General features: G+C 38.4%; 4 protein-coding genes across 5 annotated transcripts in view; 2 read left to right on the forward strand and 2 right to left on the reverse strand.

Annotated features, from left to right (window-relative positions):
* Positions 1 to 13,545: 13,545 nt before the first annotated feature.
* On the forward strand, positions 13,546 to 167,393 carry ADAM23 (ADAM metallopeptidase domain 23). 2 transcript variants are annotated; one of them, XM_012738876.2, is made up of 26 exons: positions 13,546 to 14,074; positions 15,271 to 15,488; positions 47,682 to 47,758; positions 83,664 to 83,727; positions 101,879 to 101,961; positions 103,396 to 103,459; positions 105,194 to 105,266; positions 106,075 to 106,148; positions 107,863 to 107,928; positions 115,630 to 115,701; positions 117,846 to 118,009; positions 119,017 to 119,101; positions 120,056 to 120,146; positions 122,478 to 122,526; positions 124,669 to 124,768; positions 127,792 to 127,863; positions 128,465 to 128,554; positions 129,864 to 129,944; positions 135,814 to 135,864; positions 136,530 to 136,593; positions 137,887 to 137,992; positions 139,833 to 139,952; positions 141,915 to 142,083; positions 144,906 to 145,017; positions 156,441 to 156,531; positions 163,868 to 167,393. In XM_012738876.2, the coding sequence occupies exons 1-26, from the start codon at positions 13,873 to 13,875 to the stop codon at positions 163,914 to 163,916; spliced, it is 2,487 nt and encodes an 828-aa protein (XP_012594330.1). In that variant the 5' UTR covers positions 13,546 to 13,872; the 3' UTR covers positions 163,917 to 167,393. The 2 variants fall into 2 exon arrangements, with proteins under 2 accessions (XP_012594330.1, XP_075861986.1); XM_076005871.1 differs by lacking the exon at positions 163,868 to 167,393 and having other exon boundaries at positions 152,258 to 156,534.
* Positions 167,394 to 190,439: 23,046 nt separating this feature from the next.
* FAM237A (family with sequence similarity 237 member A) lies at positions 190,440 to 194,367 on the forward strand. The gene is made up of 2 exons (XM_012738867.3): positions 190,440 to 190,877; positions 194,234 to 194,367. Exons 1-2 carry the CDS (start codon positions 190,466 to 190,468, stop codon positions 194,365 to 194,367), a joined length of 546 nt encoding a protein of 181 aa, XP_012594321.1. The 5' UTR covers positions 190,440 to 190,465.
* Positions 194,368 to 197,680: 3,313 nt separating this feature from the next.
* Positions 197,681 to 249,760, reverse strand: DYTN (dystrotelin). Its single transcript, XM_076005371.1, has 12 exons — positions 249,742 to 249,760; positions 244,004 to 244,078; positions 241,114 to 241,315; positions 239,309 to 239,394; positions 238,665 to 238,765; positions 234,149 to 234,220; positions 233,744 to 233,907; positions 228,691 to 228,802; positions 226,882 to 227,030; positions 210,118 to 210,277; positions 207,586 to 208,084; positions 197,681 to 197,784 (listed from the first exon to the last, which is right to left on the reverse strand). Exons 1-12 carry the CDS (start codon positions 249,758 to 249,760, stop codon positions 197,681 to 197,683), a joined length of 1,743 nt encoding a protein of 580 aa, XP_075861486.1.
* A 13,869-nt stretch (positions 249,761 to 263,629) lies between these two features.
* MDH1B (malate dehydrogenase 1B) overlaps positions 263,630 to 288,358 on the reverse strand; it is a 25,714-nt gene continuing 985 nt past the window's right edge. The window contains exons 2-13 of the mRNA XM_012738869.3: positions 284,988 to 285,100; positions 282,455 to 282,589; positions 282,118 to 282,260; positions 280,254 to 280,750; positions 278,835 to 278,976; positions 276,974 to 277,137; positions 274,608 to 274,747; positions 274,252 to 274,303; positions 268,590 to 268,661; positions 266,152 to 266,217; positions 264,716 to 264,781; positions 263,630 to 263,936 (exon numbers count right to left, since the gene is read on the reverse strand). Of these exons, the coding sequence (XP_012594323.1) occupies positions 263,884 to 263,936; positions 264,716 to 264,781; positions 266,152 to 266,217; positions 268,590 to 268,661; positions 274,252 to 274,303; positions 274,608 to 274,747; positions 276,974 to 277,137; positions 278,835 to 278,976; positions 280,254 to 280,750; positions 282,118 to 282,260; positions 282,455 to 282,589; positions 284,988 to 285,100 (1,643 nt within the window). The 3' untranslated portion in view covers positions 263,630 to 263,883. The remainder of the gene's footprint in view (positions 263,937 to 264,715; positions 264,782 to 266,151; positions 266,218 to 268,589; positions 268,662 to 274,251; positions 274,304 to 274,607; positions 274,748 to 276,973; positions 277,138 to 278,834; positions 278,977 to 280,253; positions 280,751 to 282,117; positions 282,261 to 282,454; positions 282,590 to 284,987; positions 285,101 to 288,358) is intronic.

Consider the following 288,358-nt stretch of genomic DNA (forward strand, 5'->3'; position numbering starts at 1 on the left):
GATATTTTTGGTTTATGTGTCTTCTCCCTTTTACTCTCAAAGTGTCATAGTTTGGATACATTATTGTATCTGGTTTCCTTACAATTTTCCTAGTGCTGCTCACTGCAGGTGGACATTTTTCTCAACTTCTGCAGAATGGAAAAACAAAGCTGCCGAGCATTATATCCCCAGACAGGGATTCACTCTCTGTTGTTAGATCTAGTTTTTAAAAAATCCCCAGTAAAACTCTGATTGGCCACCCTGAGCCAATCAGGTGTGGCAGGAAGATGAAGCACTCTGACTGGTCCAGCTTGGGTCAGATGTCTGACTGTAAATGAATGAGCCATGGCCGGGCTGTTGAGGGAAACTGGGGGAGCAGGACAGTGAGGTATAGACATGGCCATAGGGACCTACTGCTCAGAGTCTTTTCAGAAGTGGGGGGATATCTGTGATTGCCATTGGGGTCTTCTTTATAAATTCTTTGCCAAGGCTGATATCTAGAAGAGTTTTTCCAAACTTTTCTTCTAGAATTCTTATTGCTTCATATCTTAGATTTAAGTCTGTTATCCACCTTGAATTAATTTTTGTGAGAGGTAAGGATCCTGTTTCAATCTTCTATCTGTGGCTATCAAATTTTCCCAGTGTCATTTATTGAATAGGGATTCCTTTCCCCACTGTATATTGCTATCTGCTTTGTCAAAGATCAGATGGCAATATGTGGATGGTTTTATATCTGAGTTCTCTGTTCTGTTCCATTGGTCTGTGTCTCTATTTTTTTTTTTTGGCAAGTTCTATGCTGTTTTGGTTACTATCGCCTTGTAGTATAGCTTGAAGTCTGGTAAATGATGCCTCCTAATTTGTTCCTTTAATTTAAAGTTGCTTTGGCTATTCAGGGTCTTTTCTGGTTACATACGAAGCATAGAATTATATTTTCTAGATCTGTGAAAAATGACATTGATATTTTGATGGGGATTGCATTGAGTCTGTAAATCACTTTGGATAGTATGGACATTTTAACAATGTTGATTCTGCTGATCCATGAGCATATGTTTTTCCATATGTTTACATCCTTTGCGATTTCCTTCCTCAGTGATTCGTAGTTCTCCTTGCAGAGATCTTTTACTCCCTTGGTTAACACATTAACTGCCATAAGAGTTATGTTTAACTCACTCTAGTTTTGACCCTGGCACCATGTGAAGCCTATATAAAATCTTACTTGTTGATGTTCTTACTGTTATAATTTTTTTTTTTTTTTTGAGACAGAGTCTCACTTTGTTGCCCAGGCTAGAATGCCATGGTGTCAGCCTAACTCACAGCAACCTCAAACTCCTAGGCTCAAGCAATCCTTCTGCCTCAGCCTCTCGAGTAGCTGGGACTACAGGCATGCACCACCATGCCAGCTAATTTTTTCTCTCTATTTTTTTTTTTTTTTTGAGACAGAGTCTCGCTTTGTTGCCCAGGCTAGAGTGAGTGCCATGGCGTCAGCCTAGCTCACAGCAACCTCAATCTCCTGGGCTCAAGCAATCCTTCTGCCTCACCCTCCCAAGTAGCTGGGACTACAGGCATACGCCACCATGCCCGGCTAATTTTATATATATATATATATATATATACATATATATATATGTATATATATATATATATTAGTTAGCCAATTAATTTCTTTCTATTTATAGTAGAGACGGGGTCTCGCTCTTGCTCAGGCTGGTTTCGAACTCCTGACCTTGAGCGACCCTCCCACTTCGACCTCCCAGTGTGCAAGGATTACAGGCGTGAGCCACCATGCCAAGCCCTTACTATTATAATTGATATTGACAATTTAATTCTAAAAACATGGATTAAATGAATAGAAGTCAATAAATTTTGTTTTTCTATTTATGTGTACCTTTAAATTACACTTGAAGTTTCTATTCTATTTTCATAATAAAACACTGTGGCCCCAAGGAAAAGTTTTTGTATGGCAATCAATGTGTTAAATATATTCCTAGGTAATTTATTTTCTTTGTTGCTATTGTGAAAGGTATTGAGCCTTTGATTTGATTCTCAGCTTGACTGTTGTGGGTGTATAGAGATGATTTGTGTACAACGATTTTATAACCTGAGACTTTGCCATTCACATTTATTGAAAGAATTGATAAGTGGGATGCTTTTCTGTTTAACCTATTGGGTAGAACCTTATTGCTTTGTTTTACCTCTTGAGCCATTATGGTATATGGACTCTGAGTGTGGGTGTCTGTTGTGCTGATCAATGTACGATGTGCATCTGAGTACTTCCTTCAGGGCAGTTCTGGTCTTGATAAATTTCCTCAGTGTTTGCTTGCCTGAAAAGGTCTTTATTTCTCCCTCATATAAAAAACTTAGTTTTTCAGGACAAAATTCTAGGCTGGCCATTATTCTACTTAAGAAGGCTGAGAATTGAGCCCCAATCCCGTTTGGCTTGTAAGGTCTCAGTTGAAAAGTCTGAAGCTAGTCTGATGGATTTTCCTTTGTAAATTACCTGATGTTTTTTGCTTTATAACTCATAGGAGTCCCTCCTTCATGTTTTAACTTTGGCCAGTCTGATGACTATGTGTCATGGTGATTGCCTCTTTGCCATGAATCTCCCAGGTGTTTATTGAGTTTCTTGTACCTGGATATCTAAATTTCTAGCAAGACCAGGGAAGTTTTCCTCAATTATTCCCTCAATTAGGTTTTCCAGTCATTGTGTGTTTTCTTCTTTACCTTCCAGGGTGCTCTTGATTCTTATGTTTGGCCTATTTACATAATCCCATATTTCTTGTAAGCTTGTTCATTCCTCTTATTTCTCTGTTCTTTATCTTTGACTGACTTTTTTAATTGGAAGGCAATCACAGCAAAAACAAAAATTCATAAATTAGACTTGATTAAATTAAAAAGCTTCTGCACAGCCAAGAAAACAATCAATGGAGCAAATAGACCACCTACAGAATGGGAGAAATATTTGCATGCTATATATCTGATAATGGGCTAATAACCAGACTCTACAAAGAACTCATGCAATGTAGCAAGAAAAAAAAAAAACAACCAAACAATCCCATTAAAAAGTGGGCAAAAGATTAATAGAAGCTTATTGAAAGAAGAAAGACTAATAGCCAATAAACATATGAAAAAATGCTCAATGCCTCTAATTATCAGGAAAATGAAAATCAAAACCACGATGAGACATCACCTAACTCCAGTGAGAATGGCTTTTTTCAAAAAGTCCCCAAACAACAGATGCTGGCATGGATGTGGAGAGAAAGGAGCACTTACACACTGTTGGCGGGATTGTAAATTTGTATGACCTTTATGGAAAAGAATATGGAGATTTCTCAAAGAACTAAATGTAGACCTACTGTTTGTTCCAGTAATCCCACTACTGGGTATTTACCTAAAGGAAAAAAAGCCATTTTACCAAAAAGACACTTGCACGTGAATATTTACTGCAGCACAATTCATAATTGCAACAATATGGAATCAACCCAAGTGCTCATCATTCATAGTGGCTTAATAAAATGTGGTATATGTATACTATAGAGTACTACTCAGCCATAAAAAATGATGAATTAATACTTTTTATAACAACCTGGATGGAACTGGAGACCATTCTCCTAAGTGAAGTATCACAAGAATGGAAAAACAGCACATGTACTCACTATTAAATTGGAACTAACCGATCAGCACTCATGAACATATATGGAAATCAATCAGGTGGAAGGTGGCCGGGCACGGTGGCTCACACCTGTAATCCCAGCGCTCCAGGAGGCCAAGGCGAGTGGATCGTTTGAGCTCAGGAGTTTGAGACTAGCCTGAGCAAGAGCGAGACCCCATCTCTACTAAAAATAGAAAGAAATTAGCTGGACAACTAAGAATATATATAGAAAAATAAAAATTAGCTGGGTATGATGGCACATGCCTGTAGTCCCAGCCATTTGGGAGGCTGAGGCAGAAGGACTCGCTTAAGCTCAGGAGTTTGAGGTTGCTGTGAGCTAGGCTGATGCCACAGCACTCTAGCCAGGGTAACAGAGTGAGACTCTGTCTCAACAAAAAAAAAAAAAAAAAAAAAGAAAGAAAAGAAAAAAATCAGGTGGGAGGGCGAGGAGGGGATGGGTGAAATTATACCTAATGGGTATAATGTACACTATCTGGGTGATGGGCACACTTATAATTTGACTCAAGGTATACAAAAGTAATCCATGTAATCAAAACATTTGTACCCCTGCAATATTTGGAAATTAAAAAAAAAAGAAGTGAGGAGGTATCTGAGCAAGGAAGGTTTCCCAAGAGAGGCCCACTACAAATTAATTTAGTGCTATGTGTGATACTACTTGTTCTTTGCCCCAATTGTCTCTCTCAAATTTCAGATGCAACCCCTTCATTAAATCATTTTAGAATTTAGATGGTTATGTTCACCTTATCTATACTGTTCATGATTTTAAAGCCTTTGAAAACATCCTCTCTCATTGTTTATCTTGCCAGATGGTATGGTTCTTAGCTTTTTAGAGTCTCATCTAGCAGCAGCTTGGTCATTTAAAATGCATTTTCCTGGATTGTGTCCAATTTCTTTATAGGGTTTGTACATCGGAGTTTGGTGTGATTTTGATCATATTTTCTTTTTGATTACCAACATTGTTTTGTTGGTATTTTTCAGATGAAGTTGTTTTATCCAAGGAATGTCAATGTTGACTGCACAGTCTGTTTCCTATATTGGAATGTGTGTGTGTGTGTGTGTATGTGTGTGTGGTGTTATCAGTGGTTGTAATCTGAGTAACAATCTATGATATTTCAAGGTGGGATCAACGGCTATTAGAGATATATAAATAGTTTAGACTACTTTTTCCAAGACTCACTTGTTGATATTAAAACTCTTGTATCAGTTTTTCCGCCATGTCGTACCACATCAGAAGATCTGTTTATAGTTTATCCCTGTTCACCCAAACATTTTAGTACATGGAAGAACTTAATGTTTTTTTGCAAGACTGGGCATTTCATCATGCAATCTTTCCCTCAGATAATTTATCAAAATAGCCAATAAAACGTCTTAGAACTGGACTCTGAAGAATCCTGGAGTTTATCTTTTCCTTATGGAGAAGTGATTGCTGATCTCTATCGTTTGATTCCTGTCTTTAAGCCATGTCCATATCCATGACATGAGCAGTCCGATCCCATGACGATCCAACAGAAATAATAAAGCCAGGTGAGCTTTGACCTACATACGGCACCGCACTAAGTGACATAAGGTGTGCAAAAAGCATGTTGTGTGATTTAAGGAGCTACACAAATGTTAGCTATTCCTTTTGTCTTAGGAAAATAGCAGAATAAAAATATTTAATGACTTCTGCTCAGGATTTAAGCTTTCATAGTTATATCTTTAGAAATCTAAACATCTTAATATGGCAAAAGCTATTATTATTATTTGATAGGGGTAGGTGGTTGATAAGTGCTGCTAATTAATTGACCATATTAAACTAAACTTAATGGGTGGATATGCTGGTTAATTTCAAATTTAGAAAAAATTAAATTGTCTGGTAAGTGAGGATGTTGGCCCTCTTAAATGACTAGGTTTTGTTTCGGAAATATACAATTTATAGAATGGCTATATTAAAAAATCTTTAATGTAAAGTTAGGAATGTAATTCAAATTCTGGGTGGGGGATCAATAAGTCAATGGTTTTAAATAGACAAAATAAAATTTAAAATTGTGTTTATAGCCAAGTATCTTCATTTCAAAATGTCATTTTTCCTTGACTAGCCTTAAAAAATGTTATAGTTCCTTCAAAGAGACTGTTTTAGGTGTTTTGCTTTGGGGCTATGGTCGAATAGATTATAGAATGTCAGTGTTTTTCCAATTCCAATTTAGCATTTTTTGGTGTGATTTTTATTATTATACTGGATAGATTGATGGTATTTGTGAGCCATTATGGAGTGATTGGGAAGTTATGCTTTGGAGTCAGGCAAACATGGGTTCCTCAGCAGCCCTGTTTCTTAGACCTTAGACAAGATATTGAACTTCTCCAAGCTTCCATTCCCTCATCAATAAAAATGGGGGTGATAATAGTTTAATAACAATAGACTCTTTTATAGAGTCGTATGAGGAGGAACAGTGAGATCAATCAACTAAAGTGTCTGATGCAGCATCTGGCACCTAGTAGATGCTACATAAACAATTCCTTTTCCTTCTCCTCCTTCTTATTATTACTTTTGTTGTTACTGTTTTATTTTTGTTATTTTCTGCATTCATTTTTGTTTCCTACCAAATTTGGTGCTATGTAAAACAGGATTTAGGAAGCTACGGTTGTTGAGTGTGTAAGAATGTACTAAGGGCATTACAGGAGACTCAATGGATGAGAAATTGTTGCTTGGAAATATTTGCTACACAAAAGAGAAGTAGTAGATGGATGCATATTTTATTTGGATGGATTACCTCCAAACGCGTATTTCATGCTACCAAACTATGGGATTGGGCTTAGAGGAACTGATGACATGGGGAACCAGACCTCATGGCGATATATTTCTTTATCTTTACAAAGCAATGCCATTTGGGAAATCAGAAATGAATTACATTGCAGACTGATTGGAATTTTTTTAACTTGATTTTTTTTTTTTTTTTTTTTGAGACAGAGTCTCGCTTTGTTGCCTAGGCTAGAGTGAGTGCCATGGCGTCAGCCTAGCTCACAGCAACCTCAAACTCCTGGGCTCAAGCGATCCTTCTGTCTCAGCCTCCCGAGTAGCTGGGACTACAGGCATGAGCCACCATGCCCGGCTAATTTTTTCTATGTATATTAGTTGGCCAATTAGTTTCTTTCTATTTATAGTAGAGACGGGGTCTCGCTCTTGCTCAGGCTGGTTTCGAACTCCTGACCTCGAGCAATCCACCCGCCTCGGATTACAGGCGTGAGCCACCGCGCCGGCCTTAACTTGATTTTTTAAAAGCAAACTGTGTACAAAGCACAGTGGAAAGTACTGGAAAGCCTGGAAAAGGGGAACCTAAATTTTAGACCCAGCTCTGCACAGGTTGTTTTGTGACCTTGGGCAACTAGCTTAAACCCTCAGCCTTTGTTTCCACAATTGTGCAATAAGTTAAGACTCCTAGATGGTCTCAGAGGTAACTTCTGGATCAAATGTTTTCTAATTCTATATTTTCTTAGATCCTACAACAATTACATTAAACTGACTTTCTATTTTTCTTTGTTCAAGGTTAACTTGTGATAAGGGAAGAAGACCTTGGGAACAGTACAGGATTTGAATTGAGGGTTCCAACTCCAGTTCTAATGCCCAGCAGTCACGTGACCTTGGGGAAATCTTTTTACCCGGTGTATCTTAACTCTGGCTGCGCATTTGATTAATCTGGGAGGATTTTTAAAAAGCATTGATATCAAGCTCTGGTTTTGAAGATCTTAAATGCTCATGCATTGGTAGGTTGTCAGAGCTCTCTAGGTGCAAATTAAAACCATAATGAGATATCACCTCACATTTGTTAAGATGGCTATTACCAAAAAGACAAAAGATAATGGGTGTTGATGAGAGTGTGGAGAAAAGAGAACACTTGTACATTATTAGTGGGAATGTTGATTGGTCCAGCTGTTGTGGAAAACAGTATGGAGGTTCCTAAAGAAATTCAAAATAAAACAACTGCATGACCCAGTAATCCCTCTTCTGGGTATACACCCAAAGAAAGTGAAATCATCACCTTGTAATGATATCTGCACTCCCATATTCATTGCAGCATTATTCACAATAGCCAATATATTGAAACAACTGAAGTGTTTGTCAATGGATGAGTGGATAAAAAAATTGTGAAAAAAAAAAAATATATATATATATACTACTGAATTTTAATCAGCCTTAACAAATACGGAGATCTCTCCCTTATATGTGGAATCTAAACAAAAAGTGTTGAATACATAGAGAATAGAAGAGTGGTTACCAGAGGTGGGGGATGGGAGAATTAGGGAGGGATGTAGATCAAAGGGTACATAGAGTCAGTTATGTAGGATGAATAAGTCTAGATATCTAATGTACAGCATGAGAACCATAGTTAATAATGTTATATTGTGTACTGGCAATTTGCTAACAGAGTAGATTTTAGGTGTTCTTACTATACACGCACAAAATGGGTAACTATGGGAGATTATGGATATGTTAATTTGTTTAACCGTAGTAACCATTTTACTGTGTATATCAAAACATCACGTTATACACCTAAAATGTATACAATTAAAAAAAAAGCTCTCTGGGTGATTTGAATGTAAAGCTAGGATGGAAGGATTGAGGATAACCGCAAAGATGGAGCTCCTAAAAAGTAATAGTAAACGCCCTGTCTGTGTCACAGGGTTGAGGATTATATAACATAATACAGATAAAAGCACTTCACAATGTATAAATGCACAGTAATAATTAAAGCAGGCATTATTAAAGGATTTAGCCATTGTTATTATGCAAATGGAAGGGATTATCATTAGCATATTAATTCTGTTGCTGGAGTTCTAACCTTTTCAGATGAAATTCAGTTGCTGTCTCTAAAAGTAGTTTAGGTTCCCCTCACCCCGCTAGTACATGGTAATTCTACAGAAACTGCTAGTGCTGTTCTGTGACCCAGCGAGGACTTAATAATTACATGTTGACTCAGTGATTATTCCTAATAAACACAATTCTTCCAAGTTTTACAAGCACATCTTATCACCACAAATCACCATGACATGCTTGTTTATCCCTTTGTGCCGCAGCTTGTAAACACACCGAACCGTGGGATAAACAAGCCTAATGTTTGTGGGGGGGGGGAATGAACTGTTTTTCAAATTTATCTTACTTTGTCAGGAATTCCTAATTAACTTCCATCTACCATAATGTCTTCAAATAACTTAATTTTAGGTTTCTTCAGTGGACACCTTTTTTTTGGATTTTTTTCATGCTTGACACTTTGATACATTTTCGACTGTTCAACTGCTCCCTATAAATGTCTGTGACTATTGAACTTTTAGTAATGAACACTTTTTCTTTCCCCAGTAGTGTTAGAATCAGTCACACCATCCCACCGTGGTCTATCCTCCCCAACGAGCGGTGTGGTATAATTAACACAGACTTGCAGACTCGTTTTTCATGAACTTGAATGTCGCTTGTGACATTGGGTGCAGCGCTGTGTCTGGAGCGTGTGCCCCCTGTCCTGCAGCACTCTTCAGTGTTGAGTTTGAGGCACACGGGCAGATCACAGCGGGTGACAGGCTTCAGGAAGGGTTGTCAGTGCACGTGTTACTCCATTATTTGACCTGTCATGGCTGTAGCATCCATTCAACATCTCTCCGCTCACCAGAAAATATAGGTTGGCAAAACAAAAGAAACGTCTAGAATCTTTTCAACAACTGTATTTTTTTTTTTTTTGGCAAAGATTTCTGACATGTCCCTGAATATCTGATCTGGGAATTAGCTCTAGGGAGGAATGCTTCTTTTCTTAGGAATCTCTTCATGGGATGAACATCTTTTAAGAATTTAGAGACTACTTATTGATTAAACAAATAGCTAAATTGCAATGAAGAGCAATCTCTTCTGGAATTAGAGCCATGTATATTGTTGTACAGACTTTCTTCATTTCTTCCCTCTCACAAGCATAGGATGTAATACAGTTGAGGAAAGCATTTTAACCATTGTGTGTGTGTGTGTGTGTGTGTGTGTGTGTGTGTGTAACACATATATAAACATGGTAGGCTGACAAACCAGGGCTTGCAGGCTGCATGGTTTTTACATTTTTAAAGGGTTGCAAAGAAAAAAAAGGAATATGTAGCAGAGACCATATGGCCCAAAGACAAAAATATTTATTATCTGGCCCTTCACAGAAAATGTTTGCTGATCCCTGAACCACATGGAAAGTATCAATAACGAAGCTCACTCATTTTTCGCTTTCACCAAGAAAGGCATTGTCTTCTCTCCTTCGAAGTATCACTTTCCACTTGTAGAGTCAGTCTTCACAGCCGTTCTAAAACGAGGCTGAGAACCTCCTACCTACAGCAGACGCTGCTGAGACACAAGCCGCCTAGCGAGCTCTCTGACTGGAGCTGTCTTGAGCCAGAGCTGCTGTTGTCCCCGCCCTGTCCGTGCTCCCACTCTCACTCCTCCAGACCTCTCCTCCTCTCAGCACCTGCACTGATTTGCTGCACAACAAATTGTAATTCTTCGACCTTGGCTTTTTGGCCAAATGATGATTCCATTCTAATTGTTCTTATGAGTCTGCTTAGCTGCCTGGCCCTCTCAAGGTCCCTTTTCTGTGACCCCGCCTTTTGCCTTCTCCCCCAGAGTCTCAGCCCTACTGAGGCAGATGCCTTCCACGTCTAATATTCCTACTCCTCCCAGTGCTTGCTCCCGCCCAGGCCCAGTTTTCTCTCTGGTTTCAAAGTGGGTCCGGTACTGCCATCTGAAACAGACTATGGCAGGGAGAGGCCTCCTGGTGTCTCCCTCACACGGCCAATGGTTCCATTTTTGTGACCAGTACAATCACCCTTTCTGTACATGGCTTGCCTGCACCCTTCATTGTGTTCCCCTGGTGTCCATGTCACCTCCCACGGACCTTCTGGCCACCTGCCTTCACCTATGACTGTAGCAGTTTTCCACGTCTACCACTTTAACCAGATCACTCCCATCGTCCTCTGATGGCCTTGGATGCAACACATTTGTAACCAGAGCCAGGACAGCACTCAAGCCTCTGGTGCATTTCTTCCTTCATTCTCGTCCAGCTTGCTGAATCCCTCCCTTTCCTACCCGGCAGTGACCCTCTACTCAATGGACATTTATCCAATGTTGACTATATTCCAGGTACTATACTCGGCTCTAGGGTCAGAGATGACCAAGATGCAGCCTTGCTCTTGGTATTTTTTGATAAGGGAAAGATGATATGCACATATATGAATACAGAGCAAAGCAGTAGGTGGTTAAATGATTAATAAAGTTGGTAGAAGCTGGGTGCGGTGGCTCACGCCTATAATCCTAGAGCTCTGGGAGGCCAAGGTGGGAGGATCGCTTGAGCTCAGGAGTTTGAGACCAGTCTGAGCAAGAGTGAGGCTCCATCTCTACTAAAAATAGAAAATTTAGCCGGGTGTGGTGTCATGTGCCTGTAGTCCCAGTTACTTGGGCGGCTGAGGCAGGAGGATCGCTTGAGCCTTGGAGTTTGAGGTTGCTGTGAGCTATGATGACACCACTGCACTCTACCTAGGGTGACAGAGACTCTGTCTCAAAAAAAAAGTCACTAAATATTGTGAAAGCACAGAGGGTAGTATTTAGCAGTAAACTCGGTAACAATAAAAATTACAAACTACCTAATAAGACTATTACTAAATATAACTAAATTATATTAGTTATTAGTCATTATATTAATCATTATATTAGTTATTAGTATATTAGTCAAATTGACCAGTTAAATAATATTTAATTCTGTTTTTAACCTTCTCTTACATATATTGTTCAAGGAAACTTCCAATAATTTTTTTCTAAGTGATTTTCTCTGACTCACTGTCTCATTTCTGATAAATTATCTTGACTCTAGCAATGTCTGTAAACATTAAAGTTCTGTAAATCAATGCAGTCTTTTGATTGTAGTACGTAAGACAACATCCCTCTTTGTAAACATACTTCTTATTAGAAATTAAATTGAATCCTCATTCTGTACCCTCAAATGCATGAAATGGTGGGTTATAACTGGTAGGTGTTCAGGCATTACTGTTTGGCTGGTTGGTTTATTTATTGGAACAGACTTTGAGAGGTTGTCACTCAATTGCAAAAGATGTCTTTCAAGTAACTCGTATCTGGGCACTTTTGACCTTTCATTTCCTTCTCCCTTCTCATTCCTTGTATAACTCTGTTCTGGCTTCCTTTCTGCCAGACCCTTTTTCAGGATCTACATTATATCAAATACAAACTGGGAAAACCTAGCCAGGGCATGCTTGTCTTGAGGGAGACACCCCCAAGAACATCGACCTGCAAGTAGGAACTCCAGGGAGGTTGGAGTGTTCACTAGCTTGCCTCAACTGTGACTCCTGCTTATGTGTATTGTCCATTTATTTATTTACTCATTACATATTTTCCAAGAGATTTTTGTGTGCCTTAAACACTGTATAAGGTTCTGGGGACACAATGGTGAACAAAAAAGGAAAACTGTTGTTGCCCTCATATGTGGGAAGTATCGTCAATTACAAGTTTACATGAATAAATGTTATAATAATATCCTCGCTCTGACATAGAAAGAAAGAACTAAAATCAGTATTTAATTCTCTAACAGCCATGTAATCTTAGGGGTTTCTGTGTATGTGTGTCTGTCTGTCTTTGTCTCTGCTCCTCTTTATTAAGTGGGAGTGGAGGAGGTGGTTAACACTGAGTTCTGTCCTGGCTGGGGTGTTTTATACTCACACTCTTCTTTTTAATCATAAAAGTCTTGATGACCCCCCCCCCAATAGATGCTATTATCATCATTTTAAATACAAATAACAGAGTAAAACAACATTGTTATTATTCAGACTGTCTTTGGGAGGGTGAATAAGTGAATGCTTGCATTATGGGAGTTTGGAGGCAGAAATAGGCCACAGGCTCTAATTTGAAACCATTAGATTTAGTGGCTGAATAACCCACCTAAGACAGGAATCCTGGATTTACATTTTTTACAGCAGCGAGGGAAAAATCTTCCCCTTTCTCTGCAGAAGTCAGGACTGGATCTCAAAAATAGAAATGTGTCCTCCTAAATGCATGCCCACCCCCATGGTTGACAAACAACGGATTTCCCAAGATAGCTAAAACACGCTCGGTTTCTAATTTCCGCATTTGTTCCCCGCCAGAATTTTTAAGTTATTCCCCAGTACGCCTAGACATACTTTCTGAACTTTTGAGGAAACACCCTCATCTGCTTCTTCTGCTTTCCTCAAAGCCCCCAGGCACAGGCGGGGAGCGCCGGGCCAGGCCGAGAGCCCCTGCACCGGGGATTCCCGCCTCGCGCCAGCGCGCCCGCCACGCGCAAACGTGCTTCCCAGCCGTCGTGCCACCCGCTGCAGGCCGGCTGAATGAGGAGCAGCGCTATTTTTACCTCCCCAGCTGCAATCCTTTATATTTACTTGCAGGAAGGAAATAAACAAAGGGTTAAGAAGGACATTCTTGACCTTAGTTTATCCCTAGCAGGAAGGGGTTGGAGTAGGACGGGGTACGTGAGGTCTGGGGTGGCGGAAAAGGCAGGTCGATTTCCTTGGCTGGTCGTTTTTTCTACAAATCATCTCCGTCTCTGGACTGGAAGCCCCCGCACTCCTCTTCCTTCCCCTCCGGCTCATCCCTGACTGCCAGCTCCCTCCTCCCCCGCCCCCATCCTTGGAGGTGCCACCATCACCTCTGCTGCTGCCTGCGATGCTGCATCACGGCTGCTCCCCCACACCCCCAGCAGGGCATGCGCAGTGCGTCCTGTGCCAGGGTGCAGCAGCATCAGCACCAGCATCAGCACCCAGCCTCAGCACCGGCGCCCGAGCCCGGCTCAGGCGCGCTCTCGGGGGCGGGGCGCACACCCGCGCCGCGCGTGCCCGCGCCGCTCGCTCCCGCGCGCCGCCTCAGCATCCTCGGGCCCGGCAGCCCCCGCAGTCGCTGAAGTGGCCGCGCCCGCCGCGGGGAGGGAGCAGCCCCTGGGGAGGCTCCAAGTTGGAGAGGACCCCCAGACTCCTCTGCGGCCCGCCCCGGGAGGGGCTGAGAGGCGAGCCGGGGAGGGGGCGCCGCCCAGCCCCGGGCCCCGAGCCCCGAGCCCCGACCCCGGAGCCCCCTGCCCCCTGCCCGCCGCGGCACCATGCGCGCCGAGCCGGCGTGACCGGCTCCGCCCGCAGCAGCCCCGCAGCCTAGCGCGGCGCTCTCGCCGGCCACTTCGAGCGGCGCCCGGGAGCTATGAGCCATGAAGCCGCCGGGCAGCAACTCCCAGCGGCCGCCCCTGGCCGGCTGCAGCCTTGCCGGCGCCTCCCGCGGCCCCCGCCGCGGCCCCGCCACCCCGGTGCCGGCCCGCGCGCCGCCCTGCCGCCTGCTCCTCGTCCTTCTCCTGCTGCCTCCGCTCAGCTCCTCGTCCCGGCCCCGCGCCTGGGGGGCTGCTGCACCTAGCGGTGGGTATGGCCCCGTGCCCTTCGCCTTGCCTACCCCGCTGGGCCCTGCGGAGGAAAGCGAAGGGCAAGCGGGTCCGTGCGCTCCGGACGTGTCCCCGGCTCGGCCTTTCCGTGCCTGCCTGCCTGCCTCTCCACCCTTCTCATTCCCAAACCCCCATTGATTCCAGTTCACTTTTGGAAGTCCATTTCTGCTTTGCATTAGCTAAAAACCCATTCCAATTACTGTTGGTTCCACTGGGAAGTATTTAGTGGCTCCTGGGTCCCTCAACGATCTTTATGCAACTTGCGGAGGGGAAACCAGTGGAGGGGAAATGCAGCGAGGGAGCAAGTTGCTTCTTGCGAGGGGGAGCCTTAATGTGAATGCAGGGAGACTGTAATAATAGTGGCAATGGGTTGTTTCCTCAAATTTCCTACAGGGTATGTTCACTGCTGTTGGGGTTAAGGTGGGGGAGGCATACTTTGGGGACCAAAGAATTAAGGTGTGGAAGACTTACTTCGTGCACAACCTTTGGTTGTGATTTCTCAAAAGTGCTTGTTATTATAATATGAACAATTAATGTAACGTTCAATACACTGATGATTGGAAATCACTGAAAGCAGAAAGCTGGCCTTGGTAGGAAAAGAAAAAGAAGTTGGAAAGCTGCCAGCATCTGCATTCCTGTATGGCAAAGGAATTTTTTGCTCATCTCAAAGTTAAAAGAGAAAGGAACTGTCCATTTTGTTAAAAGAAATCAATTAACATTCTGTGCCCATGAATACAGCACTCAAAAGTTATCTTAGGAGTGTTCTTAGCTCTCAGATGGGATACCACTAGGCAGAGTAGAGTTGAGCTTCTGTAGACTCAGAGAAGGGATGGAGATGAGGGTCAGGACCCCTGAGCATGTTGATTTAATGACTTGTCCCTCAAGTTCATCCTGCCCCTCCCTGATACTTAGAAGTATAGATTTGAGACTGGTTAGAAAATGCACATATAAAACATAAATCAAAATGAACAGTACATGATTGTATAAGCCTTATTGGCTATGAATCGATCCAGGCCATTTCATTGTTGAAATAACTTGCTTTACTGTTTCTCCACTTCTTACCTGCTTATAAAGAGAAAACTTTGTGTAATGGAAAAATTAGTTTTAGTGCTTATGTATTGATGGGGTATATATATATATGTGTGTGTGTGTTTGTGCTTCCTGCCCCCCCAGCTCCGCATTGGAATGAAACTGCAGAAAAAAATTTGGGAGTCCTGGCAGTTGAAGACAATCCAGTGCAACAGAATAGCAGCAGTAATATCAGTTACAGCAATGCAATGCAGAAAGAAATCACACTGCCTTCAAGACTTGTTTATTACATCAACCAAGACTCGGAAAGCCCTTATCATGTTCTTGACACAAAGGCAAGACACCAACAAAAACATAATAAGGTAGGCAGGAGGCTGGCTTTGTGAAAGTAGCTGCCATGAAGAGTTTTCCTTTGATTTGATTTTCTGCCAGAATCTGATTTCACAAGTTTTACTGCAGCATTTTATTAAGAAATCACTTAATATCATGATAGGGGAGAAACTGGAGGGAATTAACTTGGGATCTACTGGGATAGGATTACTGTTTGTTTCTTTTCTCTGACTAAACGGGGACTGGAGTTTTCTGATGTCCTTATAAGTTTAGCAACTGAAACTGGGTCCATGTACCTTTCAGGAGCATTGGGCACTGTACACTAGTTAAGTGAATGTGTTCATGGGCCTGACTTGTTTCTGCGAAGCTTTATGTAAGGGTGCAGTATTGTACCTTCTGTGCTATAAAAAACTACTTTAAATCTGCACACAGAAGATTGCTGTAAGAAGCTATTTGGCTGCAGGGTCCTTGTCAGTCTTCCCACTTAGAAATTGAGTGTTTAAATTTAAACCTTTTTCTTTTTTTAATTGGTGAGTAGGAAAAAAATACTTTTTGTCCATTGTATTTTCAGTAAGTAGACAATTTGACATTTTAAGAGTATGGTGAATAGAAACAAATTATTTGCATCATGTGAAGACCAGTTTTGGTTGACATAATCCTTCAAGACTTAACTGTGAGCAAGTTGGTTGTCTTTAAGTCCTTCAAGACTTAATTGATTGTGAGCAAACTGCTTTACTTTTAGGTTAGTTCAGAAAGTGGCACTGGTTTTTAAAAAGGTATTTAGTAGAAGACAAATGTGTTTAATATCCAAAGATTAAGGAATATTTTTTCTTGCTTACTATTCCATATTTGAATTAATAATGTTACTATTTTGGATCCAAGCACTTTACACAATGGCTTATCAGTACCTCTGTTCTTTATCGGCAGCATATTATAGATCTGTATGTTAAATATTTCATTTTGAACTTTATGTTTGGTTGGGAAGAGCATTAACTATCTAAACATCTAGAATTTAAGAAAGTATCTGTGGTTTACATCATTGCTTTTATTAGTTTTCTGAAATATAGGTAAGTGCTAACAGTATTTATCCCCAGTTGCAAAATGAACTAGAAATTTAAGGCTTTTAGATCACTTTCCTAAAGTTGTAAAGCTGCTAATATAAAATTCAGGAGGCCTGAATATTTAATTTTTACTATTTTTTACAGTTAGATTTCTGAGAAAATTCTTCCTTCATATTGGATATTGTTGGAGAAGTTAACTTTGTTTCACGTTACTGTGTCCTGGCTGCTACCCACCTTGGCTGAGTTATATGGCTCTCTGTTCTCTGCTAGCCTTTGCCCCCATAAGCTCCTGTGTAACTTAATGAGCAGACTACTGGATCAGCGGTCCCCAACCTTTTTGGCACAGTTTCATAGAAGACAATTTTTCCATGGTCAGGGCAGGGGTTATGGGAATGGGATATGGGTGGGGGGAGGGAGGGGGGCTCAGGTGGTGATGGTGATGTGATGTGAGTGATGTGAGGCTGTAGAGATGTAGCTTCTCTTGCTCTCCACCACTCACCCTCACCTGCCACTCACTCTCACCTGCCACTCACCCTCACCTTCCTAAGTTTCGTGGATGGGATGGGGTGGGGTGGCAGGCGGAGCTCTGTGGCCTGGTCCCTAACAGAACATGGTCCCGTACTGCAGTACTAGATCATGTCTACCTGTGTGTCTTATTGATAGGAGGAGTGGATGTTGTCTTTAAGGAAGAGAAATCCAAGTCACTTTTGATAAAATGCATTGAGGCCCATTTTATAGCTTTCTTCTTCTTCTTCTTTTTTTTTTGAGACAGAGTCTCACTTTGTTGCCCAGGCTAGAGTGAGTGCTGTGGTGTCAGCCTCGCTCACAGCAACCTCAAACTTCTGGGCTCAAGCAATCCTACTGCCTCAGCTTCCTGAATAGCTGGGACTATAGGCATGCGCCACCGTGCCCGGCTAATTTTTGCTATATATTTTTAGTTGGCCAATTAATTTCTTTGTATTTTTAGTAGAGACGGGGTTTCACTCTTGCTCAGGCTGGTTTCGAACTCCTGACCTTGAGCGATCCACCCACCTTAACCTCCCAGAGTGCTAGGATTACTGGCATGAGCCACCCGCCTGGCCTATAGCTTTGTTCTTGAATGAGACCTTCTGTGGTTTAAATGACTAGTTTTCAAACTCGAGTGCCTTTGGGTAGGGTGCTGAAGGAGGAAAAACAACTGCCTCAAAGCCTGTTTTAAAGAATGGTCGAACCCTCCACAGCTGAGACTTGAAAGAAATTTCAGTGGAACTTCTTTATAACTCAGGTATTGAAGGCTATAACTAATGCTCGCCTTATAGGCTAACTTTATGTGACTGTTTTGTTTGGTGGGAAATGGTTTGACGACAATGTATTTGACTTTCTGTGCTAATAAGGTTTGTTAAACTTTTACCCAGCACTACCTAGAGGAATAAATTTCTCACTGTAAGACACCTACTTGCTCTTGGAATGATTCTACTTTGCCACTGCCACCCCCTCATGGAGGTTGGGTTTTTTTAATACTGTACTTTGAAAGGAATGTTTATGTGGAAATTATATTTGAAAGCATTTTTCTTCTGTTCTTATTAGTTTAATTAAATGAACAATTTTTTGCACCTTTTTCATGTGCAAAGCAGTATACTAAGGATTCAAAGATAAAAGGTAAGGGTTACAGGAGTGAAAAAGGCATGGTCTCTCCTCCAGGAGACACAAATATGAGATAAGCAAGATTCTAAAAGGTACTCCTGTCCAGGTATAAACTGTGTTGTTCTTGTTTGTCGAACACGGTTTCCCTTTGTGTTTTGCGATTTCGCTTTTACTTCTATTTTTAAGCAACTCTTGAACTAGTTGACAAAAAGTGTTCCATATGCTTTCTGCTGTGTCTTAGGATGACTTGCCTAATAACAGTGATGAGAGACACACTTGTCATTTCTGCTGCTTTACAAATGTTTCAGTATGAAAGTATAGAATTTCATCATTGTTGCTTTTATAAAAAGAAGTTTTGAGTTTAGTATCTGTGTCTTATGTGCCTTTTTTCCTCTCCTGGTTTCATTGCACTGGAGCATATTTTAATGAATGCCTTAGAAATGCTGAATCACTGTGCCATTCTCATGGATCCCTAGATTGGGTATAGAGGTTGGGGGGTGGGGACTTCCCAAATATAGGTTGCAAGGCCAAGCTCCACATTTATGTCTGAAGAAATTTCATAAGCATTCAGTATTGATCAATCCTTATTACTTTACACCTGTGAAAGTTAAAATGTTTATTAACTCTTTCAAAATTGGTCAGTTTAAAAGCAGATTGTGTAAAGCACCTTTGTACATGCTAATGTTTCTGAAAACCGTAATGTTTCTTTGTCAAAGAATGTTTAGGAATCTTTTTATCTCCCAAAAGAGTGCTATAGAACCAGTCGTCCAAACTGTGCCATTTTTGAGAGAAGTGTCTACACCTAAGAATTATGTCATGATCATAGGCATAAACCAAGATAGCCCAGGGCAAACTGAGAGTTCTGACATTTCGCATCTAAATGTTACGTTACCTGATTTTTGGTGCTTACCCAAATTCAGGTTTCTTCATAGACAGTTTTATTTTCTGATGATGTATTAGATATTCTTTCTTACTAGCTAGGAAGTCATTTTACCATCATGTAGCAATATTATGATCTGAAATGAAAAAATTTAGTATTGCTTTGTGTGATACTTTGAAATATATATTTGGTCTTCATCCTGTTTCCTGGTACACAGCTTCTAAAACCTTAGGAATCTCAGATGCTAATGAGATGACTGGTGACAGGGGTCTCTAGATAGCTTCAGGAGAGGGGCTGGTCACCAGAAAGGCCAAAGCGTGATTAGAGGGCTGGGACTTTCAGCCCCACCCCCAAGGAGAAGGGCTGAAGGTTGAGTTGATCACCGATAGCCAGTAGTTTAATCAGTCATGCCTACATAATGAAGCTTCCATGAAAACCCAAAGGGACTAAATTCTGGAAGCTTTTGGATAGCAGCATATGTGGAAGTTCCTAGAAGATGGGGAGCCTGGAGAGGGTGTGGAAAATCTGAGTCCATTCCTCCATACCTTGCCTTATGCGTCTCTTCCATCTGGCTCTTCATCTGTATTCTCTGTAACATCCATATAATAAATGGGTAAGTGTAAGTAAAGTGTTTCTTTGAGTTCTGTGAACTTCTCTAGCAAATTAATTGGAGAGGGTTGTGGGATTTATGGCCAGTCTGTCAGAAGCTCAGGCCACACGTAGGGCTTGTGATTAGCATCTGAAGTTGGGCATCTGAAGGCTTGTGGGACTGAGCCTTTAACTTGTGGGATCTGACAGTATCTCCAGATTGATACTGTCAGAATTGAATTGAATTAGTGGACACCCAGGTGGTATCCAATGGAGAATCTGCAGAATTGCTTGATGTGGGGAGGGGAAACCCCCCATATTCCTGGTGTCAGGAGTATTGTGTGAGAAGAGAGAGGGGAAAAAACTGCTGCTTTTTTCTTATATTTCTTACTTTGTATGAAGATATCTTTTTTACTTGTAGAAACTTTTATGAGCATAAATGGAATTGTATGATATTATACATAAGCATTTTATTAATGTTAATGCAATATATTAATAAAATGGACCATACATTTAAAATGTAGGAGAAACACTTTAGATTCATCATCATTCATTAATTCTGAGATAATCCTGTGTAGTCTGTTTCTAGGAAGGTTCAGGAAGCCTTCACTTGGGAAGGGCTGGAAACAGTATACTATGCATGCATAGCACAGGGCCTTGGGGAAAGGTGACTTTAGTCCTCCTGTGTGGCTCAGTCTTTTGTTACCTTCTCTGCTACCCACCACTCCAGGTTGAAGAGAGAGAAGTTTAAGTGAATTTAGAACTCGGTGATTATTTTTACTTCCTACTCTATTTTAGACAAGACTGGTTCCCCATGTTTTGGCTTTCCAGAAGCTTCTTGCTCCATTGTTCTCGGTATGGCACAGCAGAAAGAGGAGTGTGGGACAAGGGGTCCCACGGTCTCTTCCATGAGTTGTTATCACACTTTTTTAGAATTCTGGAACTTATGTTTTTATGACCTTTCTTACCAGGAATTTCTTTTTAAAGGTCAATAGAAAATTTTATGCTATGGAACATAGGAAAAAAATTCCCTTCTGGAAGTTTCTTTAAAAAGTCCAGGTTTTAGTTAAAGAGCTGTTTGTAAAATCTTACGGTATCTACTGTGGAAATACTCTGCTGCTTCCTAACTGAATCAAACAATTCTGATTGTTTGACAAGTCTGAATTGTCACAGGGCCTTTTCTCAGTATTGGTAGAGCAGCAACTATTAGCTTATGTGATAATATAAACTTTTGTATTGGCATCAACAGCCTTCCCAAGGTGTCTAGGTCTTCCTAAGCAGTCATTACAAAATTGTAGTTTATAGAATTATAGGATTGCAATGGCTTTCTTTGTAATGCCTGGCATATGGTAGGCCTTTGGTAAATACCTGTGGAATGAATTGAGGATTGGACACTCATATATTAGAAAGAGTGCAGTGGTTCCCATGAAATTTCCTGTTATAATTGAATGGAGTTCAAAAGAAGCTACAAGATACTATTACATATTTTTGGCACTGTGCTAGATCAGTAGGAGAGGTAATTTTCGTCCTGAGGTTTTAGCATTGCATAAGTCACACTTACTGTATGCTTACACTACCTAAAGTAGTGAAAATACCTACATTAACAATTCTTAGATTACCCCTATCACTGTTGCCCACTGTTACTGTGATAATCAAGAACTGTGTGGTAGTTTTTGTCATTGTTAGTTTTAGTTGCTCAGTGTTGGAGCAAGATGTGTCCTTCTACTCGTACAGTTTCTATAAATCGGATTTATGTCTGGTAGGTGTTTAGTTTTGTTTGATTCAGCAAACATTTATTTGTTTATTTTATGTCCTTATTTTTTGAGGCAAGAGTCTTGCACTGTTGCTCAGCCTAGAGTGCCATGGCGTCAGGCTGGCTCACAACAACCTCAAACTCCTGGGCTCAAGTGATCCTCTTGCCTCAGACTCCCGAGTAGCTGGGACTACGGGTGTGTGCCACTACGCCTGGCTAATTTTTTCTATTTTTAGTAGACATGGAGTCTTGCTCTTGCTGAGGCTGGTCTTGAACTCCTGAACTCAAGCAATACTCCTACCTCAATCTCTCAGAGTGCTAAGATTACAGGCGTGAGCCACTGTGCCCGACCAGTAAATACTTATTGAATACCTCTTTTGAATCAGGCACTGTGCTAGACTCTGGGGAAAATAATAAAGGGTAACAGTCCCTACCTTTGCTCACTGGTGGGTCGTCAGAATCAAGGCAGCTGCTGGGGCATGGTTCATGTCAGTGCAGTTACTAATGGAAAGAACCGAAGGCTGCAGGCAGCCAGCGGAGAGAGTAACCTGCCCAGGGAAGTCAAAGAAAACCTCGTGGAGGAAGAAACAATTGAGCTGCACTAAAGAGCAGTCAAGACAGAGGTTATCACAGGAGCTGGAGAGAGGAGAATCTGCAGAATCAGCAGAGAAGAGGCTCAGAGTGCAAGCACCTGGCTTGCTGAGCAGCAATGTGGTGTTCGGTGTGGTGAGTTGCGAGAAGGGGAAACCCACCCAAGTGTGGGCAATTTCAAAGAATCAGGCGTTAGTGTAACATTTGTAATTGATTTTTGAAAAATCCTACTTAATTCCTTTAGAAACCCCGTGACGTCAATGTTTGTAGATGTAGCAGCTGAGATTTATAGTTAGCGTCTTCAGTAAGGACAATCAGCTAGTAGGTGGCAGGCAGAGCTGGGTGATTTGAACCCAGGTCTTTCTGTTGCAGAGCCCGTGCTGGAGAGAGATAGGATGTATTTAGCGTGGCAGGGGGTGAGAGCGGAAGGTTGTGAAGACCGTGGAGACTTCCGGGCTTTGTGTTGATTCTGTGTCACAGGGTAACTCCTGGGAAATGAAGAGGTGAGCATGCATTGGTCGGGCAGTGATTGACTGCCAGTTATGTGGCTCCTCAGGGAGCTGACCTTCTAGTAGGAGGAGACAGATCATAAACACATCAACAACAGCACCAGGATTTCAGATATTGACAAGTGCTTGGAAAAGGTACACTAGTGTAACATGGTGGAGAGTGGTGAGTGTCATAATTTCTCTGGAAGAATCAGAAGATTGAGCCTGCAGTCTTGGGTGGGAGTGACCACTTGCAGTTGAGAAATGACTCCTCTTTGGATAGGATGGCATGTGCTGTTTGCTGTGGTCCCCCGTTCCTCGTAGCCTAACACTCACCCTTTTTCATTTCTGTTACTTGCCCGTCCCCTCTGGGCGTTTGAGTTTGGACCCCTGTCTTTGATTCTTCTTTCTTGTGAAGTCTAGACCATTTCTAATCCTTTTACCCAGGAGTCCACAGCTGAGCTGTGCTGTGAAAAGTCTTGCTTCAGCGTGTGTCCCTAAAGAATGCTTTCGGCTCTTCCTGCTCATGGGTTGATTCATTCCTGCTAACTGTGTAACTACTAGTGTCGTTCTGTCTTCACTTATTCTCAGGCTTTGTTAACAGCAGGGGCCACTGTCCTTCTCTTTACAGCCAATCAAAAAATGACCCAGGAGCATTTGCCTGGTGGCATTGCCCAGGGTTGTGGCATCACTTTGTGTGAAGGAAAATCAGGCAGGAAGAGAGCTGTCCTTCCTGCCTTCCCCACTTTTCTCAGCAGTATGCTCATCTTCCCAGACACCTAAGAGTGAACCTTGGGAGTCATCCTTGACTCTTCTGTCTCCTTCATCTCCTGCCTATAAATAGTCACTTATTAAGTCTTGACGCTTCTCGCATGACTCCATCCCTCCTCCTCTCTCTGCACTGTGTTCTTGTCTTCGCCTCTTGTCTCTCTCTCTGTCAATCCATCAGTCCCACTGCTGACAGATTAATCTTCATGGCACACTTATTTAACATCATGCGATCCCTTTACCCACATTCAACAAGCATAACTTCGGCTAGATACATTTCCCCTGTGGAGAGAGGGAGAGCATGTCAAACGCTCTTGAGAGGAAGTGCTGCTTTCCTTCTGATGCGACTCATTTGCTGTCCCTTTCTCCTTTCAGCATTTCTCCAGGCCTGTTTACCCAAAGGTCAGTCCATGACAGGAGGTAATTTTCTCTGGATGGTTCCATTCATGTCTGTCCAAACTCAGGGGCTTGGTTTCGGAAAACCCTGGTGACCAGTGGCAAGAACCTAATTTGTCCATTATGTGTGCTCAGATTTTTAAGTCCAAATTCTGTTTAATTCCTGCTTTAGAAGATCCTGTTGTCATCATCTTTAAGATCTGAATAATTAATTGCTCCTAGAGCATGAGTTTCCTGAATGAAAATATTATATTCCTTTCAAAAATGTAGATAATCATAAGGCTTTATTCATACAAAGGATTCAGTTCACAATTGATATGGATGCCCTTTAACCTGATAAAAGACTCATTCATTCGTATAATTCATTCGTTCCAAATCCACTGAGTGTCTGAATTTTGCAATTTTACAAGGGAGTCTTTGTGTTTGGAATGTATATAAATTGAGTACAATTTTAGTCAAATATAATTCTAGGAATTCTATTATAAAAAGTATAGCTCCAGTTATCATATTTACTCAGAACAATGAGAATTAAAAAACAATCATGTTCATTCATGGCAAATTTGGATAAAACGTTTGCTTTCTATAAAGTAACATGAGAGGTGCATTCTCCATCATTGGGCACCCAGTCTGGGATAGATGTCAACCTGTGAATTAGTGCGATGCTTCAAATAACATTTTGTTATAAAGGTATCTTTCCTGCCTAAAGAATAGACAGAAACTAATTTCCTCATCTGGAACATCATAAATTGATGAATTCAAGTTCTGCTTTCAATTCCGTTGTGAAAGATATTTATTTGTTAACAAGATCTACCTTAACACTAAATGTTCTCTAAGCCTTCTGCTTAGAAATGGAAATGGTAGAAATTTAAACAAGTCTCCACTACTGGTAGACACTAATTACAGAGTAGTTAAGTTCAAACACACCAATAAACAGAAGTATAAATAGGATCCTATGACCAGTGACTATGAGCTTGGGTCTGTAATTACACGGTTGGGAACACTCACCTTTGCTTATCTGCACAACAGTGTCTTCTTGAGGGAATCATCCTGCCACATTTTTAATCCTAGGTGGACCATAGGTACAAGGTAATCACATGCTCCTGGACCATCTTCTGCCTTCAGTGGGGCTGACAATTAAATTTAGAAGTAGTCACATTGAAGCACAGCTAGAGACTTGTGATAAAAAAACATCCCAGAGCCATGGAGATGGTGATTTTTGTGTATCTGCTGGATTCCAGCATCTGTTCCAGAGCTTCCTTTCCCTTAGTGTGGGCATTTAAAAATTTGCTGTATCGACTTGTAGTCTGGATCACTTAATTGGGTGCATCATGCTATCTTTTAATTGTAAACAGGCCTGCCATTGCCATATACTATAATGGCTGTATTGCAGATGGCCTCCATGAACAATGTAAGTCAGTCGGTGCTTAGGGGAGTCTCCTGTCACCCATGTTATCCTAGCTCTTTACTTTTTCGGATAAGTAGAATGCATGAAATGAATTTCAGTTCAACTCTCTAATGCATTGCTAATAACAAATATAATATATAGCCTTTGTGAGGAACCTGAACAGTTTTATTGAGGCACTTTTGTATCTATGATTTCACATGGTCCTCACAACATAACTGCCAAGATGATTGTTTCTGTGTTCTGGAGGAGGAAACTCATCCAGAGGATGAGTTAAAATCCCAAAGAGGTCAGGTTCCTCCAGGTCTTAGGAATTACTGACATGACTAAAATGACCAGAACCTTGGTCTGTAGACTTCTAGTCCCTTGTTCTTTTGTCACACGTCTGTGGGAAGTTTCTGTTCCTTCCAGACACCTTCCCTCTAGATGATAAGGACCTATGAGCAAATTATACTTTATCTGTGCACATGTGTACACACATGTACATTGTTCCCTTGGCCTTCATCTGCAGCCAACTCATTTTCTTGTCCTTTTTTATTTAATTGAGTTCTCCAGATAAGTAATCTTGTTCAAACTGCCAGTATTTTTGGAATTTTTTGCTTATCTGTTTACCTTTCTTTATTAATCTTCTTTAGCTTTCTTTTTCTTCCAGCAGATTCTCCTTTTTCCTTGTGTGTTGAATAAGGGTGATCATATCTGGTGTTTCCAAATTATGTGTTAGACATTTGAACCATTCTAGAAATGGCTTTTTTTTTTTTTTTTTGGAAAGATGTTCTCTAATAAAGCAGTATGCAGTTTGAAGAAGTAGGTCTTCAAAACAAGCTGAATTTAATAAGAACTGGTTAATTTGCACTTTTTTCAAACCAAAGATATGACATAATACCCAATTTAAACTTTTTGTCAGCATGTGAAACACAGTGGAACCAATTTCTACCCTGCCATGATATTCCTGTGCAAAGCAAGGAATTTGGCATTTTAATGATCAAGTATAGCCGTTTAATTGTGGGTCAAATATGATTTGTGCTAGGCTGTTTCGAATGTTAGAAATTCCTCTTTGACTCTCTTACTTCTACGAGAGGAATGGCTGGGGGTCAGGGGTCTGGATGCCTGACGAATTTGCTGTCACCAGCTATTTGGGCTTTGACAGGTTACTTAGCCTCTCTGAGCCCCAGCTTCCGTATCAGTCACACGGACGAAACAGTGGTGCCCACCCAGAGGCTGTGCCTGGCCTACACGGGATACCTACGTAGTGTGGTGTGCGCAGGGCCTGGCACACGGGGAGGACTCAGGAAATGTTACCTGTTAATTACTGACCAGAGGCCTAGGGAACCCACTTTGCAAACTACTCTTTTATGAATAAAGGGTTTGTTTTATTAAAGAAGAAAGGTGGGCTTAAGGGCGATTATAGGGACAGTTGTGGTTCTCAGGGTCTTCCTGGGAGCTGGCTGCTGCTGGGCCTGACCGGCCTACGTCAGGTGGAAGTGGGGGTCGAAGAGCAGCTCCACTGGGATGTGCATCACGTCTCAGAGGCCGCAAGCCCCGGACTGCACTGAGGCAGCAGTATGCAAACATGGTGTTTGTACTCTGGGGGAGTAGAGAAGTTTTCCCTAAACCTTTGCCAATAATCAGGGCACTCGAGAGCAGGCCTGGAAATCAGGCATTTTAAGGAGTCGTAAGGTGAACCACTTTCTTCTTGGAGCTAATTGCCAAGGTGGATATTATGTTGCCCCAAATACTTGTACTATAGATAGCACATATTCACAGGATAATGTTCCGAAGAAATATCCCAATTGGATGTCTACCCACTTCTCCCTCTCCCCCAAGTCCCCTACCAAAAATAAACCCAAGAAATACTTTCATCTGCCATTGATAGTTTTCTGGCTTTGGAACAAAATATAACAATTATAAAAACCATGACAAATAGAATAGTATATAGACCTCCCAACCAGAAAAAATTTAACAGAGTAAAAATATACAATTCTGTTTTTATTTGGACACAGGTATATGATTGAACATGCTATGACCAGAAGATCAAATCTTGGGCTTTGCATCTTAACTGTTTTAACCAAGAATTCATATAGTGATTCCCCTCCTCTTATAAATTATGGCTAAAACAGTTAATAAACTCTCACTGATTACCTTATTAATTGCTGTAGGCTGTCCTGTGTAACTTAATGGTCTTTCTTCTCTGCAGAATGTACAACTGTAGTTAGAAGCATTTATCACTGTTGGGCTGCATAAACACTGTCACTTGTTCCCTTCAGAACCAGGGTGCTACTGGGATGATGTCATCTTGTTATTTGTGGCTTTGCAATGGTGTGTAAAACAGCTTTTGGAAATGGTTAATGATTATTTTTTCCCTTCTAATTAGCTATATATTCTTTTTATTTGTTCTTTTATTTGGGACATTAGTCCTTTTAAGACCTACTGATGTATTTTAGGATTATTTAGTTTATACCCAAATAGTATAAACTATCCTGTTTATCTATCAGATCTTAAATATGTTTTTCCATTTTAGATTTCCAGAGTTCTTGGATTTCCCATTTCCATGGCTTAATGTGCTAAAAGTTTATGAATTTACTTGACTTATTTGTATGAAACACTTGTTTGTGATGTAACCATTTGAGAATCTTCATTCGTTTGCACAGAGTATAATCTCTCCTTTGACACCCAGACTTCACTTATCTTGTATCTCCCCTTGGATGTCTACGAGGCAACTCAAGCTTAACATGTCCAAGATGGAACTCCTGATTCTAATTTCCCCTGCCCCAGCCTGTCCCTCTCACATTCTTCCTCCCTGTTTAAATGGAACATCATCTTCAGGTTGCTCAGACAGAGAACACTTTCCATTCTCTTTCGCTCAAGTGTCACTGCAAGCCATTAAATCTTGTTGTTCTCCCTTCAGAAGCTATCTGGCATCCAACAACTTCTCCACTGCTCGAACCTGGTCTGATCCACCATCAGCTCTCACTTAATGTCTTCCCAACTCTTCTCCCTGATTTTGTCTGGCCCCCATCACTCTGTTCCAGTCTGTTCTACACGCATCAGGCAGACTGATCCCTTTAAGTTTTGATTCAGATCATGTCACTGCTTAGCTCAACCTCCAGGGGTTTCCCACCTACTCAGAGTGACTTACTTCCCTTCCTCTCATCATAATGTGGTCACTGAAGAAAATTAAGTTATTGCTTGTTGTTATAGTCAGACAGAAGGAAGTGCTTCTTATGTTTGTATGTTTAAACACCTACCCAATAAGATTTAAACATCACTTTCACTGATGGTTTAAACATTTTAATAAACAGACTTGCCTACTTTGTCCCATTCACATTTTAATTTAAAAATTTGATTTCCCTGTTTTCAAATCATAGACCATGCAATTTTTATTATGACAATAAAAAACAAAAATAACACCCAAACATATTCATTGACGTTATGACATGCTCGAAATTACCTCTTGTTGTCCAAAAAAATGCTTTTGATGTATCAATGGCTTGTCAAGATGATGCTTTCTTATTTACCAGAGGAATAGAGATTCTCTGAGTTCAGTGAACAGTGGACTAAACAAGGGAAGAATTACTGCTGTTCTGGAAGTGAGTATCACAGTTTTATTTCCATGGAAAGTGGTGCTTCCTTCTTGATAGCTGGGGAAATTGCTTGAAATCAAAGGAGAGATGCTTCATAGTTGTGACAGGAGTTTTTGCAGAATTTTTGGAGGGGGGCTGTTACGTCAGAGCCGAAGGAAACAGATTGTACTACAGCCTTTGGTCTTCATAGGGAGATGATGGTCACAGAATGGTGAGTACAAGCTGAGGTTCTGAAAAGGAAACTGCCCAAAAGCGTATTTGGAGATGTTATGCTAGAAGTTGAGATTTGGTTATTAATATATTAATAAAACAAATGAGAATAATATTTGAGAGAGAAGGATAAGTAGTTCAGTTTTTGGTGATATAAAAACATTGTTTTATGTGGTAAAGTATATGTAAGACTTACCATTTTGACCGTGTAAGTGTACATTTCTGTGGCATTCATTGAGTATATTCACAATGTTGTGCAATCATTACACTATCCATCTCCAGAATTTTTTCTTCATCCTGAGAAGAAGCCCTGTACCCATTAAATACTAACTTCCTATTCCCTGTCTCCCCAGCCCCTGGCAACTACCGTTCTACTTTATGTCTCTGTAAACCGACTACTCTAAGTACCTCATATAAGTGGAATCATACAGTATTTGTCTTCTTGTCGCTGACTTATTTCATTTAGTGTAATGTCTTCAAGGTTTACCCATGTTGTATTAATAGCATGTGCCAGAATTTCCTTCTTTTTTAAGGCTGAATAATATTCCATTGTATGTCTGTACCACATTTTGTCTATCCATTCATCCATTGGTGGACACTTGGGTTGCTCCCATCTTTTGGCTATTGTGAATAATGGTACTATGAACAGGGTATACAAATATCTGTTGAGTCCTTGCTTTCAACTGTTTTGGGTATATACCCAGGAGTGGAATAGCTAGATCATGTAATAATTCTATTTTTAATTTTTTTTATTTTACTGTATTATGGGGGTACAAGTGTTAAGATTACTTATATTGCCCATGCCCCTTTCCCCCCTCGAGTAAGAGCTTCAAGCATGTCCATCCCCCAAATGTTGCACATCTTACTCGTTGTAGTTGTATATACCCCTCCCCTCCGTTCCCCTCCCACCCTCCCGACACCCGATAAATGTTACTCCTATATGTCCACTTAGGTGTTGATCCGTTAATACCAGTTTGCTGGTGAGTACATGTGGTGCTGGTTTTTTCATTCTTGAGATACTTCACTTAGTAGAATGGGTTCTAGCTTATTTTTAATTTTTTGAGGAATCACAGAATCACCATAACATTTTCCACAGCAGCTGCACCATTTTGCAATCTCATTAGTGATGCAAAAGGGTTCCAATTACTCCACATCCTCACCAGCACTTAGTATTTTATGTTTCTTTTTAAAAATATTAACCATCCTGATGAGTGTGAACTGGTATCTCATTTTGATTTTGATTTGCATTTCCCTAATGATTAGTGATGTTGAACATCTTTTCATGTGCTCATGGGTCATTTGTATATTTTCATCAGAGAAATGTCTATTCAATTCTTTGTTCATTTTCTAATCTGGTTGTTTGTTTTTCTTGTTATTGAGTTGTAGGAGTTCTTCATATATTCTGGATATCAATCTCTTATCAGATAAATGATTTACAAATATTTTCTCCCATTCTCTGTGTTGACTTTTCATTCTCTTTTTTCTCCCTCCCCTCCCCCATCGACTTTTTCATTCTCTTGATAGTGTCTTTTGATGTACAAAAGTTTTTAATTTTGATGCAGTCTAGTTTGTGTTTTTTCTTTTGTTGCTTGTCCTTTGGTATCATATTCTAGAAATCATTGCCAAATCTTATGTTATGAAGCTTGACCCCTATGTTTTCTTCAAAAAGTTTTCTTGTTTTAGCTCTTATGTTTAGGCTTTTGATTCATTTGAAGTTAATCCTTTTTTTTTTTTTTTTTTTTTTTTTGGTGCCAGAGTCTTGCTCTGTCATCCTGGGTGGAGTGCAGTGGCATCATTGTAGCTCACTGCAACCTCCCACTCCTGGGCTCAAGTGATTTTCTTGCCTCGGTCTCCTGAGTAGCTGGGACTATAGGTGTGTGCCATGACGCCTGGCTTAGTTTTCTATTTTTAGTAGAGATAGGGTCTAGCTTTTGCTTAGGCTGGTCTTGAACTCCTGAGCTCAACCAATACTCCTGCATTAGCCTCCTAGAATGCTAGGATTACAGGCATGAGCCACCATGCCCGGCTTAAATTAATTCTTACATGGTGTAAAGTATTGGTCCAGGTTTAGCTTTTTGCATGTGGATATCTAGTTTTCCCAACACCATTTGTTGAAAAGACCATACTTTCCCCTTTGAATGGTCTTGCCATCTTTGTCAAAGATCATATGACTATATATTTGAGGGTTTATTCTGGGCTCTCTATTCCGTTGATCTTTATGCCTGTCTTTGTGTCCGTACCACACTGTTTTAATTGTTATAGCTTTGTAGTAAATTTTGAAATCAGGAAGTGTGAGACCTCTAACTTTGTTCTTCTTTTTCAAGATTGGTTTGGTTTTTTGGGGTCCCTTGAGATTTCATATGAATTTTAGGATGGATTTTTCTATTTCTGCAAAAAGTGTTGCAGAGATTTTGATAGTGATTGCGCTCGAATCTGCAGATTGCTTTGGGTGGCATTGGTATTTTCTTAGTCCATTTGCATTGCTATAAAGGAAATACCTGAAGCTAGGTAATTCATAAAGAAAAGAGGTTTATTTGGCTCTTAGTTCCGCAGGCTGTACAAGAAATATGGCACCAGCGTCTGCTTCTGGTGAGGGCTTCAGGGAGCTTCCAATCAAGGTGGAAAATGAAGGGGGAGCAGGCATGTCATATGTCAAAAGAGGGAGCCAGAGAGAGAGGAGGGAATGCTCATGCTCTTTTAAACAACCAGCTCTCATGTGAACTAATAAAGTGAGAACTCACTCATTACTGTGGAGAGGGCACCAAGCCGTTTATGAGGGAGCTGCCCCTATGACCCAAACACCTCCCTCCAGGCCCCACCATCAACATTTGGGTTCATATTTCAACATGAGATCTGGCGAGGGGGGGGGGTGGAGACAAATATCCAAACTATGCCAGGTATTTTAACAATATTAAGTTTTCTAATTCATGAACATGTGATGTCTTTGTATTTATTTGTGTCTTCTTTAATTTCTTTTAGCAATGTTTTATAGTTTTTAATGTATTTTGCTTCTTTGACTAAGTTTATTTGTAATATTTTATTCTTTTTAATGCTTTTTTTTTTTTTTTTTTTTGAGACAGAGTCTCACTTTGTTTCCCAGGCTAGAGTGAGTGCCGTGGCGTCAGCCTAGCTCACAGCAACCTCAAACTCCTGGGCTCAAGCAATCCTGCTGCCTCAGCCGCCCGACTAGCTGGGACTACAGGCATGCGCCACCATGCCCGGCTAATTTTTTCTATATATATATTAGTTGGCCAATTAATTTCTTTCTATTTATAGTAGAGACGGGGTCTCGCTCTTGCTCAGGCTGGTTTCGAACTCCTGACCTTGAGCAATCCGCCCGCCTCGGCCTCCCAGAGTGCTAGGATTACAGGCGTGAGCCACCGCGCCCGGCCCTTTTTAATGCTTTTATAATTGGAGTTTTCTTAATTTCTTTTTCAGATTGTTCATTAGTATATGTAAATAAAATGATTTTCAAGTGTTGATTTTGTATCTTGCAACTTTACTGAATTATTTGTCAGTTCTAACAGGTTTTTTTTTTAAATGGAACTTTTAGGGTTTTCTACATATAAAATCATGTCATCTATGAACAAAGGTAACTTTATGTCTTCCTTTCCAATTTGGATTCCTTTTATTTCATTTTCTTGCCTAATTGTTCTGGCTAGGACTTCCACTACTATGTTAAATATAAGTGGCAACAGCAGGCATCTTTATCTTCTTCCAGAATTTAGAGGAAAAGATTTCAGTCTTTCACTGTTGAGTATGATATTGACTGTGGGTTTTTGGTATATGGCCTTTATATGTTTAGGTAGTTTTCTTCTATTGGTTTTTGCAGTTTTATCTCTCAAGTTCCTTTAAAAGGGAGACCATACCATGCGCAGAATAATTGTCTGTGTATGAGGTGGCCAGTTTGGGGCAAGTACTTACATCTCTGGATTAGATTAGATTTAGTCCATCTCTGGATTGAATTAGATTTGGGGATCTCAAACTTTAGTGTGTGTTGGAACCACTGGTGAAAGTTGTTGAAAAGCTTTTGAGTTTGTAGGTCTGTGTGGGGTCCATGAGTTTGCATTTTTATAAGTCTCAGATTATTTTGATGTGAGTGAGTTTGTTCTTTAGAAACTCATGGCCCTAAAATTCTGTGAAAATATCCTTCACTAAGAAGTGATGGGTCTTCATCAGAGGAGATGAAATGTGGGATGGGCCATTGAGTTGGGGACCGCAATGGCTGCGCTCATGGAGTAGCTGCCTCCTGAGATTCAGGCCTGTTGGATGAAAAGTAGGAATTATAAAGTGTAGGTACTTATTATTTGAAAATGAAGAGTAGCTGGCTTCAGAAGTGGTTGGTGTGAGGTGATTGAGTGACAAAAGAGGTTTTGAAATAGAAGCAGAGGTGGGGCTAAGGAATAGTTTTCAGTGGAAAGGCTGCAGATGGGATCACACTGCCCCTGATTGATCCCCAGCAAGTCCTTGGCAAGACGGATTCCGGTGAGGAAATTCCAAAGAGCAGTGTTGGGAAACCAGAGTGAAGAAATGCTACAACGTGTGAAAAACTAATGACCAATTTGCGTAAACATGCATATTTACACTTATCAAATTGGTATAAATATGTTGTGTAAGATTAGTGGTTATTCTGATATATTAATATTTACTTACATGGTCTAAGAATTCAGAGTTTATAAAGGTAGAGAGGGAAAAGTAAAAGTTTCTCTCCTAGCTCTCCCTGAAGTCTGTTAAATTTCTCTTTTTAGTTCTTCTAACATTAAATAATTTATTTCTGCTCTATTTTTAGATCTATCCACCTAAGATATTATCTTTTGTCTGCCTGCTATAAAAGGTGAAGAAGATATTACACTATGGTGTGCTCCCTCTTTTCTTTTCTCTACCCCCTGAGTTTTGCTTCTTATATATTTTGAATTTTCTGTGTTTTTTGCATGCATTTTACAGTTAAAATGGACTTGGAGGGGCAGGACTTCAGGTTATAACTATGTGATAAGTTGCTGTCTTCAACCTATGGGCAGAAAAGTAAACTTAGAGACCGAGGAAGAACAGCTTGAACACAAGTATCCCCACCCCGGCTCCCCGCCCCAGTGATTTGCCAGGAGCTCCTTCTCGGCTACAAATCCTTGGAAGGTTGATGGTGAGAGGGGATGGAAAGATATTTTGTGGGGGAAAATTGCATATTTCCTGCTCTGTTATTTTTTAAAGGTAAAAATGGGCCAGAGGTTGAAGGGCCTGTTAGGATTTTGTCCTGGTCACATCAGGAAGCCACTGGTGGGTTTTAAACGAGGAAATGACATCACTTGCTTTATATTTTAGAAAGATCATTCTATCAGCCCTATGGAAGGTAGAGGGGAGGGGGCAGGAGTGGCTGCAGGGAGACAAGTTGTCCAGGCAGAGACCGTGTGGACTGCACTGAGTGGGAGCAGAAGAATTGCAGGGAAGTAGGTAGATTTGGGGTGTACTTTGGAGGTGGAGCCTCTAGATTGCTGATAGTTTGGGGGTGGGTGGGCTAGAGAAGGGAAGGAGTTGTGGTAGACAGAAGAATGGTTCCCCCAAAGGTGTCCACAGCCTAATTTCTAACACCTGTGAGTATGTTGCCTTACATGGGAAATCACATCTTTGTAGATGAGATTAAGTTGAGGCTCTTGAGAAGGGGAGCTTATCCTGGATTGTCTGGGTGGGCCCAGAGTCATTACCGGGGCCCCTGTAAGAGTCAGAGTGAGAGAAGGAGACGTGGTTTTGGAAGCAGAGGCTTGAGTGGCATGTGGAGGGGCCCACAAGCCAAGGAATGCAGGCGGCCTTTAGAAGCTGGGAAAGATCAAGGAACAGGTTCTTCCTAGAGCCTCCAGATAGAACCAGCCCTGCCAACACCTTAACTTTAAATTCTAGATTTGGATTTTGGACTTGTGACCTCCATAAGTGTAAGATAACAATTTAAGTCATAAAATTTATGGAAATGTGTTAGGGCAGCAATAGGAAACTAATCCAGGAGTCAAGAATGACTGTCAGGCTTTTTCCTGGGGAATAGTGTTCCTGTTTCCCACTGTGAGAAGGGCTGGGAAGAAAGTTTAGGACGCGGCTTAGAGGAGACTGAACATGTCAGCTCAGGAGGACTGTTGGTCTTCCCTGTGCAGCTGTGGATGGCCTCACTGGCCCTGGGCGCAGGGGCAGGTCAGGATGAGATGGAGATGTGGGAGCGTCCGCAGAAGAATGGTATTTAGAGACCTGGGGTTTCACCCACGGAGAGAGTGTATTACATGAATTGTGGGAAAACAGCTTAGCAACTTCCAGCAGAGGCCACATACAGACTTATTCCCTCTCATTGCTTGCTGTTTAAATTACAGTTGTTTGCTTTTGAGTCACCAAATGACATTTCAAAAGATAATAAGAAGCTGCCACTTTGGGAGGAAAGAGAGCTTTATTAAGCAGCTTGTTAAAAGATCAAATTTCTGGACTATGTAGATGTTTCAGTATTTCTTCCTTCATTATTTTCTGAATGATACATGTGAGCTTATTTGACAGATTTAAACCAGTGGTTTAATTTTGGGGGAACTTCGATGGATATATTTATTTATTTGATTCGATTTTATTTTTTGGTACATATTTTTAAAAATCTGCTTCTTCTCAGGTTGTTACATTTAATGTTGGAAGAACCGAATTCCTTTAATTCTGTTTACATCAGTTGCTTCTTGCTGTTTTGTTTCAAGGGCTTTAGTGACAGCTGCAAATGAACTTTGAAAAAAACATGGGAATTTGTATAAAGGCAATATACATCTAGAGGAATCTATATAAATTCATATACCTTCTGTATATATTGAGCAGGGGTTATCAGTCAGAGCCAGCCCCTCACTCCTGGACATTTGGTAATGTCTGGAAATATTTTTTGGTCGTCACAACTAAGGATGGGATGTTACTGGAATCTAGTGGCAAGAGGATAAGGATGCTGCCAAACATACCACAGTGTATAGGAATGTCCCTCTACATCAATGAAGTATTTAGCCTAAAATGTTAATAATGCTGAGATTGAGAAACCCAGTGATAGAATTGTAAACATGTAAATTAGGAACATGGCAACTATTATCTTTCTGTCACTTAACGCTGTTTCTGACATTGTATCTATTTGCACATGGAGTCAGTGGTCTTTTTGCTACTGTATCGTAAGTACTACAACATTCTTGCAGGCTCTATAATTTTTATTTTGTGGGAAACTGGCTAATTTGGTGTTCACTGGAATGGAAAGCAGAAAGAAAAGTTTGCTTGAAGTCGTCATTGAAATGGCTTTTTTTCTTTTTTTGGCTAAGATAAAAACAGTGTTAAATTTATTGTATTAATAGTCTTCTATTTTTGGAAAAAAATTCATGTACTATAAGTAGTTTTTATTTTGAGCTGTTTATCAAGTATTAATACTATTGTATCATCTCTAATCATGACGAACTAAATACTGCCCTGATATAGTTATTTGCTTATTTCTGGTAATAGAAACATCTCCTGAAATAACTATACTTGAAATAATATGTTTGTAAAAATTGCTTTATTTCTTTTTTAACCTTTGGCACTATTAAAATATTTTGAGGCATTGTGAATTTAAGAAAAAAATTCAAGGAAACTCTACTTCCTGTCATTTACTGACTTAAATAGCAGTCCATGGAAAAGATGTAGAAATGAGGACATTTGTAAGACTTTGGAGTCTTTTTCTTTCTAGATTTTATAATATAAATTTTAATTATGAAATTGATGAGACTTTGAGAAACCTACATTATTTGGTAGGATATGAGATATACCTTAACTTTTGTAACTTAAGAACAAGGCCCTAAGATGGGAAGAACAGATAGTAAATAAAAATCAATAAGCTTATATGATTAAAACTTCCTAAAATTAAGTATAATATATGACAATGTATGCCTAAAAGTAGTGACAAATTTGAAATATTAAAAGCAGTAAAGATAGCATGACTTCTGGAATATGGAAGTGGATTTTCTAAAAATCAGAGAAACATTATGTTGTTTCTTAGGAATATTTAGTATTTATACTGTCATACTTTCATGTATGTATAAGACATATGAAAATGATGTCCTTGGACTTGAATTCTTTTGGGGGCATTTATAGTTTGTAGCATCTCTTGGGTTCCAAAGTGACACTGTTCTAATTGAAAATATTGATTTTAAAACCCACTGAGTAAGTTGCTTTATACTGACTTCTACAATTTTTTCTCCCAATTATCTTAGCTTTGTCATTTAAGCCCTAGCTACATCAGATAGTAAGGCATCTGCTGAATTATACTCCCTCTTTTGTTCCTTTACTGGAATTTTTTTGTATCCCCAACATTCATGCATTCATTTACTCATTCATTCATTTGCCTAATCATTTACTCACTTGTCCACTACTTCTTAATTTACTTAATCACTCAGTAAACATTAATTAAAGGATATATCTTTAATTAGCATAAAGAATATATGCTTTATATCTAACTGCCTATTTCACATCTCCACTTGGGTATATAATGTGCATAGCAAGCTTAATAGATCTCAAACAGAGTCCTGAATTTCTACCACTACCCCTTCTCCTGCAATGTTCCCTACGTCAGTAAATTGCTTGCTTTTTCTGGCTACTCAGGCCAAGAATTTTAGTTTTCTTTGTCTCCTCTATTTCATTCATAACCCATATCTAATCTGTAAACAACTCCCATCGACTTTACTTTCATTGCCTACCCAGAATCTGAGCACTTCTCATCAACTCCTCCATTACCACCATCACCTTCCACCTGGATTGTTGCAACAGCCTCTTAGCTGGACCCTTCTTTTCTCCCATGCCGCCTGCCCTTTTTAGTCCACTGCTAACACAATAGCTTTGAGTGAACTTTTAAAAAATGGAAGCTGGATTATGTCACTCCTCAGGTCAAAATCCTTAGCGACTTCCTATTTCATCCAGAGTAAGAGGCAAAGTTCTGGCAGTGGCCCACACGGTCCTACATGATTGACCCCTCATTCATTCTTCAGCTTCAATGTCTACTGCACTGCCCTTGACTCCCTCCGCTTGGCCCAAACTGGCCTTAGTGACATTCTTTTACATAGCAAGTGTGCCCTGCCTTGGGATTTTCACAACTAGCTGTTCCCTTTGCCTGGGGAATTCTCTTTCTCCAGGCATTCCTATGGCTTGCACCTTCACTTCCCAGGCTTTGCTCAAATGCCACCTCTTCAAAGAGTCCTCTGACTGTCCTATTTAAAACTGATACCTTTCTGTTCTACAACTCCCTAATTACCTTTGTTACCTAATTTAATCTTTTTTTTTTCTTTTGAGACAGAGTCTTATTCTGTTGCCTGGGCTAGAGTGCCAAAGCATCAGCCTAGGTCACAGCAACCTCAAACTCCTGGGCTCAAGAAATCCTACTGCCTCAACCTCCCGAGTAGCTGGGACTATAGGCGTGTACCACACCACCACGCCTAATTTTTTCCATTTTTAGTTGCTCAGCTAATTTCTTTCTATTTTTTTTTTTTTTAGCAGAGACAGGGTCTCGCTCTTGCTGAGTGAGGCTGGTCTTGAACTCTGGACCTCAAGAGATCCTCCTGCCTCCACCTACCAGAGTACTAGGATTACAGGTGTGAGCCACCACAACTAGCCAGTCTTTTCACCTCTAGCACATTAATGTGCTTTAAATTGATTTATTCAATGATTGTATTAGCCACCTACCCCCAAAACATACACACTAAAATGAAAACTACAGACGTCCAGGGCTTCTGCTTGAAACATGGTAGGCACACATAATTATTTGTTGAATGAATAAATGAGTTCGTATATAATATAGAAGCCAACAAGGCAGTATATAATCTGAGGAGATGGATAGATTCCAAAGTACTATTTTTATTTCTATATGTCTTCAAGACTCCATGTAATTTCTGGGTTCTTATTTGGAAATAAAAATGGAGTTTTAATAAACCCCAAACACTACATGGACATGGTAAGATCTATCATTTGTTTACTAAAATAGGTAGGACATTCTGTGTAGTGGTCAATATTCTAAATGTTAGGTTTAAAAATTGTATGAATATAGGCTGAGTGGTTGATGTTTTGCAGAACTCTATGGAAGTTGGATGTTAGAGAACACAAGGTCACATCAATATTAGCTTTTATACATCTAGTTTCAGGTAATGTATGTGTAGTACACATATTTGTTTTGAGTAAAATTGTGAAACAGGACAATTGTGGGCCTCTATGTCCAGAAACATGCCTTAATAGTGTTACTTAGGAAGTCTAATGGCACCTGCAATTTTGTAAAATTGAAAATCCATTTTCGACATGACCTGCAATTTGAAAGCTACTCTTTTCATCTCGAGAGGCAGAATACAACCCATCCCTGGTCATAAATAAGGTCAGAATTCAGAGCAAAGGACTGAACCAGGCACAGCTGAGGACCGGAAAATGCTGAAATTTCTCTAATCTGTATCTGTGGATCTCCGTAGACAAAATGAGGCTTTGCCCCAGTAATACGCAACTGGTGACATGCACCTTGCTGGGGCAAGTCAAAAAAAGCAAAGGCCTCTTAGGAATAGGGTTAGTATATTTAGGATGAAATTTGAGCCATCTCATAGGCAGAGTCTGAAAAATGTTTGCAAATGGAAATACTAGCCCTGGTATAGAGACCCCAACAGAAATCACTGGGCAGGGACAGTGTGAGACCCACTCATGAGGATCAGTAGAATCAAGGTATTTCAAGAGAAGAGAGATGTGGCCTAGATAGGTCTGCTCAGCCTTCTCTGGTTACGTGTTTTCAGTATTTTCTTAGGGAGAACTGTAAATTAATATTTGAATCTACTCTATATCATTTATGGTTTGCTAGACATAACAATGCTCAAGTGAACTGTGTAATTACTGTACTGTAATCCTCATTTTGTATTTCAGAATTATTCATTCTTAACTAATCCTTATGTGGTCATCATAAAGACTTATATTAAAGAATCTTATTTTGCCCTGGATAAATATTTGAATTAACTTGAGTCTACTGGGCTGTTAGAGCCAAAATTCCAAGGACCAGAGCAGGCAGACCAGGGAGGACTCCTCATGGAGTGTTACCTTAAAGGAGGCTTTTTTCTTTCAGGATAGTATTAATGTTATAGAAGCAAATTTAATAAACTGTCATGTAGCGAGTCACAGACATTAAGCCTGGAGCTTAGTATGCCTTTTGCTTTCCAAAACATATACCCTATTTCTGTTCTTTTATTTAAATTGTTTAGTGGGTGTTCAGTAATTCCTGCTAGAAAGACAAAATATGTTCTCGCTTTATGACAAAAGCGTTAGAGATAGAAGCACTCCTTAGAGTTGTGCAGTTTGGTGATGTAGGAATTAACGGAGGAAAAAGAACAAGGTGAATCACACTTCAGCTACTAGATTAATGCATCAAATTAAATGTTACTATTCAGGAAGCAGCAGAAAGAAACCGCTTCCATGGTAACTGTTGTCATAGCTATATTTTTACTCATCTTTCAGGAAATATATGAAAGCTAAATAATATGGCTGTAGTGATACTTATACTGCTTTACTCATTTTCAAATAGCAAATGCTCTGAAGCCTTGTGATGTAATCTCTCTCTTTAGTTGGCATTGTCAGTTTAATATCCTGCAAACATTAATCACTAAGGATAAATGTATAGAAGACATTTAATGTAAATATCCGAGGATGCTTTGTCAGTGAAAATGTATTGTTCCAGAGTCCTCCAGGGTTGCTAATAGTTTGACCTTCCCATCCAGCCCCCATATATTACATATAGCTTCTATTTTTTGGCTGGCCGTGAAGAATTTTAAAAAGAAATTTTTAGTAGAGCTAACATTATTTATTTACTCGATTATTTATTTGGATTATCAATGCCTATTGTTCCTCCTTCTCTTCAGTGTCCATCTTTTGTCTATATCAAACATTAAGAGGACCTGAAACTGAGGGTAGGTAAGAAAGGGGAGGAAGATGAATCTAGAATGTTTTAAAAACTGATTTATTTAGAAAAGAGCTCTTGTAAAAGATTTGGTTAGGAGTTAAAATTCTTCACAAATCCATGAATCCATACTTTCCTTTTTTCTGTGTCATCAGATTGGATAATTGGATATTGGATAGATTTCTTTCAGAGAAGTTTCATCTTTCTTGGCTAGGTTGGCACAGAGAACAAAGTAAAACAACGAGCTGCTTCTCTGATTAGGAAATGCAGATCTATGGCCAGGGAGAAGACTGTGCTTTGCTGATGTTTTTGTGTTGGTTCAGTAACTGTCTTCAAGGAGTACGACTTCAGCTTCTTAAATTAAAGCTAAAAGATAGATTGCTTATAAAATACATTAGACTTTTTTGGATGTGTATGTGTTCACACTACTTATTGATCCTGTGAAATGCTTATTTTATGATAAAATATCATGTTAAAATCTCACCATAATCCAAAACACAGTCTAACACTCTGGAATGGAAGGCATCCTGTGTTTTACTTTAAAAGCGTTTTTCTTAAGTATCTATTTGTTAGCAAACACTTAGAAACACTTTGTAATTTCATCCTAGTAAATCAATCCTAGGGCAATTTGAATTCTTCTTTTTAATTTTATTGAGAGATGAGGTTTCCCTCTGTTGCTTAGGTTGGAGTGTAGTGGTGTGATTGTAGCTCACTGCAGCTTCAAACTGGGCTCAAGTGATCCTCCACCTCCAGCCTCTCAAGTATCTTAGACTACAGACACCTGCCCCCCCGCCCAGCTAATTAAAAATTTTTTTTGGTAGACATGGAAGTCTTGCTACATTGCCAAGGCTGGTCTTGAACTCCTGGCTTCAAGTGATCTGTCCTCCTTGGCCTCCCAAAGTGCTGGGATTACAGGTGTGAGCCCCCACACCTGGCCTCTGTTTATCTTTAAATGCTGAGAAGGGCTTCCCCGTAAGCCATTCTCAGCTCTCTCCAGCCCCAGCTGTCTTACTCCACAGATTCAAATGTACTTGTTGTCCATACTCCATATTTAGCAATTAATCATGCTTAAATTCTATGTGGCATCTTTACAAATAATACTTATTATTATTTAATTGACATATTGTTGTTTTCACTCTTTGTGGTTTCTCATTTCATTTCCCCAACCAGATTATAAAACTTTTTGGTATAAATACATATTCTTCTATATCTTTACATCGGCCCCAATATCTCATACAAGGTAGGTATTCAATACAAATTTGCTCATGGTTTAAGTCATAATACTGTGAATTGGAACATGCTAGAAGGAAACATCATGATATTTAAATGTATCTTGGCAAGAATGTTCAGCAAATTACCTTAATTTGCAGAACTGCTTTCATGTCACATTTGCAGCTGTTTCATTTCTCAGGAAAATGATTCATATTATTTTAAAGACACGACAACTTGAACAAGGTTAAAACATAATGCATAATGGTAATTAGCAATAAAAAATATAAAACTTGCAAATTTTGCATAGTATAAATGCACACTGGAATTTGTTAGAAGGAGGCCGGCTATCCTGGGAGAGACTTTTAAGGTGGGACTGACTGATAGATACCCTTTCTAAAATATGTTATTTTTCTCTATTTCCCTTTCTCTTTCTGCTTTGCTTCTTCTTCCTAAATTATTGGCTCTTTCAATGTGGCCAACCTTTTCTAGAAACTTTCTGTTACATTATTGTATAATTTAATCCTCACACACATCCTGTTGGTAAGCTATTATTATTTATATTTTAATGACCAGGAAACATTGAGGTTGGAGAACTTCTGGCATAAACTTGGCACTTTTTTTCACTGAGCTGAAGCTAACACCTTATATATCTTTATTTGATGTGTGACCTTGGACAAAAACATCACTTAATCTCACTGTGCCTTTTAAAAATGTTTTTCATTTATAAAAGGATAATAAAAATGTCTGCTCTACCAACTTCATGGGGTGCTGTATTATTCTGGATAGCATGACAGTACTTTGAGATGATTAAAACATAAGAAACATATGACATCATTATTTTTATTATAACATGAGTCTATGTGATCCACAACGTTCTAACTTTGAGGAAGGGATTGGAACCAGATTGCAATTAAAAATAGCCTATGGACTTTAAAGCTCCTAAGATATAGTCACATACTTGGATTTTTGCATTAGGCAGAAAAAAGATATGCAAGCTAGACTTTTATGTTTCTACAGCTGCAGGGTAGATCCAGACTCGTCCTTTTTAGAAAAGGCTCTACAATCTAAAGAAAGTGACTTATTTTCTCAAACTTGTTTGAATTTAAACTTCACATTTTATTTCTCATTGGCATTTAATTATTTGGGTTACTGGATTCTGTGTCTCTGTTTTGTTTTTATGCGAAAAGAAAAACAAATCAAAGCAGCCAAGTTGGCAGAGGGCTTCCTGGTGACATGGCTTCTGTCTTCAGCATCTTAACCAAGCGTGACAAGGCAGGCTCCTTCAGTGGTTCTCTTCCTCCCATCTTGATGGTTGGTGAATCTCCTGATCTGTTTTCTCTGAAACATAATAACATATCCTGAACCTTAAAAGAAGGTGATGTTTAAGATCCTGTGAACTTTCACCACTCTATTTGGAGAAAATGGAGTAGAAACTCTTGAAGGATCTATTAAAAAACCGTAAGAGTGAGCAAGGGAAGGAACCATATTCAACAAGACAAAGGAAGAGAAAATACTTTCTGAAAAGATGATGTTTACAGACACATACACCTGCACATACACACAGCATATACATTGTATTCATTATTTTAATAAACATAGAATAAACGTTGCATTGTCACAGCAATCAGGGAAGCAAAAACAAGAGAACGATTCCTTGGAGTCCCTCTGGTAATCATGAATCCTTCCGATAGAGAGGACAGTTTTCCCTAATCCTGGCTTCTAACTCTAATTGCTGCCTTTTGCTCTCTCTAGCGCCATTCCTCTTAGAAGCCCCCATCCACAGCCTTCTTTAGGAAGCAGAGCTGGAGTCGTTCCACTGATGTTTACTTGGGCTTGCCGGATACCCTAGAGGACTTCTTACCTGCATTTGTAAAGCATTTTCTTGCCACCCTGGGCATGTTCTCTGCATTACTTAAATGAGTATCTCACTAAATAAACTGAAGATATCTTAAGAGCATGGAAACCACTTCCAAATTTTATTCTTCTCCCCAGACTATGTATAGTTTCAAGCATACTAAAGTAAAATACGTGCTCAGAGGATGTGGCGATCCATAGCACAGATACCAACACTCCAAGTTGCTCATTTTCTACTGAATTATAAAATTCAGTCTCATAATATTTTTTTGAGTTCTGGGAAAGTATAGACTTTCATTTCATGTTTTCAGTTCCAGCTGTGGGTAAACTCTACGGAGCTTACAAATCCTTGCCAAGTGGCAAAGGATTCCATTTGACACCTAGTATGTGTGAAGCATCGTTGCATTAAAACATGTATACCCTGCAAATGCCTGCTTTTTATTTCTGTAACTGTTTTTTTCTTATTTTCAAGTCTGTATTAACTATTCTAGAATATAAGTGCCAAGAAAACATAAATGTCTCTTCAGCTTATGCGATGTACCTTACACACAGTCAAGTGTGTATGATTGCCTAATACCATAGCATTGCTTGATGATAAGGCATGAAACAAGTTGTAGCTGAGGAACTGAACAGTCTTTTAAAGTTATTTAATATTACCCCATTGGGTGCTATCTACTAGGAAAAAAAACAGAACAATAAAAGCACATTGTTAAGATGTGTAAATTGTTCTTCAGTGAAGGAGGTTTGTGTATATAATTGAGTTTAGTTGTTTTTGTTTATAGAGCTCCTGTAATTTCCCTGTGCCAGATTCTGAGTCAAAAGAAAAATACCAAAGTACTTAGGCAACAGCTGTTCTCAGTCCTTCAGGGTGGTAATTCTGAACCCAGGGATGTGCATATTCTTGTTGTGAAATGATGCTCTTTGGCTATAAAGCCCTGTGTTCTTCTGCAGTGCTATTTTAGTGACCATCCTTATAAAAACAAGGCTGTTGAACAGCTATCCTGAAGGAGAAAATAACTAATGACCTAATATGTGTGGTTCATGAACTCTTCTCTGAAGTATCCCTAGGATCTGAGTTTGTGTTACTGAATACATTTCTAAACCTCACTGCATAATTCCTTTTTTGTAGAAGAGGAACAATATTGTAGGTAGTTTTTGTATTTTTAGTGATGCTGGTCAGTTCATCAACTCTGAATTCATATGAAATCAACCAAAAGTAATATGGATAATATGGCTATATATTAATATTTGCTGTCTCTTTCATTAAATTCCGTTAAACTGAAGTGTGTCACATTGACTTAGTATAAACTTTTTTCAACAATTATCCAATTGTATAATTCATAGTAATTCAGTAAAATGAGGGTACTGCAGTTGCCAACAGGCAACCTTATTTTGTAACAAGGTGTTGTTGGTGTTTGTACTTGTCTCGTTGCTTGCAGTAAAATGAACCTTTTACTGGGACACCTTCAGGTTCTTCTTAGTATTTATAAAAGATGCTCAAGGAGGTGTATTTATCAGCTCTTTTAGGCCAGGTTGCCATTAATGAACTCTTCTCTATTGTATAGTATTCTTAAGAGAAAATATGCTTAAGGACCTATCTTATTCTCAGCAAGTAAGTTTTAGCTATTTTTTTTTAAATTGGGGATCCAGAGCTAAAAAACCTCTCCTTGTGCAAATGATTCATCAGTATAAAAATCTTTATGCCAAAGTTAATGCTTCAAGGTACAAAATGAATTTACATTAGAAATTAATGGGTATTTGTATTGAACAGATAGAGGTTCTGCTGCAGCTGATAGAGACCACGCTTGACAAGGCAGAAGCTTCTCTTTCTTTCACGTAGTTGTCTGGATGTAGGAAACCCAGGACGACCGTGGTTGACCCTGTTCTAGGTGGTTGTTTGGAGTTTAACTTCAGGTTCCATGGTGTTCAGGATTCAGGAACCTTCTCTCTCATTGATTGTTATTTCAAATTTAATATTTTTTTATTTTTTGGTAGATTCCATTAATTACTATTATTGAGTGACCATCTGACTTGGCAGTGGCTTGACTGGAAGTAGAAGTCATGTTTTATTTGTAGAGTTTTATGGGTTTGGCATAGCAAAATAATCTTGACACTAAATATTTGGTGAATTATTTGAAAGGTCAGATATTTTTGGGAAGGATCATTAATCTATACCCTGTTTGCAAGACCCTGTGATATGTGTTGTGGAGCTCACCACCCAGGGGAGGGGTGGGAAGGGGGCACACATTATGCCAGAGGGAAGAAGGAACAAATGAAGTGCTTCCAAAGCCCTGATAATGAGGATTGTGCGTGAAGGAGGCTTCATGGAAAGTAAGGCTGGGGCATGCCTTTGAAGGATGGGAAGGGCTTCCATAATCAAAAATGGAGGGTGAGCCTGGATAATTAAAATTTGGTATATGTTTACAATGGAATATTACTCAATTCTAAGAAATGACAGTGAGCTAACACTGCTTATTTTATCCTGGATTGCGCTTGAGCCCATTATCCAAAGTGAGGTGACACAAGATCAGAGGGATGGGCTCCATAAGTACTTGCCGTCACATTGGTACTGACTGATTTTCAATATGGTGCTCAAAGGAGGGTGGTGTGCACCAGAGATTCGGAGGGTGGGGGGATAGATCCACATCTGAGAGACGTGCCAAACAGTGTGGAGGGGAAGGGCATACCTCTAACCTTTGCTAAGTAAAGGCAAAATTATAAAATCTAACCAAAATGTTATATAAAAAAAAACAACAACCAAAAACAAAAACCATTTATGAGGTGTCAGGCAGGTGGGGGGTGAGGGGATGGGTTTATATATATACATTAGAAGTGCATTGTGGATTGTCGGGGGCATGGACTTGCTTGAAGCTCTGACTTGAGGGAGGAGGAAAGGCAATAGCAATGTATGTAACCTTATCATTTGTACCCCCTTATTATGCTGAAATAAAAAAAATGGAAGGTGAGGGCACAGAGCAGCGTGGGGCGGTCCTGGGGAGGTGGGAACAGACAGTACTGGGAATGGATGCCTGGTGTGTTCTTGCTGGCGTCCACTGTGCTTTAGGAAGGAAATTGGCAGGGAGTGTAGGAGGGGGGTAGGTGTGCATTTATCCTTGGCCTTTTTTTTGTTGCTGTTGTCTGATAGGGTGACAAAGGAGAGTTTTATGTTGAATAATACTTTTAGGAAACTGCATTGATTTGTTAATTTATGTTATTCAAGATGCTTCTCTGAGCTATACTAATCCTTTAACACCTTGTAAATATGATTCATGTTTAGATGGAATTATGTCTGTATCTTGAATGAAGACATAATAATGACAGTACTTGTAAGTGTGTGACTCTTACAGGGGGACATAAACTCTCAGTATTCACAAAGGGCCAGGGTTCTAAGTGTTTTCTGAAGTTAGAAGGTCATGCTATCCCATTTTACTGTCACATTCTGCTGATACATCATTTAGAGAAAGTTTCAGAGAAAGTTCCAATTCCTGCTGCAGAGCAGAACACTGACATGATTTTTTACTTAGGTGTGCAGAAAGAATTGGTTAGCTTTGTGCACAAAATAGGCTGAAATCAAGCTTTAATTAGTCAGACTTTTGCATAATTCATCATGGTCGCTCTGGAAGTCCAGCAGAATGTGCTCTTGATTTGATCTCAATGAGTGCATTTTAAAGGACTGGTCATCTTATTAGTTCTTTGCAGTGCAGATATTTAGATCTTCCCAGCAAAGCCGTGACAATGCACCTAGTCTCCTAAAGAAATGAATTGCTGCATAAAGATCTATAAGGAAATGAATCAATATGTAAAAAAAGTTATTCCTGCTAGATACCATTCTTGATATGAATATAATCCTTAAAGACAGGAAAGTAAGTTAAAGTTCTTTCTGTCTTTGAATCCATAGGCCGTCCATCTGGCCCAGGCAAGTTTCCAGATTGAAGCCTTTGGCTCCAAATTCATTCTTGACCTCATACTGAACAAGTAAGTATTTAGTCACAGTCCTCTTATAAAGCAGGTACTATAAAACTTCATTTTTATGATATTTGCTTTAGTCAAAATAATGTCTGTCGTTGAAGCAACTGATATTTTCTAGCTGATTATATGTCACAGAGCACTTAAAGTAAAATATAAAAGTCTGAATGATGAATTCTGTCTTTTTTTCTTTTCCAGAAAGAAATGACATTTACATTTACATTTAATATCTCAAATGCCACGCTAATGTTATGATTTTAAATGAAATAAATATTTGAAGTAATGCTAGTTAAATGTTAACTGTAATCATAGCTATATATAAGAAGCATGATAAATTACTGATTCAAGTATAATTTAACTTCAGTCTAGAAAATTTCTTCCATTTTACCCTTTATAATGCAATTCACGTGACTTCTGTAGGAAGAACGAAGTAAGTGATGACTTGCAAATACCTACTTTGGGAAGATTCTTTGCTTCATAATTTGCTCTAATATGGTTTCTTAGAAATTTTGGTCCTGATGACAATTTACCTGATTGTCTCTGAGCATGTGTGTGTTGATATTTAAATGCTGTTTTCTAAGTTGGAACCGGTTGCACAGATGTCTTTGTACAAAGTGTGACCAAGAGCTGTTGACTTAACCAGGGCTCTTCAGTCTCAAATAGAGCTAGCACTGAGCCTTTATTTGGTGAAGGAGATTTTTTTGTGTGGTTTTCCTGAGTTACAAAAACTCCAGTCAGTATTTTAAGCTCTGATTAGCATTTTGATCAGGACTTCATCTTTGCAAGAAAAATACCACTTAGAGCTATCAAGCGCTATGATGCAGGTGACCACAGCCAATATCTGAGAAATTGCAAAGGACTATAAAGAACTACTATTAAATTTCTCATATGCCAAATTCTGTGAGCTCTGCAGGAAAAAAATGCAAAGTCAGCCTGAGTGCTCCTTACTCAAGTGTTATTGCAGCTTTAAGTCAGAGTGAATCAGCAGAACTCAGAATTTCCTGTGTTGAAGGTATTGCAGGTTTTCCTCTTTGGTTGTTGAGTTTCACCATGCTGTGTCAGCGGTATGCCTGCCTAAGAGACTTGTCTTGCCAAATCTTAGACTGTGTTGAGTAGCAAGATATGGCTAATTTTAGTTCAAGTTCTCTATTCCTTTAACTCTTACTGCAGTGGAGTCCATCATTCCAAACTGTAGCGTGATGATAACAACCGACACTGCTGTGTGTTTGAACAATAAAATATCATGGCCATACTAAAGTTTCCCAATTAAATAGTAGATGATGGAGAAAGGGTCATAGGGGATGTCCAGGTACTTAAAGGTCTGGAAACATGCCAGAAATTATTCATCAGTAATATTTGAAAGAATCAAGTTGAGGACCTATTATGACAAGTCCCTGCCTTGAAAAATTTGGAGTCTCACTGGGGAAGGTTGGTAGATACACATATAATTTTAGAAGAGTGTGAAATGTGCTAGAGGTTAATGTGTAATGTTATGGTAGCATCAAGGAGACACAGCTCTTCTGGGTAGAGGAGTGTGAAAAGGCATCTTGGAAAAGGTGATGCTCAAACTAAATCTTGGAGAAGTGTGTTCTAGGCATGTGAGATAGCGTGTCTACGGAGGCAGGGCCATGTTGCAATGGCATGTTAGGAGCATGAGTCTTTTGTTGAGCTTCCTCGTAAATGTCAAGGTTGATGCAGGGGGAGATGGGTCAGGAGGCCAAGGGACAGTTCAACTCAGGTGTCCTCAAACTACGGCCCATGGGCCACATGGGGGTGTTTTTGCCCATTTATTTTTTTTTACTTCAAAATAAGATATGTGCAGTATGCATAGGAATTTGTTCATAGTTTTTTTTAAACTATAGTCCGGCCCTACAACAGTCTGAGGGACAGTGAACTGGGCCTGGCCCCCTGTTTAAAAAGTTTGAGGACCCCTGGTTCAACTCATGGAATATCATGCTCAAGTACTTGGTATTTCATGCTCAAGTACTTGGCCATTATCCCCTGTTCTGTGAAAAATCAAGTCAGGGGAATAAACAGAGGTCCTGTTCTAGGAACTGCTAAGATGCAGGGAGAGGAGATGCTTTTAAGAAATCATAAGTTGATAAAAACCATTAGGATTGCTTCAGTGTGGATGGCAAGCCAGAGAGAAGAGTTAAAGACAACAGAGGTGCCTTGATTGGTTGGTTGGGTGGAGGGGAGTACTTAGCTAAAATGGGTAGCACCAGAGAACAAACAGGTTAACTGGTTCAAGGGCAGAAAATGTGACATCAGAGGAGTCATAATAGATTTGAGGAGCTCTGGGACACACATGAGTCCGTGTCTAGGAGGTTGCTGGGTGTAACTGCAGAGGAGAGGTGGGAGCTAGAGAGAGGAGACTCGGGAGTTATTTTCATGTAAATATTAATGACAAACATGTTGTTTAGGGAGGATAGGTAGAGAAAGGAGAGAGAAGCTAGGGGGACAGTTATGAGGTGGGGAGAGGAAGAGGAACCCATGAAGGAGATTGAGAATGAGTGATCAGAGAGGTAGGAGGAGAATCAGGAGAATGACAGAGAGTTTCAAATAGAAAGGTTTGATTTGCGGTATCACATGCTGTGTAGAATGATCTAGTGCATAGGAGCAAGAGTTGCCCTTTGGATTTGCCAAGTAAGTGGTCACTGGTGGTCTGGAAGCAGCGGTTTCAGGTCACAGTGGGCTGGGAGTGAAGATGACGTGGAATGGCAATGCGGATTGTGGAGGTTCGGGTGAGAAGAAAAGAGCTAGAAGATGACGTTGGGGTCAAGGCGGGCGTTTATAGTGATCACAGAGTAAGTGGATAGATTGAGGGATGGAGCTGATGAGAGTGAAAGGTGGACGATACAGCAGAGAAAGGAGATAAGTTATAGGGCAAGAGCTGGGTGTAGACAGAAGGGAGTGAAATCAAAGCATAAGGGCAGAATTTAATTTTGAACCAGGGGAGACAGTTCCTTTTGTACATGTATGAAGGTGTTAGAGCGTGTGTAGGTGAGGGGATGGAGTTGAAGTGCATCTCTGAAGATGTTCTTGGAGACAGCATTGTCTGCCAAAAGGTTTGGGATGGAGTGGGATGGTGTGTTGGGGTTTGAGGAAAATGATGAAAATTTAGGCTAATTGCAGGGAGGAATGGGTGAGGAAGCTCATCAGAGTCTAGTTAAAGAACGTATGAACAACCTTCATTAGAAATCATGAAGTCTTTGTGTTAGGTGTTAGTCTTTGTGTATTTTTTCTTGATTTTTTTTTTTTTTTTTTGAGACAGGATCTTGCGCTGTGTCCTAGGCTACAGTGCAGTGGCATCCTCATAGCTCCCTGCAACCTCAAACTCCTGGGCTCAAGTGATCCTCCTACCTCAGCCTCCTGAATAGCTGAGACTATAGGCATGTGCCAGTGTGCCTGGCTAATATTTCTATTTTTGGTAGAGATGGGGTCTAGCTATGTTGCTCAGGTTGTTCTGGAACTCCTGGCCTCAAGAGATCCTCCCACCTTGGCCTCCCAATGTGCTATAATTACAGGCATAAGCCACTGCACCTGGCCTGCTTTTTACATTTTATTTTTATTATTTTTTTAAAGATCTGGGTGCTCCGTTACTGCAGTGTGTGAGTGAAGGAGGTGGATTGTAGTGTGGATCCAGGGTCCAGTCTTTGTGGTGGCACAAAAGAGTGCAAGCACTGTGCTTTGAACACTGATGAATGACTTGGGTCATAACTGGGTAAGAAAGGAGATGAAGTCGAGAGAGAGCCATGGACCGGAGGGAATGGTGCTCTCTGAAGCAAAACATGCAGTGCAGGGAGGCCATGAGAGCTGCCATCGTGTGGCACCTCCCCAGGGCGGTCCTGAGCCTTCTGAGCACAATGTGAGCGTGTAATACTGGTACGATGACCTGAAGACATGGTGTCACGGTGTGAGATATGTCGTGGGGGTGGGCTCCAGTGTAAATGGCTTGTAAGGGCTGAGATTAACCAAGAAGTCTGATCCATGTTAGAATGAAGTTAGAGAGTGAAGAAAATGTTTAAATTAATCATGGAGGAATCAAAAGAGCTTCTGAGGAAAGAGGGGTCTCATCTCCACCACAGGGTGACCACTGCCACATTATAGGCAACGATTTTGAGTCATCATTTAGGAGGGAAAAAGCGAAAGGAAAGTGGTAATAAGCATGTGGGCTCAGTGTGTGGAGAAGTGAGCACGTAATGATGTCACCATAAACTGATCTGGGTGGTGGCCACAGAATCCACGTCGTTAGTGACCTCCCCAGGCCTGGAAGACCAGCTTGTGAGGCCTATCCTGCCGTGAGTTCCTGAGAAGAAAGCCTTTTCTGAGCCTGCACTTTCCTAGATTGAACGAGGAGGCCTTGGCTTGTGGAGGCATCTTGAGGCAGTGCTGTGTGTTTTACTCATTGGTTCAGCAGTTGCTGAGTGAGCATCTGCTGTGTGCCGGTGTTGCTGGGAGTCTGACAGACAAGATCCCTCCTCCCCAGACAGCTTCATTCCAGAGGAGGAGGCAGGCGCTGAGTGAAGAAACCCCTGGGCTGAGGGGAGAAGGGGAACTCTGGTGGAGTCGGAAGAAGCCAGAGGCCTGTCTGTGGGGGGTACTGGAAAGCTGAGGGTTCTACACAGCTGAGACAGCTGGACAGCTTGTGCTGAGGAGGATGTGGAATGTTCTAGAAGGACAGAGGCTGTCGTGACTGGAGTGCAGTGGCAGGCTAGGGTGGGAGACTGAGGAGCTGAGATGAGAGAGGGAGCAGCCGTGTTGCCAGGCCCTGCAGAACTGTGTGCCGTGACCAGGAGTTTGGGCGGCAGGCGCCGGAGGGCAGGACGCAGGGAAGTGATGTGGTTGGATTTACATTTTATTTAGTTGTGGCCTCAGAGAACCTTTAGTAATGGTCCTCCCAGAATACTCCCTCTTTAAAATCTTGTTTTATTTTTCCTTTAGAACAACCGTTGTTCCAAGTTACAGCAGGTTTTCTAAAGATTTCTAGGTCAACATTTCTTTTCTTCTTCTTTTTTTGGTGTCAAACAAGCATTTTACATTTTTAAAACTTTTTATTTTTAAAACCCATTTCACTGAGGTATGATTGACATTAGATCAACAATTCTTAATGTATATCAGTCCTTGGAAGTCCCAGGGGTCTGAGGATTGTCCTCTGTGCGTGTGATTAGAATGATGCCAAAGCCCATATTACCCGTAATTATATTAGTATTTGCTGGTGTCTCCAGCAAGTGTTTACTGGGAATGGCTGTGATCAGAGCTGCGTAATGGTTGAGAGCACAGGTTCTACAGACAGACCTGGATTTGAATTTGAGGCCTGCCATTTACTAGCTGTATGATCTTGGCCAAGTGTTTTTTAACTTCTTCCTTTTCTTCTTTTCTTCCTTCTCCTCCTCCACCACCTTCACCATAAAATGCTACCGCATGCCATAAAATGCACCCCTTTAGTGTGTGTAACATTCAGTGGCTTTTAATTATATTCCAGAGTTAGGAAATTATCACCACAATCTAATTCCAGAACATTTTAATCATCCCCAAGAGAAACTCTGTACCCATGAGCAGTCACTCCCCATTCCCCTCTTTCTTAAACCCCTAGCAACCACGAGCCTACTTTCTGTTTCCATGGATTTGCCTATTCTGAACAATTCATATAAATGGACTCATATAATATGTGGCCTTTTGTGACCGACCTCTTTTACTTAGCATAATGTTTTCAAGGTTTATTCATGTTGTAGCTGAATAACATACCACTGTATGGATGTATCCTTAACTTTTTTTTTTATCCTTAACTTTTTAACCTTTAATTTCTTTCTTAAATTATAGGTTGTTGTGAGGATTAAATAAGATAATGTGTGGTACTTCCATGTGTCTGTTAAGTCAGAAGAGCATAAGGGCATGTTCAATAAATATTTGTATTTACAGTTAATTATTGTCAGCGCATCAAGGCAGTCAGTCACTGGACTGGATGTTGGGGGATTCAGCATTGAGCAAGAGTCTTGATCTCATGGAGCTTATGATCTAATTCTAATTACATGCACACAGGAGACAGTCCTCAGCCCTGGGATTTCCAAAGCCTGATACACATTAAGAGAAGCACAAGTCAGATAACGTAATCTCCATTGAATTGAAAGCATCTCTGAGATCCATTTGGTCCTTCTCCAGTTGTCCCACAGCTGCTTACTAGACACTAAAGAATGTGAGAAGACATTGTGGGTCATTGCATGTTTGGATATTTAAATTTCCAGGCCGCCTGATTTTGTCCTAGGTGAACATCAGCATGGCCCTCAGCATGCTCTTCTGTTTACTGTGAAGTGAAACCCCTGTTCTTCTGTTGGCCTCTGCCATGTATAGACAAGGACAAATTCTCGGGATGCACCAAGTGTAAAGCCTTCCTGATTAATAAGGTACTAGCACGTTCCTAAGAGAACACAACTCCAGCCAGAAATGTGCTATTATAAGCCTTCTTGTGTGTTTGCCTCTAATGATACCCACAGAGAAATCTGCTTGCGTGAAAATGTGTAAGATGTCCACATTGAGTGGCTGAAACCTACATCTGAGGAGTGGACTGAAAACTTGGATTTTAGAAAAAGGTCTTTGTTCTGATTTTCTGGGAATCAGAGGTGTTTTATTTAAGATGGATATGTAGAAATGCTGATTTAAAGAAATATATGCACACAGTAATTTGCTCATTTAAAGTAGTTCATGCTATGCTTCCGAAAGAAGGAAACAAAACAGCCACACTGATGTGGTTTCAGTAGGTTAAAGAGTCCAACTTTCTTGCTGATTGGCATAGTTGGTTCATTCTTTGTGCAGTCAACAGACATTTATTGAGCATCTCCATTGCGTGAGATGCTCTGCTGACAAACACAGGGAATTTGGAGCTTTGTGAAAGAATTCCCCCTCTCCAAGAGCCCATGGTAGAGAAATGAGATGAAAATGTGTGCGAATAGCATTATAACATGATAGAAAGTGACTTAGGAGACCTTGGTAAGGAGGGAAGGTTTTTGGGGGAAGGTGGAATTTGATGGGAGTCTTGCATGATGCTGCCTTGGTTTGGATCCCCTGGTAGCAGACCTAGGGGTGAGGATTTCAGGAAATGCCCCAGAGGGAGTGGGGAAGTGAGATACGGAAGACAAAGAAGCCAGGGAGGGGTGAGTTCTCAAGCTGCTTGCTGCTGTGGGCATCTGTAGCCCATTCCCACCGAGGAGCCCTGGGCGTCTGTGGACTCTAATGCCAGAGAGTTTTTCAGTTGCGAGGAGGCAAGGGAGCTGCCAGTGTGTTACTGCCTGATGGTTCTTTCTGGGGGCAGTAACTCTTTAGTACTTCCTCTTGGGCAGGAAAAAAGCTCTCAGGCCATGAGTCTCAGGTATTTCCAGCAGCTGCCTTTAGTGTGTCAAGGTGACTACTGAGGGCGTGAGGACCCATCAGCGGCCACTACAGGTGCCTTAGATTTTGAAAGATGTGGGAGGGAGAAAGTGGGCAAGTGGCGGGGCAGAGGTGTGGGAGCCAGAAAGCACCACACCCCTGGGGTGAGTCAGGGCTGCTGAGCCCCCACACCCAGAGAAGCTTGAACTACCGAGCAGCAGATGGAAGGCAAACCACCTATTAGGATGCCCTGAATTCTGAGGGGAATTTCACCTTCATTCTACTAGATGTTTTTTCAGCTCTGCAGATTTAGAGATTGAACTTAAACTTGATTTCTAAAAAGAAACAGGCCTCCTGCTGCACTGTCCTTTCTCAAGTGAAGTCAGTAGCTGTGGCTGGAGACCCGTCCCAGCCTGAGGCTGTGGGGTCCTTGTTGAGGGTCGTTGTTCTTAGGTGTTGAGGTTGTGTGACTCCTGAGCCTACACTGGCTGGCCACATGTGTCAGTCCTGGCCTCAGTCTCTCTACGACTATCTGCCCATCAGCCTCACTGCGGAAATTCCTCTTGAGTTTCCGGGAAAGGGAAGCTGGGAAGGCACCAGCCTGGGAATTTGGAGTCACGACTTCCAGTCTCAGCTCTGCAGCTGGGGATGCCAGCTGGGCACGCTCTCTGGGCATTAGTCTGAAGGGGTTAGAGTAGATGACGGGCACATTGCTCTGCATTCCAGGAGTCCGGGTGTTTACGATGCTGCTAGCTCATAGGCTAAAATGCTTTATTTCCTAATTTCAAGGGACCTACCTACAGAAGGAAGTCCTTCTACTACAATGGTAATAATAATAGACCCCGTGCTAAGCCCTTTACCCATTAATAACCCTGAGAGGAAGAGATGATAATTCCCATTTTACTGCTGAGTAACGTGAGGCCTAGTGAGATTTAGTCACGTGCTGGGATTCCAGTGCGTGGGACTCCACTGTGGCTGCTGTGGTCACGGTGCTGGACTGTCAGTTTACAGGTGAGCTGGGCGTAATTCTAATGATTGCATATCTGTTCACATTAAGTGGGAAAAAGAAAAAGGAGCCACTTTTGGTCAATTTTTAACAATATAAAGAAAATGCAGAAGGTCCCAATAGGATTTGAAATAATCCTGTTTGCTGAGCAGAACCATCTGTTGTGTCCCCCAATTCATATGTTGAAGTCCTAACCCCCAGTACCCAGCATGTAGCTATATTTGGGGTACAGTCTTCACAGAGGTAATTAAGTTAAAATGAAGTCCTTGGGCTGGTGTCCATATAAGAAGAGGAAGTTTGGACACAGACTGCCATGGGTAGGGATCCTAGGGAATTTCACCACGTGAAGACACAGCATGAAGGCAGCCAGGCCAAGGAGAGCACCCTCAGAATGAAACCAACCCTGCCAACACCGTGATCTTGGACTGCTAGCCTCCCGAACTGTGGGGAAATAAGTTTCTGTTGCTTAAGCCACTGGTGTGTGACATACTTTATGACATCCTTAGCAAACTAGTACACCATCCAAATTCCTTTATTGCTTACTCACTGCAGTGAAACATTCAGCACCAAGTGCTGCTTGTTAATGGGTAAATCTGTTTGTCTCTCATATTGTAATTTCCAAGTACTGTTTTGAGAAATTATGGTCTTTTTTATTTAGGTACTTTATGAAGATTGGAACTGTTTTGGTAATTTTGAAAAAGGTTCTTTGGTAATAAAAATCTTAGGAAGCAAAGATCCCCAAAGTTGCTATAAATGTTGATTGCCACTGTGCCGAGTGCAGTAATACATAGGTGAATATTGCATTTTGTATGTCCTAGAGGGCCAGCAGTGTTCTAAGCAATAGGATTTTCTCTCCTGAAGGCGTCCTTTCCTGTCCATTCCTAAACATTTTGATTCTAGGGTATCAGGTAGCTCTTCTTTTTGCCATATTTTCACTGGTCAGGTGAGTACCTGTCAGGTCTCAGCTTGGGCATTTCTGATTGAAAATTTAAACCTGTATTAGATGCTTTGGATATTATCATCTGCTTTCTAAATATCATTTTTATACTGGTGGATCAGGTCCGGAAACTCTTAAAAAATGTAAAATAAAATAAATATTGCTTAAATTTTAATAGGTTGTAGTTCTATTTATTTGGAATGTGTATCCTACCTGCTTTGAAAATGGTTTGAAGATGACTTTTATAATTAAACATAATAACAGGATTATTAAAAATAAAATCACAACCAAGCCATTGATAATTTATGTACTGGTTCTTGATTTTCATAGGTGGACAAGGCCTAGCATAATTCTTGGGTGGTGAAGTAAGCACAGTGGAGGCTTCCTTACTCCACCCCCATTGCCTATTGACAATAATTATTGTGGATGAACGGGACCCAAGGGGGATTAAACACTAGGCTGGGGAAATCAGGAGGGCCACAGGAGCTAGATTTAGATTTTCTAAGTTCTGGGCGATGAGAAGATTGTGCTTGCCCAGAAAAAGAGGAGCCTGTGGCTCTAGTCTCTAGCACCAAGGAGAAAAAAGACAGACAACTAAGAATTTCTAGAAGGACCAAAGGGATCTAGTCATCAGTGGGATCACATTGCACTGTTTAAACTATCTAGGATATGAAAGACATATCTAGTGCATTAAGAGGCTATTTCTTGACTGGTGGATAAAAGAAGACCCTTTGCAGTTGTCCACACCATTGCAGAATGTTGGCAAGTAAAACCTGAATTTGATTGATTCTTCAGAACACTTCCTAGTTGTACAAAGTAATGCATAAAAATTCCAGCAGAAGTTAATCATTACAAAAAATTGAAAAGCACAGAGAATTAGATGGGACTAGGTATTTGAGATGAGTTAATTACGGTAGTTACTGAATTTAGATATTACTTTTCTGACAGTTAAGTGAGAAAGGCAACATAGTGGGTTGTATAATTCTCATTATCTGGTGAAAGAAGTTTATCTGTCTGCAGATGTGAGTGTTCTCCTGTCAAAGAGAATTTAATCCCTTTGGCTCTGATGTAGCAGGACATTCAGTAGCATAATGGTTAATGTGTGCAGCTATGGTTTTGCAAATGACCAGAAGTGTTACTTTAAATGGACATCTCTTATTGACCCTCTGTGTTAGCCAAGTGCATAAAGTTCTTTCTAACCTCAGTGAATTGATTGATAAGTTCCATTGATGTAAGCCTTTTATTGTATGAACCATTCCAAGCGCTTTAATTTCACAAATGTTTATTGAGTGCCTAAGTGCCAGGCACTGTTAAAGTCACCAGAGAGAAGCCCTTCCCTCAGGAAGCTTATAGAACAATGGAGGAGAAAGACAAGTCTGCAGGCATTTAATGACAATCTGAGAATCCTGTGGTGGGCAAAATACAGGATGCTTTTACCCCACATAGTAGGGATACCTAACCCAGATTAGGGGTGGGAATGGATAGGGTGCTAAAAGTTTATGGAGCTAAATGTCTCAATTCAGACTTAAAGCTTGTGTAAGAGTTGGTCAGACAAAGGTTTGAAGGGAAGGGCAGCATGGAGGCCTGAAGGTAAGCAGAGACCTGGGGCATGGAGTGAGAGAAATAAAGGTTTGGAGAGATTTACAGAACCACATGGTTGGTAACAGAGTGAGATCAGAATGCAGGATTGGCCATTGCCAGAGCCTGTAACACTTGAGACATTATCTTAGGCTATTCGTGCTGCTATAACAAAATACCGTGGACTGGGTAATTTATAAAGCATAGAAGTTTACTTCTCACAGTTCTGGAGGCTGGGAAGTCCAAGATTAAGGCACCAGCAGATTCAATATCTGTTAAGGGAATCTCTGCTTGCAAGATGGTGCCTTGGTGCTACATCCTCACGTGGCAGGAAGGCAAGAGGGACAAGCACAGTGTCCTCACATGGGAAGAGATGGAAGGGCCAGACAGCTCTCTGAAGCCTCTTTTATAAGGCACATTAATCCCATTCATGAGGGTGGAGCCCTTGGGGACTAATCATCCCCCAAAAACCCAACCTGTTAATACTGACACTTTGGGGTTTAAATTCCAACGTGAATTTTGAAGGGACACATACATTCAAACCATAGCAGACATTTTTCAATGATAAAGAAATTCCACTGAAGATGTGTTTGAAAAGTTCTACAAAGGTGAACCTTAGAGAAATAAAAAACACTTCATATCATTTGTCTTTTAATCTTGCTTTAGTTTCACTACTAATATTTCTTACACAAAACTAGCCCCAAACAATAATTCATTAAATTTTCCTCTTGATTCTGTGTAGATATATAAAGTAAGGTCTTGATATCAGATGAAATGGTTCATTAAGATTCTCAGTGGTCATCTCCTGCCAATAAGAATTATGTTATTTCTAGAACCATTTTTTGATGATTCATAGACTGGAATCATCAATTAGGCATTTTCTCTAATTTTAAAAAATTAATTTTAAATTAGAATCCCCAATATTAGAATCCAGCTATGGTTTATTATGAATTGTTTATAAAAGTGCTCTCTTTAAAATGTCAGTTCTAATTTATCTTCCATGATGGTATGTGAATATTTAGATTGTTTTTTAAAAAAACCAATCTATATAGGCTTTTGTATAAAACCATTTCTGCAAAATGTTTCAAGTACTTCTTTAAGGTAAAATAATTAAAAATGTATTTTTTTCCAGGAATATTTTTCAAGTAAGAGTCTGAAAATCTCTAACACATTGTAGAGTGCACATTTCTTCTTTTATTTTTTGCCCAAGTGACTTCACACATCCAATAAATCAGACTAAACTATGTGACTTGAAGGATCTCACAACATAAGGACAGGCTGTATCTCTTATAAATCCCTAAGATTCTTTTTTTTCCCCTTAGACTCTCCCTCCAGCTTTATTGAGGTATAATTGACAAATAAAAATTGTACATATTTTAAGGTATATACAACATGATGTTTTGATACAGGTATACGTTGTGAAATGATCAGTATACTCAGCTAATTAATGTATTTATCACCTCACATAGTTTTCTTTTTTCTTTTTTTTTTTTGTGGTGAGAAAATGTAAGATCTACTCTCTTTGCAAATTTCAAGTATATAATGCAGTATTAGTAACGATAGTTGCTGTGCTGTGCATAATATCCCCAGAACTCACTCAGCCTGCATAGCTGAAATCCTTTGACTAACTAGTCGTGTCTGAGGCTCTTCTCATTACATTAGCATTTATTCATTAATTCATTTATTCATTAAGCACTGATGTGGTGCTTGACCCTAAGAAGATGCTTTGCTTTTTAAAGCTGTTCAGACAATGGCACAGGGTTTCTTTGTATGACTGCTAGCACTTGTTCGCCCTTCCTCTGTGCTGTGCTAGGCTCTGGGAAAACAATAGTAAGATGTAGTCCCTTTAAGGAGCCCACAATTTAGGGTGGGATCAGGGAAAGCTACACAGAGGAGGGGATGGCTGAGTAATCCATCTTTTGAAGGATGAGTAATTTAGGGATGAGTAGTTCAATATTTTTGGATGCAGTGGGGCACAATAACTGTTTGAGTATCTATTTTAGCTGGTGAGTCAATGTTTGATATGGAATGTTTACTGGATATATGCAAGTGGTGGACTATTGATACAAGGTAGCTGTTTTGCATCTTTTTTTCTCACTAATATCTCTGCCTGATACACCTTTAACAGCCAGAATTTCTATAAGCTGCAAAATTGACATACTCTTGATACTGAGGTTAAAAGTGTGTGGTGTATGAGTGCCGTTTTGAGACATCTAGTTAACTCTGTTCCTATGAAATCATTAATGTACTCATGACTGAGTGTAAACATTTAGTGATAACAGTGCTTTCAGAAGTAAGTCTACTTTTTCTTGCAGCTTTGAATTCCTGGATTCTTTGTGTGCTTTTGGTTTGGTGAACTATAAAAAGTGAGCAGACCTCAAGACACCATTAGGTATTCTTTTTCATAAAAGCAGTTTGAGACAAGGTTTCCAGGTCTGTGGATTAAAGGTAGCAAACTGTTATTGCACCCCAGCACCATGAATAAAATTCCCATACTGTGTTTTCCTTGTTTTGAGTTTGTATCTCCCCTTAAGATATGCTGTTTGGAAGTATTTTTTATGATTGAATATTGCATGACTTGTTTGAAAATTTATTTTTGCTGTTTTTTTTTTTAATGTAGGAAATTCTTCTTTTCTTCCTGTAAGGCCCAGAATATAAGATTTGCTTAAAGGCTGGTTGTATTGATCAGATACTAATATCAGTATAGCATATTTTATACCCATTGTTATGTATCATACTCATCATCATATAGCCAGTCCAAACAGAAAGCGAAAAGAAAACCAATATGTCTGGCTCTTTCTTTGAAGGCCACTTCCTGATAAGTAATAATTAAATTATTAATACATGGCTCTCAACTATAAAAAGAATACAATACCTTAGATATGACTCTACCAGTGTACAACACAGATAAGCAGGTAGTTAGCCATGATCATGAATATTACATTCATGAAAAATGGGTGCTCAGAAGTGGCTTTTAGGAAGGAAATAGAACCCTTTATGTTAGTAGGATTTATATCTACTTTAGCAATGCATGATACAGGGCCTGGAATCAAAATATTTTTCTTAGTATATTGGCTAACAAACAGTTCTACAAGCGATACTTTTCATAGAGCAGTATAGATGCCTGTTTCCTCTCTTTGGGCACAATCCAGGGGTTCAGTTTTGACCTTGCTCTGCTGTTGTCATAAGGGACCTCCAAGAACCTCAGGGTGTTTCTACTGCCGCCTGCTTCCACCTGTGAGAGAGGTCCATGCTTAGCTGGGAGGTACTTCCCTGCCAGCACACTGTTGACCCCTCTGTCATCTGCCACCTCTGGTAGGGCTTTGGATGTCCCAACCTCACACATTTTTGTGTGTCTAAAGTAGAAGATAAAGTTTTCTTACTATTGAAGAAATCATGGTGCAACTTGTCTTTTGAAAGTTGGATTTAATTGCAGGACATTTCCTACTCTGGCATTTTTCTAAAGTTTAAAGTCAAGATACGAATTTCCCTTATAGATGTCTTGTTTCTTGTATTAAAGAAGGTTAAGAGTTAGATGGGCTGCTTGCCTTTTGTGACTTGGTTAAGTGTGTAACTTTTGAATCTCCATTTTGAAGTTGGAAGGATTTATAAGGGCTGCTGAATTGATGAAAAAGGCTTTAATTGTGACATCTCAGTGAAAAACTATAACGTGTATATTTGTGTATTTGGTTCCTTTTTTTCCAAGAACAACTTGTAGCTTTGTTCGTGGGCTTCCTTTTTATCATGAAATGTTGGGGTTAGATAAACCTTTGAAAGTTATGCAGTCCAATTCCCTAGCTGATTCTCAAATCCTGTTTTATCCCCATTGAAAACTCTTCTAGTATATTCCAGAACACCTCCAGGCCTGAGGTAGCTAATTCTTAGATTATGCTGACCACTATCAAGTCGTTTTCTTTTCTGTCATTCTGTAATTTTTTTATGCCTGGTCCCAGTTTTTGCATTTGAAAGCCACTCACTCATGGAGACTGAATGTTAGTCTACTTCATTCAGTAATCAGCACCTTCTGGAAATTGGCTCCTGAGATAGCTCTTGTTCCAAAGAAAACAGCCCAGATTCTGTTCATATGTGTTCACCTAGAATACAAAGTAAGAATATAGGCTATTCTCTAAGAGGAAAAGATTGTTAAGTTGCAAAAAGGATTTTTTACTAATGCATGAAAAATACTGTATTTTAAGCATGTGAGAAGCTATTTAAAGTTTCTCCCTGCCAGTGTTCAGTACTATTAAACAGCAGGAGTTTTTTGTAGTCTACAAAAGGATATTTTGAAGTTCATAAGAACATTCTGTAAGGTGAAAGCTATCTCAGATAGAATTTCAGAGGCAGAATAAGAAATAACCAACATTATTAGCACTTTATGTAAATCAAATGTTAGTAACCTTGAATAAAGACTTGAGGACTTTCTGGCTAACTGTTAGCGATGTCCTGTCTTTAAAATAGGGATTTAGAAGACTCAATAAGCCTTTTTTGCCTTGTACCTTGGATTTTAGCCATGATCCTGGTGTTCAGGAGTATCAGGCATCAGAGGTCTGGAAAAAAAGGGGTTTTATTTTACTTTATAACAGAATAACTTTAGAAATGTAGCTATTAATTTGACACATTGTGATTTGTAGAGTTATGGAATTTACATCAAATTCTACCATCTACACATGAATTAGTAATGGACTTTTTTGCCCAAGGTCACCCTGGGATGGTATGGAACCTTAGAACTTGGGACTCTGGACTTCCAGCTCATAGCTCTTGTCCATTCTCCTTTCCTAACATGGAGAGTATTGCCTGTGGGGCTCTTGTGATGTGAGCTATAGATTATACACATGGAATTATTAAACTGTACTCTCTGTACCTAAATATTTTAGAATATTTAAATAGTAAAGATTAAATAGAAAGAAGAATGAATGTATGAGAACTTTGATGAAGATTCTGGGACTAAGAACGTAGGTTTCAGATATTCAATACCAGACTTAATTCCCATTAGGCCTCCTCTGTCTGACTTTGGTGGCGTCAGGTGGCTTGCAGTGCAAGAAGGGGCTACCAATCCTACCAGTAATAGAATTTGCAAGTGAGTATATATTTGCCAACTAAAGTTTCTAACAATGATAGTTTAAATTTGGTTTTCTCCTCTGCAATTATCAGCAAAGAATAAAAATCTTAGCTCAGACTAAGTTGGGAAGGCTTTGAATTCAGGCAAAAATAACAATAATAATCTATATATTGAACATTTCCAGTGTGTGCTGTGGTGTCCAAAGTGCCTTATGTTAACTTTTGTAATCCTCACAGCAACCTGGGAGATAGTTACTATTATTATCCCTGTTTACAGATGACGAATCTGAGACATGGAGGTGTAGGGTCTCCCATGTTAAGCTTACACATCTAGACAGTGATAGCCCTAGGCTTTGGTCAGCTCTAGAGCTCCAGTGGCTCTCTAAAGAGGCAGCCCCATGTAGCCGTAAGTGCAAAGGAAATCCAGGTCTTCACCCAGCTTTTTTCTCCTCTCCAGAGAAAGAGTGTGTTATTACGTGGGCAGCACAGATTCACATTGGTTCCTGGGAAGGCCTGGCCTTTTCTTTAGTTGTGTGTTGACACTTTATAAAATAGATCATCACATTAAGAAGGATTGGATTTAAAGCTTATTGTTCTCCTACAATACATAATCATTTCTTTCCCCTTAAAATTAACATATACCTCTCAAAGGCCACTAGGCTCAGTGGAATTTCTTACCAAGATTCTAGAGAGGCCATTAGTTTTTTCTCATGACTGCAATCTCTGTAAACAAAAGGCAGTCTTTTCCTGCATGATTATTCTTTGTCATATCTGAGCAAGTTTTGCAGAGGAAAGGGCATATGGGAAGGGATTAGTTACCATGTGCTGACCCTGGGCCCTGCAGGCTGGTGGGAGAAATAAAGTGGGAGCAAGGTAGGGATGCAAAAAGTAGTCATTTAGCTGAAAAGGGAAACGTGATGGGCTTAAGCTCTGCTTCCAAGGTTCACCTGTATTGTGGCTGATGTTTTGCTGGGTGGAGGAGAACTTCAATTCAGGAATCTTTCTCCAGGTCTTCTCCACCTACTCACAATACAGGCTGTCATGACCTACATATTCCTAGGTTCCCACTCTCTGACCTCTCCTCTTTCGAACACTTCCTCAATCATAGCTTGAAATCTGTATTTGCATGTTTAGGCAAACAGACTGTCTTTGTTTGGATTTTACTTTCTAGTATTGCAGATCCAGTCCTTTTATTTTTATGGATATTTGCTGTCTGAAGAACAAAGCCTCTCATGCTTAATTATCATTAAAAGAATAAGAAAAAGAATTTTTTGACTTCTCTGCTGTTTGCCATACAGTCTAATTCTTTAAGCAGGTGTGTAGCTATGTCCCTTAGTGTTGACTAAGTGGAATGAGGAAAATCTTGTTTTCTGTTAATCATACTTGTATTTTGACATTAAGCAGCATGCATTTGTCAAAATTAATGGTTGTGTAAACCTAGAATGAAAAAGGGTGGGATGGCTGAAATCATTTTTTAAAATGCAAAAAGGTGCTTAGAGGATCTGAAGAATATTGTGGGATTGGATTGTACCTCATCTTGATATAAAAGGAGATTCACATCTATTTTAAGGACTCTTGCTTTTCAACATTCACATAGTAAGAAATAAATGCAGGACTTTTTTTTTTTAAACTATAAGAGAGTGTATTTAAAGTTTTGACAGTTGATAAAGCTATGATGATATAACCTGGAACTCCTGGGCTCTAATGAAGTGATTCTTTTGCCTCAGCTTCTTGAGTAGCCAGGACTACATGTGTGTACCGCCACGCTTGGCTGTTTTTAAATTTTTTGTAAAGATGGGGTCTTGCTATGTTGCCCAGGATGGCCTCAAACTCCTTACCTCATGCGATCTTTCTGGCTTGGCCCCTCAATTGCTGGGATTACAGGCATGAGCCACCTTGCCTGGCCAATATTAATTCTGTACTTAAAATAACTTAAAAGGTTCATCATGGGTCCTTTTACTGTGGTTTCTCTTTTCTTCCTGGGTTATTTGTGTTTGGCTTGACTAGAATTAATTAAAAAGTAGATTGTCGGCCAGGCGCGGTGGCTCACGCCTGTAATCCTAGCTCTCTGGGAGGCCGAGGTGGGCGGATTGCTCGAGGTCAGGAGTTCGAAACCAGCCTGAGCAAGAGGGAGACCCCGACTCTACTAGAAATAGAAAGAAATTAATTGGCCAACTAATATATATAGAAAAAATTAGCCGGGCATGGTGGCGCATGCCTGTAGTCCCAGCTACTTGGGAGGCTGAGGCAGAAAGATTGCTTGAGCCAGGAGTTTGAGGTTGCTGTGAGCTAGGCTGACGCCATGGCACTCACTCTAGCCTGGGCAACAAAGTGAGACTCTGTCTCAAAAAAAAAGAGAAAAAAAAAAAAAAAAGTAGATTGTCTAAGATAGATGTCTGAGTGTTGTATTTCATGACTTATTAAAAACTTGAAAATGTTTGAAGAATAATTTGACTGGATATGAAATTTCAAATCATACTTTCTCCACTGCCCTTGAACTTGAGAATTGCTCAATGATTTGAAGTAACCTAGTTTTCCTAGAGAGCTTGCTTTTTCAGACTTAGATAATCGTATGATTTTTCCTTATCAGTAACTTTACCAGAATTAATAACATTACTTATGTTAATGATGCTTTGTCAGTTTTTTTAGGAACCTGGTGTATTTTTTTGAGCTAAAAATTTAAGTCTTTCTTTGATTTTAGGAAAGTTATGTTCTGTTTTATTTTTACCTATTTTTTTCTCTTCTATGCGTTTTATTCTTTTATTCAGGAACAACAAAAATGTGTATATGTTATTTGTCTTTCATCTCTATACCATTTTATCTTTGACTACTGACTATGTTTTCATGTTTTTCCTTTTTTTCTAATTTGGTTGACACCCTTGTAATTTTTATTTTTTATTTTATTTTTTCCTTCCCGAGCTTTGCAACCTTCCTTTTCATCATCTTTTATTATGTTTCTTTGAGCTCCTTTAAAAAAAAGAGGTTATTTCTATGATTTCTTTGAGGCCATAGAATTTGAACATGTCCTCTGTGCATGTCCTCTTCATCTCCACTGGGCTTTGCTACTTTCCTTCTTTCTTTTCTTCATTGGTATCTCTGCCTAGCCCTGTTCTCTTCTTTTTCACTGTGGTTCATCCATGCATGGGGACAGCTGTTTGCTGAAGCAGAGTGTGGGGAACGGGGCCAGTGGGGACAGGGAGGGAGGAATGAGTCAGGGCTACGCAGCAGCTCGTTTGGGGTTTGTTGCTTTGGTCACTCTTCAGCAGTCTAATGTTCTCCTCCATGTCATGGGGGGTGGTGGTGCATGTCTCACTGGGGGCCCGATCGAGCCAGTGGAGTCAAAGTGGGGCCTCCTTGGAGCTCTGTGTGGTGAGCAGGTGTTTGAACTTTCACCCTCCTTTACATCACCTCTGAAAGGTCCTCTGACCTGTTCCAATTTTGGGGAGGTGTGTGTTGCTTCAGATTTCACAGTATTTAGCTTTAGGAACTTGAAATTAGGGTCTTTTCTTTTTATAGGGAATGTGCAGTTGTTTTTTGTTCCTTTTTTTTTTTATTCCTTTGTTGTTTATGAGGAGCTTAACTTTGTAAGAAATCTGAACACGAAAAAATTAATGATAGAAATTAATTCAGAAAACGAGTCTAAGCTGAAGACAAAAAATGAGAGGGAGGGAAACATTTCCAATCCTTGGGAAGTATTTTGACCATTATGTGTTTCTCTTAGTTATACTACAGTGGCAGTAGCCTTGGATGTCTCAGCAGCAATGAAGGTATATTAACTAGGATCGTTCACTGAGTTATCCAACACCAGGTGGAGATGACTGGGATTTGGGGTATTTAGAAGGTAGTTTCAATGGTACCTGTGGTGAAACTCAGGTATTAATAACTCTAGGACATGATGTAACACCTAGAGTTTTCAGACAAAGGAGCTAAAGAGAACTGATATCCACAAGCTTACTACCTGAGGTTAAGGGTTAAAAACTGAGAGCTACTTTAAATTTTCTAAACAAGCTATTTCATATCCTCTTAAAGGATGAGCAAACTGAAATTCCTTTCTAGCTAAGAATTATAGGAATGATTAGGCATGAGGCAGTGAAAAAGGGGAAAAAAGCCTCATTAAGCTATTACTTCACTCATCCTTTCTGATTTTGGATGGCAGTTTAATGAGGGTATTTAAATTAATAGCCGTTTCAAAAATGTCCTCTTAGATTTTAGATATTATAGTCATCTGAAAAGGCTATTAAGTGCCATTACATGGCCTCCGGATTTAAAAATTATGTATAAAAGTAGAGCAATTTATAATTCTGATCTGACCCCTTGAGCATGCATGTGAAAACTCTCCTAGAGCAACCCGTTTCATAATTATTGGATGTTCTCAAAATTCTAACACTGTAATACATTGTCTTTGATGGAAAAATACGAAATCTGAGAAAGACTTTATTTTGTTGAGCAAAAAACATGTGAAAATGACTTGAACTGTATAACATGAGTATATAGGCATACCTTGTTTCGTTGTGCTTCACTTAATTGTGCTTTGCAGAATTTGTACTTTTTATAATTGAAAGTTTTTGGAACCCTGAAAGTCTGACAGCACCCTTCTTCTAACATCATGTGCTCACTTCATTGTCTCTGTGTCACATTTTGGTAATTCTTGCAACATTTCAAACTTTTTCAGTGTTATTATATCTGTTATGGTGATCCTTAATCAGTTACCTTTGATGTTAATATTGTAATTGTTTTGGGCACCATGAAACTGCACCTATAGAATACAGTTAACTTTATGGATAAATGTCTGTATGTTCTGACTATTTCACCATCTGGCTCTTACCAAGTCTTTATTCTCAGGGCTCCCCATTCCCTGAGACACAACAATATTGAAATTAGAACAGTTAATAACCCTATTTAAGCAAAAGGAAGAGTCACATGTCTCTCACTTTAAATCAAAAGCTGGAAATGATTAAGCTTGGTGAGGAAGGCATGTCAAAAGCTGAGATTTGGCTTATGCCAAATGCTTAGTCAAGTTGTGAATGCAAAAGAAAAGTTCTTGAAGAAAATTAAAAATGCTACTCTAATGAGCACATGAATGATAAGAAAGTAAAACAGCTTTATTGCTGCTATGGAGAAAGTTTTAGTGATCTGGATAGAAGATCAAACTCTGTTGCCCAGGCTGGGCTGCTGTGGCACAGTCAATAGCTCTCAGTAACCTCAAATTCCTGGGCTTAAACAATCCTCCCACCTTAGCCTCCCAATTAGCTGGGACTACAGGCTATGTTGCCCTGGCTGGTCTAAAACTCCTGGCCTCAAGGAATCCTCCCACCTTGGTCGCCCAAAGCACTGGGATTATAGGCAGGAGCCACTGTGGCTGGCCTTTGTATTTTTTAAAACAAATTTTAAGTTTGTAGATTCTTCTAGGGAAGGATATACGATAATATCTCTTTCCATTTTATTTTGAAACCAGTTTTGCCATGGTATCATTGTGAGGTTTGCTCAACATTGTACTACACATAGTCTTCATTTCTCTGGGTCCTTGCATGGAAAACCAGCGTGAGGAAGGATCCTGTTTGTCTTGCCTGTTAATCTTCTTCTCCTTCAGCCCTCTAGTTTGAGAGTTCACTAGTTTGGTAATAAAGTCAGATGTAGTTCAGATCCTGTCTCGTCTGTTATTTTGTGAAAGTTCTAAAATTTAATTTTCCATACTTTGGTATGGAAAGTCCTCCAAGAACAACTTTTTTCTTTCTAAGTTTTACTCTTTTTATAGAAATGGACTCCTACATGAACGCTGTAGTCTAAAAGTGGCCTAATAGATCTGCTATTTTTAGAGAAGGAGAAAGTTGCCTTTTGTTCTCTCTGTGCTTTTCGCCTCCCACATGTTCTTTAGAGTTTTTTCCCTTCTGGTCTTAGCATAGTGACAGCTTTCTAATTCCAGAGGTTTCTTCCTTGGACTGTTTCTGGCTCAATTTGTCTCGTATTCAAAATTTTTAATGCCAGAATTGAATTAGGTTCTTCTGTTTCTATTATCTATAGATATTTTAGGTTTCTTTTCCTTTAATTTATTAATATCACGAAATATACTTAAAGGAAAATACATTCGTACAGTTTAAAGAAGAATAATAAAATGCATATTCACGTATACCCACCATCCAGGTTGAGAAATAGAACATTACTAGTGTCTTAGAAGCTCTCTGTTTGTCCCTCTCTGTCACCTGTCCTCCACTCAAGGTAACCTTTCATCCTGAAGCTTATGTAGGGGATTTGAGAATTTTTACTGAAAAAAAAGACAAAATGCGATAAAAGTAATAACAATAGAATTTTCAGGAAAAAAATAAAGAAAATGTAGATGCATGTTTATTCCAAGCGCTCTATAAAAGAAAAATTTGTTTAGAATTGAGAGGAGGACTAACACTTGTCTTAGTCTGCTCAAGCTGCTAAAACAAAATATGAGAGACTGGGTGGCTTAAATAGCACATGTCTATTATCTATTTCTCACGGTACTGGAGGCAGATCAAGGCACCAGCAGATTTAGTTACTGGTGGAGATTCTCTTCCTGGCATGCAGATGGCCACCTTCTTGCTGTGTCCTTACATGGGGGGGATGGGGGGGGAGAGAGAGAGAGAGAGACTCTTTTCGTAAATGGATACTAATCCCATCATGAGGACCCCACTCTCTTGACCTCATCTAAACTTAATTACCTCCCGAAGGCCCTACCTCATTATACCATCACATTGGGGGTTAGAGACTTTATATATGAATTTTGAGAGGGCACAGACATTTGGTTCATAATAACACTCTTGATGGCTTTCAACTAATTATGTTGTCTTACTGAAATTAGAATTAGCATAAAAGGAAAGGTTCAGACATATGTAATGTAAACATTCAGTGGGCTGACACGCAACACACCCTGTCTGATGTTATGAAGAGTCATTGGAAATTTCCTATTTTGGTCTATCAGTTTGAGGGCAAACAACTTCTGACTTCATTTCCTCCTGATCTTTGAGACTATATATCCGCAGCATTTCCTTTCCTTACTAATTGTGATAGATAGCTCATTAAAAAATCACACAGGCACAACACATACACCCCCACACACAGTCCTTTCGTGAAGCTCTGGCTGAAATACCAACAAGGACTGCTCTTAAAGTGAGCTTGCTGTCACTTCTCCCCTCCTCCTTCATTCTGCTTTTAGCCACATGTTCCCAGTCTTCATGGGCTGCCTGCCTGGGATTGACTTTTGCCTTCACAGATACCTTATCTATAAAAGATAGAAAATAGCCTGAATCTCAAAGTCTTCTTGCTATTTCAGGCCCCTTATTGCTTATCTGGGGGGCTGAGCTCTGCCTATAGGACCCCCAAGTTCCTGTGGATTCTTCTGTCTGGAGTGTGATGTGCCATCTTGTCTTTTGTTTTCTCTGAGTTTGTTGACTTGTTGAGTCATCTTCGACACACATTACTCTGGGTAGGTGACTGTACCAAGAACTGAGGCTGCAATGCAGTACCCGCCCTTTCTATGGGGTGGTAGTTGGGAGAATCTTACTTGTTTATCTAGTGTTCAATGGCTGGTATGCTCTCTAACCCCTAAAGGTATTTCAGTTCCTGAATATTCTCTTGACTCAGAGTTTTGACTCTGAAAGCTTCTGCATTTGTCCTGGAGTGGTCCACTTTGTTTTTTACCCCATCACGAGTTACCAGCCTTGCTATGGCTTTCCCGGTTCATCCCGGTTCAATCAGTTCATCTAGGATTTTTCTCTTTTCCCAACATCTCCAATCCTAACCACTCATGGTCTTGAAACTTATATTGATAGTAAATTCACCACTATGGATCACATACAGTTAATGGTATTTAGAATTTCTACCAGGGTTCTAAAAATGTCTGGTTTTAAGATTAAATTAAAAATAGTCCCACCTAAATAGAATAGTCTCTCCTTTTTTCTGTGTCAGTCTCTCTGGGATTTGGCTGCTTCTGGAATCTTATAAAGGTTTTGCTTTTGATCCATACATTGTGAGGCACTTTGTGAATATGTGTACAATTCTCTAAATGGACTTAAAATTTTAAGATGATTGAATGAGTTGTCTGGTTGGAGGAAAAATGCCCATTTATAAAAATTGTCTTAAAGCTCTGATTTACAGATCTGTTGCTCTCCATTTTCTACCACCACTGATTTGATTTGATTTGATTACTGTCACATCATATGTAAGCATAGAAGGAATGAGTGTGCCTATAAGTTATTTAAAATGATTTTATGACATATATTTAGAGAATCAAGTACAAATAGTTAATGATCTCTGAATAGCTTTTGAAAGATAAAAATTCAGTTTTAGTATTATGCAAAATATCTAGACTCTATAATTAGACTGGAGTAGATTAATTATCCACCTCTAATCATTATTTTATACATGCCTTTCATAGAGACATCAATTGTCATCTAATTTGCTTATTATTAGATACTTTTGCAGGATGAGTACTTATTTTTCCCTGTCATGTTTGGTTTTTAGTGTCTTTATGATAAAAAGCATGTTAATATGACTGTAGGGTTTTTGATTTATTTTAGTTACAATTAAGTAATGGTTTTGTAATTGTGTTGTCTGATTTTCAACAGAGCACTTAAATAGGTTGGTGTTAATACAAATGTAGCATTAGCAGATCTGGATCATTAGCTCTCAGATTAGTTTCTCTGTGAAAGAATTTTGATTATCATTAATCTGTAGAAAGAGTGTATCAGTTCTTGGAAATTGAGGTGTTTTCTTTTGGTTGAGGTACACAGAAATATGTAGAATTAGAAAAAAATTTAAGGAGCTCTTTTCAGTATGTAGGTAGCACGAATGGAACTGTTCTTTCAGGACCTTCTGGAAAAAGATTGGCCTGAAGTCATCCCCGTATACCAATAGCCGATTATTTGTCAAAGCACGTACCAAACAGATGGAATGTGTGTGTTCACAAACCCCAACTTCCAGCTTAGAAGAGGTATATATTTAGGGTAGGGGATGATGACAGTCCTACTCAGATTTACTCTTTTAGATTTGGAGGTTTTCTTAGAGATTTTATACTTTTTTTTTTTTTTTTGGTAAGGGAGAAAACTAGTTCCACGATGTTAAGGACTTCTCTGAGATCTCAGAGATAGTTAGCCCCTGGGTGCCCGTTTAGTTCAGCCATTCTTCCATGACTGAGGAATGACAGTGCGCAAAATGAAGAAAGCCTTGCTCGCCCTCTCACAAACTGGACTGAATCTGAAAGCCCACACCAGTTGGGAGAATTCCCCTTTCCAAGGAAGCTGCACACAAATAATAGTTTTTCCAATAAATTCTATAATTTTCAAAAGTCTGTTATTTTGTTATTATTTTGAAATGGTTGATAATTTGGAAAAATGAAAATTCTCTTTGGTTAAAGAAATTGGTTGTGCTTTAGGTGAATCATGACTTTTAAAGGAAGGCCCAGTGATTAATTTTTTGGATTCCATGAAATATGCTCAGAAGATGAGATTGTTTGAAGGTTGTTTTTCTAAGTAGTAATTTAAAAAATAGGTGCTATTTTGTATGATAGTACGATAGTAATTTTGTACTTGCATGAAGAAACTTTAAAAAGTCCTCCTTCTTCCTTTCTTTTTCTCTTTTCCTTTTTTTTTTTTTGGTAGATTGTACTCTTATCTGGCATAATATTTGATATTACTGCAGTAGTATGTTTCTAATTCCTACATTGTGACAATTTCTTAAGCATATCTACTATTTAAGAAGAACTACGATTATCATCTCTAAACATCTCTGTGTTATGTATATGAAGGGGGTACCATGATTACACAGAATGTTGTTTTCTGTATAATACAGAGAAATCTAGACTGACAGTTTCAAATGCCTTTTCCTTTATGGCTGTACAGACTGTCCCTACTCCTTCTCTTGGGGACTTGCTCAGCAGAGGCCTTGTGTCTCAGATCAGCCAGCAGACTCACATGTGGCAGTGCAGGAGAAATCAAGGGTTAAGTTCCTCCTGGTAGGGCAAAAAGAGAGGAAGAGAGCACACAAAAGACAATTGTGGTTGTTCATCAAAATCTTACCCTTCCTTTATTAAAACAGCGTAACATTTCCAAGTACCTATTAGCATTTCTATGACAAATTTTAGGACAAACATAACTTACGGTAAAAAAATTTAAAGAAATGGAAACATTTATGTAAAAATTAACCTTTGTTAATCATTTCTTTAATTCTCATCTTCTTTATTTTTCTCATTCAGTCTTCTCAGCCGTTAATTGAATGAGTGAAGGAAAGTTAAAACTGCAGGTTTTCATATGTGGAAAGGCTGCTTCTTAGTGTCCTTGCTGGTCTCTTGCCTGTCTCTCCTGCTGCTAACATTAATTACTTTGCTGATGGCTCTAATTGACCCAGTAAAAGAACCTTATCTAAGTTTAGCCCTTCCTAGGCCTGAAGTCTTTGCACTTGCTGCGGACACAGAATGCACCACTTGCTTTCAGCCTTTACAAATGGCCTTCCGAGATCTGAGTTCCTGGTCCTAGGGTGCCCTTTCCTTTCAAGTTCTAACTCCAGGCTTAAGGCTGTGTACTGTCTGGTTCTAAACCTGCCTTTTTGACACCATTGCTCCTTATCATCTATGCCCCAGCCGAATTGGACTTTTAGCTTTTTCCTTGAATATGCCTCCCTGCTTTTCCTGTCCCCTGTGTGTGTGTGTATGTGTAAATATTGGTCCCTGTCTATAGGATCTGCTCTTTTCTGCTCATATTTGCCTGTCCAAATTGTGTCGTGGAACCCACCTGAGCCCTGCTTCTTCACTGAAGAGTTCCTGATTGTATTAGTTGAAATTGATATTCTCCCTGGGCGCTGCTTGATGCCTTGTTTGTTATTTCTGTTATTACACTACGTTTTAGCTATGAGATTATAGTCACCTTGAGGGCGGAAATGCGTTTTGTTACTTTTTCTGTTCTTGCTCGCTCCCTCCAGCAGGAACAGCCTGCAGGTGTTCAGGGAAGGGCCATCTCATTGGGTTGAGGTGACACAGAGGCAGCCTGCAGGTGCTGCTTGCTACGTGGTGGGCAGTGGTTTTGTGAATGTCTGTGGTTCCTTGACTCTCTGGGGCCTTATATTAATTAATAATTAAGTAATTCCCTTATTAAAGGAGATGTGCTTCTCTTCCTTTAAAAAAATACATCTTTTGTTGTGGTTTCTTATTAAAAGGGTAAAATATATTCATTATAAAAAATTTAGGAATTATATTATAGGTAAACAAAAGAAAGAAAATAAAAAGTGTTGAAAGTTCAACAGGAAGCCATAGCTCATGGTCACATTTTGGTATATATCTTTTCAGACATTTTCTATATGTGAATATACACATAACATACATACATAATATACAACATACTTTTAAAAAATTACCAAAATATTTTCTCCTTTGTTTTTTTCCATTGGATGTTGTGAACATATTTCCAAGTATCTGTAAAAGCACAGAGAAAAATCTACTCTGATCTACATGGTATGTGTGTATTTGCTTTTGTCTAGTCATTTCCTTAGGAACTTCTGATAAGTAGAACTTGTGGATTAAAGGGTGAACATGCTTTCGGGGCTATTGATACCTGTTGCCAAATTGCCCTCTGGAATGCCAGTTTTTTTACATCCTTGCCAGCACTGGCTACTGTCATTCATTTTTATTTTCTAAGTTGATAGGGGAAGATGGTTTCTTACATTATTTTAATTTACAGGTCTTTTATTGCTAGTCGTATTTTGTATATTCTATTTTGTGAATGTGCCTTTTGTCCACTTTTCTATTGGGTTCTTTGTTTTTATTTAGTTTTAGTTTTCAAGGGCTTCTTATGTTAAGGATAGTAACCCTTTGTTTTTGATGTATTTTGCAAATGTTTTTTCTCTGTCTTGAAATTTTTTTTTTTTTTTTTTTTGAGACAGAGTCTCACTTTGTTGCCCAGGCTAGAGTGAGTGCCGTGGCGTCAGCCTAGCTCACAGCAACCTCAAACTCCTGGGCTCAAGCGATCCTCCTGCCTCAGCCTCCCCAAGTAGCTGGGACTACAGGCATGCGCCACCATGCCTGGCTAATTTTTTATATATATGTTAGTTGGCCAATTAATTTCTTTGTATTTATAATAGAGACGGGGTCTCGCTCTTGCTCAGGCTGATTTCGAACTCCTGACCTCGAGCAATCCGCCCGCCTCAGCCTCCCAGAGAGCTAGGATTACAGGCGTGAGCCACCGCGCCCGGCTAAAAATTTTTTTTTATTATTCATGGAAGTTTAAATTTTTTAAATAGTATTATCTATGTTTATTTTTATGACTTCTTAAGAAGCTTATTCTCTTTAATATTCAGCTGTATTTTATAATAAATTTATGAATTTATTTTAAAACATATGTGCCTTTAATGCATATGTCATTCATTTAGTTAAGATGTAATTTAGAGATCTTATTTTCTTTCCTCAAAAGTTTAGTCGCTTGTCTCAACCATATTTATCCTTTGTTCTCTTCTTTACAGATTTAAAATGCCATTATTATTATATATTAAGTTTTTGGTAGGAACTTGAATCTTTTTCTGGACTTTCTGTTCTGCCCTTTGGGCCATCTGTCTAATTAGGCCAGTGTTCTGTACCTTCAGTTACTATGGTGGTACTATAAGGTCCTTTTTGTTACTTCTTTTTTTTGGAAAAGTGTTTGGACTGGTCTTAAGCATTTTTTTAAAGATGAATTTTAGAATTGTTTTATTAAGAAAAAAACTTTCCAAGATTTTGTTTGAAGTTATATTAAAACTATAGAGTGGGCTTAGAGTAATAGACATCATTATAATATTGAATGTTCCCACAGAGAATCAGAGACTATGATTCAGTCAGTCATGACTTCTTTTATGTTTCTCAGTAAGGATTCTCAGTTTACTTTATATACACATTTCTTCATGTTTATTTAAACCCAAGTTTATTCTTAGATTATTTATATATACGTATGCATATGTATGTGTGTATATATATCTCCATATACAGTAAACATATATGTGGACATATATTTTTTATATATTATATATGTGTGTGTATATATCCACCACAGATATACATATATATAAAGTTTGTTGTTGTTGTTGTTGTTAGTAGAAACTTTTCCCTCCAAATTATTTCTATTATTATTTCTATTTTTGCTGGTGCACATAGAAATGCATTTTATTTTTGCATATTTCTCTTGTAACCAGCCACCTTACTTAACTCTTATTATTTCTGATCATTTTTCCATTGTTTTTTTTTTTTTTATTCTTTTGACCATTTCATACGTATCTGGGAACAACAGAACCCGTATGAATGAATGTGCAGTTTTTTGGTACAGACTGAAAAATGAAAGAAGTAGCAAGTTCTTTTCTAGAATGTGGCAAGAACTGGACTTGGAAGAGAGTTGTTTCTTCTGTACATGGTTACTAGAAGACAAGGTTGTTAATGGATATTTATCCATTCTCTACAATTTCACTTGTGTAATATTTGGTTGATAGTTGTGTTAATAAATATTGGGTGTATCAGAAAAGAACCTGGATTAGCAATACTCAACAAACTATAATAATCATGATTAGCTTTGAAATTTGTACATCATAGCATTTCAGTCATATGTAACTGTGTTCAAAAGACATGTAATCTTTGTTTGGATTCAGTTTCCCCTGTGTTTAAATTTTTATTTGTTTCATCACATATGGGGGTACAACTAAATTGTGAAAGTAACCATGATTCTGTCATAAAGGGATCTCAAAATTATTGGAATACTTGCAGAAGTACTGGTAGCCACAACTAAAAATGTGTTAACCACTACATATGGTCTGGTTTTAAGTGAGGGGAAAGAAATTAAACATCTTATATTTTTATTTAGTTAAATATTTTTCTTATGATGCCACCTCCTCGGAAGGGAACACTCATTGGTTCTTATTCACTGAGCAAGCCTTCTGAGTGGGGTTCTCAGTTTTTTTTTAACTCCTTAAGTCCATTCTTTATTTCTCTCCTGACTCTTCCTTTCTTCACTCTGCTATTAACTTGCAGCCCTGCCTATGTTTTTTGCCCTCATTATATAAACTAGGGTTTTCTAAACTGTATTATGGTTCATGGGACTATTACCTGAGATGTAGGAGTACCTACACATTGAAGTTTCTGCTGTGATCTCCCATGTGGCTTAGGAACTCATTAAATTCCTGTTGTGACCTCAAAGAAGCTTAAAGCTCTACATCCCGTTCGTGTTAGGGATGTTCTGCGCCTGCAGCTCTGTTCCTATGAAGTATGCCCACACTCCCCAGCCTTCACTTAGCATGCCATCTTTGTCTGACTTAACACAAAGTCTCTATTCAACCTATAATTATTTTCACCCACTTAACATATCATTGCTATACTCTTAAATCCCAACCTGTTCATGTCTACAATCTTTTACCATAGCTTAGAAGTCTTATTGTATTGTTTACATTCAAAGGAATATATATATTTTCTAGCTGAAACAACTTTTGGTATAAAAACTATTTTAGGTGGTAGGAGCCTAAATTTTTTTTTTTTAAACTTTGGAAAAGTTGAGATTGAAAAATTGTTTTACATTTTAAGTCTGTTGTTTTCAAAAAGAAAGGCAATATAACAGAAGCATAATCATAGGTTACAAGCTTATGTATGTATGAATGTACTGAGTGTAAATTCTGTGTCTGTCTTCATTACTACTTAGTAATTATCTGATGAATTAAAAATATCGTATGTGTATAAAAGGAAGAAAAAAAAAGAGAGAAGCTTCTAAAGAGAAGAGGTAGTGGGCTTGGTCCTTCACTGTATATGTTCTCATGTACTGGGCCTTATAAAGTCAAGGGTCTCCACAGTGACAGCACTGGTTGTCATTAATTAAATGGATGACTGTGGGGCATGTGGGAAGGGGTGGCAGGAGACTTCTTGGATGAATCTGTCCAGGGCCAAATGGACTTAGTCAGGGTTTCTAGTACTGAGAAGTTAAGTACTGTCAAGCAGAGGATAATCAGATGACTGAATTTGCATTATGAAAATGGACATCCATGGAGCTCCTTTTCTAGATATCATTTAATTTTTTCACTCTTTGACTTCTGTTCCAGTTGTAATTTGAACACATGTGGAAGTAACTTACATGTTTTACTGCTGACAGTTGAAATAGGATATGTGTGTTAATCTTTACTTAAGAACAAAGATGTCGTGTGGCCAAGAGCATGGCTGGTCACTACTTGACAAGTCCAGTGTCTTACCATGAATGTTGGCTCATAGCTTCCTTACTCCCACATCTCAGACTGCTGGCCCCTCTCCCCTAGATCTACCTACTGATGTTATCACAGAGAGAGAGAATCTAAGGTACCTACTCAAGGCCTTTCTAACACAGTGGCCATATGAAACGTAATCACAGACCCCAAAAGGAATCTAACTTAGGTTAGACACGTGACTCTCAAACACAAAGACTCCAACAAATATATTTACATTATATATATATTTGTTTGCATATAAATATATGTATATTTATAGGCCAAACCTTCCTAAGGCAAATCTCTCTCTTCATGTGAATTTGGAATGCTTTAATATACTAGCAGCTCCATTTGTATGTTTATTTGCTGATGATTATGAAATTCTTTAAATATAAACTTCTGAAAGAATTTCTTGTGATAAATCCTGAAATTAGGATAGTTTAGATGTTTTAGTAACAAACATGAAATCTGAGACTATAAAACTTTATCTCTTCTCCACCTTATGGTCTAATACAAGAGTAGTGGCTCTTTTAGGCCATTCTTCTCCAAATCATGATGTAGTGAACTAGGCTGCATCCATCTCTTAGTGATGCCATCTGGAGCATTTGCCTTCCAGGGCTGCCATGGAAGAGAGAGCTTGGATAATCCTATTGGGATTTTAATGGTCACACTAGAGAGACAGAATCACTTTCCCCATCCCTCATTAGCCATAATCCATTCTCTTAGCCCTACCCTAACCACTGGGGATTCTGTGAAGAGTGCTCATACCATGCCAGGAAGGGAAGAATGAAATGGCATTTGGTGGATACACAGCATTATTTCTGTTACAGTCCCCTTCATTGACCTGATTCTTGGCTCATTTGTCAAGTTTGAATTTAAAAGCCTTACCATTCTCCTGCTCTTACAATTTGGTGTCTTGAAGGTACTTATCATTCATATTTTGAGTAATATCATATTTAATTTGATTATAGAGTTCCTGTTCCTTTTACTACTTTGGTGGTGCAGATCCACCATGAAGGTGCAGAGTGTGTAGGTTCAAGAGTTTCCATGTTCCAGTCCGTCAACTCTCCTCCCCCTAGCTTTGAACTTCCATCCTGCATTTATCCATTTACTTCCAAAGGTCACCCCTCTTTCACCAGATAACCTGTATGAGAAGTATGTGAGTAGCCATAGTATATAGATTTTTTGTAACTTAAATGATTGAAAAAAGATGATTATTTTAGAATTTAGGATTTTCAGAATCTGCCTTTAATCAGTTCCCACAAGCTATTAGACTCTTCAGAACCAAATACCCCATTGGCTGATCAACAAAGTAAAATGCCAATTTTTGTTTGGGTCCACAGTTGCTAAATAGATGAGTATTGGCATTTCAGAGCATTCTCTTTCCAGCAGACAATTCTACTAGGGAAACTACAGAGAACAGAGGTAGAGGAAAGGACTTAGAAAACATCTGCAACAGGGATTTCAGTCTTGCAGAGATATAGATTATCTGTGCCTTCTTGGCTGGGTGGGGCTGGAGAGATACTCCTGCACAATCAATTGTTCGGTGCTTCCTTTTCAGTGTTATTTGTCCATCACCAAAAATTTCATTTCAATGTTACTTCAAGGCTTTTATAATTAATTGGATTACATTTCAGTTGGCATTAATTCATTTTCAAGGAGATTACGAGGATATTTTCTAGTAAAATGATCAGTCTTGCACATTTGCGCTGATTTTGCTTAGTTTCAACTTCAGAGGGTTGCATTCTTCATCTCCTCTTCCCAGTACGTGGTATAGGCCTGGCATATAGCTGGTGTTGGTAGATGTTTGCTCACTCAGCAAATATTGATTAAGGGCCTGCTATGCACTAGGCATTATGGCAGGTGGGGACACCCTGCAGTGAGTGGAAGAAGCAGTTTCAAGGGAGGGCTTGTTGTGGTCAGACAGAAGGAAAGATTGGAGCAGATGGGAAGTCGTGCTATTTATAGGAGCTGGAAGACGGGTACGGGAGGAGGGGCGCATGGCGCCGTGTTTGTCTCTGTGCTTGTCACAGGCTCCCTGAAAAGTAGCTGTTTTTCTTCCTTAAGACTCTAAAATGCAGGAGATACTAGAAATAGGTATGTCCCTGGGAGAAAGAGGCCCTTTAAAAGGGGGAAATGAGATAATTAAAGTGACCTTTATCAGATTTGACAATAATGGTTAGAATGCTATTATCTGCCCTTGTAATTACAGGCAAAAGTAGCGATCTAAAATAACTTTGTTTCCAACTCTTAGGCATGCTCCAGTGATTGTGTGGTTGAAAATTTTGAAAATAATGAATTACCTCTGGGGAGATGTAATCATTAACAGAATACAGTTAGGGAAACCTCTCTGCCTCTTGGTGTTATAGAAGCTTTCCTCAGAGCAATGTTAACCATCAACGACCCTGTTTGTGTAATATTCACAGTGCTGGTAGCTGACTTAATTAGCAATGAAAGAAGTTTCTGCACCCTGTCAGATATTCCCATGTATATAGTGTTAAGCATTGTCATTACTTTTACTATTACTTAGATTTTTTTTATATATATTAGATTTTTAAAAGGAAATGAGTAGACATTCCATAATTTAGTTTCAGTGTAGACTCATCAGTTGATACACATTTGCTTTCAATAGGAAAACATGTCTAAAGTATAAGCATCTGCTTTATTTTTATGTTGGATAGATTGTCATTTGGGGCACACAGGAATCCATGCTGGCCACACACATGGGGCTCCCAGTTACTCTGTTGACTGGCGCTAAGCACCCCTTTTCTAGTGCTCATCACTGTGTTATTTTAGAGTGTGTCTGATGCAGCTCTCAAGATGATGCAGAATCATTGAATCTTCCCATTCTTCAGCTAAAGTAGTGTCAAGGAAAGCCTGCTATTAGGCAGAATTATAGAAAATCAGAAATGTTAGAGCAAGAAGGAACCTGAGGAATCTTCTGTTCCAGCCCTTCATTTTGTGTAGGAGGAAATAAAGACCTAAATTTAGGGCGTACAACTGGCTCAGAGTGGGACCTGTTCCTGTATCCTCAGTTACCATTTGGATTAAATGAGTTAATACCTTTATAACCATCAGAACGGTGCCCAGGATGTAGTGAGTGGCCAATAAATGCAAGTTATCACTTGTTATCATCATTCTTGGTGACAGAGCCCAAACAGGAACCCAGATGTCCTAACAGTCTGATGCTCTTTAGGAGGTACCTTTTGTATTTCCATGTTGTATAGGGAGAAACATGTTTTAAGAAGGTGAGTTAAAATAAAAATAGTGACAGCCACAGTGCTTATTATTGTGCACTTAGTGCTGATTTCTGGACGAAGTACTGCATATTCATGGCTTCCTACAATCCTCACAATGTCCCATGAGAGTCACACTCTTGCCTATCTCTGTTTGACACGTGAATATGGTCTCACCAGTAGTGAGAGGCTGGACTAGGTTTTAAACCCTGGTCTGACTTCAGAGGCTGTTCTTTTTTCTTTCTTTTTTTTTTTTTTGAGGCCGAGTCTCCGTCTGTTGCCCTGGCTAGAGTGCGGTGGCATCATCGTAGCTCACTGCAACCTCAAACTCCTAGTCTCAAGTGATCCTCCTGCTTCAGTCTCCTGAGTAGCTGGGACTACAGGCATGCACCATGACTAATTTTTTTATTTTTAGTAGAGATGGGGGTCTCACTCTTGTTCAGGCTAGTCTCAAACTCCTGAGCTCAAGTAATCCTCCCACCTTGCTTTCTCAGAGTGCTAGGATTATAAGCACAAGCCACCGTACCTGGCCCAGAGTGTGTTCTTAACCGTTATTTTATACCGGGAGTTGGCAACCTATGACCCACAGGTCAAATCTGGCCATACTTACTTTTGTATAATCTGCAAGCTAAAATAAAAAAATATATATCTTGTATATTTTTAAATGGCTGAAAAAAATAAAAAAGGATAACATTTTGCAATACATGGGAAAATTATGTGAAATTCTCATTTCAATGTCCATAGAGTTTTATTGGAAAACAGCCACACTTGTTTGTTTACATATTGCTTGACGCTGCTTTTGTGACACCACAGCAGAGTTGATTAGTTGTAGTAGAGACCATGTGACCTGCAAAACCTTAAATATTTACTATTTGGCCTTTATAAAAAAAAATTGTAGACTCTTGTTCTATACTATTCCTCAGTGATTATATTTTATGAAATTCCAATTATTTAGAGTACAATTGTCTGATTTTTTAATAGGATCTGTTTCCTCCTGTTACTTGCCTTTTGGTTTGTTCTGTGTTAATTAACATATCAATTAGATGCAGAATAGCATGTATAAAGTTCACCTGTAAATTTTTTTGTCTATATCTTGCCTTTTTTTTAACAGACCGGGGGATGATTTGTTCCACACTTTTCATGCGTGGATTTGCTGAGTTGGAACTGGGATTTTCAGCCCGATAACTTCTCAACAAATATCTATAGGTGGTTCATTACAAATACTGCCCAGGAGGCCATGACATTGCTCAGGATTTATAACTGTCCAAGTAACAGTTGACATATTTGTAATTTCATGTTTTCTAGCTTTTGAAGTTTATGCCACAGATTAAGAACGTTCATGTATTATTCTTAGTAGTCGTCAGTTCTTGCCTTAGTTCTGGCCGACGTGGGAGACTGTTGATGATTACCTGTTACTGTTCTAACTGTGGACCGCAGCCATTTGTGGTTTGCATGCTGCTCCTGTTCATTTATTGAGCCGGTTATTTTTAAACCTCCTTGTGTCTTAGATGCAGAAATCACTCTATTTTCTTTCCTTTGTAGTGGTTTGTTGTCTTCTGATTATGTGGAAATTCACTACGAAAATGGGAAACCACAGTACTCTAAGGTACGGTCACTACTGTCTGGAAATGCTATAGTAAAGTATACTTCTCATGGGACTGAGCAGTACACTGCATGATTTTGATATCTATCTCAATAAAATCACCTGTCCTCTTACACAGTGGTGCTATTTTTAGTGAGGACAAATTTATGAAAACTTACAAATGTTTGAGATAACATTAGAGATTCTGTATATTCGGGACCATTAAGAGATATTTATTTTTCTAGTTATACATATAATACATTATGTAATGATATAAAGAACTATATGGTTCCCTATCAGCCCCTTAAAGTAGTAGATAAGGAAGGACCAGGCTCAAGGTCATCAAATGTGAATTAGAAGATTGGGGGGGGGGAGTTACTACAATGACTGTTTACCAAGAAGGGCAGAGGACAGTTGGGGGAAGTAAGATTTAGGGAATAGTTTTCTTCTTAACCTTCACAACAGTGAGGTAGATGTTGTCATTCTTGTTGTACAACAGAAGAAAGTGAGGCAGAGAGAGGGCAAATAAACCTGCTCAAGGCTACCAAGCATTGTGATATAAAGGTAATTGGATTTCCTTCAGTGGGAGACTAACTTTTCTGCTCTTTGTGGAGGGTCATTAAAGAGCAAGTGGATTTAAATTAAAGCAAGAGAGAGACTATTTGTATGCAAGAAACACAGTGATCTCCATCAAGGTGCAAATCCCTGGAATGGCTTCACAAAGCAACTCTGAGTTTTAGGAAGTCAACAGAGTGCCATTGAGCCTGAGCAGTACCCACAGATACCAGGGGCATGGGAGAGGAAACAGGGAAACAAACAAAGTGGGGAAACAGCACTGGATTTTTTTTTTTCTAGATTGCCAACAAGTGTTAGCATAAAAGTGGCACCTTTCATATGTAGATTTGCTAAGTTGGAACTGGGATTTTCAGCCCAATAGCCTCTCAACAAATATTTATAGGTGGTTCATTGCAAATACTGCCCAGGAGGCCATGACATTGCTCAGGATTTATAACTGTCCAAGTAACAGTTGACATATTTATAATTTCATGTTTTCTAGCTTTTGAAGTTTATGCCACAGATTAAGAACATTCATGTATTATTCTTAGTAGTCGTCAGTTCTTGCCTTAGGTTGCATCTTGGGGGTTGGTGACTCTCCCTAAAAGTTAATGCTGTGGGAAGTGAGCAGAAATGCTAAATCAAGTGCAGGATCGAACTTCCTGGCATTTGTACAAGCCAAAGCTTCTGTCAGCTGTGCCAAGCCCCTGAGCACTGTGGATGCTGAATCATGAGCCTGGAGTAGACAAGATTGCATGGAACTTTATAGACTCAGCAAATGAGCCACCTTTTCAGGACGCAGTAACCTGATCCAAATTTCTCACTAAGAAGCTTGGTCAATTTTTTTTTTTAAGAAGCAGAATAGCAAATTGGCCTCCAGAGGTCATTTGAGGTCCCAGAAGGAGTCTTTATTATTAATAAGACACTTCAAATCTCCTATCTGTTGTAACTAAAACTTAAAACAAAAACTATTTCAACTCTGGCAAAGGAAGTTGTGTTCACTGCAGTTTATTTTTGTGTTCACTGTTTTTCTCTCACATATGACCCATTTTCTCCAAACAGCTCCTATATCCAAACTTACTTGCTTCATAGATAATGAATGAACATCTGTTTTGTATGTGTCTTTATTTATACATACACCCAAAAAATCCAGGATGACATGGTGCATGCACACTGCCTTGTAGCACGATTTAAAATATCTAACAATATTATAAATAATTTCTCATGTATTAAATAATTTTCTAAGCCTTTATTTTTAAAAACTAGATAATATTCTTTCTAATTCATTTATTATAATTTTTTTTTTTTTTTTTTTTGAGACAGAGTCTCACTCTGTTGCCTGGGCTAGAGTGCTATGGCATCAGCCTACCTCACAGCAACCTCAAACTCCTGGGCTCAAGCAATCCTACTGCCTCAGCCTCTGAGTAGCTGGGACTACAGGCATATGCCACCATGCCTGGCTAATTTTTTTTATTATATTTTTAGTTGGCCAATTAATTTCTTTCTATTTTTAGTAGAGATGGGGTCTGGCCCTTGTTCAGGCTGGTCTCGAGCTCCTGACCTTGAGCAATCTGCCTGCCTTGGCCTCCCACACTGCTAGGATTATAGGCGTGAGCCGCCATGCCCAGCCTATAATTTGTTTTAAAATCCCATAATAATAGACATTTAAATTGTTTCCAGTGTTTCACTGTACAAATAACTCTAAGGCAAGGCCTTCCAAATACATTTTGCATATATCTTTTCTTTTAATTTTTTTATTTTGCATGCATCTTTAAAAAAATTTTTTTTTATTTTGCATATATCTTTAATAGTTGCTTAAGGATTAATTCTGAGAATGGAATTTTTGGGGTCAAAGAATTAGTATCTTTTTAAAAGGCTTTTGGTACTTATACCAAATATTGTTAACAGTTTTTCTTTCTGAAAGTTTGTGTAAACTCACACCTCCACCACCATTACATACATAATTTTAAAGCATTTTTAATAAACTTCATGAAGATTGCCTTCCATATTATTTAAGAAAATCTTTGTATAGAAATACCAGAAAAAGAAATTAATATATAAGAATGGCTAGGTTAAACTTGTGTTTACACATTGTGCAAGCTTTCTTCCAAAGATCTCAAACTATTTAGACAAAAGTACATACACACAAAGCATGCATACACACACACAGAGTCACACACACAATATTATTCACATGACCAGAGAAGAACAGCCTATTTGGTTATGAAGTTAAGTATAAATGCAGACATGGGCAATATTCTACAAATTAGCTGCAAACAAAATGATGAACCCACATGTTGAAAAGAGGATTGTGTAGGTTTTCCCACTTCACCACTACTAAGCCCCTTGCTTGTGCCCACTTCTTGCTAAGAAGAGGTTAATATCTTGGCTTTTACTCTTATTAGACAGAAGTGGTTTAAAAGGGCTTCTTTCCATGTGAAGCAAATATAGGAACTAGAGGTAAAAAATTATGTATGTATGTAATATAGGTGCTAGGTACCAGTGGATGCAGAAGGAAGATATTTTGTTCTGTACCAGACAGAGCGATAGCTTTTATTAGAGTTCCTTCTAATGCTTTGCACATAGTATACAATAAAACAACTTTGTTGATTTTTTAAAACTAATTTTAAAAGTAACTTATTTATTTTTCTCTTTTATTTAAACAAATTTTGGGGGGATATAATTTACATATCATAAAGTATACAATTAAATTGTTTTTAGTATATTTACAGAATTTCGCATCCATCAACATAATCTAGTTTTAGTATATGTGCTGCCGAAGCAAGCACAACATAATCTAATTTTAGAACATTTTCATCACCGCACAAAGAAACCCCCCACCTATTAACAGTTGCTCCCAGCCTCTCTCTCACCAGCTTTGTAAGTAATCACTAGTCTACTTTCTGTCTCTATAGTTTGCCTATTCTGGACATAAAATATAACATGTGGGCTTTTGTGAATGGTTTCTTTTTTTTTCTAGTTTTATTGAGGTATAATTGAAAAATAGGAATTATATATATATTTAAGTTATACAACTTAAATTGTATGTATAGGAATTGTATATATTTAAATTGTACAAAACAACATGTTTTGATAGCTGTATACATTGTGAAATTATCACCATGCTCAAGCTAATTAATACATGCATCACCTCACATGGTTATCTTTTTTTTTTTTGTAATGAAAACATTTAAGATCTACCTTCTTAGGAAATTTCAAGTACTGTATATAATAGCAGTATTGTTAACTGTAGTCACTGTGCTATACATTAGGTCTCCTGAACTCATTTATCTTGCATAACTGAAACTTTGTATCCTTTGGCCAACATCTCATTTTCCCCTCCTGGCAACCTCCACTCTACTCTCTGCTTCAATGAGTTTGACTATTTTAGATTACTCATGTAAATGAGATCATGCACTATTTGTCTTTCTGTGCCTATCTTACTTCACTTAGCATAATGTCCTCCAGGTTCAACTATGTTGTTGCTGGATTTTCTGGGTGTTTTTATAAGGCTGAATATTCCATTGTGTATATATGCCCTATGTTTTCTTTTTTTTTTTTTTTTTTTTTTTTTTTTTTTTTAATTATTTTTTTTTTATTTTGGCATATTATGGGGGTACAGATTTTAAGGTTTCAATAAATGCCCATTTCCCCCCCTCCCCCGAAAAGTCTGAGTCTCCATCATGACCATCCCCCAGATGGTGCACATCTCACTCACTATGTATGTATATACCCGCCCCCCTCCCCCCTCCCACCTGCCCAATACCCTATTACTGTAGCACCTATGTGTCCACTTAGGTGCTACTCAGTTAATACCAGTTTGCTGGAGAATATATCTGGTGCTTGTTTTTCCATTCTTGGGATACTTCACTTAGTAGTATGGGTTCCAGCTCTAACCAGGAAAATATAAGGTGTGCTATATCACCATTGTTTCTTAGAGCTGAATAGTACTCCATGGTGTACATATACCACATTTTATTAATCCATTCTTGGATTGATGGGCACTTGGGCTGTTTCCACAGCCTTGCAATTATGAATTGTGCTGCTATAAACATTCGAGTGCAGGTGTCTTTTTTGTAGAGTGTCACTGGATCATTTGGGTAGATGCCCAGCAATGGGATTGCTGGATCAAATGGTAGATTCACTTGTATCGCTTGAAGGTATCTCCATATTGCTTTCCACAGAGGTTGAACTAGTTTGCAGTCCCACCAGCAGTGTAGGAGTGTTCCTCTCTCTCCGCAACCACGCCAGCATTTATTGTTTGGAGATTTTTTGATAAAGGCCATTCTCACTGGGGTTAAGTGATATCTCATTGTGGTTTTGATTTGCATTTCCCTGATGATTAGAGATGTTGAGCATTTCTTCATATGTTTGTTGGCCATTCTTCTGTCTTCTTTAGAAAAATTTCTGTTCAAGTCCTTTGCCCACTTTTTAATGGGGTTATTTGATTTTTTCTTCCTAATTTTCGTGAGTTCTAAGTATATTCTAGTTATCAGTCCCTTATCGGATGCATAGGATGCAAAAATTTTCTCCCATTCTGTAGGTTGTCTGTTTACTTTCATGACTATTTCTTTGGCTGTGCAGAAGCTTTGTAGTTTGATCATGTCCCATTTATTTATTTTTGTTGCTGCTGTGATTGCCTTTGGGGACTTCTTCATAAACTCTTTGCCCAGGCCGATGTCTAGGAGAGTGTTTCCAACTTTTTCCTCTAGAGTTCTAATAGTTTCATATCTTAGGTTTAAGTCTGTTATCCAGCGTGAGTTGGTTTTTGTGAGAGGTGAAAGGTGTGGGTCCTGTTTTAGCCTTCTACAGGTGGCTATCCAGTTTTCCCAGCACCATTTATTGAAGAGGGATTCTTTTCCCCAGCGTATGTTTTTGTCTGCTTTGTCAAAGATGAGACGGCTATATGAGGATGGTTTTATATCAGGATTCTCACATCTGTTCCACTGGTCAATATTCCTGTTTTTGTGCCAATACCATATTGTTTTAATTACTACAGCTTTGTAGTATAGTTTAATATCTGGCATATTAATGCCTCCCATTTTGTTTTTGTTGCCTGGAATTGCTCTTGATATTCGGGGTCTTCTTTGGTTCCATACGAAGCGTAAAATTATTTTTTCTATATCTGTGAAGAATGCTGATGGGATTTTAATAGGTATTGCATTGAATCTGTAGATCAGTTTGGGTAGTATAGACATTTTGACGATATTGAGTCTGCCGATCCACGAGCATGGTATGGATTTCCATCTGTTTACATCCTCTGCTATTTCCTTCCTCAGTGTTTCATAGTTCTCCCTGTAGAGGTCTTTTACCTCTTTGGTTAAATATATTCCTAGGTACTTTAATTTCTTTGTTGCTATTGTGAAGGGAATTGAGTCTTTGATTTGGTTCTCAATTAGATTGTTGTTGGCGTATATGAATGCCTCTGATTTCTGTGTATTAATTTTGTATCCTGAGACTTTACTAAATTCATTGATCAGTTCCAGGAGTTTCTTGGTTGAATCCTTGGGGTTTTCTAGATACAATATCATATCATCAGCAAACAGTGAAAGTTTGATCTCTTCTGCCCCTATTTGGATACCTTTGATTCCATTTTCCTGTCTGATTGCTGTAGCCAAGACTTCCAGCACTATGTTGAATAGAAGTGGAGATAGTGGGCAGCCTTGTCTGGTTCCAGTTCTAAGTGGGAATGATTTCAGTCTTTCCCCATTCAGTATGATGTTGGCTACGGGTCTGTCATATATGGCTTGTATCGTTTTTAGGTATGTCCCTTCTATGCCTATTTTCTTAAGTGTTCGTATCATGAAAGGGTGTTGAATTTTGTCAAAAGCTTTTTCTGCATCTATTGAAAGAATCATGTGGTCTTTGTTTTTGCTTCTGTTGATGTGGTGAATTGCATTTATAGATTTACGTATGTTGAACCATCCCTGCATCCCTGGGATGAAGCCCACTTGGTCGTGGTGGATTATTTTTTTGATAAGTGTCTGGATTCGGTTAGCTAAGATTTTGTTGAAAATTTTTGCATCTATATTCATTAGGGATATTGGTCTGTAGTTTTCTTTTTTTGTTGCATCCTTTCCTGGTTTTGGTATCAGAGTAATATTCGCTTCATAAAAGGTGTCGGGGAGGTTTCCGTTCTTCTCGATGTTGTGGAATAGTTTCTGCAAGATAGGTACTAGTTCTTCTTTGTAAGTATGGTAAAATTCAGGTGTGAAGCCATCTGGACCGGGACTTTTCTTTTTAGGGAGATTTTTAATTGCTGTTTCTATTTCAGCTGTTGAGATTGGTCTGTTCAGGGAATCTATTTCTTCCTGGTTGAGCCTAGGGAGGCTGTGTGTTTCTAGAAATTTGTCCATTTCCTCCACATTTTCCAGTTTGTGTGCATAAAGATTTTTGTAGTATTCATAAATTGTATCTTGTATCTCTTTGGGATCAGTTGTGATATCTCCTTTTTCATTTCTGATGGAGCTTATTAGAGATTTCTCTTTTCTGCTTTTCGTTAGCTTAGCCAATGGCGTGTCAATTTTGTTTATTTTTTCAAAGAACCAACTTTTTGTTTTATTAATCTCCTGAATAGCTTTCCTGTTTTCAATTTCGTTTAGTTCTGATTTGATCTTGTTGATTTCACTTCTTCTGCTGGGTTTGGGGTTGGTCTGTTCTTCTTTTTCCAGCTCTTTGAGTCGTTTCATTAGATTGTCTATTTGTGATCTTCTTGCCTTTTGGTTATAGGCATTTATGGAGATAAACTTTCCTCTCAGAACTGCTTTAGCTGTGTCCCAGAGGAGTTGATAACTTGTCTCTCCATTGTCGTTTTCTTCATAGAAGTTTTTTATTTCCGTCTTGATTTCTTCATTTACGAAGTAATCATTTAGTAGGAGGTTGTTTAATTTCCACGTTTTTGTGTAGAAATGTGAGTTTCTGTTAGGGTTGATTTCTAGTTTTATTCCACTGTGATCTGAGAAAGTACATGGTATGATTTCTATTTTTTTAAATTTCTTGAGATTTTCTTTGTGTCCTAGGATATGGTCAATCTTAGAGAATGTCCCGTGAGCTGATGAGAAGAACGTATATTCAGTGGATTTTGGGTAGAATGTTCTGTAGATGTCTGTCAGACCCAATTGTTCTAGAGTTTTGTTTAAGTCCATTATTTCTTTATTAATTTTCTGTTTGGAGGATCTGTCTCGTGCCGTCAGTGGGGTGTTGAAATCTCCGGCGATTATGGAGTTGCTATTAATCCATTTGCTTAGCTCCAGTAAGGTTTGCTTTATGAATCTGGGTGCACCTAAGTTGGGTGCATATATATTTAAAATTGTTATCTCCTCTTGTTGGACTGTGCCCTTCACCATTATATAATGACCCTCTTTGTCTTTTACTACTTTTGTTGGTTTAAAAACTAAATCGTCTGAAATTAGAACTGCCACACCAGCCTTCTTTTGGTTTCTATTTGCTTGGAATATTGATCTCCACCCTTTTATTTTTAGTCTATGTGCATCCTTGCAGGTTAAATGTGTTTCCTGAAGACAGCATATACTTGGCCTGTATTTTCTTATCCATTCAGCCAGCCTATGTCTCTTGAGTGGAGAGTTTAAGCCATTCACATTTATTGAGAGAACTGATAGGTAAGGTAGATTACTGATCATTCTGTTGGGTTGGATGTTGTTGCTATGATTTCTGTCTTGAGCCATTGTAATATCTGGCCTTTAATATCTTTGGGTTTTGGTTGTTTTTATATCCGTGGATTATTATTATGATGTTCCGTGCGTAACGCTGTTTTAAGTACTTCTTGTAGGGCTGGTCTTGTCTTGGTGAATTCTCTGAGCCTTTGCTTGTCTGAGAATGTTTTTATTTCTCCTTCATATATGAAGCTTAGTTTTGCAGGGAATAATATTCTAGGCTGGGCATTGTTTTGTTTCAAAAGAGTGAGAATGGGGCCCCAGTCTCTCCTTGCTTGTAAAGTCTCATTAGAGAAGTCTGATGTTATTCGAATTGGCTTTCCCTTGTATGTCACTTGCTTCTTTTGTCTTACAGCTCTTAGAAGGGCCTCTTTAGTTGATACTTTGGTCAGTCTGATGACTGCATGACGTGACGTCTTCCTGTTTGCATTGAATCTCCCAGGGGTCCTCTGGGCTTCTTGAACTTGTATATCGAGATTTTGAGCAAGGCCTGGGAAATTTTCCTCTATTATATCTTCAAAAAGCTTGTCCAGCCCTTGAGTGTTGTCTTCCTCCCCTTCGGCTAAACCTATGACCCTCACGTTAGGTTTTTTCACATAATCCCACAGCTCTTATAGGCTTTGGTCTTTTCTCTTGTTTCTCTGCTGTATTTCTGTGACTGATTTATTTAATTGGAAGGTGTTATCTTCAAGCTCTGAGATTCTTTCTTCTGCTTGATCTACCCTGTTCTTGAGACTTTCCACAGTATTTTGTAGTTCTCTGAGTTGATTCTTCATCTCCAGGACTTCGGTTAAAGTTTTCTTCACTGTGTCAATCTCTTTGTTGAACCTTTGTTCCATTTCTTGGAGGTTTTTTGTGTTTTCTTGGTGTTGGTTATTGAGTTGTTGTTGCAGCTGGGTGAGTGTTCTTATGATCCACATACGAAATTCCTTTTCTGTCATATTGGTTGCCTGATTTTGGTCGGTGTCCGTTTCTAGGGGGCTGGTGCTCCTCCTTGGGGGTGTGTTTTCCGTTTGGTTCTTCATATTTCCTGAGTTCTTTCGCTGACTTCTTCCCATGTCGATCAGTTGTTGTTTCTTTCCTTAGGTTATTGTTTGGGTATTCACACACCTTGTTTAGTTTCTGAGGCGTTAGGTGGTGCCTGTGGGTGAAATTGGACCACTCCCTGTATATTGAGTCAGTGGATGCTGTGGAAAGGCTGTGCAAGATGCCGCCCCTGTCAGTAGGTGGCGTTTGCTTGGAGGAACAGGCTATGGTGTTGATTTTGAGTCCTGTTATCAGCTCTCGTTCTGGGCGGAGCTGGGTTGGGTAAGCCTGCCCTCAGGCCGTTAGCAGGGGTCAAAGTTCTGTTCTCAGCTTACAGGGAAAGCTGTCAGGGCAGGGCTGGAATGGTCCCGCTCAGCCAGAAAGTCTGGAGGTGGGGGTGGGGCTGTCTGAGACCCGCAGTCTGCAGCAGGCCTCGCTTCTTTCCACCCTCCCCAACTCTGCAGCTACTCCTGGGCCTCTGCCAGCAGGCCAGACCACAAGCCACCCGGCCTCCCCGGACTGTGGTGCCGGCGGGGAGGTTCCCTGCACAGGAACGCCACCTGGGTTGGGCGCACGGCCTCCTCCTGGGAGGACGGTTGCCCTCTAGGACGCCGATCCGCCCCTGGAGGCACACAGCCCTCAGTAGGCTGTTCGCGTATAATCCTTCTGTGCCCGGGGCAATGCTAGCCCTCGGTGCAGGGGATTTGGTCTGCAGGTCCGACCTCTGGGTCCCAGAGTTCAAACTGTATTCCCACCAGGGAGAGGATTTCCGGTCCTAATTCACCCACAGGGAGCCCAAGCTGGATCTATGTCTCTCAGCCTCTGAGTCGGCACCGTTTTCCTGGGAACACGGTGCCAGCAGCACCTGGGAGGGCGGGCGGGGTCCCAAACGGGAAGGTCCCGTTCCCTGGAGGTGCCTCCGGCTGGTGGCTGTATTGTCTCTCTGGGCAGCCGCGGGTAGGGTCGGCGGAGGGGAGGAGGAGGCAATATGGCGCCTGCCGCGCGGCTCGGGTCCGTGCACACGGAGGTGCCCGGAGGAAGTTGGGAACCTGGTGCCACGTCTGCTACAGGCTCACCGTTGGCAAGCGGCGGCAGTCTCTGGGCTGATGTCCGCAGGTCTCTCCACCCACTGGGGAGCCCGCCAGCAGTCCCGAATGCAGGGGAGGGGAAACAGCAATTCCACCTACCCTTGCCGCTGGTCTCCGGGCTGCTCCGGTGGTCTCAGCCTCCAGTTCTCCTCCGCAGCCTCCTCCCGTGGAGTCTCCCGAAGTCTCAGGTACCCCTCCTTCCGGCCCTTGTCCGCTGTATGCTCGTCTTCTTGCTTCTTTCCTCTAGTTTCTGCTAGAATTGGTCTTTTCTGTAGAGACCCTCTGTCTGGCGGTGTTATTCGTCCGCCATCTTGCTCCGCCCCCTCCCTATGTTTTCTTTATTCATTCATTTGTCCATAGACACTTAGGTTGTTTTGATATCTTGGCTATTGTGAATAAAGCTGCAATGAATATGACAGGTGTTTCTTTGACATTCATGTTTCATTTCCTTTCTACTTTTAAGTTTTTGAGGAACCTTTTTATCATTTCCATAATGGCCGTGCCAATTTACATTCCCACCAACAGGTTACAAGGGTTCCCTTTTCTCCAGCTCTTCCCAACATTTTTTATCTTTTGTCATTTTGTTAATAGCCATCCTAACAGGTATGAGGTGTTATCTCATTGTGTATGTTTTATTTTGTTAAGAGACTGGATCTTGCTCTGTCACCTAGGCTGGAACCCATTGGTGTGATCATTGCTCACTGTAGCCTTCAACTCATGGGCTGAGTTATCTTTCAGCCACTACCTTAGAAGCTGGGACACCAGGCTGCCACCATGCCTGGCTAATTTTTACAAAAAATTTTGTAGAAATGGGATCTTCCTATGTTGCTGGTCTCCAACTGTTGGCCTCAAGTGATCTTCCTGCCTTGGCCTCTCAAAATGCTGGTATTACAGGTGTGAGCCACTGCACTAGGTCTTCATTGTGGTTTTGATTTGTATTTCCCTAATTAGTGATGTTGAGTACCTTCTCATGTCCCTGTTGGCTATTTGTATGTCTTTTGAGAGATGTCTATTCTCCTTGGTTCATTTTCTAATCAGGTTATTTGTTTTCTTGCTATTGAGTTGTTTGAGTTCCTCATATATTTTGGATATTAACTCTTTGCACTCAGATGTCAAGTGTGACTCCACATGGTTAGCAAAAATTATAGAGATTAAAATGACTCTTTGAATGTATCAATAATTTGAAATATTAAAAAATCCAAATAAATAAGTTTGTATGAAAAGAAACTCCAGTTTTTTATTCTACTGCCATGCTTTGTAAAATCTGGGGTGTTTAAAAAATTAAATCCCGAGTAGAATAAAGGAATGGAGAAAAAAAAGCAAGCGAGTGCAAAGGGTTAATCCTTATCACGTGTATGGTTTGCAAATACTTTCTCCCATTCTGTAGTTGTCTCTTCACTCTGTTGATTATTTACTTTGTTGTGCAGAAGATTTTTAGGTTGATGTAGTCCCCATCGCCTGTGTTTGCTTTTGTTGCCTATGCTTTTGGTGAGTACCACTTCACATCCTCTAGGATGGCTATTATTAAAACAATGGACAATAAGAAATGCTGATGAGATTGTGGAGAAATTGGAACCCTCATACATTGCTTATGGAAATGTGAAATAGTGTGGCTGCTTTGAAAAACAGTGGGCAGTTTCTCAAAAAGTTAAGCACAGAGTTACCATATGACCCAGGAATTCCACTCTTAGGTATAATCCACATGAATTAAAAACATATGTCCACATAGAAACTTGTACATAAATGTTTATAGCAGCATTATTCATAATAGTAAAAAAGTGGAAACAGCCCAAATGTCTTTCAATGAATGAATGAATAAAGAAAATATAGTGTGTTTACATAGTGGAATTACTATTTAGCCATAAAAAGGAAAGAAGTACTGATATATACTATAACATAGATGAATCTTATAAACATTATGCTAAATGAAAGAAGCCCTACACAAAAGACCACATATTATATGATTTGGTTTTTTAAAATGTCTAGAATAGGCAAATCCACAAAGACTGAAAGTAGGTTAATGACTGCCAAGGGCTGGTGGAGTGGAGGAGAGGAGAAATGGGGAATGATTGCTAATGGGTACAGGATTTCTTTTGGGGGTGATTAAGATAATCTGGAATTAGCTAGTGATGATGATAGTTGCACAACTCTGTGAATATACTAAAAAAAACACTGAATTACATACTTTAAAAGGGTATATTTTATGCTTTATGAATTATATCTCAAAGAAAAAAACCCGCAGGAGGGGAATGGGGGTTTATTTACTCACCCTCTTCATCAAACAAGAATCCTGTAAGAGTGGTCTTGTCACTCAGGTTCATGAATAAGCCATTCCTATTCATTCATTAAACAAATACTGATTTACTTAGCATAATGTCCTCTGGGTTTATCTATGTTGTTGCAAATGGTAGGATCTCCTTCTTTTTTAAGGCTTAATAATATTCCATTGTATATATCTATGTGCGTGAGCGTGTGTATCTTCCCTTTTTTCTGCTTCTTTTCCTTTTTCCCCATTCTCTCTTTCTTTATTAATATTTTATGAAATTTCTCAGACTATTTTTCTTCAACTATTTTCTTTTTTTTTTTTTTTTGGCAGAGTCTCACTGTGTTGCCCGGGCTAGAGTGCCGTGGTGTCAGCTTAGCTCACGGTAACCTCAAACTCCTGGGCTGAAGCAATCCTTCTGCCTCAGCCTCCTGAGTAGCTGGGACTACAGGCATGCACCACCATGCCCGGCTAATTTTATATATATATATATATATTTTTTTTTTATTTGGCCAATTAATTTGTTTCTATTTATAGTAGAGACGGGGTGTCGCTCTTGCTCAGGCTGGTTTCGAACTCCTGACCTTGAGTGATCTGCCCGCCTTGGCCTCCCAGAGTGCTAGGATTACAGGCGTGAGCCACCGAGCCCAGCCCAGCTATTTTCATTTCTTCTTTTCCTACCTCTCAGCTTGCCAAAATTGGATTTAAAAATTCATGTTTGTGTGTCCTTTCCTAACCAAAAAGTTAGATAATTTAAAACTTGTATTTCTACCTTTACACTAAATTAAGATGACACCTTTACTTTTGTGTATACTACAGTTTTTTTTTTTCTTAGTCTTTGAATTAATAGCCATTTTTTTAAAAAAGTTGTTCACCATTGGGTAAAAATCCACTTAAGTAATAACCGAGAAAACAAGACTACCCCCACCAAACTGCTCATATTAGATGCAAGATTATCGGTTATTTAAATTTTGACTTTAAAGTGGATATTATTATTGCTAATCATTCAAAATATTGTCCTTTGTGGCAACATTCTGACTACATTTGTAGAATATGAAAGAAGCATGGGGTTGAAAGATGCTCCATGAAATCAAGAGAGCAGATGATACTGGCTCCTCACAAAGCTATTTTAAGTTTGAATAGTATAATTTATATGCACTATTTAAAAATTTATATGGCATTGGTACAGCCAAACTATTCTAATGCTTTATTAATTAAACTACTGCAAGAACATTTTTTCCCCTTTGAATTTAATGAAGGTAAATAATTAAACTGGTGTTGGGGTCACATGTTCCCCAATTCTCCAAAATTATTTTTTTCATTTCCTTATTCTTTAGTATTCAAATTCAGATATATGTGCCCAATTATAAATATCTTTTTTTTCTATTTCTCTTTTGCTATCAGCCCACTGATTTTTAAAATAGATTGGTGCACCCTGCTAGTTGATAAGTTTGAAATATTTAAAGATATGCATATTGAATATACATATTCATAATGTATGAATATCTTAGATATCATAGTATACACATTTCCTAGCTGAGGCCTGTATAGTACCTTTTGAAATGTTTATCCAGGCCTTCATGAGTCAATTGAAAATATCAGTGCTTAGTCACTGTGTATGTTTAAGTTTATGGGAATTTCTTAAGCAATGAAGATAGTAAGAACTGGTTGATTGACCTTTATGAAGCAGATAATTAAACAGACACCAAGGTGGGGCAATTTAAAAAGTCCCATTGAAATACCTGGTTTTATTTCTATGAAAGTAAGTAGAATCAAACAGTTCCTGTTATCAGATTAGTGATACCAGGAAGATGAGTCTTTTTTTTCCCTTCCGAGTTGTTTTTTTTCCACTGGCGTCACAATGGCGTCACAACCATTTCTGATCAGGAAGTGCTTTAAAAGATGCACATGGCTTTGGTGTTCCATTATTTGAAGGACTCTGAACATAGCAGACTTGAGGAGCCAAGTTATTATTTGAGCTTTATCTGGCTTGTGGCGTGATCAGCTGTGTGGAGATAGTAGGCTGAGAAAGGTAAAGGGCATACGGCTAGGACTTTTCATTTCCTTTGACTAGCCAATAACTTCTCCTTATCAGATCCTCCATTTCTGTTGAATTTAATTAACTGACTGACCGAAGATGCTGATGTCTAGGGGGACGCACAGAGACTTGAGTCATGTGCTGAATTCGCCCTTTCTGGTTCCCCTTCCTGCTGTTTGCCAAGTCACAAGTCTGTGACCCACCCGTGTGTGGTGCCACTAGCCAGCTTTCTGAAAGTGTCAGAGGCCTTCCTCGCTGGAGAAAGAAACACTAGCTTGAGAGCCTGAAGATGTGAGATTCATTTTGGCCTTTGCTATTTTTAGTAAAGCCTTTTAGCACTTTGTGCCCAGCTCCCCATCTGTACATGGAGATGGAAGTTACTGTGAAATATAGTTGATTGTAGCAGGTGGCGGCTCGGTCCTTGGGTGGGAGGCACCCCTGGAGCTGACTATCCAAAGTCATGGTTAACGACACCCTCAGGAAACAGACTTTGTGTGCTGGCCCACACGGTTATGCTTGTTACCTGGGAGGGATTGCATCTTCTCTGTTGAGGTTTACTTTATACCAAATACCTGCAGCAGTATTTACAAAATAGCTGCATAGGTCTGGAGAGTTGCCAAATAGTATTTTTCTGTAATACCTAAAAAAAATCTTGGTATAAATTTCATAATAAGAAACTCAGAAAATCCTCCAGTACTACTACTAGTACTAAATTGGAAACTGCTGAATTACTTACAGTGCTTGACATAACTACACAGTTTAGACATGAAAGCTTTCTTATGATAAACACCAGGGAATGGATGTTACCTCCAGTCTTATAGAAGGTCCGGAAAATATGGTGATGCATACTCAGATACACAGTTCCATTCAGATAATATCCCACCTTAATTCAAACAGGTAACAATGACCTTAATAGTGAGAGAGCATCAACCTTTGGTTTTCAGTGCAAGTGAATGAAGCTTAGATCTAAGAAGGGACTTGGAAATAGCTTCTGAGAAAAGTTGACTATTTTTAGGAAAATCTGGAAATAGCTTTTCTCGGAAAGGTCAAGTAAATATGACAATGTTTGCTATGCACTTCTAACAATCACTTAAGATAGCCTTTTGGTGTGATACAAGTGCTAAATAGCCAGTTTGATGGAGTTTACAGTTACCTATGGCTGTTTTTAGAATCATGTGAAGATTCTGAAATTTAGTTACTGAATATTAACTTGGATTCTTAAATTGCTGAGATATGTGATTCCATTTGTCCTTATAAGTTCCAAAGTTGAATATGCAAATGGAACTTGACACATACAAGTCAATATTTACATGCAAGTTTGGTTTTAAGAACAGAAATTATTATATATGGATATATATTAGTATGTATATATAACTGACCTTTCAACAACATGGGCTTGAACTCTGTGGGTCCACTTACATGAGGATATTCAATGAAACGGATCAAAACTACAATATTGGGATGTAAAACCTGCATATGCAGAGAGCCAACTTTTTGTATATGTGGGTTCTGAAGGGCTGACTGCAGGACTTGAGTATGCATGGATTTGGGTATATGCAGGGTCTTGGAACCAATTCCCTGTGTATAACAAGGGACAACTGTATAAATGTGTATATATCTCTATTCCCTCCTAATAACCTTCCTAAATAACAGTTAGGGAATAAAGAAGGATATAAACCCATGAGGACAAAGACAAGAGAAGAGAATGCAGCAGGTGAGAAGTGTCCATAAAATTTCTGGAGGAGGAAAGCAGATGAATGAGTGGTCACTTTCTTAGCCTTGAGCTTTTCCTGCTCTGCTAAATTCTTTTGGTGGGGAAGAAACTAAGAAGAAGCAAACCAACTAATGTCACTTATCCCAGGAAGGCTCAGGAATTGAAGGCAGCAGAAAGGTTGGTTGAAAGTCTACATGGAGAGTAGACCTAACTCCCCAGCCCCTATAGCAGGTGGCCATTTCTTCCTTGTCTGGTAGAGAGAGGGCCTCAGTCTATGTAGAAAAATGGAAAGGAGGGAAGTCTGAGAGAAATCATAAAAAATAGCTTCCCAGAACTAAAATGCATGATTTTCTTGATTAAAAGAAAACAGAGTACCCAGTACAAGGAGCAAAGACCCACACCAATGCACATCATGAGATTTCGTGAAAATGGGGACAAATAGTAATTCCTGGAGTCTTCTTGCAAGGGGAAAAACAAGATTTTATAGAAAAGGCCTAACATTAGAATAATATCCAAGTTTCAACAGCAACCTTAGAAATGAGAAGACAATGCCTTTGAAATGATGAGAGAAAATAATTTCCAAGCACTTTCTACCCACCCAAATTATGGGATCTTGTGTGAGGATTGAAAAAGAAATTTGCATACATGCAAGTTTTTACCAAATTTATCTTCCATGAACACTTCTTGGTTCCAAGGAGTACCAGAGAATATGTGCCTCCACAAAAGGGGGTCGGGGGCTTTGAATGGGGAAGATGTGGGATCTGTGATCCAATATAGGAGGAAGGCTCAGGGAGCTCCGTGAGGCTACAAAGAAGTCCTGGCTGGCTGCTGCGCGTGAGGCCTGGAGCACAGCAAGGGTGGACGAAAGCAGGAGGTTGGAAGGAAACGAGGGGTGTTTCTAGGAACAAAATGGATTTTGACCATATTGAAAGCAGTGTTAGAGTATTCTCAGATAATAGGGAATGTGTTAAGTGCTGCATGAGAAAATAAGGAAACAAAATAATGAAGCAAAATTTCTCAAAAATGGAGCAAGGAAAGAAAATGTAATTATAGTGACACAGCTATGAATAATATTTATATACTGATAATGGAAGCACTAAATATCAATTTAACCAAAAACTTGTAGTGTGTATTGGAATATATTGGGGGTAAGAGGGGTTTTCAAGATTTTATATAAGGAAGATAATTTTTAAAATGTAATCAATCAGGACAATAGCAGTATCAATATTCCGTTCAAAAATACATAGATAAACTCCGAAAGAAAGAGCTAAGAGTTAAACATGGTTGCCTTGGAAGTGGAGAGGGAAGGGGAAAGAAAACTGCTGTGTTTTCTAAAAAATAAATCTTGTAGTTATTATTTGTCTATGAAAACTAAGTTCATATATTGTTTCTAAAAACTTTTTTAAAGTTAATTTTAAAAGATAGGAAAGCAGTAAGATTTTGTATAGTTTTCCACCAAAAATGATTATAAACAACACTTTTGGGATCTCAGGTAGAAGTTCTTATTCCATAACAGCATCTGATAAATATCTACTCCTACAATACATGCTTAAGAAATGTACCTAAATTTTATCAGTGATATTGTTGTCCTTTGAAAGTGTTTTTCCTTCATTAATACACACACATACTTGTTATAGAAAAGTTGAAAAATCGCCTAGTCCTATTTGTGACTTCATAGAGGAGGAGTTTCTGGGGTTGTTAATACACAGTGCACATACATTCCCACCCTTGCATTTCTTTTTGCTTTGTAAGAAGCATCCAAAGAGTGAGTCACGATTTGCAAAATATAACCAGTCAATTAAATCTTCTGCTTTGTAGGGTGGAGAGCACTGCTACTACCATGGAAGCATCAGAGGCGTCAAGAACTCCAGGGTGGCTCTGTCTACCTGCAATGGACTTCAGTACGTGGGAATCTCACTGGGTCCTCCTGCCCTCCAAGCTTGCTTTTACCCATTCACCCTTTCCTTTTTGTCTTTTATAGATATTTATTTTAGTGACTCTTCTGTGCCGCTCCCATGCTAGGGACTGGATATGCAGTGGTGCACAACGAGGGCAAAGTCCCTGTCCTCTTTAACACTTAGTGTTTGTAGGAGGTTCAGAGATTAGACAAGTGATGATACATTAATATTTAATTACCATTTTGGAAGGTGCTATAAAGGGGATGGATAGGGGCTTATGGAGTGACGTACCTAACCCATGAAGGTTTCCCAGAGGTGTATTCCAGAGGATATATCAGTTAGACCTGAGGATAAGTAGCAGTTAGCCAGGCAAGGGGGTAGGTGATAAAGAGAAGACATGCATTGACTTAGAGTCAAGTTTAAAATAACCATCTGTAGGCACCTTTTAGACCCAAGCACGGTAGCACCTCATGTAAAGAACTAGTTTTGGCCATGTGATGACAAAGGATCTTAAAACTCTTCTTTTCACCCTTTTATAAAAAATCCTGTGTCTCTCAAAATTAAGTATGTTTTGTATGACACAGAGTCGTACTCCTTGATGGAAATTCACAATTTATAAGCCTAAAATACCTCTATTTGCCTGTTCAGAATCAGATGGTTTTAGGTTATTCTTATGTGTGAAAGACCCTTCTGTTTTCTTTCCAACGATACTGGATTTGCCTAACCAGAAATTTGTACTACTGTGTTTCCCTGAAAATAAGCCCTACCATAAAATAAGCCGTAACAGGATTTCTAAACATTTGTGCAATATAAGCCCTACCCCAAAAATAAGACCTAGTGATGAGCGTGGCTACGCAGCGTATCTGCACAACCCATGCATTTCGTCGCAGAGCAGTAAAGAAGACGAGCAGCCCTTCTCATCTGCCCCATCGTGACAACTACTATCCCAGAGGTGACCCGAAAGGTGCGGGCAGCCCCACCAACAAGGTCAGCTCCCTTTGTCAGGTCCCGCCATCCTGTGCGTGCTGCAAGCTGAAGCTTTGAGAGGAAAATAACACATCCATCCCCTGAAAATAAGCCCTAAGGTGTCTTCTTGAGGAAAAATAAATATAAGACCCTGTCTTATTTTCGGGGAAACACAGTACATGAATAGCCCTAGATTAGTCTTCTAATATGTCTGTTTAATTTCAAAAATTAATTACATCAGGTGTAATTTATAGGCTCTTGGTGTACACTTTTATAGTTGTTGTAGCCTACGTGCTGTCTAGTATAGCTCTGGGGCCTCAGTGGATTCCATGTGAATTAGATTGAGGGCATTATAAAGGGATTGTGCAGATACACTCTTATTTTAAAGGCACAGTAATGAAGCTCACTAGCCATTTCTTGTTGTTTGCTGTATTTTAAAATTCTCTCCTTGTGCGGTTTCTTTTGTTCTAGTGGTATGTTTGAAGATAATAACTTTGTGTACATGATAGAGCCACTGGAGCTGATTCACGAAGAGGTGAGCCTATGACATCTGATGGTGTTTTACTCTTCCAGCCTCTTTGCCTTTGACCAGGAAAGAGAAAATAAATACAGATTTCAAAGTGCATTGATGCAAATTACCTTATTTCAAACTTATGAATATAATGGTACTGTGAGTTTTGAAGTTTAAGTGGCACATGCCAGGCAAAAAACAAAAAAAACGCAGAAACCAAAGTAATAACTCTCTAAACCTTAGAGCTTTTTTTAAATGTATAAAAGAAGATAACTTTTAATGCATCCCTATTAGAGCAATTTTTCAGATTTGATGAAATTAATAAATATATGTGACAATGTCTATTAAACTGTCAGTCAAAAAGACTTATAAACATCATAATTAAAGCATTGGTTTTGCATTTTTGCATTCTTTTCCTGTGATCATATTATTCAGGGGCTGATTGTTACATGCTAATTGTCTGCTCTTTTTTGCCTGCCTTCCTGCTGCCTACTTTTGTTCATATAATGATTTGTCCCTATCCTCACCATGGGTAGAAAGAAAGGAACAGTGCTTGAAACCATTTTAAAATTGTGTTGCTGATCCAGTTGTGGTTTTCATTACTCTAGGTGTCTTTTTCATCTATTATCAGAATTAAGTGCTTTACTCTAATCAAATTTAGATTTTTTTGATCTTTATTATTATTAATTTTAGTATGCTTTGCAATAAGTCAAGTAATATTGGTAGGATATTTCTAATGAGAATTCATGTTATTGCTCAAGTAATAAATGAATAGCAAAACTCTTATTATGTCTTTTATGTAATCTATTAAGAAGGTTCTTTTTTTATAACTAGTTTTCTGATTATAAAACCCGTAGTTACATTATAGGAAATTTGGAAAAGCAAAATAAACAAAAGCAAAATACTTAACTGAATAATTATCTGTTATCCTATCCTCCAAAGATAACTTCTCTTTACCTTCAAGTGTATGTATATTCTTCTAGTTTTCAGAGATATATTCTAATATTTTAAAAATAAATTGGATAATTATGTTGTAATATAATTTTAAGAAAATGATGTATCTCTCTGAGCCTTAATATCTTTGATTGTAAAATAAAGATAAAAATGAACTGTATGGGGTTTTTGTGAGTAATAACTTGGATAATATATACATTAACAGTGCCTGGCACATACTGTACACTCAGTAATGGAGGCTAATAGTAATAATGGTAATGGTAATAAGATATTCCTAAAAGTATAATTTCTAGGGCAAAGGATATGAGTATTTTCAAGGCTGTTGATAGATGTTGCCAAACTTCTCTCTCAAAGTAGGTTACCAATTTCCTCCCACCAGCAACATGTAAGAGTGCTTTTTGCCTTGCAACTATAATGAACTATGAATATCATAATTTTTAAACCTTTGCCAATCTGATGGTAAAAACTGGTGTTTCATTTTTTAAAATTTGCATTTTGAAGGGCCATTAAAGTGTTTAGCATTTTTTCAATCGTTTATTGACCTTTTGTGTTTGTTTCTTTGTGAATTTCCAATTCATGGCTTTGAAGAAAACTAAGGTTTAAGAGTAGCTAATAGAATTATGCTTTTGTCTAAACTGAGACCAAAATTTCTATAAGACATATTTTCACTTTTGATAGCTAAAAGATTGACACATAAATATTCCCATTTTAGGATGGACATTAGAGAAAGTTCTAACATCTAATATTTCATAGAGGCTTGTTCACATCTTGCTTTCTGATTTCCTACAATTGTTTTTGTTTCAGAAAAACACAGGTCGACCACATATAATCCAGAAAACCTTGGCGGGACAATATTCTAAGCAAGTGAAGAATCTCAGTATGTTATAATTAAAATGGCTATTGTATTTTATGTAGTGGGAACTGTAACTAGTGGAACTTGGTAGCCATGCAAGCTGTTGGGAAGTGGAATTGGTCTGAGATTGGGGTGAGCAGTGTGGGTGGGCATTGGAGTGAACTGTGGCTGTCACAAAATGAGGCATGGAGAATCGTTTCTGACGGAAAGACCAAAACTTGAAGCCCAGGAGTAAAGCTGCCTTGGGAACCAGAGAGTGTGGCCAGATTTAGTAGAGTGATTTACAGTGAGGTTCATTCCCTAAATTGTCCTGGCAGTTTGCTGCTCCTTAGCCAACTTGGATGGCCTCCTTCCTCTGCTCTGCTCCTGGGGCGTGTTAAGCAGGCTAATATTGGCAAAAGCTACTTAGGGATTGTTGAGGTATGTGATGTTGTTTCTGTCTATTAATGTCAAAAGTATTTAATAATTTATGCAAAAGCTTATGCCATACATTATTTTTCATTCCAAAATAAATTAAACGTAGTGGAATTCTTTCATATTTTCAGATATTGTCAGGTGGTTGCAGGTCAAATATGTATCCTCTAATGAATCTTGAACAGCTCATTATATTTTCATGATGTTTGGATGAAAAGTACATGTTTGACCTATCTTTGTGACCATGAGAGTGTGAAGTGTTTAATGGTCAGTGTACCTTTTGTTTTTCTTCATTTATCTTGATTTTAAGATGACATATGTTACCAATACCACTAGTCCTTCATATAATGTTTTGAAAACATACTCCCATTGCAGTACAGTCCAGCATAAATTTTAGTGTTCATTTTCTTTTACACAGCTATGGAAGGCAGTGACCAGTGGCCATTGCTGTCTGAATTACAGTGGTTGAAAAGAAGGAAGAGAGCAGTGAATGTGAGTGTGCCCTTGAGCCTTGGGTGGGGCTGTTTTACTCGGTTAAGTTGTGTGCCTGTCATCACACTGTATCTAAGTATACCCAAAAACAGTTTAGATCTGGGGGACTTTTGGTTTAAAACAAAAAAACCCTATGATTTGACCTCAAACCTCATCAATACCCTGCTTTTTATTCATCTGTCTCTATTAGTGATTCAAACTAAAGAACCCTGATACCATGTAAAGAGTGTATTGTCTTAGCTCTATTTTCAAAATGTTTTCTTATGGAAATTGCAGTGTATTTTTTTTTTTTTTCTATTTAAAGTATAGCAGACTTTTTCCCCCCGTATGGCTTATAGAACATCATATGAAATGTTTTTGTTAACAACAACACCACCAAAAAAGTAGGGAGAGGAGTTAGGTTTTGAATTGTTGGCTAATCATGCTTATTTTTATTTCTTTCAATTTAAAAACTCTGTTACACAAAACTTTGAAGCGAGATGTAGTTTTCAGAAGGGAATGAATTTATTTGACCATAGTGATATGACAGTTACTAAATCAAAATCTCATAATTATATAATCAACTACTATGATATACCTCCCATGTATTGATAAATGTATAGGGGCTTTGTAACTGAAATTATGCTTCTAGTCTTTTTCATAATAGATTAAGAAGCTGTAATGATGGGAACTGTTTAATAATTACATGGTGAATGCTATGTAATTAAGAATTAATTCCACAGCTTATAGATTACATAGTAATTTACTAGATAACTTAATGAGTAATTATAGTAGAAACTGCACATTTTAGATAATGTTTTGCTGAATGTATTTTTTTGTGTGTGTGCAAAAATTAGGCTGCCAACCATCAAAAATTTAGGTCCAGGTTAAATCATTCTCCCTTTTATGAGCTTCTTATTATGGTGATTGTGGATACATTTTTGGTGGGTGGATACTTAGAGATCTCTTTTTGCTTACTCTGGAAGATATGCTAGGTAATAATAAGTTTTATATAGGCTGCTGTTCTTTCACTACAGTCACCCCTATCAAATATAAACTGTTCAATGACTATGTATGTGACTAAGAGCCACCATTATTAATTTTCCAACTGTTAAAAATAAGTAAAAGTCCAAATGAGGGCTAAAATACTCTTAAAGGATTATCTAGTAATAATTAAAATTTAGAAGACTTTAGGTTGTAGTAATTGGCAGTGCTGGTTCATTTGAGCTGTGTTGTTAAGAATTGCTACATTATTTTTAGAATTTCACTCCAGTGAGTCAATGTTTCTATTTGACTACACCTGTTTCAGAAATACCGGAAGTAATTATAGTTTATGCTGTTCTTATTTAAATGAGTTTTATGTAGATTTTAATTGAAATTTTTGGTAAATATGAATATTTTTATCACATTTTAATGTGAAAGAAATTGGAATTTATTTATTTTAACAGAATTACGCTGTAAACTGTTCTCTAGAATATTTTTACATACAAAAACAGCATGGTCTGTTCCCTGTCTTGATGAGTACTTTAATAATAATTAAAGACAGTTTTTTTAATACTTTCAATGTTTATACACATTTTATGATCACTTTTTTTGATGTCCCTACCAAGTTTCTTCTAATGTGTTTATAAAGTAGGCAGCAAAGAGTTCTGAAATTCAAAGTTTTTCTAAGATTAAGCATTAGAGATCTTCTATGTCAATCTCTGTTCTGACCATATATTTTTATGCTTCACAGCCATCTCGTGGTGTATTTGAAGAAATGAAGTATTTGGAACTTATGATTGTTAATGATCATAAAACGGTAAGAATATAGAGTCAACAGGTTTTAGACCCAATAGGTTACTTAAGAAAGAATACATTTCACTTTACATTTAATCATTATTTGTTATTTATTAAAGCCAATATATTTAGAGAATATAAGTCAGTTGATTTTTTTCTTGGTGTTTGGAGACACTGGGTTTGATAGAATTTTCACAACTCTAAACTTTCCCTGTGTTTAATAATAATTATAATTAATGGATTTAGCTATTTGGCATCTTTCACTTATCTTCATTTAAAATTCTTATTCTCTACCTTTCTTCATCTCTGTATTTGGTCACCGCTTTCTAATTTTATTATATGCCTTTGTTCTGCTAATATTTTATTTTTTTCTTACTGATTATTATGATTTGTGGTAGATACAGGAAATAAATATATAACATTTATTTAAAGAGACTATCTTTAACTGATTATCTTCTTTAAGTATTAGAAAAATGAATAATCTTGTGTTACTTCTATGGAAGTAAAATGTGATTGAATATGTCATTTCGGCAACACTTAAAAAGAAATATGAAAAGCAACCATTGCTCCCCATTGGCCTATCTTGAAGATACAGAAGAAACTCTGTGAACTATACTCTACTTAACCATTTTCTTTGTAAAATGTCTTGGCTGAAGCCTGCACGAGTCTTGGTCAGTGTGTTATACGCTAGTACACCCAGTACTAGTGGTGTGCTGGTAAATTTTAACATCTGGCTCTCTTGGTTTATAATTTTTGCTGATATCCATGGTGTAAATATGCCCAACGTAGCTGATTTCAAGCTATCAAAGTGAGATCACTGAATGAGCAGGGAGAGAAAGTGGCCAGTTGGCTCTTTGTGAGCTGGTGGGAGCTGGCGCCAGCAACCTCTACCACACTTCTTGCACGTTTTAGGCCAGATGCCATTTTTATTGTAGTTATGTAATTGAATTTTAAAAACTGCATACAACAAGACAAAGAGTAATTGTTTTTAATGAAAACAAAGTTACATTTCTGGAAAAACTTTACAAAGATGAGAATCTCTTAAAACATACTTAAAAGTCAGGTATGGGTGACAAACTTGTAAAAGATTGGGAAAAAAATTGAGATTGCCTTGCAAGTATCTTTAAAGTCCTTGTTTTACTTTGATGAAACCAAAATTAGATTAGTAGACTATATGATAAGGCTGTGTTTCATGATAAAATGACCATGTGAAATGCTAATCAGAAATCCTACTCAGAGAAGGCCTTGGAACCATACATTTTAAAAAATGGTGACTTAATTTATATTTAAACTTTGGAGTTTCTACCTTAATGGATGTTTTTGAGTAACTATCAGTTCAATTATATTGAACATAAAGTTTTTCAATAGAATACTTCTTACTTTGTATGAAGATTTATTTTCTGTACCAGTACCCTTTAAATGCATTGAGATATATTAGCAAGAAGCAGAATTCATCAGAATTACATATAATTTAGGAGAGATCCTTTCTGGTGGGAAGAAAAACCAAATGTGTAGACAGTCATTTTAGACAACGAAGGCTGAAATACGAGTTTCTGAAGGACATTAATTTGCTTAAAACCCCAATATGATTTTTCATCTGAATTATTTTGGTTGATTAGAAAATGGAAATGTTTCCAAGGTACTTTTCAATCCCGAGCATTGTGGCATGTTGCAAAATTATGGCTTTTGAAGCCTAACCTTTTTCCAACATCCATTATACAAATACTTTTATAGTAATGGAAATAATAATTAAGATATATAGACAACATCTTTAAATGTACAAAGTGCATCCCCAAATGGCTGGTAATTGGTAGAATCAGTCTCAAACCATTACTTGCAATTCTAAATCTCCTGTTTCACCATACTATATCAGGAAGGAGCATGCAGCTGTCGGTCAGAGAGCAGATCTCAGTAACTGCAAAAAAGGAAACTTGATAATTTTTTAAACATCATATATTTTGAATTTATTTTCTAAGCCTTTTAAATAATCTTATGAATAATAAAATAGCACCCTTCTTAAAGTATTATTATTTTATATATGGAAAATTTCTATACATTATACCATATATTTTGTGATAAAGTTACCTTATTCAGGCTATCAAATATTTTAATGGTAGATCTTGATAATTTTATTATTATTTTTAAAATGGATGAGAAGTAGGCATGATAGGTTCATCTGTTTCTGAAACCAGAAGAAAAGAATTGTAATTTGTACTGATAAATTTGGAGAGAATACATGTTAAAAAAAGGAAAAAAATGGAAAGGTTTTTTTTTTTTTTTTTTTTTCCTGAGACAGAATCTCTGTTGCCTGGCCTAGAGTGCCTTGGCGTCAGCCTAGCTCACAGCAACCTCAAACTCCTGGGCTGAAGCAATCCTTCTGCCTCAGCCTCCCAAGTAGCTGGGACTATAGGCATGCGCCACCATGCCCAGCTAATTTTTTCTATATATTTTTAGTTGGCCAATTAATTTCTTTCTATTTTTAGTAGAGATGGGGTCTGACTCTTGCTCAGGCTGGTTTTGAACTCCTGACCTTGAGCAATCCATCCACCTCTGCCTCCCAGAGTGCTAGGATTATAGGTTTGAGCCACCGCGCCTGGCCCTGAAAGCTTTTATTGTTGGGTAGAAATCATGTCTAAAATAGAAAGAAACTATCTAAGAAGATTTCTAGTATTTAAAGAAATATTATTTTCTGGGCTAATAGAACTAAATATATGAGGGCTATCCGGAAAGTATCCAGCCATTGTTAATACAACAAGAGTGTTTACATGGCTGGATACTTTTCGGATAGCCCTCATATTCCTTTTGCTTGAAGACCAGGTCACATTCTAGTCTGTAATATTCCCAAATATGTATATCATTCTATAAGAATTTTTTTTTCTTTTGAGAGTTGAGAAAATTCCTTTTTTGAGGTATGCTTTATATGATATGAAGATAAGTTTTTGAATATGATTGCCCAAAAAATAGTAAATCAGAACTTGGATCAAAGTAAATTGATCCAAACTTAAATTCATGTGTTGAAAGTCAAACTGAACTAGATTAATACATTTATTTTTTAATATTTGGAGATTTGCTGTTGGCTTTGGAATAATTGTCCCACTGAGAGTAATCTTACAATCTTTATACTATTACATATATGATTCACCGTAGTTATTTTGATAACTGTCACCTTCAGGTTGATAATCAAATTCTAATCTTAATTTTTTTCAAAAGGCAAATTTCTTAAGGATTGCATTTGTTCAGAAAGGAAAAGCAAACTTTCCAGTTTAAATGTAAATTCTTTTTAGTGATCGGAAAATGTAAAAGTAAGTTTTATCATAAATGGAGATTGCACATTTTTCTTTATATACAAAATTAGTTCTCATTCATGCAGTAAATGGAAACATTGTGCCTACATTTGCATTCAAGCTTACCCCTTTAATTCAGAGTAGCCTTATTACTGGCTGCCTGAACAAATGTGGATATCTTATTTTGAATAGGCATCACATTATCAGTGGCTTTCAATTAGAAAAGAAAAATCCCTTAATTTGGTGGAAAGCTTTTAGTACCTGGCTGGCAGAACCTAATTTGCAAGCCAATTATATCCTTAATAAGAGTCTGTAAACATTTCTTTGAGCCACATAAGCCGAAAATAAACATTAAAAATCTTATTCTAATAAAAATTGGTTGAGATATTTTAAAGTACATAAAAAACAAATGTTTTACTTACATTTTTGCTACATTAAGTATGAGTCAATAAGAGTAAATATGGGATTATAATTCAGAGTTTTTCAACTTAAACCTCATTTGTTTTTCCTTACTTAAAAACCACCACTTTAAAAATTTTTAATGGACACATAAGTGTACATATTCATGGGGTACATAAAGATGTTGTAATACATAGAATGTATAGTGATCATCAGATCAGGGTAATATCCATCCTCTCAAACAATGATCATTTCTTTATATTGTTAACATTCAATATCTTTCTATTTGAAACTATGCATTATTGTTAACTATAGTCATCCTATAGAACACTAGAACTTATTCCTCCTATCTAGCTGTAATATTGTATCCTTTAACAAATCATTCCTTCTCCCTACTATTCCTAGTCTCCAGTATCCTCTGTTATACTTTTTACTTCTGCAAAGTCAACTTTTTTTTCTTAGTTCCTACATATGAGTGAGAACATGTGGCGTTTAACTTCCTGTTCATGATTTATTTCACTTAATATAATGTCCTCCATTTCCATCCATGTTGCCACACAAAACAGGATTTCATTCTTTTTTATGGTTGAATAAAATACCATTGTGTATATATACACCACATTTTCTTTACCTCTTCATCTATTATTGTACACCTAGGTAGATTTCATATCTTGGCTATTATGAATAGTGCTGCAGTAAACATGGGGGTGCAGATATCTCTTCATTATATTGATTTCTTTTCCTTTGGATAAATGCCCAGTAATAGGATTGCTGGATCATATGGTAATTCTATCTGTGGCTTTTTGAGGAAACTTACATACTGTTCTTCCATAGTGTGTGTACTAGTTTACATTCCTACCCATAGCATATAAAAGTTCCCTTTTCTCTGTATCCTCCCAGGCACTTGTTATTTTTTGTGTTTTTGATAATAGCCATCCTAAGTGGGGCAAGATGATACCTCATTAATAAAAACCTGACAAATTATATATACCTGAAAAATTATGAGTTCTCATCAATAATCATGATTTGTTAGGAATATACATAAACTATTTAATAAGAATTGTTAACTGAACAAATTTACCTCCTCTCTCAACCCAGAGTAGGCTTTGAATCCCAGCTGTGTAATCTTGGATAAGTTATTTGGAGATAATAAAATCCACATCATAGAGTTGTGAGGAGGAAATACTTGTTGTAGGAGAGACATTTATCTTAGTTCCTAATATATCCTAGGTGCTCAGTGAAATGGCACTTCAAGTTAACAAATCTAGTGGTCACTGTTCTGTCCTTATCTTACTCTTTTAACCACATTGGACACAGTTGATTACTCTCTTTTTAAAATATTTTCTTTATCTCTCAGCTTCTGTGACATAGTAGCTCTTTAACCTCACTGGCCATTTTTCATGTAAGTTTTTTTTACATCTGACCTCTAGAATTATGGGAGTGCCCTGTGGCGTGGGTCAGGGCTCTCTTTTCTTTCTATGCTCTCTCCCTTAGCGACAGCTTCCAGTCTCAAGTCTTTAAATAGTATCTTGACTGTAAACTCATTACTCCCTGCTTTGTAGCTCTAGCCTTCTGAGTTCCCTACTCATATATCCAGCTGTCTACTTGACATCTCTACTTCATAGGCATCTCACATTTGACATTTCTAAATCAGAACTCTTAGTTCTAAACTTCTCTTCCCCTAGTATTTCTCATTATTTTAAATGGCATCGCCATCCCTCATCTATTCAGGGTCAAAACCAAGGAGTCATCTTTTGTTCTTTTCTTTCCTCACCTTCCACATCTTCTACATCAGCAAGTCTTAGAGCTCTACCTTTGTATTTCTTGAATCCACCCATTTCTCTCTGCAGTTATCCAGTCTCCATTACCTCTTACCTGGACTTTTGCGATAGTTTCCCAATAAACATCTCTGCTTCCATTCTTGACTCTCTCTAATTCACTCACCACATAGCAGGCAGATCATCCTTCTACAAAGAAAGTCAGAGGCTCGCAAATAACAAATAAGAAATAAATAAAGCACATCACATTTGATAGATTTTATTTTTTTAAACTTGCATGTCATGTTTTTTGTGATCATTATACTATAAAAAGAAGTCTCCAAAAAGGAAAAATTAATATTCAGAAGCAAAATAAAATTTATGTTAATAGGTGTGTAGCACCACTGCATTAGAGTAGGTGTCAGCTAATATTTTCCTTTTTTTTTTTTTTTTTTTGAGACAGAGTCTCACTTTGTTGCCCAGGCTAGAGTGAGTGCCGTGGCATCAGCCTGGCTCACAGCAACCTCAATCTCCGGGGCTCAGCGATCCTACTGCCTCAGCCTCCCGAGTAGCTGGGACTACAGGCATGCGCCACCATGCCCGGCTAATTTTTTGTATATATATTTTTAGCTGGTCAATTAATTTATTTCTATTTTTGGTAGAGACGGGGTCTCGTTCAGGCTGGTTTCCAACTCCTGACCTTGAGCAATCCGCCCGCCTCGGCCTCCCAAAGTGCTAGGATTACAGGCATGAGCCACCACGCCCGACCTTCCTTTCTTTTTAAGTCTATAATTTAGTGGTTTTTAGTACCATCATATTGTTGTACAGCTATTACTTCTATCTAATTCCGTAACATTTTCATCACCCAAAAGGAGCTTAATGTTAAGGCTTTTGCTTTTACTCTTGAAGATATCTTGGAAAGTTTTGAGCTTGTGGAATTTTGCTAGGCAACTTAAAATGCTGAACTATTTGTAGAAACTTCTTTATGCTAAGGTTATACAATCTGTTAAAATGCGTGAAAAATTTTAGATTAATGCAATGGTTTATGGCCCAGTTATATGCATATATTAGTTTACTTTTAAAAGGACACATAAAGATGGTTTGGGTCAGATTATGATGCACAGTGGTCGCAATAACATGAACAGTAACAGTAATGCTATACCAATAGTTATGAGTTAATGAATGCTACTAACAGAGCACAATATTATCAATTTGTTGACTGTTATCATGGGTCATCAGTGTTCTCAGTGTTATAAAAAATAAACATCAGATATGTAAGCATTGAGACATACATTCTGTGTTTAAAAAACATAGTCATGGAGTAGAGAGAGAAGGAAATGAAGAGGGTCTGACTAATTTACAGGGTAAAAGTGGGCAGAGGAGAAAAAAAGAATATTATGATTTTCCAATGTGGAATATTTTTAATCTTCATGAAATTATTTTAATAATTATAATTGAAGACACATTCCAAAGACTTGTGGTGCAAGTCAGTAGTTTTAAGTATGTTTTTCTTTTTGCTCAGAGTTGTAAAGACAATGATAGCCTTGTCGCATGATCTTCCTGTGGTAGACTTCAGCTTTTAGGTATCCTCTCAAAGACATAATTGAGCATAGTATTCTACTCCTTGCCAAAAACATAGCCCTCCAGATGTTGTTATAGAAGTATCCTATTAATTTACTTTTCTTTATACTCTTAAATAATCATAAGCAACCAAAAACTACCAGCACACTTCATATTTACTTTTTGTATCCTCTTTGTGCTGACTTTAAGCAATTGAAAGCAAAAGGCTTCGCTTGGAGGAGGCATTCCTTCCAAGGGATATACTAAATGCATGACAAATACTTTGCATTTTATGGATAATATCTGAAGTGCTTGCCTAAGAAATTTTCTTGATGGCCTTGAGTTTAACACAAGGAAAGTGTCTAGTTGGGACTACATTTTTTTGGCCTAAGCTGCAAAATGTCATTTCAGTGAAAACAAAAGACATTAAGACTAAATTAAAAACTTACTTCTCAAGTGTGCAGCTTCTCACATAGATTTCAGTAAGCCCTTTCCATTACCCAGAACATTGTGGATGTTTTAGAGTCTGAATTTTGCTGCCTAACAAAGAAATAATATAAGAATACCACCATTTCCAATATGGCACAAACTAAATTCTACTAAATTTTGTATTTTTAATCTTCATATCTACTATTGCTGTGAGACTTCTGCTTTTACAGAATTTTGAAATTTACCATTAAATTATGATTTGGCAGTGACTGGTATATTTTTTTATCCCCCTAGTATAAGAAGCATCGCTCTTCTCATGCACATACCAACAACTTTGCAAAGTCTGTGGTCAACCTTGTGGATTCTGTAAGTATCCTGGTTTTCTTGAACCTATTTTTACCAAGATGGAATGGTTTATATCTCTATCTCTATTTGCTTACTTGTTACTTTAATTATATCTTGGGCAGAAGTAAAAATGTGATCTTTAAGCTCATCTGCTTCACAAATAGTAGTGCTCTCAGAGTTTTAGAGGACTGTTGACTTATCTTCAGAATCCCAAAGATGCATTAATGGTGCTTCTAAGTGGTGTCTAGACCTTGTCATCACCAGGGTCTAGGGAGGACAAAAACAATGGAAAACATTAGCTACCAAAAAGAGTAGACATTATACTTGGCAAATGGGACTTTGTTAACAACTAGTTGATCTTTTTAAAAGTGTATGGTTTTAGCAGACAAAAACTAATAGATTGAGGCAGAGTATGTTTGAAGAATATAAATAATACAACAAAATTGTTTAAAGGACACAAATTTATATCCTTAGTTTTCCCATTAGTGGAATGTTTCAGACTTATTTCTAGATGAAAAAACTAAGTATATATAAGTCAGTCCCAAATTAAAACTCATTTGAAACAGTAAAATACATATCTGCTTACAAAGACTTCTAAATCTACAAATCTTTAATATCAATATGGTCCCCCTGTATTTTGTAAGTTGCAGAGAATGATGGTTAAGATTTTCATCCTTTTTCATGCCTGAGGTAGGAGCTCCATAGATATGAATATTATGAATAAGTTGCAATAAATAATACAATTTGACTAGTCATAAATTAAATATAGCGTACTACTTTATATATTCTAGTGTAAAGTGGTGTTTTGTTCAGCTAAATATAGTTTTATGTGGTATTCATTATATAGTGTATCTTAACTGGGGAAAAAAAACTTTCTATAAATTGCCAAACATCTAAATGATATTTATTTACTCCAAAGGGATGCCTTCTTTTCTGCCTTTTAAATAGTCCAAAAACAAGTGATCATGTAAATACTCATAATATAGCTTATGTGCCTGGTAGGCCTAGCTTAGCAAAAGGATAATGTAAGTAGATATGTATAGATTTTATCATATAGAATTAGGATCGAACCTCTGAGAGCCAGTTTTCATGCCTGGTTGATTAATTTTCTTTAATTTCAGCTCTTATTAATTTTCTCAGAGGAAAATTTATAAGTGACTATGGAAAAGAGAGTCTTCAACACATCTGTCCCCTGCGAAAACTGTTTTCTTGGTAGCATCTCTGTATTAGTCATTTCAGCATGTTTAAATAGAATCACATCTTGCAAAGTGTAAATGTTATTTTGGGTTACCATATAAGGTTCTGAAGCTGACCAGTGATTTTAAAAGACATTGCACTTAACTTGGTTTTGTTGTGAAGTAATTGATTTGGGCATAATGATGTCCTCCTTCTTCAGTGTGTTTGAAAATTATCCATTGTTTTCTTAAGTAGTTTGAAAATAGGGCCAAATGACAGCATTCATTGAAGTTGCTTAAATGTGTGAATTATTTAGCTACTGGGCTGAAACTAGAGAAAGACCACAGAAAGGTAATTATTTAAATATTGTAAGCTATGCCACCCTGTGGTGAGGATGGGCTGGGCGAATATAAATCTGCTCTTTTTTGGCCTCGGATCCATAATTCTCTCTCTCTCCCTCTCAGTGTTATTTTACTTTCCATATAGCATAGCATTACTTAACCTCCGAGGGCAAGTCAGCCAGATTGTTTGGTGCTTGTCTGAGATTTAGTGACCTGTTCCAATGCTGCAGGAGTAAGTGGTTACTTACTCAGAGCCAGTATAGCAGGCTCCAACCTGTTACCCTCTGTGAGGTCTGGAAGAGTGATTTTACTGAACCCCGTTTTCAATTTATGTCCTGACTGTAGAATCTTAACATTCCTACTATCTATCCCTTAGTGAGATGCCAGGTCACTAAATGTGTTGATCTGGGATTGAAATAACCTTATAGGAGAGTTGGTGACATGAGACAGAATTGTGATTGTTCTTTCTTTCTTTCTTTCTGCTCTTGGAAAAGAGAAAGGAAGAGAAGATTCTCTGTGATGAGCTAACTATGACCCATGTTCTCCTCTCACCTTCCCCTTTCTGTCCTTCCACTGACTCTGACTCACTGATCATGCATGTTTGACCCAGTGTTTTCCTCCTGCACCTGTCCTGTTGTGTACCCTCAGATTTACAAGGAGCAGCTCAACACCAGGGTTGTCCTGGTGGCTGTTGAGACCTGGACTGAGAAGGATCATATTGACATCACCACCAATCCTGTGCAGATGCTCCACGAATTCTCCAAATACCGGCAGCGTATCAAGCAGCACGCTGATGCTGTGCACCTCATCTCGTATGTACCTGTCTAAGCTTTTATTGTAGTCTTCGCTTCGACATTAAATTTATCCCTTTATTGTGTCAAGCTAAGTTAAATATCAGAAAATAGGGACTTGAACAAGATTGCTATGGATTGCCCTCTCTGTTACATAAGAAGCATGGAGATAGGATGTCCAGTGCTAGGATGCTGGTGATTCTCTAGCTGTCAGATCTACCTTTAGAACATATAACTTCCATCCTCAAGGACAACTCATGCTCCAAGAAGGCCACTAGTGCTCCAGCCTTCATGACAGGCAACAGGAATGACAGGCAGGGAGAAGGGCAAAAGGGCAGTCCTTTTAGCCAAGTCAATTCCTGTAAAGCGGATTTCCTGAAAGCTTGTACACATCAATTTCACAACATGTCATTAGTAGATCATAGTCACATGGCCATACCTAGCTGCAGGAGAAGCTAAGAAATGTAGTGTTTTTAGATGAACCATTGAATAAAATTGAATTTCTATCACTAAGGAAGAAGGGTTCCATACTTTCTTTTTAATGTAATAAGCTGCTCTTTACCCACTCATGGCAAAACTCTTTTCAGACCATCTTCTAAGGTTCTGTCCTGGAATCAAACCAACAAGTACCCCTTCCTTCCCTTCCACCTTTAACCTTTACTTTCTTTTCTTTCAGTCTTTAATCAGCAATTTATAATAATCAACAATGTTTTGTGTAACTACTGGATATTCTCTACTAGAAAAAAAGTCAAGGACTGTGGTCTGTTTATTTTTGTGTTTTCAATTCTTATGTCAGTACATGATGCTTACTAGGTACTCAGTTAATGCTTGCTCAATTAGAATTATTTAAGATAACAAATTTAAAGGTAATTATGACAACATAAATTTAAAGTTATTTAAAATACAGTTTTTGATCTTTTGGAGGAAGATGGTTCTGGAGTGTTCAGTGTAGGAGAGTAGACATGTTTTAGGAGAGTTTATTTGATGGTCACTACATTGGTTTTCTAATAGCACTTCTTTTTCTGAAGGCGGGTGACATTCCACTATAAGAGAAGCAGCCTGAGTTACTTCGGAGGTGTCTGTTCTCGCACAAGAGGAGTTGGTGTGAATGAGGTAAATTTTATCATTTTCTTAAAGTAAAGCTTTATCTTGGCATCTGTTCTCTTTCTTCCCCATGGACCAGTTTACATTTCTTCTCATGCGTGTTTAGAATGATGACATCGATTATGTAGCATGAGTGGCTTATATTATTAATAAATAGAACCCAAAATGGTCCTTTGGATTCATAATGCTATCTTTGGTTATTAGAATTATAGTTTTTCCTATTTATCAGGCAAATGCAAGCTGAAGATTGGCCCAGAGATTTTTAGGCTCTGTAGATAAGATGTTAAGTTTTTATAAGCTTATTAATCTTTCCCTTATAACATTTTTTTTAGTTATAATGCTCTTCTGCTTATGTTAGATTTAACTCATTTAAATAAAGGGCGTATGATATCAGTACTATATCTTCTCTTTTTCTCCCTCTGTATGTTTTTTTCATCTTCATGCCTTCTATCTACCTATCTGTAGAGTGAATTTGAACAAATATTTCCGTAATCTCATTGTTTAAGTTTTAATACCTTCATTTTTATAAAGGAAATTATTAGGTGGCAACAGCACCCCAACAGCCTAATGAGTTATATCTAAACTCTAGTCAATCCCGGAATATGTTATACTAGTTTATCCCAATACCCGTCATTTAGTGGGGACCTCACTTGACATATTTGTAGTAAGTTGAATTTATTCTTGGCTTGATGTGAGTTAAGTTGAAGCACAGCCTTTTGTGACTTGTATTTTATGTTTCCATGTGAGAGCTTCAAGTTCTGAGAGATGCCACATAGTAAGAGGGGCTTTCTGCTTCTTGGGCCCAGTTGCAAGGAGGAAGTGATGAGGAGTATATTCCATCTTTAGATGCTGTGAGGCTCTACTTAGCGAACTGAGATGATATGTGGTAACAATTAAGAAATAATAACTAGCTTTGTGCACTCTCTCAAATGTTTCCCACACACTTTCAACTCTGAAAAACAGTATGGTCTTCCAATGGCAGTGGCACAAGTATTATCGCAGAGCCTGGCTCAAAACCTTGGAATCCAATGGGAACCTTCTAGCAGAAAGCCAAGTATGTACATTGACCTTCTTTCTCACTTTCATGTGCCATTCTGTCTGTGTAATGCATGTCCGGTCAATAAATAAATATTTTTCATTCAAATCATTATAGTTTAATTGTAGTATATCTTCTTCCTTTAAAAAACTTTACAAAATGAGGAACTTAAGATAATTCTTAATCTCTTTGGGTTGTAGAAATTTTCCCTTTCAAAATCCATAAAATCATACCCAGTTTCTCAGGGCGTGAGTCACCTCTTTCTCACACTGCGGGATGTTGGGATTGGGGGTGGGAATAGTCACCCTCTGGGTTCTGACAGTTGAGTATAGACACAAGATGCTAGATGAGGCTCCATCACAAGGTTAGTAATACTATAGTTGCCTTGGGAAATAGCTTCGATATAGAGCCAAAATGGAGTCCATATTTGAGTTCTAATTGAACATACCCCTCAGTCCCATGAGAAGAGTTGGAGAAGAAGGCTCCCCTACAGGAAGTCCCTCCCCCAGGGCCTTTTAAGCTTGGGGACAAGTGGTGGAGGATAAGATTCTCCTCTAGTGGGCAGGCAGGCCCTAGAGGGAGTACAAACAGGGCCACAGATTCTGTCCAGTAAAAAACATGGCCAAAGACTGTTATTTTTCGCTTTTTTCACTAATCAGATGAGAGGAAGATGGAAAAACAGGGCTGATTTATCTAGTGGGCAAAGTGTCTAGGGCCCACCGTAATTTTAGGGGTCCATGAAAAATGCTTTTAAAATCAGGCTAAAATCAAACCTGGATTACATTCCTCTTTATACCAACATAGTAATAAAATATACATTTTCAGTAAATTTTTATAGTTGAGTGCCTAAGGCCCAGAAATATGTGATCACTCAAGAGAGAGACCAGTGTGTTCACTCATATTATTCACTTAACTAGAAATTAAGTGGGAGTCCCCTTCCTTCTATGTGAGGCACTAGGAAGGTCTCTCTTTCTACCCCAACCTCGCTAAAGAAGAAAAGGACAAAGTTTACCTTAATATCCTAAATTTTATACTTTTTTGTCACTATCGTATAATATTATGGAAAATTGAAACAAAATGTATATCCACAGGCTTCTTCATTTCCTTGGTGGATATATTAAGTCATTGAGTAACATAGTCATCACAGGTGTCTGGTGGCATTTTGAAAATCCCCACAAACTTTCATTTATTATCTTGCTCAATTATTTACTTTCCCAAGGAAACACCTTGTACACACTAAAAGAGGTGTTTAGAGTTTCTGGTGTTTAGAGGTGTTTAGAGTTACAGCTGGCATAGAGTCTGACTAGGTTTATGCACTTGTTTGGGCATCCTGGAACCTATAGGAGACCAGAGATCGAGTCGGGTGAGAAATGTTATGAGTTGGATGGTGGAGTAGGGTGAAAAATAGAATTTATGCCTAATGCCTGATATAGTTCCTTCCCTCCTAAACTTCTTTATTCCTTTGTGAAGTGTTTGTTTAGGTAGCTATTACCTGGGTATTAAAGTTCGTTTTAAAAATCCATTTGAAAGTCTTTCTTTAAAAATGTTTTTATTTATGATAGAAAAGAGAATAGGAAAAAACTAATGAAGAGAAGAGCTCATCTCAGTATCAGTATGTGAGTCTCTGGTATCTAAGTTAAGTTTATGATTGCTATTTGAGTGATTACACTTCTGTTTCAGATTGCTCTTTTTACTAAACATTGTAGCATAGTGATCTTCAAGTCTCTGGCTGATTCTCACTTCTGTTCTGGGAAATTGAATTCTCTCCTTTAACTCATAGCGTGCTCTGTTAGAGAACTTCAATGATGATTCGTTGTGTTTGTGTCAGAGAACTGTACAGCTCACAGAGAGCACAGGGGCACACCATCTCCTGTGAACCCCAGAGCCATCTGGGAGATAGGAAGAGAGATGCAGTTCCATTTTAGAAGGGGAAACCTGAGTCCCAAGAGATGCTAAGTCACTAGCCTGTGTGACTCTGTCACTAGCCTGTGTGACTGTCTTTTATGGTAGAACTTGGACTCATCTCAGGCTTTCCAGATTCTAGACCAGGGTGCTTCTCACTACACATAGGAACTGAGAACCTACTTGAGTTGTAGGAGTTACAAAAATGAAGAGAGGCACAATTTTATTTCTTGCCAGCTGTTTTTTTAGCAAGTGACCTATACTTCTGGAAAGGATAAGGAAATACTGATTTAAAAGAAATAAATTTTGTTGTATGGAACTTCACGATCCGTGTCTGTTTGACATGGAATTGGTAATAAAGAATGATTATAGGAGCTGTAATGCAGATTAAAAATGTGACTTTTGTCGTTTCCTTTTTCTGTTGCTTTTATTGTTTCATTGGACTAGAATGTGACTGCACAGAATCCTGGGGTGGCTGCATCATGGAGGAAACAGGGTAAATTTTCATCCTACATGGACTTGATATATGCTTTTTGCTAAAATTGCTGTATGTAATTAGAGACCATGGTCTAGTAGGTACCAGTCTTTTAAGCTAATTACAGTATAAATTCAGTAATTAATTGTCTGATATTTTAAAACTGAAAAGGCTAATTTACTTCATATTTTAATTTTTTATTTAAAGGTTGGTGATAAAAGTAAAAGGTATTAACTACTTCTACTTCTTATTAACCCTTAATGGGAGCACAGTGTTAGATGTGTCTAAGTTTAGTAGAGGCATTAATTTTTTAGTATACTTAGAATAAAAGCTGGTTGTCTACCTGAAGTAGTCAGTGAAAATCAATTTAGTCATCAATTTACATTTTAAGGAACTCATAAATATCTGTGTTTATGGTAATAAAAATTTTACTATACTGCTTATATAATCAATAAAGCTTTTTTAAAAAATTAAGACAGATTTATTGTGTCTAAATTAGGTAGTCTTTTAGAGGTAGACATTTGAACATTCCATCACCTATCTTTTCTTTTTTGTGTGTGTATACTTTGGGAACTGGAACAGCTGCCCCATAGCTGCCATTACCTCAGTGAACCAGGTCTACAAACATTGCCCTCTTTCCCAGGGACCCCTGCCCCATGGAAGCCACTGCCCTCAGGCCCCCTAAGCTGTTGCCCACTTCTTCTAGTAAGAGAGGTTTCCTCGCCCCATGTCTCTCCTGCTTCCTTTGCCCATGCCAAGTACCTGCCCAACACACCAGCCATTTCTGGTCCTACTCCGATCCCTCTGAGCCCTGGTTGCTAGAGACCCCAAGCTACTGGTACAGAACCCCTCCTTATTCTTCCACGACACCCTCCCAGCAGTTCAGCTCCTGGGGAGAAGAGGACGGTGAGCATGAGGGTTTGCACAGTCAGCCATTATTCCTGCTACTTTGGAACACAGTTCTAAAATGTAGCTTAAACTCAAAACTCTTAGCTTCCATGGTCCCCTTGCTATTGTTCCATAGTTTAGTAATGTATGGCTGAACCAGGCTCTTTTGAGGACCGCTGTAGGAAGGTAACACCGTTTCTAACATTGGTTCTATAGGAAGATGTCGTCTTCCAAATTCTCCCAATTTCTAAATGAGCTCTTGGACTGACTATCCATAGGCTATAATAAAACTATTTAAAATTAATATACGTTCTCTTAAGTATATATTTATATATAGTTCTTGTAGGAGGGCACTATCAACAGTGATGGGCTTTATCTACTTCCATAAACTACCCTCATACATCAGAATACATAAAACTATTGGATTGCACTCTAGAAAAAGTGGCCTGTCACTCTCAAATCACGCGCTCTTACAAATATTACCAAGGAATAAGTGTGTGTGTGTGATTCAGCTTCACCTTGACCGTGTATATAACATTTTCCTGTGCACTGACATACCGCTATTAATTTGATTAAGTACATCACAGAGAGGCTCATTTTATATTCCTGCTAAATCATGAATATTCCCAAATAGTATTTGAAATTGAGAATAAAGAGCTATTATTCATGGGAGCTTAGCCTAATCCTGTTTTCACTTTTGTGTATACACACTAAAAAGTTATATCCATATACATGTATGATCTAACACATCTCTTTAGGGTTTCCTTGTTTGCTGTCATTGTATTGTCAAAGCCTGCATTATATAGCTTTAAATAAATTGGTCCTCACAACTCTCTCCTCCAGTGTAAAATCTAGTAAGTTCATGAGCTGTTTTTATTCAGGACAGAGATAAAAAGTTTCTTTCCTTTACTGAGACATAGCAAATAAATATCACAATACTTTAAATATACTTTAAACACTTTAAAATACAGCCTAGAAGAAGAGATTTTATAATGAGCTTTTCAAAAACTGTTTCAAGCTAGGTCACAAAAGGGCTTGAGTACTGAGGAGGTTTTAACCTATCCCCCAAATCTGTGATTTTCTTTGATTTTCTGTCTTTGCAAACTCTGCCACACATAATTACTTGGCAATTTGAACATAAATGCCTTGTCAAAATTTGTGTAGATTCATCTGGATCCAGAGTGAGCATTTTGTTCTACTACAATGGTTTTAATTTTCTTCTCTGATGACTGCTTTTGGTAAATTATTTACATAATTGATTCTTTGTTTCCTCAGGGTATCCCATTCCCGAAAATTCTCCAAGTGCAGCATTTTGGAGTATAGAGACTTTTTACAAAGAGGGGGTGGAGCCTGCCTTTTCAACAGGCCAACAAAGGTTAGTAACTTAGAAAGTGTAATTATGTCTACAGTGTTTTATAGTGGAACAGTGCTGAATATCAGATACTTGTTTTGGGAAGAAGGTTTCTTGCCAATCAGATTAATATTTAGTTACAAAACGCCCTATCATGTTGAAGGTTAGACCTGTTTAAATGAATGACAAAACCATAGATTTGATGTACTGAGTCTCTGGTTTTTCAGTGCTAGCTACATCCATCCAAGCCTCCCCTACAAAAAGCAAACAATCCTATTAAAATATCTTTGAAATTTTCATGTTAGTTTTTATACCCTGCTGCTAAGAAATAGTGGGGTAGATTAAGATAAAATACAACTTTACTCATTTTTCTGATAAAAATCCCATTTCCTCTTGATATTCTTTCTAGGGGCCTAACTAATTTCTTGACTTTTTTTGTTTTTTTTGAGTGGTCTGTTCTCCTGGGAAGGTAGCATTGCTAATATCAGCCAGCCAAAAAATGGCCCAAGGTATTTATGGATACCATAAATACTTGTACGTATTTATATTACATAGTGTCTATACCTGGGAAGGTTCGTGTTGTCAAGTGGCATTTCATCAAAATTTGTATGTAAAGTGTAGCAGTCCGTTAATCTACAAATCCTTAATTCAAAAAACTCTGAAAATTTCCATAAGTGTTTTTTATGCATTTGCAGAAAACATTCAACAGTAAAGCTTTTCCTAAACTGAAAATCTTTATTTATACCTCATAGTATAAATATTCATAAGTCTCACTGCAGAAATATTAATATATTTGATTATAAGGTATAGTCAGGCCCCTTGGGACTATTATGTAGAGCATGATAAATACATCATAATTTCCAAAATTCGGGAAACCCAGAATTCCTGAACTCAACTGGCTATAAAACTTCTGGATAAGGGACTTCAGACCTAAAGTAGCATGTCTGGAAATGAAGTTGCCTAACTGGCCAAAAAAGGCAGGATTGATGCTAATTAGCAGATGGTATAGAAATTGTAATATGGCAAACTTTATATTTCCTTTTAAAATACTACTTCATAAGTCAAATGTAGTTCATTGCTGTACAAAATGTTTGATACTCTGCAAATTGAGATAGCAGTGATATCATGTTAACCTTTTTAAAAAAGATCAGTGACTAATGTGGATAACTGACAGAATAATTTATTTCTATACCCATAATTAAGTGATACTGCTGCAGTCAGGAGATGGTAGTTTGATGTCTGACATCTGTGTAAAAATCTCAGTTAGGCTGTGGAAAAAGAAATAGGACTTTTAAGTGACCTTGTATCATTAAAGTCGGCTGCCTGCCTTTCATGGCATTGATCTCATTGCAGGAGAAATCTGAAAGCTTCAAAATGTTTTAAACAGGTGAAATAAGTATTAATAATAATGAACTAATGTGAGCTGCTAGCATTTTTGAATTGCAGTATGCGTGGCTAATTTTACCTAGCTTGCAGCCTACCAGGTAATTATAAGCATCATGCCTGAGAAAACAATTCTAACTTGTTTGGAAAGGTTAAGGCTTCTAGCATATGCATAAGGATTCATCAGTGGATTTCTGAAATTGCCCGTCAGTCAGAAGAAAATTATTCTAAATAACTTGGAAACGAGATAGAAATAATTATACATCTTCATTTTGAAAAGTTAGTAAATATGGAATTATTTCTTCTTTTTTCAACTACCTATCACAATGATTAAAAAAACCATACAGATTCCAGTGAGTAGTTCATATGCATATTTCAAAGAATGGACTTTTTCCCCAAGTGTTTTTAGTCAGTGAATGTATGTGTATGCACGGTTCATGTGTCATTTTTACATTATCTGTGTGCATATTTTCTGTGCTTTGGGAATCTTCCCCACTGCCATGTTTGTTTTCCATCTGGTTTGAGGTAGTGACCCATCTGAGGACAGAGGAGGAGTCTTTAGAATGGAAGAATTGGACGCCTGGTCTAAAGTGCTGGTTGCGTTCTGGTTGGCCCTTCCCTTTCCCATTTTCTCCTGCCTGCCAATCCAAGTATCACAGAGGTCAGGAGTGTTGATGTCACTCATTGGACTTTACCATAGGGGAGTCCCACCTGGGTAGCCTGGAAACCTGCCTTTCTTCTTATAATAGTTTTGCCTTCCTGGAAGTGGAAGGAGGATCAGGTCTTTCTCAGGGGAATTAGCAGAAGGTGACCTTCCCTTGGTGTGTGTTTAGCTGCTGCAGATGGAGGCTTTCCCCCTCTCATATTCAGACTCTGAGCATTTGGGTTGGGCTGTGCTGCTCCAGTCTTCATTCAGGTAGGTGATCATGCCCAGAGAAGCCCTGCCTCCCAGCTGATGGGAAATAGGCATGTTTCTCATGAACAGCCAACTACCTTAACAGTTGGGTACATCTGGCAAGCAAGTTCATGGCACCAGTAGAATGGGTTATCCTAGAAACTTGACTTTCCACTGGTCTAGGAATGATTGAGAGATTTTTATACATCCATTCATGTGTCTCAACATTCTCTAGACAATGAAGATTTCTTTTCAATGACAATGATGGGCTTGGATTTCTAGCAACGTTTTTTCCTACATTTATTTGCATTTACTTGGTTGTGTATATCACATTTGCCTGTCACTGAAGCATATTTCTCTTTTTGATAATTTTTATGGCTTCTTAGTTGCCTTGAGAGAAGTCAGCAAATTGGGTATTTGTAGGTCTTATTAGCAATGCATCTTAGCTCCATTAGCAAATATGAAAAATGATCTATTTCTCTAGACAGATTATCTCCATAAAAAGTAACTCCCATGCTAGAGGGTGTCTCTGGAGCCCACCACCAGAGAATCTTACCAAGAGATATACCCTATTTCAAATTTTTTTTTAAGTGTTATTAAGTGAACAGTGTTTTCTCCACAGACATCATTAATAAGATGCCGTAACAACAGATCACAGAAGAATATCGCATGATAGCTGATCATAGGGCCATGTATGTGGCCTGGATAGTGTGGTGATTATCTGTGACAAATTGAAATGTTTTTCCTTTCTCTCCCTAATCTCTTTCAGCTCTTTGAGCCCACAGAATGTGGCAATGGATATGTAGAAGCTGGAGAGGAGTGTGATTGTGGCTTCCATGTGGTAGGTATAAGAGACTTTCTCTACCTGCAGCACGTGATCTTACCTAGAGCAGACAAGTATAGCATTAGTGAGAGGCCCCTGCTATCGTTCACTGTGGTCTTACTGCCTTGCTTTCTGATCTCACTGATCAATGCTTAATTCCAGCTCAGACTTGTTAGAATTAGTCATGCCCTTATGGCCTTGTCTGAGAAAACCTAATGGATTTTCTAATCAGATTCCCTACCTCTTAAAAATTTATAGTTCATATTCATCTCAGACAAGTTTTACCAAATCATGAAACCTTCTTTCCATATATTTTGTATTATTTTTGTGTTTATAAAACTAGATTGGGTATTAAGAGTATAGGAGAGCTCATCAGGGGTAGGTTGTCTGCTAAAAAATAAGCTTTCTTTTTGCTTATTTGCCTTTCATAGAAGATCATACTTTGCTGAGAAATATGGCAGGAAGGAATCTATCATTGGTTAAAGTGATTAATTCCCCCAATATTTGCTTACTATTGTATAAATCTACCCGTTTGGATTATGCATGTCACGTGTGGAAAGAATATTGAATGATTACCAGGTAAGGTTCTTTGCTTACTCACATGAAGTATTTTCTCTAGGAGTGTTACGGACTGTGCTGTAAGAAATGCTCTCTCTCCAATGGGGCTCACTGCAGCGACGGGCCCTGCTGTAACAACACCTCATGTCTTGTGAGTTCCCTGACAGTTCTGTCTTTCTTTTCATTGAGAGATTAGCCAAATATCTCAGTGTGTACATTGAGCATTTTTATGGCTTTTCACAAAAATTGTTGGTTACAATGTGCATATTAGCCTAGCAGGTTTGTAGAATCAATAAATCTATGCAAATCCTGTGGGTCACAACATTTATCTTTACTATTATCCACTATCAACTCCCTTATCCTCCAATGCTTCATTAAGAAAATATACCTATACTGCTGCCAAAGTAAATGTTGAGGGTTGCCCTACTTACTAACAGATGAAAACCAAATTAAATTGTTGAATAAAAGAGGGACAATTCCTGTGGTCTTTTAAATTATATGACCTACTTATAACATTTTTCTTCAAAACTTACTCTAATTTATTTTAGACCCTTAACATAAAAGCTAGTGCTCATGTTTTCCCATTGAGCTTTTAAAATACCCTATGAAGTCAGGAAAGCTGGATAGGGAAGTAATATATGTATGTATGTTTATACATGTATATACACAGTTTGTGTGTGTGTACACATAGAACCTTTTATCTACAGAGACCTGTAGTTATTTTTGAAAAGTCATTTTTAATCTTCCTTTTTCTGATATATATAACCTCTAATATTCCTTATAACCATAAAATTATATAATTTTATTAATTTTTAAATACCAAGGGGTATATACATTATGGTATTCTGGAATATTCTAGCTTAGTTTCTACTTGCTTCATGTCCCCAGACAGATTATAAATTGCTTGAGGGTAGTGGGCTCTTTCCTTCATCTTTTACTCACTCCTTCCCCAGACAAACAAAATGTCTTGTATACAATAGGCATTCACTGGCATTACTGAAGGTTATTCATATGAATTCAATGAAATTTGATTCTGTTTATTTAGCTAAGGCAAGATTAATATCCAAGCTAATATAAGATAAATTAGTGAAGGCTGGATACATATAAATCAGTTCTTCAGAGAAATCTTAAATGTTTATGTTACAGTGTTCTGCAGTTTTTGTCTTATGCCAAATCAGAATTTCTTCTTTACATAATTTCTATGATATTGTTTTCCTGAAATAATGCTCTTGAGATAGTGGATTTTGAAACCTGAGCGTTTGATGCCTGGTTGATGATTCATCTTCACAGGGTACAGAGGGTAGCGTCTGAGTCTTGTTTCTATTCTACAGCTGTCTTGCTAATTCACAAAAAGGGTTTGATGATGGTTAGGAGAGAATATAAGGATTGGGGGTGAATATAAGAATGCTAACTCTTAAATATCAGTTAATACTAACTCCTGATATTGAATTTATCTGCAGTTTCAACCACGAGGGTATGAGTGTCGGGATGCTGTGAACGGGTGTGATATTACTGAATATTGTACTGGAGACTCTGGCCAGGTACGGCAAGCTGTGTTTTAGCTAATACATTTTTCTTGTAAACACAGGTTGAGTGCCCCTTATCTGACATGCACCACGAGTGCAAGTTTAAACATGAAATTTATTTATGTGTCATATATACCTTATACACATAGCCTGAAGATAATTTTATACAATATTTATAATAACTTCTTACACAAAGCAAAGTTTGTGATTGTTGAACCGTCAGAAAGCCAAAGTGTCACCATCTCAGCCACCCGTGTGGATAATCTGTGGTTGTTTACAATTACTGTCACTCCTGACTCTGAATTTATATGCTACCGATAAATCATTTTCTTACACTTATTCACACGTAAGTACTTAACATTAAGAACATGACATACCATTAATACAGTGAAAAAATAATGTGTTCAGGCTAATTAAGCAGCACGGTAGCATCAACAGGATACCTGTATCAGCTGTTAAAAAACAGCAACAACAAATGACAGGCTTTCAGCCTGCACTTATGATGCTATGTTTTGAACCTTTGAAAGGGTTTCTGTGCACCGTATTTTATTTTTTTGAATGAAAAGAAACATCAGAAGCAGTTGAGGGACCAGGGATGAGCAGGCATTCTGCTGGATGGCTTTTAAAAATGTTTCTTCCAGAGTCATCTGCCTCATTAACACACCTTTTGTCTTAGAAGATTCTCTTTGATTTTATAAACTGACATGATTTCTTGTTTTGTTATGAATGCATGCTGCTCTAGTCCTTCAGTAAGCCTATCACACATTTCAACCTTGTAGTCTATAGGCACCTCTTCTGCATTGTTAATAACGTCATCGTCACTGTCATGTTGACACTTGAAAATTTTGGAGCATTTCAGATTTTGGATTTTTAGATTAGGGATAATCGACCTGGCTTGACCTGTATACATTGTGAAGCTTTCAGTATAGGTTACATGTGTGAATATGCCTTGGTTCCTTTTGTTTTATGTTTTGTTTTGCTTTGTTTTCTAGTTATTTCTAGCTCTTCACCGTACCTTTATTTTAGGAAAGTTTGGTGTGGTTTTTTTGGACCTAAATCTCCTTTTCTTTCAGATTTCTCCTTCATAATTAGTTCTTTTCATATGATTTATACTCAACTAATTGATTTTTCTTTCCTGGTCCCCACATCTTGAACAGTACATTCACATTGATGAAGTGCTAATGTACTGTTTTCAAACATTTTAAAGCCACAAGATCATTTTGTCTGACAAATCTTGGATGGATGCCCAAAGTATTATAGAAAACAAGGATCAAGCAGGACTGCTCTGGTTAGAGTGGGACTGAGAGCAGAAGTCTCCCTTTCTTCATTCTCTGTTGCTGTCTGTGTCCCACCCACATAGCCCTCCCTGGGTTCGTGACCTATCTGCTTTGGCATAATTTTCTTCCCATTAAAATTGTTATAATTAATGTTGCATTCTAGAATTCCTCCTTTATATAATTTTTGTTTTTCATTTACGTCATATTATTTTAAGTCTTTATGTCATTCCCATGAATATTTGTTGAATGCCTGCTATGTGTCAAACACTGCTATAAATGCTGGGGTATGATAGGGAAGGAGATAGATATGTCCTTGCTCTCGTGGAATTTATATTCTGCCTGGGTGTGGACAGGCAAATAAATAAACAAAAATACGAAATGGTGATATGTGCAAAGCGTAAAATAAGGTGATTTGAAAAGAGTGATGGGGTGGGGTGTGTTAGCCGGGGTGATCAAGTATTTCTCCCTGGAGGAGATGGCCTTGACATACAGACACAAATAGGAAGGAGCCAGTCAGTAAACAGTGAGAGCAGAAGCTTGACTTCATCAAGAAATGGAATGAAAGCAAGGACAGCTGGACAATAGTGGAAATGCTTCAGAAAAGAAGTCAGAAATCAGGGTACATAGGGACTTGTAGACCATGGTAAAAATTTCGGATTTCATTCTACTTTCATTTTCATTCTGACATTTCTTCAAAAGCATTTTCCCATACTACTATACAGTCTTTATGAATATCCTTTTCGCGATTGCATGGGAGTCTATCATGTGGATTTATCCATTGATTTTATACCCAGTATGGATACTTAGATTTTGGCAGATTTTCGTTATTGTAATTAGTATGGAAGTGGACATCTTTGCACATTTTTAAAAGACTGTTTCTTGTTCAGGGTTAGCTGCTTAGCAATATGTTTCTGGGAGCGGACTTAAATATTGCTAGGTTTTATTATTGAAAATGGCTAAGTCTAAGGCCATAGCTTAATGTGAGGGCTAAATGAGTCTCCTTGTAGATCCAAGTTCCCGCTGTAATAATAGGTTACTGACAAAATTGGGTCCAGAACAATCTCTCCCTGCAGAGGCAGGCCCTTGCACGGAGAAGCGGTGGAGAATGCATAATTTTTGTGGGAAGGTCTGCTTCTGAGAGAACAGCAGAGCTGAGCCACAATGCCTGGTTACTGTTCCCTAGCTCACTCCGCCTCCCAGTGGTGGAAGTGAGTAAAGGCTCAATTACATCAAGTTACACCAATGAGTAACGGTAACTGGAAGGAAGCAGAAGGGAGAAAAAAGGGTTCCTTATTAACCCTTTTGATAGATCTTGATGTATATTATCTGAGGCTGAATTCAAATAGACCCTTTTAAAGATATGTTATAGTGAAATATGTTCAGGCTATTTTTTGTGATATTTTTACATACCTGTTTCTTGTATTTGAATATATAAATAAGATTCTTTGCAATTTTTAATAATGTAGTGACAAAGTAAGAATTGTGGGTTCTGTGTTTAATGACAAGTGTACTGAATCCTGATATACTGTTTTACTGAGTTATATTTTCAGCTTCGTAGAATGTTACTATTTTTATACCCACTATATATGGTTTTAATTCTGTATATTCAACCCTTTTATAAGTATAGGTTTTCATTTCAATCTTTTAACTCCTGAATTCCCATGGAATTTACTGAAAATAAGGGTTTTATAATGAGAGCTCTTTGTTCAACCTAATATTTTGTTGTCTAGGTAAAATGTTTTTTTTTAATTTTTATATTGTGTGTCTAAGGTGAAAATTATACTGTTAAATTAATTTCTCAGTGGCATATTAGAATAGAATACTCTTGTTAATAATTTCTTAACATGATCAGAATGAACCCAGAATAGAAAATTAGAGTAGAGGAGGTTAAAACCCCCCTTTTCCACTTTGTAAGAGATAGTGAACCTTGAATCTAATTAATACCAATAATCAAGAAATTGAAATATTTGCATCTCTGAGAATCAGTGTTTACAGGAGACATCATGACTTTATCTTTTTAGTATATTTTTGCTTAATTTTAATATAATCATTTACTGATGCCCCTGAGCTACTTTTTAAATTTATAATTTATGGCAGAATTAAAACTGCTTTTGCAACTGTGAGAAGTCTTTGGCAAATAACACCAGATGATATACTAAAGATACTTGAAAGATGTGAGAAATGTTTTTTGTTAGTGCTATTGAAATATGTCATCTAAATGGATGGTGTGACACAATGTAAAATAAACACATTTAGATGCTATTGCACTATTGAAGCCGGCCTGCCTGAAGTGAACCTTCCTGTACAGCATAAAACTGGGGGCCGGAATGGCCTTCGGAGACTGCATTCAAAGCTCTACTCACAGGCCGAATAAAGTACACGATTTATGGTTCTTCTGTGTTAAATGTCCCTAGAGAACATGAGATGTCCCATAATTTCCCCTGTTAAACATTTCAGTGATAAGCAACTGGCTTTTATTAGCCTAAATTAAAAACAAATTGATTAAAAATCTCACATGTGGCTATGCCAGCCTATATATACAGACTTTTTTTTTATTAGTAAAAAATTTCTACACGTTTTTTTCTTTTGAAAAATCATAAAAGTGAAATCTCACAAATTAATTTTCAATCCTGATGTGCCTATTCTAATAGTGGCAACATTTCTTTTGCATTTCTGTTAACTGTGGTTGCATTAGTTTTAGAGTAAGTGAATAATTAATGACAGTTGATTAATGAGATAATGATTGCATTTTGAGTGGACTCGGATGGATGGAAGAGGCCGCAGGGATTTCTGCTTTTTGTGCCGCTGGCCCAGTTTCGTGCACTGAAACTCCAGGTTTTTGTGGCCATCCCTTGAATAATCCCCTTCAAGTTGAATGAAACTTAAATGAGAGTCAGTTATTCTTTGGTTACTTGAGGTATTCTTTAGGAAGTTACTATTTCTGAGGAATGCTAAATTAGTTCTGTCATTTTTCTGCGGTAAACTTGATCAACAGCTTGGTATATGCAGAATAGAATAACCTCGTTGTGTCTGTGTGGGTCATTTATTTATTCTGTCAGTCAGTCAATAGTAATTGCACACCTGCCACGTGCCCATTATGGTTCTAGGAGCTAGGGGGTCAGTAGGGAAGAAAGAATATGAAATCCTGCCTGCGTGGAGAATGGGGAACAGAGAAAGCCCGCGCGGGAGAGGGCTGCAGTTTTGAAGAGCACAGTTAGAAAAAGCCTCTCTGAGATGATGATATCCGAGCAAAGCCCTAACAAAGGCGAGGGAGCAAGCCGTGCAGAAATCTGGAGGGAGGGAAGAAGCAACAGCAAAGGTCAAGGCTGTGGGTGGCAGCATGCCTTGCACACCCACATGGAGTCACCTCTCCATGGCAAGTAGAAAGTGAGGTCAGGGAGATGACGACAAAGGGTGGGTAAGGGCAGATCACATGGGACTTTGAAGGTCAGTAAGCTGGGAAGCCATTTGAGCATTTTGAACAGAGGATCGATGTGATCTGATGTTTACATTTTTAAAGAGATCACTCTGGTAGCAATATTGACTCTAAGGTGACTAGGGTGGAGGCAGGGGACTCAGGTAGGAGGATTTATTGACAGACTGGATGGAGGGAGCTAGCAGGATTTATTGACAGACTGGATGGAGGGAGCTAGCAGGATTTATTGACAGACTGGATGGAGGGAGCTAGCAGGATTTATTGACAGACTGGATGCAGGAAGAGTATGTGAGAAAGAGAGGGAAAGAGGATGACTGTGGGTTTTGGCCTGAACAATTGGAAGGATGGGTTGCTATTTACTGAGCCGGCAAAGACCTTGGTGCATATTGATCTGTTTCTTATTCGCTTGCCGTGCCTGTGTATTTTTTTCTTTTCATATTTGCTTTGAACACTGTAGCAGAGCCTTGGACCTGACTGTTTTGTTTGTTTTTTTTTCTTTCTTTTTTTAGCTCTCTTAAATGGGGTAAATAAAATGCACAGAGAGTCAAAATTTTAACTTATACCGGGTAACTTGGGGAAAATGAAGTATCCTTTTATAAAATTATTTGATAAATAAACCTGTAAAAAGAAATAACCATCACAACACAGACTGTTCTAGTAACAGGTCTACGGCTTGAGAGATCAGAAATATAACAGCAATTACATCGAGTGGAAAGGCAGGGTTTCTTTGGTTTCAGTAAAGTAACCTATAGGTGAGGGTCATGACGTCAAAGCAAATTTGACATTTTCACAGAGCTGAACAAGGTCCTGTAAATTAGTTCTTAAATGTATTCACTCCTGTGTAACAGGCTGATTCATTTCCTTCATTGTCCATTTTAATACGTCCTACTTTTAACTCCGTAGGTAAGCGAATATAATTTGTTATTCTAGTCTACCTCAAGTAAACAAAGAAGTATATAAAAAGCATCTACTGCACGAGCCTAATTTATTTTTACCAATAATAAGAGAATTAATTTGGAAAACCTACTTACAGAGTTACACATGTTTTTCTAAATGTTCCTAAATTTTGTATTCACCATGCCTGCATTTTTTTGCATTTTTATTTATTGCGTACATTATCTGAAGGTACTTAGCATGCTGAACATAGACTAACAAGATAATATTTTTTCAGTGCCCACCAAATCTTCATAAGCAAGATGGATATGCATGCAATCAAAATCAGGTATGCTGGGCTATAAATTTTAAATGGTAATTTTAAAAGGATTAGTTAGACAGATTTTTTTTTCTTCTTTTTAATAAATGTAAATTTGAAGGGAAATTTATTCAAATAAATCATTACAGTGGGGTTCTAGGTCAGAGTTGCTTCATGTATCCTAAATGTTAAATGTATTATATTTAACCCTGATCCAAATTGAGAGAAAAGGGAAAAAATATATTGGCTGAAGAATTTAGGAATCTAATTTATTGAGTTGTGACCCCCTTTCAATAATTTCAGCCTGTTTATTATGGGGAAAAAGACAATTTTATGGGGTTTTTGTTTTCTGAAGCTACATTATAACCTAACCATTTACACACAAAAGAAGCTAAAAAATCATTTTGATATCACGCAAAGAAATATACCAATTTTTGTTTTCCATAAAATTGTAAATTTTAGATGATTAGTTTGGATTTTCAGTGTTGTACAAGGAGGTCTGTTCTGAGTTTTAAATTTTTAACTGCCTGCTATGCTGCTTTTAAGATGTTTGTGATTCTTATTGGTTGCTATGGAAACATTAGGATATGGAATGAAAAAACCTTAGCTAAGTCGGCTAGAAGGAGACCGTGTAGTAAACATGACGGGAAAACGAACTGACTCCGTGCGCCTTACATGTGTGCTCCTGTCTCCAGGGCCGCTGCTACAACGGCGAGTGCAAGACCAGGGACAACCAGTGTCAGTACATCTGGGGAACAAGTAGGTTGCGTCTTCCTGCTTGACAGTCACACATACAGTTTTCCTTTAATATTGTTCTTCTCTGCCGGTCTTGCTGAAAGCGATGCACGGCTTGGCGTGATGTTAAAAAAAAAAAAAAAAAATCCACAAAGGGTGTGAGAGAACTGTGACTCTGAGGCACAAAAGCTATAGAAAAACAGCTGCTTCCATAGGGGATTTGCCATCAGAACGGCGCAGCGTCCTTCAATGGCTGTGGCTCTCGGAGAGCGGATGCTGTACTCACTTGCAACAATCGGGTTGAGTGCAGCGGTCATATTCATTATCCAGACACTCGGGCGCTTTACTCTGCACCTTGGATTTAAAATTACGGCCCCCACCCCTCCCTACTAACACATACTAGTTAGCTTTCTGTTTTTTACCCCAGGAAAGTACCAGAATTATTTTTTAAATTCTATCATCACTTACTGTCTCAGTTCAAAGTGAGAAAATGCAGATACTTCTTCCTAAGGTGCAGACAGGTACACGGTTATGATTCGCAGTACAGTCCCTAAACGTTAATATACCTGTCCCTTCCCGACGTGTGCAGCGCCTCTCCGGGGAACATCGGCTCTTGACGACCAGACTGAAGGAACAAGAAGTTCTCGGAATTTTACTAGCCTTGCCGGCCGAGGCCCGGCCACCCCGAAGGAAAAGAAAGCACACAAAAGGAGAACAGGGCCGCTGGCATGAATGATTTCAGAGTTTGGCGAATGTCATTTATCTAAAAGATTTATACTCGGTCCCTTCAGTTTTGACAGAGGAAAGATACAAGAGACATATTTATTTTTTAAAAGGTTTAAATATCAAAACCCAGGTGCCAACAACGTAAAATCTCAATGGTTTACAACTTTATAATCTCCTAAAATTAATATAAACCAGGATTAAAAATGTTTACTCATTTTCTGTGTGTCACTTTACTCATTCCTGCTGGGGATGATTCCCACCTCCCAGCCTCAAACCCACCAACAAGAATTAGAAAGAACTTCGTTTCTCAGGTTGAAAACAATGTTGCGTTGGAGCTTTGTTTGTGTGAGCATAAAGAGCCAACTGTTAAATTTTTAGGAATTTTACAAGCCAGGGGACATCACAGTGATAGCTTGAAATCAGCCATGGAATATTTACCCCCGGGAAACTAGCAATTGCTACAAATCAGGATTTTTTTTTTTTCTTTTCTTTTCCTGGAGAACTAGTTGTTAAGCATTTACCGGCGCACTACTGGTCACGGGTAACAAAGGGAACGGAAATTAATTTTCTTCTCTTGTGCATCTTCAAAAGAGGCTGCAGGGTCTGACAAGTTCTGCTATGAAAAGCTGAATACGGAAGGCACAGAGAAGGGAAACTGCGGGAAGGACGGAGACCGGTGGATTCAGTGCAGCAAACAGTGAGTGGCCGGCTCTGGGCGTGTCACGGCTGGACGTGGAAGCCCTGTGCAAAATGCAAAAGGAGCACAAAATAAATGTTACTGACTTTTTATACATGTTCAATTATTCAAAAATGTAAAGTATATATATTTTAAAAATATATTAGTATACCTAGAGGCAAATGGCTATGGATTAAACTGTTGCTATGCAACAGACTCGTGCCATTTCCGTGAAATTCAGAAAATCTCTCACATGCTGCATTTCAGTTGATTCTTGTTCTGAAAAGATACTTTGCCAAAGTATTACAAATTAGTGTTAGGTTTTAATTTTCTACTTTTGCTAGAACATATGGCCTATGAATATAGTGGTATACACAGAGTTTAAGAGGCAAAATATATGAAATGTAAATATTTTGGGGACCAGTCAAAGTGAAATAATAATATATTTTTGATCATTTCACAAGTGCAACACCATTTGATTTAATCAAGCTTATAATATCTATACCAGGGATTTTTTTTTCCCCTACTAAAAAGAATCTAGTTAGTGGATATTGGAGGTATCTTTCCTCAGGAAATTAGATACTTTCAGAGCACGCTGCTGATATTTCACTTTGATTAATTGAGGAAAGTTAGAATTCTTATATAATAGGTTATTAATGTTAATTCATTGATACGGGTCTATGGAATCTTAAGTTATAGGCCAAAGCACCTGCGTTTTCCATCCATAGCAGTGAAATTCTTCTCCCAGTGTTGAAGCAGGGTGAGAATTTAAGGGCAGGTTTATTTCTTTGTTCAGTGATCTCTGTGTTGTACTTTATGAAACTTGGCCATTCCAAGTCTTTGATAGTGGATGACGCATTTAGCAGGCAGCAAATCTTTGACTGTAATTTCTTTAACACTCAACCAAAATAATAGAGAACAGAGGTTCCCATCTACTGTCTCATGAGTGAGGTACAGATGTTCTGAGATGTTGATCCTCCATTCTTAAGGTGCCAGGGAGTAGGAAGAAAGGGGACCTGAAGTAGTCAAAACCCATGGGGTTGGACACCTCTGAATTTGATCAGCTTCATTCATTAACTCCATGTTCTAGACAAATCTGATCATTTTTCCGCGTCTCTGTGCCTTCAAAACGTTCAGGAGGCATTGGATTATTGTAAAAGATCATGGTTTTAATTTGTATTTCCCCAGATTACAAATGGAATTTAGCACATTTTTGTATGTTTATTGGACATGGATTTCCTTTTTTGTGATATACCACACACATCCTTTGGGAGTCATTGTTTACTTAACAGATAGACTGGAGGTCGATGCCCTCCTGGTGGGTGAGTCATTTAACTGTGTCACCCAGGCCTCATGATTTCTACCCCTCTGCTCTGTAATCCTTAGCATGTTGTGGTTTTGTCCTTATGCTTGTGGACTCAGGATTGTGGGATAGATACAAAAGCTACACAATTAAAGGTGGAAAGCAGGAGTAGGAGCAGAAGGTCTGCCTTCTGTCAGTCTCTAACCTTTTATCCAGAAAGCAAAATCCCCCCAGCATTCCCTAGCTGGCTTTCCCTCACATCTTTACAGCCCAGGGGCCACTTCTAACTCTAGGAGGGTAGGGAGGGGGGATGGAGAGGAGAGTAGGGGTAGGAACGGGAGTGCCATGACCAGTGTAGATACTCGTTATGATCCATCTTTCATGGCTGACACTTTGCTGCCCAACACAAAACTGTGATCTTCTTAGTAAGGAAAGAAGGAGTTATAGCCGACCAAGGGTATCTAAACAAGTGATTTTGTTTAGAAGAAAAGAGATATTTAAAATTTTTAAATATAGTTTTTAACTTGATTGCCTTTCTCCTTTCCTTCACACGTTCAGTGATGTATTCTGTGGATTTTTACTCTGCACCAATCTTACTCGAGCACCACGTATCGGTCAGCTTCAGGGTGAGATCATCCCAACTTCCTTCTACCATCAAGGCCGGGTGATCGACTGCAGGTACCATATTACATGTTGGAAAACCTAATAAAACACGAGAATTGCCAATTTCAAAAAATCAAATTTTGAAAAAACCAAAAATCATTGATTGTTTAGTTCTAACAAGAGGAAAGTTGACTTAGATTTTTATCACCTTTCATGTTGAGAGTCAGTGAACAAGCATAGCTGTATATAGATTTGAAAATTACATTTGCTCAAAATTTTACTAGTTATTAGTAATGGGACATTCTTTGTAAACATAATCTTTAGAGTAGAATTACAGTATTTATTTTAACCTGTAGTTAAAGTTTTTGAGGATTGGAATATGGCATGCTTTGAACACTGTGTGTTTTATTTTATGAGTCCCTCTATCCCCGAAGAAAAGAGTTTAAACTATACTTTATATAACATGTGCCTGGTTTAGAAGATGGCTTAACAAATACCCAATTATACATAGAAAATATTTATTAAAATATTATTTATAGCGGTAAGCAAACATTTGCTATCCACTACTTGTCTGGGAGTGCCATGCAGGTAGGTATGATGCTTATTGTTTTTAGTCAGGGAGACATATTATATTCTAAATTAGGATTGTTCTCTTCAAAGTAGTCGTAATTCTCAGATACTGTTCTCTTACTCTCTTACTCTCAGATACTGTATCTCTTAATGATACAGGTGCTGCCCAAAACACTTTTGGGATTCTCCCTAAAGAATTGCTTTTGGCATCTGGAAACTTTTATTTTTAGTATCCTTAGAATAGCAAATCTCCACTTTATGTGAGGGAATTATCGAAAAATAATTTTGAACAAATTTTAGTAAACCGATTGAGTATCAAATTGGATAACATGCCGTCTTGGTCAGGTAGTTGCTGCTTTTCTGTCTTTTAAATGATTCCAAAAGCAGTCGTAACAGCGTTTTAGACTATAAGATCCTTCCTGGAATAAATTTATAGTCCTCCAAGCTAATTACTTTGATGTACACAAGCTTTCTTTGAATGTGTATATTTTTACATGTCTTTAGATACAATAGCCTTGTTAAATTATATTGTATGCTAACCTAGCATATTTGTAAAATATCCAGCAAGGTATTCTGTTAGTAATTATAGCATTGATTATCATTCAGGTTCAAGTTATTTCTAACTTTGAAATTTTTGAAGTATAAGTCATGCACCGAAGTGCATGAGAAGATGTTCCAGTCAATGATGGACTCACATAGGACAGGGGTCTCATAAGATTATAATACTATATTTTTTACTGTACCATTTCTATGTTTAGATACACAAATACTTACCATTGTGTTACAGTTGCCTACAATATTCAGTACAGTCACATACTATACAGGTTTGTAGCCTAGGAATAATGGACTATATATAGTGTGTAGTAGGCTATATTATGTGGGTTTATGTAAGTAAACACTATGATGTTCATACAACAATGAAATCACCTGATGACATATTTCTTAGAACTTAACCTGACATTAAGTGAGGCATGACTGTAAATATCAATAGAAAAGAACTGGTGTATTTATTTTTTCAATTATCGATAATCAAATTCTCTGAAATAATAATAATAATTTTCATTTGTTGTTTTCCCAATATCTGCTTTTTTCTATCATGCCACATCTGAAAGCCGTAGAGAGCTAATGATATATTTGCTTCTGTTTTCTCATGCAAACACCTCCTCCCCTATTCTTAATGTTGGGCTTGAAAATAAGCGAAGATTTAGAATACACTTCATGCAAATGACATTTTTTCCTGATGATATGCAGTGTAATAATGAAAATGAAAGATAGTTTCTTTTTCATGCTCTTTCATTAAAGGGAGGTGGAGAAGGGGGAAGAGGAGGAGAAGAATGGAAAAATGCTAGGAGAAACCCATGTCCACTGACAATCTCTTTAGTTTCATGAAGAACAAGCCTCATTTGTGTTGACATTGCATTTCTAAGTGTAGTACTAATGATTTTATGGATATTTTTCTCCTTTTAGTGGTGCCCATGTAGTTTTAGATGATGATACAGACGTGGGCTATGTAGAAGATGGAACGCCATGTGGTCCGTCCATGATGTGTTTAGATCGGAAGTGCCTACAGATTCAGGCCCTAAACATGAGCAGCTGCCCACTGGATTCCAAGGGTAAAGTCTGTTCAGGCCACGGGGTAAGTAGGTATCACTGTTCTAGCTTGAACCTTCACTGGCTGGCATCCTGAAAGTTCACAGTGGTTAGACTTCCAGTTCAGCCATTCTCCTATTGTGGCTGTTGTTAATACTGGTTATGATTATTTTCTTCATACCCTTATCTGCCAAGAATAAACCATGTGTTAATATGGTTTCATGTTTGTTATTTCTTTATCACTTGCCATTTATATTCACTACATTCTCCAGATAAAACTTGACATCTGTATTAGTCAAGGTTCTCCAGAGAGTGTATCCAACTGGAGATCTATCTATCTGTCTGTCTAGATATAGATCTAGATATGTAAAAAGAGATCTATGATGAGGAATTAGCCCATGGGATTATGGAGGCATGACTTGTATGTACTAAGTCCTACACTCTGCTGCCAACAGGATGGAGACCCCAGAAAGCCAATGGTGTAATTCAGTCCGAGTCCAAAGTCTTGGGAACTGGCAGAGTTGATGATGTAAATCTTAGTCCTAGGGCTGTATGAAATGAGATGAAGTGTCCCAGCTCAAGCAATGAAGCAGACAAAAAAGGGGGCATATTCCTCATTTCTCTATCTTTTTGTTCTATTCAGGCCCTCAATGGGTGGGATGATACATACCCACATTGAGGAAGGGAGTCTACTTTATTGAGTCCACTGATTTAAATCCTAATCTTGTCTGGAAACATCCTCACAGACACACCCAGAAATAATGTTTAATCTGGGCCCAGTCAAGTGGACACATAAGATGAACTATCACAACATCTAGGCCAGGCACGGTGGCTCACGCCTGTAATCCTAGCACTCTGGGAGACCGTCTCGGGCAGATCGCTCAAGGTCAGGAGTTCAAAACCAGCCTGAGCAAGAGCGAGAACCCGTCTCTACTAAAAAATAAACAGAAAGAATTGGCCAACAAAAAATATATAGAAAAAATTAGCTGGGCATGGTGACGCATACCTGTAGTCCCAGCTACTCGGGAGGCTGAGGGAGTAGGATTGCTTGAGCCTAGGAGTTTGAGGTTGCAGTGAGCTAGGTTGACACCATGGCACTCTAGTCCAGACAACAGAGTGAGACTCTGACTCTAAATAAATAAAATAAAATAAAATGAACTATCACAACATCTAAAGCATTAAAAGAAAATTGATAAGATTCCTAAAGGAATTGTAGGCCTCATGTAACTATTTTGTATGATTCAAAACAACCTAAACCATCTCAGTCATTCACTTTCAGCTACTCAGTAGTCATACTGAGTATGTGTGTGTACAAGATTGCACTAGACTAGAGATTGGATCACTAATAAAATTCACATGTTTAGAGTTGTACAGTTGTGCTTGGACCATTGTCAGCCAAAGAGAAGACACTTTCCCTCTTCATACTTGCACATATCTGTAATTCTGTGAACAGAGTGGGCAAGTTGCCCTTACTGCAAACCTAGACTTCCTATCCAAAAACAAATTTTAGTAATTATTTAAATTGGGCTTAGCAGAAAGAAAGTCTTTCAAAATTTATATAGACTTCAGAAGTGGAAAAAAGATATGTGAAGAAACAGAGCATTAATATAAAAGGGAGATGCTAGAATGAAGGTAAAAATAATCCAAAATATACAGACAGGCAGATGACATGGAGTAGGACAAGGTGGAAGGCCTATGAAGCTTGTGCCCAACGATAATCTAGAGTTTTGGTTTTGGTTGAATCAAATAGGCTCCCAGGAGCCAGGATAGCTTAACGTTTGAGAGCATGGGTTTGCAGGTGAGGAAGAATTCTGTCCTGGCTCCGCTTTTTGCCATCCCAGTAACTTTGGGCAAGTTACTTAACATCTCTCAGCCATCAGGGTGCTGGTGTGAGGATTACTACATTTTGCATAAAGCACTTAACTCAGGTACCTGGCACACAGTAAGTAATCAGTAATTGCTCCATTAAAGTAAAATCACTGGGCAGCCTTTTCAGTTATTTCAGTTATTGCTCTGAAAATATAATACTTAATGCATAAAGGGGGCCTGAGTTCTTTCCCACTACCACGCCCACTCCCATTTTTTTCATCTATTGGAAGAAAAGGCCAAATTTAGCCGTGTTAATCATAGTCCTGGCATTACAACATTAAAGAATAAAAAGCTTCTAAGTTTGATTTTATCATCTCTAAAAGTCTATCTCTGAATGTATTTCACAGGGAGATTAGGGCTCAGATGTTTTTGTTTTCTGGTTTTTGGTTTTATTTTCCTCTAAAGTCCAAGTCCATTCCAGCATGCTGTGTGGTGCCCAGAGAAAGAGAGAGGAGATATGAGATCACTCTGGGCTCTTCAGCCTGGCAGACTGAGAAAAGAAGGAACCACGGATTGGGAGGGAAGGCGGGAGGGGTGCTTGTTTGGTAGGGGAATCACCAACAAATGAGTTTGGTGTTGGATACGGTGAGGGAATGCAGTACGTTGGTGATTTATGTTCCTGGTCTTTTATCTCTGGCAGTGCCTCTTGAGCCCAATATTTATGGGATTAAGCATATATATATTTTAAAGTATGTTTCTAGAAAAAGCTACTTCTGAAAAAAACTACCTTGTTAGACATTTGTGTACTTAAATAACATCAACATGAATATTCATATTTAAGAATTTTTCTATAATTAGTGGAAAGATAATCATTCAACAATTGGATCTATGTATTATTTCCCCCTATGTAGTAGTGCTCAAAACAGTGGGAAACTTTAAAAAAATTTTTTTCAATGTTTTTAAAGCTTTCTCCCTGTTCTTGTGTCTCTTCTGTGTGTATTGTCATCATCCTGCACAGCACAGTGAAAATGCCCCATCACTGTTCTTTTTTCTTCACAGGTGTGTAGTAATGAAGCCACCTGCATCTGTGATTTCACCTGGGCAGGGACAGATTGCAGTATCCGGGATCCAGTTAGGAACCCTCACCCCCCCAAGGATGAAGGACCCAAGGGTTTGTGTGATTTCAGTTTCAATTCATTGCATACTGAATTCATTGGCATTGCTCCAGTGCACCAGTATAACACTTTAATAGATTTGAGAGGAGACACATAAGAATATCTCTTTTTACCATTAAAATGTATAATTCATGTTACAACAGAATTGAAGATTCTGTATAGATCATATTTTAAACATGTGGTTGAATTACTTCTCAGTCTAGAACTAAGATTAAGAAAAAGTAAATATACCAATTTCCTTTAATATAGTTTTTTTTTCTCCTTTAGATGTCATTCTTTTCCTATACTTACAAATGCTAATTATAGTTTGTCTAAGGCACTATGCCAGTTTTCTAATAGATAAAGTCTTTTCGGCTGACATGAGACTGTGGTCATTTCTCCATACTTGAATCCCTCAGAGGGAAGTTGCAGCCTTCTAAGCTCTCTTTAAATATTCTTTTGATTAGGAAGGAGTTGGGATTTTTCACAGAACTTTAATTCTTCAAAGAAACTGTGAAAGATCTGGACCTTTGTTTTAATCAGTCATTAAGAGGAGAGGAATTAGAATTTTAGAATTATTAATAGAAGGGATCTTAGTGCCCACCTACGGCCACCATCCAATTTTGCAGATGAAATCACCCAGGCCCTAAGCGCAGGTGACATCCTATCCGGGGAATGAGAGGCACGGCTGGGACCAGGATCCAAGGGCCTGATCTCAGACTCATGCTCTCCTCTATTACATCACCTTATAATGTAGTATATGGCAATCACTTTCTTATTATTCTCCCCATTCCCAACCCCTCAGATAATTCTCAAAGATCTAGAAAAGCCATCAGTCACAATAAGCTTACTACAGCATCTATAGCATGTATCTGAAAAACTAAAAAACTACTGGAACAAATTTTGATATATAGCAATGACATTGCATGTCAGCTTCTTTCTGCTAACAGTATTTTATAAGTAACTGCCATGCTTTTCTCCTACAGAGGAAAACACATACAGGAATAGTACCATTCTGATCAGCTTAGTTTTAGACGAAAGTTCATTTAAAGTCACTGAACATCAGTAGAATTCGCATGGGAAAATATGACTTGAAAAGCAGATGAAGCTCTGTAGTCCTCAATTCCTGAAGAGATTTAGGCTGATTCAGGTGCATGTGAATTATTCAGTAGTAGCCAGTGTGTTAAAACACATTTTATACATTTGCTTAATATGGCCACGATATTAAGTTTCTATAAGGATCACAATCACACCCTCACAGCCTATTTTTGTTTTCCTCCTTCTATTTCTGAAAGAGAATATATTCCACTTTTATACTTAGGCTTTTGTTACTTTAAAACTAGAACAAAAAAGTCTTGGATCCACCTCCTAAAGTTAGATTTAGAGAAGATGTAGGCTCTGATGACAGAAGCAGAGGTTCATTCTTTCCAAATTTTCTCTCCGTAGCATGTTTGTAACTTTAAAAAAAAAATTAGACGCTATTTCCTCAAGTGAAGTATAAAGATGCCTGAACAGCTGAGCAGAGCTGAATTTACCTAGACTATACCCTTTCTTTAGGAAAGGTAGGGGATTGTTAATTCTCATTCTATTTTCCATTCCTCACCCACCCATCCCTAGAAAAATTATTTGGAGACATAAAGTAAACAGCTACATTCTAGGGAAAAAGGTGTTCACAGCTACCTTTATTTTATTTTGTTCTGTTTGTCCGTTCTATATTATCTTTTTAAAAAAATAATTTTTTCAGTCATTTAAGTAATATATGTTTATTAATGAAAATTTTGAAAATACAGAAAAGATTAAAAGGAAAATAAAAATCACCCTTAATCTCATGACTCAGAGGCAATCAATATGAGAAATCAATATGAGCATTGATTACCTCTGAGTTGCATGTTTTCTTTTTTCATTCTTAATGAAGACAATGGAGTCATTAAAATAAAGGTACCCATTGGTTCTAAAATAATTGAAATCTTTGTGAATCTCTAATAATTTTGATTATATTGAAAATAATGTCATTAATTAAAGTAAATGAAGATCATTTATTTATTTAAATTATTAGGTTCCAAAAAAAATCAAACAGTTTTAGTATAGTAAAACCTTTATAAATCTTTATCTATTTATATTTTTTCAGCCTTTATAGAAAAATCTATTAATATACTAGTAAAATGGAAAACAACAGAAATTAAACATTTTAAAACTTTGTTACAGATTGTATGATTTTACTTTTGATAGGTTAAAAGAAGATGCTAAGTGAGAAATTATGTACTTTTAACTTTTATTTTAATCCATTTAGCAAATATTTATTGAGTGTTTGCTATTTAAAAGACAGCACATCCTTGACACACAGCAGGTACTCAATAAATATTATATCCCTTCCTTTTAGGAATATGTACAAGAAATGAAATGCATGTTAGTACTGATTTTCAGTTTATCTATATCCATGCCTTGCTGAAGAGTAACAGGTATGAACTCAAGATATTGAAATGATTAGTATGTTCTTGACTATAGGTTCAACAGTGTGTGAGGAACTTTGGCTTTACTTGAAAACTGTGTACTGTCTCTTTTTTCTCATGATCCAGCTGGTTTGGTTGGCACTTGCCTTACTGAGCACAGTGTTTGGGTCCTCCCCAAATGTTTGCCGTATGATGGGTGACACCCATGATGGTCTAGCTAGCCAGTCATATCCATAGATGAGGGTTTTCTGTATAGATGTAGTGAGAGGGGAGTAAAAAATACTTCGTTTTATTTATTTTCAATGTGCATCCTTGATAGGGAGCAAAAAATTCAAGAATCATAATAAAACTATTGCCCTTTATATCATGAGAATAAAAGATAAATTCTACCCACCTCCCTTTGGATCAAGACTAAATTAGTAAAAAGAAAGACAAATTTTGTGATTTTGTTTTCATTGCTCGGAGAATGTCAGAACAAACCCATGTGTTTTGGGTATTTCTTTTATTTTAGCTATAAGTCCCTGGAAGATTAGGAAATTCAACCTTTCCATCTGGTAGGGACTGAAAACATACCCGAAAGCATTGCCACTATAGTCACTCTGCACTTGTAAAAGTTTTTCGCTTGTGGACCTACAGTTTAAAGCATGCTAGATTATTCACTCCAACTTCTCAAACCAAATTATTGAAAGACAAGAAATAGGATCTCAAAACACAAACCATGTGAGCAAGGATTTTTAAAAAAGATTTCTATTACATATTACTTCCATTCATTTTTTTTTTCTACATTGTCATTTATTTCACATATGAAAACTCTTCTGGCCCCTCTTTTCTCAACTTGTTTCCATTGAAATCACTGAAGGAAATCATTTTGGTTTGTTCTGCAAGGATAGAATTTATTTTAACTCTGTTTAAAAGACCTAGAATTTCCACCTTGTTGTAGGGAGACCATGTCAAGTACCCTTAATTTTTGTCAGGCGGTAGACAGCTTTGCATGGTGCTTATTATGGAATACGATGGAACTTTTCTCACTTGATAGTTTGCATCATCATTATAAGAGCGAGGAGAAGAAACTGGAACATATCAAATGTTTTCAGTGATATGTATGGGCAGACATTGTTTCTGGGAAGCTTTGGTCAAACCTTTTTATCACGATCATCATCATCAAATCAGAGATAGAAAGGATCCTGGAAGCAATTCAGTCCAGACTTGTCATTTTACGAATGAGAAAACTAAGTTAATTATCAGGGTTAACAACTAGTTAGTGGCAGAGCCAAAAATAAAGCATAAGCAACTGATCTTGAGCCAAATGCTTTTTTCTAATAAATGCTTTATTCCACGCTGCCTCATTTAAAGCTGAGTATTAAGTTATTCTACTAGTTATTATAGCCTAATAGTAAGTAGAAAGGGCAAAACAATAACCAAGTAATAACTGTTTATTAGCTGATCCATTACCTGTCAATGGTGCTTCTTATAGAACTAGAGAAGAAAGGAAGTATTATATTACTAACATTTAGTATTTTTAAAACAATAGCTTCTAAGTCTTGCTTTCGAAGATATTAACTTTGAAGAATATTATTTAGTGTTTACACTTATCTTTTGCAACATTTCCTTTTGGTGATTTTGTGAGTACACAGATTTTTGATTTTGTAGTTCAGATGATTAGATATGAGAAATTATGCTTATCATCTCTGATTATGCTCATGTATAATTATGGGTCACCTAGGTATTTTTCTCATTAACAATGGCCTCATCAATAACTTAAGGATTTATCAAGTTTTAAAATTTTTTAGTAACTGTTTCTTTTGTTTCAGTTCAGAAAAACTCCTTATTTTTATTGACAGCATAAACTGTCTGAAATACATTCTTTTTATGAAATCATTTATTTTGCATCCTTTTAGACATTTGTCCATGTACCCAAAAATGAACTTAAATTTTCTTTTATTTTTATGGAAAAGAGTAAGGAGATCTGATTATATGTCTAACATTGAAATCTGGAGCTAGATACCAATATTACAATGTAAAGTATAAAGAGTTTATTTAACATTTACTTCTAATCTTAAATTTCAGTGGAATAATAAATCTCTGCAGAAAGAACTTTGGTCCAAATGATGGCTTTGATGCCATCTTTGGAGTATTAAAGAATACAGGATTTTAGCCCCTTTTGTAACCACATAGATGAAATAATGCACCTTCCTATTTCAGAAACTCTCTAAAAATAAGAAAAGAAAAAAAATACTCAGTTTTAAAAGAGCACAATTTTAGAATGTCTGAAGCATGGCTTGTCTACAGAGGAATTCTACATATAAAATAGAAAATCTTAAGAAAGGTAAAAAATTTATAGTTTGTATCTTAAAATTACATCTTTATAAAAAATTCTACCTTTTGGCACAAGTGAACCTATCTATTAGGGACCAAGACTAAATATAATAATAAACCAACAAATAACAGAAATAAATAAGAAAACAAAAATGAAAATAATACTGCTAGGTGATAAACAGGTTTTGGAAACATGTTATAATGAAAGGTAAGTGAGTCAAAGAGTTAGGGAGCAAAGTTACATTTCTAATATGAGGATTGTGTTATCAGCTAGAAGCTTTAAGAGTTCTTTCTCCAGGTTTGGTAGGATGAGGGGAAAAATAAGCTATGTTATTATGTGCCCAGCATAGTTTCTGGAACAAAAGGTCCAAGGAACTTGTTTTCAATGAGATGATAAATTCTTCATAGCTGTGAAAAGCAGCTGTAATCTGAATTTTCAAATGTCCCCTGTTAAAATCCACCCACGTGTGAGCCACTCAGTTAATTTATTTCAGTTTGAAAACAGGTTGAATCATTTCTTGAAGAGATAACCCTGTTAAGTATAACGTCAAAGAATCAAGTGGAACTGTTCACATAATTGCAGTGTGGCAGAACTGAAAGTAGTGGGAGGGAGAGAGGACAAGGGTAAGGGACACTTTTGAAAAAGCTTTTTTTCCCACTTTCTTTTGTCTTGCTTCAGTGTTAAGAGTTCTTATCAGTTACGAATGTGGAGATAATTATTTTTGCTCAGTGGAGATTATAGACTATATCTGTTTATCTTGAATATATATTTGAAGTGTCTATAGAAATGTCTTGTTCCTCTGGCTGTGTTTCTAAAACCTACGTGATGGGTGCCTAATTCTCTTGTTTCTGTGGTGAGAAATTACATCCATAGCAAATACAAAAAGCCTTTTGAAATTGTGATATTTATTCATCTTTCACGCAGTTATAATTTTAAAAAATTGACACATCCATTGAACATTACATTTTAAAGGAGATTTTTTTCTATAATTTAGCATATATGGCTTATATAAAAATTGAAAAAGTAATGGGAGTCTCCTGCATTGCAGCTCTGACAGCCAGTGCCTAACTTAAGCAAAAAAAAAAAAAAAGTTTTAAAATAATGTATCCTAGGTAGTATAGTATTCTGAAAGCAATGATTTTCTAAGGTCTTAAAAAAAATGAGGCTTTATATTTGGAATATCTTTGCATCCCAGTATTTGCCTCCATAATTTGAAAATCTGAGCTGTAGCTCTGGAGACCTGAATTATCAGTCATATTTGAAAAACATTGCTGCCACCTTATATGTTTGTCTTCTTCCTTCTCCCCTCAGCACTCTCAGTGGACTTTCTCTGTTTTCTGTCGTGTCCCTCATCCTTTTTTGTTTTTATTAAGAACAACTCAGGTTGTGTTTAAATGATAAAACTAGAATTTCTCACTCATATTATTTACGCTGTGATAAAACGAAGCAATTATACAGTTGCTCAAAAGGGTTAAAGATCCAAGGTTCTCACTCTTCTTTTGGGAGAATATTTAGCTAATGAGATCAATGAGCCCAATATGAAGCCTTAAAAAAAAACTGTGACTTAGAGTCATGGTTCTTTGTATTGTTCCACTGGGTCTCAGAGCACAGAGTCTGTGTAAGAGCTGCCCCGTTGAAGCCAGCCTGTTTTCATTGCCAAGGTGATTTGAAGCCAGTACTTTTGACTTATGTAGAAATATGAGGTAAAGTGTATGTATGTCCACACGTCTGTGTGTGCACAGACCTAGATACACAATGCACAATGCCCGTTTTTCAATATATGGAATCTATACACAGAAGTGGGGATATATGGTTATTGAGAGTCTCACTCTTTAGTATAATCTACCACTTGGTGATCTGAAGCAATTAATACACTTTCTAAAGACCCCAACTTTGTGTCAGTGCATCATTTATAAACAAAAAACTTAGTGTCCAAATACTCTGACAGAATTCCAAACATTGCAGAGTTATTTGAAATATACTTTTCAATAACTTCCCAAGTAAAACACGCATTTAATTTAAAGCTACTCTGTTTTGAATTCCTAAGGATTTTCACAAAACTCAATGGTATATTCTAAATTTCAAAAAGGTCTGTCTCCTTAGGCATATTTTAGAGTTTGAGGATTTTGTAAAAAATATACTAATGGTTCATTACTATTGTAATCAAAATACTGATTCATTGTTACACAATTTAAATTATATTTTAATTTTACCTCACACTTGGTAGGAATTATAACTCAAATTGAATTATATATGTGTTTAAACGTGTGAGATTATGTTTTCAAGTGAGGTGTGTGTAGTATGAAAGTAAATTCAAAATTATCCTTAAATATCTTCAGTGTGTATGTTGATCTTAATTTCAAATCTCAAAACAACAATTTCAATATTTAACTGACTTTCAAAGCATTTCCTGAGTATATTATTCTGTATGTGAGTGACATTAGTGTGTAATTTCCTGTGTTAAAAAATCTCCATTTTCCCTCCACACAGTGAATATGGCCACAAGCAGGCTAATAGGTGCCGTTGCCGGCACCATTCTGGCCCTGGGGGTGATTTTTGGAGGCACAGGGTGGGGAATAGAGTAAGCATCTTTGTGAGTTAAGAGTGTTTCTGTGTGGTGCCTGGTGTGTGAGATGACGCTTGTACCTGACCCCTCTGTGTTTTGTCCTATTGACCGTGTTTCCTGTGGTCGTGCAACTTGTGGTGTGATTTGGATGTGTTTGTGTCTTGTGGTTTTCTTGTGTCATGTAGAACCTTCTCCTGTCTGGAACAATGTGGGGCATAAAATAATGTTGGGGGTGCTTATGAGAACTTCGCAATTAAGGCAACAGTTCCAAAACTTCCACTGCTCCTCCACTTTGTAAAAGTAATTTTAAAATGTAGACTTTTTTTTAGGAACCATTTATTGGTAGAAATCCTTTTATGTGAGTGTTTTCATAGGATTTTTATGATAAATTCAATCTTCATCAGTTAAATAAATCCACATACACAACTAGGCATTATCAACAGTTGTAGCTCCTTTTAAAGTTAATAAGAATGATAGCCACTATTGTTTTCTCTGTGTATTTAGAATGATATAGGAGGCTTCGGCTTAATTTTTTTAAAAGAAGATATTTAGGATACTACCTTTATTTTTCTTATAAAATATGTTAATACTCAAAATCAAAGTTTACATAAATATTTGGAATCAAGGAGCATTATGAACGAAAAGATATTTAATCCAAACCTGCCTAACCTTAAGCAAACAACTGCAGATCACCTGGTAGGGCTGTCTTAAAAGTAGCCAGGGTGTAAGTAAATATATTTTGTGTCAGTTAGCCTCAAGCTCTCACAGAAATACAGCCTTCCTGGTGCCTTTGTTTAGGTTTTCTATACTTGGACCACAGCTGTCAGTTCTTCATGGGATACTGCTTCATGAGATTTCTAACCTTTGGACTAAAAGATTACCATGAGTTTTTCCTCTCTGTCTAATCACAAAGAGAGCATTTATGAATGACAGAAATGGCCCTTCACACACTGTCATTTCTCTTTACTGTGGTGGTGGTGGTCACACTTCAGGTGGCTCAGGAATGAATTACTGGTATCTTAAAAAATCACCAGATATCCTTTACTCAACCAGCCCACGTCATGGGCATGTTGACAATATCCGACATTTTCCTCCCTAATCCCATTAGTTGGAACACACCAGTGCTCTTACATCCTGGAATTGGGAGACCCGGGCACCAAAATAGCACTAAGAGGGGATCAAGTCCATAGGTCACATATTGTGATGAACATGACGTGAACCCTTTCTCCCCTGGATTTAAGGACTTCTGCCAGACTTGGATCTTGCAACTCATGTCCAATCAGTGTGGACTGTGAAACTTGTCGGCACAGAGGAAGCTGGAAATACTAGGAAAGAGATTTTATTTCTCCTTATGTGCTAGAAAATAAAGAATATAACAGAGAAATATTTAGACACAAGAACTTTGTCCTTTGAAATTTCACATTGGGTCTGTTGAGATTATATACAGGAGGAATATTCCTTTTCTGTGGGGAATTCTATACATACATGTAGGTGAAATTCCTCCTTGAAGAACAGTTTTCTATAAATTATCCCAAATACATGTTTTGCATTATTTATTGGCCATAACATTGGTGTCTTGAAATGTACTAATTGAAGGGATGAATTTTAATAATCCTTCCTTTGAGTCTTAGAGACAGGTAGAATCAAAAAGGCCTTTGTTGTAAAACATAGTCCTTGTTACCAGCATTCGTTGTCACTCATCATTTCCAGTGTTCTTGGTTTGTGTGGCTATTTCTGGTTGTGACAGGTAAGTCTGTGTAAGTGTATATATATTTTTTCTAAAAATAGATTTATTATTTTTTGGTTTCTGAGCTATTTTTATTTATTAGCTTACTGATTTATTAGCTTACTTATTTACTTTCCTTCAAATTCTAAATTTTGCCATAATTGCTCAAGGAGTAAATATAGATTTTTAAAAATAAAATTAATATAATACAATACAGATTGTTCTAACACTTCCTAGTTTAACTGATAATATAATGTTCATTTAGTCACTAAAGGTTCCATGGACAGAGTTTTTGTTTTAATTTTTAAAATTTCTACTTCTTAGTTTATAATTATCGATGAGGAATCATTTCTCCTGGATTATGTATAGATTCTAATCCCAGACTATGTTTTCTGATGCTAGCAAAGTGCAAATTCTGTCTAAAGCATAGAGTATGTACATGGTTATGTAAATATTTTTGTTTGTAAATGTATGTGTTTCAAAATTTGATTCTCTATTGAAATGTGGGAGGAAATACATGTAAATGGAATAAAGGTTCATTAGAGTAGGGACTAACAAGCCTTCTGGAAAGGGCCAGATGGTAAACAGTTTTGGCTTTTAGGCTATAGGATGTCTGTCACAACCTCTCAACAATGCTCTCTTAGCATGAAAAAACATGATTGTTTATGGATAAGCAATTTACAGCTGCTTAGCCATACAGAATATGTAAATGAGTGAGTATGGCTGTGTTCCAATAAAATTTTTTTTGCAAAATCAAACAGTGGGGCCAGAGTTGGCCCATGGACTGTAGTTTGCCAACCCTTGATTTATAGCAAACATTTTAGAGTCTAACAAATCTGTTTTCAGATCTTGACTCCATCACTTATTAACTTCTAGAAGCCTCTGCTTCCTCATCTATTAAACAGGGATAGTCATAGTTCCTATCTCATGTGGTTTTTGTGAGCATCAAATGATATACTATACGTCAAGTGCTTAGAACTATGGTTGGCACATAGTAAGTGCTCGGTACACAGTAGATAAACTGCTTTTGTTGCTCTCATTATTATTTTTTTATTATTGGTGTATCTCTAAAGACAACTGAGATTCATATTCTATAGAACCTTGGGTGTTAATCCTAAAAGCATGTGACAATCCCAGAGCTGGCAGAGACCCTCATCCTCGAGACTGCAGTGGGCCTGCACCTGCTACCAAGCCGTGGGTGGTCTCTGAGGAAAAACATGTCATGCATACAATTTTAGTGCTGCCCAAAGTGGCATCCATTTATGTACACAGTTGAGGGCACTGATGTGAGCAGAAAAGAGAATTTTTTTACACAGAAATGAATATATGCATGAAACTCGAGGATTTCAGAGAAACTAGCAAAATTGGTCTTGTGATTTCTGGAACAGGAATGTATAATTAGGACTAAAAGTATTTTGGTGTTAGGAGGGCACTGTACCTACCTGCATATTAGCATCCTGAAAGATGTGACATTTAAGACAATTCTTACACTAAATGTAACATTGCTTAGGTTTAAAAGTGCTAAAGTAAGGAGAGGAGTTACTGTAATATGGATCAGCTCTTACTGAACAATGGACAAACGCCACCTTGTGTTCTCTTTCTTGCTGTCCTTTGACCCCCTTTTTTATATTATATGCCTCCAAGCTGCAGATTTCTCTTAGCGATAAATAGGAACTTAAAAGTTATTATCAATTGAATCTAAGGAGTCCTTTTTTCCATTTCCCCAAAATTATCAAAATGGATTTAATGCTTTAATGCTTCACTTATATCTTGCCTTCACAACCCCATTTTGGTGTTTAACACTGTAAGGACCACGAAGAAATATGTCTTTGAGAGCAAGGCTTCAAAGTCAGATCTTTATTGGTAACCTCCTTCTGACTTCTAAATTTTAACTGTCTCCAAGTGGGGAATAAAAGAGTTAGCATTCAAACAACTTTATGCGCTGCTTGGAAGAGCACTTTAGGAGAATGTTTTTCCTTCTCTTCATGCCTCATTTGTCAGTCAGATTGAGCTCATTCTATGGCAGTCATGTTCTTTATGTGCTTTTCCTTGTCTGATTCACGACACTGGGGAGGGGAAGAGAAGAAATACGTGCAACAGCAGCAAATGGGGCCTATTTGTTTCAAATTCCGCCAAAGGTGAATTTAATGGAACTTAATTGTCAGAGGTGCAGAAAGTGTAGACTTAAAGGCTTATGAATCCAAGCAGTCGCTAAGCATAGCATCTAAAAGTACAATTAAGCTAAGTAAATAAAGGCAATTTACATATTGAGCCATCTTTTATGCAGAGTATTTACTGCCTGAAACCGCTTAACTGCCTTTCCCTTGTGGTAACAAAAGTGGTCGGTTCATATGACTTTCTCCCATGATCCTTTGTCACAGGTCCTAGTGCCACCAATCTCATAATAGGCTCCATCGCTGGTGCCATCCTGGTAGCAGCTATTGTCCTTGGGGGCACAGGCTGGGGATTTAAGTAAGCAATGCCGCATGTCTTCTTCTCGGTGGCTCTGGCACTTCTCTTTTCTGCTTACATAACCAAGTTTTGAGTTCCTGCTACAAGATTTTAGCTTTTAACAATCAAACTGCAAAAGCAAATCATTTCACTCAGAAATGGGTTAGAAAAGAGGAAACATGAACCCTCAAATGTCATCTTCAGGCAAGTAGGAAAAGTAGAAGGAATTTACATACACTCCTTTTTTTTTTTTTTTTTTGAGACAGAGTCTCGCTTTGTTGTCCAGGCTAGAGTGAGTGCCGTGGCGTCAGCCTAGCTCACAGCAACCTCAAACTCCTGGGCTCCAGTGATCCTTCTGCCTCAGCCTCCCGAGTAGCTGGGACTACAGGCATGCGCCACTATGCCTGGCTAATTTTTTATATATATATCAGTTGGCCAATTAATTTCTTTCTATTTATAGTAGAGACGGGGTCTCGCTCTTGCTCAGGCTGGTTTCGAACTCCTGACCTTGAGCAATCCGCCCGCCTTGGCCTCCCAAGAGCTAGGATTACAGGCGTGAGCCACAGCGCCCGGCCATACACTCCTTTTTAAGGAGAACGAAGTAGAAGTCCTTCAGTAGCAGACATTCCAGCTTATAGGAGCAAGCATTCCGAGATACCTTTATTTATACATAGGTAATGAGGAAACCATGTAGTTGGAAATAAATAAATGTAAATTCCTTGTATCGGTTTAAAACTGATTTCTATTCCACTGATATTTTGAAATTTCACCACCTAAGTAACCACATAGTCATTATCTTTTTTTTCACATGTAACATATGTAGCTTTGTGGTTTGAAAAGCTTTATTATAGGAGAATAGATTTTAAAGATATTTGCATTAATTTCCTAATCAGCTGAATTGGTTTCAAATTAGAATTTGAAATCTATGGCCTTGACACTTTATATTTTCTAATTAATGGCTAGCTATGGACATTGGTAGGTCTGGTGTGTCTTCGTAGTGGCCTTTTAGTTTGGATTGAACGTTGCTCACTCAACCAAAATTGTTAAATAGACACACCAGATAATCACAAATAAACTTTAATTATGATAAAAAATTTCAAACCTATTTATCCAGTTTCGATGACTTATACTCCAGAATTATTGGATAGTCACTTTTTATACCTTTGCATGCTATAGTGACTTGAATATTTTGATTTGTAGGTAAGCCCTCTTGTGCCAAATGTTCCCTGTGATAAATTAAGTTTCAACCAGATCTAGAGAAACAAATTTAAGTGGGAAGTAAGACCTTTACCCAAATTCAAAACCCACTTTGCCTCCATCTGGTTACTCAATAGAGGAAGCTTTTGCCCCGAACTATCTGAATAATTACCTTAATTATGAGCTTTATTCTATTTTATATTTGAAATCTTGAATTCAATATATTTTAGCCAGCTAAAATATGATTGGAAGTTGATTATAAAAGAAAAACACACTAAAAGATTATTCAAATAAATTCAGCATTTTCTGTTAATTTGTTATCATATTAACATTTAATGAGTAAGCCTATGAGTTTTGAGTAACTTTAACTTCAGAAAGGTATTATCAAATGGTACTTATTTTTAACTGGGATATTTATAAAGTTGGACTTATTTAGTAGAGTAGTTTTGAAATCGGAGTATTTTGAAAAGTACACATAAAATGAGCAACTCACATTTGAATTTTTTGTCTTGGTATTAATAAGACATTGTTCAGGTAGTGAGTCACTCATGTGGCATCTAATAAAAAACATATTTTTGTTTGGGCTGGCTTAATTAAAACAAAAACTTTTCTTGGTGTCTCACTACTATAAAAAAGTTATTGTACATTATAGTAATGCTATACTCTTATTATTTTATAATGCTCCGTTGAGTTTTTTCATAAATAAGCCTCAAGAAAAATAAATTTGACTCATGCCCAGGCTTATGCTTCGATGGCATTAAGAAATCTCAGTCTCAAAGGCTTGGAAAACAGTCTGCTCTGCATCTTTGCCATCCAGCCACATGCGATGACAAATTTACCATCTCAAGGTTTGGAGATAAGAACACACTATTCTGTAGCAGGACCACAAAACAGTGGCCTGGCCTAGCTCACAGCTTGAATTGCATGTTTCTTTGGGGAAAAATGGAAAAGCCTTTATCACTGTGTATATAAGTGGATTAAGCTCTGTTCAGATTATTTATATCTGAGAGAGATGTCTCATCGTCAGAACAGCAGAAAACAAAAGGTCGGGGATCAATGGTCACTTAGTGAGTTGAGAAAGAGCCTTTGCTGACTGCCGTGTGGGGATTGCTGTGTAGGGCCTGTACCGCTGAGCTAAGTCCAAGCCCCTTCCCATGCCCTGTGACTCTAATAATCACTTTAAGGGAAAGCTTTGTAGAAAGGCACACAATAGGGTGAAGTGTTTTATGCGCTGAAGCAAAGAAAAAGTGAACACTAAGAATAATTCTGGAACATATAACTTTAGGAGTTTAAATTTGGAGAAGGAGTTTAAATTTGCTACAGGAGGATCTTAGTTCACTTTAGATTTTAATAGTAGCTATGTGGCTTGCATTAAGCTTTAAATAACTACTTCTACCTTGTAGTAAAAGGCTATCAGTGCCAAATGACGATGTTTATTAGGTTTCCCACCACTTGGGCAGTTTTGGAGACTGTTAATCTAGAGATAATTTGGAAGTATTATTTGCTAGTTCAACTAGAAAGCCATTGGGTGTTTCATTGAGTTCAATGTAAATTTTTAAAAAAGATTCCTTTAGAATCAGAAATTGAAAATAGTTTGTAAAAATTATTGCTCTAAATATCGCTATTGAGAAACCCTCCTGATATCAGATTTTTAATACTAACTGTTGGTAAAGTAACCTGAAGAATTTGGGGACATGTAAACTTTTAGATTAAAGGAAAATACATTAACTGCTCAGGCAAAATATTGCTTTTTCCTAAAGTCACATCTCTTTAGATGTAATACTCTGAGTAGTTTAGACATGGAAGAAGTACCATACATGGCCTGCTCAGTTATAAATGAGAAATACAGCTATGCCTTGAGCCTTGACATTGTGTAGCATTCTTTATGGTTCTTTTCTTAAATCATATCTTCTTGGAAATAGGTGGTAAAAAGCATGAATATGTATGTGTGTGCATGTGTGAATATATGCACGTTTGTATGTGTAAAGTGATAATGAAGATTTATCAAAATTATGGTGACCTATAAATAATACAAATTTAGATTGCCTACTTGTTTTTGGTGGAATAATGGAGTCAGAAACCTTTGGTTAATGTAAATAAGACTTCCATAACCAAGGTTGTGGAATTCTTGAAAATTAAAAAATACATTTTATTTGGTGGACTGTTTTTTTTTAACATATTTTGGCATATTGGGTAATGCAGTGGGTTACCTTAGTAACTTTGGTTAATCCCATACTCTGGGAATATGAGGATACTACGAGATGATTTAGTCTGTGGATTCCCAGGTGTCTAGGGTCTTAGGATTTTCTCTGAGAAATCCTGTGAAAAACGAAGGCACATGGCACACCAATTTGTCCAACTTTTCCCCATGTCTGCATTTATTTCCATTTACCCCATCCTCCTTTTCCTCCCCACCACCGCACACACAGAATAAAATTATGAACTGTGGTCCAGAGGATTGCAAACCTCCGTCCTGGTTGATTCATGGAGACTTGTGACACATGCCCAGTGTTGAATTATAGCACTGCTTGATCAGACTGTTGGAGCTGTTGCTTTTCCTGGACATTGGAGAAAATCAAGTCGATGAAGAATCATTTTAGGAGGATCTTCCCTAAAGCTTAGGAAAGGTGAAAAGTATGTGAAGGGAGAATTTCATATCTCCATTTAAAAATGAACAGGATTGCCTTTGTCACCTTTGATGTGGGCTGTTTATTTGACATTCCCTAAATTTGAACATAGGAGTTTAAATGTGGGCAAGGTGATTATTTACATGCACATTGGTAGGTGATGGTGATAGGAAAAGAGAAATTCTAGATGATAGTAGGAAAAGAACATGAAGGTAACAGTGACAGTTTGTTGACAATTCAAATCAAAAAGATTCGAGGATGAATATTGAGCTCTTCCAACCAAATTATAATGTCTTGGTCTATGGAACCTGGTTATCACGTCCTCCTATCCCACTACTTGCTCTCTCCATAAGATTCAGTGGCAAAGTGGGCTTCCAATAGTGGCCATACTGGCCTGGCATAGCTACTCCTGGCACTAATGGTGTTAATTTCATAAGCTTATGTAATTATTACATGTGGTTTCTTCTCTCTGAGAGGTTACTTGAGTTACAATTTCATACTGGTTGGACTGATTTTGAATCTAAGAGATTCTATATGGCCTATGTTCCATTTTGTTGGACATGCTAAAGAAAAGACTGCTCATGTACTCACATAAATGAAATTTAAAGGACTATATCTGATTATTATCAGGAAAGTTAACTGAATTGAGTGTAAATTTGGATGAAATTTTAAAAGAATGTGGCATTGCTAATTATATTTTCTCAAAAGAGTAAATGTCTGGATTTTTTTGCTTTTGATTTTTACAGAATTGGGAAATGGAATCCGTTTTAGCTAATCTTTCCATGAGTAAGATAACCAGATTGCTGCTTGCCTGCATTCCATGACCATGTCCCAGTACAAAATAAGGAGCTTGATTCCCTGAATGCCTGGGACTCCTAGGTTAGGCACTTCTCATTCTGACCTAAGCAGGTGGCAGTGGTGTCAGGCTGGCCAGGAAGATGGAGTGCATTTACCTGACTCAGCCCCCCAGGGAAGTGAGCTCAGTCTGAGGCGGCCCAGGAGTCTAAGGCTGTGTGAGGCATTCTTAGCGGGAGTGGTGGTGACCCAGCATAGAATGCTAAGAATGTGATAGCAGAAGGTAAATATATACCTTTGAAAGACGATCTAAAGGCTTTACAACTCTGAGATGGTTATTGTTACTTGAAGAGTTTTGTTTTAATTTTGTATAGATGTATATGTGTATAATATATATTGTAGACAAAAGTCCAGATTTTTCAGAAGTAGTAAACATTGATGAAAACTGTGTAGATGTAAGGTTTATGGATTCCGCTGATATTTTATAATGATCCAGAAATACCTTGCAGGTTATGATGAGAAAGTTTATTGCTTTCAGGATCCGAGGGAACAGAGGGTAATTCAGAGAAAACGATTGTGGAAGGAAAACAGCAAAGACTTACCCACAGTGGTTGTACTTTCACATTAAAATTGAACAAAAAGAATTTTTTTTATACAGCAAATTCAGGACAAGCATTTCTCAACATACAGTGGCCCTTAGTGGTTTTACAATTTATGTGTGAGGAGCCCTCGCAGTCCACGTGATGCAGGCGTGTCCATCTCATTACCAAGTCCCCCTCCCGTGTGCTGCAGCTCCCCCTCCCCCTGCCGGGACATCAGCGGACAAGCTAAGGTCCTGGAGTCCCCCGTTGGTGTGCACAGTCCACTTCCCCTGCACAGATGGTTCTACAGGGTGGTTCGGCCCCCTGCTCTGACCTGGGAACCCAGCAACCCTATAGAACATTGTTTTAAAAGTGCAACCCAAGCTTTGAAAACCAACTTTTAAAAGGACCACAAGCTCTTGCACACTGGAGGTCGCCTGTGTGCCAGGCTGAAATGGAATTTCATATCTGCATTTCACAATGAACTGCATTGCTATTATGACCTTGGACATGGTTATTTATCCGACATTCCCTGCATTTGAAGGAATTCAGATGTGGGCAGTGTAGTCATGTACAGGCATGGAGCTAGCTTGGTTTGCTCCTTCCTCTGTATTTGGAGTAACTGAGGTGACGTTAGTCTAACATTTCTCTTGAGTTCCAGCAATATGTAGCTAGTGAGGTTTGGGCCCTGGTGCTTCAGGGCCATTTCACAAGGTCAGGGGCCGCTGTTTCTCAACCCTGACTCACAAGGGCAAGTGTGCCTCCTTAAACCTCCGCCTTCAGGGGTAGGAGCTGGAGCAGACCCTGTGCTCCGCAGCAGACTAATTTGGTTATGGGAGACATCCCTTTGGTTTCACCTCTATTTCATCAGCAGTGCCTGTCCTCAGGAATATTGCCTTTAAAGAGGGCGAGGTGGGAATGGTGAAGCAAGGGAAGTAGCACTGCTACAGATAGTATTTGCCACTGTGGATTACCTGCTGGGCTAATGAGCCACACGCATAGGACATTCATGAAGACGTTTTCATGAAAACTTTAAAAAGGAAAGGGAAGTTTAAAGATTTTTATGTTTGATATTTCAAAAGAGAAGCATCAAAGTGGTCATTTTGGGAAAAATAAGAATTTTGCAGGAGGCATTTATACCTATTTTGAGCTTTGATATTGTTTTTATTTTGAATTACTTATGGGGGAGGAGGACTTGATCGTAATCTTTTTGGGACTTCTGGCCTGTAAGGGTATATCAGCTGGCCCCAGTGAGTGGGCAGGGGAAGGAGGGGTCTGGGGACTCCTTGTCTCCAGTGTTGCATGACGCCCCGGTGGCAGCAGCATTGCACCCGCCCAGTATGCAGACTAAATGCATGAGCCCCTGCTTGGTGCCCCACATGAAGCCAGACTATGGGGAGGTTGCAACCGACTTTCGTTGTTGCCTTGTAGTGTCTTGCTGGTTCTTTCTTTTTTCTTTTCAAACCTAGGAACCACTTTTTAGGAGACTGGACACTCTGAGCAAGGCATTTGAACTTGCTTATTTTCAACTAAGCTCAATGCTGCATTTGCTTAACTAACCCGTGCCTGTGTCCATTCTCCTTTGAGTGTACCGTCTTCCTGTGCACTCTGTTTTACAACTTCCTAGATATGAAAAATGCTCGTTCCACGGTGGAGTAAGCGCTCATACACCCAAGGCAGCAAGATAACTGAGGAGAGCAAAGGCCACTGCACTGATCCCGAGCTCTAGAGGCCTGGGGGGAGGTAGCTACAAGCCCTTCCGTTTTCCTTAGTTCTCCCAACGGCCCCCTTTGTGGAAGAGGCCTCCCCGTGATAATTTTCATCCAGTGCATTAGCAATGTCATTTACTTCGGAAGTAAGAGACAAATTGGGCCGTGGAGTCTTCCTGTGATTTAAAATGAACACCTTGAACCTTCTTTGGTCTTCACAAAAGGACAGAGGACTGACTCCTAGTGGGGGTGTTGTGGAGCCATTCGAAAGCGTTAGCTGCTCTATTTCCCTTCCAACTTATTCTGGAGGCTGCCTCTGTGTGAGTTGATTACTTTGCTCTGGAGCTAGCATTATTGTCATTCTCATCACCTTTCTCTCCTCATCATCTGATTAATATTGTGGATTTTCTCCCCTCTGCTTGCATCTTCTTTTGGCGCACTCTGGAAGAAATGTCAAGAAGAGGAGGTTCGATCCTACTCAACAAGGCGCCATCTGAGCCGGTGGCACTGGACGAGCACCGCCTTGCACTGCTGGCTCTGGGTATGACATGCTCGCGGCAGTGCTGCCAGAACTGTTCAGTGTGTAAACAAGAACCTTGGGTAGTGATGACCACAGAGCTAAAGTCGGGGTCACAGGGATGGTGTAAAAGAAAGCTATCTCTTTTGGAAATAATTTCAAAGAACCCCTTCCACCACCGTCAATAAAGGGGAGCAAAAGACCATGTTATATAAAAGAACTGTTTCAGAATCTTTTTTTTTTCTGATTAAAGAAAGAAGAAACAAACAAAAAAAAATTAAGTGCAATAAAAGAACCATTAAAAATAGCAAATGATTTGTTTTCCCTCAGCCTGCTGGCACTTAATATCTTCTAAATGATTTGGCATGATTTTTTTCCCTTTACTACCAATGACAAACTCCAGTGGCATGAAGATCTAATTTTCGAAAGGGTAAAAACTGCATGGCATATACACAACAACAAGCTAGCAAGCCAATTCTCAGCAAAACCTGAAATGGAATTCCTAAGGTGAAGATGACAGAGGAACACACAGAAGCTGCCTGGGCCTCTTCACTTAAATGCCTCCCCACTCCCCTACGCCCTAAGCCCCAACCCCTACCCCTAGAGCCCCCACTCCCCGCTTGAGACCAGGCCATGGCGCAACTCCATGGACCATGCTTTCGTTGACTCCTTTTCCCCGTTGTTTTTTCTCCTGGACCAAGCATCCTTTGGAAATGGGAGCTGGAATTTGAACACTGATGCTACTGTATAGTTCTTCTACCAATGTAAATATGGAAATAAGAGATTTTGACACATCATTTTCACTTGTCTGTATTGAAATATTTTTCTTGTAAAGGTTCTCTGTAAATTTGTTTTGTCGTTTGCTCCCCATCTTTTTTGTTTCTTTTCTCTCTTGCTTTGTCTCTGTCCTTCTTTCTTGTACCATGCTGTACAATGATGACTGGGCTTGCTTAAAAAGACAGATGTAGCCACAGATGCAGGGAGTTTGGGCACAAAATAGGTGCAATTTAAAGTTGGTTTGCTTGAAACCAAAAATAGACAAAGGGTGTGTGTGTGGGGGGGACACAAACAACAAAATAACCCATATCAAAACACAAAAATTATGTAAATTCAAACATATGTACTGACAAGTCTCTGAAATTTTTTGATGCCATTATAAACATATGTATATAATGTATGAAAGTAGACACCCTTTCAAAGTAATCACAAAAGTGCCAAGCTCATAATTTTAATTTTTGGTTTTGTCAGTTTTCTTTCCCTGTCTTTAATGTGAAAGGAGGATAAACTTAAAGCCTTAAATAAAAAAAAAATAATTTTTAAATGTTGAAAGCTTGGGAAAAATTAAGCTTTCCATTTTATTTGTATCTGTTAGTGTCAGTATTTCATTCATGTTTCATCTTCCTGCCTCAAAGTATATATGGTAGAACCCTATCATAAAAGTGGTTTTGGGGACAGAAGCAGAAATCACAGTTTTAAAATCATCGTTATAATAGGCTTTCATTCCATGTGTTGTGTTTGCAAAAGCATCCAATCTTTGAACGTTGGGTTGTGCTGGATTATAATTGGATTCCACTGTATACAGAGTCACTGTCTTCTTTTTCCTCCAGGTAGATTTGCAGATGTAATCTGAGGTTTCCAAGTCCCTCTGAGCTTCCTTCACTTTCACCGATTTCTTTTTTCTATTTATGGTCAAGATAGCTTCTGTTCAAGTGTTATGTAAATAAGTTAATAAAGAAATTTGATCCCAGCCTTGTTTTGAATGTACAAACTCGTACATGATCACTTCGGTGAGCATCCATTTAGAGACAAACTTTACTAAAGGCCCCCAAAGAGCCTCCAGGTACCTAATGCCCTCTTTTTAGGAATAGAATGTGGAATTTTACTATTCACTTCTTCATGACACCAAATCTGTTGCTAGATTTAGCTCTAAGTCCCTTTTCAGCAAGATTCATGACATAAGTCTTTGTAGCTTTTTCTTTGACATTGGAAAGACTTATTTCCTAAAGATGCACTGCTTAAAACAGTGACTTTCCCCTAAAGGTATTTTTAATTGTGTAAATATCACAATCATAGAGCAGAAACCTTAATTTCTATATGTTACAACAGACTATCACCTAACATCTTATTCCTATTGTTGCTTTCTGAGTAATGGGTGCTACACAGGTAGGCAGATGTTCTCTAGGACTAGCTGTATGTTTATTTTGTAATAACAGGGCTATCTACAAGGTCTCTCAGCCTTACTGCTGGCTTAACAAGACACAGGTTGTATCCCTCTGCTCAGTGGCAATCGCTCTTTCAGCTTGGAGGAAACTCAGATTACTTGGTATCTCTTCCTGTCGCTGCATTGCTTAGTGTCTCCCTGTTGCTGGGTCCGACTCACTCACAGATACTAAACTGCTGCTAAGTACACCATACATGTTTCACCACTATTCTAGAGGCACCATGGTGACAATATAAACAAAACCATGGTGGTCACAAAATAAGTTAAATCTCGATTGTTAACTTTTGAGCATTTCACAAACAACATTGTCAATGTGCGATGTTATGTTTCAAATCAGACCACAGTGGTCCCCAAATATTATGTACATATGGCAAATGTCAGTGTAACTTTTTGTTACATTGGCAGTTTCATAGGTAATCAAACCTATGCTCCAATGTTAAATTATTTGTGTGTATATGTAAAATACACAAGCTTTAAGCTATGTGTGTATGAATATGAAAGATAATGCAACCATATTAATCGTAAACAATGGATTATAATTATTTTTGGTGGTATAGGTTATGTAGTTTCAAACTCTTTGCTGTATTTTCTCTTGCACATGCCATTCATTTGCTAATTTTTATGGTTGTGGATATTCCTTTTTATTAGTTTGAGCTCAAAGCACAAGTATCACTGTTTAACGTTACCCAACAAGTGTTAGTGTTAAGTGATGACCAAGTTCCCATCTCACCTGCTGTACTTTTGCTGCATTGATTAATGACACCTGGGTGAGGAGACGTGCGCTAACTTCATTGCTCACCTGAGATAGTGCATGTGCCCATTGAATTAGAGCTACTCCTACTAGATAACTGAGTAGTACACATAGGTGCATGTTACAAAACATGAATCACATAGAGCTGTGGAGTTTTACCAAGTGGTGTGTTTTGTTTTTGTTTTTTACTATGCAAAGATGGGAAATGCACAAACTTTTCAACGACTACTGTCTAAAGAACTTTATGGACAATACTTGAACTCTTTCTTTAAAGTCATCCCATCATGTTTTATACTCATTGTTGCTTCCGTAGTTAATTTTCATTTTTAAGTGCTTTGTAATTTTTAAGTAAGTGCACAATCTAAAATTTTGTTTGAAGTTAATAAATTCATTCATATCTTGTTGGCTGCCTATGAATGGAGATTCAGTAGTCATTGTATGCATCTTTTAGTCAAGCGTGTACTAAAACTTTTGTTAACGTAGAATTCTGTAGCTTTCTGCTTTGATCATTTCTCTTAAATCCTTTTTGTGTTTTCACTTGTATTGTTGATTAAATGGCCATGCACCTGATATCATCAGAGTTTTAGCATTGGTCTCAGACGCTTACTGAAAATTTAAGCAGTCAATGGTGCAAAATAAAATCTCTGATTAATGATAAGTATACTTCTGGTTAGGATTCCGTTTTATTGGATTCATTGGAAATTCTTTGCTTCTTACAAATCAGAAAGAAAAAAAAACCCACCTTAGGATCATACCACTATCACCTTTTTTCTTTATTGTCTGTCTTCTGAGTTTAAAGAGCAGATGGCAAGTTTAATGACATCCACATTTGTGATTTGGTACCAGATATTTACTCAAGCAACAAAGAAAGTAGAAGAAAATCTTGTCCTAGAAACTATATTATCAGAAACATTCTAACGAAGGTATTTCACATGGAATTGGTCACCACATTATATCTCTTCTTCATGAATGTCTTCAATATGTCTCCTCTCGTCCCCACTGCCATGCCTTGGTTTGGCATTAACAGTCACATGCTACTGCACTGACACACACAGGTGCTAATCTGACCATGTCATTACCCTGGCGAAAGTCTTGCAGGTCTTTTCATTTCCTGTAGGATAAAGCCCAAACTTAATAATGTGACTTAAAGTTCTGCCTGCCTTTCATGACCTCACGCCTGTTTGTTTTTCTAGCCTCGGTGGCTCTCATCCTCTCATAGTCACCCTACTTACAGTTCCCCTAAAAGAGTCTCTCCACCCAAGGCTGAATAATCTAATTTAAATTTTATGTCCCTTACCCATAATTCATTTGTTCCAGTGTCATTTCTTATAATAAAAGAAACATAGGAACAACTTAAAAATAACATGAATATTATACTTAAAATAAGAAAACTTGCTAGAGTGTCATTTATATTTGACTTTAAAGGAATGATCTGATTTGGGGCATGTTTTCCTTTAAGTCATTCTATTTTTGAGGTTGACATTGAAATGAGGCTGCTCCATGAGAAAGATGACCCAGAAACCGGAAACTCCCTAGATAATGAGCAGCCCTAGAGTTAAAGTTTGATGTGAATAATTAAGTAGATAATCCATATGGTCATGATGGAATTCCTAAGTAACTTTTAAAATTTAAGATAGGTGCTCTTTAAGTTAAGGTGCAAGGGTTAGGGATGTCTACTCATTAATTTATTCATTTAACAAATATTTATTAAGCTCTTAAGGCATGCCTGGAACTCCTTGAAAGAACAAACAGAAATTCTTGGCATAAAGTTGCTCACAATTTAGCAGGAAGAGACAAGTGTTTAAAACAAAAAATCTCTGAGCACAAAGTGATAGGTAAGCTAAGCTAATCTTGTGCTGGAAGTGAAAAGAACTGTTGGGTAGGTGGGAGAGGGATGCAGGAAGCCTTGAAAGAAGTAAGTTTTGAACTATCTTGAAAGATGACAAGAGTTTACCAGTTTAATACAATGAGAAATATACTCAAGGCGCAGGATGCAACGTGTACCAAGACCCAGGAGGAGGAGCTGAGACCCTTGGGGTAAGTAGAGCTAAATAGGCCGGCTCCATTCAGCCTGTGTTTCCTTTCACCCTTTTTCTCTCCTTTCTTCTTTCCCTTCTACCTTTCACAAACTCTTGATCTGTAAGAATCCTACAGTACTCTGTCAGGCCCCAAGGACATAATGATGAGCTCTCAATCTTATGAGCAAGATGCAACATTCAAATACGAAGTGATGAATACCATAATAGACATAAGTATCAGGTGCTTCAGAAGAAGAGGGGAGCAAGACTTTATCCTTGATCTTGGATCAAGGAGGGTTTCACAGAGGTGGTGGCATTTGAGCAAAAGACTTTGCCTGTGCAGCTGGGCTTAATAACCATGATTCCTGATTGTCATGTTTACCCATGGTTTGCTCATTTTGGTGTGGTGGTGGGGAAATCCATGCAAAAATGCCTTGGAAGTAGAGCCACCTGTAATGCAAGGGTCTAATTGTCTACCCCAGGTCTCTGGGTGTCTTCTGTTTGTGTAAGGTTATGATGTCTGTTAAAACCTTAAAATTGTATATTTTCCCACTGATGTGCTCATCACGGAGCAGTCTTAAACGCTTGGGGCTGTCAGTAATGACTAAGAGGGCTTCTTGACCTGGCCTGGGAGCCTCTAATATTTTCTTAGCATAAAGATTCCTGGCTCATCTCAGCCTGGAGTGAGGGGGTGGCTAAGAAAACCCATAAAAGCTTTTAAAGCATCATTTAGTAAGTCCTTCCATTAGTTAGGGGTCAAAATCATTTTCCAAGTGTAGTCTCATTTCCGGTCAACCAAAGTTAGTGTTTGTCTGTCTGTTGTGCTTTAGAGAGAAGTTTACCATTCCTCAATCTTTTCAGAAGCTTCTCAGCGGGTCTGGCATTTTGACAAGAACAAGTTCTTGGCCACGTATGTGACACATGGAGAGAAATGAAATGCCATGATGCTTCATCACATGAGAACAGAATTCCTGCTGGGGTCTGCCGGCACTCCTTTGCCAGCTGATTGTGCGTGCACACACACTTGCTCTGGTGTGACTGTAAAAACTGCACTTGTGACCCCACGGAGTCCACCCTTAGGGGAACATTTATCTGACTGTGATGATCATTGAAAGCCAAATTGGCCCAGGAAATCAATTGGTCCTACAAAAACAAGGCAAAACAAAACAAAACAAAAATATCTTTCTGAATGATCAAGAGTATGTGAAGAGTTCTTCAGATCTCTTTGGAGCTGTAAATAGCTTCCAGCCTTCAGGAGGTAAATGAGCTTGCAGCAGAGCTCCTTTAGGCCCAGGTCTCAGGATAAAGACAGAGAAAGGTAACGAGCTGTAGGAGACATCAGGACCGCCTCTGTTTTGCGGCAGCAGACACAGCCTTGTAGAGCCATTGTAACGCCCATAGAGACAGCAAATGGACTGGAGGCAGTAGTTTTAAACTGCTTTTTCTACGTAGGTAAAATGGCTACAAAGCAAAGGTCACATACCCTAAGGTCTGTAGGACCCGGTCAGTTACCAAAATGAGCACGACAGGGCAATGTGGGGGACAGGAGTGGTGAGGGAGGCTGAGTTGAGCTGGAGAATGCGTACCCTGTCCTGGAGGAAGCAAGCTCTGCTTCTCCAGCCACTTGTCACCATGTGGAAAAGTGTGCCTGTCATTGTCCATTCCATTCCATTTATTTTTCTAGAGAAGCCAGAAATCCAGATTTTTTTTTTCTGTGAAACAGAGTCTGTCTCTGATGCTCAGGCTATAGTGCTGTGGCGTGATCATAGCTCACTGCAGCCTCAAACTTTTGGGCTCAGGTGATCCCCCTGCCTCAGCCTCCTGAGTAGCTGGGACTACAAGCACATGCCTCTGCACCTGGTTAATTTCTTTTGTTGTTGCTGTTGTTTTTGTTTGTTTCTTGGGGGTTTTTTTGAGACAGGGTCTCACTCTGTTGCCCAGGCTAGAGTGCTGTGACATCATTGTAGCTCACTGCAACCTCAAATTCCTGGGCTCAAGCGATCCTCCTGCCTCAGCCTACTGAGTAGCTGGGTCTCCAGGTGCAAGTCACTATGCCCAGCTACCAGAAATCTAGATAATAATATAAAATTTCCCTTTTTATAAATGGTGAAGCCCATTTATATATTAAAAACACTATGCATCAAGATGGTGAGAATAGAATTTATCTTCACATAGAATTGAGTCTATGGCCCTCCTAGTATGTAACTTCTGCATAAAATAATAGAACATTTTTATGTCAGGCCCCCTGAAATTGTCCAGTAACACTAATGAGTATGAAGATGCGGCCTTGCTTCCAGTCCGGGTTACAGATCGCGGCGTGGAAGATCACACAGGCATTTTCCTGAGTCCCCACCTGTAGTATTACCTTACTATTGTTCTGTGTGGATAAGGAGCAGCCGCTGAAAGCCACAGAACATCAAAGACAGGCTGCGATAAGATACTTCCTTTTGATGATGCTTTGTGTATTAAGCTTATTCACATATGCCCATTTATGAGAGATGAACTAAACGTGCATTGGCAAATGGAGGATCATTCCTCAGTGCTCAGTGAGCTGTCTCACTGCTCACTAAGGCAGCTTAGCGGCTGCCTGGATCCTGAGCCATGTCTGCCATCAGGTGGAGAAAGTGCTGTGGTTGATTATGGATGTCTGCTACCTGGCAACCAGAAGTACCTCACTAGAGCTGCACAAATCTTACAACAGTCTTTCTGTCTTTGACTGTCAAGGCCAACTGGATAAAGGGAAGAATCAGCCAATCTGGCTAATCCAGAGGCCGCTATGTACTAATCTGGCTCAGGAAAATAAGAGAAGGATTCCTGAGCAAAGAAATGCAGAAACTGAAAAATTCAGCAGGAAGGAGCAACTTTATTTTTTCAAATTGTTCTTCATTTCTGATCATTCTGAAGGCCTATATGTTGCAGAAAATTTAGAAAAATAAAAATTTAAGGAAGAAAATTAAAATCACTATAATCTAATCAGGATATAATCTCCATTGATATTTTGTTAATTTCATGAACTCATTATTTTCTTAGTCTTTCCCACACTCACAGAAGCAGCCTACAAAGGTAGGCAGTGGGTGGTTCTCTCAGAGGATCTACCTTTCCACTCCTTGCTCATCTACGTGTGTGTGTCCATCCCCTGTGCCATGTTCTGTGTTCTTCTGGCCCCAGAAAAGGATGGGACAGTATCATTAGGGCAGAGAAGTGCTTTCTAACCTCTTGGCCTTGCCTCAGCCTATTTTCTTTGCTAGGAAGACTTCCTCCCCATCTCCCAAGCCCCAGGTTCCCAGCTATCCCCAAATGTTACTTCAAATACCTATTACCTCCTTCATGAAGTCTTTCCTGATCATTCCGTGGCTTTCTGTTTACATACAGGGAATGAGAGAGCTCTAGCTGGTGGTGGAGCCAGGATGAAACCCCAAGTATTTTGGGCTCCAGATCTCGTGCTCTAATCACATCACTTTATTGCCCCTCTTTTATTCCCATTTTATAGTTGGAAAAAAGTTGGAGAGGTTTAGCACCTTCTTGAGATCACCGTTCTAGCAAGTGGCTGGGCCAGAATCACACCACGGGCTGTCCAATTCTGGATCCTTTTCTGGACCCAGGAGAACATGAAACATAGCACTTATCTCTCTGTCTCTCTCTGTGTGTGTGTCTCTCTCACACACACACTCACTCTCTCTCTCACTCACACACACACATACACATGAGCAGGAGGGGAAAAACAGTAGATCCTCAGAGACAATCACTTGCTGCCCACCTCCGTGGGCTAGTTCTGCTGTGCTCACTGCTGGACGCATTGCTCACTGCCACCACTAGGGGATCTGCTATGGGAAGACTTAACTCTAAATCTCTACATGTTTTGTTAGAACTAGAGAAAGAGGCTAGCAAGACACAAGGGAAGGTTGAAAATTTACTCCTAGCCACTTCACCTGAGAGGGAATATGTTAGCCAGCTTAACACATTCTGTAGGAATAAGTGAGAGAAGAAATGGGATTTTTTTGTTGTTACCTCTGATGGATGAAACACTTCTCTGTTGTGAAACTGAAGAGTGAAAAATTACAGAAATACTACTTTCAATTCCATATTAAAAAGAGCAACACTGAGTTAACAAGTAGTACAGACATCTACTAAGTAAAAGACTCTTTGCTAAACATAGTGAGTCAGAAAATATTATGCCTGGATGGTGCCCTACAGGATATTACAGTTTGGTAGAGGGGTTGAGAAATGGGGAGTGAATTTCATTTATGATGAAAGTGTCATACTTGTTAAGGAAAATACAGATAAATAATTATGGAAAGTCAACAGAGGAAAATACTACTTTCTGCTCTAGAGATGTACAGAAGAGATCAACAAAATTCTATAAAGGAGGTAGCATTTGACTGCTATCTGAACAATTAGTGAACTATGGACATACAGAAATGAGGAAAAAAGTATTGTAACTTCAGTTAGGTAGGCTATGTAAGTTAAGCTGAAATAATAATGACCAAAAATACCAGTGGCTTAAACAAGATCTAAGTTTTCCTTCCTGGCATGAGCAGCCCAGAGCTAGTATGATGGCTCCACACACCTGCCATGTTTTTGCTGTGAAATTCTTAGCACCAGCTTCCATCTAATGGAGCAAATGAGCTGTTCCAGCTCCCACGACACTGACTTCCAAAAAGCAGGGGGAAAAGGAGGAGACATGGAAGGCCTATCAGTTCCTCTAGATACCAATCTGCCAGTTGTGTATATCACTTTTTATCACATGCATTGATTAGTCTTAGTCACACTGCATTGCACACCTCATTGCAAAGAATGTAATTGAAGGGAGTGGTGATGCTACAGAAAGAAGGTTAGAAATGGGCACTGAGACCTATCAGCCCACCACTGAGCTTAAAGAAAGTGCCCATGGGGGATTGTGGAGATGGGTGGGGATAAATGAGTGAGAGCCATGATGTGTTGCTCAGATTTGCTTTTGAGGAATAAAGGGGTTATACAGTGTTTATTTCTCTATTTTGGGGGAGTGTCAGGGAAAGACTGGCATCAGCTGTTGGCCCTTTTGGGGAAGGTCTCAAGAAAACTGTCTTCTCAAGACGGTTTTGACACAAACTTTGTGTCTGCTCAAGAAAACTGTCTTCCTCAAAGTAGACTGCATCCAATGATGGGGTCAACATGTGGCTATCAAGGCCCAGCCCACTTATCTAACTCAAGACAGCTCTGAAAACCCAGCTCCAAAAGCTCTACCTGTGTTGGGCCTGCATGGAAGCTCATCTCCCTCTGCCCAATCCTACTTCCTTCCCTCCCTTCCACAGCTGTAGAAAAGCACTCCCTAATCAACTTCCTGCCTGCTAATCTCTGCCCCAGAGACTGATTCCTGGGGAACACCATTTGGAACAATCATCAAGCAGTTTGTTTTTATGAGAGCATAGAGTATATAAAAGGGAAAGGAAGTACATGAGAATGAACCATGGCTTTGGATAAGGTTGAAGAGATCCTGAACTGTTGGTGTGGACTAGATTCTGCAGGTGGTAGTTAGCAGGTTTCTGTTTGTAAATGTAGGATGTACTGTGGGTAAGAGGGGCAGGGGGTGGGCAAACCAGCTTGAATGCTACAGCCATACCATAGATCCACCATAATGAACAACTGACACAGGGCTCTGATGATGCAAAATGAAGACGAAGGAACAAATCACAGAAGTGAATCAACAGAACTGAGCAGTTGAGCATGGGAAGCAAGAGAGAGGAAACAGTAAAAAATGAAGGTTGAGTTGGACACCTGGTGGTCAGGAAAATGGAGTCAGTCTAGAGGAGATCCTAATTTTGAGAGCAAAGACGTGTTCCATTTTGGATCTGGTGGAGTTGAGGGGCATGGGAAATCCAGGCGAAGATGTCTGGCAGGCTACTGAGGATATGGAACTCATCATAGATATAGTTACTTGAGAACCACCTATGGAAGTAAAATTTACTCATACTTTAAGACATAATAATTAAAGCCATAATATAATTTTTTTTTTTTTGAGACAGAGTCTCACTTTGATGCCCAGGCTAGAGTGAGTGCCATGGTATCAGCCTAGCTCACAGCACCCTCAAATTCCTGGGCTCAAGCAATCCTGCTGTCTCAGCCTCCCAAGTAGCTGGGACTACAGGCATGCTCCACATGTCCAGCTAAATTTTTTTTCTATATATATTAGTTGGCCAATTAATTTCTTTCTATTTGTAGTAGAGACGGGGTCTCGCTCTTGCTCAGGCTGGTTTCAAACTCCTGACCTCTAGCAATCCACCCGCCTTGGCCTCCCAGAGTGCTAGGATTACAGGCGTGAGCCACTGTGCCCCGCCCATAATATAATTTAAACTGTAAAACTTAAGAGGCAATTTCTGAGGAAGGTATCACAGAAAGGAAAAGGAGGGGGGAGGATGGAGGGGCTGAAGAGATTGGGAAAAAATATGGAATAAATGCAGTGAGACCATTGCTTCCATGAGAGGGGCTGTGTGCTAAAAGTTTACTGACAGCAGACTTGAATTGTGCTGGCGCCAAGAACAGAGGAAAAGATAAGTCAGATCCTCCTTCTGTAGCCATGATTCCAACTGATGTGGGATCAATAATGGTGCTCCCTAAAGGGCAACATATGAACCAATGACCAAATCACCTGTGACCTTCACTTGGCTATCTGAAAATTTTTTGAGGGAAACTGGGATATCCACACTTAAAGAAGCTTTTGATATCATCTCTGTGTAGCAACATAATTGTTTTAAAAAAGAAACACTTACTGCCATTACTATCACCACAATTGCACTTTCTTAAGGCTGAAGCTGAAATTACGAGCATTTTAGCATTCCAGGAATAAGAGATGAGAATGACATTCCTATACTTATTAGAAGCCAAATTCCATTTATCATCAGAGTAGTTGTTTGTCAATAACATCACAGAAAAACATTATTCCTGGGCCACTATGGCATATGAGCAGAAGGCTAGCACCACTATGGCATATGACAAAGATAGTTGTCATTGTTCTTGAGTCTCCAAATTACATTCTCAGTGTTGCACAAAGAAGAGGTAAGATGCTTGAGACATTTCATCAGGCACTTAGTTTAATATTTTTAGAAATGTGAGCTAAACATAAGAAATAAAAGGAGGCAATTCAAGTAGAAACTCAAGGGTACACGTAACCAAGATGGCTCTAGTTGTATTTCATTGAGCTCTCAGAAAGTTGTTTAATATAATCTCTCTTTTCTTGGTGGTGTATGGCCTGGAGCCATATTTAATTTGCTGTGGTTGAAAATGAGAAATAATTTTCCTTTATTAAAGATGAAAAAATCTTAGAAGGTCTTATATTCAAATATTTATATGAGACCACACACTCAAATGAAAGGAGGAAAATGTAGTCAATTCAGTCCACTTTTGCTTTGTTCTCAGGATATATACTGAGTGAGTAGCTTCCCATTTAATAGCTAAAGCTTCCCATAACCTTTAGCTATTTTCGGATGAATGAATTACAGATGAATATCTCCAAGAAGTCCTTTGACTATGTGTGCACAATTTCCAGTTACTCAGAAATGCAACCAATTTATATATCCACAAATCACATATCACATTAGGGAATATTACAAATATTTTGTAGCATAGGTAATCTCTCTGGCTGAGTAACCTGCAGTATTTTGATAGTTATCTAAGTAGCTTTGCAATTCATTTGGTTAGGAAGTCTTTTATATATTTAATTTTATTATAGGGAAAGATAAATTTTGAAGTCCATACACAAAAAGGGATCAATATCTGAAACTGAACTATTTGCAAAATAAAAAAAAATTTGATAACAAAAAATAATGGTGAAATCTTGTTTCTGAAACAAGTAGAATTTTCCACTATGGAAAAATTAAACCCTGGAAACATCCCTAAAAGAATAATCCCAACCACTCATAAGACTCTCCCTGCCTCCAGGTATTATGAGGGCCTGAGAATGCCTCCACCCCTGCTGTTCAAAGTGAGAAAGGCTGTTCTATAGAATATGCTCTGGGGCTAACCCTTGTCCTGGGAACCAATTTAGAGAAAGGGAAAAGGATAGTATCTGGAAAGCTACTGGAGACCATGGCTTTGTACAGAATATGTTTAAATTATAGTGATTTAGAAATGAGGTGGGTCATACCCGTAAATACGACTTTTCAAAAATGGTCACAGAAAGTGGGCTTGAGACTATTAGCAGATGAGCATGGCTGTAACTTAATTTTGTTTGCTGTTCTGATTTACTCCCCTATTCTAGAGTTTTATGTCTGTCTGAAATGTTTACAACTGGGAAGGTCTTCATGACCAGCAGATCACCACATGCTGCTGGGCATTTGATCAAAGGTCTAATGCAAATGCTTCTGGTATAGGTTGCTGTCTTGAATCTTTTTTTTTTTTTTAATTTTTTCCCGAATTCTGTGGGTAGAAATATTGTTAGAGTTACATATCTTGCCCTTGCTCCACTCCCCACCCCACTCTGCCAGAGCTTCAAGCGTGTCCAGTCTTCAAGTGGTGCCCCCTGCACCCACCATGAAAGTGCGTACCCTTCCCCTTCTCCCCTCTTCCACCTGTTCACCTCCCATTAACAAAAAAAAATTTTTTTTTAGACATTTTGGTTACAGTGTGTTTCTTTGCCTCTCCCTAAAAACGGATAGAGGTAGTCCTTTCCCCCCTACAATGCTCATTACATCCTTAAGATGTGGGTCTCCCCCCCTCAGATCCCTGTTGAACACTACAATTATTTGAACACCAGAGAAAATTAAATATCTAGGAGTATATCTAACGAGAGATATGAAAGATTTATATAAGGAGAACTATGAAACACTAAAAAAAGAAATTGCAGATGATTTAAACAGATGGAAAAATCTACCATGCTCATGGCTAGGAAGAATCAATATTGTTAAAATGTCAATATTACCTAAGGTGATCTACAGAATCAATGCAATTCCCATCAAAATACCACCAGCATTCTTTACAGATCTAGAAAAAACAATCCTTCACTTTGTATGGAACCAGAGAAAACCACGCATAGCCAAAGCAATCTTAAGTAAGAAAAACAAACTGGGAGGGATCAGTCTTCCTGACTTTAAGCTGTACTATAAGGCAATAATAGTAAAATCTGCCTGGTACTGGCACAAGAACAGAAACATCAATATCTGGAACAGATCTGAGATTCCAGAGTTCAAACCTGCTGTCTTGAATCTTTCTGGTCCTGAAATGGATCAATGGATAGTTGTATAATAGATCTCTTGGACAATTCTGCTACTTGTGTCTGTTACCTAGTGAGGAGGAGGTATTGAATTAGAAACTTGTTCCAAAATAGTTTTTTGTTTGTTTGTTTGTTTGTTTTACCTGCTGGGAATGAGAAGTTATGCTGGGTATCAAATGCAGGTGTCATATTTGAAGCAGAAGTGGTCAATTTTCTGATAGTAACTCTGGAATAGGTTTATAAGTTGAAAAAAAATCACAAACTTGTCTATGAAACTTAGGTAAAGGAAATTGTAAATGTCTCACTAAATTTAATTGGTGCCTTCTGATGTCACAGAGAGTCTAGAAGTTTTCTACATGATTATTAAATCAAAGCTGTGTGTGCATGAGTGCACCAACATGTGTGTCAGGTATGAAACTTAGTCTGAATATGGGATCTCTAGATGGGATGGGGATTATTTCTATGAATATATATGATACATTTCTTTGAATATGTTTCCTCAAAATCTGTGCCTTTATATGTATATTTAAATTCCCTTAGAATATAACCCTCAGACATGTCAGAAGCACGGGCCTGTTAAAAGAAATTTACTCTTCTTCAGTAGCTGCTGGTTGTTATAGGACAGGTGGGTCACCTGTCTCCCTGAAGGTTTTCAAGGAAGAGGAGGATGGTAAACAGGAGTCTGATGGCAGAGTGACAGCACGGTGAATGCTTTCCACATACACACTGGTTAGTTTCAGTGGTTTCAGATGTGTATGCCTCATGACATGAATTTGAATGATGTAAGTCAATTTTGTAAGCATATGAAGTTGTGATCTTGTTCAAATGAGCATTGATGCAATTTCAAAGCTTGCATAGATTGAAGATCTAAAAAAGTTAGAAAGACTGAAGCTGTTTGTGCTCTTAAAGCAATGTTTTCCTCCTTGATCTCTATCATAATACATAATTTTATTGCATTCATTTCATTTTTGCTCTTTTTTATTTATTTGTTTACTTAAATATTGTTAGCCTTCTCCAGTGAAATGTAAGTTCCATGATAGCAAAGGCTTTGCTTATCTTGCTCATTGATATATCCCCCTATGTCCATAACAGTGAGTGGCACATTGTGTGTGTGTGTGTGTGTGTGTGTGTGTGTATAAAATATTGAACAAATGAATTGGTTGGTTTGGGTGTGTGTATCATATTTCATTCAGTACCTTATTCTTTGCCTATTTTTGTCTGCTGTGTGCCCAATTGTGGATTCATCAGTGTTTTAAAATATACCTTGATCATCTCTCATGGCACCCAGTAGAGGATGTGCTTTGAAGTAGCAAGTGTTTGGTCATCTCAGCATTCTTCTTTCTGCTCAGGAAGATGCTATGAATGGACCTTCTCATCTCACTGTCCTGACCTCACTCCAGTGAAGAAGACAGGGGTGAGACTAGTGGTCACAGAAAACAGTGACCATTGTCATCCCAAGAGAAACTAGGGTTCAGGACAGTGTATGAAACATTTCTGGTTTTCTCCTTGTTTTATTAGCACTAGTTAAATGACAAGGTGCTCTAATAGAAGATATCCTGAATAACCAATAAAATGTTACTATTTTTGGTGAATGAATTTTTGCATCATCTGTTTTACATTAGAAATGAAGAACATTAGCTGAGGATAAAGATCTTCCATAGATGATATGGACTTCTATTTTTTAACTTGAAATTTAGGTATACAGAATGGGATTAATCATAATTCTTGGTTCTTGATATAAACTATCATTAGTCCATGGGCCTTCTGTATGCATATATGTATTTATATACTTACTATTTATTTATTTAAAATCATAAATATCTATGAATCTACCACTTAGCATGATAATTAGAACACTGACAGTAGCTAACAGTGAAACATCTCTATCATATTCATGGCCTGTCTCCCCTAATGTGATTACCGCCTTGATTCAGGTAATAGTCATTTCACTGCTTTTTGGAAACATGCATGTATTTTTAATATATTTTTTACATATTCTTTCTTTTTTTAGAGCTAGGGTTTTGCCCTGTTGCCCAGGTTGGAGTGCAACGGTGCAATCACTGTAGGCTCCAACTCCTGGCCTCAAGTGATCCTCCTGCCTCAGCCTCCCAAAGTCCTGGGATTACAAGCGTGAGCCACTGTGCCCAGCCTTTTTTAATATATATTCATAATAAATGTGTAGTTTAAGTTTAGTTGTTTTAACTTTACAAAATAAATATTGACATTTTGTATGTAATATTTTGGGATTTGTGTTTTCCTCCTCAATATTATATTTCTACAATCCATTTATAGTGTTCCAACTCATGGTACTTCATTCATCTTAACTGCTGTGAAGTAGTCTATTGTATAAACAAACCACAATGTATTTATTAATTCCCTACTTTTTGGGAATTTGACTTGTTCCCATGTATTTTCTATGTGAATAGTTTCTCTGTGAACATTCTTGTACATATTTTTTAGCGTACAAATGCAAGAATTTCTCTAGTGTTTACATCAAGGAGTGCAATTGCTTACTCATGGGATATATCAATGTTTAACTTTTCTACAGTGATTTTACCACTTCAATTATTTTTTATGTATCATTTTTATAATTATATATAATTTTTTTTAAGACAGAGTCTGGCTCTATTGCCTGGGCTAGAGTGCCATGGCATCAGCCTAGCTCACAGCAACCTCAAACTCCTGGGCTCAAGCGATCCTCCTGCCTCAGCCTCCTGAGTAGCTGTGACTACAGGCATGTGCCACCATGACCAGCTATTTTTTTCTATATATATTTTTAGTTGTCCAGCTAATATTTTTCTATTTTTAGTAGAGATGGGGTCTCGCTCTTGCTCAGGCTGGTCTCAAACTCCTGACTTTGAGCCATCTGCCCACCTCAGCCTCCCGAGTGCTAGGATTACAGGCTTGAGCCACCGTGCCCAGCCTACCACTTTAATTCTTAATTTCAATAATTTGCTAACCCCAGGATTTCTAGACATTTATTTAATTAATGGATTAGTGCCCCAAATAATAGAATAACTGGGACAGTAAGAAAGAATTTTGTGATTACCTTGTTGGGCCTTTTGAATTTACAGAGGGCAGCATTGTGGCATAGGAGAGATGAAATGACGAGTCCTAGAAAAAAAAAAAAGGACTTTTAGATACATTTCCAAATAGTTTATGGAACCATCACTGCATTCTTACCAGAATCTTCTATTTATTAAATAGATAATGTTTGATGAATAAAAATAACCTGCCATTTATAAGATAAGAAGTCAAGATCTAAGAGAATTAAAAGATAAGCAGCAAAGGAGTTATACCAATTTAAGGTTAAACTTGAATTTCTTCAACGCATAGTGTCTCATCAGCCCACATTGCCTTGTGGGGTTAATCTTGCTGACTGCTCCGAAAAACAGCCATTCCCAACTTCCTGGACAAAGTGCTATACTTCTCTCACTGGAATTCTTTTTCCCAGACTTGCTTGCATCTATAAATGACCATGTGACCTAGTTGTAGCTCATGAATTTCAAACCTAAGTCCACTAATAAGGGTTATGAAATGCTTTTACTTTCTTGCTTAAAAAGGGGCCAATGTGGCGGGGCTGGAGCAGTCCTCCCACCTGCTCCCTGCCTGGAATGTATTAATAGATGTGATGTTTAAAGCTGTGACAACCAACCTGTGAGTCCAAGGAGGGTCAAGAAAATTATAGAAACATAGGGCCTGGTATCCTTGGAACACTGAACCAACATCAGCAGCCACATGTCTCCAGACTTCTTATTAGGCAAGAAAAATAAAGCCCTTTTTGTTTAAGCTACTCTACTCAGATTTTCTGATACTTGCCTTCCTAGAGGATATACCATGTTACAAAAAAAATTATCTCAAACTAGATTTAGAATGTTTCTCATTTCCCAGTTACTGAAATTTAAAATCTTGTCACTGGATGTGAAATGTTTTTTTTTTTTTTTCCTTAGGGAAAAGTGATTTTATGCTTTCATAGTTGGAATCTATTTTTAAGATCATAGTCTTTCAATCAAAATGTCCATTTCAGAGGATGTGTCCATGATAACATCAGAGAAACATCCTAATTAAGCAAAAGCATAATTAAAAAATTGGGCAATGGGAGAAGAAAAATAGCCTAAATTGGCTGATTGACATTTTCAGTCCTTGTCCAGATATGTGAAAGAAAATTCATCAAAGTTGATTAATTATACTCACTACTTCAGTCTCAGGTTCAAAACGGGGCTATTATTCTCATAAATAAATTCAATCTGCATTGATTAAGAAACTATTATATGTGTGTTGGGCTCTAAGGCTGAGAGCATTTAAACATCATTCTTGCTCTCAAGGGGCTCACAGACTAGTGGGAGTGGTGGTGGGAAGGTGAGGAGAGACAGGTAGGCACGTGTAACAGTGAGAATACAGTAAGCAAATAGTGAAAGGACGAATGAGTTGCATGGGAATCTAGAGCTCAGCAGACCTAACTGCTTTAGACACACAAGAGTCCAGGAAAAGTTCCTCATCCCAGGAGCCTGCCTCATACTGTAAAGTGTTTTGTGCATTCAACATATAGATCTATATCCTCCTTTGTCCTTCCACAGATGTTTTCTTTTTGGTAAAAGTCCATGATTGTCATTGGACTCCTGGCTTTCTGGCCTGTGAATTTTCCTGCTCGTCCTATATGTTAAGTAGAGATTCCATCATTATTGAAGCCTTAGGAAAAAGAAACTTACTATTCTAAAACCTTAGACTTTTGTCATTGTTGCTTTGTAACAATTGTTACAATTTACAATTTTCAATTGTAAACCAAATTGAAAACAAGTCACTTACATTTAGTATCCTTTGGAAATGAGTTGGCCAAAAAATAGGACAATTTTGAAAGTCAGTACCTACAATGGTCCTCTTGAACTTGCTGGGGTAATTCCAAGAGATAACCCCGACTTTTAACAAAGCCATAGGAATACCTGTGGGCTTTGTAACCTACTGCAAAGAATGGGCAGAGGATGGAAGTATTAATATCATGATAATACCCTCAAACAAACCACCACTACACTTATTATTACAACTATAGTATCTTCAGTCAGACAAGCAGGAAAAATATGAATGAAATATTCCTGTATCCCTGAATAACTTTCCTTTTCCACACATTTTGGAATCAATGTCCAATGTCATCTGACTACTTCACCGCAACTTGTCCTTATGAATTTGATGACACTTAAAGAATGACTCATCCACTTACCCCAATGGGCATTCCAGGAAATTGTCCTTGTTTATTGCCATCTTCAAATTATGGAAAAGCACAAAAGAATGAGAGGGAAATAATTATTTTTACTATCTGATCCTAAATGTTAAAGAAGCACCCTATTCTTAAAGGTTGTACCCATCATTTGCAAATTAATGCACTGCTGAAGATGCAAACTATCTATATAACTGCTCTCGAATTTCATTAAAACTAATCGGAAGTCCTTTTTAATGTCTTGGAGAATTGCTTCAAGTGGCAAAAATCAGAAAAATCTACCCATGGGGCACATTCTGCTAATTGCAATTTACTTCTCAACTCATCATCCTTTAGCCCTAGGATGCAACTCATAAAGTTGAAACAACTCTTTGGATGACAAATGCCAGTTAAACTAGTTATTTAGCATCATGTAATTTTAAATGACCCATTGGTTTCCTGAATATTTTTTAAACAAATCACAATGATGATGTGATGAACTGAGTCCAGATGTAACTTGCTAAAATTATTTTCTCTGTAAGTTGGACCCACCATAGGCTCCCTCCCAGTTGGTACTGTTGGCAAGTGGAGGATTAGGATAGACTATACAGTGAAGAGAATAAAGACTGACAGATATTTCAAGTATTGGTATGTGCACACTATTTAGGACAGATAAATGGCAGGGAATAAAGCAAAGTTTTGGAAACAAGACCATGCTCTAACTCTTAATCAGCTAAGTGATCCCACAGAAATCCCTTAACCTAATAGCAAAATGAGAGAAAGTGGAGGATAAAAATGGTGTTTTCCTTAGGATCATCTGAAACCATGTATATGAAAATAATGTTTCATAAAATGTAGGTGCTGACAAATGTTAGTCATTTGTTAGACTCTAACCTGTGAAAATGAAACCATAAGGATAAGATATCAAGCTAAGCATCCTTATGTGCTCAACAGAGTATAAAGGGTTTTAATCAAATGGATTGGTAGTAGCTTTCTTTTGTATCTAAATGCAAGAATCGATATGTTGATATGTTATATTTCTCTTGCAATTATCAAGCTAATGGTGAAATTCAAGATTAAAAACATACATTCCCCTTCCCAAGAATCTCTCTAAATTGCCCTGAATACCAATGAATATAAATATATGTTACAACAGACTATGTAGTGGTTAGGATTTTTCTCGAAATTAATAAATTCAATAAGATGACTACTTAATTTTCAAGTGCAAGTTGGTAAATTGTGATCATTCTTCTCTTTTACACTCAGTCAATGAGAACTGCAGGAGGAAAAAAATAAGATCTGTCAAGTCTTACTACATGTAGTATCATTCTATTATTAAGTGTTTTCCATGTGTGATCTCATTTTATTCTCACTAACCATGAGGGGGATTTTTGTCCATTTTAGAGGTAAGAAATCTGTTCTACAAAGTTAAGTAACTTTTCCAAGGAATGACATCAAGTCAAATATGCCATCAATTGTAGATATCCCATTATTTTTAAAAAATTAAAAGAAAATGCTACCATTGCAAGTTGCCATCAGTTAACAGATACATCCTGATTCCAGTGGTGTTAAATGTATAAAAAAGTGAATCTAAGAATCAGTGACATATGACAAGTGAGGGATACATGGTGCAAACCTAGGCAGTAGGGGTGCAGAGCATAATAGTCTTCATCATTATGCTATTCGCCTCATCGAAACCATACAAGCATTCACAATGGTTTATCACAAAATCATGGGCTCAAACTTTACGTGGGCTTTTAGTCCTGTTCTTCAGTCTGTCTCCTTTCTCCATTTTCTTTTTTCCTCTCTCTTTTCTTCTTTCCTTCAATAATTATTCCAGGGCTTTTCTACTCTCCTTAAGCTTCCTACTAACACCACCCTCATTCACTTTTTGTGGATGACTATGCATCTTACATCATTGAGAAAATGAGACCATCAGTTGCTGTCTCTCTCCTACTCACCATACTGCCTGCAGACATATCCATATTCCCAGTGAGCCTCCCTTTGTCCCTCCATTTCAGAGGGCCAGCTCTCTCCTTTCTGTCAGATGCTGCCCCTTCCTTATCCTCTTACCCCCACTGCTTGTTGTTTTCTCTGAGATTACTAGTCTTCCTTCTCTCTTGATCTTCAATTCCTTCCTCCCTTTTGGTTTCTCTCTCTCTCTCAGCCTGTAAACGTGATCAAGACCCAACTCCTAGCCTTTCATTCCAATCTTTCTTATTATTATTCAAACTTCATAGAGAGTGATCCACAGGCACTGTCTTCATTTCCTGTCTTTCCATATCTCCTTTAGCCTACCACAACTTCTCCTCCCTGAACACTCAGTCGAAATCGCCCTCAATAAGTTCATCAGTGATTTCCTATTAGAGCCAATGGAAAATTCTTTGTTTTCATTTTATTGACACCCTCCCACTGAATTCGTGTGATGTAGTGGATTTCTACCTTATTTGTGAGAAACTCTTATCTCATTGGCTTCCAATGCATCACACCCCTGATTTATGTGTCTGTTTCTTAATCACTTTAAGGCAGATGCCATTTCTCAGATTCTTTCCTCTGGCTACAATTGTACTCACTTTCCACACTTCTGTCTGATGATTTAAACTATTGCCTACAGGCTTACAAAACCCCAAATCTGGACTTCTTTCCTGAGCACAGTATCCCAAATGTTTGTCTCCAGGTCCCACTTCTTCCCTACTTATGCAGTGTCTCCATTGGGATGCCAGTCGTGTCATGCCTAACTTGTTCAAAACCAGATTCTCGATTCCACCTTCCTAAACCTATTCCTTAAATCATTTCTCTTCCAGTTGATGATAAGTCCTACCTTCCAATTTCTTATTCCCCCAAACCTGAAATCATCTTCAATTTCTCTCCTACTCTATATCAAGTCCATTAATATGCCTTGTCATTTCTACTATCAAAATATATTTGATCATTTTCATAACCTCCACTGCCACCACCCTTATCTATTCTGCCACCTTATCTTGCCTGGATGATTGCAACGGCTCCTAACTGGACTATTTCCTCAACTCTTATTCTCCACAACTCTGTTCTCTACTGGGCAACACAAATGGATTTCTGACCGCCTTTCTGACCACATGTCCTGCCACTATACCTTGAAAACACTCTTCTCACAACACCCTGGTTCCAAAGCCATTGTATTTGCTTTTCCCACTCCCTACCTGGAGCATTCTTAAACTATGCATAACTCACTCTTTCACTTTATTAGGTCTTTATTCAAATATCTTCTCATCAGGAAGAGCTTCTCAGTATTTTAAATAAAATAGCTCTTTTCTACCACCCTTTCCTAATCCTGCTTTACTTTTTCTTGATGGTCCTTTTTGTAAATTACATCTGACACGTTACATATATTTTTTTCCTTGGGCTTTGGAATGATAGATAGACTCATTATTGACTCATGGGTGGAATTGTTTGCTTATTTAATTAGTGACTTATGTGTTTGTTTTTGGAACAGAGCTGTAAACTCCCCACTCAACATAGAAACCAGAAACATGAATCCTTATGTATATGTGTGTATGTATACATATACAGTTATATATGTCTATAGATATAATTTAAAAATATAAATATAAATTTTCTTTTTTTCTGTTTCACTCAACTAGAATGTAAGCTCCATGACTGCAGGGACTTTGTTTTGTTCCTTCTGTATACACAGCATGTAAAATAGTGCCTAACACAAAAGCACTTGAAAATAAAGTAGGCAACTGATATTGATATATTAATGTTTTCAGGAATAATGCAACTACCAACATGTTCCAAACCAGAATTCAATCTCCACATCCTTACTTCTGTTCTGCCTTCCCTCTCTACACTCCTGCTCTTGACTTTGCTCCCCAGAAGCACAGAACTGCTGCTGTGAGTCCTCCCCCATGCCTTTGCTGCTGCTGGCCTCTCCCCCTAGACACTCCTCCCCACCTTTTGGCTCCAAAACACCTATAAAACGCCTTCCTTGAGACATTCACCAGTCACTTCCATGATGCTTTCTCCGCTCCCTCTAGCCATTTTCTCTCCGGAGGGTCCTTTACTAATCTCTATCCCTGTGCTCACACACTGTGCTGAGATGCCCTGTTTCTCTGAGAACCTTCTCCAAAAGGCCCTGAGCTCGTTGCAGTTCAGGCAGCAGGTCCCAGACTTCACCCTTGATCTTTCCCAGCATCCTTATCAGGTAAATCAAAGCAGGTATTAGTGTGCCCAATTCACAGATGGAGAAACTGAAGTACACCCAGCAGGAGGAACAGCTCAGAGCCCCTCAGGACTCCCCCACAGCTCCTTGTTCCTATCCCTTGGGGAGGGGGCCAGTTCTCTGTGGTTTCAGTAAACCCTGCTGTAAAGCCCTGTGCCCCTCTGGAAGGTAACCATGGATACTATTGAGCTGACACAACAGCCTTCAGTTAATGGGAACTACAAGTGGTTTTCAGGACGCTGAGGGGATTTTGAGGCAAGGGGCAAAACCCGGAAACAAAACTTGTAAAGGGAGGACTTTGCCTCAGGCCCCTTGGTTGCGCGTGTTTCAGTTAAGGTGGGTGCTAATGCTCAGCAGAGCTCCAGAGCAGCGGCAGAGCTGTAACCTGGGACTAAGATATTAACTAGTTGTGGGGCCAGAACCAAAGGGAATCCCGCACGCTTCCCCTTCTTAGAAAGCAGAGCCCCCGCTGCGAAACTTGGCTCCGCAGGCTAGTGAAAGTGAGACCAGCAACAACTGAAGCTCCCGACGTGACCCAGGCCAGAGCCTGGAGATAATGGGGTTTCCTGGCCCCAGTCAGGGGGACCTCCAGCAGCGCCAAGTCCCTGTCCACATCTCTACCCTCGGGGTGTTTTTCTCCTTTCAGCTCAGGGCCACAGGCAGGCAGGAGAAATTCACCCCGGGAATGTCTCGGGCAGGCACCTTACGTCCTCCAAGCCCTGGCTGACCTCAGGGAGGGTGCCTATGTCCCTTCTCCGACCCTAGGAGTCCAGGGTCTTTCCCCATACCCCTTTATTTTCAGACGAGGGCCGCGTGAAGAGCTCCTCGTCTGGGACCCACACTCTCCCCTAGACTGGCGCGGAGCTGGGCCCCAACTTTCCAGTTCCCGCCCGCGCGGGTGCGCCTCCCGGGGCAGGACCGGGAAGCCGAACCGCACAGAGGCTCAATTCCGCCAGGTGCAGGGTGGGTGTGGGGCAGGGTCAGTGAGGGTGTGTGCCGCCAAGCCTGCTTTTCCTGAAGCGAAATCCTCAGGGGAGGGAGAGAAGAGGAGGGTGCGGGAGATGGACTTGGAGGCGAGAGGTGGCGGCAGTTCCCAGGCGCTTTGACGTAGACTTGGAGAGGCGCCGAGCACTCCCACTGCTTAAGAAGAGGCACGGTAGCCTTCAGGACGCGGAAGCTGGGGACAGTCACTCGCTCCGGGAGCTGCCTGAGCATTTGCTCTCCGCGCACTCGAGGGAACCCTGTCCAGACATTCGAGGGAATCCTGAGGGGGCCTGGCAGGTGAGTGCGGAGCGACGCCCTCCTGCGACCTGCGAGCAGAGCCGCGGGGTAAGGAGGTGAGTGTGGCCCCAAGGACGGAGAAGGTCTCCCGCAGCTCCGCCCTGAGGAGGCTGAGGTAGCCGAAGCAGGTGCGGGGCCGAGACGTGCCAAGCACAGCGCAGGGCTGGGAGCGGAGCACAGGGAGGACCCCTGGGTTCAGGAACTTAGAGAAACACCCCTCCAGGCTCGGAGAAGCCTTGTCTTGAAAGAAGGGGACCTACAGGAGCCAACATGAGCGCTGTGGCGTGAGCAGACAGGGAGTCCCGGACAACTGCAACTTCAGCACCGCGGACAGCACCCCGCCCGCTAAAAACTTAGCACAAATAGCTTAGATTTATCCCTCAAGGAGAAACAACGTCGGCATTTTAGTTCAGAGAAGGACACAATAAATATGAGTTTGTTCGAGTAGAGATAGTGTACAAATAATATGAAAGATAAAGGAAATACTTTTTGAATAACCTTGTATCTCGAACATGTCCCTTCAAAATGGGAACATGCATGTTCAAAGACAGTTTCTGAAATATTTATTTATTCTGCTGCTGTGCAGAAGAGAAAGATTCCATCTTATGATGTTATCATTAAGTGTTTCAATATAGGAGCATTTCCATGAGCTGTACCCTGCTTGCCTTTGTGATACTAACATCTAAGAGGTTTGGAAACATAAGATAAAACTGAAAGTGAGCTGTATGTGCCTCTCCTGTTAGAGTTGTTTAAGTGTGATATACACTTTGTATAGTCTGTTAGGAGTCAGATAAGATTTTTTTCTGAGAAAAAAAGAAAATTTAGTTTACGATTTTAAGGGCATCATTTCTTATTGCACTTGTCTAAAGTGATAACATAAGAATAATTTCAAGGCAGTGTGTGGATGCCTTGCTTTTATTGCAACAGTCATTGAGGGCCAGAAAAGTTGAATAAGAGACAGATAATTTTTTTAAAAATCCTTGAGATTCATAGCAAGAAGAGATAAATTAGGAAAAAAATCATCTTTATGAAAGTTATATCAGAATTGCAGAACATTTAGATCTTTGTAAAACATCTATTGATTCTACTCTAATGGGTTGAACATATGCCCCATTGTTCCCACATATATTCATCCATACTTTTAGCACACTATGTTGTGTTTATTTTTGTTATAACATTTTATAATTGTTATATCCTTTTTAAAAAATTAAAAGTCACTGTTAATAGGAATGCATTCAAAAGTAAAATATATTCAAAGTATTAATTGCATAAGAGTCCTAGATTAGGCTGGCTAGCTAGGAGTAATTAAGATGTTATAGAATAATTAAAGCCATGTAGCAAGATTTTAAGTATTTACTTAATACTTTTTAAAACTATATTCTTTTATACCAGAGAGAAACATGTTCAGTTATTCATCTTACAAAGGAACACTTCTGAGGAGCAAATATTTCTCAGCCTAAATATCTTGGTTTTACACCCACTGCCTGTCCTGGCCATGAGTCATTTTAGATAGAATGGGGCTTGTGATATGGGAGCTAGGCTAAGACTTTCTCTACCTAGTAAACATGGTGTGTTTCCTTTGCTGAAAATAAGGTTCTTAAGGGCATACTTATTTTCTCTATTGAATGGAGCATAAGCAGGGACTAATATGAAATATTTTCATCCTGTGCAGTTTCAGGGCCATGGCCAATCCTGGGAACAGAGGAGGGATCCACCGCTCCTTGAGCCTCACCTGTTCTCTGCTCATTGTGGGAATGTGCTGTGTGTCTCCTTTCTTCTGTCATAGCCAGACAGACCTGCTGGCTCTTAACCAAGCTGATCCTCAGTGCTGGGAATCGTCTTCAATGCTTCTCCTGGAAATGTGGAAGCCTCGCATTTCCAACACTGTTTTAGGCTTCTGGGATTTTATGATCTACCTGAAGTCATCTGAGAACTTGAAGCATGGGGCACTGTTTTGGGATTTGTCCCAACTCTTCTGGGACATCTATGTGGACTGTGTTCTCTCCAGGAACCATGGTTTAGGAAGAAGGCAATTGGCTGCAGAGGAAGAGAAAATCTCGGCAGTACAGCCACAGAACACAGGAAGTAAACAAGGTAGTTATCCCCACCTCCCATGTCTTTTGAAAGGATCAATCAAGTATGATATGTGCTGAATTATGAGCAAGAGGGAACTGGCTTTAGGGGAATCCACTTGCAAGGGAATTGAGGGAATTCTTCTCAGGGGATGAACCTCAAGAACATACACCAGTGATAGGAAGATAGCACTTCCTTTGTATTTCATAATAGTTGTTTATAACAACATATTGTCCTCATCCTCATACTTTATGCGAACAGCAGCAAAGAAGATTCAAAAAGACAAGTAAGGAAAAGCATGATTCCCAAAATACAATATAAAAGTGTAAGGGGATACCCCAAGATCAACATTTTTTTTTTTACTATTGGCTTGAACATTGGTAAAAATAACCTGATGTTTGCTTGCTGTGGAATTGGGAAGACTTGAATATAAGCCTGGGGAACATTTGCAATACATAAACTCTTGTCCCTTTTAAATTGAAACAAACAAACAAACATTGCTTTCATGTAAATGGAGAAATGGAGAGACTCTTTGAGAGGTACTTAGTTGATGAAGTAAAGAGTAAAACAAGTCAGCTGGAATGCAGATTCACTTCTTATTGTTTTTTAAATGATTCTCAAATGAGTAATTAACCCCAGAAAGCTGAGTAATTAATGTCTAGTAAATTGGAACTTGCTACAAATTTGGAGATTTTTATGGAAGTAAACACTATATTCAATTGTAGTCTTCTTTGAGGGCATAGAAAAAGAATCCCTTATAGAATTAGAATGAAGGTGAGTAAGCCCCTTTGAGTAAGCAGGGAGAAGTCTGAACCCTATTCATATTCTTTTTTTGGTGTCATTTGTGCCTTCTTGTGTCATTTCAACCAATAAGTTTCCCAAAACCTTGTAGCAAGGGCTGTTTGGGTGGCACTAGCTCTTTAGTATTATTTACCCATCAGTGGAAAACTGAGGAATAACTAATTTTCACATTTGTACATTTTATTGTGAGAATTGTTACAAATTCCTACAACCTCTGTATTAAAACAGCAACTAATAGTAATAGTTCTAGTGCTACCCTTTCCTAAGATATTGTAGAGCTTTTATATGTCTAGTTTGCTTTAACTTCAGGATCTAAAAATTCTTATGATTTACTTGCTGATAATTCACTGCTATTATTTATAGATAAGTTTATTATTTTGGTAAATGTTATTGTAACTTAAACCAATTTCCTTTTTTGGAAAAAATATTCTTTGGGCAGCTTTGCTACTAAAGTAGAAAGACAAAAATTGGTTACCAATGTAACCAACCAAATGTTGGTTACCAATATTTTAAAGATATTTTGAACAGTAGCTTCCTAGGCATCCACACCAGTAAGGACCATATATTTTCTTCTTCTGTACTACTAAGAGTAGTCTGTAGAGCCTCTTCCATTCTTATCATATTTAGCTATCTTACTCAAATTATCATCAACATTTTTTTCTATCTTGCACTCACTTTGAATAACTCAAAAAAAGTCTACAGAACAAATGAACATAATATTATTTGTATTCAGCTGAACATTAAAATGTTAAATATATATTAATTATGTATATGTATTTAAAAATATTTCTCCAAGACAGTTTTATCTTTGGAAGCTCCTTCCTCCATTTTGCTACAGAGTTATTATTGACTCAGCTGGTTTGCAAACTTTAGGGAGAGTTACTATGCAAGTAGCCAAGTGGCAGAAGTGAGCGTTTCACTTCATTGAAGTTATTTTAATGTTTGACAGAAACAATTATTTGTGGATCAGGAAACAAGACTTTCTATCTGGTTTGTATAGTCACAGTCAAAGAGGGCCTTGGGTCAAGGAGATACCATGTTGAGAAGTTAAATAGTTGCAGGAACATTGAGGTTTCATCTCAAGAGGCTTGATTAAATCTCTAGTGGCTCCACTGGGCTCTGGATGTACCCGCATGGATCCTGCAATAATTTTTTTCTTTTGTCCCTAGGGGATAATACGTTGTCAGGTTGGGATGGGAGTGAAGGTGAAGAGGTGTTTGTCCTGCTATAGTTCTCAGTGAAATCACATCATCAGGGCAAAAGAGAAGAAGAACTAAAATAAGTGTCTACATAATATGCCAAATGTTCTTGTTATTTTGATGTCCTCAAATCAAATAGTTTAGATGGACTTGCAAAAACTTACTTTGCATTATGCTTTGTGAAACGAATAAAACTATATAGCTTTGTACGTTAATATATCATATTGTTAATATTGGGTCAACAAATATGAAACAAAAGATGTCAAACAGCTATGTCACCTTGAGGGAGTTAATTATCTTATTTAACCCTCAGTTTCTTCATCTGAAAAAGAAGCCTATGGAAAGAAGTAGATGACCCATAAAGTCTCTTCATGTTCTCTGTTCTAATGTTCTGTGATGCTATAAAAACCACTTATTTAACTATGGGAAGAACCTGGAAGAGCTTCACCCCAAGGACAGTTGACGGAGTTGGGTGATAACATGGACACTATGGCTGTTTATAGCAATAATGAGCAGAAACAGGAGGCTTAGAAAGGAGAGGGCTAGAGATATCATTATGAGAAAAGACTGAGAGGGACAGAAAAACCTGTCTTCCTGGGACTGGCAGTTTGTATGTTCTAGAAAAATTGTGTCTTTCTTTTCTTGTATGATAAGATAATTTAAATTTAGATTTATAATTTGATAGTATTTGCAGTTGCTGTCTCACTACCTGGCAAATGTTCATAGCGCTTACTTTTTGAACACTAAACACAAGAGAGAAAACAATGCTTCAGAAACATAAATAATTAGATTCACAAATGCTTGTTTTCTACTTTACCCATTCCAAGAAATTTCCTAAGCCACATACTCAAAAATTACCCATCTAGAAATCTATTCTGAGAAACACTCAGAGATGCAGCTGATGATATAGTACCAGGCTATTCATTACAATATTATTTATAGCAACAGAAAATCTGGAAATAATCTAAATGTTCCACAATGAAGTAATGGTTAAATAAATTATGGTATAAAGTGTGTATGCACAAAACCATGGTTATCTCTGGAAGATTATATTATGGGTAGTTAAAATTTTTTCCTTATAGTTCTATATTAAAATTATATAGTGACCATTTTTACTTTTTTAATCATATATTTTAATGCATATTAATTGACAAGAAAATGTAATTATTATTACTTGTTTGATTTAGATTGTCTAACTAAACTACATAGACATAAAACTTTTCATAAATAAAAATTTACAAATATACCCTTCAATAAATTTATGTAAAATTAGAGTGGTAGAAACATCATACATTCTTTCTAAAAATAATTTATTGATATTTAATTAACTTGAAAATAATTTGGTAACCTTATGAAGTTCTTTTTCTCTACTTTCAGGTCTATATTCTCAGCTCCTAAGAACTCCTTTCCTAAAGAAGAAAGAGTTGATTGAAGATTTGATAAATATGCATGTGCGCAGGAGTGGGTCTAGATTCATTGGAAAAGTGAACCTGGGAACAAAGAGAAAATAACCTAACCCCAGAGCTAACTCATGCCTTGGAATTTTAAAAGAAAGTATATATAAAAATACAATTTTTCTTAAGTATTGAGTATTCATTTATTTAAATAGTGGGAATGTCCAGAGATAAACATTAAGCCAAGTTCTTTCCATGTGCTTATTTACAGCTTCGTTCTTTTAGGCTGCTAGCATGTTTTTTCAATGATGACATTCCTGCCAGACCATCTCACAGTCTAAAAGAATTAAATAATTCCAAAGATGACTTGGGGAGACTCAGATTGTTTTTATTCATTTAACAATTTGGGGGGGGGGATGCTTGACATTGTTAATGAACTAGAGTACCATACATTTAACTTGAATACACTGCATGACTTCCAAGCTATTAACCACTGGACTGCTTATTCACAGGCACATAAGGGATTGTATTAATTAATTAACAGCTACTGATAAGTCTGTGATACCTGAATCTTGTTTGGGAGAATATTTTTGAATGCTGAATGAAGCAAATAAATAAATAAAACAAAATACTGGCAAACAAAGCATAATTCTAATGGAAACAAAATTAATAAAAGCTCCAGACCCCAGGTAATGTTATTGAAGTCTCTTTATTTCAATATTTAATGTTGCTACTAATGATGTCCAACCTGTAATAAAATAGTGGAAATATAAATAGGTATAAATTATTTCCCAATTAGCATATTTGCTATTTGATTAAATACTCCATAGGTGGTTACACTTTGTGTTAAAAAGCAAAATAAAAGTAACATGAACATTATAAGAAAAGAAGCCATAAATAATTTTTTCCTCAAAACAGACAGGGATTGAACAAAGTTTATAGCAGGAAGTACAATTAGCAAATCTATTTGAGTTCCAGACACAATGCCATTTTTATCTCTAAGTATTCCCAACTCTCCATTCATTCTATTATATACAGTGATTGACAGCCAGTTTGAATTTCAGGTATGTTAGCAATTTCTTTGGTTTTTTCAGGTCCAAAGGAGGCCTTGGCAAATGTTTTCATTGAAGGCTCAGCGCCCTCCCTAAGCTAGAAATTTCATCTAAAGGGTTATTATCAGAAAACAAAGTTTCATCTGAGGATTAGAAAGGAAGCCTAGGGAAAGCTGGGGAGAAGGTCCAGCCTCAGCTTTTGGTAGGTTAAGAGAATGAGCACATTAAAAAGGTACCACCCTTTGACTACCTTTTCTACATATAGGCTCATGATTTTGCTTTCCTGCTACTTTCTCTAATATTTTTCATCACATTCCTTAAAACCATCATTAGATTCATTACCTCTTACAAATGGTTGAAAAGATGCCACAGTTGGAGAATGAGCTTGCAGAAGAGCCTGCCCTTTGTTCTTCCCTCGCCTTGGTACTCCACAACGGGTTGGCAAAACATTTCTGTAAAGGGTCAGATAGTAAATATTCTAGGCTTTGTACCATAGCCTGGCCAGCTGCTGTTGCAACTAATCAATTCTGCCTTGGTAGAACAAAAGCAGTTATCATAATACATAAATGAATGAGCATGGTTATGTTCCAATAAAATATTATTTATGGGCACTGAAATTTGAATCCATACAATTTTCAGGTGTCACAAAATATTATTCTTTTGACTTTTTGAAGCATTTAAAAAAATGTAACAATCACTGTTAGCTCACAGCATGTGCAAAATAGGCAATGAGCAGAATTTGGCCCGTAGGCCACAGCTTGCTGATCAAGGCATGCTTATCAAACTTGTAAGGAACAAACTGGGACTAGATAAGGAAAGTGAATATATTAAATGGCAAAGCCAAAATAAAAACTTTATGATAGGCTGAAAAGCAAATTAAAAATATTAGGATGAAGCCAGGCACAGTGGTTCCCTCCTGCAATCCTAGCAATTTGGGAGGCAGAGGCAAGAGGATTGCTTGAGGCCAGGAGTTCAAGACCAGCCTGAGCAACAGTGAAACCCTGTCTCTACAAAAAATAGAAGAATTAGCTAGGTGTTGTGGTGCACACTGGTAGTTCCAGCTACATGGGAGGCTGAGGCAGGAGGATCACTTGAGCCCAGGAGTTTGAGTTGAAGTGAATTATGATTATGCCACTGCGCTCCAGCCAGGGGAACAGAGGCTTGTCTCAAAAATAAAAGAATTAGGATGAGGTTGAACAGGGAGATTAAACTAATCTTAATTCTATCCAATGGGACATTATTTCATCTGTAAACAGTACTAGGACTTATATAACATAAAAATTAAAATTCACAGCATTTCTAAATATAACTGTAGATCAAAAGAATAAGCAAAAACATTGAAATCACAACAATATTTATTAGAAAAAGTGCAGAGTAGTGGTTATAGTATAGGCTCAGGAGCTGGGTTCAAATCCCAACTTCATCAAGTAGTGGCCAAATGAATTTGGACCAGTTATTAAACCTCTTTGTGCTTCAATTTTCTCATAAAATGAGATACCAACTTCCTTTGTTTGTTGTGAGGAATGACTTAGTATATATCAACATAAAGTGCTTAGAAACTAAGTGTTCTAACAGTCAAAAAAATGTTAGCTATTACTTTGGACATTAAGTAAAGCATCTATAACCTAATCCGACATGCAGAGAAAGGAGGCACACAGCGCTCTGGTGAAGCTTATTGCATGTGGGCTTTTAGAGACAAAAGTTCACGTTGACTTTATTTTTTTTTAATTTTTTTTTTTATTTTGAGATACTTGATTCATTTACAGTTGTAAGAAATAATACAGAGACATCGACATACTCTTCATCCAGTTTCCCCAATGGGAACATCTAGCATCACTATAGTACAATATCACAATCAGGAAACTGACATTGGTGTGATTCAGAGTTCATTCAGATTTCACCAGTTTTACAAGCACTCAATGTGTGTGTGTGTGTGTGTGTGTGTGTGTGTGTGTGTGTGTGTGTGTGTTTAGTTCTTTGCCAAGCCTGTTCTCCAGCAGGAGCATACAGATAGAAAATTAGGTCATCAATGCGGTAATTTAAGTGAGACTTGAAGAAGACAGTGGCACGCATTTCTGCTGATCACACACTTGAATGTCAATGCCAAGGTATTCGCGGTAAGAATCGACCTGAGATGAAAAGTCAGCACAGGGGGATCTGACTCTACCACTTCTTCTTTCCTTCTCCCTCCACTACCCACCCCTGACCCTCCCCCTCAAGACTTTAATCTGAACTGAAGAACTAAGAAGAAAAGTTTTATTTTTTAATCTCCCTAGTTTACAACGGTTGAAAGCAAAGTAGAAGGCTTAATTCTTTTGATACAGATCTGAAAACGCATTTGCCATCACATCAATGGATCTTTGAGCCTGGACCACTTTTCACTTCCAGCTGGGCAAGGTGATTTGATCCACAAGGGCAGAGAAGGCCCTGCACACCCGCTCAGCTCCACTGTAGAGGTCCGTGTTTGCAGATGACTGTGGACCTGAAATCAACAAACAGGAGAGTCTTTCAGAGAAGCGCACCTGTAGGCTCTCAAGCTGATCTTGGTAAAGCTCTCACTCATACGGAGAAGAAACAGGATCCATTTTTCCTCAGTTCCTGAGGACAATGCCCTTCCTCTAAGCTATCTAGCAAATAAGATGGCTATTATTTACCATGATAAATAGTACTAATTCGGCCAGGTGTGGGTTCTTAAGAAGCATTTTCCCATGGCTTCTAGCACAAATCTGAGTAGCCGAAAAACCCACTATTGAGTTCTTAAACGCTGGTGTATATCAAAATTACCTGGAGAGTATTAAAACAGATTGCTGGGCCCCACCCTCGCAGTTCTGATTCCGTCCAGCTGGGATGGGGGCTGAGCATTTGCATTTTTAGTAAGTTCCCAGGTGATAATGATGTGACTGGTCCCAGGACCACACTTTGAGAACCAGTGCTCTACAGTTACCTGGTTAATGGTTTGGGTGATCCCATATGACCTATTGTATAATAGTAAGGATTGTGCTGTACAAAGATGTGTAATTTGGCAGGTATCAAGTAAAAGTTTGCTATGAATAATCTTTAACCTAAGATTTCTGTTTCTAGGAATTGATCCTATAAACATATTTACATATGAGAACAAGGATACATACTGTTAGGATACTCACCAAAGAATTATTGTGATAATAAAAAGTTGGAAGCAACATAAGTATACACCAATAAATAAATTATAGTGTGTTTATTCTTTGGGATATTATGCAATTTATCCCAAATATCCCCCAAAATGATACTGTTTAATGTCTATGATCCTGAACAAGAGAACAAAGCAAAGGCATAGTATGATCTCACTTATGTTGGAAAAGTAAAGACATACATATATGCAAAGAAAACAGTTTGAAGGAAAACTCACTAAACTGTTAACAGTGGTAAGAGAAACAGGCAGGAGTGAGTAGAGGGCATGATGATGAATTCATTTCAAAAAAATCTGTTCACTTAGGCATACAAGGAACATATGGTATTATATTATTTGTGTTAACTAATAGAAAATAAGATCAGAGGAAATGAAAACACAGGCTTATTTTGTTAGTTACATACTTTTTAGCTACATGATTCATCTGTGCTATCTTCTGTTGAACATAAGAGGATAGGGTTCATGACTTTTCTACTCCATCTGGCCTCCAACACTGCTGCTTCTTGAAATCTTTGGTAGAGTTCACCAGTAAAGCTATCTGGTCCTAGGCTTTTCCTTGTCAGGAGGTTTTTGATTACTGATTCAATTTCATTACACATAATTGGTCGGTTAAGATTTTCCATTTCTTCATGTTTCAGTCTTGGTAGGTGAGCTAGGAATTTATTCATTTCTTCTAGATTGTCCATTTTATTGGTGCATAATTGTTCATAGTAGTATCTATAATCCTTTATATTTCTATGGTATTAGTTGTAATATTTCCTCTTCCACTTCTGATTATTTTAAGTCTGTCTCTTTTTTTATATTAAAGTTTTGTCAACCTTTTCATAAAACCAACTTTTAGTTTTATTGATTTTTTAAAATTGTCTTTCTATTCTCTATTTTTTTCTGTTCTAATATTTATTATTTTCTTTGCTCTGCTAATGTTGGGCTTAGTTTGTTTCTTCTCTTCCAGTTCCTTGAAGGGTAAAGTTAGTGTAGTTATGATCTTTCTTCTTTTTTAAGGTGAGTTGTTTATTGCTCAAAACTTCACTGTTAATACTGCTTTTTCTGCATTCCATAAGTTTTGGTATGTTGTGCTTTTGTTTTCATTTGTCTTGAAATATTTTCTAATTTCCCTTTTGATTTCTTCTTTGACCCATTGGTTGTTCAAGAATGTGTTATTTAATTTCAACATCTTTATGAATTTTTAAATTTTCCTTCTGCTATTAATTTCTATTATAGTTTTATTTAATTATGGTCAGAAAAGATACTTGATACGATTTCAATTTTCTTAAGTTTGTTAAGACTTGTTTTATAATCTAACATGTGATCTATCCTGGAAAATATTCCATGTGTGCTTGAGAAGAATGTATATTCTGTTGCTATTGGGCGAAATATGCCTCTTGGGCTCATTTGGTCTATAGTATTGTTCAACGTCACTGTTTCCCTGTTGATTTTCTGCCTGGAGATTTTATCTAGTTTTGAAAGTTGGGGTACTGAAGTCTCCTATTATTGTATTGCTGTCTATTTCTCTCTTTAATTCTGTCAATAATTGCTTTATATATTTAGGTGCTCCAATATTGGGTACATACATTATTATTATCGGTGCTTTATCTTCTGAGTGAATAGACTCTTTTGTCATTATATAATGACCTTCTTTGTCTCTTCTGCCAGTTTTTTACTTAAAGTCTATTTTGTCTGATGTAAGTATAGTCACTTCTCTGCTCTTTTTTGGATATCATTTATATCCCCTCCCTTTCAGCCTATGTGTCCCTAAATCTAAAGTGAGTCTTTTGTAGACAGCATATAGTTAGTTGGCTTTTTAAAAAATCTATTCAACAATTCTGTCTTTTGATTGGAGACTTTAATCCAATTACATTTAAAGTAATTATTGGTAAGAAAGGATCATTTTGCCATTTTGTTAGTTGTTTTCTGTCTGTCTTTTGGTTCTTTCCCCCCTCTTTTCCTGTTTTCCTTTGTTATTTTTTTGTGTTGATATGATTTAATTCTTTTGATTTTTCCTTTTATGTATCTTCTATAGTTATTTTCTTTGTGCTTACCACGAGGCTTATATAAAACATCTTACAGTCATAACAGTTTATTTTAGCTGATACAACTCACTTTAATTGCATACAAAAACTATTCACTTTTAATCCCTCCCACACTTCATTATTGACATCACAATTCACATATTTTTATACTGCATTCATTAATACATTTTAATAGTTATTTTAATGCTTTTGTACTTTAACTTTTACATCAAAATTAAAAGTTATTTACAGACCACTGTTTCAATATTATAGTATCCTGCATTTGCCTCTGTATATTACCTTTACCAATAAGTTTTTGGGTATGATATTTTTTGTTGGCAGTTGTTTTCTTTCAGCACTTTGAATGTATCATCCCATTTCTATAAGGTTTCTGCTGAGAAATGGATTTATAATCTTATCGGGGTTTCTTTGTATATGACAGGTAATCTTTCTCTTGCCACTTTCAAAATTCTCTTTCGTTTGACTTTTAACAATTTGATTATAATGTGTCTTGGTGTGGATTTCTTTGAGCTCATCTGTCTTTGGGTCTGTTGGGCTTCCTGGATCTTTGGATATCCATTTTCTTTTCCAGATTTGAGAAGTTTTTGGCCATTATTTCTTCTTTTTTGGGCTTTAAATAACAATATTATTATTTGTCACGTCACTTATTTTTGTGGCTCAGGAATATGGCTTGGCCGAGTGGTACCGGCTCAGGCTTTCTCATGAAGTTGAGTCAGTTGTCCACCGAGGTAGCAGCCATGTGAAGGCTTAAGCAGGCTGGATGACCCACTTGCCCAGCAGCTCACTCTCGTGGCTGGCAAGTTGGCTTCTTGCCGTGTGAGCCTCTGGAATAATGACCTGCAGGAGCAGGATACCCTATGCAGGCACATCAGAATCCCCATGTGGAATTTTATTTTTAAATTTTTTTTAGTTATTTGCCATTAAGAATGATTTAATTCAAACAATCTAAGATAAAGGCAGATTTTCAAACTCTAAAATAGAATGATATATTAGTAAATAATTCTTGATTCTGATCACATTATAATGGAAAGAATAAGCATTTTAGAGTCAGACAAAGCTGAGAACAAAGCTCTTTGGGTCAGTCATTAGTAATATGCCCTAAGGAATTTACCCTCTTTATTTTTTTAAAATTTTCTTATTTTTAATTATTATGGATACATAATAGTTGTGTACATTGATAGGGCACATATGATGTTTTGACACAGGCTTACAGTGTGAATAATCAAATCAGGGCAATTGGGGTATACATCACTTCAGGCATTTATCATTTCTTTGTGTTAGGAACATTCCAATTCCACTTTTTTGGTTATTTTAAAATATGCCCTAACTTTTTAATTATAGGCACTTTGTTGTGCTATCAAATAACGTTCATTCTCCCATCCAAGTACTAACCAGGCCCTACCCTGCTTAGCTTCTGAGATCAGATGAGATCAAGCACGTTCGGAGTGGTATGGCTGTAGACCAAATATTGTTCATTTTATCTAATTATCTAACTGTACTTTTTCTCAATCATCCCACTTTATCCACTTCTCCCCACTACCTTTCCCAGCCTCTGGTAACTATTACTCTACTCTCTGTCTCCATGAGATCAATTGTTTTTAATATTCAGTTCCCACATTATGAGTGAGAACATGTGAGATTTGTCTTTCTGTGCTTGGTTTCTTTCACTTAATGTAAGGCCCTTCAGTTCCAACCATGTTGTTGCAAATAGCAGGATTTCATTCTTTTTATGGTTATATAATATTCTATTGTGCATGTTCACCATAATCTCTTTATCCATTCACTCACTGATGGGTATTTAAATTGATTCCAAATCTTGGCTATTGTGAGTAGGGCCGCAATAAACATGGGAGTTCAGATATCTTTTTGATATGCTGATTTACCTTCTTTTGGACATACACCTAGAAGTAGGATTGCTGGGTCACATGGTAGTTCTGTTTTTAGTTTTTTGAAGAACATTCATCTGCTCTCCATAGTAGTCGCACTAATTTACATTACCACCAAGAGTGTAAAAGGGTTCCCCTTTCTCCACACCCTCACCAGCATTCATTATTGCCTGTCTTTTGGATAAAAGCCATTTTGACTGGGGTGAGATAGCCATTATTTCTTTGAATAAGCTTTCTGTCCTTTTTTTCTCTCTTTTACTTCCAAAACTCCCATAATGCATATATTGGTCTGCTTAACCACTTCAGCACAGTGCTCACCGGCCACGAAACCTTGCCCACAGCCGGCACTCATAGTCCGCACGATAGTTTGTGCTGTGCATTGACGACGACGAATGCGTTTTGCTCTTGTGTGATGAGGAAAGCTTGAAAGCACTGAAAACTTGTTTGACTTTACAGGCAGCTTTACTTGTAATGTAAATCAGAATAGGTAACATATACATATATGTTTTCATTACCTTATTTTTAAATGTTCACAATTTTATTTTGATAAATGAAAAAATAGAAAAGTCATATCACGGCTGTTGGCTAAAGTTGCTGTGAGTGTTCATCTGTGGCTACCGACTATAGTCGATGCTTGTACCGAAGTGGTTAATAGCATCCCATATATCTTTTCAACTTTCTTCATTCTTTTTCATTCTTTTTTCTCCTCTGGCTGGATAATTTCAAATGCTCTTTGAGTTTGCTGATTCTTTCTTCTGCTTAGTTTAGCCTGCTATTTAATCCTTCTATTGAAATTTTTAGTTCAGTTATTGTATTCTCCTCCAAGATTTCTGTTTGGTTCTTCTAAAAATTTTCTATCTCTTTGCTGAAATTCTCATTTTGTTCATGAATTTTTCTCCTGAGCTTGCTGAGCATCTTTATGATGGTTATTTTGAAATCTCTGTTAGGTAACTCACATTTCTCTGTTTCATGAGGGTCCATTTCTTGAGCTCTGTCTTATTTCTTTGTTTGGGCAATGTTTCTCCATTACTTCATCTTTCTTTACTCTGTGTGTTGGTATCTGTGCAGTAGAAAACATAACCATTTCTCTTAGTCTTCACAGACTTACCTCATACAGAAGAAAACCCTAAGCAATCAGTGTGGTCAGGTCCTGTTGGCTCCTCAAACCTTCATGCTAGACCCAGCTGCCATATTTTTTTTCTTTTAGCAGCCTTCAGGCATCTACAGTATGATGGGTATTGTCAGTACTTTGAGGCAGTAGAGATGGAAGATAGGCCCTTGCACAGACCCAGAAGAGCTAGAATGTTGGATGCATTGTCCAACTGTTTCCCTCCCAAGTAAGAAGCTGGAATCTGGGTTTTATTCATCTTCTTACTTTGTGCTGAGCCTATTGTAAAAGCTATGGCAAGGGTTTTCATGCTAGTCCAAACTGCCATGTTTGTTCTCAAACCATGCTCTCATAACCCCATCACTCCACTCCCCTGTCTTCCTTTCTCTTCACTGAAACCTATGGTGGCAAATGAATGGCAAAAAGGGATGGGAGAGAAACTTTAAAAATAATTTAGTAGATGTATGTAAGAAATTTTACTCTCAAATGGAAAGAAAATAATTTAATAATACAGTAAAACTAGAGAATTTTGTCCTTCTTTTAAGACCACAGGAACAAAGAACATTACACAATTTTTCAAATCTAATTCCTCTCCTGAAAGTTTTAATCAAATTGTTCACTACTGATTTTCAATCCAACATTTAGAATTTAAAGAGGTTTGAGGAACTTCTTCCAACACAACTTTCTCTTTTCCATTAAGCTCTCATGGTCTCTTGAAATCCCATTATCTTAGATCTTGATACTGAATGGCTCTATTCAGCTAATGTCAACAACTGCTCCAAACTGATCATTAGGTTGGCTGTGTTAGTCTTATTAAGCCTCTAAGTAATCTATCATTTATCTTAATTTTGAAATGTGTTGGCTCCTTAGTAAAGCTGGAGTCCAAAAGGGTAGTCAGCTACAGGGATAATTAGCACACTGGGTGAATATATTGACACTCTGTCTGAGTAAATCTTAGCATGTTACAAACAGTAGATCTTTCTAATTTTCCCAATTCTCAAAAAAAAAAAAAAAAAGACTACAATAATAAAGTGATCAGAAACTTTTTGCTGTTGTCTGATGCATCCATAATAGAGATAGAGGTTAACAAAGGTAACCAATACTTAATTTAGCCTGTTTCACTTCATCCATGTAGTTATTACACTTTTGGCTCTGATTAAGTTTGGTATAATTTTGGTAAGCATGCATAGATTATGTATAAATTATGGAGTGTATTTTTATAATCCATATTGCCAATGGCTAAGTGGAGTTTGAAAATAGGGTCCTATTAAATACCAGACTTAATAAGGACACAAACTTCATTAGAAATATTTGAGTGAGGAGTGATATGTAATGCAAAACAGTAGTTATGAAGATTAGCATAGATCCTTATGCTTAAAAGCCTCAAAGAAATAAGACTAATACAAAAGAAATAAGCTTGTAAATTTAAATCTCAACAATTAGTATTTGTTGAATCATGACAAAGTATAAAATACTATAATAATAAGAAAAAACTCGTACCTTCCTGCTAATACAATAAGCATGTTTGTATAATAGTGCATACTACCTACAGAAGCACCTCATGGTTCTATTGAGACTGTAAGTGAAAACAGAAGTACATTTTTTGTGACATATATTTTTTATATTTTTGAAAAGATTTGATAATGCTAATATTTATACATTATTGCATCATCTTAATTTAGAAGCACATTTTACCCTTTTATGATTTCCCTCTTAATGATATAATGATGCATATGCATACTTATACATATATATGCAGACCTTGAAAAGTCACATAAAATATGCATGAATCTTTTAGCTTTAGGAATTAAACTGCACAAATGTTGGGACATTGTCTTCCAACTATGTGTAGTAGACCTTCTATTAGGAATCTAAAATATGCAACATAGTGTGAGGCAAACATGATAACCACTATACTATGGAAACCACCAAAATACTCAACATAGTGGGTACGTTTGTGAGGGCCGACCCAACACATTTTAGAAATCAGCAACTTTTGTCAGCTCATTTGGAGAAACAAAAACAAACAAACAAACAAACAAACAAAATACTAAGATGTCAAAGACTAAAAAACTTTCTATAAAGCCCAATTTTTATGTGAAATTTTGCTAAAAAGGTCAAGTAGATATTGACTTTGCTTTGAATACTCATGATGACCCCAAGGATATTTAGACAGGAATACAGTGGGTGGAATTTTATGTCAGCTTAAGAATCAGGCACAAGGAGTTCCCATTCTGTCTTTGTCTCAGGCAATCTGAGCATACTTTTGGCATCTTTCTGAATTTGTTTTCTCCAATGCAAAAATTGTAACTCCAACTCCATTTACCGTAGAGCTTCTCAGAGTCACCAAATAATTAGTTCATTGACTTGGCTCTATGAAGTTCTGTATGAAACTGACATTATTATTTGTTCAGTTTATAGCTCTCCAATGGTCATGCGCCAAATTGTGCTTACCCTTCTGCAAATTCATACTTTGAAGTCCTAACTCCAAGTACCTTAGAATGTGACTATGTTTGGAGGTAGAGGCTTTAAAGAGATTAATTAAAATGAAGTCATTAGGGTGGACCCTAATCCATATGACTGGTATCCTTACAGGAAGAGAAAATTTGGACCTTTAATAAGCCCCAGGAGAGAGAATTCAGAAGAAGCCAGTGCTGCAGACACCTTGATCTTGGACTTTTGGCCTCCAAATTTGTGAGAAAATAATTTTTTGTTTGTTTGTTTAAGCCACTCAGTCTGTGGTACTTTTTTATAGCAACCCCAGCAAACTAATACACCAATTCAGAAATATTTTGAGAAGGCCTCCTCTGATACAGAAACACGTAAGAGTGCTATCCTTCATTTTATCACAGGTCTCTAGAAGATCACTCCAACATAAAAAAATCTTGGATTTTCTTAAAAAGAAATTTGCACATACAGTGACCCTTGAACAACACTGGTTTGAACTGTGCGGGTCCACTTATACATGGATTTTCTTCCACCTCTGCCACTCCTGTGACAGCAAGACCCACCTCTCCTCCTTCTTTCCTCAGCCTACTCAGCGTGAGGACAACAAGGATGAAGACCTTTATGATGATCCACTTCCACTTAATGGATAGTAAATATATTTTCTCTTCCTTATGATTTTCTTAATAACAGTTTCTTTTCTCTGGCTTACTTTATTGTAAGAATCCAGTACATAATGTATATGACATACAAAATATGTGTCAGTCGACTGTTACCAGAAAGACTTCTGGTCAACAGTAGGCTATTAATAGTTAAGGTTTTGGGGAGTAAAGGTTATACACAAATTTTCAGCTGTGAAGGAGATCACTGCCCCTAAACCTGTGTTGTTTAAGGGTCAATTATGCAGTTGCAAAATTATGATGGTTCAACTTACAATTTTTTAATTTTACAATGGCACAAAAGTGATATGAATTCAGTCAAAACCTTGCGTCAAATTTTGAATTTTGATCTTTTACCGGGCTAGTGATATGAGATACAATAGTCTTTTGTGATGCTGGGTGGTGGCAGTGAGCCCCAGCTCCCAGTCAGCCACATGGTCATGAGGGTAAACAATGATGCTGTACTCTACAGTGTGCTGCATTCAGTAAATCACATGACATACTCAATGCTTTCTTATAAAATAGGTGATGATTTTGTCCAACTAACTGTAGGCTAATATGAGTCTTCTGAGCACATTTAAGGTAGACTAGGCTAAGCTATGATGTTAGGTAGGTTACGTGTGTTAAATGCATTTTTGACTTAATGGTATTTTCAATTTACTATGGGTTTATCAGGACATAACCTTATTGTAAGTTGAGGAGTGTATATATGTAAAGATAATAAAATACTCGAAATAAGAAAGATAGCAAAATACTCTAAATAAGAAATAAGACGTCAGTCCAAAACACAAGAAACAACTATAATAAAGAAGGATAATTTTTAAGAGGCCCTCAGAATTTAGCAATGAGTCATAGCGTATGCAGAAGATGATGATGAATTATCATCTAGATGAATTGTAGCTGTTGGGCAAATGTTATAACATCAAGTTTCTAAAAAGGCATCCTGAATCCATGGCCATCACTATGTCTATTGATTGTGAAATCCTTACCTGATGGTATTTCTGGATTGAAGGCATCCATAAGTTTTGACAATATTTCTTGCAGTTCCTCTTCTTCCAGCTCATCCTTTCTCTTTTTGATGTTACCTGAGTCTTTCCTTTCTGCAGGTGCCAGAGCAGCACTGCTCATTTCAGCAGGAGCCATTTGGGGGCTGTCCTGCAGTGGTCCCTCTTGATAAGTGGATAGGGAGCTAAGGATTTCCTCAGGCATCTTTTGTGCTTGGCTTTTTGCTTTGGCCCTGGTGCTTTGCAAATTGGTCTCTGGTGATTCTGAATTTGGTAGAGCATGCTCTGCATTTGTTTGACTTCTGTGGCTTCTGTCAACCTTGGCTGGCTTAGGAAGAGGTTCCCATTCTGAACCGTCCCCAGTGGAGTTCTTGATCTGGAAAGAATTTCCTCCTTTCCAAAACCTTTCAGCTGAAGAATGGTCAACCCTGGATACCATATTTTGACAGGTAGAAGATGAAGGATGGAGTGGCTGCAACACTGCCTAGATAAAGAAAACTTTATGAAGAAATGAACATGTATCTTACTTTTTTCCTAAATGCATTCAATTTCATTATTCCAATAGAACATTCTAAAGCAAGACTTTTTTTCCCTCTCTAAATATATCATTATAATTAATTTTATTTTATGCTGCTAATTCCACGTCAAAACTCTCTACAAGAGGCGGAAAAGCTCAGGTTCTAAAATATCACAGAGAATAATCACAAGAAATTGGGGAAAATTCTAGGTTCTCAAAAGCCCAGGTTCTAAAAATATCATAAGGCATTTCTGAAAATATAATCATATGTTGAATTGCTAGATAAAATTATTACAACAAAACATGTTCATAATGATATATGTCTAGCAAGTGCTCTACGAGGGGCTTCACAATAAGGCATGGGTATGAAATCTGGGGATGTGCTCTACATAAAGCATAGTTCTCAAAGGGTGGCCCAAAGACCCTGGGAGATGCCTGAGACCCTTTCATGGGTCTGTGAAGTCAAAATTATTTTCATAATGATACTTAGATGTTATTTGACTGTTCATTGTGTTGACATGTGCACTGGTGGTGCAAAATCAATAAGTAAAGCTGTTGGTGCTTTAGCACAAATCGAGGCAGTGTCGCCAAACAGTGCTAATAATCAGGATGTTCTTCACCACCATATGCCAGCAATTAAAACAAAAATGCCAGTGATACTGAAGCATATCTTTGATGGAGTAGCACTAGTTCTTCATTTAAAAAATAATGACACATGTCATTTTAATATTGTGTATGATGAAATGCGAAGTGTGCAGAAAGTACTTCTGATGCATACTGAAATACAAAAGTTGGTTCTTGTGAGAAAGAAACACTGACTGACATACTATGGTTATTCAGATGTGGGTATGTGGCAAACAGTTTCTCAAAAATGATCTAAGTCAGAATGTCACTGCAAGGAAAGCAATGAATAGTATCTGTTGTCAATTATAACAGTTAAGTTTTCTAGGAAAAATTAGAATTTTGGAAAACTTGCATCTACCACCATGAGCTTGATAGCTTTCCAATTTTTAAACAACTTTCTGATGGGATTAGTGGTGACATCAATGAGTATGAATTTTTTTCAGTTTTGTATAATGAAATGGGTAGAAATTAGGACATTCAGCATAGCTCAGTGAGCCACCATTTTCCATGTGATTAATGGAAGATGTTACAAAATCATGCATGGGTAGAAGATCCATTCAGAGAACATACTTGAAACACTGGATTTTACTGAGACAGTGTGAAATAGATATGGTTTCAGGCTCCACATTGCACAATCATATATCATGTTTTAAAAGAACAAACAGCCTCAAAGAAAAGTATCCCCAGTTATCTGAAAAGCTACTAAAACACTCCTCTCTTTCTCAACTGCAAATCTGTGTGAGGCCTGATATCTTTATATGCTTCAATCAAAACATCTTGCAGCAGGTTGATTGCTGAAGCAGTTATGAAAATTCAGCTATCTTTTATTATGCCAGACATTAAAGAGATTTGTAAAAAATGTGAAACAACGCCACTCTTCTACTTGTGTTTTAAAAAACATATAGTTATTGTTGAAAAGTGTTACATACATAATGGATTTATTGTTTTTATGTTTTAGTTAAAAATACATTTTAAACAACCTTTCAGTTTTAATTTTCATATGGTAAGTAGCAATAGACATAACTCACAGAAACAAAAGTTCCTTGGGGTCCTCAAAAATTTCTAAGAATGTACAAGGGCTCCTGAGACCAAAAGGTTTAAGAACCAATGCTGTAAAGAATCACTTTGCTCCAGGTCTCTGGTTTCTAAATGGTACAGATCCTATTGTCTTTCAACGACACTAGCTTCCTCAAGGGGAGTATATATATCCTGGAGGATGGAAGTGGGAAGAGGTCAGGGTATGGTAGGAAGAGGGCAAGTGAAGAAGCTGGTCAAAGTGAGGTGTGGGGCTTCAGGCTACGGCTCTCCCTTGGCTGGAGGACTCGAGGTTAGACTTGCAGGTGGTCCACATGGCCAGTGTCTCCAGCATTTTATACCTGGAAATCCTGTCCCATTTGTTGTAGCTGGGTCCATAGACTATTGTGGTTGGTTGTGAGTTCGTCAATCTTCGTTTCAAACCGGCAGCTTCTTTCTTCCTGGGAGGTGTGCATCACTTGCAACTTGTCTTTGCATTGGTTTAACTGTTTTTTAAGGAGCCTGAAAAGAGAAGAGATTAGAGTGGTTTGGAAGGGCAAGAGGCAGGTATACTAACTAGAGCCCGGGCAAGGTGGACTGCAGTCCTCCCTGTGGGAGGAGACACTGGAGAAGCCTGTGCCTCGACTGTTATCTCACGTTGATCAACACTGTTTTATTCTGTTTGTTCTTTTCAAACATAAGGCAGGTCATGTCACTGGGCTGCTCAGAACTCTCCAGGGGCTCCCATCCTCATTTTAGAATACACTGAAGGCCTTCCGGAGGTGGACAAGTCTGGCAAAGATGTCCCAGACCCCCATTTCCTCTTGAACCCCATCTCCCGCTCTTCCCAACTCACACAGGGCCTCCCAGCCACTCGGAGCTCCTGGCTCCTCTCTGGACACCGCAGGCTTGCTTTCCCCTCCGAGTCTTTGCTCTTTGGCTCCCTCTGCTGGAGCCCTCCGTCCTCCCCCAGTCACTGCTGAGTTCCTTCCTCAGCCCCTGCAAGTCTTTGCTCCAGGTCACCCTTTCAGTGAGACCTTCCCTAACTGCCCTGCTTGGAACCACAAACCACAACCTTCGCCCCACCTCCAGCGTAGACATCCTCTTCCTTTCTTTTTCTGTCTCTGTGGCTTTTCACCACTCTGTAGTTACTACAGAGCGTGAAGAGTCTAACCTTCAAACTTCTGGACATACTCTATGACATACATACTACTACATGCTTCACTTATTATTTTACTTATCTATTACTTAATTGCTTATTGCCCTTTTATTCTGGCAACTCCCCCCTCCCATTTTGTTAATTGCCATGTCCCCAAGCCCAGGCTTAAAATGATTCCCTTCATATAGCAAGTACACAATTAAAACTAGCTGAGTAAATTAGTCTTATTTGCTCACTGCTGTTGGCATATTCGTGGAATCTGTGGAAATTGGCTCTCCCGTGTGAAATGCAATGTTTCTCAATGTTTGAACCTTTGGAATTCCTAATCGCCATAGAGTTGGGCGAGGTCTTGGAATTTTGTCTGGGCTCCCATCCAAACGGGGCGTCTCTGAAAGAGCCCTCAAACTTCTAGACAGTCACACTCAGCTGAAGAGGTCGGTGCCTGACTCTAAAATCCTTGATCATAATTGGAGTTTCAAGTACATCTTTATGATGGGCTTTTCAGAAAGAAGTCAGCCCAGGGGTTTTCTATATAGCCGACAACAAAGAAACATTCCCGGAAGTCTTCTAGAGACAGTGTTCTCTGTACCCAAAATGCTGTGTGTGGTATGACCACAATGGTGTCAGTACCCCCCGCTGCGCCATGTTGCCCTCCACCTGTATGTATTCACTTCCTCCTCTCTGGTCCATCCACCATGCTTGAACACTGGACGACACGTATATCCTTTCACAGTCCAGGTAAAAGTAGGCAGAGCCCTATCAGAAATCTGGTTCTTTTCTTACTCTTCTTCTTCTTCTTTTTTTTTTTTTTAAAGAAATTCTTATGAAGTGTTTCTGGTAAACGCGATTCACCTGGTACCATATTTTCAGCAACTGGGAGCCCAGTACTTTTCAGGCAAATAGCCACTATTAACAAATAGTTCAGGTTATCTGAGAAAGAATTCCTCTCAAATGGCCTGATAGCTGCCTTTCTAAACTATTGTATCTTTCTATGTATTTCTGCTTTCTGGAGCTAAGCAGTTTGCACCTCCCAATAGGCCTTCAAATGAAACACAAATATTCCCTGGGCAAGATAATCATGCACAGAGCAGTGAAATACTACTTTCCTTGATCGGTACCTAGCACCGTGTAGAGTGACAAATACGTAACTAATAATTACTCTTTCTGCTAATATAGCAAAACAGTGTATTGCTTTTTAAATAATCAGTGACATGATGTTGTATGTTACTGAAGTTACAGTTAACTATCATATATATCTCAGGGCTTTTTCACACTACTTGTTGTGAACCTGAGCCTACAATTGTAGCACTTTTCTTTAATCCCTTAAAATTTGGTCTTTTTAAATTGCACCCTTGTTACAGCCCTATTAAATCTTAGTGAGTCAAGATTGTCAATACCTGGACCTTTTGTTATCATGTCAAACACACTTTCGAGAATCATGACTCCTACACTTTTATCCAAATCATTGATAAAAATGATGGTGCACACAGGAACAAAGATGGAGCCTTCGTGTTTTATTCCATTTAACAAGCAGCCTCACACTTTGGTATACTCTGTGGTGATAAATACTTTCCCAGGATATCAATGGTATATGTAGTAAATATGGACCATAGAAAAGAGAATAATTTAGTTTAAAATAATTAGCTTTAAATAATTATTTTGAGAATTTAGTTTTAAAGAACTAAACTTCAAAATTCCTTTTTTGTTTCCAGGTTTTAAGTTTCAAAAATTGTCTTTTTATTGCTATCCTACTTTCTTTGATGCTGTTTCTAATTTCTTTTCCTGATTCCATGAAAAAAGATTAAAATTACTTTTAACATTTACCTTACTTTGATACTTTAACAGTGTTTGTTCACTCCTTTTCATGAGTTACCACGAAATTTAAAAACTGTTCCCTATCTTTCATCCATTTAGATTATGAGGCAAACCTCCTTGTGTGTATTTACACGGAGTCACTAGTGTATTGGGCATCTCCTGGATACCGAGCATGGAGCCTGAAAACAAAGGTCTTCCCTCAGGGGACATGTCTTATTGAGGAGCCCGGAGTTCTGCCTTTTAAAGGAATGACAGCAGGAGACAGGAGCTGAGGAATTATTAGTTCCTTAAAACACAAGAAGAAGATGGTAGGCAGTTTCCAATCAGCCTAATAAACCTGGTAGAAAGTTAGATGCCATTGGAGAAAGTGTGTTGATTTCTTTAGAAGTAGCTAAAACACACACACACATACACACGAGACATTCACACACAAGAATCAGTACTTCACTAAAAGTGCTTGACCAACTTCCAGGGAATACAACAAGGCGATGAAAAGTCAAAACTTAATATAATCAGCCAAGTGATTTCTGTTATGCTGAATTACTCAAATAGAGTCAACGCCCCCTTTTTACCTTCCTATTGGAATCATAGGATTTCTCTGCTTAAATTGTCTCCCAAATTAGAAAAAAGAGTATGGTGAAATCTTTGTAGAAAAGTTTTCTGTCAGAGCAAAGGAGATGATGCTCCGGACTCGTTGCTGCGGTCAGTGTCTGTGCCCACACACGTGGCTCCTACCTTCTCTCCCTGTGGAGAGCAGCAACGGATTCCCGAATCCTCCAGAGTTCATTCCTAATGCTGACTACGGTCTAGAGAAGCAAGAAATACAGAAAATAAGTTTTTGGTTAGAATTTAACCCATATTCCTAAAAAGCCACTATAAGACAACGATAATGATGCTTTTCAAAGAAATGCAGTCTATTTCAAAAAGAGGATGCTGTTTGGGTTTACGCCATGCACAACGGTGCCGGTGTGCATCAAAGTACAGTTACATGCTCTAATTTGCATAAAAGAAGTTAAAACATACAAAAGAGATTTAGGTTTTAAAAATAAGTGACAACAGTCTCTTGCCCAGGCTAGGTTGCTGCCCTGAACATCTCCTTCCCCAAAGACATACACAAAAAGCAGTTGGGATACTTTCTCTCCCTCAGCTTATGAAGTCTCTCACTTCTGCCTCCCACCTTCTTCTATGGTTTAACTCTCTTGTCTTTCCATTGCTGCCTGCCTGGGTATGTACTTAAGAGTCATCATTTCTCTTTGAGTTCACCAAGTCTTTTGAATTAATAACGGTTGAGTTGGCTCTCATTTAGGCTATCCCCACCAAACTTTGTCTCTCGAATCACACTCTGCTCCCTCAGCTGCAACTCGAGGGCAAGTTCTGACCTGACCCAGCGTGGCCCAGTGTCCTGGGGCACCATGTTCCAGTCCTTGGCTCCCACACGTCTGGATGGGAGATTGGATTTCATTACGCTCCATATATAAAGCAGCTGTGGCTAAACTCTGCAGCCTTCTTGCCTCCCTGCAAATGACCTGAAGAGGGCTGGCCACCTTAGGAACGTTATTCCATAGGCATGGCCTGAAAGAGGAAGAGGGAAGGGCAGGAAGAAGAAACTGAGCTACATATAGACTTCAAGTCACATTCTCTGGTTGGAGTGTCCCTTTGCAGCCCCTCAGAGTGACCTGTGCCTATCTGCTTCTTCCTTCAGATACTCAAGCAGCTCCCACGTGTGTAGCATAGTCTTTGAATCCGGGATCTTAATAGTACCAATATGAAACAAACCTTTAAAGTGTTTCTTACACCAATATTATTATACAGTTCATATTTTTCTGCAATTGAGAAGCATTTCAGGTCAGCACATATGGGCCTACCATTGTATATCCTCAGAATAGCTACCATGGTTTATTTAGTGAGTCATTCTCAATGCAAGAGTATTAGGATCTTTCCAATTTTTCAAAATTAAAAACAAATGCTGCAGTGAACAAAGCAGTATGTGCCTTTCTGTGTACATGTACAAGGTTCTTGAGCTTTGGGTTTAATAGATACTATCTACCTAGAAGCAAAATATTCAAACTAAACCAAAATTTGAAATTACTAAAAGAGTTCAGAAAGGTATCTCTTTGCAATACAACTATTTGAAAATCCATAGATTTCCAATATATCATCACTGATAATTAAAAAAAAAGATACAATGGGAAAAGTCTCTACTCACAATAGCAACAACAAACATAAACTGCCTAGTGTACCCTCAATGAGAAACAAGTAGAATGATAGGACATAAGGTACCTGTGACCTTTTGCTAAGAGAAAGAAAAAGACTTGAAAAGGATAGAGAGACCTAAATATTGTTACTGCAAGTTCCATACTTGTCCCTGTGGCCAAATCAGTGAGAACGAAGAATGAGGACAAATGGTTGGAGGAAAAGGAAAGAGAAGTTCATTAATTTGCCAGCAAATGAAGAGGATGGCAAACTAGCATCTCAAAAGACCATCATCCTACCTTTAAGCAAGAAAATAGGGCTTTTTAAAAGGGTTTTTTTGGCAGTTGGGCTTGGGTCTATGTGATTAGTGTCACATGTCCACATATTGTGGCATCAGGCTATTGTTGTTTAACTAAATTGGTGGTTTTGTAGATCTTATCTCTGGTGACTATGATCTTGTGACCCTTGTCCCAACAATTCTGTTGAGCCATCTCCTGTGGTTTAAGATACTTGAAAACAAGCAGTGAAGAACATTTTTCAGCCTCTTTGATTACTGACCTTGGGAAGAAATGTAGATTTTAATTCCCAAAAAGGGTGGGGAGTTTTAAAGGGAAAACTTATAATACATTTCATTGTCCTTTTTCAGACCTTTATCTCTGTTACAATATCACAAAGACAATGGATGATTCCACATCACCGTACAAGTTTAATGCAAAGCTAACCAAAATACTGTCAGGATTGATTTTTGGCACTTTACAGATGATTTCAAAATTCTTTTAGAAGAACAATTATTTTATAATAGGTAATATTTAAAAAATAAAGATAAAAAGTGAGGAAATGGGGAGGTGATGATCGAAGGGTATGAAGTTTCAGTTATGCAGGATAAATGTATAACATTGTATATGTTAAATATATATAGCTTTTTACATGTCAATTATACCTCAATAAAGTGGTTAAGAAGATAAAATAAAAAGGGAAAACTTGCTCTATGAGTATCATAAAGCTAAAATAATTCAAATAATATTGTTTTATGTAAAAATAAAACGAAAAGCTGAATAGATAGCAGTACATCACATTCAGATGGTCAAATTTTTAGTATATAGTAAAGGAATCATTACACAGTAATTAAAAAGGAAAAGATTTACTTAAATAAAAAGCAGAAATGGGGGATTATCTTCACCTCTCATCCTGCATCAAAATAGAAACCAGATAGATTTTTAAAAGTTAAATGTTGAGATAATCAAATAATGTCAAAATAAAACAAAGCTAAAGAGTCTTTTGATTTCTTAAAAGGGAAATTTTCCTGAGCATGAAACTATGTAAAAAATTACAAAGGAAAAGATTGTTAATGTTTTCATAAGAATACAAAATGTTTACATAGCAAGTCATATTATAAGATTAAAAGGAAATAACTAGAAAGAAATGTTTCCCATAGTCAAAGGGAAATACAAAACTTCAAATACAAAATTTGAAGTTAAATACAAAAACTTCAAATACATTGGTAAATCTCATTGATGCATCAGTAAAAATGGGCAGAGGGCACCAACAGAAGGAAAAATACCTTCTGAACTATGTGATGGAAACTTCCATTTCATTTTGAATCAGAGAAATACAAATTAAGGCAAATGAAATGTATTCTGCTAATAAAATTAACAAAACATGATAATAGTCAATATTAGCAAGGATCAAGTAGAAAGGTGCTTACATGCACTGGGAATATAATTTGGTATTATTTTCTAAAAGGCAGTTTTGCAATAAGCATGAAGAGTCTTAAAAATGTTCCTGCTTTTCATTCTAGTGATTCCACTTTAGAAATGTATTCTAAGGAAATTATTAGGGAACTATTTATAAAAAAATAATGTATAAGAATCTTAGCAGTACATTTTTAAATTATAGCAATTCGAAAGCATCTAAATATTCAACATCATAGGATGGGTTAAAGAAATAATTTTATGTCTATTTAAATAAAAATTATATAACCATTAAGATGTTTTTGAAGAATTGTAAGGGCAATAGAAAATGCTCACAATATAACTTACATTGATAGAGAACTATATAATTAATAAAATTTACAGTATGATTTAAACTAATTTTAAAAAGTTTACAGGGAAGAAATACACCAAAACATTAGCAGTGGGCATAAAATGAATTGTTTGCGATTTTAATTTTTTTTCTTTGTTCTTTTCTGACTTTTCCAAATTTTCTATAATAAATATATAGCACTTTTGACTGGAGATAAAAAGTTATTTTAAAAAATATGTTCCCAGATTTTTCTTTGGTCATATTAACATCTTGAAAAGATTCCCCAAACTAGGGGATGTTCACTGAACCTAACTACAAAATGGTCCAGGTTACTTGTGCATTAGCAGCAATTCCTTTCCCTTTTGGACTCACCTGATGATGCAGGCTGCTGTCAGTTTGTTGAGCCTGAGAAATTCTTTGAGGAATGGGTGTGGGTTTGTAGGCCACTGGTCCAGTTGGCCTTACATCTGTTGGTATTTTAGAACTCTTGTACTGCAAGGAAAGCCTGTTACAGAATTTTATAAGAAGTGGTAGCAATTATTAATTTTTCAGGTATGACATTGAGGACAGTTTTAAAACCTTTTTAAAAAGGTTAAATCAGACGTGAAGTCAATACCCCAGAATAGTAATAAACCAGCCCAACTTTTTTCTCTGTGTTCTTTTCCAGGCAATTTAGTTGACAGTTAACCAACAATAGGAATGAAGATTCTATTTTCTCCTCCTTGACAATCTAGATGTGAGAATGGAAAGAAATTCAGGGATGACGGCAGAAAATCTCTCAGGTCATCTTGTCCAGGTCAGAGATTAGGGGTTCTAAGTGCAGGTGTGTTTGTCATGTCAAATCTGAACGAACATGGAATAGACACGACTAGTTTAAGGTCAGGCTTATTCCATTTTATACAATTCCACTTAGTTTCTTAAAAACTATTTTTAAAGCATTTTACCATCTCTAGTTATAAAACAGCAACAGCAAAAAAGCAGAGAACTCCCTGCTCACAGAGCATTCACACAGGGACTTCACATCTAATGAACAGACAAATATATAATCATTTTTGTCATAATATGATCATTTCTACAGGAGGCACTGAGAGCATAGGGAAAGAAACAATCATTCTGTGGTACACTTAATTATGTCATTAAAGGTGGGCATTTTGGGAAGAAAAACAGGGTAACTTATAACTACTTTGTAACACATCATCTGAGTGACACACTCTATTCCTACCCCTCTGAGATATCTTGGGGTTGTTTCACTCTGTCTTAGTCTTCTCAAGTTGCTATTACAAAATACCATAGACTGTGTGACATTTATTTTCTCATAGTTCTAGAGGCTCGAAGTCTGAGATCAGTGTGTCAGCATTATGATATATGAACCATTTTCTGTACTCACACATTTACAAGAATCAAAATACATATTGAATTGATTTTTGAAACAAAAATGAAATCATTCTACGTACATTATTCTGCTACTTGCTTTTTTCTCTGATATATGATGGTAAATACCCTCTAGTATAGTAACTAAAACTTTTTCTTTTAAGGAGATTCATTATGTTCTATTCTATGTTTATATGGTGTGTATTCCACTGTTTTTCTAGCTGGGGATACTTAGGTTGTTTCTGGTTTATTGCCCTGCCCTCCCATGCTAAAAAACCTTATTTACTAGGTAGTGGTATTTCCTTCCAATAGGATAGAGTTCTAAAAATGGATCAGTGGCCAGCACTTATGTACATTTTAATGTTTAGTACATACTACACTTCTAAAGCCAATCTGTCTACGTGCATGTCCCACACCCTCTTTGCTGAATGATATTGCTCCAACAATTCTCTCTTCTTGCACCAAATCATCAGTTTTTCTCTCTAACTCATTTCCTTTAACATACAAACATGCTGGGACTTTGCCTATCAAAACAAAGCATTCTCTGGCTGGGCGTGGTGGCTCATGCCTGTAATCCTAGCACTCTAGGAGGCCAAGGTGGGAGCATTGCTCGAGGTCAGGAGTTCAAAACCAGCCGGAGCAAGAGTGAGACCCTGTCTCTACTATAAATACAAAGAAATTAATTGGCCAACTGATATATATAGAAAAAATTAGCCGGGCATGGTGGCGCATGCCTGTAGTCCCAGCTACTCGGGAAGGTGAAGCAGTAGAGTTGTTTGAGCCCAGGAGTTTGAGGTTGCTGTGAACTAGGCTGACGCCACGGTACTCACTCTAGCCTGGGCAACAAAGCGAGACCCTGCCTTAAAATAAATAAATAAAAATAAATAAATAAAAAATAAAACCCCCCCCCCCAAACCCAAAAAATTCCCAAAGCATTCTCTTTTTTTTTTTTTTTTTTGAGACAGAATCTTGCTTGTTGCTCAGGCTAGAGTGAGTGCCATGGCGTCAGCCTTGCTCACAGCAGCCTCAAACTCCTGGGCTCAAGCGATCCTTCTGCCTCAGCCTCCCGAGTAGCTAGGACTACAGGCATGTGTCACCATGCCCGGCTAATTTTATATATATATATTAGTTGGCCAATTAATTTCTTTCTATTTATAGTAGAGACGGGGTCTTGCTCTTGCTCAGGCTGGTTTCGAACTCCTGACCTCGAGCAATCCACCCGCCTCGGCCTCCCAGAGTGCTGGGATTACAGGCTTGAGCCACCACGCCCGGCCGCAAAGCATTCTCTTAACCTCAGTCACCCTACTACCTATACTATCTCTTTGCTCTCACTTCAGAAAACAAAAAAACCTGGAATTTTCTTACTTGGTATCTTCAGTTCCTCAGATCCCACTCTTTTTTAAACTGCCACTAGTCTGCCTTTTTTTACTACTGCTGTCCTATGATGCTCTTTTTGAGGCCATCAACGATCTTCTCATTCTGACTGCTGAATCCAAAGGTCAATTATTATCTGATCTAGCAGTAGCATTTGACACGGTGGACCCCTCTGCCCTCTTCCTTGAACACTTTCTTCACCTGTCTTCTAGGATTCCTCACTTTCTTTGTTTTCTTCCTATCTCATTCATTGCTCTTTCTCCATCTCCCTTGCTGGGTTTTCTTCTTCTTCCCAGCTTTGCAATACGGAGCGTCACAGGCTCAGTCCTTGATCCTTTTCTCTATCTGTGCAAGCTCTTTGGTGATCTCATACAATAATCTCATTGCCTTAAAAACCATGCCAACAATACCCAAATTTATATCTCTAGTACAGATCTTTGTTCCACATTCCAGATATGAACAGTCAACTTCCTACTCAACATCTCCATGTGGGTGTCTCAGAGACAAGTCAATCTTAATGTGTCCTGAACTGAATTCCTGATCTTCCCCCACAAGACTGTTCCACCTATGTCCTCCTCTATCTCTGTTGGGGATAACTGCATCCTTCTACTTATGGTAGAACCACCATGACCATATTGTTTAGTAGCAATACAAGAATGGACATATAGATCTGAGGATGAGAACATAAATTCTAATAAAATTAATCCAAGTATATAAGGAAACATAATACGGAACAAATGCGATATTTTAATTAAGTGGGAAAAAGATCACATAACTGACTATCCATTTGAAAGAAAGCAAAGCCAGACCATTGATAAAATAAATTCCAAATGGATTGAAATTTTGAATTAAAAATTTTGAATAGAAACTTTAGAATAAAATTTACAAAAATGTTTATATAACCTTTCTTCTAATTCTTGAACTCCTTTAGCCTATTCTCAACATAGCAACCAGGCTGACAGCTTTAAAAACCTGAGTTAGATCCTCTACTCACAATCCTCCAAAGTTTTCCCAAAGTCCTAACGTTGGTCTGTCAGGCCCTTTAAGATCAGCCCCACCTTCCTCACCTCTTCTCTTATTCCTCTCCTCCCTCATCCCACTCAGCCACACCAGCCTCCTCCTTGCAGTGGTGTGGATCTCCTTTTCACTTGAGTGCTTAAAACTTCTTCTTTTTTTTTTTTTTTTTTTGAGACAGAGTCTTGCTTTGTTGCCCAGGCTAGAGTGAGTGCCATGGCGTCAGCCTAGCTCACAGCAACCTCAAACTCCTGGGCTCAAGCTATCCTCCTGCCTCAGCCTCTCAAGTAGCTGGGACTACAGTCATGCCCCACCATGCCCAGCTAATTTTTTATATATATATTAGTTGGCCAATTAATTTGTTTCTATTTATAGTAGAGACGGGGTCTCGCTCTTGCTCAGGCTGGTTTCGAACTCCTGACCTCGAGCAATCCGCCCGCCTCAGCCTCCCAGAGTGCTAGGATTACAGGCATGAGCCACCGCGCCCGGCAAAACCTTCTAATGTGCTATATAACTCACATTTACACCGTTTGTCTTTGTCTTGTTTCCCCTCTAGGACAAAAGCTCCATGAGAGCAGAGATCTTTGTCCCTTTTTGTTCACTGATAGATCCTTTGTGCCTAGAACAATGTTCAATAAATATTTATTGAATGAATAAGTGAATGAATATTTTTCAGTTCATTTTCTGAAAAGTCTATAGCCATTTGTACTTCTACCAAATTTCACGAGTAGCTACGTTCTTCCATCGTCACTGGCAATAGATGTTGTCATTCGTTTCAATCTTTGCCTTTCCCATAAGTAAAGTGATGGTATGTGTCATTGTTCCTTTAATTTGCATTTTTCTAACCACTAGTGAGGTTGAGCATCTTTTTGTGTGTATAAGACCATTTGGGATTCCTCCTCTGGGAGTGCCTATTTCTATATTTTGTGTATTTTCCTCTTCACCCTTATCTTCTTCTTCTTACCCATTTTCTTTTTCTTCTTCAGTTTTTCTTATTAACTTTTAGAGACCCTTTGATAGTGTAGTTTGCCTTATTACTGAAAATATTTTTCTAAGTCTAGAGCTTATTTTTGATTTTGTTTATTATATCATTTACCATAGCAAAATGTTCAACTTTGTATGCTGGCACATATATTATATCTGTCTATCTATCCCTTCATGATTTTTTGTTTTTCTGTCTTAGAGAGGTTTCCTCCAACCACAGTTTTCCTAATGTTTATTTTAAGTTTTTACATTTAAATATTACTCAATTTGGAAATTATGCCAGTATATGGGGCAAAATAAGGGCCAGTTTTGTTTTCTTTCAGATCAATAGCCAATTATGCATTCTTTTCCCACTGAATTAAAATACTATCTTTATCACATATTAGGTTCCCACATATGCTTGGATCAATTATTAAATTTTATTTTTTTATCCTCATATCTACATGTTTATTCCTTTTTTATACTATATTATTTGGTCATAAAATGGTTCTATAGTAAGTCCTAATATTTGTTGAAGGGCATCACTTCTCAATATTCTTCAATATTATACTTTTACTATTCTTATATAATTATTCTTCTAACATAGCTTCGAACTTATTTTATCCTATTTAAAAAAAACCTTGTTATTCTATCTGGAAGTGCATTTAATTTAAATACAGTCAATTCTCATCATTCACAGCAGTTATGCTCTGTAAAGTCACCCTGAACACTGAATTATAGAACAAGGAACCTTTGCTCCTAGGGGAAACACGAGGTTAGGTTCCTGCAAGCCTCTGGTCACAACACTTTTGCCAACCAATCAATGCATAACCTTGTTTTATGTGTGTTTCTGTTTAAAGACATCTTATTTAATATATATTATTGATTCATTAATATTGAACTCATGGTCAACAACACTGTAAGTCATGGCTGAATGAAACTTACGCATGTGTCCTCATTAAGGCACATCATAGCCCTGTGCTTAGGAACACTAGACAGCAATCCAGCACCACATTTGTGGGCCAATCACCAGCAAGAATCACAAAAATGCAGAAAACGCAGCACAAAATAGACTGTGAGAAGGACACTTGTTTACAGTAGAGCTGAGATAACAGAGCAGACAACTTGCAGCACTGTTCAGTTCGACAGTGCTGGGCACATGTGTACCAGGTCTCTCGAATTTTTTGCCGCTTTGCTCATGTCTGCAAATACTGCAAAAGGACCACTAGCATTGATTTAGGAGTTACAAATAACTTTTTGCAAATAGGCAAATTTGTAGATATTGAATCTGCAAATAATGAAGATCAACTGTTTTAATTTTGGGAGCATTAAGGTACATTAAAGTACATCAAACTTAGGTACATTCTTAAGTTTGTCTTCTCATTTAGGAAGTTGGTATGATTCTCCTCTTGTTCAGGACTTGTTTTCTGTACTCAATAAAATATTACAATTTTCTTTACATGGTTTTTGGATCATTGTTGTTAAACCTTTTTTTCCTAGTTTCTTTTAAAAATAATTTTTACAGGTACTTAAAATGAGATTTTTATAAAATTTCTATCTGGTTATTACTAGTACAGTGAAGAATTTTGTGCATATTTATTTTATTTTCCATCACCATTAAAAACCTATTAATGCTAGCAGTTTTTGCTAGAGTTACTTGAGGTTTCTTAGAGAATCACAATTGTATTATTAGCTTGAAATTGAAGTAATTCTGTCCTTCAGCATTTTAATTTTCTTTATTACATTTGCAAGAACTTCCTCACATATTTAATAACAATGATGACATTTGGCACCTAGCTTTCAATTCTGCTTTTGTAAACGAAAGATTTCTCATTGTGAATTATTATATGTAAAGTAAGTGAATCCACATCAAAAGGGAAGAGGCTTATTACCAGGCAGATTGTTTGCTGAAACAGTGAATAAATTTGATATTATCACTTGGCAATAACCATTTATCTCTGAAAAGATTGTCAGTGCTAATGTGCCAACTTAATAGATATCTAGGATGTGTTTTTGCCTATTATCACATTGTAACATAGAAATATTCTACATTCTTTTCTCTTAGATCGGCCACTGATCAGAATTTCCAAACTCATCAAAATCTAGGCTAAACTGAAAATTGTTACATAAAATTTTATTTTGAAGAACAACCTTATTGTGCTCAGGGTGGACAGAGTATAACATGTTGATATTTAAAGAACCTTTAGTTTTTGATAGCCCTTGCTATTCCCTTTCTTCTTCTTATCTCCACAAATACTACTCTGGGAGTAGGAAGAGAGGTTACCCCCTGTCATCAGATAAAGAAACTGAGTCTCGGTAAAGTGAAGTGACTTCACTAAAGCTACACAAATGGTTGGCTGAAGACAAGGCATCTATCTATCTGTGTTCCAGGCTCAATCAAACTCTCCTACCTTGTTCCAACACTCCTTGTGACTCTCGTTCATGCTACATTCTAAAAAAGCTCACAATCTACCTTATCCACACACCCATCAATTTCTCCATCATGCATCTATCTACTTTATCATTCATTCATTCATTCAGTCAATCATTCAACAAACATCTATTGAACATTTATCACATTCAGATATTTTTATAGGGTCTGGCAATACAACTGGAAACAGTAGAAGGTTCCTCCCCTCATAGAGCTTATATTATAGTGGGAGGCACAGCATTAAATGGGTGAAATATATGAGGTACAGATGGTGATGAAATGCTTTAAAGAAAAATAAAGGCAGGGAGGATAACTGGGATTGCCAGAGTGAGTACAGGGACTGAAATGGTGAATGGTGGTCTGGTCTCATCCTTGAGGATGAGACAACATTTGAGCAAAGGCCTTTGGTGGGGTCTTTAGGAGGTGAGGAGTCAAGCTTTGCGGGAGGTGACCTAGGGGCATGAACCCCTTAGGTCAAGGGGCAGCAAGGAGACCTCTGAGGCTGAAGTGGAGCAAGTCAGCAGAGAGGCACAGAAGAGGACTAAGAGCTGGTGGGGAACAGGGTTCATAGTGCCAAGCTAAGCCACTGGAAGGACTTTGGCTTCCTTTGAAGATGGAAAGCCATCAAAGGGTTTGTGCAGAGGAATGACGCGACGTGAGTAGATCCATTGTGGGGAGACCAAGGAGGAAGCAGGGAAACCCGTTAGGGGGTCACTGCAACAGCGCAAGAGAAAGAGGTGGGCTGAGGTGGTGGCAGTGGAGACAATGAGACTCCGTCAAAGTCTGGATCTATTTTGAACCAACATGATTTGCTAATGGATTGAATTGTTTAAATACTTTTATGAGCCAGGTGTTGGAGTGAGTGAGTGAAATCGGACTCCTTGATAGAGCTTTTAGCCAAGTGGGAAGATAGTCAGGAATCAAACCATTACAGGAATAAATGTGTAGTTACAAACCGAAAAACCTTTTAAAGTAATGGTTTAAATCTTAAGGGAGGGGAGTAGATTTGGTCTTATTTAGTCTTATGTGGGGCAGAAGCAGGGCTGCAGAATCAGAGATCTGGGGGGGATAGAAGAGACTGCAGAGGTTATCCACCACATGTGCGGGACTTCCTAAGGCAGTTACAACTTTGAGCTTTTAGCTTAAAAACAAGGGGAAGACAATGGAGGGATTTAAGGAGGGCATGGGAGTTTGGGGTAGCTGAGCAGGTGAGAAATGTCATCGTATTTATGTTAAAGATGTGTCAAAGATCAGTCTGGCATCAGTGGCCAAAAGAAATGCAAATTAAAGTATGGATAAGTATGGATCGTTTTGTTCTGACTGTGAGAATGTAGGCATTTAGGCAGGATCTCCAGTACCCAATAAATCCAATGATTGATTGACATGTTTTACTGTTACTCTCCTAGTGAAAGGTGAAAATAACTGGCTTGAAGATGAATTGGCACCTGATATTTTTGTTTTTATTTTTAAACTTAAATTATTTGTGCTAGATTAAAGATATACATCAAGATGATATTAAAATTCTCTAAGGTTAATTATGCATTGAAAACAACCTGCTAGGTGCATGGGATAATAAATGGCATATAATTGTGAGGTCACGGTGTACTTTATCCTTTAAAGAGCTATAAAAATATATTTAAATTATAGCAAACTGTAAAATAACAGTGACCATAGAAACAGGGATCTGGAATTGAGATGGAAATTCACTGGTGGATGTCTGAGAAATTAATAAATGAATATCAATCTGATTTAAACTTATTTATTCCTTATCACAGCAGATAAAATGGGAGTGAGTGGATAGGATATTTTTTTCTCTCAAAAGTATGATGATCATAAACCCAAGGAAATACTGTCTCTTTCCTTTACCCTCTTCTTTTTTATATTATAAAGAAGTGTTATTTCAAAAATTAAGGTCACCAAGACTTTTAAAAAGTCATCTCTAGGTTGGTGATGAGGTATGCAATGGGTGATTTCATAGACCGGTGGTGGCAGGGTGTGCCCCTCTGGAGCACAATTTGGCATTCTGAATTTCGAAGATTAACAAAGTTCATAATTTTTGATTCAATGACTTTACTTGAGTTTATCTTTATAAAATAATAAAAATATGCAGAAAATGCATGTACAGGGATGTTGACTATAGAATTTTAAGGGGCAAAATTTGGAAATAACCAAAATGTTCAATGATAAGGGATTTTGTCTGTGAATTATGGCACTTTACTTATAAGGGTGAGAGTAAGGCTATTAAAAAAGGTGTTTTGGAAACTAACAGCATGGGACATGTTCTCCATTTAATGGAGGAAAAGAGAAGAATGCAAAATTGTGTCTATAGCATAATCCCTGTTTTGGTACACTAAAATGTAACTAACGTTCTTCTCTGAGTGCTGAGAAACTGTCTTGCTTTTCCTCTTTTTAAAATTAAGTATTAATTCTGAATTAGGCTTTCAAAAGCAAACTTACAAAAACTAGGAGTACAGAACGAAATTATTCAAATATTCTAATATTAAGAATCTTCTGTGTCTTTCTGATGCCGTTAGTTGTAGAAATAACTCTAAATGATTGGATGGATCACTGAAAGGCATGGTTGCCTCTTAGTTCTACTTTAAGATTAAAGGCCACTGTAGAGGGGAAAAGTATCTCAGAGGTCTCCCTCACCCCACTCCTGCCTTCTGCGGGATCATCGTCAGCATTAGAAAGCCTTCCGCTGTGCCCTGTGCTGGCTGTGGAAGCCAGCGCCCAGGGTCCCCAGGCTGCCACTCTGTGGGACTGTCACTCACAGACCCTCACCTGGCCTGTGTGTGGTTAGCCACGTCCTCTGGATTCACTTGGCCCAGAAGCCACTGCCTTCTCGTAGCTTCTTTCCACCTACAGCGCCCTTGGAGCAGGTTGCTTCTGAGGGTCCTGAGGAGGAGTTTCGTGTTCTCTTTTGCTGACATCTGCTGAAGGGGTCAACCAGGGAAAGAATGTCAGATCGGTCTAAACATGGTCTTCTGTCCTTAGTGGGGTGGACTGCTCGTCATGGAAGTTTTGGAATTATTTCTCTTATATCTTTGGAAAAATAATCTTAGTTCCTGAATTTCTTCACAGCCTCTCTGTATAAACATACACAATAGCATACATCTCCAAGTTAAATACTCCCAACTCCTTCCATAAGTTTTCTTCCTGAGAGTGACCAGTCATTTGGAAATCTAAAGCTAGAAGAAGGTATGAAAGAGGACCAAGTATGGTCACCCACATTTGGGGTTGTAGATTCCTTTAAGAATTAGATGATAATTAGTAGATTTATCTCCAGGAAAAAAACACTCAGACATTAAATTCTTTACACAATTTCAGCGGATGTATGGACCACCTGAAGTCCGTTCATCCACCTCAAGTTAAGAACTTCTTCCAGAAGGAGATGTTTCACTATTTAAGGTTTCCAGAACTCGAAATTAAAAGTGTAATAACAAAGTGACCACACGGTGTCACTATAACGTAGGCAAGCCCCAGACTTTTAGTTAATGGCAACAGAAAGAGAGCATGGACCAATGAACCTGAAGATCTAGAAGTGACCACATGGTGTCACTATAACACCAGCAAGTCCCAGACTTTCATTTAATGGCAACAGAAAGGTGGATCGCGAGCCAATGAATCTGAAGATCTGAGTAAATACAGCTTATCTGGCAAGATCCAAGCCCTTGACTTTTGCGGACCATTCAGGTTAAACAGAGAAAGAGGGAAAACAATCCTTGGCGAAGGTAATTAATCAACAGCCTTCACTCCTGTGGTATTTGAGGGGTTGCCACCTGCACAGAGAAACTGATTCGTAGGAACTTAGTAATAATGAAGAGAAAATGTTCTTTCTGGGAAAAATTTGAATGCTTCTCGCTTAAAATTTACTAATCTATTTCCCTTTCTTCTCAGAAAAAAACTGAATTCACTTGCTGGGTATTTATAATTTTCTGTTAAAATTTTTGAAAGACAGCTGTGAAGTCTCAGTTATACACTCTTTCAGTCAAAAGTGAGATAATTTACTTTTCTGCTAAAAAATAAAAGTTAAAATTTAGGATTTTGGAAAAGACATGTTAAAAGAGAAAACTTCTCCAAAAATATACTAACAACTAGAAACCTCATTGCATCATTTTAACCAAATCGGAACACTTTTCTTTTCCCTTTAAACCCATTTCTAATGCTTCCCCCTCTAACTCCTCATAGATATTTTCCAGTACACAGTATGGGATCGGTGGCTTCTGACTGGACCCTATTTGGCCTTTACTTGTCTGCAAAAGCTTTTATAAAAACCTACAATGTAGTAGGTGCACCTGTACTTTCAGCTACTTGGGAGGCAGAGGCAGAGCGATCATTTGAGTCCAGGAGTTTGAATCCAGCGTGGGCAACATAGTGAGACCCTGTCTCTAAAAGAAAACCTACAATGTAAAAAGGGCATATTTATTTTGAGAAATATTTAAGGTTGAGTTGCCACTTCTTTAGTCTTAAATATTATAATGTATGACAGGAGCAGAATTTGGGGTTTCACTGGAGGGAACATTTTTTAATGGCTAATAACTTATGGTGACTTGTTTAATGAATACTTTGGCACATTGCACTAGATGTTACCTGAACGCAGTGCTCAATTACAGGATGAGATTTCTGGTGGGACTTGCTGTGAAGACCAGATAAGAAACACACCTGGCAGATGTCAAAGTTGAGACACTTCAGACAGCGGTATCTGCCAATTAAAATAGAAGTGTGGCTTACATCCTTACTAGTACGTAGAGAATGAGTGCTCCAAAACTATACAGAAGATGTCTGAGCTATTAAGTAATTATAAAGTTTCTCCCAAACTTTATAGAAATAGGAATTAAATGACTCTGATGTGTTTATTTACTCAAAGAAATCTTCTTTTGATCATATTTTTATATGGCATTATGTTAATACGGTTTGATCCAACAAACTATGGTATAGAAGTCTGATTCATTATCCTAAAATGACAAGTGCCTTTTATATGCAGGGTACTGTGTGCTACAATCCTTAGGATAAACTCTTAAATCTGCATTCACATTTTGTGCAGCTGCTTCAAAAAGCACTCAAATATTTTGAATTTAATTGCCAACTTGAAAAATCCCTAGATTTCAATAAAATTGAATTCTGGCTTCTGTTGAAAATTTGCAAGATATGATAATATTGGACCTGCATTCCTGCATGGCATTGGGGGAAATTAACCCATAGACAAAGAATTTAAAAATAAGCTTTTGTCATTTTCTGGAAGTCTGTATACAGGGAAGAAATAAAGTAGAAGAGGGGGAGTTCCTCACCAGCCCAAGCTGAGTGACCACCACACCCAAGTGTCTTGACACATCAACATTGGAGATTTTCTTTCCTTAACAGTCACAACAGTCACAACTCTACATTGCCTTGTGGTCAGAAGAAGAGGAGAGAATCTCGAGAGACTCTGGTAAGGAGGGGTGTCTCATAACACTCAGGAAGATGTTGTGATATCCGGGAAGGGCTGGTGAGACCCAGCAGTCATCAGTTAGCAACTTTAAGGGTATTTGAATGGGATCGTGTTTTCTGTCTGTAAAACATCAGGGAGTTATACCCTTTTTTCTGATATTTTAATTCTCTTCTCTAACTGCAGTGTATGTGGCATACAGCTCTGTCTTCATCAAAGGTGATAGTTGGTGAGGACAAGGTGGCAGCTACTCCATTTGGACTGTGTACACACTCTGAGCTGGCCACTGTCCCTACCTGGCCCACTTCCCTCCTATACATGACTTGTCTTGCCCATGTAAGCATCTGAGTTTTCAACCTCTGTCTTAAAAGTTACAAAAGACATAGGACAAAATTCCAATTCTGTTCCAGTTTCATATCTTGCTGCAAAAATTTGACATGAAAGTTTGAGGTAATAACTAACAAAATTAGGTGATGTGTGATTAAGCACCAATGGAAAATTAGTGCTATCAAGGGAGAGGGCGGGAGATCTCAACGGGCTGGTGTAGTCTGAAAAGTTTTCATGGAAGAAGTGAGATTCATGCTATGCAAGAAAATCCCAGGTAGAAAGAAGAGGAGGAATGAGGTAATGGAGACAGTGGAACAAAAAAGGTTTAGAGGAAGTCAGCTCTATTAGACCTGCTAATTGCCTTGAAGAACAAAGGGAAAAAACCTTGGAAAGCCCTTGAGGCCAGATGGCAGAAGGTCTTCAGTCTGATCATAGTCAATTAGAGGCGGAGCAGGGCAGTGTAAATGCCATGAGACCTGCCCTCAGCTGCCCTCATTCACTGCTGTACTTCCAATGCTGAGTCCCACAGCAGGATATTAATAAACACCATGGATTGAGTACAGTAGAAGCTAACATTTTTTAGCTCTTTCTATGTGCAGGCAGCATACATGTGTTGACATGGTTAATCCTCGTGGAAGTTCTTTCAGGTATTCTTACTATTACCATCATTTTACAGATGAGGAAACAATCAAAGAGAATTTAAGTAACTTGCACAAAGTTACACAACTGCATAGTAAGTAACTACTTAGTAAGACCCCGGATACCATCTGCATTGACAGCCTATTTTAACCACTAGAATAGACCACTAACGCAGAGACCTGAGTTTGAATTCGCATACCACCATTACTCAGCAATACTAACAGGTGGATTGGAAACCGAAGCACACTGTTTTAGAGGATGCCTTGTACACAGTAGGTTTTCAATGAACACTAGTTGAAGGAAGTTGAATGAAAAACTTCAGTTTCTTCATCTGAAAAAACGGGACTAGTAAACCTTCCTGACCTTGCAAAATTTTTACAAAGCTTTGAAAATTATTTAACACACTTAAGTGGGAAGGCAATCACTTTTTAAGTGAAGTGTACAACCGTATAAGCTGTATTTTATGAGGATTATCTGATGAGCTGTCTGTGCCGGATGCTTTGTCCAGCGCTATCAAATGGCTGCAGTCAACCTGTCTGGGATGGTGGCTGACTCTGCCCTTGAGTTTGCTCCTCCAGCTTCAGAACTACCTACAGGGGTGGGGAGCGTAGGAGAGAGATCGTCACACGAGTAATGAGATTAGTCTGCTGTGATGCTTTACCAGTACAGAACCCAGGTTTTCACCTAATCTCATCTCAACCTCACATGGCTATCACTGAGCAAAAATGTGACATGTCCTTCTAGAATTTCAGTCTTGGATGAGGGACAACGTTTAGTCTTTGCATCTTCTCTTTCTTTAGAAGGCCAAATCTTCGTCCTCTTCTAGCTACCTGCAGATCTGTGAATGCTGCTTCTCTAAAATGACTTGACAGATCTCATTAACACCAAAGCTATTGATTGAGTTTTCTGAGAGCCAGAAACACAAGTTTAAAGTTAGGATTGTAATCTATCCAGGCAATTTTTAATAGACTCAGAAGATTAGCGCTAAAAGAAGCCTCAGATATCACTGATGTACCCTGCCTATTTTACTTAAGAAGAAATGAGGTCCAGAGAGGTTAGAAGCCTTGCCCGGGGCACCCAGCTTTCTGTATATGGGATACCTGTGCATTGCCTGGTACTTCTAGGAGGGAAAATGGTTCACACAGAGGCATTTCCAAGAAGTTTAATCTCATTCTCAACAGATGTGGACATATTCTGAAACTTACAGTATGGTGTGTCTTGCCCTCTGCCTTTGCTACTATTTTGGGTGACTTGAGTAAGTCACTCAAACTCTTTAAGACTCAATTTTTGTCATCGATAGAATAGAGATAATATCTGCTTTCTGTTATACATAATGATTTTGAAAAAATATTTGAATGTAAAAGTTGTGTATTATATAATTGTAAAGTTAATTCTGTACCTGGCCTAGTGCAGGGCATGTAGTTATCCTTAACTAACACTTGCTTATTGGTTAAATGATTATAATATGCAGATAACATGGTAAGTCGTATTTAGATGTCTCCACTGTGCAATATAAAGAATTTATTTTTCATTGTAATGTGGAGATTTCTTTGGTCCTGTTTGCTTGGTTTCCAAGAGTCCTTTCCATTTATACCTTTTATTGTTTAAAGTTCACTTATTAATATTTGCAGAGTTTTGCATGAGTGAAGTTTCACTGTGTCCTCTGAATTCTCTGCAAACCCAATTCATTCTCTCAGCAAAATTTAAACCCAATTTCCAGTGTTTTAGTGGACCCAGCAAACCTATATCTGTGGGAGCATATGTAAGTTCTGGGCTAGTTAAGGTGAGGAAGTACCTGAAGGGAGGGGGAACGAAGTGAGTAAGAGCCACACCCTGGGGCTTATTGGCCACTTCTCCTTCTGGAAACCCCCATCTTTGACTTGTGTTTACCTGGGTGTCCTGAAGCTTCAGTCCTACCACGTCTCCAGCCCCTGCACCTGTGCTCGCTCACCACGACTAATGAGATCTCCCATGCCTGGCCTAGACCTGGTGGCTTCTTTCTCCCCTCCCCTCCCCAATAATGACTCTAATTTTACTTCCTTATTGTTTTACTTATGGGAGACCTACAGCACTCTTTCTCTAATGTGGGGTTTTGACTGTCATCCTCAACGCCATGGAAAGATCTGAATCTCACACCCCCAAATCTAGCTTTCATATCTGCTCTTTGCTCTAGGTGGAGAGAAAGAAGATCCAGCCTGAGTTGCTCTCACAAATGCTGACCAGTCCTGTGGGTCTGAGACCTTGTTTGCAGTTGTGTGCACAGGGAGGCAGTGCAGCGCCATGGTTGCAAAGCTGGGACTAGGATTTAGGCCACCAGCCTCTGTGGCTTGCTAACCCTGTGAACTCAAGCATGTTATTTAACTTCTCTGCAAATTTGGATAATAATACCACCTTTTGTGTGGGCTTACAATACTTTTTAAGTGAAATGATCCATGTGAACTGCTCAGCTTAGTATTCGTTGAGCACTTACAAATATATATATTTATATTGTTATCAATGGCTCCAAAGTATTTAACAGGCATTTTTGGAGCAAAAGACAATTTTTTTCCTCCTTGGAAGAATAAAAGTATATACTACCGTGTTTCCCTGAAAATAAGACAGGGTCTTATATTTATTTTTCCTCAAGAAGACACCCTAGGGCTTATTTTCAGAGGATGTGTTATTTTTTTAAAGTATGGTACAACAATCTACATTTATTCAAATATAGTTAAGTCATCTTCTTCTGGAACATCATTATAACTCTCCAAACCCCGAATTCCATCCTGAATTTCTTGTGACTCTATTTCCTTTAGAACTATTGGCCCCTATCTCTCATGTAGAGCAATAGAGCTCTCATGGGACAGATGAGAAGGGCTGCTCATCTTCTTTACCGCTCCGTGACACAATGCATGGGTTGTGCAGAGACGCTGCGTAGCCACGCCCATCACTAGGTCTTATTTTGGGGGTAGGGCTTCTATTGCGCAAATGCTTAGAAATCCTGCTAGGGCTTATTTTATGGGTGGGTCTTATTTTTGGGGAAACATGGTAGTCAGAGTATATGCCAGTGGAAGAATTTACTAGTCCATCAATTATGGAAGATAAAATATAACTTATAATCAACCAGGATGCCTTGTGCAGAGAATTATTAAGCCAAAATGTCAACTGAGCTCCAGATGGGTGAGAGGGACCTCAAACAGACTCTGGAGAGATGCAGCTCCAGCCCTAGACCCATTTGGAGAATGACCGTCCACACAATACTGACGGTGACTGTACCTCAGTCCCGTGATTGGGAAGGTCCTGCAGACACTGCACCGAACAGGGTGAGTGACCATTTCAGTGGCTGATAATCGGTAGCAGGTCGGGAGCCACAGGAGGATGGGCGGTTCGGACTGCACCCAAGATAGGAACTTCTCTTCTTTGATTGCTGGGCTCAACACCTGAAAAACAATGGCAGGCTGAGATGTAGGTTTAGGCATACCTCTGTATTTTCATCTTCTTTTCTGACTACTTCTGTCAGCTCTGCTGAAGAAGTTTATTATATGAAAAGCTGAAGATAAGTCTACCTCTTAAATTTAGTTGCCTTAGATGCTGTGTAGACTAGGTCTGTAATTTAAATCAGTCAGCAAACTCTTCCAGTGGGTCTGCCCCCAACTCCAGGGACATTTGCATGGCACTCACCCCTTGGAAACAGCTGCGGGTGGCACTTTCCACAGAGCACAGAGCACGACTCTCCCCCACGACAGTTGGGATCTGCAAAAGAGGCAACCTCATGTCAGCTGTTAGGAAATGGAGAAGTATGTGGCCTTCCCAATCAGCTCACAGCCACGGCGTCACTAGTATTGGGTGTCTGAGACCAGATGAAGTCTCAGCCCAAGCAAATAGAAGAAATTTGTGAGGTTTCTGCAATGTTTGGGTTGAGACAATGAATGAACAAGTGGGAAAAAGAGGAGGGAGGAGGGTGAGGGAAGAAAGTCTGGCAATGGGGTGATAAAGGCACTGCTTCCATTGTTTCACTTCTTATGACCCCAAATTATTTTAAGCTTTCCTTGCCCTTGTACATCTATAAAATGAGGATCACAATGATACTGTCTTGAAGTTTAGAATGGTTTCAAGGAAAACCTTTTCAAACACTCCTGAATGCCAGTCTCTGAGCTAGGGCAATAATCACTGTCTTCGTTTGAAACAAGGGGTGAAAGGAAATGAAATTAGTATGTTGAAGAGATATCTACACCCCCATGTTCAGTGCAGCATTATTAACAATAGCCAAGTTGTGGAAACAACCTAAGTGTCCATCAGCAAATGAATGGACTTTAAAAATGTTGTGTGTTTACATAGCAGAATACAACTTAACCTTAAAAAACAAAGAAATTATGTCATTTGCGACATGGATGAACCTGGAGGACACTATGCTAAGTGTTAAGACAGGCCCAGAAAGAAAGACAAATACTGCATGATCTCACTTACAAATGGGATCTAAAAAGGTCAAACTCATAGAAACAGAGTAGAATGGTGGTCACCAACAGCTTGGGGAGGGTGAGGGAAATGAGATGTTGATCAAATGGTACAAACTTTCAGCTATAAGATGAATAAATTCTGGGAATCTAATGTACAGCATGGTGGCCATAATTAATAATACTGTATCATTTACTTGAAATTTCATACGAGGGCAGATTTTAAGTGTCCTCACATTCCACCCCCCCCATGGGAACTATGGGTGGGGATAGATGTGTTAATTTGACCATGGTAATCATTTCACAATATTTATATATGTCAAGTCATCTAGTTGTACATCTTGAATTATACAATTTTTATTTGTCAAATAAGGACATACCTCTAACCCTAGCTAGGGAGAGGCAAAGATATAAAATGCAACCAAAATGTATGTATGCTCATATTTTCTTGAAATAAAAAAATAAAGGGTGAATGAGACATGATATTTTGCTCAAGGTCAAAAAAGCAAGTTAACTGCAGAATTGAGGTCTCACTCTAAGATGCCTTACCCTTTGTGGAAGGGTTTTTACAAAGCTTGTCATATCCTGACCTTACATATATTCCGATGGCTCAATCTGTACTCCCTCAGAGGTTTCCATCTTCCAACCACAGTCACCATAAGGAGTTCAATTAAGGGACTAAGAACCTGTTGTGACTGCCAAGACGGCCAGGGACTTGGCTCTGACATCATCTATATGCACAGATACATGTACTTGTCACCTCCATTTATTCCCATTTGGTCACGGGTCCTAATTTCACATCTGATGTCTTCTGCAGCACAAGCTGTCAGCAGGCATTGCCTGCAAGCTCAGAAGTAATCTCAAAGACCCCCTGCTGAGTCCATCAACTCGAATAAACATCCTTCTAATCAGGAAAGTGGCACTTAGAATCTCTTTGCTGACAATTAGCCAGGCAGAAGTCAACAAACATTTGCGTAATAGTGACAAGATGGCTTGTACTTTAAATTGATAATAACCCTGCCAGTCCAACATAAGTAACTACTCCCTATGTTATTTGGCCTTTGTCTGAAAAAATAACTCATTACTCATCTTTTGCCCAGCCAGGGCTGATGAACAACTGGACCACTTATTTCGACTGTTGTGTTAATTCAACACTCACCATCCTCTGGTGTCCTTGAGGCCTGGGGAAGGAGTTTCACTTCAACTGTAAAAATAAAGGGGGTGGATAACATAGGCTCCACGCACCAGCTCTGTGATTCCCACACCAGCCAAAAGAAAGTTCGCTTCCGTAGTGAGTTTTAACCTACATTTTTGCCTATAATTGTGTGCGCGAAGATTTTGCGGATGAATTGCCTATTTGACTAATTTCCTGCAGGTGTTCTAGGAAGCATTCACCGTGGCTAGGTGGCTTGCGGGCACAGGCAGAACACCGCTTGAAATAGTAATTATGGCACTTGGGGGAGGCTCTGAATCCTGTGGCGGGGCCTGGAATTTTCTGCGGGAATCCATCTATGACAGAGTCCATAATGGAAGTTAATGGGATGATAAATTGCTGTGCAAATCTATGCCTTCCTGAGGCTTTCTCAGGAGCGTGGTAATGCACGGGGTGTGTGGGGAGGGGAGGGGGAGTGCTGTGGGTGCTGCTCGTTCAATAGCTCATTGGCCTCAATGGAGCCTTGGAACAAGGGCAGATTTTCAGGGCTGTGGGAGCAGGTAGTCAGAAGGAGAGCACCGAGAATTCTACTCTACGGGAGAAGGAAAACGCCCCTCAGTCCGTCTCCTTTCATCACATCTGCTTTCTAAACACGCTAGTCTCACCAGTCTGATTGCATACGCGAGTGGATAGGTTGGAAAAGCCTCTGCCGAGACGGCTCCCTGAGAAACGCCTGGGAACCAGCAGAAAACTGGTGCTGGGATCCACGTGCTGCCACAACCACCAGCGCAGCTCGGAGGTAGCGGAGTCTGATATTGTATTAATGATATTATAAGTTAAAAAGAAATCATTGCTCCATTGAAGCAACATGAAGATCTTCAATATTGTTTGCAATTTAAGTTAAATGCTAATTTTTTTGTGATCAACATGAACATAAAATACTAATAGTAAGACCAAATCAAAGGAAGAGTAATTTTGGATAGGTTTTTCCAAATCATACAGCCTGTCTTAGAGATTTTGATAATATTTCTCTTTACTCCTCCGGCTCCCATCAGGACTATTCCCAGTTCAGAATCCTTGGTCCAGAGCCAGGAGAAAAATGACAGAAAGTTACCAAGGCTTCACAGTACAAAAAAACCCCAATTTGGGAATTTTACAGGGGCTGGAAGAACAGAGACATCCTTCAAAGAAGGGTAGGAGGTACAGTGGGACAATTGCACTTACACACAAGACAACCGGAGCCTGCTTCATCTATTTGCGGAAGTTCTTGCTTGATTACACGATTTTACATCATTTAAAAATATTTAAGAAACATATTTACTTTAAGGAGGTTAAATGCCCTTGCCTGGTAAAGACAAAAACAATATCGAATTTGTATAATACTTTCTTGAAACACAGAAAATGATGGACATCATAATGATTTGAGTATTGCATTTCATCTACAGTTTCATTAAGCATTTGTGGAGGCCTTTTAGTGTCAGACATGTTCAAGGCACTGGGATTTAAGATGAAGGAAATATAGTTCCTACCCTTGAGAAAACAGTTTAGTGGGGAAGCATCCAGTGCAATTTGGCAAGTGCTATAGCAAAGTTATGCAGAAGGAGTTAAAGAAGCTTTGAGCAAGGAGGTGACTAATATTTGAATGACCTTGAAAGATGAGTAGTGTTTGTCAAGTGAAAGGATAAGCGATGGTGTTTCCGGTAGATGGAACTGCAGGAGTCAGGCATGGAGAACTTCTGGCTTGTCAGGGACAGTAAGGATTTTGATTATGCAGGAGTCAAAAGAATATTAAAAATGTAAGGAAAATGTAAACACTTTGGAATAAGCAAAAGAGACTACTGGATTATCTTTTCGATCATGATTATCTGAACCTATAGAGACAGGCATCATTGTCTTTGACTAGGCTAGTTTACAACTCTGTAGAGATTTAAGTTATCTTGCAGAAAACTGATAGGAATGTAAATAATTCTTAAATAAATTATGTCCAGATGAAGGGACAATCCTCCCTTTTTCCCCCAAGACAGTTTTGCATCCACCTTCAAATTCACTTTAATATTCCTAACCTATCCGTTTGTTCTTTGGTCTTTTTCCTTTGGACTAGTTATAACGTCTAACGGGCACTTTCTTTTAATTAACGAATTAGATTTTTTGACAAATGTTCACTTTATGTTTGTATGAGAATTGTGATTCTACTTCTTTTTTAAAAGAGAAGGATTGGGTCAAATCACAAAAGATTTGCTTACTTGCAGTGCTAAGGAGTTTAGGCTTTATTCCATAGACATGAACGGCCAATGAAGAATTTCAGGCATGGGGGACGTTTGCATTTTGGAAAGGTCACTGGCTGAGTGTGGAAGAAGAGTTAACAAAGGGGAAGGCTGGAGCTGGAGACGCCAGCTAGGACGCAATGGCTACAGGTGAGGCTGAAGTTACTGAGACCTGTGCTCTGGTAACAGCAGTGGCTACAGAGAGGAGAGCTTGCAGGGAGAGCTAGATAAAGGTAGGATCGACACGTAAGCATCAAAATCTTTAACAATAAATGTGTCTAATATAACTGAAACAAATTTAGGATTCTTAAGTATTAGGGGTTTACCTGCTGTAGATCTGTTAGAAGGTTTCTCAAAACCTTTCGAGTCATGCGGGCCCCAGAATCATAACCTCTTCTGCTATTTTCTGCATAGAGCTGGAAAAGAGCTGGACAGGTAAAGGGAAAAGAAATCTTTAAATTGAATGCTTGCAATGTATCTTCAAAGAGTGTGTGCTTCGAATGAGCAGTCTCTGTGGGTACGAAGGGAAAGGGAAGGGAAAGTTATATTCTTGATTATTTGCTTGCTGTTCTGAAGGCCTCCAGTGCAAGATATTCTAGTTTGATAAGCAATGAAAACCCATTCCCATTTCAACTCCTTGGTAATTCAGTGCATCTATGATGAAGATCATGAAGTTAGTAAATGGAAATGTGAGGGTCTTCCCAGTCTTTAAAGCAATAATAATTACTGGTGTCTGGATAATCCCTAAACAAATAAATATTAAGAATAACCAGGAAATGAATGATTAGGAAGCAAAAATCTTAAAAAATTCTAAATTCTCCAAAGCATGTCTTCAATAAACACACAAATCATGCTGAGAACATGGTGAAGAGCAAGAGCCGTTGTGATGGGGACGGTGGGTAAAGAGGGTAACAGGTGTGGGGTGTAGGGTCACTGCACTCAGGACACTCAAAACTGCTCTGTATGTTACCTCTGTACTTTGTAAGAGGGCTGTCCCCTGAGAGGGCTATTAAGGCTGCGGTCACAGGTGCGAGCTGGAGAAAACCTGTTCCTGTGCTGCATGGTGACAAAACACAGACAAGAATGGGAAGGTGGTATTACTATTGGGGTAGTGGTTTATAAAGACTGTAACTACTAGTGGGTATTTCTAATATGGTGCTATAAGTTCTAGCTTTTCATGGCCTCTTTTCCTAGATCTAGAATTTAGCAGAACAGAACTTTGAATTAACATATTTCACCATTCATTCATTTGTGCATTCACTCTTTCGGAAAATATTTATAGGTGCCTCCTCCGTGCTAAGCACTGTACCAGGCACCAGGCATGCAGGGGTGCACCCTGTCTTCATGGAGCAGATAGTCTCATTTCCTTAGGACTCAGCTGCCTGGAAACCAACAACAGAAACAAGGACCAAAAGGCATTTTTTCTAAAAAAAAAAAAAAAAAAGAAGAAGAAGAAGAAGAAAAAAAATTATCAGTTCACAGCTCCTCACTCAGAGCCTAATTCCCCTTTGCAAAACAATTTATCGAAGGCAGGAGGACTGTTAGAGACAGGCACGGATAGTAGAAATGACAGTAAGAAGCTCATTGTGTGAGGAGGCTGAAATCATGAAAACATAACTTGCGCTGTTTATATAGTATTTGTGCAATTAAATAAATAAATAACAAACTAGAAAAGGAAATAACTGTAAAGAAATTGCCCAATGGTTAAAACCATGCTTGCCTCTGGAAGGCAGGCTGATGGGTAGTATTTCTTCTTCTTTGCTCATTTTCTCTGCTTTACAAATGTGTTGTATTCACTATGATTTTTTAAAAGTTCATTCTATAGAATGAGTCAAGGCTACACAAGGTCGGCTGGGCACGGTGGCTCACGCCTGTAATCCTGGCACTCTGGGAAGCCGAGGAGGGATCGCTCAAGGTCAGGAGTGTGAAACCAGCCTGAGCAAGAGCAAGACTCTGTCTCTACTATAAATAGAAAGAAATTAATTGGCCAACTAATGTACACAGAAAAAATTAACCGGGCATGGTGGCGCATGCCTGTAGTCCCAGCTACTTGGGAGGCTGAGGCACCAGGATTGCTTGAGCCCACGAGTTTGAGGCTGCTGTGAGCTAGCTTGGGAAAAAAAAAAAAGACTACATAAGGTGAACCAAATTGAGGAGAGGCCAGAGGAACATAAACCCTATAGCTCAGCAAAACACACTCACACACTCACACTAGCAGAACCACTGACTTCAGAGCATAAGTAAGTGATCAGCCCTTGGCATGGTGTAAATTGGTTTATAGGTTAGCCATCCGTGCACAGCTATTCAACCTCATTCCAGCCTAAAAGCAAAACAAGACCAACTGTGATAATGCATTACAAACACATGAGCAAAGAAGTAAGCTATCAGCGACTCAGGAGTAAAGTATCGTTTTTCACACACACACACACACACACACACACACACTATTGCCCTTTGTTAGGGCAATAGTATAATTGCCCTAACAAAGGGTGTGCATGCTTCCCTAATAGTGGAAGTGAGTTTGTATGAAAGAAAGGGTAATGCAGAATTTTCCCCCTTTTTGCCATCCATTTATGCTATGTCATTTATATTAGTAAAGCTGATAAGCATTTAGTTCTTTGTTCCCATCCTTAATGAAGAATAAATGTGTGAAAAACAAACACACACTTCTTACATACCAAACCTCAAGCAAACATTAGACAGTACCAAATGATAAATGACCAGTGACAACTACGCATTGCCCTTGAGGTCATGCTGTGATATCCACACCCTCACCTGTCATACATTGTAATGAGAAGGCTGAGAGTGAGTTCGGAGGCTCTGGGATGCACCTGTCCTGGGTTTTCCTCCCTGGCTCTCTGAAACAGTTCTTGGAGTGCCTGCAAAAGCTGCTGCACAGAGAGGGAGCGCTCCCTGGCTTCCCAGAAACTTCGATGTAGTAGGACGTGCTGAATCTGGGAGCTGTCAATCAAGTCCACTGTAGGAAGCAAATGAAGAATTAAGCCTTATTTTCTGATGGGAACAAAAGGCTTCAAATAAAGCAAATGTCACTTAGTGTTTAATTAAGATTGTCTTTTTATTGGAGCTATTTTTCTTTAAAGGGACTTAAATATGACCACTGATTTGGACACATATCTCTTGTGCATAATTCAGGCATTACTATTCTGATAGTCATTTCCATTTTGGAAAAGTGCATGTGTTAGTAAAGCCTAGTTATAATGTTATTATCAGTACAATTTCTAGGATGTGTTTTATAGAATGAAATTAAAAGGGGGAGTGAGAAATTTGAAAAATAAGCTTTCCAAGGAAGTTACGACACTGCAGTGAAAAGTGGGGAAAACAATTTTTATATTCTTTATTAAGTGGATTGAGCAAATTTACCTCTCATGTCCAAATATGCTTTTTCCTGTCTGCAGACTGGCTTCATAAGGAATATGGTGTGTTACAATGCAATTGCTGTAGTTTAAAAAAAAACAAACCCAGCGATCTCTTTAAAGGAGCAATTGCCGAATTATCAGACTCTTCAGGGTAAGACCTTCCCTGATGTTGGTTGCATCAGTATTACTATCTAGAGAAGGCACTTCCTAAAACTAGAGTTGCTTACAAAAACTAATTGCTTATTTCTTATACCGAAGATTTTTTTTTACCATCTTCTCCTAAACATTTTACAAGGCAATGAACAGAAATAAGAAAGTTATAGAGCTAACCCTACAGTTTCTGGCAGAGAGAGAATGACAGACAAAATTAATAAACAGCCACTCGTACCATCTGAGAGGTGGGGATATCAGAAGCACCAAGAGCTGCTGGCATTTACAATCCTTCAGCCTGTGACATGATAAAACCCTGTGTTTCTCTCTGCTTCATAAATCAACCTCACAGATAAGAAACCTAGCAACTATAATAAAAATTTTTATTTGTTTTCTGATATGCTTTTAAAGGGAGGGTCTAAAGAACAGAGGAGCAGGTTTTGGGAATGTGACTTAAATGAAAACCTGGCTGCAGGTGGTGGAGGCCATAAACTCTTTTATCATTAAAACCTATCACCTCGGCCTGGCTTTCTGAACACAGGGTGTTTTTGTCTTCTGCTGAGAGTTCTATATTACAGCCAACCAGATAATAGTGGCGTCCATTAATCTCCCTGCAAGATTTATGCAGCCAAGTGCTCCAGATCCTGCTACTTGGAACTCTTATTATGTTTTATCTCAGTGTTTGGGACTTTTCTGTTTTCAATTTTTGTTTAGATATCTTTTCTAGGTAGAATTTTTCAGCCACTGATTTTTATGTACTGTTAAATATTTCCCATAAGTATTATTTATATTCACTGCTTCTGATGCCAGGGATAACAAGAAGTTAAAAAAATGTACATCTTCAAATTACATTGTTGTACATAGCCAGCCATTAGTGGTGGAGACTTACGTGAATAATTGCTGCTAACTTTCCTTAATGGGAGAAATTCTCTGGGAACATAGCATAGTTGGGAGTAAATTTTTAGTGAATATATTCTGCCTTTTGTTTATTCCTGGACTAATAAATAATAGTTATAAGTGAGTTTATTTGTCTACAGGAGTGATTTAAATAAAACTTTTTTTTTAAAGCCAAAAATCCCTTCTTCAAAGGAACCCGATACAGAAACACTGTATGGAAAACAGAGAAATGCAGCATTGTCCTTGTCCAGGACATGGCCTTTGAAACTTCCTCCCACTTCTGCTAACATTTTTGAGCCTTACCTCGTACCCATGTATACTTTGTGAAGCCCAATTTGAAAATTACTGGTCTGCATAACATTTTAGGCAGAAGGAAAAAAAATAGAAAAATTTCCACCTTCAGCAGAAATGTCATATTTATGATATAACTTCTTTTAGGTCTGATATGATAAATTTTAGAAATCATTTCACGTGAAGTGATTTTTTGTTAATACAGTAAAGAACTTGTGAAAAATCCATAGTTTTAGATATGCTGGATGCCTGGTCTTTTTCACAGCTACAACCCAATTTATTTCTTTTTGGAGAATTTTCACAGGATATATGTTTTTACTATATTTTATTTAGAAAACAGCACAAGAAAAGAAAACCATAGCATTCAATCAGATATAAATTTAATGCAAAAGGGCAGGTCTCAGGGCATTCTCCAGATTGTTTTAAAATTTATGGCCCATGGATTATTCATTTGATCTTACGTTTGCACGTTTAGACATAAATAAGAGGTACAACTTGAAAATGCAGATCTTATGTAGTAGAAGGAATTTAAAATTTTTACATTTAAATTTACAAGGTTAGATAAATTTACAAATTTTAGGTTAGGTCCTAAACTAATTTTTTTTTTTTGTAATTTTATTTTGTGTCAATATTGGTATCCTGAAAAGGAAAGCAAAATTTTTTTCTAGAAGCCAGGTGGAAAAAAATACCAAAAAAAAAAAAAAAATTCTCTTCCACAGTTATCTTCTATTATCAGTCAGCAAAACTTCATGGGGTTGAATGTCCCTCCCCCAACATCTTCTTGGTCACAAATGGGCTAAATGCATGGTTCAGCCTTCCAGAGTCTGGCTGTCACGTGCACGGGGGGGGGGGGGGGGGGGCCCGGGGGGGAGTTTTTATTTTCTCTATGAATTTTACATCACATATCAGAGGCAGATCATTTCAAGTGTTTCAAGAGAGCCTATACTTACATTGGCACAGAGTTTGCACTGATCGTAATTTGAAGGCTGTTCTATAAATGGAATTCTCAACACCATTAAGAGCATCTGTAAAGAAAACATGAAATATATGGATAAAAGACCATCTCATTATATAAATCCCACATCCTGAAGGGAATCCTAGAAATCATGCAGTGCTACTTTATTTTGCAGGTGAAGAAATTAAGGTCTAGAGCTCTTTTTTTTCCTATCTGGAGAGAAATACTAGACTTACAGTACTCCAGGGCTGCAAGTGACCCTAGCGAACACCCTCCAAATCCAGCAAATGGAGGAGTCCACTGGAAAGTGGGGAGTATTCCTCCATCAGTCTGCCTACTTTTTATTTAAAAAGGCAATGCCTTGTGAAGCAAATAGGATAAAAAAACTATATGTCGAATATGAAGTCAGTTTTGTTAATATATTTTAGTTGTATAAACATTTATGAAAAAGACCCCAAAGCTATCTATCCACTCATTCGCTTAGCAAATATTTATTGAGCTCTTATTTATTGGCTCTGGCATGATTTGAAGACCCTGAAATATAGCACTTAACTAAACACATAAAGAACCCCATCCTCGTGGAGCTTAACTTCTAGTGCCATCTGGAGTTAACAGTGGCCATGTCTGAGTGCTCAAATTATTAGTGATTATAGTTATTTTCTTTCTACTTGTCAATATTACCCAAGTTTTCTATGAAAAGTATATATTATTTTTAGAATCATAAAAAGAATTATTAAGATACCTTCTTTTGAGTGCTACCCACCACCAGCAGCACAGCAATGGCTAGCATTTCTGAGCACTTGCCAGGCGCAGAGTGTATAGTTGCCCATTTCACAGTGTGGAAGAGAGGAGGGAGCTCTGGAGTCAGACATACCTACTTCTATGCCTTCCTTTTTCCTTTGGGGAAACTAGTTTACTTTTGATCTTCTGCTTCTTCATCAGATAAATGGAGATTATAATACATTCCTCATAGGGCATTTGCATAATTTAAATAAGAAAATGTAGGTAATACACTTACTAAATATTGTCTCTTTTACTCCCCTTGAGGAACCACAATTTTAAATTTGTTTCATTGATCCTCCAAAATGGATTTTCATTTAGTTCAAGAGATATATAACAATCTCACAACAGAGCTTTTTGTTGTCTCACAACAGAGCATTTTGTTCCCTAGGACTGATAGAATCAGTCTTCATATCTAGAAAAATTAAAAACTACAGAGTAGATCTCACCATGTATTCATATTAGCTTTAATGCCATTAAATAAAGCTTTATAAGGTCTTACGCATTCATTGTTTAGTTTAGGTAATTAAAATGGCCTGTTTTACCTGATTATTATATAAAGCAGTGGTTCTCGAAGTGTGGCTCCTGGACCAGCCGTGTCAACATCACCTGGGAACTTGTTAGAAATTCGACTTCTAACAAAATTCTAACAAGTCTTCAACTCCAGGCCCTTTAATAGGCCCTCAAGGTAAATCTGATGCAAGCTAAAGTTTGAAAAACACTGGTATAAAGGGAATTTATTGATTCTTGTCTTTATGATTAAGTTGATTACTGAAGGTCTTAGCAAAAGCAGGTGCCTTGGAGTCACAGGGGGTCAAAATTGACTTCCAGAGGATTGAGGGATGAATGAGAGGTGATGAGAAGACATAAAGACAGACAACTTTTCAAGATCTTTAGTCTGAAGGGAAGACAAGAGAGCCATAGCTGGAACAACACATAAAATCAAAGTTGGTTTTCAAAGGAAGGAGAGATTCCAGAATGTATGTATGGGTCAGGGTGGGGAGCCAGGAGAGGGGAAGAGGTTGAGGACTCAGGAAGTGGGATCCACGCAGTGTTCAATGTAGCAAAGTCCCTCTCGGTGGGCGCATGTTCCCTCATCCACCTAATGTCCATTTTCCCTAATCCGAGTCCATGAAATTCTAGTGGTGTGAATTTCAATTCTCCCATTTCCAGGAGTGCAGGGGGCCCGGGCCTGGCCTGTCAGTGAGTGCATCCTCACACTCCCCAGAAATGGGCACATAACCAAAGTCAGGCAGATAACACACCAATGAAACTGGGTTCGAGGATTCTTTGTTCCAGTTATTGGGGAAGCAGACTTACTTTTTTCCTGCTGGACTTGCAGTTGGAATAATAGATTGAAGCAAAAGTTACTCTTGTCAGGGTGTATCACATGAGAATGAAACTAACACACAAAGGTGAGCAGAGATGAACTTGGAAATGGAGAGAAACCACTTCCTGGTGACAGTGTCTGGGCCCAGTGTGAGCTAGTCCTTCCTTGGGTTATTTTATTCAATTTATTTTAATTGAAAAATAACAATCGTATGTATTTATGGTGTACAATATGCTGTTTTGAAATATGTATACATTGTGAAATGGCTAAATCAAGCTAATTAACATATACATTGCCTTATATACTTATCATTTATTGTGATGAGAATGCTTAAAATATACTCTTTTAGCAATTTGCAAGAATATAACACTTTGTTATTAACTATAGTCACCATGCTGTACAATAGATCTCTTGGTTGGGTTATTAATTATGTAAGGTAATGAAGCCTCTTTAAGCTAAGTTTTCTATCTTGGGCAACTGAAATATTGCTAACTGATCAACAGTCCCAAGGTAGAGACACCAGAGGGAGGAAAATGCGCAGGTGAAGGAAGCAGCCTTAGCAAGAAGCCATCCCTCAGCCCCTGAGAGGAAGAAGAAAAGGATATGAGGGTGAGTGGGGAGATGGTCATGTCCAAAGGCTTCTGTTTTCTGTATGAAGTTGAGGACAAGTTCACCCACTTAGAGTAAAGAGGAGGGGGTGGGGTAGAAAACTTGAGGAATAGTGAAGACTTGGAAGTTACAATGGGAAGTGAAAGCAGAAACCAATCACAGCCTTTGGAAAGAACTGCCAAGCAACTTTGCATCTACGACATTTCCTGTGTTCACAAATACCAGCTGGAAAGAATTCAGACCCCGAATGCTCATTCTAAGGCAAGGTTTTCATGTACAAGCAAGTTCTGAGACCAAGACTTACTTGTATGTATTATGCTGAGGCGACTAAGCCTTAAAGAAAGCCAAAGTACTTTCAATTTGACTGATTAACATAAAACGCAGGCAATTTGGAGGTAGAGTCTCTGTGCTGGGGGAGTTTTGTGAGTAGAAGCAGCCAGTTTTTCAGCCCTGGCTTAGCAGGCCCTAAACAATATCAGACAAGAAATTGTCTGGTGGATTTAATTGAGTCAAACATATGTTGCAGGATAATTTGCAGTGATACTAATTTTTTTTCTTGTGCTTGCAGCAATGGGAGAATTTAAAGAATGGAAAGGCAATGTTTCCTTGTCCAACCTGTGTGTGTTCCAAGGTCTAAGTTCTTTTTGCTCCTTTGGGAGACCTAACAGCTTCTTTGTGTTTAAGGGCCACCCTCGAAATCAACCCTATTCAGGCCTTCATGTGAAAGGACAGACAGGCCCATCAAACAATTAATCTGGAGTTTTCCTGAAGGGGGAGAGGCTGGAACCTGGACAGGAAGTTGGGAGGAGCCTGACTGGGACTGGGGGGTAAAGGCAAAGAGCATAACAAGTGGTGGCCACAAGGTACCTCATATCAGGGCCTGGACCAGATGTTCAGGGCAATGACCTTGTGGGTCCTGTCTCCAAAGGATGAATCCTCCTGAAACTCAGTCTGAATTTCATACCAAAGTGCATTGACTTGATTTTGATTTGGAAAATAATGTTTCTTGCTCTTGAGTGTTGTCGGGTAAAGGTCTAACTGTTACGCACAGAAATATTGAGTGCCTGGCACTATGCTAAGCCATGGAGGGGGTTAGGGTGCTGAACGAGGACAGACCTGTCCTGGAGGAGTCAGCAAGACACAGGCCTTTCCCTGAATATATACTGATCCAACGACCAGCATACGATCATGAGTTGAAAACACTCACTCCAGAGGACTGTGGGCTGTGCCTAAAAATTGTCACCAAAACAAGAGATCTTGTTTGAAAACCCTCCATATATATTTTTTGCTTCTTTTTTCAACAGATGCAAACATATAAAAAACCTACAATTTGCTCTAAATGTTTTGTTATTCAATATCCTTCTGTTTTAAAAAATGTTAAGTGTTCAGATAAGAAAGACTCCAGTGTTATAGAACAGGAGAACTCAGAAATACCTTTGCCCTATGTCTGGAAAAGGAAAACAAATGGAGAGTAGGCATAATAGTGTGGAAGTATTAATAATTAACAGAAATGTAATGCCCAGCCTTCCTCCCCACCCCAACCTGCTTCACCCCATGGAAACCTGCCAGTTTTTGCACCCTGGTTCCTTCCAGATGCACCAAATGGATACAGAGAGTCAGCAAACCAGGGGCTCTGCGAGTTTCCAGATGCTGCTCTTGGTGGAGGAACCACTCTGTAGCTGTTCTACCATCTGGCCCATCACACTTCTGTTAAGTTATGCTCTGCAGCCTCATCTGATGAAGTCATGCGGCATAACACGGCAAGCTGCGATACGGTGCAACATGGAAAATGAATGAGGATTCCAGGTGATCCACCGCCAGACCTACTTCCTCAAGGCTAAAGTTTTATATTTTTTCTGTTAGTGGAAAAAAACTCAAGAGAGGAAGAAATTGCTGGATGTATCATGCCCGAAGCTATGAACAAAATAGTTTTATATACTTAAATAATGACAAAGATACTTGTGTTCTTGTGCATGGAAGCAATTTGATTGGGAAACAGTTTTTGCTTTCAATGATTCTTATTTTTGCTTAGCCACATAATGATGGTCATTTTCAGATACTAAGATGGGTGTAATAAAATCTCTTTCAACAGTCCATCATCTAGCTTGATGATCCAGAAATAGATATTTTAGGCCCTTGGTCCTCAGAGTGTGATCCCAGGCAAGCAGCATCAGCATTGCCTGGGGACCTGTTAAAAATGCACATTCCTGGATTCCACCCCAGACCTACTGAATCACAAACTTTGCAACATTTAACAAACCCTCCAGGTGACTCTGATGCACATTAAATTTGAGAAACACTGTCTTACGGAGAGGGAATTGAGCTTTGAATGGATTACTTGCTGCTTTGTGTTAAGTGTATTAATACGAGGGCCCGAGTTTGGGAAAGCCAAAGATAATTTGAATTATTCATAATTTTGTATATAACAAACAAGATTAACAATTTAGATTTTGGCAAGAGAAATAAGGCTGCAAATAAATACAGCAATAAAAATGTCACAGACCAGGCCTGGGCCTAAGTTGGCAATCAGAGATGTTGGAAGAAAGAAGCACTTAGTTTCTCCATACCCATTTATCAAATATTCATATAGTGATGAAACTGTGGGACCTTTCTCCCAACTCTGGGGCCATACAGTACTGTGAACTTACTCCTGGTGTTAAATATCTACAATGATGTCATTTCAATAGTACCAAATGAATATAGATAAAAATAAGACAAGATACTTTTTACGTATTTGTATAGCAATTTAAAATGTAATTATATTGATATCAAGTCTTTTGTTAAATTAGTTTTGATGTTCTGGAGACAGAAAAACAAATACTCCTCAATAAATGATGAATTTCTGTTTAGAAGAGAGAGAAAATCAAGTCACTTTAACCACCTAATAGTTTCCCTTTCAGCCAGAAATTTGCCAAATGTTTACTCTTTTGCAACTCACAGGTCTGAAAATACAACATCTGTGCCTAATTTGTTTGTTTACAAACTGTGCTCAGAAACTTGACAATAATACTCACCTTGTTTATCTGGGTCCATTCCACAAATTTCCTAGAATGACAGATGGCAAGAGGGTCCTTGTAACTAGAAATGAAGGTGAGTGTGGTGGCGCAGGCCTGTGGTCCCAGCTACTCAGGAGGCTGAGGTGGAAGGATTGCTTGAGCCTGGGAGTTCAAGTCTAGCCTAGGCAACATAGTGAGACCTCATATCAAACCATAACAACCACAACAGCAGCAACAACAATTTTTTAACCCAATAATTTAAGCAGAAGGTTTTGCAGTGGAGGGATGAAGGTTGGGGAAAAAAGGCAACTAAACAAATCATTTTACCTGGGAACAATGACTACAAGGTGTTCAGGGAGACTGTGAAATCTCTTGGGAGATAAAAAGGAGGAACACAGGGTTAGAGGGAGGCATCTGATACCAGCCATGCTTCTCAGAAAATTGAGAAGAGCTCCTGAGACTAATATTGTGAGTACTTAGAACCTTCGAGTTCATGTTAATTTTAAGAGTGGACTGTATTCTCACTTCCAGAAAATGTAAATTTACATGAATTTTAAGAGCAAAATTTGAAGCTCTCAATATTTAAATTTCTAATAACACCATGATAAATAATTCTAGATATTAAATTTCTAATAAATACTGTTGATTTATTACATATATACATAAACATATATGTGTATACATAGAATTCAGTTAATATTTTTAAAAGAGTAGCCAATTATCTTGTTAATTGTTTCATATTGCACCTATTGTTCAAATTATACATACACACATATGCATGAAAAGTCTTCAAAAAATTCATGGAAAATACATATTGTAAAAAAAAACTATGCATGGATTTCAAAATTTTGTTTGCACCAAAATAAACTCATATTAACTTGTTACAACACATCTGAACGGGATCTAGTTTGAAGCACTAAGAAGGATAAAAGATTCATTTGAAAAGAGCCCCTATCAGAACAACATGAATACTGCTAAAATTGAGGCAAAAACAAACATCAAATTTATGGTGAAGCTTGGGAGGAAAACTGGTGGAAGCTTGATGCTTTAAGAAAGTTTGTAGGGACAATGCCACAAAGAAATCAGCAGTTTGCAAATGGATAACTGTGTTTTAAGAAGAGAGAAGAAGAAGACGATGTTGAAGTTGAAGCCTGTAGCAGTAAACCATCCACATCAGTTTACAAGGAAAACATTAATGTTGTTTGTGTGCTAATTGAAGAGGACTAATAATTAACAGTAGAAACAATAGCTAACACCATAGATATCTTCGTTGGTTCAACTTACCCAATTCTGACTGAAAAATTAAAGTTGAGCAAGCTTTCCCTGTGACAAGTGCCAAAACTGTTGTTGCACCCAGATCAGCTGCAGACAAGAGTGTAGCTTTCAATGGAAATTTTAAACAAATGGGATTAAGATCCTGAAGGATTTCTTCAAAGAATTTTAACAAGAGAGGAAAAATGGCTTTCCCAGTATAATCCTGCAGACAAAGCACAATCAAAGCCATGGCTACCAAGGGGTGGAAATGATCCAGTCATAGCAAAAGTGGACCAGTCAAGAGCAAAGGCTGGGGCAACAATTTTGGGGGATGTTCAAGATATTTTGCTTGTAGACTCATGTGCTTATTATGAGAGTGTTTTGAGAAAGTTATCCAATGCTGTAGCAGAAAACACCCAGGAAAGCTTCACCAGAGAGTCCTTCTGCACCGTGACAATGCTCCTCACAGTTCTCTCACCAAACAAGGGCATTTTGGTGAGAGTTTTGATGGGAAATCATTAGGCATCCACCTTACAGTTCTGATATGGCTCCTTTTGACTTCTTTATGTTTCCTAATCTTAACAAATTTTTAAAGGGCACCCATTTTTCTTCAGTTAATAGTGTAAAAAAGGCTGCACTGACATGGTTCGATTCCCAGGACCCTCAGTTCTTCAGGGATGGACTAAATGGTTGGTCTCATTGCTTACAAAAGTGTCTTGAACTTAATGGAGCTATATTGAGAAATAAAGTTTATATTTTTTATCTTTTAATTCCACTTTCCCATGAACTTTTTGAAGTCCTCATGAGTGTATGTGTTTGTGTATACACATATATAATGTTATATATATTCACTTTCAACAAAAAGAATGGATAATGCTATAAGAAAGGCTTATGCTGTTCTAAGAAAAAGACATATTTGTTAACATGGGCAGTTAAAAACTGTTTTACAAAGTTACATGATAATTAAATTTAAATAGCACTTTACCCACCTTCTAATGAATGAATGAATTAGACGGCAAATTATTTGGGCAAATAACATTGTACAAAGAGAGAAACTAAAGCAAAACCTGATTACATTAGTTCTTTAAAAATATGATAGCAATAGTGGTGATTCGAAACTTGCCAAAACCTAGGAAGGTTCCAAATGTATTTTGGAACCTTCTGGAAATGAGTAAGATTTGTGCAGAAAAGCCGTAGCATGGGAATTCAGATTAGCACTTTTCTTGATGTAGAAATGCTCCCCCAAGCTCTCCTGGAAGTTCCCAGGTGGGTCTAGAAGGCTCTGGCCTCCCAACCAGTCAGCAGTACAGCTGAAGACCCACTCTATCTGCCTCCATGCCAGGTCCTTACCTTTGTTAGTTTCTCCGGAGAAGCACTGTAGTCAAACATTCTGTATTAATGATTCAGGAGTTCTGGAACAGGGAAAAGCTTAGTAAAAACAGATTTCCTGATGTAACATTCTGATATCAAGTTGATTTCTTCTTCTGACTGCCCAGAAAGTGCACGCAAAACAGCAACATTGGAGGCTGCACCATTTTTAAGGACTCACAAAAGTGCATTCATTAATAATAAGGATCTTGAATAATTTAAGGCCACTCCTACATCTCTGTTTCAAAGGGCTATTTTCATACTGGTTTCATGTGGAGGAGCGGCGAGTAAAACATCTTCTGGGTGCTACTGAGAGCAGGGCTTACCATAGAGATTAGGAAACAGTCCGAAGGGCTCCACATCCCAGAAAACCACTACTTTATCAACCAACCCAGAGAAGACCTAAGAATGGAATCAAATTCACTTTATGAATTCTTTTATAAACACAGATGTGTGGTTATACATTTATAAAAGGTGCTAAAATATAATCCAGGTCTTCAAATTGGTAGTAATAATTTGTCATGAATGTACATTTCCTCTTAAATTTTAAGTGTGATCTAAAAATTCCTTATTTCTTAAGAAGTTTAGATTTAAAATAAACATATTCTAATCCTAATAAGGTTTTTAAAAGACACTGTCACATGAACCAAATATATTAGAACTTTACCATTAATGTCTTCAGGCTGCTACAGATGTAGGGAGTTGATTTTAATATGTCTTTCAATAAACTTTCGAACCCAAAACAAAGATATGTACCATGAGCCAAAGTGTCTGAAAGTCTAGGGCCAAATTGATACATTTAGCACAACTATGATAAGTGGGCACAGATCCACTCTAGAATGTCCCATAATAAAAATCAGTTTTGAAAAGTGAATATGATGTCCAAGGATAGCCAATTTATTATTTTCTTTTTGAAACATATTAGTATCACACTGATGGTTTTTTTAAAAACTGAAAATTGAGACATTTAGAAAAATAAGAAGATAAACAATGGGGCAAGAATGGGACCAAGTGGAGGAGGGAATAATCTATCATTTATTTTTGACTATATAAATCATTTTGCTTTTCTGGGAACAGATGAGACAAAAATCTAGGAAGAGAGCAAGTCTATCTCACATGAAATCTATACCTGTTTGCTGCAGACTCAAAGCTGAAACCATATTTAGAAGTTTTATATTACATTATGTCTGTATCAAGACACATCATCATATCTGAGGCATCAGCAATTAGAAGGAGGCTTGAATGTTTTGCTGAGTGCTGGCATGTCTAAATTTGAGCAGATTTCTGGAACTAATTCTGTGGATCAAGAATCTTGGTACCAAAACAAACAAACAAACAAAAAAAACAAAAAAGTTGTCTGAAGTTCCAGTTAAAAATAACATAATTGGCTGGGCGCAGTGGCTCACACCTGTAATCCTAGCACTCTGGGAGACCAAGGCAGGCGGATTGCTGGAGGTCAGGAGTTCAAAACCAGCCTGAGCAAGAGCAAGACCCCGTCTCTACTATAAATAGAAAGAAATTAATTGCCCAACTAATATATATAGAAAAAATTAGCTGGGCACAGTGGCACATGCCTGTAGTCCCAGCTACTCGGGAGGCTGAGGCAGCAGGATCGCTTGAGCCCAGGAGTTTGAGGTTGCTGTGAGCTAGGCTGACGCCACGGCACTCACTGTAGCCTGGGCAACAAAGCGAGACTCTGTCTCAAGAAACAAAACAAAAACATAATTAAGTAGACAAATGTTTAAGTATGAAAGAATGGATTTGGGTATGTTGGAAAGTAATTTAAACAAATGGGCAAGTGATAGTCCTGAGCTCTTAGTGTAGCTGAATTTTGGACAGGCTTAGAGAAAAGATCCCGGGACTGTTTTGGTTTCACTTACTTCTGTGAACTAGAACTTTGTAGTTACTGTTGCACTCCTAAGTCTATCAAATTCAGAGAGACCTAGTCTCTAGTGAAGATTTTTTCTTTTCTTCTCTTCCTGTAAAATGTTTTAGGTTATAAATCAAAAACAATTATTGTAATTTTACGATATCATAAACAACTGCTGAAGTGATATTTTTTTTGCTAGCATGGCTATAGTTCCTGTAAATCATAATTGGTAACGGATACTGTCTTTATATTCTGAAACAGCTTCACCTTGAGGAAGCAGGGAGGAAGAAGGTGCAGTCTTCCAACACAATTACAACTTTCCCTGGTTTGGACATATAGGCTCCACACCAGCCAGAAATAGACCAGCTACTCCTTCCTTTGTATAGGTGCCATTTCTGTTCACTCTCTCTCTCTCTGATGTAAATCCTCCTTACACATATGAAGGAGGATTTACATGTATGTACATAAATGATGAATAATTTCAGAGAAAAAAATTAAGTTACTAAAATTGACTCAAGGAAAAACAATAGAAAACCTATACCAAGGAAGATATAGCAAAGGAACTTAAATTATAATGTTCTGAGCCCAGATCGTTATATGAATCAAATCTTTGAAGCTTTAGAAAATAAAATTCTTATAACTTTGAAAATGGTTAGAAGACCTACAAGGCTACCAAGTTTATTTTATGAAGGCAGCAAAACACCGAATACCAAAATAACAAAGCAATCATAATCTCTTTCTCTCTATTCCATACATACTCTCACATAAAAAACATATGGCCAATGTTATATATAAATATAGATGAGAAAATCCTAAATAAAGAACCTAGAAACCACATATTAAAAGAATAATTTATCACAACCGAGTAGGTTTCATTCTAGGGATATGAAGGTGCTTGATATTTAGGACTTGATAACATAATTTGACTAATTATTAATAATAGGCCCAAAAGAGAAATCGAGTGATAATTTCAGTAGATGTTGCAAAGATTTGATATAATAATTATTTTTTATTTTTTATTTCAGCATATTACGGGGGTACAAATGTTTAGGTTACATATATTGCCTTTGCCCGACCTGAGTCAGAGCTTCAAGCGTGTCCATCTCCCAGAGGGTGTGCACCACACCCATTAGGTGTGAATATACCCTACCCTTCCCTCCTGCCCAACACCCAGTGAATGTTACTACTGTATGTGCACTGAAGTGTTGATCAGTTAATACCAATTTGATGGTGAGTATGTGTGGTGCTTGTTTTTCAATTCTTGGGATACTTCACTTAGTAGAATGGGCTCCAGCTCTATCCAGTATAACACGGAGGTGCTAGATCACCATTGTCTTTTGTGGCTAAGTAGAACTCTATGGTATATGTAGACCACATTTTATTAATCCACCCATGTATTGATGGGCACTTGGGTTGTTGCCATATCTTTGCAATTGTGAATTGTGTTGCTATAAACATTCTAGTGCAGATGTCCTTTTTACAGAATGTCTTTTGTTCCTTTGGGTAGATGCCCAATAATGAGATTGCTGGATCAAATGGTAGTTCTACTTGTAGCTCTTTGAAGTATCTCCATATTACTTTCCACAGAGGTTGTACTAGTTTGCAGTCCCACCAGCAGTGTATGAGTGTTCCTATCTCTCTGCATCCATGCCAACATTTATCATTTGGGGGCTTTTTGATAACGATCGTTCTCATAGGAGTTAGGTGATATCTCATTGTGGTTTTGATTTGCATTTCCCTGATGATTAGAGATGTTGAGCAATTTTTCATATGTTTATTGGCCATTTGTCTATCTTTTGTTGAAAAGCTTCTGTTCATTTCTTTTGCCCACTTTTTAATGGGGTCCTTTGATTTTTTTTTTCTTGCTGATTTGCTTGAGTTCTTTATAGATTCTGGTTATTAGCCCTTATCAGATATATAGCTTGCAAATACTTTCTCCCATTCTGTATGTTGTCTATTTGCTCTATTGAGTATTTCCTTGGCTGTGCAGAAGCCATTCAATTTAGTCAAGTTCCATTTATTTATTTTTCTTTTTGTTATGATTGCCATTGGGGTCTTCTTCATAAATTCTTTGCCTAGGCCAATATCTAGAAGAGTTTTTCCAGCATTTTTTTCTAATAGTCTTATGGCTTCATGCCTTACATTTAAGTCTTTTATCCATCTTGAATTAATTTTTGTGAGTGGTGAGAGATATGGACCCTGTTTCAATCTTCTGCATGTGGCTATCCAATTTTCCCAGCATCACTTATTGAATAGAGATTCTTTTCCCCAGTGTATATTGTTTTCTGTGTTGTCAAAGATAAGTTGGCTGTATGTGGATTGTTTTATATCTGAGTTTTCTGTTCTGTTCCATTGGTCTATGTCTCTAATTTTGTGCCAATGCCATGCTGTTTTGTTTACTATGGTCTTGTAGTATATTTTGAAATCTGGCAATATGATGGCTCCAGATTTGACTGTATACTAATCTATACTTTCCAAGATATTACTTCCTTTATAAAAATTTTATTAATGTTACTGTTTTTCTTCTTCTGACTTTAAAAGTAGTAGGCCTTGAACAATGGCTTATGTCTGTAATCCTAGCACTTTGGGAGGCCAAGGCAGCAGGATTGCTTGAGGTCAGGAATTTGAGGTTGCAGTGAGCTATGATGATACCACTGCAGCCTATTTCCCATGCTTGGAATGCTTCCCCCAGTTCATCTCATGGCTGCCTTGCACTCATCCTCCAGGCTTCACTGAGGTCTTCCATGATGGTCCTATTTGAGGTAGCTTTAACACACCTCTCCATTTTATTCATAGCTGTTAGCACAAAATGTGGTCATCTTATTTCATTATATGTTTACTTGTTTATTATTCATCTTCTTCACTAGAAAGCAAACTCCTCAAAAGCAGAAACAAGAGCTCCTTTGTCTTGTTTGTCCCTCTATCCTCAGTGTCTGCTTCCTGCACTGCATGAGTTATCATAAGCACTCAAGAAACGTGCTGAATAAAAGAATCAGGGAGACTGATTAGCATGGCGCAGGGAGAGAGTGTCTTGCCTGTGATTTCTGCCAGTCTCTTCTGAGCATGGTTCCATTTTGGAGTTGCAAGTTAGTTATGTCTGAGACCATCAGATATTGAAATTATCTAAATAATTCTCCTTGCTCTAATTCCAAGCCTTCTGATTATAATTCATGTTTCCAGGTAGCTTGCAGAGGAAGTGAATGCAATGCTAAGGCTGTGGACATCTGGTAATTTTGGTATTTCTATTTTAAGTCTAAGAGTGGGTAAGTTGGCATTCCCATCCTATCATTAGTCTTGTTGCCTTAGTTATGTGAGGAACATAAATGGTGCCTGCAAACTACGCGTTAAACCCTGCAAAGGTGAAGAATTTGGATTTTACCAGGGTGAAATCACCTTGACAGATAACCCACTTATTTTCTTGGAGACTTGCTGGTCTTCCTTTTCCTTTATACTTCAAAAAATAGTGATCATTGTGGGAATTTAGAAGAGAGGGATCAAAAATGGTTATTGATCGCAATTGTGTGCCAGGCATTATTCTAGGTCCTTAGAAAACATCAAAGAACAAATGATTATCCCTGCCACTGTGGGGCTTTCATTCTAGTATGGGAGATGGACAATATACAATAAGTTTAATATACGAACACAATCAGTTTAATATATGCACAAACAATAATAAAAATGTTAGGTTATTGTAAGTGCTATGGAATAAAGCAAATTGGAGCAGGGCAAGGGTGTAGAGATTGATGAGAGGGGCAGATTGTATTAGATAGTATGGTACATGTAGGCTTCACTAAGAAAGTGAAACTTGAGCAAAGATCGTAGGAAGTGAAGGTGTTGGTGAAGTATCATTTATGGAAAGAGTGTTCCAAGTAGAGGCAATGGTTAGAGAGACATCTCTGAGGTGGGACTGTGCCTGGAAGGTATAAGGTACAGCCAAGAGGCCAGTGTGACTAGAGCAGAGTGGTATAATCATGAACAATAGCAGTAGGAGAGATCAGAAAGATAAAAAGGTGGAGATAGGAACAGGTCATACATGGCTTTTTGTTGTTGTTGTTAACCTTACATATTTGGCAACTTTATTTTTGAAATTTCAAACTATTAAGGGGGTATAAATGTTTTAGGTTACATGGATCATTTGTGTAATGCTTGCGTCCTAGTTATACGTACGCCTATCACCCAAATAGTGTTCGTAGTACAAGAAAAAACCAAACAACCCTATTAAAAAGTGGGCAAAAGACATGAACAGATGCTTCTCACAAGAAGATAGACTAATGGCCAAGAAACATATGAAAAAAAAACCAAACTCAATGTCACTAATTATCAGAGAAATGCAAATTTAAACCACAATGACATATCACCTTACCCCAGTTAGAAATGGTTTTTATTAAAAAGTCCAAAAACAAGAGATGCTGGTGCATATGTGGCTTTTTAGGCTAGTGTAAGGTCTTTGATTTTTACTCTGAAGTAAGTGGAAAGCCTCTATAGGCTTTTGAAGATAGTTGAGGTACAATCTGATTCACATTTTAAAAGAAAGCATCACCTTGACTACTATCCTAAGAAGGTCTGTAAAAGGTCAAGGATAAAGGAAGGGAAACCATTTAGGAGGCTCCGCAATAATCCAGAAACGAGAGAGCAGAGGCTTGGACCAAGCTGGTAGTGGTGGAGATTGCCTTTTGGGACATATTTTGGAGGTAAAGCCAACAGAATTTCCTGTCATTGAATGTAGAATGCAAGAGAAAGAGAAGTTAAGCATAACTCCAAAGGTTTTTGTTTTAACAAAGACAAGGATGAAGTTCCTCTTTATTGAGATTTTGTGGGAGGAGCAGGTTTGGGGTTTGGAAACAAGAGATAAAGTTGAAATATGTTAATGTATTTGTTTGCCATTTAAGTGGAAATCTCAAGTAGGATAGATGAGACTGAGATTTGGAAGAGGTGACTGGCCTGGAGATACAAATTTGTGGATTACTTGTGTACAGATGGTATATAAAGCCATGGTATTTGGCTGAGATCATTAATAGATGAATGCACATAGAGAAGGTAACCAAGGACAGATCTTTGGGCACTCTGTCATCATAAGTGTATGAGAGGCAGAATCAGCAAAGGAGACTGGAGCACTTCTTTGGGAGGAAACGGGGAGAAAAACATGAAATTGCCATGCCCTGAGAAGCAAGTGAAGTAAAAATATCAGAGACAAGGGAATGACCAACTATGTTGCTATAGTCTGAATGCTTGTGTCTCCCTCAAAATTCCCATGTTTGAGACCTAATACCCCACATGATGGTTTTAGGAGGTGGGGCCTTTGGCAAGTGATTAGGTCATGAGGGATCTGCTCTTATGTATGAGATCAGCGCCCCTGAAAAAGAGGCCCCACAAACCTGCCTTGCGCCTTCCATCATGTGAGGACACAGCTAGAAGGTGCCATCTACAAACCAAGAAATTAGCCCTCACTGGACCAGCTGACTCTGCTGGTACTTTGATCTTGGACTCCCCAACTTCCAGAACTGTGAGAAGTAAATTTCTATTGTTTATAAGCTACCCAGCTCATGGTATTCTGTTAGAGAAGCCTGAATGTATGTCAAACACTACTGATAGGTCAATCAGGAAGAGGACCGAGAGCTTATCGTGGGATTTTGCAAATATGGTGGTAATTTGGGGAGAAGTGGGTGAAAATTTGATTTAATGGCATTGCTTGAGCATGGAGCATGACCCTTATGTGTGGTTCTTGAGCAAGACACACTAGGGTTTGTGGCTGCTTTCCCAGAGACAGGTAGTACACCTACAAGAAAGGAGGACACTGTGGGCACTCTGCCAAAGCCTTGCTGTGGCCCCTTTGTATAGAGATCATGCTTCTTTGTACCAATAAAGTAAGAGACTTGTGATTAGATATCTCTGTAGGCTCATAATTTCTGCCCAGAAGAAATTAACATGAAGGGCAGAACAGCTGCTCACTCTTGGGAGGGTTACCAGTTTGCTTCCAGAAGCTCAGCTGCAAGCTTGGGTAACCTCTCTGTGTCCTCTGCAGACTGAGTAAGCATTCAGCTCTGGCCCAGGATCATTTTAGAGTTAAACATGCTCATTTTAAGACCAGAAAAGGAGCAAATGAAAGTTACATATGACATTATTTCACAATTATACCTGGTAGGGAGCAGAGGGAAAAAAAGCTCTTTGTCCTATTTCTGTCTCTCTGTGTACTATAATTTTTATCTCCCTGAAATAAAAAGAAATAAGTAATGGTTTGGCCAAGAGAGGAAAGGCCACTCCACTGTCAGATCTACAGAGGCTTTGTGAAATAAGGTTTGAGAACATTCTAGGCAGGGCAAATGATATGCACAAAGGCAAACACAGCAAACCTAAGGCTTGTAGGATTGTGGGTGGACCAATTTGGATGGCATTAAGAAATCCTGAAACAATTTATTGGTATGTTTGGAGAAGAATGCTGTGGTTAGAAAGTGAAATCCAGACCAAAGTATCTGGGTTGTAGGTGGAGATCAGGTGACTGGGGGAGGTGGCCGACTTAGGAGGTGATTGCCCAGAGTCTGGGGCAGGAGCGTCAGTGCGAGTTCCTAGCTCAGCAGCACCAGCACCACCTAGGAACTTGTCAAAATTACAGATTCTCAGGCCCCACCAAAGAAGACCTATTGAATCATAAACTCTGGAAATGGGGCCCAGCACTCTGTTTTAACAGGTGATTTTGATTCATGCTAATGTCAAAGCTCACTGGTCTAGGATTGGACTAGGCCGATGGCATTTACTGGCTGGCATTGGGGAGGATATTAAAAATATAAGAGTTAATACAGGTTTTGAGCCTGGATGAGTGGTAAAAGTCAGTTGCTTATATTAACTAAATATATTTCTTATTAATTTCCCTAAAATAAATAATTGAAGGATATTTCTTTATTAAGTTAAATAGCTGTTAGCTATAAGTATATATAGATATACATATATAAGTATATAGCCATTGTCTGTAAGTAACAGAAACCACAATTAGCAGGGGCTTAAACCATAGAGTTGTTTATTGCTTATTTAACAGAAATTCTAGAGTTGGTCCAGGGTTGGTTCAGGGGCTCCTTGAAGTCATCAAGGTCTCAGGCTTGGGTACCAGGCCTTTTCTACCTCTCTGCATTGCCACCCTCCTATGCTGGTGATGTCTCCCTTCAAGGCCACAATATGGTGGCCAAAGCTGCAAGCATTGCATTCTGGGAGGGCAGCATCTTAAGCAGAAAGGAAGTAGGTGGGAGCCAAAGTGCTTTCTTTTTGCATATCTTATTCATTCTCTCTCTCTCTCTCCCCCTCTTCCCTCTCTCTCTTTCTCTCACACACCTCCAAAAGACTTCTTCTTACGTTATCATTGTCCAAAACTGGGCTATATGCCTGTGCCTAGACCAGTCACTGGCAAATGGGACTAGACTGGATATCTCAATATTCACTGGGCCCATTGGCCATCCCCCCAAATCAGAGTTCTGTTAGTCATGAGAAGGGGGAGGGCTGTGGGGAGGGCCACTAACAGTGCCTGCTGTAGTTATTACACTGTAGGATTTATATATACTTAACTCATATTTCAGTGACCAATAAAGTAATTACTTTATTCACATAATGCCTTTCTCCAAGTCATACTCTCATTTTTCTACTGGGTCTTCCTCCCTCATGCCTTTACCATGACAGTTTTAATAGTATAGAGAAATTATTTTTAATAACCTCACATTAAAGTTACTTCTAGTGGGAAAAACAAACTTGAGATTCCCCAAGTTGGTCCACTAAACATGACAGGCTACTGTGAGAGCTAGTGCATCAGCTGAAAAAAAATATCTCCCTGAAAAATACTTTTGAAGCAGCACCATCATTATTTTTAAGTAAGTATCAAATGCTAATACTTTCATCCCAGTGTAATTCCATGCTTATATAATTTGGGACAAGTGTGTGATAGAAGATATAGTGATTGAAATCAGTTTGTTCTATTTTCCTATGGGAGTCTATTCTAGAGCATCATGGTCATCCTAGAGTAGCCCAAACATACAATAGTTCATGTTCATGCTATTATAGGAAGTACGGACTCCTGGGGATGGAGCTGAATGTATCCCTAAAGGGGAGAAAACTCTGTCTAGGTCTCACTCTAGCCACTTCCTAGATGTCCCCAATCAGAGAAGCAGCTTTTTATCTCATTGTTCAGAGCTTGACACCCATGGGAACAATATCACCAAGGGGCAGAGGCAGTACATTGAAATGTGATGTGTGTTTGTGGTTGTATTCTCTGTTCCAGCTTTTCTACCTGGTTCTGGGTGGTAAGTGATTCACATAACTAATTCAAGGGGTATGGAGCAGGAAGCTTTGCTTGGGCTTCTTGGTCTGAACGAGAGCTTCCAATCTAGCTCAATCATGTCATCAAGAAGCCCTGCATACTGAGGGCCAACTGCCATGTGCCCAGCTATGTATAGAGCACCGCTTCATTTCTCATCTAACTATTGTCTCTTGTGATGACATTCCTCTGGCTGAGGATCCACAAGGAGAGGCAGTGGAAGTGGCAGGATTAGGGCACAAAACCAATGTCCTTAACATAGACATTAAGCTTTCTTCACCATATCATCAAATGAAGTGTTGACTTTGGAAACAAGCAAAAGTCAGTCACGGTTTTGAAATTATCCACTTCATTATAACGGTGTAGAAGCAATGTAGAAGCATCTGAAATTTCCTTCAATTTTCAGAAAGTAATTTGTATCTTATCTAAAGAAAGCACAGATATCAGCAGCTTTTAACATGACGCTTGGGCTTTGAAAAGTTCCTAATTGGCATTTGTAAAGGATCCTATTAGCTGGAAAATATAGGAGCATATTGATTTGACTACTACTGCTTTAATAAAAGACTCTGTAATTTTTACTTAAACCATGCAATTATATAGTAAAAATATTATACTTTTCTTTCAAAATTCAGTTTATTCAGGCCATATCTGGTGTCAAGAAGCTGAAACCTAGTCAATCTAAGCTAAACAAAAAGTGTGATTATTGTGCACTTAAACCAAGCAAATCCAAGGAAAAACAGTATGTGGCTGGGTCTTATGAAGGTGGTGAACTTGACCAGCTCTGAAGACCTTGCAAGCAGAACTCTGTGGTCTTCTCTTGCTCACTACAATTAAACTGACTCAAATACCAACTTTTATTTATTTGTCTCAGTTGAAATTTTGAAAGATATATATATATATATATATATATATATATATATATATATATATATATAGAGAGAGAGAGAGAGAGAGAGAGAGAGAGAATATGATTGGTTTTCCTTAAGTACAATGCATCTATTTGGCCAAGTCAATTGAAGTGAGGACATTTGAGCAAACGCGGCCACCAAGGCTTGTGTCTTAGGTCTTGCCAGTGGGAGGAAGCAGGTTCTCTCAGAGTGATGTATGGGCAAAGACACAATGACTGATGACTCTATTTTAATGTAGATTAAAAATAGCAATTGACACTGAAATATTTCTAAGAAAATACAATTATTAATGAACAAACATGAGTGCATATAGGTAACAAAATGAACTCTGACTTTTGTGTTGTCACTGTTATTTAATTGCCTAATGTAATTTAATCTAAGAATGATATCAATCTTTCAAATTATTCTTCCCTAAATATAGACATTCATATACATTCTTTCTATATTTATTATACTATCAGATAATTTTACATTCCGTCTAATTTGATCTGTGAGGATTCCATAGTTAGGCTTTCAAAATCTGTAAAATGAAGAGAAATGAAAAGACGTAACTATTTTAAAAATGCATTAGGAACATATATTTTTATTAGCTTTTGTTTTGCTCCCTCCTTCCTCCTGTTACTGGATTCTTGTATTCATGATTCAGTAGTTGATAAAGTGCCTGCGTGAGAGGGGTTCTATGGGGAGATAAAATCGTAAGACTTTTGTTAGGTATTTTCATAGAGCAAAACTAATTCTGGCTTCTTTCCTGACCTTAAGCTACTTCTGTGTGTAGTCTCTTCGGGCTCTTTTGCTTGTCATTCTAATTGTAGCTATACCATCAGCTCTGTTTCCTTTCTTGGCCTTGCTTCTCTTCTATACACCAATTCTACTTCCCTGTAATGGGTCCATTCCAGAGCCCAACATACTGTACCTTTTCAGAATGAAAGGTGCTCTGGATTGTGTTCATTTTATTGAACATTTAAATAAAGGTGTAGAGGCTTGGGTGAATATCCTGTTTGGTCAACGACAAAGAAATCTACCTCAGCCTTGTTTTTGACTCAGTTATATACTTTTGAAATCTGGATGTGCAGATTATTTGTGTCCATTTCCTTACTTAGATTCATTTAGAAGGACGGATTTGGTTCTCACTGTCAGAGCCTTAGTTATAAAAGTGGGAAGCTAGGTTCCAGGACAGAAGGCAAGCAAGGGATATGAGTGGTGGGGAGGATCTGAAAAGAACAGGAACCTCAATCCTCTGCTACCAAGTTCCATTTGTAGAATAAGAAAATACTCATTAACATTTTGTCGAACACCTACCATTTACGGACTCTTGATTCACTGGCTTTTCAGACGTGGTTTGAGGGATCATATCTAAAAACTCTACTGCAACAAATAGAGAAAGTAATAGCTTTTAGTATTTCAAGCGTGATTTTTGCAGGTATTCTCATTTTCTTTTCTTGTTCCACCCATTCTGAAGTTTCTCTGAATGCCCCTTAGGAGTTGCAAGATGCTAGACCACTTTTATATGGGATCTCAACCCATGAAAGTGGCTTGTCTATGGCCCGAGGGGCAATATGAGTAAGCAGATGTCCAGCCAAATGGCTCAGTGGAGCATCTTTCAACCAACCGCCCTAGGAAGCCTTGCCCTCTGACATTATTAATATTAATCACCGGGCAACTTTTCAGTGCTTGCTAGCTTCCTTCTATTTAGAGAGTTTCAGGTGAAGAAGTGGTACAAATGAAAACTAAATTATTATTTTTTTGATACATGATTTGTATAGGCAGATTAGAAAATATATATAATCCTCTACATAAATATTTGCAAGTATTCACATTATATATATATATATATATATATATGCATATATATACGCAATTGACCCTTAAACAACATGGGGGTTAGGAATGCTGATCCCCTGTGCAGTCAAGAATATGCATATCACTTTCAACTCCCCCCAAATTTAACTACTAATAGCCTGCTGTTGACCAGAAGCCTTATTGGTAACAAACAGCTGATTAACACATATTTCATAATGTTATATGTATTACATACTGTATTCTTATAATAAAGTAAGCTAGAGGGAAAAATATTATTAAAATCCTAAGGAAGAGAAAATATATTATTATTTATTAAGTTGAAGTGGATCATCATAAAATCTTCATCCTCATCATCTTCATATTGAGTAGGCTGAGGAGGAGAAGGAGAGGAGGGGTTGGTCTTGCTCTCTCAGGGATGGCAGAGGCAGAAGAAAATCCATATACAAGTGGACCTGTGCAGTTCAAACCCATGTTGTTCAAGGGATATATATATACAGTTGACCCTTTGACAAAAATTCCCAGATTTTCCCTGTTAAAGGGAATTCCAAGTTGGCTGTCTCAGTCTCTTCCTCTCACCCGCCTCCTGATGAAGATCCTGTCTTGCCATATTGGCTATTTTGAGATTTGTAGTGAAAATTTGAGAAGAAAAGGGAAAGGTGGGAAGGATGAGACACAAGGAGCTAGAGCTGAGGTTGGAGTATTTTGGGGAGAGTTTGAAGTGATATGACATGGAAGCAGTTTTTACATTTAAAAAAATTTGTTGACATTTTCATCCTCTTTCAAAGCGTTTTTGAAAAAAAGAAGCAGAGTTATTGAAAAATTACTTCATTTACTGGACTGTGTTCTTCTGACCACAACAGCATCATTCTTTGGAATTCATAGCGTGAATCAGGACTACGGACACGATAGAAGTTTTTAGAATACCACCGACTTACCATCTGACAACCCTAGATCTTTTTCTTCATCTGTCACTGTATCAGAAAAAATGCTATTTTTACGTCCTGAAACAAAAATTAAATAGAACATGTTGGGTTTAGAATATAACCAACAACCTGTGAGATGTTCTAAGTCAATATTTTTGAAATTTGGTTGGTCATGACCCACAGTAAAAAATACATTTTACACTATAGCCCAGGTGGTGCATTTGTGTGCATATAAATGAAACAAAAAGTTACATGAAATAATACTTATGCTTTCTTAATCTATTCTTACTTACTCTTTTCTTTTCACTGATATTTTTCTATTCGATTTTATTCTAGTTCATTGGGAAACAACCCAGTCTTCTTACTCTTTTCTTGCCAATGTTATTCTATTTCAATGAGAAAAATGCTAGTGATAAATTCTAGTGATTTCATGAACCATTTTTTTAACAATCCACCTAAAGTTATGGAAATATTTTCCACAATATGGAAAGCACTGTAAGAAGTTATATTTGATTCTAATGTTCATTCAACAAATGGTCCTCCAAACAACCTGATATGAATCCCATTTTCTCTATTTTATCACTACTAAAGTTCTTTAGTCTGCCTAAGTGTATGACTCAGTAGGGGGGTCAAAGAACCTAAAATTTTAATTAGCCTCTTAAGAGATCTATTCTCACTAGGACTGAGTTCATCATGTTCCTCTGGACAGTGATTGGGCTGCTCAATGGTCCTTTGCAGGGCTCCTGATACAGCCAGATTAGTCCTCTAAGCCTGACCCCATCTAGTTCATGCTTTGTCCCCATCTCCCATCCACCAGTCACACTGTTAACTAAGTATTCAGCCGAACAACAGATGGCCCCTACCCACCTTCCCAGGTAGACAGGGGCCATCTTAGCTACTCACCCTTTCTGTATCCTCTGCTCTCGTTCAGCTACCCTACTTACTGTCTTTTCATTACAACTTTATATTGCCCCAGATTTGTACTTATGGTCATGCCTTCATCCCCTGAAATGCCTCCTTTGCCCATGTTCTTTTCCCTGTGGTGGGATACTTTTCACAATCTCCTTCCAACCCACCCCTTCCCTTACACACCTTCTTTTCACTAAATTACATGAATAATTCCTACTCATCCTTCTAGACCTAGCTCCCACGTCATCTCCTCAAGAAAGTCTTTCCTAACACTCCAAGTCTATGTCTAGGAGACCCCCATGTGGTCATGTGGTCATGTGGTCCCATTATTCTCTGGTGCTCTCTCTGTAATAGCACTTACCTCTTTTGCTAGAGTCTGAAGTTTATAGCTTCTCCACCCCAAATTCATATGCTGAAACCTAAACCCTAATGTGATTTAATTAAGAAGTAGGGCATCTAGGAAATAATTAGATCATGAGAGTAGATCCCTCATGATTGGGATCAGTTCCCTTATAAAAGAGGCCTGAGGGATCTAGTTCATTCTTTCCCACCATGTGAGGACACAGGAAGAAGACACCATCTATGAACCAGGAAACAGGCCCTCACCAGACACTGAATCTGCTGGCACCTTGATTTTGGACTTTCCAGCCTCCAAAACTGTGAGAAGTAAATTTCTGTTGTTTATAAGCCACCAGTTTGTGGGATTTTTGTTATAGCAGCCCGAATGGACTAAGACATCTTTCAGTGGGGTAATTTTCTCTTTGGTTTGCTATTTCCCATGCTAGACAGTGAGTACTTTTGAGGACAGGAACCATGTTTGATTTATTTTTAGATCCTAAGCACTTAGGACAGTTTCTTTCTCTTTTTTCCTCCTTCTTTCCTTCTTTCTTTCCCTCTTTCTTTCTTTCCTTGTGGCATATGATATGAAATCTACCATCTTAAATTTTTAAGCATACAATACAGCACTGTTAAATATATACACACTGCTATACAGCAGATCTCTAGAACTTTCTCATCTTGCATGACTGAACTAGCACAGTTTCTGAATAAATAAATGTTTATTTGTTTATCTCTAGCCATCTAGAGTCCCAACTAGATTTCAAGATATGATTAAATTTCCTCCTTTATGTGTTATAAGGATTTTTCCTTTTCATTTTTAGATTACTTATTATATATTTTCCTTCCTTTTGACCTGTCTTGCCATGTTTTATTAAGATATTTAACATGTGTATTGACATTTACCTTTTCATATTCTCATGGTTCCTTTTCCTCCAGACAGTCTATGTGGCCATAACTTCCCCATTGTGTCCCCCAGTGTCTCTCACAGTGACCAGTAGATAGAAGGTGTTCAATTAATACCTGGTAATTCCTTCTAAGCATTTAAGCAGATTTTAAATATGATCTTATTTTTGAGGATAAGATAAAGGTGATAAATGACTTACCTCCCACTTTATGGCTAGTGGGCCATCAAATGTCTTTCCTTGAAATTTAGTGTTAATGCTTGGATAAAAAGGGCATTGTTTTCAATGGAGAGTACCTACCACCTTGTTCTTCCTGGTTGTCATCTGTGGTGGATGAGGAGATCTTTTCACTTCTTTTGGCTAGTTCAATTTCTAAAAGTCAGGAATTAAATATTGAATTAATTGAAGAGATTTAACAAACTTCAGACATGAATCATCTCACTGATATGTTAAAAAGCAGAGATCTCCAAACTGTAAGAGGGTACAAAGCTGTTGATTATTTTCAATGCTTTGATTTTGGAATCCCTGGAAGGGTGTGAAAACTGTTCCAAAGATCCAAAAGTAACAGAGTCAAGATCAATCAAATATGTATGTTAATATAGACACATATGCCTTAACTTTTGCTAACAAAAACACACCATAAAATTGAGTCATTTTCTTCCACAAAACTCTCTATAATGCAAGTATACATGGGAAATTTAGAACTAATGACCAGTCAATGGGAGTAGATTTTAGAATGACTGCTTGGAGCTCTGTCAATTGTAGGAATCCACACAGAGGGCCTCTAATTTCTGAGAATAAAAGAGTTCATGTTCTCTACATCCCTCTGTGCCCACATCCTCCTCCTTCCTGCCACATTGGCTTGCTCGGTTTGGCCCCTTCCTGGTGAGTTGGCTATCAGCCAGAACCTCCTCAAATTCCCAACCCCCAACATCTTCCCACAAGCTCTCTGTCTCTAGATCTCTCTGCCCTTCCTCCCACTGCCCAGACTTTGACCTCACTCAACCCTCTCTGGTTTGGACCAGTGGCCCCCCTGTCCCTTGCCAGTTTCTTTTTACCAGTTAGTCCATTCTAAAAGGCATCAACTGTTTTAATTGGTTGGAATCTATGCCATATTGGTTGTTAAATACTTTCAATATCACCCCTGCCTGGGCTTTTAAATTTTACTTCTATTTATTACCTCCTTCTTTATCCAATCTAGACTCCCATAGGCTATCATTTTGTCTGCTTTCTTGCAGTTACCCAGGGTTTCCTTGCCTCATCTCTTTCTTTTCCAAATCAAAGTTGAATAACAAAACTGTACTCATTTTCCATTCTCATATTCAATATTGATGACCAAAATCACCTTTGCACCTATTTAAGGCACTGGTAAAGCAAGGACACAAATATGAGAAAAATCATCACTTTTGGGAAATAATTGATATTCTAAATAAAGTCAACATGGAAAAACTCAGCATTTTGTTGGAATACAGTGTAGTGTTATTTTTATTCTAATTGCAGGTGGTGGCAGTACACTTAAATGCTTTGGAGTTTACTGCAAGTCATGCACCTAGGTTCCACTCGTGCATCCAGGCAGCTGGACAACTTTGCACGGAATCACACAACTCTACATTGGAGTCACTACAAATTCAAGGTGTGTGACTTCTACTGAGCCATCAGCCCTGAAGGAAATTCTATGCTTTCCCCATGCCATTTTTCTCCCTTGCACTTATCAATTATGCATGGATTAATCACAGGACACGTTCTGAGAAATGCGTCATTAGGCGATTTCATGATGTGCGAACATCCTAGAGTTGCTTACACAAACGTAGTGCAGTCTGCTACACACCTAGGCCATAGGGTATAGCCGATTGCTTCTAGGCTACAAACATGCACAGTGTGTTACTGTACTGAATACTGCAGGCAACTGTAGTATAATGGTAAGTATTTGTGTATACTTACAGGATCGTTGAGATGTCACTAGGCGATAGGAATATTTCAGCTCCATTACCAACTTATGGGACCACTGTCGCCTATGCAGTACACCATTGACCGAAACGTGGTTATGTGGCATACAACTGTATTTCACGCCTTCACTTCCTTCCTTAGAAACCCAATCTGCCCCCTAGTCTTTGACCCTCAGGACCTGGTCCTGCTGCCTATTTGGTTCCTGCTTCCCCGTCCCACACCCTTACGTGCATCTGCACCCACCACCTTCTCCCCTTCCTTCTAGCCTCGGCAGCAAAGACACCTTCAGTTTGAAGTTGATCCTGTGCTCCAGTTCCACTGCTGTCTTGGGAACCCTTTTCCTCACTCTTATCTTCACTCTCTCCTGCTCTGATGGCAGTTAAACATTAACATGTGTCCATCCAAATGTCTATCTAACCACCTCTTTATATTGTTGACTATGTAAATCATGCACATGGAACAAAATCCAAAGGCATGAGAGACCACACAATGCAGAAATTTTCCTTCCCCAGCCACTCAGGTCCTCCTCCAGGAGGTCACCATGGTTAGCACTTTCTTCTAATTCTTCCTAGTTGCTGGTGACTCTGTTTCCTTCTTTCCAGCTCAGATCTCTCTCCTTCTCAGTTCCAGAAATATGTGTCCAGCACCCACCAAACACTTTGCTTCTTGAAATTCTGCTCCTTCTCCTATATTCCTTACCATAACTGCACCTTATCAATCTTTTTCGTGATTCAGCACACCAGTAAATGACAAGGACAACAGAGGCAACCAGCCTGAGCCTCCAGCTGCTCCGGACTCTGCCCCCCAGGGCTGAGGAGGTCAAGAGCACCACACTCCAACCCACGTGTGGCCTACTGTTTGGAATGTTCTGCCTCAGATAAGGACACCACCCTATGTCCAGATGTCAAAAACACTGGGAGATTCCTGACTCCCTTGAGCTCCCTCTTATCCTCGATCTCGGATTGGTCAAGTTCTGCCAATTGTATCTCTTTTGAATATAGCTCCTTCCCTACATCCCTGTGACCACTGCTTTGGTAAGGGACTCATCATTCCTCTACCTGCCACAGAACTGGTCTTGGTGCTTCTTGTCCCCACCCCCCTTTCCAATTCATTCTTCCCATTACAGAGTGATCATCCTAAGAGTAGAACCTACTCCTGTCCCTCTCCTGCCCTGGAATCCTTCATTGGTTTTATCAAAGGCCCTGCTTACTTCCCTTCCTCCTGACAGTCCTCACCTTGAACTCTATTTTCTGAATAAAATGAATAAATGAACTGGCAGTTCTCCACAGGCTCTTTCTTACGCCTGTGCCTTTGCATATGTCACTCCCTCTGAATGGAACAAACCTCTCATTTACTGCACATGCCCCCACCTGGCCCTTCTTTCTCCCATGACTCAGTTTGGATGTCACCTCCTCCACAAAGCCCTTCTGTCCAAGCCCTTCATCCAAGCTTTGAAAGTCCTGACAGGGCCCTCCCTACCACTCATGGCACGTGGCATATTCCTCGGGCCCACGGCACTAAGCACACCAGCTCCATGGTGACACTGTGGCTCCTAAGGTGAGGGGCCTCCCTTTCCACCCTGGTCTCACTTCTGCCCTCTCCAGTTCACAAAATTTCTCTCACCAAAGTCATGGATGACCTATGTCATACACCCATTGGGTACTTTTCAGGCCTCATTTTATTTGATGAGCCAGCAGCCCGACAGTGCAGGCCAGCCCTTGTTCTTAAAACACCTCTGCCTGGGTCTTTCACGATATCACATTTCCAGGGCTCATCCTATCTCTCTGGCTGCTCCTGTTCTACCTATTACAGGCCAAGCTCCCCAAGGCCTTTGTTTCTCACTTCTTCTCTAGATAATTTCCATCATGCTCATGGCTTCATTTCTATTTATGAAGTGACAACTCCCAGTTTGACAACTGAAATCCAGATCTTTCCGAGCCCCAGGAAGTATGCAGTTCTCCATGTGACATTTCCATTTTAGATACCCCACAGGTATTTCAGAATCAAAATGTAAGAAACTAATCTCATTCTTCCTCTACTAAGGCACTACACCTCTTTCTCTCCCATTTAACACACACACACACACACACACACACACACACACACACACACAGCACATTCTCATATTTTATCTCTCTTTCTCAAATAATGAAATCATGTTCTTTTACCATTTGTCCTCCTATCAGTAAATCCACTCAGTTGCTCAACCAGAAGTCTGGGATTCCTGAGAGCCCACACATCATGAAGTCTTGATAATTCCACCTGCTAAATATCTCCCAAATTTCTGCTGCCTCTAGTTTCAGCTGTACCCACCATTGCACTACCCTTCTTTTTTTTTGTTGTTTTTTTTTGTTTTGTTTTTGAGACAGAGTCTCACTTTGTTGCCCAGGCTAGAGTGAGTGCCGTGGCATCAGCCTAGCTCACAGCAACCTCAAACTCCTGGCTCAAGCAATCCTCCTGCCTCAGCCTCCCGAGTAGCTGGGACTACAGGCATGCGCCACCATGCCCGGCTAATTTTTTGTATATATATTTTTAGTTGGTCAATTAATTTATTTCTATTTTTAGTAGAGACGGGGTCTCGCTCAGGCTGGTTTCGAACTCCTGACCTTGAGCAATCCACCCGCCTCGGCCTCCCAGAGTGCTAGGATTACAGGCGTGAGCCACCGCGCCCGGCCTGCACTACCCTTCTGACACCAGTCTTTCTGCAAACAGTCTTGCCTTGTTCAAGTCTGTTTTTGAAACACACCTGATCAGTTTCCTGTGCATCCAGAAGCCTCTGTAGCTCTCACATCTACTCCTCATGGCTCTCTCTCTCTCATCTCCATCTCTTCAGGCATCTGCCACATGAGCTTTTTCCAGTTTTCCCAAACAAGCTGACATATACTTTCTTGCCTCAGGCATAAGCTCTCACAGCACAGCACCCTGTACCTCTCATTCCTCTGACACACCACAATTGTAGGCATCTGTATAATGTGCAGCCCGATGATGGACTGCAGGCTCCAAGAGGGCATGATCAGGTCTGTTTTATTTACCCCTGTGTTTCCAGCTCCTAGCACTGGCTTATTGTTGCCACTCAATAAATATTAGTGGAAGGAAGGAATATTGGGCTCCCAAAGATACTTGATGGAAGCTCTTTGCATAAATAAATTTATTTATTTATACATGTCTATTTCCAAATTTAAGATGTGATTTTATTTAAGGCAAAGACAAGAAAGAAAGATGACAGCCCTTCCATATGAGTTTATGATGAGAGAAAATACCCATAAGAAAATAAACTTATTGAAATTTATTGCTTTTTTTAATAAAATTATCTAAAAGTAAATATGGTGTTGTGAGTTGAATTGTGTTCCTAAAAAGATATGTTGAAGTCCTAATGCCCCGTACCTGTGCATGTGACCTTATTGGGAAATAGAGTTTTTGCAGATATAATTAATTAAAGATGGGGTCATACTGGGTTAGGGCGGGACCTAAATGCAATGACTGGTATTTTCATAAAGAGAGTGAAATTTGGATATATAGACACACAGAGAGAAGACAGACACGGGAAGGGGAAGCAGAGATTGGAGTGATGCATCTACATGCCAGGAATGCAAGCACTGCCGCCAGAAGCTCAAAGAGTCAAGTTAGGATTCTTCCCTAGAGCTCTCACAGGGAGCACGGCCAGCACCTTGATTCAGGTGTTCTAGTCTCCTAAACTGGGAGCGAATAAATTTCTGTAGATTTAAGCAACCCAGTTTGTGGAAATTTGTATGGTAGTCCTAGGAAACTAATAAATAAGGCACACACAAAATTTATAAGATCATAGGGTTCTTAAGATGTGTTTTCTTTAGCATTCTTATGAGATCTTTTATTTCAAAGGATACATTGAACTTAGCAATTTATTTTGTCATTAATTTAGTTTAGAAATAATGAAATATGGATTGGAGTTATACGTATTAATAGTGACTCAGTTATAAAAAATGCTTTACTACTCTTTTAACAGCAGTCCAATAAAACACCACATCTAAGAGATTACCTGATGTGTATGGCTGAAACTTTATCACGTCTCCAAGAGCAACAAGTTCCTCCTGTTAAAAAAAATTTATAATCAGAGAATTAAATAACCACAATTACTAACTTACTATTCTTCAATAGGAAAACACTTTGATTCTTGATTTTTAGGTAACCAACACATATTTTTAACATACCAGAAATTATATAATCAAATGAGTAGCATTCTTCTGCTGATTTCTTCAAAGTTTTATTGCTTCATTATTTTTAGGAATAAGATGCAAATTGAGCCCACAGAAAACCAATGTATGTCTTGGCCTAGGGCCAATCAGTTTAAGGGCATTACCAAAGTCAGTTCCCTTATATCTATTCTGACATTACCTGAATTAGATCGCTTGTCATTCTGTTCATTATTTTTTCACTTATTTCTACATTTTTGAGATCTGTAAGAACCACCCAAGTTCCATTCTCAAATTTCACAGGCATAGAAAAGACAATCCCTTCTGGAATACCAAACTGGCCTGCAATAAGCAAATGCAAAGCAAAGCAAAACACAAGAACTCAGAAAAATAAATCCTTCCTGTGAAATTAAGCATTGTCAAAAAGGACAGACATAATACACAATTCTGAAAAATAATGATGGATCTAAATTTCTGGGAATTATTCTCCAAGGAAGACTGAAACACTCACTCTAGAAATATTGATTGAGCACCTATATGTGTCCTGACAATTCTCCTTTCTGCATCTCTCTTATGTCCAGGGGCTAATGCTATCTTTCTCTTCTGAACCTTGTCTGTATTCCTTTTGCCAGTGCCATAGCTTGTCCTTGATCGCTACACAGCCCATGAGCCTAAGCCATTTGTCCATCTGGCCTTCCACTCTTCTTGCCTGCTATGGCAGTCACACAGCCAGGGTGTGAAGGACTGGGAAGGGAAAGTGAGGCAGGACAGAAAATTTGCTTATTTCCTTGAAGCTCCCAGTTCCCCATCTGGATGTGCTCTAAATAAGAAGATCAACAATATTTATTACTAGCTGAGCACCATTCAAAGTCGCTCCCCTTTTGTGGTGCCTCAATCACATGAGAAAATTATTCCTGTCATTCTACACATCAAAAATGTTGTCATTAGGGCAAAAAATTGAGGATAGTCAAGAAACCAGGATCTAAAAGACTTTTCCTTAGAGAGCTTTTCAGGTCCTCTAGTCATTTTGTATTCGTTTTTGCACTTTAACTTTAATTGAACAAGATACCGTATAAAATGCTGCTCCCATGAAGGTGCAGAAAGATGACCCAGACAAAGCCCTTGCCCCCAGGGTGTCCACATTGTCATAGAGGATACATATGCAACTAATCACAGTATCAAGAAAAGGTGGACTATCACATGCTCTCTGATAGAGGAACAAAATGCTATGCGGTATAGAGGAAAGACAGAGATTAATCTTGACTTGGGGGATTTGGGGAGATTTTTTTAACCTGCACCGTAGTCACTGGAACAATGGGAAGGTTTCTACTGGTAACATAAAGAATACAAGAGGTAGATCCAATTGGGAAGGAAGACAGTGAGTTCACTTTGGTGTATGTTGGATGGAAGGGACAACAGGACATCTAGGTGGCAATGTTTCACAGGCTAGAACTCTGTGAGAGGCCTGGAGCAGGACCTTTGGAAGTGAATGATTTGTTAAGGGAGATAGGGAAGAGATGCTTTACATAGAACTGACCAAGGACAGAACATCAGCTATTCTCTTTCCTGTTTTGTAAACATGTTAGAAGAGTTCTGAACAGTTTTTAACAGATTAAAATATCAAGGCTATAAAAATTTACATCTAGTATTTGTGGATGGACAGCAACCTTTCCACATCCCCAGTGCTCCCTGGTACCCTAAGATCTGGGTCCTGTCCTGATGTGCCCCTTTGTGTCCTGCCTTCATGTCTTTGCTCCTGTGGCCTCATGTGGCCCAGAATTCTCCCCTAACTTGTCTTCCAGGCAACACTACTCATACTTTCAGGCTTCCTGGACTGTCATCTTCTTTATGAAGCCTGTCCTGATTCTTACTGCTCCCTACCTAGAATTGACTTTGCTTTCCCTTTTTTGGCTGGGCATAATAAGGAAAACTTAACAATATTATTTTGTTTATGTATCTGGCTCTCCGTTACTGTAGATTTCCTGAAGACAGAGGTCAGGTCTAACTGCTATGTGTGTTTCTAATGCATTCATACAAAATACTGTTGAATTTCTGAATAAATAACTGAACAATTGAATGATTATGAAATTATAAAAGTCTAGACAGCTTATAGACCATGGTTAAGAGCCAGACTGAGGGGGGAGGAGGGGATGGGTATATACAACTACAATGAGTAAGATATGTAACATTTAGGGGATGGACACACTTGAAGCTCTTACTCGAGGGGGGAGGGGGGCATGGGCAATATATGTAACCTTAACACTTGTACTCCCATAATATGCTAAAACAAAAATAAATAAATAAGTAAATAAATAAATAAAAATAGGTTTTTAGCTAGAAGAACATAAACTTTTAGCCTAGATTAAAAATCAATTCTCCTTTTGTTTATAAACTAAATTTCTGTATGGGATTGTTATTAATCAACATTTTTCACTTTGCATTAAAAATTTAAAGGAGCTTTCCTTAAAAAAAGGGGGGGGGGCCAGACTGATGGGGACACAGATTTAGGAGCATAAGGCATACATGGAGGTTTTTAAATATTACAAGATACAAAAAACTTAGATTTACCTTCACTCAGTACTCCTAAAGATACAATCTCCCCAGGCGGTGAGCCATGGTACCAGTATTTCAGTGTAGTGGATATACTATGTGCAGACAAAATGCCATTAAATTGTTTTCCTGTGGAGGTCAAGTCTCTCAGAATTGCCACAGATTCTTTTTGTAGCCACTCACTGTAAGGAGAGAAAGAAACAATTTTACAATGGAGGAATGGAAATGAAAAAGGATGTTCCCTGGGTCAATGGAACTAAGTATAAGGAATCATATCCTCAATCCAAATAGAAGTATGACTTCGTATGCCCTTTCTTTAAGTGTCTTCATCTCCATAAAAAGTCAATTAAAAAATAATGAAATGTAGCAGAGGGAGTTCCAAAATGTGAAACTAAAAACATGATAACACCTATATGGAACACAAAGACTACAGGAACAATTACCTCCACCCAAAAGAACTTATTCTATGTAGAGGCGGTCTTGGAACCAGTGACATCCTGGTTCCTTCATTTTAAATAAAATAATTTCATTAAACATTGAATTACAGTTCGAGTATGCCTTATTCAAAATGCTTGGGATCAGAAATGTTTCAGATATTTTTAGATTTTGGAATGCTTGCATATATGCAATGAGATATCTTGGGATAGAACTCAGGTCTAAGCACAAAATTCATTTGTGCTTATATACCCTATACACACAGCCTGAAGGTAATTTTATACAACTGTTTAAATGAATCTTGTGCATAAAACAAAGTTTGTGTAAACCGATCTTTTAGAAAGTGAAAGTGTCAAGTATAGAATTTCCCACTTGTGGCATCACGTTGGCACTCAAAAATTTTTGGCTTTGGGAGCATTTTGGATTTTGGACTTTTGGATCAGGGATGCTCAATCTGTATTCATGCTGAGATTAGGGAAATAAATATGTTTTTATGATATGACGTCTTAACTGGGGGAATAGATGACTGGACTGGAGCAGGTGTTGACAGACAGCAAGACACAGCTCTAGACGACACTGGCCCTGCCCAGGGAGCAAAGGCAGAGGAATCATGCTTTAGGAAGGTGAACCTCAGACACATCATTCCTAGGCACGGATGAAGTTCCTATGGTCTGAGGGAGAGAAGGAAAGCGAGGGGCACTGGGAAGGAAATGCTGCAACTTGGAAAGTGCTGGAAAGTTTAGAAAAATGCTTCAAAGGCCATCCTGCCTATTTCTCCTCTGCCTCCCTGTAATGCTAGTGTTCACTGTGGCAGTCATAGCTCTGAGTGCTTTACCTGGATTAATCCATTTCATCTTTCCAACGACCCTATAAGTCTTTTCCTCTGTTAGCATTTCCACATTGCAGATGAAAAAATAGAAGCACAGAGTGGCTGAGTGACTTTACTAAAGACACACAGTTAATAAGTGGCTAAATGAGAATTCCAACCCAGGCGACTTGGCCCTGACCATGCTCCTCGCCACCTCTGGATTCTATTATGCCTCATCTGGGACAGAACACCTAGCGTGGCCTGGCACGCTTGTCATCTTAATTCTTCTTTCTCGAAAATATTTCAACTTATTTCAGCTTGGATACATATCTCTGTCTTTATGTTAAATAAGATTCCCTTTACATATGCTTGCTTTAGAGATAACCTTTGGAATATATGAACTATAAGATGATTAGAAATATAAAAATTCATAATTTCAAAATCAAATAAATTGGGAGTGGAGACTAACAAGTTGCTATTCTGTGAAATTTTCTGGTTCTTCAATAAAAAGCATAAACATATATGAGCATAAACAATGCAAGTTATTTTTGTGCAAATATGAGATGATTGATAGATTATAACCATTATACATTTATTTAACATTGTTAGTATACTTCACTTAAAAATATACTGTACCTGTCAAAAATCAACTTTAAAACAGAGCGTGAATATTGAGGAGGCCCCCAAATGGCACTCTCATATCTGTAAACCTTTGTTTTTCTCAGATCAATGTAGTTATTTCCACTGATGTTACCCCAAACTATCACATCTTTGATGTCTATAAAGAATAGAAATTAAAAATAATCATAATAATGTACGTTAATATAAAAAATGACCTGAAGCCGATTTTATGTTTATGTGTTTGCTTGTTTTAGGATTGGTACTTTTGCTATAAAGTGAATCTAAATTTACATTTCCTAAAACAGCACAAAATGTGTGGATCACCTCACTGATCACTGTGGTCTGGCAATCCCTAATAATGCTCTATGAATGGTATGGGTATATCATTAAATTCAGGGAATAACGAAATGTCCCCTGAAAGAAAATGCCACTGAAAAATATATTACTGGTGTTTATCCTCTCTTTATTACTTTGCTTGCCATTGAGAGAGAGAGGAGTGAGAGGAGAGAGAGAGAGAGAGAGAGAGAGAGAGAGAGAGAGACAGAGACAGAGACAGAGAGACAGAGAGAGAGAGACTTTCAATCTACTTTGATTTTGACAAGGAGCCCTGATTCTAGACTAGAACAGAAATTAGGGCAAAGCACTTAACTCTCCAGCCAGATTTTATCTCCTGCAAAATGAGGGTGTTGTAATAAGAGGACCCTGGGGAGCATCTTAGTCAACAATTATGAATTATATTCTATGTGTGAGGTACTAGGTTAAGTAGAAAACAAATCAACCCAAATCCTTACAATGTTCTGGGGGTGGTGAGGAGTGGGTAAGGAAAAACTACTATACAAAGTGATGAATGCTAAGAAGATAAACAGAAGATAGGGGTTAGAGAGAAATAGGGATTGGTATTCAATCTGATTATTTAATTGTGGATTTTCTAGGAATATTGTATGAAGAGTGCAAATAAGTCATTTTATGTATTTACTTATTAACTTATTTGCTTAAAAATTTAATTTCCTTATAAGACCACACCACTTTCTATTGTGGAGATTAAGTTCTTTCTATTCTCCTGTATGAGGTAAGATTGCTTTGTCTTTAAGTAATAGAACATCCTACTGACTTGGCTTCACTAGAAGGACTTTACTCTTCTCAGATAACAAATCAAGGTGAGCGGGTGAGGTGTCAAATTATACTTAGATAATATAAATCTTATTATATTAAATATTTGTCTACTAATTTTTACAGTGATGGGCAAAGTCGTGAAAGCCAGTTTTAAATAATGTCTTTACAGTAGTCAAGTCAAACGATTAAGTTCTCTGTATCTGCTTTGTACTGCTATTCCAGATACTCGGAATGATTCTAGAGGGTACAGTGTTCTTCCCTGCTGCCTGGACACCGTGCTGTTTCAAAACAAAACAAAAACATAAAGAGGAGTTGACTCACATGAGGGGATTGTTTTCATTTTTCTGGCCAGTAGCGCTTTAGCTTCACCTTCCACCCCCAGCGCCACAGCGATAATATTGCGTGCGATGCTTGGGGCGTATCTCATAAGCAAAGCCGTTTTCAGATTCACAAAGGTTTTTCCTCCCACAATAACTCTGACGGAGCCGTGAGCATTTTTCTCCAGCAGGTAGCCGTAGAGCCTACACAGCGGCACCCTGCTCCGGAGGCTTTCTTCCAAAGAGTTCAGCTCGTGCTCGGCGCTGTCGTCCAGCACGATGACCACGTCAGCCTGGTCGAAGGCCTCCTCCACCTTCGTGCAGATGGAGACACTGCGCAGGACGGGCGACGCCAGATCCTGGGTCTCCATCACCAGGGCTTTGAGATGTCTTTCCGCCTGCTTGTTGTCAAAGAGAGTTATGCTAATTTCCGTGTGCATCCCAAACACTTCACCGCTGGTCAGTATGGGGATTAGGTTGTAGCAGGCGGGAGCAGATGGGCTGGTAAAAATGCAAAGCTGGATTATGAATGGTTAAACCCCTTGTAAGCATTTATTCTTAATAGATATTTCTGCATGTGCATTAATAGGGTGATTTAATATTTTAAATAAGCATACGCACGGATGGATGCATTGGCATTTTTAAGACTAGAAATCAAAAGTAGAACAAAAGAATTCTCGCTTTTAACCCTTTTGCTCTAGCCATCTGAAAACAAGCGTAAAATAAAAAATATATCTGTTTATTAGGTTTCTCAAATAAAATAGAATTCCCAATGTGCAGAAAGCAACATTTTCAAATAACTGCATCATAATATTGTAATTACTTGTTTACGTTTACTCTTAAAAAGATAAGACGTAAGTTTCAGTTAACCATAGCTTTCTCTCTTTTTTTTTTTTTAACTTTATACCCATATCTACAAAGTAATGACATTTTTGGAAAGGACTATTTTTTCCAAATTCTTACAAAGAAAAATCCTTGTGAAGATGGCTATGAACAACACAGGCTATGTATTGTGTACCTGTAACCGCAAGTCAGTAAGTATCTGGGGCTTCTATGGCTGTGATTACCATCTGCGAGCTGATGTAACGGGACTGATGTAATGACTCCCTGCGGGAAGTGCAGGCGTGCATGGGGCATTTGTGGTGGGTACAATGGGGGTTTCAACAGTTTTTGTACCATTTTAATCCTTTAAAAATATGTAAAGATGTGGTATGCATTAAATCTGGGGGATCGAGTCATGCATGTTTATTATAATATGTCTCACAATTCATAAGAAATAATTTTTAATGAGTTTCTACATTAGTGTAGTGAGAGGACAGTGCAAGAGACAGACTGAGAAGGTGGGGAAAGGAGAGAAGATGGGAGAGAGCGAGAGAGACAGGCAGTGCAGAGACAGAGAGAGAGAGAGACAGTGAGAGACAGAGACAGAGAGAAAGAGAAAACTAAGACTTCATGTACCCCAGACTGGGAGCAAAGAGGAATAAAGAGGAGAAACAAGAGGAGAAACAAGAGTGAGGTGAGGGAAATAGAGTTATAGGGAGGGAGTGACTGCACAGAGAAAGCTCTGGCAAGTGGGAAAAAGCGAGAGGTTGTGCAAAGCAGTCATTCTATAAAGTTGCCTTTAGATTAAGTGTGTGTGTGTGTGTGTGTGTATGTGTAAAACCTGAAACACATTCATTGGTTATATTGGAGGAGATACACATACATACACACACATGTATATATACATATACCTATACATAAGTATATACACACAAATCTCAAACCTGACATTCAGGTATTCTTCCATCAGGAAATTAATCCCATCTCACTGTCCTTTCTAAATATACAAAGCCAATCTCCTGGATCCTGGAGTTCGATTATCCCACCTGGTGATCCAGATCTTCAAGGGGTTGATGAGACCTTTCAGGGCTTCCTCCTCCTGCTCTTTTTCTATATGTGCGCTCAGATTCTCTTGAGCAACTAGCATCATCAGGTCACTTGTCATGCTAGACGTGACACCGTAGTAGAGCTAAATGTTGGGAAAGAGAAAGTCAACATCAGAGAATAGACAATTAGCTGACAATGGCTATGATGGAAAGTTTTTGTTTAAAGTCAAAATAGAATAAAAAGAGATGAGAGAATGTCTCAGAAAGCAAGACATCTGAAAAATAAAATAATGTAAAAATTGATCATTGAACAGATAAATCAAGTAAATTGATATACCTGGGCATGCTCTAGGAACTCGTTGTATCCTCCCAAAAGCAAACCCTTTCCTCCACGGTCCAACAGCTCTCTCCAGATGATGGGGGAATTCTTGTGACTCCACTTATTATTTTCACATACATCTTTTAGCCACTCCTATTGAAGGATAATCCAAATGAAGTCATATATTAAATCTGCCTGAAATTCAATTTAATACTTTAGAATTCAAACACTAAAGTACTAGGTTGTTTTCAATGCCACTATGTATACATAATACACTTTAGTTATATTTATACTATAAAATGTAAATATAGAAAGTAGAGATAAGTTAGTAACAAATTAATCAAATAAGAAAGAATATTCTTCAAATTCATTTGGCAAAATAAAGGTACTGAAAGTTGCTCTTTTTGCTGAGGAGAATACAAATGGAATATAAATGTTTAGCTTAAAGAGAGGCCAGGGGTTCCAATTCAACTGATTTAAAAAAAAATTCCACTGATTTTGCCCTATTCTTCTTACACATGAGATATTTTAGGGCAATAAACATTTTCATACTGCTTTTCAAATCTGTGGGGCTAGTTTATAGCTCAGACTGAATTAATGAGCTAAAATTTATCTGAGGATTTCTGAGAATAGTTATAGAAAAAAAAGTTTAAATTATCATTATCTGGTTTGTGTAGACCAGGCCTTCCAATGACAAGATTTGAGTAGAACAGAGGGCAACATTCTTATTGGTAAAGTATGTGGCAGTAGCCTTAAAACCATGTAACAGAGGCATGTGTAATGAGGCTACTTTCCAAATAAAATCTTAGAAACTAATTTCCCTTGCTGATATTGAAGATCTCTCTGCCTTTATCCCACCTCAAAGCAAGCAGTGCTGCAGTTAGGATCCCACCATGGCCCCTCTACTCACAGCACAGCCTGGCCACTGAAGTGCCGGGCCTGTGGAGGAAAGGGGCTCTTCCCCAAAGGACCTGCAGCACCACGAAGAGGAGGTTGATGTCCTGGCAAGAGCTGGGAGGGCATGTATAGAACTAGCCCCCGAGAGTGCTTGATCAAGAGTGGAACGTAAAGTTAGACAAGGGAGGGCTTATCCGTATGAATCAGTTTTCTGCAGTTCAAGAGTGTAAACCCTGGCAGGGGCCTCAGAGCATAGTGACAACATGTTGCTAGAATGGCTCTTGGAAACTCGGAGAAAGTGATTAAATAAAAGAACTGCTATGGAAGACAGCAGAAGAAGGGATCAAAAGGCTGGTGGATGGAAGGCTGGTACTTGGAAGGCTGGAAAACAAACCTACTGGTCAACCGTGTTCTCTAAAAGGGCCCAGAGGATACTAAGTTCACCAAAGTGACAAGGATTGCACCAGTGAGATTGGTCCTAGTGTTGCTGAGAAGCCCAGTGTGGCTGTCCATTCTAGGCTAAGGCTGTTGTAGTCCTGGACTCCCAGGCATCTGAGATGAGAAAATCCTGAAATAACAGAGGCCAGGGAACAGAGCCCATCAGAGAATATCTGAACAATTCAGCAGATGAGATAACTTAGCTGAGGGCTAGACAGCAGAGGGAAGGAAATCTGTGATAGATAACAGAAAAGAGAGGTGATGAGTGTCAGTGTGGCCCTGAAACTAGGTACAGTGTAGACTGTAGTTGATTTGACTATCCTCACTCTTGTGAAGTTTCCCCAGAAAAAGATGCCAACTAGACTCCTGGAGGAACTGTCACCAGATGGTGTGAACTTATTATAGGTAGCATGTGGATCCAGATGTCACAGCAGGTAGACTGTCACAAATGTTCTTGTGTACAGTCCAGATTCCCCCTTCATAAGGAGGCACTCATTCCCTCAGCCACCAGGTGTATGGCTGCTGATGACTCAGGGCTGACTCAATTCTCTCTCCAGGAATTGACCTCAGCCAACGAGAATTGCTTTGCTTACGTTTAAGTCCCTTCCCCAGGGGCAGCCTGCAGCTAATGACTGGATGAGCTGAGAGTACAAAAGCTCAGCTACTTTGCCTCAATTTGAGGTATCCCTGGAAGGACATGCCAGCTAGAGTGGTTCATGCAGGATGGACCTGACCCTGCCACCCTCATGTGCCTGACCCTGCCACCCTCATTCCTTTTCAGGATGTTGTTTCCAAGAGTACTTCCCAGTAAAGCCCCTTCACCATAATCTCCATCTCAAAGTCTGTTTCTGGAGATATAAGTAACAAAGAAGAGTATTTCCAATAAACAAGTCCCTCAGGTCATTACAAATCAGTATGAAGAAGAATGAAAAGTTAACTAGTGCAGTTCAAGCTACCTGGATTCTTAGGTGGGTGGGAGGCAGTCAAATTTATTGTATTTACTGGTGAGGGTCTCATTAGTTCTACTAGGTATTAGAAAAAATATAAACAATGTTTTGTGATTGATAAATAGGGACTCATTTCATTAGTATTCAAATATGAGTAGTACATGGACATTCATTAATGGAAGCCAATATGATATACTAGCTAATATTTAGTTAAATTTAATCACATTTTTGTGCATGTATGAGTTTAACAAACTATAAACGTTTCTTACCTCCCAAACCTCAGGACGTTGTGTAATTTTATGTATCCGAAAATTAGGAAGATTCTTTTGTAAATAGTCTGCCAGAAGTTCTGCTTTAGCATAATATGGACAATTTGCTTTACCTAAAAGAGTTCAAATTAGCAATGTTATCTTTCATCATACAGAAATTATGTAGGTCTAAGTATTTGTACCATGTAATTACATATAATTAATCATAGTTATGATATAATTTTATAATATAAGGTTATAGAATAAACTGCCATGATATAAGCTTATTTTTATTATATTGATAAAAATAAAATAAATTTCATAGATAGGAATCTCAAAAAATGTGGAAAGGAAAAAAAATGATTGAATATTTACTTTTCTTCCCGTGTTATGCTAGACCTCACTTCCTCTAAGAGGCTGCCAACCACTATTAATTAAGTATGAACTACTAAGAATGAACTACTCACTAATAGCCACTAAAAGGTAAAGTGTGGTGAGGAATGGTGGTAAAATCACTTTTTGATTTGATATGTATTGCAGGGAGTTGTAGGGAGGGAGAGAGAAGAGTCTAGGATAATTTCTATTTTCTGGCTTGGGTAGATAGATGATCCTGACCTCATTAGAGAGAAATCATGGAAGAGAAGTTCAACTTCAGACAAGTGCAGTTGAAGGTGACTATAGTATATCTAAGTGGATATGACCAATGGGTAGCTGGATATATGTGTCTGAGAGGCAGGCACCATGGGAGGGTTTCAGACACACATTTTGCAACCATCAGCACCCAGGAAGTTAAAGCCAACACATTGGATAAGGTACAGTAGGAGAGACATGGGCCAAGGGCAGAGCCCTCTCTATAGCATGCTTCCTCAGTAACTCCGAGTCACCAGTTCCTTAACCTTATGGAAACTTTTAAGTCAACACCCCTTTTCAGCCTCCCCCTGTCTATAAGTGTCCCTGCCTAGCTCAAATCCATGGTTCATCACTTCAAACCACTCTCTGACTGACATATTAAATTATCTTGCCCCACTGTCCTTCTGGAAAATCAGACAGTAAAAGCCCCTCACCATGGATGGACCCAATTACCTGCTTTTTCTGTGCCTGGGTCCTACCTGGTAGGAAACCCATGTTTCTCCAAGCAGAGGAGCACCATTATAAATTTACAGTAACCAGCCTTAATTGCCCCTCAAATAGAGATCCCTCTGTTTCCTTTGTCAGCACTCTCTTCTGTTCTCCATAATAACTATTGCAAACTTTGTTCTCTTCCTCTAAATCTTCCCCATCCCCAACATTTCTCTGTACTATCAGGAGACAATAGATAACCTTGCTTTCTACCTTACAAAAGCTAAACCAAACCAAGCAACAAGTCATCAGTTGGGAAACCCTCAACCCCTTACCATCATGCCTACATGCCTATCTGCATTTTGACTCATCCTTTCATCATTCTCCTTTTCATTGGAGGAGAAGTCCTACCTTCTGTCTAGATCTAATCCCACCACTTATGCTCTGAATCCTATCCTCTTCTGTCTTCAAAGCAACCTTGCCACATGAATTATCCCCTTTCTAGAATCTTATCTCTGTTTCTAAAGGTCCCTTTCCATCATATTTAAATATACTCATAATATTTGTTTCTGCTGTCCTAAAAAACAAAAAGCACATGCCCCCTCTAGATATTACCTTTCACATGCCCTTTTCTGTAAAAACTTCTTGAAAGAGTTCTCTACATATGACACCTTCAGTTCTTTACTTCCATTTATTTCTCACCCACTGCAATCTAGCTTCTTCCATAATTCTTTAGAAGGTCACTAAGGATCTCCATGCCACTAAATCTAATGGATCCTTTTTGATCCTTTTCTTCTTGAACCTTGGCTGCATCTGCCACTGCTTTCCCCTTCCACTTTTTTTAAACACTATGATGGGGCATTTTCTAGATTTTTCTCCTACTTCTCTGGCCACTCCTTTCTATGCTTTGTAGTTTCCTATCCTTTATCAGCCCACTGAAATGTATCATTCTGAGAGGCATCTTCTCTTCATACTCTGTATATGTATTCTTCCTGGCCAATCTCTTCTATGCCCTTGGTTTCAACTAGCAATCTGTATTTCCAGCTCAGATCTATCTGCTTGTCTAGATGCCCATACCCTTCCATCTCCTTCTACGTGTCTTATAAACAATCAGGTGGTCTATCATGGATGTTGTCACCACTCCCTTACCATATCTGTTCCCTCTTCTATGTTCTTTATGTCCACCTACCTGAATTATCTAAGAGTATTAAGAGTATTTAGAGTATTAAGCCCACTCTTCTGCTTAATTTTTTTTAGTGCCTCCTAATCTACCCAGTTATCCAAACCACTGCTTGGGAATAATTTTTAACTATTTCTTCTCCCTTACCTGTCCTCCTCCATCCAACTAGACATCCAGTGCAACAGATTCTGCCTGCCTAATATCTCTCCAATCCACTCACTTCTCTCCATCTCTACTGTCTACCACACTAGGCCAGGCCACCAACTCCTTCCTGGACTATAGCACCAGTCTCCTAACTGGTTTCTTGGCCTTTCTCTCCCATACTATAGCCATATAACACTTAGAAGAAATGCAAATATTATGTTCTCCCCTTCTAAAAACCTTCCATTATTTTGGTTTAAGTCTAAACTACTGAATGTGACTCACAATAATCTACATTATCTACCTCTGGTCTGCCCTCATTTTATGACATTCTCTACCTTGTACTCTGCTCCAGTCCTATTAAACTTATTTCAGTTTTCTGTTTATTTTATATTCTCAATTTTACTAAACTAGTTCTTACTCTAACCCCACTCCCTGCTACCTGTGCTTAAATTGCTCCCCCTTTTTCTACTTCTTCTCTGTTAGGTAACTCTTTCTCATCTTTCAGGTATCTGCTTAAAGTCTCTTCCTCTGGGAAGCACTTACCAGACTAAGTCAGGTCCCCTGCCACTGTTCCCATAGAATCCTGCCCCACCATTGTCACATATGCTACATTTTCTGTACCTTTGTTTTCCAATGTCTTCCCAGCATCTAGTTAGTCAGTGCTCAAATATATTCTTCCAAATGAATAAACAAGCAAAGGAAATAGATTCTTAGGCAAATGGTAGATGCCAATTGTGTTCAATTGCATCAAAGAGGTCAAATATGACAAGCACTGAAGAGCTTCTATAAAAGTCATTAGTGACTTTGGTGAGGGCAGTTTCTGTTACCCAGGCAGAAGTAGAGGTTAAATTGAGTGGATCAAAGAACTGGAGGTGGAAGAGCAGTCTATTCTCTTAAGAAACTTGCTGAGAAGGGGAGAAAGCAGGTGCACTAGACTGTTGCAATAAAAAGCCTCCTCTGTGGTCTCCTTGCTGCCAGTTAGTATTTACAATTCTTCCCCTCCATTGCT

Source organism: Microcebus murinus, chromosome 8, assembly GCF_040939455.1.
Source record: "Microcebus murinus isolate Inina chromosome 8, M.murinus_Inina_mat1.0, whole genome shotgun sequence".
NCBI classification, from domain to species: domain Eukaryota; kingdom Metazoa; phylum Chordata; class Mammalia; order Primates; family Cheirogaleidae; genus Microcebus; species Microcebus murinus.

Bases quoted from the DNA above. Each gene is read 5' to 3' on its own strand.
- ADAM23 (XM_012738876.2), top strand. From the start codon at position 13,873: ATGAAGCCGCCGGGCAGCAACTCCCAGCGGCCGCCCCTGGCCGGCTGC. The intron at 115,702-117,845 runs GTAAGTATCCTG...GTGTACCCTCAG, and splicing joins TGGTCAACCTTGTGGATTCT to ATTTACAAGGAGCAGCTCAA. The intron at 122,527-124,668 runs GTAAATTTTCAT...TTGTTTCCTCAG, and splicing joins TGCATCATGGAGGAAACAGG to GGTATCCCATTCCCGAAAAT.
- FAM237A (XM_012738867.3), top strand. From the start codon at position 190,466: ATGGCCAATCCTGGGAACAGAGGAGGGATCCACCGCTCCTTGAGCCTC. The intron at 190,878-194,233 runs GTAGTTATCCCC...CTCTACTTTCAG, and splicing joins GAACACAGGAAGTAAACAAG to GTCTATATTCTCAGCTCCTA.
- DYTN (XM_076005371.1), bottom strand. The intron at 238,766-239,308 runs GTAACATACAGA...TTACCTGTCCAG, and splicing joins CCCTCTTACAAAGTACAGAG to CTCTTTTCCAGCTCTATGCA. The intron at 233,908-234,148 runs GTGAGTGCCATG...ATTGTTTTTCAG, and splicing joins CCCGCAGCTGTTTCCAAGGG to GTGTTGAGCCCAGCAATCAA.